The sequence below is a fragment of the Euleptes europaea genome, chromosome 4 (genome assembly GCF_029931775.1).
Source record: "Euleptes europaea isolate rEulEur1 chromosome 4, rEulEur1.hap1, whole genome shotgun sequence".
NCBI lineage: Eukaryota > Metazoa > Chordata > Lepidosauria > Squamata > Sphaerodactylidae > Euleptes > Euleptes europaea.
The window spans coordinates 104,543,932-104,830,568 of record NC_079315.1 but is presented as its reverse complement, the minus strand read 5'-3'; the positions used below and the strand labels follow the sequence as shown (position 1 = coordinate 104,830,568).

The 286,637-nt window shown below is 44.1% G+C and overlaps 3 protein-coding genes and 2 non-coding genes across 5 annotated transcripts; 1 reads left to right on the top strand and 4 right to left on the bottom strand.

The window, feature by feature from the left end:
• Positions 1 to 303: 303 nt before the first annotated feature.
• On the bottom strand, positions 304 to 40,113 carry NUP155 (nucleoporin 155). Its single transcript, XM_056848537.1, has 35 exons — positions 39,952 to 40,113; positions 36,085 to 36,222; positions 34,782 to 34,878; positions 34,148 to 34,218; positions 32,869 to 32,961; positions 32,374 to 32,540; positions 31,124 to 31,229; positions 29,053 to 29,126; positions 28,202 to 28,293; positions 27,335 to 27,432; positions 25,935 to 26,087; positions 25,704 to 25,804; positions 23,928 to 24,098; positions 23,511 to 23,621; positions 22,207 to 22,301; positions 21,448 to 21,536; positions 21,100 to 21,162; positions 20,146 to 20,296; positions 19,103 to 19,169; positions 17,467 to 17,585; positions 16,810 to 16,913; positions 15,853 to 15,986; positions 14,845 to 15,036; positions 13,163 to 13,301; positions 11,846 to 11,981; positions 10,405 to 10,558; positions 10,015 to 10,119; positions 8,856 to 9,010; positions 7,626 to 7,755; positions 6,886 to 6,999; positions 6,362 to 6,482; positions 3,350 to 3,460; positions 2,555 to 2,691; positions 997 to 1,103; positions 304 to 494 (listed from the first exon to the last, which is right to left on the bottom strand). The coding sequence occupies exons 1-35, from the start codon at positions 40,088 to 40,090 to the stop codon at positions 356 to 358; spliced, it is 4,173 nt and encodes a 1,390-aa protein (XP_056704515.1). The 5' UTR covers positions 40,091 to 40,113; the 3' UTR covers positions 304 to 355.
• Positions 40,114 to 43,972: 3,859 nt separating this feature from the next.
• On the top strand, positions 43,973 to 192,800 carry WDR70 (WD repeat domain 70). The gene is made up of 18 exons (XM_056848023.1): positions 43,973 to 43,997; positions 45,724 to 45,786; positions 47,307 to 47,390; positions 48,140 to 48,248; positions 50,812 to 51,004; positions 73,815 to 73,874; positions 78,256 to 78,389; positions 83,927 to 84,080; positions 86,725 to 86,801; positions 132,140 to 132,314; positions 150,287 to 150,386; positions 157,356 to 157,440; positions 160,150 to 160,288; positions 180,744 to 180,844; positions 181,863 to 181,942; positions 185,160 to 185,276; positions 185,922 to 186,084; positions 192,508 to 192,800. Exons 1-18 carry the CDS (start codon positions 43,973 to 43,975, stop codon positions 192,593 to 192,595), a joined length of 1,947 nt encoding a protein of 648 aa, XP_056704001.1. The 3' UTR covers positions 192,596 to 192,800.
• Positions 67,553 to 67,624, bottom strand: TRNAA-AGC (transfer RNA alanine (anticodon AGC)). Its single transcript has one exon. It is a non-coding gene; the product is annotated as a tRNA-Ala (tRNA).
• On the bottom strand, positions 118,680 to 118,751 carry TRNAL-GAG (transfer RNA leucine (anticodon GAG)). The gene has a single exon. It is a non-coding gene; the product is annotated as a tRNA-Leu (tRNA).
• A 26,531-nt stretch (positions 192,801 to 219,331) lies between the features above and the next one.
• On the bottom strand, positions 219,332 to 234,439 carry GDNF (glial cell derived neurotrophic factor). The gene is made up of 2 exons (XM_056848710.1): positions 234,247 to 234,439; positions 219,332 to 220,195 (listed from the first exon to the last, which is right to left on the bottom strand). Exons 1-2 carry the CDS (start codon positions 234,416 to 234,418, stop codon positions 219,702 to 219,704), a joined length of 666 nt encoding a protein of 221 aa, XP_056704688.1. The 5' UTR covers positions 234,419 to 234,439; the 3' UTR covers positions 219,332 to 219,701.
• Between the last annotated feature and the right edge of the window lie 52,198 nt (positions 234,440 to 286,637).

The window sequence follows — 286,637 nt, the reverse complement described above, 5'->3', positions numbered from 1 at the left end:
ATTTCTACAATTGTGCCTATGCATATGACATTCACAATTAAGAAAAGAAAACAATTTTACAAATAATTTTAATTATGAGGGCAAGATTACATAGTGCGTCTTAATCCAAAACATATAAAATTGTTTCACTGTTAGAAAATTTTGGCATTATTGAAAAGAAAGAATCTACCTTTTATACATTCTGCTATGTGAAGGTTAGTTAAAAATATACAACACAATACCATCCAATTCAGCAACAGCGTGATTCCCCACCCCCCGGCTTCTTTATTAAGCACTTGTCCTTCAACATTCCAGTGTAGCCACAGTTCGTTCCATCTGTACAAGCAGTTATGCATAAAATTATGCACCCCTGTAGTCAATGAAGTCGCTCCAACTTGGCTTGTAGAGATTTAAAATTCCCTATAATGGTCTGTACAACTAGTGTTGGACTTATGGACTGCAATTCAACAAGGTAACCGCTAACAGCATCCAAGCAAATGTTTGTGAATCTCCGTCTAGAGAGGAAGAAGAAAAGATACGTTTTAGTGTTAGGTTATAGAGACTACAAGCTTGGAATGCTTTCCTAATTCTGGAGCTATAACGAGCTTCTGGGAGCAGAGGTGTCCTTTCAAATCACTTACTAACAGTGGAGTAGGCGGTATGCATGAGCCAAGGTGTGTTCATTCCATGCCTTCACCTGAGAGATGTGGAAGACACACATAAGGCCAAAAGGTGATCTGGGAAGGAGGGGAGGGGTAATACAAAACCCAAGATGCAGTAATGATATTTACATTGCAACCTTTTGCATGGCAAATACCCGCAACAGGGTTTATCAATAATGGCTTTTAGTGAGGTTCAGTAAGGTTTTGCTATGGCGACATTCCCCAAATTTAGGTGAAATTATACATAGCGCACATTTTCAAAATACAGGCTAATGGACTCCCACCTGGTCACGTAACTTCTGTACTTGCATTATTCACTTGCTACTAGAACATGCTTTACTGTAACCCAAGTTACCTCTCATAGGTAAGCACTCTGTTAGGATCTTGCACATAGCCTGACAATAATACATGAATGCATTCCAGAAGGTGCAAAGGTTTCTTCATTTTGCTCCAGTATGGGTCCTAGGGGGGGGGAAAAGTTGTACCGCATGATTAATCAACAAAGTGAAGAAAAGAGTTGGTTTTTCATATGCTGACTTTCTCTTCCACTTAAGGAAGAATCAAACTGGCTTACAATCACCTTCCCTTCCCTTCCCTTCCCCATAACGGACACCCTGTGAGGTAGGTGGGGCTGAGAGAGCTCTAAGAGAACTGTGACTAGCCCAAGGTCACCCAGCTGGCTTCATATGTAGTAGTGGGGAAACCAGCCTGGTTCACCAGATTAGCATCCGCCGCTCATGTGGAGGAGTGGGGAATCAAACCCGGTTCTCCAGATTAGAGTCCACCGCTCCAAACCACCGCTCTTCACCACTACACCACGCAGGCTCTCACACCACGCACAAGAGTAAGCTAACACATTAGTTATTCTTATTGCAGCGAAAAAATGATGGAGGGTGGACTCTGTGCTAAATTTATTTACATGTTCAGCTTCATTATAAGTTAAGTTTGCACTTCGCCCACAGAAACGTGAGATTTGACACAGCCCTCGCCAGTCTCTGAATAGCTGAAGAAAGGGACAGTAATGATGCTGAATTTCAATTGCCTTAAAAGTACAAGCTGTTCCCCATTAAGGCTAGGGCTTTCACTGAAGGCAGGTAGCATAGCCTCATATCTTCCATCTTCTAGAAAATCCACATCTGCGTAGAGCTTTTTCCCTGGCTAGATTCAATGTTATGCCATCAGCAGTTTTATTTGGAAGATTCCAAAAAGTGGACTATGATGACAGACTTTGCCCTGGTGCACTGAAAAGTGTTGAATCAATTTGGCACATCCTTTTCCATTGCCCATTCTATACAGATATACGGCTTAAAAATATTGACCCTGTCTTTACAAACCTGGTGGGATCAAGCTAAAGAACAATATATACTGAAAGATACTTCTCCAGGCATAACTGAGGAGGTTGCCAAATTCCTTAATAACGTTCTAATGATTCGCAAAAAAGGGAACTGGGAGTAAATTGTTGTACCTAATTTGTGTGTGTATCTGATGTTTGACATTTTAATTTAATTTTGTACTTATTATATGCCATTAAAGGTTTTTGATTGATTGATACTAGGATTTTGTTATCCATAAGAGGTACTTCACAAATGAAGATCATAAAAAGGTGTGATGAACACTACAAAGAGTTTTCCTGTTAGGTAAATATTTTAGCAATTTGACACAGTGATGCAGTGATCAGTGTTAGACTAAGCTGGAGAGACGTGCGATCAAAACCCCCAGCTCACAAAGCCCACTGAGTCACCTTAGACCAGTCATCACCTCTCATCTTAACCTATCTCTTACAATGACTGAAAATACAATGGAAGTGACCCAATACAAAATAAGTAGCACTGTACATAGTCCATTTTCTTAACAAGCAATACTAAGAAATCTTAGAACAGCTGAACCTACAATGTCCAATAACTTTTACTTACCCGTGCTTTGAATAACTGGTCATACACTTCAAGAAGCCTTGGGAGTGGCACGCCAATTTCTTGCATGGTGTAGGTTACAAACCCCACATCCCAGTTCAAGGAACAAGCTTGCTGTTCCAGATACTGCACTAAAAAATCTGAGGGAAAACAAGATGTCAATTTTCGCTGCAAGCTTCTAAAAATAATAAAATAATTGCACATCACCTTCCTTCAGTAAACCGCAATGGAGACCTTTTCAGCGGACGTTTTTCCAAAAAGTTAAGCCAGTCCTGAATAGAAATAAAGCCCATGCAACTTCCCAACCAAACACATGAACGCACATGAATCAGCCTTATACTGAATCAGACCATTGGTCTATCAGGTTCAATACTGTCTACTCAGACTGGCAGCGGCTCTCCAAGGTCTCAGCTAGAGGACTTTCACATCACCTCCTACCTGGTCTTTTTAATTGGAGATGCGGGGGATTGAACCTGGGATCTTCTGCTCTACCACAGAATGCTTGCCTCACCTGCATGAGCAGCAAGCCATGACCCTATAGTCAAGGAGACTGGGACTAAGATGTCTAACTCCTTGGGTTGAGTTCTTCACCAAGGCAGTGCCCATTTTTGGGACCAAACAGGCCTTTTCCAACCTTGAGTGACAATTCAACTGCATGTATGGGAAGGCATATGTATAAAATAGAGTCCATTCCTTTTTTCTGCCCATGTATTTTTCTAGAGACAGAAGACATTTGGTCTCTCTTAATCGGCCATTATAACTTACTACTTCAAAGCACCAGTACTTTGAACTGTATACCTAAAGGAAAATAGCGAGGTGTCCCAGCATAGATTTTGCCAAGCATTATCATCTTCAGGCTAAGAGCCTGCATCCTGTCTGCAGGGCTCATAGCCACGCTGTCACTCAGTGCTGAAAGAGAAAAAGAGAGTTTGCTCAGGCAGACATGTCGGTATCTCCTGTTTCTTTTCAACATAATATACAACGGTCCTTTTTATTTCTTAGTAATAGGTGGCTGCTGCTATAAACACATATCCGTCTGTAAACACTGAGTAATAAAACACTATTCTGGCAGTGCAAACTAACAGTGCAAACCAACAATGAGGTTCTGTGGCCATTGCGAGGTTTAAAAAAGGGGGTTTTATTTCTAAAACTCCCAAAATGGGGGAAAAGCCCCACAGATAACAGTGACGCTGTGCCATCAAAAAGGTGGCGCGGCACCACCGTTGCTTTAGGGGGTGTTCCCGGGCTGAAAGGGGTTAGGAAGCTGCTTAAAATGCAGCTCCACCCCCTGGAATGCCACGGGAATGCCTCCCAGGATGGTGGAGTGAAGATCTGCACCGGGAGGACATCAGCGGGAGGCCACACCAGAGTCTGAGGGCTGCGCTGCTGCTGCAGTCCAGAGGGGCTGGCGTAAGTGCCCCTAAGCCAGTGTCTGTGCCAGTTTGCATGGCACAAGTGGCACAAACGCTGGGGTAGGGTTTGCGCCCCCTCCTAAGCACATTTGGCCCCCAACCTCAGGAATGGGCTGTAAGTCACAAAAATAATGAAGCCTGGGACGCCAAGCTCATCAGCACATTTGCAAGACATTTACAGACAATGTAACTGTAAGTATCAAGATAATGTGCTAATTATTATTTGAGGGTGTGGTATGACTGTTGGGCCTTGTGTGCTCCCGCTTCCTTCTCCTCCACCCTTCTTCACCCTCCACAGCATGCGGAGAATGAAGATGGAAGGTCTTCAACTACCTCCACATGTCATTTCTTTCCCAGTAACTAGAATGGTTAACTACTGTATTGTCCGGCATATAAGACAACTTTTTAACCCAGGAAAATCTTCTCAAAAGTCGGGGGTCGTCTTATACGCCAGGTGTTGTCTTATAGGGTGAGTGCTGAAACTTCCGAGCCGGACTGGAGAATCTGCCTGGGGAGCCGCCTCCGCTCTGTCCATGTCCGCTGGAGGAGGGAGGGGAGGCGAGCCCGGCAAGGGCGCTCGCTGCCCGGCTGGGAGTCAGAGCCAGGCGCGCCGGGGCGCACGGAGGGAAACGCTCGCCGCGCTCCGGCGGCGGCGCAAGGCAGGCAGGCGGCTGGCTGGCGCGGCCGCTCTCCCCGCGTCCTTCTCTGCCTCCTGGCTCCTGCCCACCCGCTCCGGCGTTGCGACTGCAGTCGCGCCGCGCTCCAGCCCAGACTGAGGGTGGTTCGGGGCTGAGCGAATGCGGGCGGGCTGTGCGCACCTCCTCCTCCTCACCCCCCCCGCCTCCCTCCCTCCCCGCCTGCGCGTTGGTGCGTCTGGCTCTGCTCTTGCAGCGCGGCCAAGAATGTGACCAACTCCCCAGGCGGGGTCTTCCAGGAACAGGCGCCGCCTCCCCCCCCTGGCTCCCAGCCCTTGTGCAAAAGGCAAGCGAAGGGGGGCGGCAGGGGAGCGCGTGAGGGGCGGGCCTCGGCTGCGGAGGAGTATATCCCAAACTCTATATTTTAACTGGAAAAGTTGGGGGTCATCTTATACGCCCAGTCGTCTTATACGCCGGACAATACGGTAGTATTAAGTTGTGGCCAAAAGTCTTGGTGTGCCATTTAAGGGCAAGAAAGGATAAGGAATATGTATGTACACACAGTAATGTGTTAACATACCACACCCTCATTAGCACATTATCTTGATACTTACAGGACAATGATTAGCACATTACCTTTGATACTTTTTGCAGGACAATGATTCAGCTCAAACCCAACCCCTTTCTGACTATATATTACTCTTCCTACACACTTGACACTGAGAGACACTGTCCTTCAGTGTTACTCCTCTGAAGATGCCTGCCACAGCTGCTGGCGAAACGTCAGGAAAGAAAATTCCAAAAATATATTTAATACTTATTCAGACTAGTCATCATTCAAAAAGCTTTAACAATCCTTTCACACCACGTTCAGATGTCACAAAAAGGACCTTGTTCAAGATAGCACAAACTGTGTGTATATACATATTCCTTATCCTTTCTTGCCCTTATATGGCACACCAAGACTTTTAGCCACAACTTAATACTAGTTAACCATTCTAGTTACTGGGAAAGAAATGACATGTGGAGATAGTTGAAGACCTTCCATCTTCATTCTCAGCATGCTGTGGAGGGTGAAGAAGGTTGGAGGAGAAGGAAGCGAGAGCACACAAGGCCCAACAGTCAACCAGGTTTGTACATTCCAGAAACCGCAATTTAATTTTGACATCTCAGTTGAGCTTCTGAATGCAGTCTACAAGATACTGTTTATATTACCGTCACCAGGAAAAGAAATTGAAGCCTAATGGGAAACTCCCACAGTTCTTTTTTTGTAAGCCTCTCAAGGAATTTGTCGTCCTTCTAACAGGGCAGCTTTAAAAGCTATGCAGACAATATCTTGAATGCCACATTTCCTTATGGAGCTACAGGTCTATCACTCATTTCTACTGCTGAATCCCATGGAGGATTTCTGTCCATTGAGGGAGGGGCAATTTCTGCCACTCTGACTCTACAGACCTCTGACCCCCCGCCCCCTACATATCATTCCTGAGTAGGTGCTTTTTCCCCCAGAAGATATTTGGGGCCGCTCTAGGAGGGAAGGAGGCTGGGGAGCCTGAAGGATCCAAACCCAAGGAAACAAAGTCATCATTGTCCAGTGAATCACCAACATAGAATCTACTGCAGGAACAAAAATTATGGTCAGCCTTTTTGAATGTCATGTACTGTGCTGAAAAAACAATTCCTCCCCTTGTATTTATTATGAAGAAATATGAACTCTGCATTGTTGGGTGCTTCTAAAGATCTTTGCCACCAGTTGGACATACCTTTCTCAATGATTTCTTGCCAGAGTGTCTGTACCAAGATAGGGTCTGAATGACCCGCACAGTGGATAATAGCCAGTTTACATTCAGAGAGTTTGAATGGATCAGCAAATTCCCCATATAGCTGGAGTTTAAAAAAAGGAAGAAAAAAAACACTGATTAGTCTCTTACACTCTCTCATACACACACAATAAAATGCAGGAATAAAAATGGGTTAATAAGGCAGCGTGCAGCAATAAATAAATGAGAATATTAATTCATGCATCTCCATCCCTTATACAGAGTATTCTAAAAAGGCTGAAGTTTTCAGCAATACAGCTCCTCAACAGGAAATAGGTAATGTACAAACTGACATTTCTCATACAATAGCAATACAGCTCCTCAACAGGAAATAGGTAATGTACAAACTGACATTTCTCATACAATAATAAGACCAGGGCTATGTTATCACAGAAAAAGAAGCTTCATTCTGACAATGAACAGTTTGCACAATAGCATGCTGTTTGGGAATACTTCTTTAAGATCACCTTTGTTATGTCCATCAACTCAGAGTCCAGCTGTGAAATTGCATCTTGCACTGAAGTATGATGGGAACACTGACGCTGTAACGCCTCTTGTATTTGAAACTGTATCCTGGCAACCTGGTTAAAAATATTTGTATTTTTCATTAAAATTATAAATATGAACAAGAAATTACAATTGGTTCTATCATAAAAATATCTGATCTATTATAATGTCTAAACATATCATTAAAAGACAGGCCAGCTCACTTTTAAGACGGTGAGCTGATGCTGCTTCCCAGATTTTCAAAACCAACCACGAGGGCTAGAAGCTTTCTTTAAACTAAGGCGGGATTCTCAATATGCTAAAAAAGGGTGTAGAAAGGAGCCTCCAAAATGATATGCCACCCATTTCTTTTGTATACCAATATTAATGATGTCTTAATATTGTTACCAGGAGCCCTGTGGCGCAGAGTGGTAAGCTGCAGTACTGCAGTCCAAGCTCTGCTCACGACCTGAGTTCGATCCCAACGGAAGTTGGTTTCAGGTAGCCAGCTCAAGGTTGACTCAGCCTTCCATCCTTCCGAGGTCGGTAAAATGAGTACCCAGCTTGCTGGGGGTAAAGGGAAGATGGCTGGGGAAGGTGCTGGCAAACCACCCCGTAAACAAAGTCTGCCTAGGAAACGTCAGGATGTGACGTCACTGCGTGGGTCAGGAATGACCCGGTGCTTGCACAGGGGACCTTTACCTTTACCAGTTTTACTTACTTCCATTTTCTCTTCCAATTCATGTAAAAATTCACCATCTGCAGCTATGGGTGAAATGGCGGTTGAACTCTTGGCACTCAAAATGGCACGTGCAATATATTCAAGACGCTGATGGAGTGAAATCTCGGTGCTGTGAAATCATAAGAACTATGGGATTTAATACGGTGGCTTTCAAGAACGTTCACACAATCTTCTGCTTTTAAAATACAAGTTAACCAAGTTGTCTAGTCTGCTTTGCATTATCTACAGTACATCCTTTCTTCTTCTGATAGCAGACAATATAACATTGTAAAAATGATGTGAACTCATTTCTATGACTGCCCTTTTCCCCCTCAGCATATCACACCACTGCCATCTCTTCTCTATCACCTCAAAATGTTTGGTAGTGAGTCTCAGACTTGGGGAGATCTGTATATCTATTTCATAGCTTTTAGCAAGGCTCACCAAACCAAACGCAGCCCCAAGTACGGTGGCTCAAGAGAGACACAATAAACCTAATGTCCTGGCTACCTGCCTAGGACCTCAAAAGTAAAGGGGTTATCTATCAAGTAAGTAAGGAAATATTTATTACGGTCCTAGACCAGAATGCTATTATATACATAGAATTAAAAGTGTAACATAGGTTGTAAATACAAATATCATGTCTTCAATCAAACCCCACGATTGATAAACATTCATCATCACTAAAATATAGAATAAAATAATAAAACAAATGAAGATGACTAAAAGATATAGAATATCTGCTTATGATCCTTCTTGAACCTGTGTAGACCAAGATTTTCTGATCTTTGAGACCAGCCAGCCAAATTTTGCCACCTTAAAAGTATTCCCCTAATTCTTATCTGATAACATACTATAAAGGTAAACCTTTATATTCCTCCCTGGAGAGCCCTTCATTGTAGGATCAAAGCATCCCGAATATGCTTGTAGATTTTACAGTAAAAAAACATGTTCTAAAGATTCAGCATGCCCTTCTTTATGTAAACATTCACATTCTTCAAGAGAAATCCTTTTGTAACTACCTTCCAGAATAGCTGAGGAGTGGGGTTATCAAGTAACTGCAGGCCATAATATATTGCTGGTGGACTGTGTTTAGTTTAGTGGCTCACAACGCTGAGTAGACTTGGTCTGTATCATCTGGTGACGTCTTTGCAAAAACGATAACAGTACCATAACCCCACACACAAATGACATTGTTAGAAACACTGATTAATAAAAAGCTAACCTTACCTGTGCATGTCAGCCAATTTTGCCAGCACTCTGGCTGCATTACTGAAGCTTCTGTTTTTCTCAAAGTACCTCCACAGCAGGTCCATGTAGCGAACTTTGTTTTGATCAACTTTGGCCATACGCACTAGATATGGCTCCAGAAAGGGAGAGTTTACCTACAAGGATCAGGGAAAAGGGGAAATTCTATCAGTCCTTGTTGTACTATACACATTTTAACTACAAATTATGCTTCTCAAAGATACATCACTATGCCTTGTATCCTCTACCTTCCTTCAGCAGCACTGATCTCTATAGTGGAGGTAGCCCTCCACTGTGGAATGATGATAGGCAGTTTCCACTCATGCAAGCCCAGGGGCCCCTTTCAAACTGCCCTTATAAACCATTTGACCGGCCAGTTGCTAATGGTTTTTTTTTTTGTGTCATTTCAGATTTTTTGTGTCATTTTGGCTCCCAGCTGCTAATGGATTTTTAAAAAAGTTTTCAGACAAACCCGTTTGTGTCCTGCTGGCATCCCAGGGCTCAGCCTTTTCTTAATGAAAACTGCTTTCTCCCATTTTCACTTATTCCTTGCACTTCAAAATCGCGGAAGTGTGCTGTTTAAAATGGCTGGAGTGCTTCTGAAAGGACTGCTTTCCCCCTGCTTTTTTTGGCGGCACGTTCTTTTTTGGCTTTTTTAAAAACGTTCGAAGATTGGGGCTATAGCTATACATAGTGCTATAGCACTTTAGCCATACATAGTGCTATAGCACTAATCTTGGAACGTTTAAAAAAAAGCCAAAAAAGTACGTGCCATGAAAAAAGGCGGGGGGAAAGTGTTGAACTGTTTGAAATGGCCAGAGCATTTCAGAGCACCTTAGGGACAACTCATAGACAGATTGAAATTAGCTGTATGAAATGCCTGTTCCTGTATCTCTTTATTCGGAATCGGACAAACAACAGATAACATCCGGTTTAGAACGGTAATCTGAAAGTGGCCCAGGTTTATATGAGTGGAAAACATCTAGCTCTACAAGGACATGCTATGGAAACATGCTCTGTTGTGGAGGATGGCCTCTGCAACCAACAACACTGCTATGCAAGCAAAATTGAAGTACAAATTCCAAAGCTCAATTAAAAATTGTACGGACATAGCATGCACAAAGCATTCCTATTACCTTACCTGCAGCAGCTTATCAGCAAGATCAGCTTGGATAAGCCAGTTGTAAAGAGCAATACTGAAAAGTTCATCTCCAGAACGCTGTGCCAATTTTAGCATTTGTTCAAACTAGAAAAAAGGAGAGTGAAATTAAAATGGCTGTTGTGCCAAGAATGTACTTTTTTTTTTAAATGACTGGATCATTGCCTACAGGGCATGTATCTGTGAATGAGCATTCAAAACAGTTTCATTTCAATACATTATCTACTGATTACTTTAGAAAACAACAAACAGTACTTGAGATATGCAATCCTTCTGAATATTTTTGAACTAGGCCCACTTATGCCATTAGGTTTGGCTCATGTACTTAAGACGAGTATTCCCAAGCAAAGTTAATGATAGCTCATTTCTTACATGATGCCCCGCTTCTTCATTGCTTAGCATATTCGGATCAGATGATAAGACAGGAGGACCAGGCTTTTTGGGAACACTGGGAGACTGTGGAGCTGCTTTACTTTGATTGACCAACTCTTGAAGCGTGTCTGTAATGCACTTATAGCTGTTCAATCTGTGAAGAGAGACATGTCACAGGAATCCTGGTTAGGATTTCTTCCACAGCAACTTCTGAAACTTTGAAAGCACTACCACTCTGTTCCCACATATGCATATGACTCTGCTGTATAATGGCAGAAACGTCCCTGTTCTACGGCTTCCTTCGGGGACAGAGATTGGAACAGAAGTAAAATGTATGAAGGTATAGATTAAACATCAAACATTTAAGAGCCAGCGTGGTGTAGTGGATAAGAGCGGTGGTTTGGAGCAGTGGACTCTAATCTGGAGAGCCGGGCTTGATTCCCCACTCCTCCACGTGAGTGGAGGCTAAACTGGTGAACTGGATTTGTTTCCCCACTCCTACACAAGAAGCCAGTTGGGTGACCTTACGCTAGTCACAGCCCTCTCAGCTCCACCTACTTCACAGGGTGTCTGTTGTGGGGAAGGGAAGGTGATTATAAGTTTGATCCTCCCTTAAGTGGCAGAGAAAGTCGGCATATAAAAAACTAACTCTTCTTCTTAATGAACAAAGGCATAGAAAGACATGTGCTAGTGTCCTACTCTGGTACATCACATGAACATGATGACATTACCAAACAGTTACAGATACATATCTAAGAAAAAGAAAACATAAACAGGAGTCTACCTAAGTTACAAGTTATCTTGAATGGAGCAAACACCCCTCCCCAAACTCCTTATTGCCGCTTTGCAGAGGAGTTTGAGTCCCAGCATACATCATAGCATCCAGGTGAAGTATTTGAACAAAGAACAAAGGAAGATTCCACCTTTTAAAGCTTCTGCCTGCTTAGGTGAACACTCCCCCGCATCCAGAGTCAAGAATCCTGCCCCTAGTGCAAGATGCTGTTAGAAGCCTCCTGTTCCCTTTCGCCCCGGGTATGCCAGCAGCGAGAAGAGCAGGCACAGCCTTGCTTTTCTCTATGGGGCAAAAAGCTCAATTTAAAAAGCCTTTAAAAGGCTTTTTTTCCCTCTCAACTCTGTATGTTTATTTTATCAAACTCTGCAGTGGTGCCTCCTCCCTACAGCGGTGCCTCCTCCCCGCCGTTCCCCCACACCGAAAGCTTAGGAATGCACAGTTACACTTACTCCTGTTATACAACCATCTATCTGCATCTACATATTGCACAAACCTGTATTTCACCTCAGCTGCTTAACACTTCGAAATATATGCTTAAAATTATTTTCAAGTGCTAGTTAATTTTAAAGTTATTTCCACAACCCCATCAAACTGCAGCTGCCATTTTTGTGCTGAACAAAACCATCCAGCTGTATCCTGAGAACTTGCCTTTCCTGGAAAGCCTGAAGCCCGATGACCTCCTCTTCTGGCTCTCCATTTTTATAGAAATGGAGTCCAAGGCCTTGAGGGTCCTTTTTCTCTGCAGCGGTGAGAGCCAGCTCTACGACACCCTCATAGAAGCGCACTGGAGACCAAAAAGAAAAAATACATAGTTATTCTGTAAATACATTATTACAGAATGCTGACAAAATTGGTATGAATACATGGCACACTTCCAAGAGCATCATCTTACCTCTAGGCTATGAAGGCATCATGTACATCTACCCAAATTTTCCAGAGGTTTTTTTTTGTACTCTAGGAAAATCAGGATGGTTCTGTAATGTTTTCAAGCATCTACCAGTTTGGTAAACCCAGTTTTAACTAAATCTGGCATATTTATAATCTAAAAGACACCTGAGATTCTCTAAAGAGACCCAATTCAAATTAACAAAACATGCTGGCAACTTTTGTGCAAAGAGACTATTATCAAACCTGTAATAAGATAGGTGAATGGACATCTTGTCTGCTATGAATCCTGATCCTGATTATGTATTGTTGCATGATAATTTAAAAAGATAGAATTCCCATCTGAAATCCCGTATCATGAAACACGCTATACGTTTAGTCAAAAGTTCAAAAAGCCAGGTGATCATTTGTAAGCAAAAGATTATTATGTTCCTTCTGTTCTGGAACTGTTACAGTAAAAATCAGCGTTAAGGAAAAACATAAGTCTCTGTTTTTGTTAATTACAACTATTCTAGATACCCTGACCTGGATGGCCCAGGCTAGCTCAATCTCATCTGATTTTAGAAGCTAAGTAACGTCAGCCCTGGTTAGCACTTTGATGGGAGACAGCCAAGGAAGTCCAGGTCGGCCACACTGAGACAGGCAATGGCAGACTCTCTGCCCTGACCAATACAGCCCAGGCTAGCCTGATCTTGGAAGCTAAGCAGGATCGGCCCTGGTTAGTATTTGGATGGGAGACCACCAAGGAAGTCTAGGGTCACTACGCAGAGGCAGGCAATGGCAAACCACCATCTCTTGCCTTGAAAACCCTACAGGGTCACCATAAGTGGGCTGCAACCTGACAGCACTTTACACACACACTCACTTTGGATAATCTCTTTGATAGTCCTGCAATAGTTGTTATGAAGGACAGAGAGAAGTGTACATTTACAAAGTTAAAATTTGATCCCGCTTGCTGCTTTTTTATATTTATTTAGAACATTTTGATGCCGCCTCTCCAGAGTCCTGCTCAAGGCAGCTTATCAGTAAAAGCACCATAAATCATCAGACATTACCAATAAAACACCTTGTTTTATTTACCTTGTCTATACTGAGCACAGACGTTAGCAAGGTCAACTTGTGTGCTAATCCGCTGATATTCTTTCAATGATTCTCTTAGCATCTTTTCTTTTTCAGATTTGTTTTGCACTTGTCGGGACCTCTGAAGTAGTTCATTTGCCTATTGAGACAGGTAGAGATCAATATCATTATCCACCATCTTAGTTCGGGCAAGTTCAAAGAAAAACAAAACTTTCCCTTACAGAAATCCTTATCAGACACGGACACGTGTATCACTTAAGAGAAATGCACATCTAATTTACCTACGTCCTACAAAGAAGTAAGTTGCTTTATAGGAAATAAGCCTCAAGAGAAACAGCCTTGCCACCCGAAACACTACATTTTAAAACTATTTAAAAATACCCTAGCTGTCTACTTAATCAATGACTCCATTTTATTAAAAAAAAAAACTCAGTAATTTATTTACGATGAACGAACAGCATTTCCCCATTATACTTAAGTGTTCTGTTTTATAAGAGATAGAACACTTGAAAGAGATCTTTTATTACAGAATACAGCGCCAAAAAAAAAGACAAAAATTACACAGCTGCTAAATTTAACTTCAAATTTGTTTCACAATAGAATTAAAAAACTTTAGAAAAAAACAAACAAACAAAAAAAAAACCAATGGTATTAAAAAACTTAAATAAATACATTCTGGGTTTTAGGGCATTTATATCTATTTAGAGGAGAGACATAAATGCCTTAAAAACAGAGTCTGTTTATTGGGAAGTCTTAAAATAAAGACCAAGGGAAGTCACAAAATTTCCACAAATATTCAAATCTCATACAATCAACAATAAGATACAATTTTAAACCCAACAGAAAACCCAACAGCGTTAGCAGCACAGTGCCAAAACTATAACAGCCAGAGCCCAAACGACAAAAGCACAGAAATATCCCACCCTCACCCCAAACTGCTTGGCAGGTGTGCAAACACCAAAGCTGTCAGGAAATAAAAGCAAGAGCTTAACAAAGAAGAGCTTTTGCCAGACAAACAGATTCATAGAGTGAAGTCCACAAATTTCCCATTGTATACCCTCAGCAAACAAATAAGACTAGCAAGAACTATGTAAACATCTATACCAAATACTTTCTAGCAACAATAGCTACATTGTTGGGGAGAGGAGTATTATCTGGAGCTCTGGGACTGTGGCTCAGGGGCAGAGCATCTGCTTGGCATACAGAAGGTCCCCAGTTCAATCCCCGGCATCTCCAGTTTAAGGGACTAGGCAAGAAGGTGATGTGAAAAAGGTCTGCCTGAGACCCTGGAGAGCAGCTGCCGGTCTGAGTAGACAATACTGACTTGGATGGATCAAGGGTCTGATTCAGTATAAGGCAGCTTCATGTGTTTTGGGGAGGGGCTGTGGCTCAGGGGCAGAGCATCTGCTTGGCATGCAGTAGGTACCATGTTCAATCCCCAGCATCTCCAGATAAAGGGACTAGGCAAGTAGGTGATGTGAAAGACCTCTACCTGAGACCCTGGAGAGCTGCTGCTGGTCTGAGTAGACAATACTGACTTGGATGGACCCAGGGTATAATTCAGTATAATGCAGCTCCATGAGTGTTTGTGTATACACATGTGAAGATCACAAGCTGTGATCCTGCACCAAAAAGTGAAATAAAATTGTTGTTTCTTCTCAGATGGCTTTAGTGCGCCGTACCTTTGAGCAGATGGCGTCATCTGTGCTGTAGAGCAGCGGGCAGATGTCCTGCAGATGCGTACTGATGCCGTCCACAGCAGCATGGTCTCTGATGTAGCAGTTGATGAGGGAGGCGATGAGGGCTCCGGTCAGCTCTTTGTCCCTGATCACTAAGTCTCGGAAAGTGGTGACCTTCAGGTGTTCCTGAAACTCCTGTGAAGAAAGTCGACACGCATCCACATTTTCTCTTATTTCCCAGAGGATTAGAAAGTTCAGAGCATACCCTGCTTTATTCAGAACAATCACTGACAGCACTTTGCTTTTATTCAGGAAAAAAACTTTCCATTAGCAAACCGGTTACCTCAACGTTTATGTTTGGTCCCCTGTAAACCAATACAATAATAATAATAATAAGAGTTGGGTTTTTATATGCCGACTTTCTTTACCACTTAAGGAAGAATCAAACCGGCTTATAATCACCTTCCCTTCCCCTCCCCACAACAGACGTTCTGTGAGGTAGGTGGGGCTGAGAGAGATCTAAGAGAGCTGTGACTAGCCCAAGTTCACACAGCTGGCTTCACGTGTAGGAGCGGGGAATCAAACCCAGTTCTCCAGATCAGAGTTCACTGCTCCAAACCACCGCTCTTAACCACTACACCACACTGGCTCTCTTCTTGCTCAAATAAGCAAGTAGGCCCAATCACAATTTACAACGATTACTTTGCAAGTCATCTTCTAAAAAGGTGACATGGGAAACTACCACAGCTCCTCCAACGCAGCACTATCAATGGGAACTGGTCATCTATATGCAGTTAAATTTTCTTTAAGGCTGCTTGGCTCTGCCTTTAGTAGATACTGCACTATCCAGTGTATCAATTAACGGTTGTGCAGATGAAACAAACCAGAAAGTTGTTTTAAGATTTTTAAAAATAATAATCCTAAAACAACTTTCTGGTTTGTTTCATCTGCACAGCTGTTAAAAGGTGAATGTCTTCCAGGCCAAGAAGCTAGGAGTGCCAAAACACATACCTTCTGAAGTTCCCCTACGACAATATTGAATTGGTGTTCACAAAGAAGTTTCCACAATGCTAAGGCCTGGCAGGTTTTGCAAACAAGCTGCTGGATGCCTTGTAGGGAGGCCTTCTCAGTTAACTGTGCCTCTGCTGCAAAAATGGAAAACGCACACAGCTAAGTTTAAAAAATCTATTCCATTTACATCTCTTTCATTTTTTACATCTTGCACAAAACCTTCTTGAGAGAGCAGCACAGAGATACAGAACTACAAAGCCTGAAGGAACCTCCAAGGCTCACTGAACTCCATCTCTCTTCGCTAGGGGACAAACAGGCAAACAGAAAGAATCACCATTTCAATTAGATAGCTATGCAAGAGAAGAATGACAGATACTGTCAAGCTTCAGAAGTGGAACAGACAGGCCATTCTTCAACAGGATATTTCTGGAGCAGATTTAGCAGATCTGCCCATAATTCACTGAAAACCAGGCTCTGTCTCTTGTGCAGAGATGACTTCCTCTTTACATAAATTCTTGAGAGATTATGACAGGGGTCCCCAAACTTCTTGAGCCTGTGGGCACATTTGGAATTCTGTCACGGCCGGGTGGGCGCAGCAACAAAATCGCTGCCACAACACGGCTGCTGCAGGAGGCGGAGCCAGCCACAAAATGATTGCTACAGCTTAGCTTCAGTAACACAGTGTGGATTCTTGTGCTGTGGTGGCAGCTGCTGATGAAGAAGTATTAAAAATTTTGGACAGCCAATCAAATCTGCAATCAGAAGCCTTGGCTGGGCAAAAGCTCTACCTGACCCCACCTACTTCCTAAAAACACTTGGCGGGCACTATAAAAGGTGTTGGCAGGCAGTGTGGCACCCACAGGCATCACACTGACCCCAGTTTACTATTAAAGCTAAACAGTGTTATTTTTACGGCGACAATGTCTATTAAAAAAGTATGGCCTCTTTCTTCCTCACCATGAAACTTCCTTTGGAGCTCTTGTTGCACCTGCTGAGAACTTCCACCGTCAGGTCGTATGAAGCCCAGCAACCTCTGCTGCAGGTTAGCTGGTGTGGCAAAGCTTTATTCAAAGGGAGGGAAAACACTACAATAATTTATACTGCATATTTAAAATATCACACACACACGTTTAGGTATCTGAGGCCACAAAGCACAAAATATACAGCAGCGAAATAAATCAGAGCAAAAGTAAAAGAGCTTCCAAAAAGTCACTAGGAAAAAATCAATAACACACAAGCTATATCGGACAGCTAAAAACCAAAAATAGTTTAGTGTTTCTTTCTAACAAGTGTGAACAATTTTATATGAAATTAGTTATATCTTAGTATATTTTGTAAGCTGTGACAAAGGCTTTGGCAGGTTAGTCAGTACAGTATAAAATATCACAAATAAACTAGTCCATTTCTATGCTTGTTCTACTCAAGTCCTCCAGTGTGCAATGGTCTTTATTCACAACTAAGTGTTCAACAGACTGCTGCTTTAAATTTATTAGACCTTAAAAATCGTCCATTTGTACACAAAACATGCTACAGAAGCTTCTGAGTTTACTTTGTTGGTTTCTCTGTCTTGTACAACATATGGAAAAGAAACAAAGAAAGCAACTTTAATCTTACCTAGGATTTCTAAGGGCCCCCATTGTTGCAAATTGTGAATTCCTATCCAAAAATTCCTGCAGGCCTTTTAATTCCTGCAGCACAGATTCTAGCATCTGTGTTGGAACGCTGCTTTCAACCTAAAAAAAAGGAAGAGATCGTACGCTGAATTATAGTAACATTGTTAACAATCATGCTGCTGGAGGGGAGTGGGATGTCAGGCATTAATTCAACACTGTGCGGCATCAAAGGCGCCCTTAAAGAAATCGAGAAGTCACTGTGCATAAAGCTCTGGGTGTTCATAGAATCACAGAGTTGGCAGGGGCCATACAGGCCATCTAGTCCAACCCCCTGCTCAATGCAGGATCAGTCCAGAGCATCCCTGACAAGTGTCCCATTCCAGGCTTTGGACATCTATAGGAACTTTCACCTGTAGGGTCGTAATAGGTGCTTTCTGCAACACCTCTTGAAATCCTAAACCCTCAGCAGCCCAACAAAAAACATGACTTTTGGTGGCAGAGTGAATGACACACCTGGAAGAACTCTCCCCTCTCACAAGCAGACTTGTTTGATCTGCCTCCCTTCCCACTAGAATTACTTTCTCCAGAGAAGGGAACACGGGGGGCCGGGGGGGGGGGGGCAAGAACATAGAAAAGCCTTTGAAGAACTCTGATGCTGCACAGCTGACAAGGCCAGATGGAGGAGGGATTACTTTCACAGTAAAAAAAAAACTTGGCTAACTTTGAATAGATGCAACCTTTCCAGGGAATGGGAAAAGCAGTCAATTTTGGATCATCTCTCCTGCTCTTGCAGAGCAAGTGCTTTTCTAAACTGATACCACCATGCAGAATCAAGTGACAAAGCTTTTTTCCTGGACAGCAGTGCTTCAAGCTATAGGTGAAATTTACATCCCCCTCCCCACCAGAACTCTCCTTTAGAAAATTATCATGCCAGAAAGCAGGCTAGTCAAGATGATAGTTTTCTGTTTATGGGAAGGCTTAAATTCAGGACCTGGGGGAGTATTTAAACATGCAAATACCACCACCATCTGGGACAGCCTAGCAAAAGCTTTACTACTCAATCCTGCTAATATATAACACGGCCTACAGAGGCACGCATTTACCAATGGAATTACACTTTTAGGCCCTTTAAGTGGTTTTACATTCAATGTAATATCCCTATACTGGATTTAATAATTGGCTTGGCCTTGATACTAGGATGAACCAGCAGAGGCGAGTTTACCATCCGCCAATCTCTAATTTGAATAATGTGCAGCAAATAATGCCATGCTGTTCCAAGTATATGCTTACTTAGTTGCTGAAAGTTAGCAGCCAATCCCAAGCTACATTTGCCAGAGAATTTTCTTAAAATAAAAAACAACATCAAACCATGATGCAGTGCTGTCTTTTGTGATGCTGCATTGAACCATGGTCACTGTGTTCTACTATAAAAGTGTTGGTTTGTGTATGTTATTAGAAGAGCCTATTGTGAAGATGGACAACACTGAACTAGAAGAAGCTGCAACTCATAGGCCACAAATGAATCATTTTCCAGCCCCAAAACAGTTTCCCCACTTAGATAGAAGCATCACCATTACTAGTAAAAATGGCTATCTATAATAGAACCCTGTAAGACATTCGCGCCCATCAGCACTTACAGCTACGACTTCTCGATTGCCGCTCTTGAAAACTCTCTCCACAACTATACTTGCATCCCAAATGTTCCTGAAAGGCAGGAAAACAGTTAACTATGCTGAGAAAGTCATATGCAAAAGTAGTGTTTTATACAGCCACAACAGAATGTCCGTGCAAATCTTCATAGCTTATTCATGTGGTATTAAAAACCTAGGCATTCCAGTCAATGTAAATATACTGATATTTGGATCTAAATCATCTGTCCTCTCATAACAACATTGCATGCATTTTTCAGTATAGCACCTACTCCTTTGTGTACAGCTTTTCTTAGCACCTTCACCTAGTCCTCCCTGCCATTCCTATTTTACAAAGTGGAATACTCCTTTACTCTGCACATGCCAAACAGCTGCACAAGAAGCTGCACGTATTTAATCAGTTTGCCAGGCAAAGTAAAACATTTACTTTTACTAAAAGAATGAACTTTCTATTTCACACAATGGGCAGAGTGGGAGAAAAAATATAACAGGCTGCCCAATTTACACATCCTTGTTTATATTCTTGTACCTAAAATGTAAGCCTGTAAGTATGAAACTTATGAAGCTTTTAACTATTCCACCTCCTGACAGCCACAAAAAGGGTAAAATTACAATACCTTTAACAATATAGATACGAGCACTTCCCATTTACTTGATTGGGGAAAGAGTTTAGCTCTCTCTCCCACTGAAATTAATGGAACTCAACATGGTGTAGTGATTAGCGTCAGACTAGAATCCAGGAGACCCAGGTTCGAATCCCCATGTTGCCATGGAAGTTTGTTGGGTGATTTTGGGCCAGTCATACACTCTCAGCCTTACCTACCTCACAGGGTTGTTGTGAGGATAAAATGGAGGAGAAGAGAACGATGTAAGCCCCTTTGGGTCGCCATTGGCGAGAAAAGCAAGGTATAACAAATAAAACTAATTTTTTATTAAAGTGCCTAACTTTGGTTGGATCAGGCCCGATACAGACACAAACATTATCTCGTTTAACACACAAACATACACTTGCTTTCCCAAGCATTACTCACCCTACAATTCGAGCGAAATATATGCAGATGCCATTGTGCTTGCCAGAAAATACGATCTCAGGGCCCATCATGCCGCCAGCTGAAGTCCCAGGCTGAGACATGTAACCTCCTGAAGCATACACTGGCGTCGATACCGTAGGAGGCTGGGCACCTGAAACACCAGCACATACTTAGTAAAAGGTAAAGAACATAAGAAAGGCCCTGCTGGATCAGACCAAGGCCTATCAAGTCCAACAGTCTGTTCACACAGTGACCAACCAGGTGCCTCTAGGAAGCCCACAAACAAGACGACTGCAGCAGCACCATCCTGCCTGCGTTCCACCGCACCCAAAATAATAGGTATGCTCCTCTGATACTAGAGAGAATAGGTATGCAGCATGACTAGTATCCATTCTAACTAATAGCCATGAATACCCCTTTCCTCCATGAATATGTCCACTCCTCTCTTAAAGCCCTCCAAGCTGGCAGCCATCACCACATCCTGGGGCACGGAATTCCACAATTTAACTATGCGTTGTGTGAAGAAATACTTCCTTTTATCTGTTTGAATCTCTCACCCTCCAGTTTCAGCAGATGACCCCGCGTTCTAGTATTATGGGAGAGGGAGAAAAACTTCTCCCTGTCCACTCTCTCCAAACCATGCATAATTTTATAGACCTCTATCATGTCTCCCCTCAGCCACCTTCTTTCCAAGCTAAACAGCCCCAAGCGTCTTAACCGCTCCCCATAGGACAGTTGCTCTAGTCCCATGTGCAAGCACCGGGTCATTCCTGACCCATGGGGTGACGTCACATCCCGACGTTTCCTAGGCAGACTTTGTTTACGGGGTGGTTTGCCAGTGCCTTCCCCAGTCATCTTCTCTTTACCCCCAGCAAGCTGGGTCCTCATTCTTAGCCATGATAAAATAAAGACCCCTGGAAGCAAACCACATTTTAATTTTTTTAAAGGGAATACCTGGCATTGGTGTTGCCAAAAAACTTGGATTAGGGTAAGGGCTGCTAGTAGTCATAGGGGAACCTGGAGAAAGAAAGAAAGTGATATATTTTACGCAGAAAACATTTTCCATTCCGATTAAAAAGGCACAACCCAAACTCAAACCAAGCACACACGTTTGAGGTATCAGAGATTTAGAATAAGATTTTTATTCTGTCCCCTGCTCAGTAATCTTGTACAATTTCCTGAGCAGGATTCTGGTGAGGCAACATAGAGATCTCCTAAGTAAATAAAAAAGGGAAAAGCTCTTGCCAAAATGAGAAGAGGAAACATAAAAATAACTAGGTCACAGCTGTATTCACTACTCACTAGGTGGAACAGGAGAGCCCAATATAGATCCTACGTTACTCGGAGGAGGCAGGGCAGAAGGAAACCGCATCTGTGCTTCTCCACCATACCTGAGATTTAATGGATTAGACAATTCATCTCAGCAACACTGGAAAACAGCTTTTCAGATTCTTCTTAAAATGGTAGTTTTAACAGCCCATTCCTGAAATTGCGGCGTGCGAAGTCGGAGGGGAAGAGGCGTGGTGGCGCCTCTTCCTATGCTGAATCGCGCACGCCGCAAAACAAAAAAAATCTGTTTCGCAGCTTTTTGTTTTGTTTTACCAGGGCCTTTCACCCCACAGGGAACAGCGAGGCTGCGCCTGCTAAATCCAGGCTAAAAAGCAGGTGCAGCACCGCCGTCCCCAGCGCCGGGACTTTTTTCAATTCTTCCAACCAGTATTTGAACCCCTGTTGTTTCCTCTGCCCCCTACTACTCACACGACGAGGGGACTTGCTTTCTGGCGCCATTTATGAAGATGAGGTTTTAATTGTTATTGTTTTAAAGTATGTTTTAATAGCTATTTAACATAAATGTCTGTATATTTTTGATGTTAGACACCCTGAGCCCGACTTCGGTTGGGAAAGGGTGGGATATAAATCAAATATAATAATAATAACAATAACAATAATAATTTCACTTTAACTGTTCATATTCTCCAATCAACCAGTTCCATTTGTCGCTGGGATGCAATCAAGTTCTTTTTAAGTACCATCTCTAGAATTCAAGGACTGGTCATTTACCTGAAAAATGCTCGAGTAGCCCAAGAAGAAACTTCTCTATCACAGGCAGCAGCTGAGCAGGCGAGGATCAGGCATGTGGCGCAAGCCTGATCTTCCTGTGAGAAACATTTTTAAAATCAATAAAGTGATACGCAAGCCCTGCCCTTGAGATACTTATCTTGAAAAAGCGTTTTGGGTAGTAAAGAGGATAACTTGTAAGAAACATTTTGCTGCTTTAAGTTGCCAAGAACATATCTAAGGGTCATCCCTAAGATGGATGATGATGATGATGATTAGGCCTCCAATTAGGAATTAGGAAAAGTTCTCCAAATTCTGAAGCAGCAAACCTCTGAATACCAGTGCCAGGAGGCCTCTGTGCCCTGCTGTTGGCCCTCTAGAGCAGGGGTGTCAAAGTGGCAGCCCAGGGGCCGGATCCGGCCCCTGGAGGGCTGCTCACAGGCCCGCGAGCCAAGCCCGCCCCCCCCCGTTGCCCCCCATTCTCCCGTGCGATCCTGGCCCCAGTGGGCCGCCCCCCCCCCCCATGCAGGCCAGGTCTACTCATTGGTTTCTATGCGCATAGAAACCAATGGGTAGACCTGGTCTCCATGGGGGGGCGGGTCTCAGTCGGGAGGCCAGGTCTACTGCCATGCAAATCAATGGGTAGACCTGGCCTCCGTGGGAGGAAAAAACCCATCTCCATCCGGAAGCCAGGTCTACCCATTGGTTTGCATGGCAGTAGACCTGGCCTTCCGACTGTGACTCCCATGGAGGCCAGGTCTACCCACTGGTTTCTATAGAAACCTGGCCTCCATGACGGGGGAAGCTTCCCAATGGGGACTCCCCCCCCCACGGAGGCCACCCATCTTCAGCCCGACCAAGAGACATTGATGCTCAATCCTGCCCTCCTCACAAATGAGTTCGACACCCCTGCTCAGTCTAGAGTAATTGGCTGGCTGCTGTGAGAGGCAAGACACTGGACCAGACAGGCCACTGATCTGATCCAGCAGGGCTCTTCTTATGCACTAGCCTGTTTTCGTAAACAAGTGTAGTATTAATGTACTCTGAAAATTATAAACGAACAGGATAAACTGCAATTAGTTAAAAGCTTGCTCAATTCTGTGGCCATAATCGAGAAGACCCCTGAACATTTATTTAGATCGGAGGCAAATCAAGCTTTGCAAATACACAGGGCTTTTCCTGCCTTGCAGTATGCAAGGAAGACCTTCGTGCTTGAACATGTTGGGCAAACGCTGCAGGTGGCAATCCGTTCTCAAACACAGATGATAACTTTAAGCACAGTTTCAGAGAAAGTTAAAAATTCTTACCTGGTGCAATTTGAAAAATCTTTCAATCTCTTCTCCATCACTTCCTGCGTTGCACACAAAAAGATGTCGCAGCTGATCCACTGGCCTGAGTTTATGAAACATAAGACTTCCCTGAAGAAAAGTAAAACACAACTTAATTAGAACAAAACCCTGTTGATGGTTTCTATAATATTTTATTGGCCAAAGTGTTCTACAGTTCTTACATTGTTGGTTTTCACCGCTACACTTTAAAGCAAACCAGGTAAGGATGGCTTCAGCAGTTTCGTTTTGGACTACAAAAATCATCTGGAGTTAGACAATACATTTATTTCTGAACAGAGTTCAGGTGCCTTGGGAAATGTTGTATAAAATGAATGAGCTTTGTCTTCTTCTCAACCAAACTACCACATTTTAAGCAAATATATATGATCCACGTACCTGTGCCGAAAGGAGAACAAATTTCTTTGGAGGCAGCAAATGCTGTTGCACAACTACAGGAGAGTCAGTTATTGGAACCAGGTCTTTATTCAGGGGAGTTACAATCTTCTGAACTTTCTGTTCATCGATTGCAGAAAGAGCCCAAGAGTGTCCGTCAACATGGGTGGTCATCTAAATAAAAAAATTGAAGACCAAGAAATTAAAGTACAAAACAGCCAACTTGGAAGGCTTTAAGAGGGGAGTGGCCATGTTCATGGAGGAGAGGGGTATTCATGGCTACTAGTTAAAATGGATACTAGTCATGATGCATACCTATTCTCTCCAGGATCAGGAGCTTGTGTATTATATTAGGTGCTTTGGGAAACAGGCAGAATAATGCTGCTGCAGTCGTCTTGTTTGGGGGCTTCCTAGAGGCACCTGGTTGGCCACTGTGTGAATAGACTGCTGGACTTGATGGACCTTGGTCTGATCCAGAATGGCTTTTCTTATGTTCTTATGGCATGCGATCTCGTCTGCACTTGTGCAAGCCAGCTGTTATCTAATCTTTCATCCTGCGAGGTCCATCTATACCCAATACTGGACCAGTTTTCTTGGATCAGCTGTGGCTCCTCAACAGAGGCATGTTTGCTGCATCCCAGTCCTGGGGAAATGGGTTGCCATGTCTTGACACAGATACAGTATATAGAGCCTGGGTCATATGTTTAGGGGTGGGATGAGCAGACTGCTCTTACATTCCTGTTACTGACACATGTGGAGGGGAGAATTCGTACTGTTTGTACTTATCAAACTGTGCACTACAGCCTTGGCAATTAACAGTTGTTTCACAGGGCAGCCTAAAGGTGGTGTAACGGAGGCTCCTAATCCTGGTGTTGTGCAAAGAATTGTCCAACTTGGTTATCAGGCTACTGTACAGTCGCTTGGGTTCAGCTAGGGTGCTTCAGCCGCCCCTCCACCAGTGAGAAGACAGGAAGCCTTGCTGTGCTGGTGGCCAGGTACAGACTAGAACACTCGCTCCAGCTTGAGGCCATTTAGTTAACATCCCATCCACCTCAGCCATTTCTAAACATCAGATAGGACTGGAGTGCAAAGTATAAGCAAAACTAGAGATGCTGAGAGCTTGATGCTATCCGAAGCAAAAAACAGTACCCAACATAAAAAGAAGTGTATCCGATAAAGAATATCTTATCAAAATAAATGCAGATCCAGAGGAATTTTTTAATTGACATTTGAAGGAATGAGCCGTCAGCTTGGTACGAACCACCCCTGGCAAGTCCTGCTATTAGAAAAGTTCTGATCCCTTCCTTTATTTAGCATAAAAGTCTCAATTTGCAAAGGAAATGAGAACTGCAGCGAAGACTGCATATTTGCACCATGCAATGAATCTACAGCTGTATCCCCCCTCCCTGACATGTATGCTTGTACCTGAATAGTGCAAACGCGGACCTGCTGTAACACGTTTATGCATTTTCTCACAACATTAAGCAGAGGGATGCTAAAATGAAGGAGTGCGAGGAAGGGCACCTTGGCCATCTTCTGGGCATGGAGTAGGGTTCACTGGGGGGGAGGTAGTTTGGAATTTCCTGCATTGTGCAGGAGGTTGGACTAGATGACCCTGGTGGTCCCTTCCAACTCTACGATTCTAAGACCATGACATTTTACAGGACCAGAACATAGCCAAAGAGATATCCAGATTAAAAAAAACCTTTTTGAGAAAAAAAGAATCATCTCTCACACCAGCTATTTTGAAAACTACCATAGTAATGTTAAAATAATTACCTGGGTTTCCATCATCGGCTTTTGGAAAGGGAAAGAATCGTGGTTAATACACCACAGGATATCATTGTCCTCATTTTCTGATGCTGCCATCAGAAGAACCCCTGACCAAAATAATAATATGTTTGATCAACTAGGGTAGATGCAAATTTAAAAATCACAATTTGTTAATTTCATTCTACCAAACAAAAAAGGTTTTGTTTACTATACAAGCTATGAAAACTCAGTATTTACCTTTGCTATACAGAGCTTGGTGCACCTTTGATGGTTTTTCTACATTAGAAGCAGCAGAAAACCCTGGGGGCAGGCGGATATGAACCAACATTAATGCTGAAGGACGAGTGAATGGATGCTTGAATGGACCTGTACTAAAATACATTCGCACACCTAAAGGAGGAAAAGATGTGATCGTACGTTTAGAAATTTCTGTTTGGCTACTGTTCAATCATTTCATCGAGGATACGCTTTCAAGAAAAAGCCTTCAATATTTTTCAAAGTAACTCTCTCATCAATAAGTACCTTTGCAAAAATAAGAGAAGCTTTTTAGAACTACAAGAAAATGAAAATCTCCTTTCCATAACATTCATAACACCATTTCTTGGGCAATCATCACAGGGCTATACGAAACATCTAGTGGTACTAGCTCGTTCCTGAACCATCTCAGAACACAGGTGCTGCTTAATTCACCTCATTTAAACATAGTGTTATACAAACTATTAAGAAACCAGCAGCCGATTAACTGACTGGTTAGTTAAAATCAATAGGCAGAATTCAACTCGACCACCATGCATTCTTCTTGGCCATTATAGGTCACAATGCTGCAGCAACGTAAGTCACATGAACACATGAAACTGTCTTATACTGAATCAGACCCTTAGTCCATCAAAGTCAGTAATGTTTACTCAGACCAGCAGCAGCTCTCCAGGGTCTCAGGCTGAGGTCTTTCACATCACCTACTTGCCTAGTCCCTTTAACTAGAGATGCCAGGGATTGAACCTGGGACCTTCTGTATATCAAGCAGATACTCTACCACTGAGCCACAGCCCCTCCCCAACTGGCAGTTTCAGACTCAATTTTTTAGCAACTTTTTCTCTCCCTACACCTTGGCTTCCTCTCTTGCCTACAGCAAACAGCTCCTCCTGCCACTTTGCCCAAGGGAGCTTTAGCACAATCCTGTTACTGGGCTTCTACTTCAGTTTCTCTGTCATAAAGAGCTTTCCTCAGTTTGCTGCTTTGCAGGCTGCTGCCCACTGCTGTTAGCTGTCTGGTGTCTTGAGCAGCCTCCCTGAAATTCCTCTTTAGCTACCAAATTTTGGGCCCAACTCACACACAGGTGGCCATCCCCCTCATTTGATGGAAGAGCAGGTGTGAACCCCTCTACTGCACACCATGCAAGACGAGTGCTTTGTGCAGAGGTCCACATGTGCAGCGATTTGTATGAGGCTTTCCCTTGAGAAATAGGGCAAAGGCATGATTGTATAAAGCCAGGACACCCCCTCCACACGGAGCAACCAATACACACACACTGTGTACATGACAGCTTCTCCATCAAGCAAGACACACTGCTGCCTGTCTGAATCGGAGAACGAAACTGCACTGAGCAATAATGAAAGGGTACGGTGCTGAGTTCTTACCTGCATGAGTGACAGCCAACAGCTGACAGTCTATAGATTCAGAATTCTCTATCACTGCTATCTGCACAATCGGCTTAAATACAGAGCGATCTATGGTCCTAGGAAGAAAACCAAGACAGTAGTTCATATAACCTTCATCATAGAGTATTGGACAGTCCTCAATTAGGGCCAGGGCTTTCTCTGCCCTGGCCCCGGCCACGTGAAACTCCTTTTCCAGTGAGACCAGGGCCCTGATGATCTTAGAGTTCCACAGGGCCTGTAAAACAGAGATGTTCTGCCAGTCCTACAGTTGAGGTCAGCTATGGTTTTCATCAGTGCTGGCCTCCCTACTCCCCCCACCCTTGTTCTTTGTTTTGATTGCCATCAAATAATATGGGGGGGGGGCTGACTGTTCCGTTGGGCCCAATGGTTACTATGCTCCAAGGATGAGTGCCATCTGCTGTAATTGTAACCATAATCTTTTTTCTTTCTTTCCCCCTGTTCTTAAATTAAGGTCTTGAATAATAAAACCTTAAAACTTAAATAAGTTCCATCTCTAAAAAACACCTCCCTTCGTCTCTTCTCTGAAGCCTCCAAAAAACGAGCAATGAAAGTATGCTGAAGGTCAGTGTAACAATAATCAATGAATTTGTGGGGATTGTTTTAATCATTTTTAGTCCATTGATAATATGTTTTATGGTTTTATTGTATCTTGCTGTATCAAGTGATCTGTTGTTAGCCGCCTGGAGCCTGGCTTTGGATGGGGATTGAGGGTGAGATAAAAATCTAAATAAATATATGCATAAATAAATATAAAGATCATACCAAACAACGCAACAAGACAGACAAGACAGTTCGAGCACCAGTTCCTGGTGTAAGACATTTTACCTGGCAATCTTTCCAGCAGCTGAAACGATGCTGTTCTGGGAAATGGAAGCGACTCTCGTCATTCCTTGACCATCTCGACCTAAATCGTAAACCTGTAAATTAATGATACTGTGTTTAGTATTTGTTTAAAATATATTTGTTGAGCATTTATTCCTCCGTGCGGCAATATCTAGCCTAAGTATGCGAGCAAGCATTAGTTCTCAACTGGAAAAAAGCATTTGCATCATATTCCAAGGCAAATCGCTCACTAAAGGGAAACACATAAGGAGACAGAAGAAACGGGCGGGGAGGGGCTGTGGCTCAGTGGCAGAGCCTCTGCTTGGCATTCAGAAGGTCCCACGTTCAATCCCCGGCATTTCCCAGTTAAAGGGACCAGGCAAGTAGGTGAGGTGAAAGGCCTCTGCCTGAGACCCTGGAGAGCTGCTGCCGGTCTGAGTAGACAAGACTGACTGTGATGGACCAGGGGTCTAATTCAGTATAAGGCAGATTCATGTGTCATGTGGGAACCCAAACAGAGGAACTGAGGTACGAGAAGACATGATGATCCCGGAAACTAAACAGCAGAGGAGACCCATGATCACTTTGGGGGGTACATCACAATAATTTCAACTAGATTTACACATAAGTAATCAGAAGGACTAGCCACTAAAAACAAAAGGTTACGTTGATGTTGGGGGCCAGAGAAAAAGATAAGACACAGAAAGTTCAGATGGCAGGTGATCACTCCTGAAAATGCTATTTGCAAGACTGGGTTAGAACTATTCTATATATAGCCAAGTTCTCAACACAGCAGCAGTTTGAAACTAATGTGCACATAAAAGGGCATCAGTACAAAGTATAAAAAGCCATACCTGTATCACACCTTTTTCGGAGCGTGTGTATAAGATATTTCGGGAGTTGTCGATGGAAATCTGAACGATGGGATCTACAAATTGAATAGTTAAAAAAATACAAAATTGTCTTTTGTTTAAAGCCTGTTATCATATACGATGGCTAGTTTGTTTTATTCTATTTTCTTATTGAAACACAACAAAACAGTTATCCAACTTCCTATCTACCCATTCACCATAAATTTAGTTATTGTTCTAGATGATTAACACGGCACCATTTTTACTGTATGGTTAAACTAGCGTGGAGTAATGGTTAAGAGAGGTGGACTCTAATCTGGTGAATCGGGTTTGTTTCCCCACTCCTCCACATGAAGCCCACTGGGTGACCTTGGGAACTAGTCACAGTTCTCTCTGAACTCTCTCAGCCCCACCTACCTCACAAGGTGCCTGTTGTGGGGAGGGGAAGGGAAGGAGATTGTAAGCTGGCTTGATTCTCTTTAAAAGGTAGAGAAAGTTGGGGTATAAAAACCAACTCTTCTTCTCTCACTTGGTAATAAAATGGTTACAGGTGGATGGCTTAAAATTTGAAAGAAAGCAACATTATATATATATATATATATATATATATATATATATATATATATATATATATATATATATATATATATATATATATATATATATATATAAATAAAAATATAAATCAGTAATACTGAGTGCCTCAGGAGCCACATGTGGCTCTCTGGCATGCTACCTATGGCCTTTTCCCCCAATGTGGCAGCCTTCCCGTGTTCCTGAAACATGGGCAAGGACATTGTCTGGCTGTATTTGTGGTTGGCAAGTGGTTCCCTCCTTAAAACAGTTGCTACTGGAAAACTGCGAAGAGCTGTGTTGGTCTATGACTGTTTTTAATAAAGATTGATTGGTTGGAACAGTTGCCGCCGGCGGGACTGGAGGATGGGTAAGCCATGAGACTTCCTTTGTGCCAGGGATGGGCCCGTTCTCTCTAAACAACCCCTCCCCCTTTTCCACAGCCTTCACAGTCTCATCCCAGCACTGGGGAAGCTGCCAGGAGAACAGCATACTGCAAAGAAGAGAGAGTAAAAACCCCACCCCCACCACCATGGTAGCCAAGGTCATAGTGGGGTGGTGCTGGTTTTACTCCCCTTTCTACACAGCCAGCTGGAGCTCCTCCAGGCACCTTAGCAGTCTCACTCTCTCGTCCAACCTGATTGCCTTCCTTCTCTTTCCTCAGCAGGAGGCACGAGAGGGAAGCCCTTTCCCTCACTCCAGATATGCAATGGCTGGCTGAGGTTCAACAGTGACAGGGAGAGACAACTCCATGTGTTCAGAGGTAATCTGGTAATTAATAAGGTTATAGTCACTTAATTCACTGTTATATTGTGTGCATGTGTGTGTGTGTTTTAGTCATTTGGCTTTTCTGATTAATGGTAATTGCAAATGCGGCTCTCCATAAGTTGCAGACTGAGTACCACTGATCTAAATAAAAGCATTAAATTTTCACAAGGGAAGTGGCACCTGCAACAAGAAGAGGAGGAGGTTTTTATATGCCAACTTTCTCTACCATTTAAGGAAGAATCAAACCAGCTTACAATCACCTTCCTGTCTCCTCCCCACAACAGACACCCTGTGAGGTAGGTGGGGATGAGTGTGACTAGCCCAAGGTCACCCAGCTGGCTTTATGTGTAGGGGTGGGGAAACCAACCTGTTTCACCAGATTAGTGTCTGCCGCTCATGTGGAGGAGTGGGGAATCAAATCCGGTTCTCCAGATCAGAGCCCACCACCCCAAACCACCACTCTTAACCACTACACCACGCTGGCTTATCTAACCCAGGAGTGTCAAACTCAATTGTTAACGAGGGCCGGATATAAATGTCACTTGGTCAGGCTGGGCCATGCCTCGCCAGCCCAGATTGGGATGGGGGGTGGGGGTGGCTGCCTTGGCTGGCTCACAGTCTGGATAAGAGCTCTCAAGGGGCTGGATCCGGCACACGGGCAGTACGTTTGATACCGATCTAACCCAAATGTTACCGCCAAGTGTTCTGGCTCCATATATTTTTCTTCACTCACCATCTTCCGAGAAAGTGAACTGAAGCAAGGATGGAACAAGGAAAGAAAGGGCGCTCTTTGAATGATTAATCTTCCTGCAACGCTGGCTGAACCAGCCTGCTTCAGCCTACAAAAATAAGGAAGTGTTTGAAAATAGTGTAAACCTTTCAATCATGATACATTAGGTTATCAGCAAACGTATCATCATCTGCAAACGCACACACACTTTAAACAGAAATGGTTGACTGGGAGCCCCAAGCCGTGTGGTTGTACCAACACATTGAATTTGTAATAGAGAGTACAGACACATATCTGAGCACATCCAGAGACAGAGAATTACATACAACTTTATGAAGCCTTTACTGATAGGCAGAGCCACATTTATTACTGAACTGGACTATACTTTGCTTCACATCACTGATGGAAAACAGTGCACACATGCCCAGCTAAATCATTTTATGGGGAAACAAAGCCTAGATAATTTTTAATTTTGTAACCCCCACTTCCACTGGACCCTCAACTCCTAAATATATGCAACCACATAGCCTCTTGACACAACAGTGTAATGTCTCTGCAAAGCTAACATTACATTCTGATCAATACACCTGAGTGTAACCGCATTTGCACTGAAGAAGCACATCTGAAGCTTGGGTTTCAACTGTTATAAGGATTTAAGAAAGAAAACAGCCCTGAGAAACAGGTACATTACATAGTTCAATGACATTACAGCTACGTTTTCTATCAGAAATACTTGTAACTTTGGCATGATTCATACATAAAGACAACAGGATTGAACCTGCACAATCCTTGGGCTTGTACACTCCCCACCCACCCCGGCTAGGATTAAACTACGGCTTGGATGACAGAACAAACCAGAATTTGTGATCTGGACAAAAACAAACTATGACAATTCTTAGCCACACAAAAAAGTGAAGAGCACAAAAACCTGAGGTTTCGCTAAGCCCATCCCCACAACTAAAACCAGCTGGTTGCTACATGTGAATCATACTCTAAGAACTCTAGCACAGTGTACATTTACACTGAGCTTAGAATAAAATCCAGTTTTTGCAAAGCAGGTTGGTACTTTAGGAATATTTCCTAGGATCGTTAATACTGTAGGCTAATATTGCTGCATTTAGAAACCTAGTTTCTCTTTCAAACAAACAAGCAGTGATATAAAAGCAGAAATAGTGAAACAAGAATATCCCCTACTCTCCATACTGCTGAACCAAACAGAAAGAAAAGATGCCTTTCTGGCCCAATTCACTTGCCTGGTAAGCAACTTCATACAAGCAGCCATCTTTGCCAGCCAAAAAAATACGCCCATTTTCTGTTGAAGTTATAGTCAGCAAATATGTGTTATCAGTGGGAAGTGAGTAGAGTGGATCTGGGAGAAGCTGCATTCCACCAGACATGCTGTCATTAAGAGATCCAGAACCTGATTAAATAAAGTAAATTATTTACTGTGGTTTTGCTTGATTAATGGCATGGATACTGCAACTAAAACCAGTTCAAGAAATGAGAAAAAGGTGCAGTGAGCTCACAGATAATGAACACTTAAAGCATTGCTGTCCCACCCTAATTCATTTGTTAATTGTTCTTTCAACCTGTCTGTAAAATGTGCAGCTGGAAATGCCCAAAATTAACTGAAAGCATCCTATTCTACATTTTGCAACTCCCACTCACTGCAATCAGCAATTGTTCACAGTTAATTTCCAAAACAGAGAGCTGCAAGTAAACTAAGCTTTAAAATGAATTAGAATTACCTGCTTGCAAGGTTGCATAGCTGAGACCTAAAATGACAATATCCACAGGAGTAGCCAAAACCAGCAAGTGCCTTATATGTGGCTGAAAGATTCCTGTAAATAAACCAGCACACAGAATATATATACACAAGATCCTCACAAACAAAAAAACAAAAACAAATAATGGATCACAGTGGTCTCAAAATTCATAATTATGATTCAAGTCTGTGAACATATTTATTTATTAAAACATTCACATCCTGCCTTTCCTCAGGGCAGTTAATAGTAATACCGTATATACTCGGGTATAAGCCGACCCGAGTATAAGCTGAGGTGCCTAATTTCACCCCAAAAATGGGGAAAAATTAGACACCCACGTATAAGCCAAGGGGGAAATGCATCCCCCCCCGGAGCTTACCTAAGCGGGCTCCAGGCGCGCAGGTGGCGGTGGCGCGCAGGAGGCCCCGCAGGCCGCTCCTGGCCCACAAGGAAGGCGCGCGGGCAGGTGGGGGCGGCGGCCCCCTCCCTGCGCGCAGGAGGCCCCGCAGGGTCAGCTGGCAAGCGGGAGGACCGGCCCGGGTGAGGTGGGGGTGGGTGGGGGTGAGGTGGGGGGAATAAACCGCTGCCGCCATCCAGCAGAAGGCAGGGTGGGGTGTGGGGTGAAGAAACCGCCCCCGCCACGCAGAAGGCGCGATCGCGCAAAAGGCGCGATTGCGCAAATCACGCAAAAGGCGCAATCGGGTGGGGTGGGGTGGAAAGAAACCGCCACCGCCGTGCAGAAGGCGCGATCGGGTGGGGTGGGGGGGATAAGGCGGGACAGCCCGCCCATCAGCTGGCCGGGAGCGCGCTGGGAGAGAGCCTGGCAGGCAAATTACCGTATTGACCCGAGTATAAGCCGAGGTGAGTTTTTTAAGCCAAAAATCATGCCTAAAAAAACTCGGCTTATACTCGAGTATATACGGTAGTTAAAAACATTTTCAGTTAAAAACAAAAAATAAAATAGCAAACCACAAACCTTCCCCCCTCCATACAAAGTATATGCCATCAAACATACAGAACTACCAACCAAAGCAAGCTATCAAATAATACTTCCAGCTCTGTAAACATTGTATTTCTTATCCTGATCTAGTTCCAACAGTGAAACCTCAAGAAAAAGATGGCAACAGTGTTTTATACTACCTTAAGATCAACCAGAAAGCTCACTCTTGCAAAAATATTCATTTCTAAAAATTAAAATCAATAATGCACACAAATATCTAGTAAGACTGACCAAATGAGTTTTGTTAGACAGCCTTGTTACCTGCTTTTGGTTTTACAAGACCAACAGCAAGAATAGTTTCACTGAGACCATCAAAATAAGCGAGATCTCCCCTGTAAAAGAACAATGGAAAAATTAATTTAATGAAAAATATTTAATGTGCAATCACTTCTCAAGGCATCTGATGTGGGATAGGCTTAATTATACACCAACCAGATTCTTGTGCAAACCAAGTAGAACAGAAGAACAGGCTTCCTTGGGAGATGGTGGGTTCTCTTTCGGAGGTTCTTAAGTAGAGGCTAGATGGCCATCTGACACCAATGCTGATTCTCTGAACTTAGGCAGATTATGAGAGGGAGGGCAGGAAGGGTTGTGTCAGTGTTTGGCTCTCGTGGCCCTTCCTCACATGCCCAGGGAAATGCTGATCGCCACTTTGGGGTCAGGAAGCAATTTTCCTCCAAGCCAGAATGGACAGGGACCCTGAAAAGTATTTGTTTGTTTTTTGCCGTCTTGTGGGCACTGGGGGTGGGGAGGTAGTTATGAATTACCTACATGGTGCAGGGGGTTGGACTACATGGTCCTGGAGGCCCCTTCCAACTCTATGTACTTTATTACCGATTTCATACATGACACCATGTAAAAAATATTTATTTCTAGGACGTTATCCTCTACATACCCATCTTCATAGTTCCACATAAAGATGTCACTGTCAATGGTCAGCCATGCCCTGTTTATCTCAGGAAACACTCCCATCATACAGTTGCACTGCATATCTGAAATGTTAAGACTTAAAGGAAAAAAGGTGAGGAGGTGTACAAGTCCTACGCTATTTACAAGCATAAAACTGACAATACCTTTATCAGTGTTTTTATTGCTTATGATTGCTGAATCTGATCAGTGCAAATGAATATTAGTGAAAAGTGTATTTTTTTCAGCAAACACATCCTTAAGGAAAGCAATAACTTCAAGTTGTGAAAAGCCCTTTATCGATAACTAACAAACTGCATGCTTGTAGCCGAGTCCTTGAAAATAAAGAGATGGTCTGAGAAATTTAAGAAATTAATAAATAGAACAGTAGAAAAGAACAATAGTCTAGTAGCACCTTAAAGACTAACAAAATTTCTGTCAGGGCCAGGTTTTTGAGTCACAGCTCACTTCTTCAGATACAGATAGAACGTGAGTACATCAGTACACCAACATTGTAGTCCATCCTCATGGGGAATGTTGGTGTACTGGACTCATGCTCTTTTCCACTGCTACAGACTAACACAGCTACTCATTGTTAATAAATTGACATTCTTTTTCACATTTTGAACCTTTATGAAACATTCTAGTTATTTATCTCTACTGGCATCTTTTTTGAAAAGTTAGAACAGTTATCATTTTCAGGACTAGAATGTGCAAGCATAATCTATAATTTAAGCATCTTATATACTATTTATGCCCAATATTAGCTCAGAGATACTCAACTAGACACTCAGTTAAATAACGTTAACCTTCGTTTATGGCAGTTTAAATTGGTGAAGTTATTGAAAGGAGCTTATGCATGCAACTTAAGTTCAAACATTCAGTTAAAGGGAAATGCTACCAGTACACAATTTCTCCACACTGAGAAATAAACGTTGTTTTATAGAACTGTGTGGCTAGAACGGAAGCAGCCGCTCTAGTCACACAGCCCCATGCCCAATGCTCTTTTCACAGCATAGAGAAAGGACACTGTTGCAGCAGGTTATGAGAGAGCTTGAGGCAACAGCAGTGACACACTGAAATAGCAGAGGAATGAGAGAAAAGTGACATGGATTCTTGTTCCACAATAAATGGAGACTAAGACCCCAAAGGGGGGGGCAAGGGAAGGGAGGGGAAAGAATACTGCAGTTAAAAAGCACGAGTCAAGGGCTCAAAGCTTCTCTCCGCCTTGCCCCTTCCCCCACCTGTGAAAATCCACAGGCCTCTGACTAGTATTATTACTATTAGGATACGTCCAAATTGTTCAACCAGTTCAGGGGGTAGAGGAACTCTTCGGATTGAGCTGATCTCTGGGAGATTGGGAATAGAAAGTAAACCAGGTCCTTGTAACGGGTAATCCATATCTGACATTCCAGAAACTGTGGGACATCCTGTAATTAATTGGAAAAGTGATATAATTGAAATTAATGAACAAAAAATGCCTCAGTAAATCTTTGATTTATTTTAATCGCAACAGACTTCCTCCCTCTGCCTCAAAATATATCCACTAGCCAGTGCTTCTCCCTACAACCCTAGGACCTGACCTTTAAAATTCAACTCAGTTACATCTTCTTCATTACTGTTTTCACGACAAGTCATAAACAGCGATAGTTAAATCAATATCTGACAAGACATGCCATCAATACCCATCAATCTTAAAACTGTTAGTATAATCGTAAGCTTGACAAACTGACCTCTGGACCTACATATGTATAACAGGAATATAGTGAAGTGTGCTAAGACATCTAGGATTTTAAAAAATTTAACAAAACAGATCATCAGTCCACAAATGAGTCAGAGGGTATCCAAGGTATCCTCTTAAACAGGAAGCAAATTTTAGCCCCCTTTCCTTTCACCAGCAACCCCATTCCCCTCCAACCAAGCCACTGCTGTCAGGGGCCTCTACAGAACACTGTATTTCCTAATCACTCAAGGCTTTCTAGATAAAACAATCACAACGTATACAATCTAATGAGCAATTTCCCTTAATAATAATTTTAAAAAATCAGCCCAAAGGCAAAAACGATGGGAACAGAAGAATAGCTTCCAGCCCTCAGAACAATATGCTTCACAGCACCAGCTGTTCAACCAGTTAGTAAGAACCTGAAGTTTGTAGTTTGGGGAGGGGAGGATAGAGGCATAGAACTGGCATAAAGTGTTCCAAATTCTAAAAGACACAGGGTATCTGAACGAATAACAGAGACAGATAGGTACTATCCTTGACAATTACATTCAATTTGGTTAAACAGCACATGGTACTGATGAATCTACACAGGTCTGCTCAGTGGCTGGAAGGGGGCGATTTACTAGGTATTATCCTGTGTAAGCCATTCTGGGTTGCATGAAGGAAGGAAGGTGGGATATGAATGTTAAGAAGAAAATGCAACATAATAAAATCGCTTTGGTGAATCAGGCCAAGGTTCGTGTATATCTATCACTGGCCATCTGCTCAGCTATCCACGTTACAGCAAAAACAACCAGAATAAACAAACTAACGACCACGTTACAGCAAAAACAACCAGAATAAACAAACTAACGACCACCCGTTGCAACACTATTTAATATTGATCCAATGCTGGTGAACAAATGCTAGTATTTTAAAAACAAGGCCTGGTTCACATTCACAGGGGAAAGAGATGATACAATGGCCTACATCATCTCAGATTACAAAGTGGAAGACTGCTTTTTGAAAGTTCCCCTATGTTAAAAGCTTCCTACAGATAGAAAACTGGCACTCCATTGAACACAAAGGCAAATGTAATTTTTTCCCCTTATGCAGCTCATTGCCATAGGGATAAAAGTTCTCAAATGGGCAGGTTCAGAAAAATCTGAATGTCAGTATCGAATTATGAGTGATAATTCCAGATCGGTAGACATGTTAGCCTGCAGAAGGAGTCCAATCACACTGTAGTGTGATTTAAACTTTCTAAGTCAGAGCTCACTTCATCAGATGCATGAAGTGTACATCCATGAGGAAGACCCATTTGTATACAGCAGCGTTTTCCAAACTTTTTGACTCGAGGAGCAATTTTCAGGAGTGAAATCTGTCATGGAGCACTAATTTTCACCAAGCACCTATATACTAAACCTAATGACCAGTAGTATTTGTCTTTTCAGTATCTTCATGGAACACTAAGGAGACGTTTCGTGGAGCACCAAGTGCACCATGGAGCACAGTTTGGGAACTATACCCACTAGAAAAGCAGGGATGGAAGAGTAGTTATGGAATGTATGCTTCATGCTTCTAACAAAGTGAGGGCTGACCCCCCAAAACCTTTTGCTGGAGTATATTTTGTTAGACTCTGAGTACCACCGGATTCCTGTCTTATTTCACTAGGCTAATTAGAGAGCAAACCCTCTACGTTACAACCTTTCCCCCCGCTGTGCTAATTTTCCATATGTAAGGTTTTTTTCCCCCAGTGTGAAGGGGCATGGCAAGCAAGAGCCCATCAAATGGTACAAACTATGCTAGCGCCCCTCCCCCCCAGCCGATAGCACTCCCAATTCATTTCCCCTGCATGTGTGAACCAGGAACTCCAAACCAGGGACTACTAGTACCAGGTAGATGGCACCATTCGGTCAAGGGCCTGCCCTGAAAATAGCCACAAACTCGCTGAGTGTAGGAGCCAGTCATTCTTTTCTTTCATCCTAGCCTACCCCACAGGGCCGTCATGAGGATAAAAAGGAGGGAAGGTGGGACATCCTAGCCTATCCCACAGTCATTCTCTTCTCTCATCCTAGCCTACCCCATAGGGCTGTTGTGAGGATAAAAAGGAGGGAAGGCAGGACATCCTAGCCTACCCCACAGTCATTCTCTTCTCTCATCCTAGCCGACCCCACAGAGCTGTCGTGAGGATAAAGAGGAGGGAAAGGCGGGACATCCTAGCCTACCCCAGTCGTTCTCTTCTGTCATCCTACCCCACAGAGCTGTCGTGAGGATAAAAAGGAGGGAAGGCGGGACATCCTAGCCTACCCCAGTCGTTCTCTTCTGTCATCCTAGCCGACCCCACAGGGCTGTCGTGAGGATAAAAAGGAGGGAAGGTGGGACATCCTAGCCTACCCCAGTCGTTCTCTTCTGTCATCCTAGCCTACCCCACAGGGCTGTCGTGAGGATAAAAAGGAGGGAAGGCGGGACATCCTAGCCTACCCCAGTCGTTCTCTTCTGTCATCCTAGCCTACCCCACAGGGCTGTCGTGAGGATAAAAAGGAGGGAAGGTGGGACATCCTAGCCTATCCCACAGTCATTCTCTTCTCTCATCCTAGCCTACCCCATAGGGCTGTTGTGAGGATAAAAAGGAGGGAAGGCAGGACATCCTAGCCTACCCCACAGTCATTCTCTTCTCTCATCCTAGCCGACCCCACAGAGCTGTCGTGAGGATAAAGAGGAGGGAAAGGCGGGACATCCTAGCCTACCCCAGTCGTTCTCTTCTGTCATCCTACCCCACAGAGCTGTCGTGAGGATAAAAAGGAGGGAAGGCGGGACATCCTAGCCTACCCCACAGTCATTCTCTTCTCTCATCCTAGCCGACCCCACAGGGCTGTCGTGAGGATAAAAAGGAGGAAAAGGCGGGACATCCTAGCCTACCCCAGTCGTTCTCTTCTGTCATCCTAGCCTACCCCACAGGGCTGTCGTGAGGATAAAAAGGAGGGAAGGCGGGACATCCTAGCCTACCCCACAGGGCTGTCGTGAGGATAAAAAGGAGGGAAGGCGGGACATCCTAGCCTACCCCACAGTCCTTCTCTTCTCTCATCCCAGCCGACCCCACAGGGCTGTCGTGAGGATAAAAAGGAGGGAAGGCGGGACACAAATACTTGGGATTTGCCTCTCCCCAGATGCACATTCCCCCCCCCATCCGAATACTCAAAACTCTGCATGGGGGGGGGGGCCTTAGTGTTGAGTTTCGAGAATCGGGATGGGGGAAATGTGCATCTGGAGAGCGGCAACCCCAAGGCAAAAAGCCTCCCGCGCGTCCAAGGGCAGACTAAAAGCGCCGCCCACGCGAGGGGCGAAGGCCAACCGCCGCGCATGGGGACGGGAGCCTGCGGGGCCTTGACATGCCGGAGGGAGAAGGAGTGGGCCTGAAACCCCTGCAGAGGGCGGCGGCGGCGGAGGGGCTCACCGGGCGCCGGCACGGCCAGCAACTCGGAGAGGTCCGGGTAGCAGCGGTCCTCTTGGGTCTGGCGGTCGATGATGCGGCCCGCGTTCTCCAGCGCCTCCTGCAAGCCCGGGGCGGCCGCGGGGCTGAGGGCGACCGGCATGGCGGCCACGAGGCGCGGCGCCACCCAGCCGCCTCGCCGGAGAGTCGCCGCGGCGCCAGGCACCGGAAGCAGGCCTCGCGCGCCAAATCCCGGCGTCCCCCGCGCGCGCCGGCGCAGCGTAGGGGAAGCAGCCGCCCACGTGGCGCAGCCCTTCCCAACACTTCCGGTATGGCATAGCCCTTAACGCGAAGGATGGGGGGGGGGCAGATCACGATGGGTGGCCGTGACACTGTCACTGTGTGTGCGTGTGCGTGCGGGGGGGTTACCGCACTTGTATTCCCACCGATGTAGTAAGAGTTTGAAAACGTTATAAAAAACACTGTTCGCACTTTCTATGTATTCCCACCAATGTATTAAGAATTTGGAAACGTTATAAAAAAACACTGTTCGCGCTTCGTTTGGCCCCTTTAGCTGTGAAGACGTCTTCCAGCCATTTATAAGCCGTAGTATCCAAAAGCCCTTTTAAAGCGATGGGGGTTACCGCACTTTGTATTCCCAGCGATGTATTAAGTTTGAACACATTATAAAAAATACTGTTCGCACTTTCTATGTATTCCCACCGATGTATTAAGAGTTTGAACACATTATAAAAAATACTGTTCGCACTTTCTGTGTATTCCCACCGATGTATTAAGAGTTTGAACACATTATAAAAAATACTGTTCGCACTTTCTATGTATTCCCACCGATGTATTAAGAGTTTGAACACATTATAAAAAATACTGTTCGCACTTTCTATGTATTCCCACCGATGTATTAAGAGTTTGAAAACATTATAAAAAATACTGTTCGCACTTTCTATGTATTCCCAGCGATGTATTAAGTTTGAACACATTATAAAAAATACTGTTTGCACTTTCTATGTATTCCCACCGATGTATTAAGAGTTTGAACACATTATAAAAAATACTGTTCGCACTTTCTGTGTATTTCCACCAATGTATTAAGAGTTTGAAAACATCATAAAAAATACTGTTCACCCTTTGTTTGGCCCCTTTAGCTGTGAAGACATCTTCCAACCATTTATAAGCCGTAGTATCCAAAACCCCTTTTAAATCTGTGAGGGTTACCGCACTTTGTGTTCCTAGAGATGTATTAAGAGTTTGAAAATGTTATAAAAAAACATTGCTTTAAAAGGGTTTTTGGATACCATGGCTTATAAATGGTTGGAAAACGTCTTCACAGCTAAAGGGGCCAAACAAAGTGCGAACAGTATTTTTTATAACGTTTTCAAATTCTTAATACATCGGTGGGAATACATAGAAAGTGCGAACAGTATTTTTTAAAATGTTTTCAAACTCTTAATACATCGCTGGGAATACAAGTGCGGTAACCCCCAATGTTTTCAATAACATTTTCAAACTCTTAATACATCGCTGGGAATACAAAGTGCGGTAACCCCCTATGTTAAGTGCCGTCAAGTCGCTTCCGACTCATGGCGACCCTATGAATGAAAGTCCTCCAAAATGTCCTATCTTTGACAGCCTTGCTCAGATCTTGCAAATTGAAGGCCGTGGCTTCCTTTATTGAGTCAGTCCATCTCTTGTTGGGTCTTCCTCTTTTCCTGCTGCCCTCAACTTTTCCTAGCATGACTGTCTTTTCCAGTAGTAGAAAAGGGCAAGAGTCCAGCAGCACCTTAAAGAATAACAAAAATATTTTCTGGTAGGGTATGAGCTTTCGTGAGCCACGGCTCACGAAAGCTCATCCCCTACCAGAAAATATTTTTGTTAGTCTTTAAGGTGCTACTGGACTCTTGCCCTTTTCTACTACTGCAGACAGACTAACACGGCTACCCACTGTGAATTGTCTTTTCCAGCGACTCTTGTCGTCTCATGATGTGACCAAAATACGACAGCCTCAGTTTAGTCATTTTAGCTTCTAGGGTCAGTTCAGGTTTGATTTGATCTAGAACCCACTGATTTGTTGTTGTTTTTGGCAGACGGCTGTATCTGTCTGTCACTTGCAGTAGAAAAGAGCCATATATGCATGGGAGGGTTTGCGTTGGATTTGCCGCTCCCTAAAAGTGCATTTTCCCCATCCAGATTCTCAGAACTTAACAATAAGCCCCCATGCAGAGTTCTGAGAATTCGGATGGGGAAAATGTGCATCTAGAGAGCGGCAAACCCAACGCAAAACCTCCCGTGCATAAATGTCCCCAGAGTCCAGTAGAAGGGGAAGATTTTGCCATAAAGATAGAACGGCGTCCACAGGATACCAAACGTGTCTCTCTCCTAGTTTTGCTACCTCTATAGTGTGCGCTCTTTCCTTCTGCCAAGGAGACAACGGGGAGGCGAGGGAGTGCGGAAGGGGCGGGCGATCTAAACTTTGAATACAGTTTTCAGTGTGTATACTGAAAAAGTGGGACAAAACTTATGCCCGGGAGGTTTTGCCTTGGATTTGCCGCTCTCTTTGATGCACGTTTCCCCCATCCAAATTCCCAAAACTCCCCAACAAGCCCCCCCCACGCAGAGTTCTAAGAATTCGGATGGGGAAAATGTGCATCCATCGGGCTCCTGTTTAATTTTGCTGCAGCACACGAAACAGGCAGGAAAGGTTTTTTAATAATGACTAAGATTCTAATAAAATATTCTTTAAAATAACAAATAAAAAAAATGTTAGAGTGTAATGGAAGTGGAATGAGGGGGGGTAAAGATGTGTATGTTCACCCAATTAAGAAAAAAAAATGTGCTGATTCATTGCTATGTCTAGGATGAGAAGCTAGCCTGTATCCCCCCCCCCGGGTTGTTTTTGTGTTATGTGTTGTTTTTTGTGAAAAAATAATAAAGCATTAAAAAAAACCCAGAGGCAGGAAAGGTTTTCTAATAGTGACTAATTTTAAAGAATATTTTATTAGAAACTAATAAATGCAAAACAATGTTAGTGTGTAATGGAAGTGGAATGAGGGTGGGTGGGTAAAGATGTGTATGTTCACTCAATTTAAAAAAAAAAAGATGTGCTGATTCATTGCTATGTCTAGGATGAGAAGCTAGCCTGTATCCCCCCCGCTGGTTGTTTTTGTGTTATATGTTACTTTTTGTGAACAAATAATAAAGCATTAAAAAAAAACCCAGAGGCAGGAAAGGTTTTCTAACAATGACTAATTTTAAAGAATGTTTTATTAGAAACTAATAAATGCAAAACAATGTTAGAGTGTAATGGAAGTGGAAAGGGATGTACCAAAACGAATGACGGGCTGACTTGTCATTCGTTTTAGTACATCCCGTGGAATGAGGGGGAGGTAAAGATGTGTATGTTCACCCAATTAAAAAAAAAAAAAGATGTGCTGATGCATTGCTATGTCTAGGATGAGAAGCTAGCCTGGGGGGGGGGAAACCTCTGGTTGTTTTTGTGTTATATGTTGTTTTTTTTGTGAAAAAATAATAAAGCATTAAAAAAAAAAAAACAGAGGCAGGCAATGGCAAACTGGCTCTGTTAGTCTCTTGCCTTGAAAACCCTGCTGGATTTCCATAAACCGGCTGCGACTTAACTGCACTTCACACTCACACACACACCCTTTTAAGGCTATTGACTTCCAAGCGCGTCACGCTCCTGGGGATAGCACGGCCAGTGAGCTTCATTGTGCAGGGAGAAATCTGATTCTGAACACGTCTCTACCCGTCCCAGAGGCTACATATGCCTTACTTGGAAGTAAACCTCAGCTACATCAAGGAGACTACTTTTTTCGTTTCAATGGGCTCTGCTTTCCAAACCCGTCGCTAGACGAGGAGGAGCCCTTCGGGGATTGCGCTCCTCCGGCCGCCAGGGGGCGATCGTTCGCCACCAGCAACCGGAAAGGTCTTCTACTGAGTCGGCTCCAGACCTCCGTGGCCGCTGCTTCCTGCCAGAGGGGCCTGTCGAGGGTCAGAGGTTCGGACGCTCAGGATGGAGCAGCCGGGGATGGACAGCGGTGAGTGGCAGTCGGAGGGGTTTCCTTCCTTTGGAAAGTCGCCAACTCCGGAGGCATTGCTCTTTTCTTCTTCTTTATGGCTAATTTTATTGTAAAAACAAAACAAACCCACCATAAACATTTGCGAAGTTCGAGAGTAGTCGCAATATACATACCGATGAGCTTTGTTTTTGGAAACTTCTTAATTGCTGGACTTTTCTTGGTTCTTGTAGGTTATCCGGGCTGTGTAACCGTGGTCTTGGTATTTTCTTTCCTGACGTATTTTCTTCCTGACGTTTCGCCAGCAGCTGTGGCCGGCCTCTTCAGAGGAGTCACACTGAAGGACAGTGACGCTGTCCTTCAGTGTGACTCCTCTGAAGAGGCCGGCCACAGCTGCTGGCGAAACGTCAGGAAGAAAATACGTCAGGAAAGAAAAAAAAACCAAGACCATGGTTACACAGCCCGGATAACCTACAAGAACCAATGAACTCTGACCGTGAAAGCCTTCGACAATATTTTCTTGGATCGTTCATAGTAAATCATTCCCAGTGGGTCGCCGTGTTAGTCTGTCTGCAGTAGTAGAAAAGGGCAAGAGTCCAGGAGCACCTTAAAGACTAACATCTGTCTTTAAGCATTAGTATGTAAATGTTAACAGTATGTAAACGTGAATAGCAGGCGTGATGGGATGAGGTGCGGTATGCAGAAGAGTCTGTGATGTCCAGGGGAGAGATGGGTGTGGAGAAATCAGCATTGGTAATGCGCCATGAATGCAAGGTCTTTATCCAGCCCAGGTAAATGCATTGACTTTAGTTTGAATATCAAGTGTAATTCAGCAGTTTATCTTTCCAATCTCTCCTCTACTTAAAGACAGATGGATTCACATTCTAGCTCAGTGGTTCCCAACCTTTTTTTGACCAGGGACCACTAGGACTTTTTTGTTCGGTGCAGGGACCCCAAGGTTCAAAATAAAAATTCTGAGAATTTGAAAATAAACTTTAAACATAACTGTTAGTTAAACATTAAACTTAGAATAATATTTGAATATATATTTTTATAATAGAAAACTTTTAATTGAAAATATTAATTTATTATGGGTTTATAACTTTGTTTCGTGGACCTTAATTTAGATCTCGCGGAGCCCTGGGGGCCCGCGGAGCCCTGGTTGGGAACCAGTGTTCTAGCTGTATCTGAAGAAGTGAGCCGTGGCTCACGAAAGCTCATACCCTGCCAGAAAATATTTTTGTTAGTCTTTAAGGTGCTACTGGACTCTTGCTCTTTTCTACTTTATAGTAAATCAGTTTTGTTGAAAGAGCTGTTTTACAAATGTCTGATACAAATCCATTATTGAAAGTATTTCTTCCCGTTAGCTACAGTGTATAGGTAAACTATTAACTAGGAGTGTTCAACTAATCCTTCCACGTAGCACAGTTGGAGAATTTTAGGATTTATAGCCAGCTGACACCATTTCATCTAATGAACGGATCCCAGATTTGTGTACCAAAAGGGGAGGGGCCGTGGCCCAGTGGTAGAGCATCTGCTTGGCGTGCAGAAGGTCCTAGGTTCAATCCCTGGCATCTCCAGTTATAGGGACTAGGTAAGGAGGTGATGTGAAAGACCTCTGCCTGAGATTCTGGAGAGCCGCTGCCAGTCTGAGTAGACAATACTGACTTGGATGGACCGAGGGTCTGATTCAGTAGAAGGCAACTTCATGTGTTCATGTGACTGGACTTTTCTTTCTTCCTTATAGATGCTGACTCAGTGGCTGGACTTGATCCGGAACTCGCAGCCACAATGGGCTTCTCAGGCTTTGGTGAGTAGAGAAGACTTTTTCTCTAGCTTTTGGCATTTAGAGGTACATTGCTGCTGTATGTGGAAGTTCTATTTAGCCGTCTTGGCTGATAGTTACTGATAGATGTCCCTTCAATGCTATCAGTTATAAATAATTGTTCAGAAGGTTATTGTACAGATCCTGCTCACTCAGTTCAATTCTCCACAATCTCCATTATGCAATGGAGGGGTACACAGGAAATACGCCAGGGATTGTAGTATAGTAGAGCACATACAGCTTTCAAAGGGTGCTGATGCCACGCTCTGCTGCGTATTTTCATTATACGTGCTTCACTTTGCAATCTGCTTCCATTCATGGCATTTTGTTTTATGTGATTTATTAAACATGAATTACAAATGGAGCACGGTAATCTAAGGACTGGTTACGCCATCACATTTGACTGGAAGGAGTACCTATGTGCCCAGAAGTGCAGTCTTTGATGGTGTATTGTATACCTATATCAGTTTAACATCTCTAGGGGCTTCTTTGTCTCATACAGTTATTTACAGGAGGAGGAGAGACAAGCTGTCCTCTATTCAAAATGTTTTGTGGTTGTTTCTTGTGAACGTGCCTGCCTTTTCCCCATGCTTTGGCTTGTAGCGTGAGGGAGACAGTTTCAGTCAGGGAAATGGTATAAGAAGTTTAACACATTCTCTTGTCTAGTGCCGCAGCTCTGGTCCAAATAATCCCCTGTCCTATTGCTGTTTTTTAAGGTTAAGCTCCACTTTGAGGGATCTTGTCATGAACGCCCAACGTCCTGTCTAGTTTTGCCCAAAAATCTTATAAATGCTGGAATGCGTTTATTTGCGTGAGTCAGTTCTTGCATCCATTAGTTTTTTATCCTTGTAAGGCACTTATTGGAAGCTTGCTGGGTGACCTTGGGCCAGTTATACACTCTCATCGCTGACCCTGGCTACTTGGATGGGAGACCTCCAAGGAATACCAGGTTGTGATGTGGAGGCAGGGAATGGCAAACCACCTCCCAGTGCCTTTTGTCTTGAAAACCCTATGGGGTTGCCATAAGTCACCTGTGACTTGTTGCGGGGGGTGGGGGGGAGGCACTTACAGCACAATCCTAAGAACACTTTCCTGGGAGCAAACCCCTCTGAGTAGACCTGAGTATGATTCTGAGTAGGCCTGCTTAGTAGGACAGCCAGCATGGTGTTGGAGAGCCAACACGATGTAGTGGTTAAGAGCGGTAAACTCTAATCTGAGGAACTGGGTTTGTTGCCCCACTCCTACACATGAAGCCTGCTGGGTGACCTTGGGCTAGTCACAGTTCTCTCAGAACTCTCTCAGCCTCACCTACCTCACAAGGTGTCTGTTGTGGGGAGGGGAAGGAAAAGTGGATTGTAAACTACTTTAAGACTCCTTAAAGATAAAAAGTGAGGTATAAAAGCCTACTTTTCTTAGTTTTCATACTCAATTGTGTTCTAGTACATTTATCTGGGATTATTATTTTGTTTTGTATTTAACTTTAACTTTTATTTCTCATTACCTAGGAAAGAAAGCTCGAACGTTTGACTTCAATGCGATGTTTGAACAAACTCGAAGAACTGCTGTGGAAAGAAGTAGGAAGATTCTGGGTGAGAGAGTCTGTTTCATATGGAGGCTTTGTAGATGTTTTGCTTCTTAATTGCCCTGAAAGTCTGAATATTTTATTCAGTACACTGTCCTGGATTGCTCAGGCTAGCCCAATCTCATAATCTTAGAAGCTAAACAGGGTCAGCCTGGTTAGAATTAAGATGGGAGACCAGACCACCAAGGGAAGTCTTGGGTTGCTATGCAGAGACAGGCAATAGCAAACCACCTCTGAAAGTCTCTTGCCTTGAAAATCCTACAGGGTCGCCATAAGCTGACATCACCTTCCACTACCCCCCACAGTTACCCTCAGTGCCTTTCAGCTCCTAATGGTGGGCTTAATACGCTTGATGGTTGTGTACCTGGACTGCCAGAATAGAGGAGTGTTGATTATATGAGGGGATATTATGTTGTGCTTTTTAATCTCTTCCACAAAATGGAAGACCCATCAGCAATCTGTTGAGTTACTTTTACGAGCTGTACTGAAAGTTGTGGACTTAACCTATTGAATTCGTGGAGCTCTGTTTCTACAAAAGATACATTAAGGATTTTAAAAATGTCTTTTCTTTTCCTTTTTCTTTTTTGGCAGTGCAGTAAAGAAGGGAGGCAAAAACTAAATTTACACAGGGAAGACTCTGGGCATGTGTCAGTGTTACCAGTTTAAAAACTGGCATTCTTTATCTTCACAGATATCTTAAAGCGAGCAGCAGATCTTCTAACTCCATTAAACTGTATGTTTTTTCTTTTTCTTCAGAAGAGCGTGAGAAAGAGGCAGCTCAAAAAGAAAAAGATATTGGAAGCCGACGTGATAGTGTCAATCTGACAACTGCCCCTTCACATACGATTGCGAGAATACCTTCTGGGTAAGTAGTTATTTATTTATTTTAGTATCCCCCCCCCCCCCGCCTCTTTTCTCCCCCGTGGGGATTTGAAGCAGCTTACAAAAACACAAAATATGAAAATGCAATGTATAAAAATACAATTTAAATAGGTAGATGGAAAACATTCCGGGATTAGTTCTGAATCTCCTGGCCTGGCTCTCTTTAGGCTTTGAAGCTGTTGCAAGCCATGAGCCCAGGAGCATTTTGGCTCGTGTTTCTAGACATGCCTAGATTAAAAACTTGAAACGAGTGCAGAAATTCAGCCTAGCTCTCATGCAGCTAGCAAAAAAAAAAGGTTAGATAGAATCCAATATTAAACTATTCGCCCAGTAGTATGGTGGTTCCAGATCTTTTGAGAAGAACTCATATCTATGTTTGCGTGCTCTGGGGTTTCATCGCATACCCCGTTGCTTACATATTGTTTATGACATTTTGCTGATGATGAAACTTGCTGCAAAAGTGAACTTGTGTCTGCACAGCATGACTAGAAGCCAGTCAAGGGTTCCCAGTGTGGTGCCCATGACACCTGCCGGCACCTTTTCTGGTGCCCGCCAAGTGTTTTTAGGAAGTGGGTGGGGCTAGGTAGGGCTTTTGCCCAGCAAGCCTTCTGATTGACTACTGGAGATTTGATTGGCTGTGCAGATTTTTAAAAATGTTGCTTTGGTAGCAGCTGCCTTCACAGCATAAAGATCCGCACTGTGTTACTGAAGTTAAGCTGTGGCAATCGTTTTGTGGCTGGCTCCACCTCCTGTGGTAGCCATTTTGTGGCAGCCATTTTGTTACTGTGCCCACAGTGCTTTGTGCCAAATGTGCCCACAGTCTCAAAAAGGTTGGGGACCCCTGCCTTAAGTTTTCCGAGATGCTCTTTGTATTGCTAGTGAGATGGGGGATAGGTGGATTCATAGTAATTGAGTTGTGTTGGACAAGTAGGTTAAGTGTCTTGTGTCAAATTTCTACAGCCTGCTTGAGCTTCAGTCTTGGTTTGGGGGGGATGGATTCTCACTCAGCTCTGTGCAGCTTCCCTTCTTTGGGCTCAGTGCAGATGGTTGGCATAGTCAGGCGCCTGCTTGGGCTCATAGCCTGTAAAAGCCTCCTGCTGCATCTTCCTTTCCTCTCTATTGCCCTCCCACTTGCCTGGCCATTCCCTTATTATGTTGAAGGGCCAGGAAGTAGCGTTGGCGCAGAGTAGTAACAGTTGTTCCTGCCGCATGCTAACTTGCTCTGTCCTTCACTTGTAGTGGAGGGTGAGTGATGGCTGCTCCTCTTCCTCCTCCTTGCCCTCACTTGCTCTCTCCATCCCTTTGGGAGAAGGTAGATGAGCAGCAAGGGATGGGCCAACTTGTATTTTAAGGGGCTCCCTGAGAGTGTGCGCAAAGAGGAGGCATTTGTCTCTCTCATTTGCAAACAGATTGGCCTTAGTTACTGTATGAATTCTGCAACCACCATGGTCCGGTCTTTGGTATCACTCCAGCATCATTTCCTGTTCTTTAACTTTGTACCCTTACTGTGGCCGTGTACCCACTGATGCCATAGCCTGTTGCTGGTGAGATTCTATCCAAGGGCAGCTGCAGTTCAGAATCTATCATGGACCCTACAATAGCCAGACAAGTACCTTTCATCACAAACTCATCCATCTCTCTTAGCCACCCTGCACTCAGGACACTAAATCTCTTGCGAGTGTCAAACCTGAGTGTATTTAGTCCTCATTTTGCACTTCCATGTAGAGAGAGTGCATGGTTTGGAGAGAGTGGACAGGGAGAAGTTTTTCTCCCTCTCCCATAATACTAGAACACGGGGTCATCTGCTAAAGCTGGAGGGTGAGAGATTCAAATAAAAGGAAGTATTTTTTCACACAACGCATAGTTAAATTGTAGAACTCCCTGCCCCAGGATGTGGTGATGGCTGCCAGCTTGGAGGGCTTTAAGAGGGGAGTGGACATATTCATGGAGGAGAGGGGTATTGATGGCTATTAGTTAGAATGGATACTAGTCATGCTGCATACGTATTGTCTCTAGTATCAGAGGAGCATGCCTATTATTTTGGGTGCGGTGGAACTCAGGCAGGATGGTGCTGCTGCAGTCGTTTGTGGGCTTTCTAGAGGCACCTGTTTGGCCACTGTGTGAACAGACTGCAGGACTTGATGGGTCTGGTCTGATCCAGCAGGGCCTTTCTTATGTTCTTAGAGACATGAAGTCACCTTATACTGAGTCTAACCGTTGCTCTGTCAGGGTCACACATGAACATGTGAAGCTGCCTTATACTGAATCAGACCCTTGGTCCCTCAAAGTCAATATTGGTTATTCAGACCGGCAGCGGCTTTCCAGGGTCTCAGGCAGAGGTCTTTCACATCATCTACTGCCTGATCATTTAAACTGGAGATGTCAGGGATTGGACCTGGGGAGTTTTGCAGATGATCTACCTTTTACTGAGCCTTGTACTGAGGGCAAATTCTGGCGGAGAAAGCATGGTCCAGAAGTGGTCCCACTTGTTGGATAGCTGCTGTCAGTTATATTCATGCCATTCAACTTTGTATAATTCTTTATAGGGGTTCAGATAGTAGTGAAAGTGAAGCCAGTTCAGATGAAGAATTAATTGGGCCACCTCTACCACCCCAAGGACCAGTGGAAGAATCAGAAGATGACGAACTCATTGGACCACCCCTTCCTCCTGGGTACAAGGGCAGTGAGGAGGAAGAGGAGGAGGAGGAAGAAGAAGATAACATGCAGGAAGAAGATGAGGTCAGTTCTTTAGGTTCTCAGAGTTTTACACTGTTCTCCATCATAAAATTTGCTGCTTTGTTTGCAAGGGTTTTGCCGCATAATGCTGCTAGCTTGAACTAGGTGTCAAGCAAATTGAAGCCACCCTGACAAAGCCACCCTGCAGGAAACCTACTCTGTATAGTTATGCCGTTTCCACTGTGATGTATGCACTTCAGCATCTTTGTCAAGCTTGGAAAGGTCGGGATGCAGGCAGGACAGTGCAAAGTTTTTCCAGGCTCGCTCATCTAATTTGGTGACTGTGCTCCTTATCTGCATCTGAGCAGCCTGAATAGCCAGAGGGCATCAGATCTAGGAAAGCTAAGCAGGTTCGTCCCTGGTTAGTCTTTGGATGGGAAACCTCCAAGGAAGACCAGGGCTGTTACGCAGAGGTAGGCAATGGCAAACGACTTCTTGCCTTGAAGACAATCTGAAATGGTGACATTGTATGAATACGAAAACGAAAGCCTTTATTGGCATTAAAAAGGAAATCATACAGTGAAGTTTACAGTAAAATCATGGTATAAGGGCATGCAGATACCATACGATAAAATTTACTATAAAATCATTTTGATAAGAACATTCAAATGCCACTAAATTGGTTACTTGGTTATTCAATCCTGACTTCACCGTTACGTGGTGCAGAGTAACAATCGCGTTCTCTAATTACGAGCTGAAAAAAGCTTGCCACTGAATCAATAATTATTGGATCCTGTGTGGTCATAACGTGGGACACCTTAGATTTGGTAGGTAACCCTTCCCTATCAGCAAGTAACGGGTCTATGAGATTAGATTGGCCCCTATTGTAGAGCGAACATTTAAGGAGGATATGTGAAACTGTTTCTATGGGGTGACACTGTAGTTTCTAGAGAACTGGTGAGATGGAAACGATGCTCCTAAATGCGTCAACAGCTACCCGCTTAGGTTCATTTTGGCTCTAACGTGAAACCAGGGCTTTACTTTTAACTGCGGGAGGTTTGTTATACCAGGGATCACTTGCAGACTGTCACTGAAATCCTGGCTTGCTTTGACAAATACTGGTTTCATCATCTTTTCCTCAAGGAAACCTGCCGGTATCCTGGCATACATTAAGGCCGAATTCGTAATTGTTTGGAGGCTCCCTGTAACAGTGCTTCAGAAATAGAGAATCTTTCTTGAATGCGTCAATGCTCTGGAGGCTCTGAATTTTCCTTGCAATGCAATTTAAATATGTGTTGGATAAGATAACATTTGACCAATTGATTTATTTAGATTTTTTTCCCACCCTCAATCCCCGGCCAAAGCCAGTCTCAGGGAAGTTAACGACATATCAGTAAAATAACTATTACAAAATACAATAAAACCAACAGGTAAAACATAAAATCAGGCAGGATGCCCTTCCATTCTGGGTCCATAAAATCAGGGTGAAACAACAGATAGCACTCCTTTATGCACACAGGGTCCGCTATAGGGCCGAGAAAGCAGTCATGGCCCCCATATCAGATGGTACATAAATAAAGGCACAGAGAAGGATGAGGGGGTAGGGAGGCCAGCATTGATGGAAAACCGTAGCTGCCTTCAACTATAGGCCTGGCGGAATAACTCCGTTTTGCAGGCCCTGCGGAACTCTTCAAGGTCCCACAGGGCCCTGATCTCATTAGGAAGGGAGTTCCACCAATCTGGGACCAGGACCGAAAAAGCCTTGGCCCTAGTTGAGGACAGCTGGATACTCTTTGGGCCTGGGACAACCAATAGATTGCTGAAGGAATGAGGGTGGACTGGCCATTGAAGTTACTGGGGAAATTCCCTGTAGGCCATAGATCGCCTGCCCCTGAGCCCCCAACACCATTTTCTCTTCTGCTGGGGCATTTCTCATCTTGGCAGCAACCCTTCCCTTGTCTTACTCTGCCTCTTTCATCCCCTGCACGGCTGCCATTGCCCATAGAAGACCACACAGCGCAGCCCACAAAGCTTCTTGGTCATTGCTTCTCAAAAAAACCTCGGATTCAATGTATTTGTATATGCGGCAGCTCAATGGAAGATCTACCCCATTACGTCCTGGCTTGTCCTCTATATATTGAGCCTAGGAATGAGTTCCTGGCCAATATGTTAACTACTCTATGCTCTTGATCTGATGCTGATAAATTAATTTTTTTATATCATGTGGATTCTTTTGTCTCTTGAAAAATTACGCTTTACACTTTAGTGGACAGGAAAATTAGGTCAAAGAAAGCCATTAAATTAATAGAACTTAAAAAAAAAAAAAAGATGTTAGAGTCGAATTTTTTCTTTCTTGTTTTATATACATTGTTTTAATGAGAAACGGAATGTTGGGTGTAATTTGAGAATCTTATCATTTTCTGGGTTTTATTAGTTTTATCATTTTTAACTTGTTACAATCATGTTTAGATTGTAAGGGCCTGTGGCTGTATACAATAAACCTATACTATGCACAGTATAGCCAAAGCAGAAGCCATGGACTCCTGGCTGAGCTGGGGCACTGCCACCTAAGCCCACTGGCCAGGCCGTGATGAGGCTAGTGAGGACAAGATGTGACTGTTGCAAGTGGAAGAAGGCATCATGGCAGAAGCAGGATCTGCTTTGCTCTGGTTCAGCCGCCTGGGCCTGCCAGCCGGGATGCGATAGGGGAAGGGTCAGCGTAGGAAGGCAGCAACATGGCCGAAGCAGGAGCCCAGCCAAGGCAGGGGTGCAGCTGGTTCACACCAGGTATTCCTGTCCCTGATTGGTCAGAGCCTAGGTGGCCGTGGAGGCATCTGGGTGTGGCCCCTGCTGCCCTGGGAGTGGGTCTGGGTGCTGGCTGGCTGGGCAGGTGAGTTAGGAGGTGCTCAGGTGCTGTTTGTCATGGCACACCACGCAACGTGTTGGTGCAGGTGCTGATTTACATCAGGGCAGCACTGGAACAATGGATGCCCAGCCCACCTGTGGCCCCTCAGGTGAGCACCAACTTGGAAACTAGATGGACAGCAAGGGCTGCCCCCTAAGGCCGATAATTCAATAAGAATAAGGTGTAAGTGTTGAATATTGTTTGTGTGTGCTTATTTGTCGTTACTTAAATTCTGTTAACACCGATTGCGTTCAAGTACGTGCAATCTCACTTGAATTTCTGTTAAGGACTGCTGTTGGTTGACAGGTCCTAAGGATATCCTGGTCAGAAACCCGTCCCCTTTCCTTTGATGCCTTCCAGTGGTCCTTTGGAAAAGAGGTGCATCCGTGTAGTCTTTTGGAAGGAACAAAGACATCCCATAGTCTTTCATTCCTTTTAGCTGCTGTCGACCACTTTGACCAATGGTTCATAATATTTGTTTGTCTTGATAATACTGAGGAAGAAACCCCTTTCTTTTGGGGAACTCTGTACTATGCGTGTTTGCCTCTAAATCCAGTGACTTCTTTGCGTAGGTCATGAAAAGAAAACGGCAAGGTGGGAAAGGAAAGCTGCAGGAGAAGAGGAGGAGGCTTCTGAAGTTGGACACAAGGGAAAGGGTCAAGTCATTTGATGTATTTACAGTCAATACCGTGAGCCTTAAAAATGAACTGTCTGCATTGGATGCTGGCAGGAGCACAGGATGACTTAATAACTTTGAAACCCAGCATGGAAGAAGAAGAAGAAGAGTTGGTTTTTATATGCCGACTTTCTCTACCACTTAAGGATCAAACTGGCTTACAATCACCTTCCCTTCCCCACAACAGACACCCTGTGGGGTAGGTGGGGTTGAGAGAGCTCTAAGAGACATGTGACTAGCCCAAGGTCACCCAGCTGGCTTCATGTGTTAGGAGTGGGGAAACCAACCCAGTTCTCCAGATTAGAGTCCACTGCTCCAAACAACCGCTCTTAACCACTACACCATGCTGGCTCTCCTGCCATATATGCTTTGGAAGAAACAAAAATAAGTGAATCTGAGAAGGCAAGCTCTGGATCTGAGATGTTCAAGAAAAGACAGGGTGGAGGAGAAGGAGGCACAAGGAAAATGAGGTCTTTATTTTCCAGCTGTCTTCCAAATCATCCACTCGATGACAGTTCTCTTAGATTTTCTGCTCATATTTTTTTCCAGAAGAGATGGCTCCCAGCAGCATTGGCTTTCATATTGCAAGTTAAGACATACACTGTTCTGAAGAAGTTGTTTAGCATACAGTTATAAAGGCATTTGAAGAAAATTTATGGATGGTATGAAGGACTGGAAGCGTGTCTGCAGACAAATTCATCACCATGACAACAGCAAGCACCATGATTATCGTGCAGGAACTCACATTCTTAGTTTAAAGCACAAAGACTTTGAACTGTTGTGTGCTGAGCGAAAAACAAGGAGAAGAGACAATCTTAAAAGAACAACCAGGAAAATCATGGAATAAGTGTAAAACTGGTTGGCATGCAAGGATGGGGAGGTAGAGATAAAGCTGCATGCCCACAGTGTGACCTGCAAGGTCATGAACATTGTTTTAGAATTCCTGATGCTGCTTAGTAAATTTACTATGACCTATTATTGAAGAGGCAGTTTGACAAATCAGCAAGCGTGTCAAGTGGAGAGCAGTAAGCATGGAAGCGTTGACTTTAATATCAAAAACAGCGAATCATCTAATTATGGCAATTGCCTCATTAACAGTGCAATCCTAAGGGGGGGAGCTGAAAGGTCTTTGGAGGCAGCGTGACCCGTGCTGGCGTAAGTGCCACTTCCACTGTCCCAATGGGCACTAACGCCAGCACCGAGCCACTTACGCTGGCGCCAGGGTGTGGCAAGGCAGTGCGAGGCATGGGCACCAGGTACACCCTCAGCAGCAGTGCTGCTCCTGCACAGGGGCTTGCTCCGTCGCCAAAGAGGGCATTCCCAAGGGCGGGGCTGACTTTAGAATCATAGAGTTGGAAGGGACCACCAGGGCCATCAAGTCCAACCCCCTGCACAATGCAGGAAATTCACAACTACCTCCCCCCTCCACACCCCTAGTGACCAGAAGATGGCCAAGATGCCCTCCCTCTCATCATCTGCCTAAGGTCACAGAATCAGCATTGCTGACAGATGGCCATCTAACCTCTTCTTAAAAACCTCCAGGGAAGGAGAGCTTACCACCTCCCGAGGAAGCCTGTTCCAATGAGGAACTGCTCTAACTGTTAGAAAATTCTTCCTAATGTCTAGACGGAAACTCTTTTGATTTAATTTCAATCCGTTGGTTCTGGTCCGACCTTCTTGAGCAACAGAAAACAACTCGGCACCCTCCTCTATATGACAGCCCTTCAAGTACTTGAACATGGTTATCATATCCCCTCTCAGTCTTCTCCTCTTCAGGCTAAACATACCCAGCTCCTTCAACCTTTCCTCATAGGACTTGGTCTCCAGACCCCTCACTATCTTTATTGCCCTTCTCTGGACATGTTCCAGCTTGTCTACATCTTTCTTAAATTGTGGTGCCCAAAACTAGTCAGCTCCCTAAGCCCTTTCGTCCCTGGGAACGCCCATTTTTTGTTGGCATGAATTTACGTCAGCAAAAATGTTGACGTAGCCCCATGGAACTGCATACATGAGTTCTACGGGGGGTTAGGGAATTTGCCTGACAGCAGTGGCGAAAGATATGTATGTGAAGCTAACTTTTCCCTATACAGCTAGACACAGTGCAAGATGTTTTAGTGAAGGACCAGCTCTCCATCATAGTACGATATATAGCCAGACTCAAAGGCATCCAGGAGGAGTTGATCGTTGTGGTCAGCTGTTCCGATTCCAGTGGAAAAAACATCTCCTTAAACGTTTCAAAAATGTCCTGCAGCAAAACGACTTAGGTCTAGATAAACATTGATAATGCAAAAGGTGGAGCAGTGAATATACAAGAAATATATGGAGGTTTTCCAACCCGGTTGAACAATGTATCGCCAGGACAAGTGCACGCCTGGTGTTACAGCCATGTATTAAATTCCACATTTAGTGATGCAAAGCCTTCTTCCCTTTGCTGCAACCTCGCAGTTTTGTCTCAAATGGAATCGCCACGTTCTTCAGACACTTCCAAAAGAATGGAAGGACTGGATCAGGCCAGCAGAAAAATCAGCCAATGCAGACTGCAAAATGTGGGTGAACTACTTTGGTGGGCAAAGAATGCAGCGCTAATGAATATATTTGGTTCCTTTGAAAACCCAATTCAGATTAAATTTTATTCTGTTCTGGAAAAAAAAAAAAGGAAAGAAAACCCACAACATTCCATGTATGCCAATGTGATGTGATTGTTGCCGTACATGCCAGCGAGGAATCGGAAGATGCCTAAGCTGTTTTAAGAATCATGGCAGCATCTAATGAAGAAGCAATTCTAATAAGCATCCATGACTCCATTTATCTTTAAGAGTCTTTCAAATAACTCTTTTATCTAGAATCTAGACAGATTCTAGACCCTGATGCAATTGTTGACATCTCATCTTTGAAAAGCGAGGGGTTGGCTGTACGGACAATTGTTCCCTGAAGTGTGAGAAGTTATAGTGCTGTAGCTGTAAAATTGTTTTGCGGTTGTTTTTGCTGGTTTTGATACTGTTGCATTTCTTTTATGGTGGCTGTATTTGTTGAACATGGTTTTCGTTTTGTAATTTGTTTTGGAATATACTCTCAATTTCTTTTGGAAATTATAGCAAGGGGAGCCACCTAGTGGCAGATTGTGTGTGTGTGATGGATTATATATATGTAGACAGATAATGAGTGTGTGTGTGTGTGGATTATATATATGTAGACAGATAATGAGTGTGTGTGTAGGTAAGGTATATGTAGACTACTTTCTGTGACTGGGTAGATTTGGTAGGCCCTGGATGGCCCAGGCTAGCCTGATCTCATCAGATCCCTGAAGCTAAGCAAGGTCAGCCCTGGTTAGTATATGCATGGGAGACCACCAAGGAATACCGGCATCGCTACGCAGAGGCAGGCAATAGCAACCCACATTGGAATGTCTCTTGCCTTGAAAACCCCATGGGTTGTCATAAATCAATTGCAACATGATGGCGAAAAAAGTAATAGTTAAGTCTAGGGCTGGATCAAAAACTACAATACTAAAGAGTCAAATTATTGTTAAAGGAGAAAAAGGAGTCCATGTGTGAGATACATTTCTTTTGCATTGACTGGATTGCAGAACCCTTCCATACGAAATACAGTGGCCAGGTAGGATAGGCCTTAATGCAAAATGATATGATATATCAGTGGTTCCCAAACTTGTCAGACCACCACCCCCTTGGTTCCACAAACTCAACCCCAGCTCCCTGTACCCTAGCCTATAAAAAGCATTATTCAAGATGGGGGTTTTCATGACTCACTGAAGAAGATAATAACAATAAAATTTCAAAATGGTAACAATTAATTGTACATCTTTTCAAAATCGAATTAAAAATTTTTAGTTGAAATTTATTCAACAAAACTGATGAACTTGATCCAGTGGTACCAGCTCTTCAAAGTCTGGAAAAAAATGCTGATAATTTCCACCAAAATTGCCAGCAATGTGCCATAGCTTGATCTATTGTAAATTAGTGAACAACACAGTTGAAGGGGCCCACCTCTTGCTTCTTAGTACTCCCCTAGGTAATCCCACCCCCCCAGGGGGTGGTACTGCCCATTTTGGAAACCGCTATGGCAGATCATGGCATTTAAGAATTTGGATGCGGGATCTCTTCTAACTTACATGGACTCCTGGTCCTAGCTTTCATTTCCGCTTGCTGGGGAGAGAGAAAGCGAGGTGGGTGTGGGGGATATACAGACCCTGAGACAGTTTCTGGGAGTGGTGGTGGAAAGTGCCATCAAGCTGCATACCTGGTAAGGTTTTCAAAGCAAGAGATGAACAGAAGGTGGCTTGTCATTGCCTGCTTCTTCGTAGCGACACTGGTCTTCCTTGATGGTCTCCCATCGAAGTGCTATACCAGGCCGACCTTGCTTAGCTTCCGAGATCTGACCAGATCGGGCTGGTGTGGGCCAATCGAGGTCAGGGGAGGTTGAGTATAAAAGGAAATTTTTATCAGGTTACTTTTGATTACCTTGCAAAATTGTAGCTAATGTTTTGAACTGTAACTTCTTCACGTGGGGCCTACGTACAAAGCAGAACGAGGTGGGGAAAAGGCTGATAAGACTCCCGAGGTAATGGAAAAGATTGTACTCTGTAATTATACAATGGTGGAACCTTATTTTTAGATCTCCCCCCCCCCCCCCCGCATGCAAATAGTGTTAAAATGCTTGATACTGAACATTAGGTGCAGGAATTGTTAAGCGATGACAATATTCGGACCAAGAATAATTTTTGTCTATTCTCTTGGGAGTGTCTTTTTACCAAGGTGTTCCTTTGGGAAAAAGAGAAGGAAGTGTTTCCTTATGTTGAACATTTTAACAATTCTGTCAAGACAGCCGTTGAAGCTACTTCTAAACACCCAGGAATTCTTTCAGTTTGCGGTTGTCCTCTAAATCCTAACACACATTCTTTGTTGGCAGATTTAAGCTAGTTGCTCTTTTTCCCGCCCTCAGTTTTATTTCCCTGACCATTTAAGTGCTCAGAACTCTTCAGAGTCCTGTTGATTGGAAATTTATTTAAGATGCAGGTCTCCGGTTGTCATTCACAACAATTTAAGTGGGTTTTTTTTTTTTAATTAAGTTAGGAATACAGAAACACTATGAACAAAAATAACATTTATAGTGGACTTTTCCCAAATCATACAAATTGCTTTCTCCAAAGGAACATAGCAGCTATAAAATTAAGGACCAAGGTCTTTTTAAAGCAATTTTATGAGGCTGTACTTGATTGAACTGTATGTAAACCTTTAATTTGGATTGTTGAGTGCGCCTTGAGTGACATTTAAAAAATGCGAGTGCTATTTAATATCTTTTGTTTCCTTTTCCAATCACATTTATGAGGATTTGTTAATGAATACTTGTACGATGTCTACACTGAGTTTGTTTGGAAATCTTAAATTCAGAGAAACTTTAAAAGTCATTCATGGACTGTATTTTAAAGGGGGGGTTGTGAGTGCTTGTGAATAATTACCTGTGTGTAATTATCTGATGTAATAGTGAAATCTGGAATTCTACTCCGATATTTTATGCAGTATCTATTTAGTACGTTTTATCCTGCCCCTTCCTGTAAAGATCTTGGGGGTGCTGTATGCCACCCGCCCTCCATTTTATCCTCATATTAACCCTGTGAGGGTGTGACTGACCCAAGGTCACGCAGCAAGCAGCCATGACAGAGCAGGGATTTGAACCCGGGTCTCTCAGATCCTAATTTGATACTCTAACCACTGCGCAACACTGGTTCTGAGCAGGTTTGCTGTGACTAATGCCCTTCCCTGTCTGCACTTTAAAAAAAAAAAAAGACCAAGTACTTGAAGAGCTGTCATATAGAGGAGGGTGCCGAGTTGTTTTCTATTACCCCAGAAGGTCGGACCAGAACCAACGGGTTAAAATTAAATCAAAAGAGGTTCTGTCTGAAAACATTAGGAAGAACGTTCTAACAGAACCATTCCTCAGTGGAACAGGCTTCCTCGGGAGGTGGTGAGCTCTCCTTCCCTGGAGGTTTTGAAGCAGAGGGTAGATGGCCATCTGTCAGCAATGCTGATTTCATGACCTTAGGCAGATCATGAGAGGTAGGGCATCTTGGGCATCTTCTGGGCATGGAGTAGGGGTCACTGGGTGTGTGTGGGGGAGGTAGTTGTGAATGTCCTGCAGTGTGCAGGGGGTTGGACTAGATGACCCTGGTGGTCCCTTCCAACTCTGTGATTCAGTATTACTCTAGGTTAGGCCAACACCTGTACTGCAGACTCATGCAAAGGTGGCACCCGCTCTCGGGCTTTAAAGATTAGTGTCCACGGAAAGGAAAGCCTTGGTTTTTCAAGGGAGAAATAGGCAGGAAGCACAGGGTTGGATCCAGTGCTGCACAAGAAAATGTACTTCGCGCAGTTCCACTTATGCAAGCAGCAGCGCAACAGCAGCAGCACATAATACTTTAACACGCATTTCAGCGAAGTAAGAGCATACATATGGTGCAGTGGAATCCACAATAGATGGTTCTTGTAGGTTATCCAGGCTGTGTAACCGTGGTCTTGGTATTTTCTTTCCTGACGTTTCGCCAGCAGCTGTGGCAGGCATCTTCAGAGGAGTAACACTGAAGGACAGTTTCTCTCAGTGTCAAGTGTGTAGGAAGAGTAATATATAGTCAGAAGGGGGTTGGGTTTGAGCTGAGTCATTGTCCTGCAAAGTATTAAAGGTAATGTGCAAATCATTGTCCTGTAAGAATCAAGATAATGTGCTAATGAGGGTGTGGTGTGTTAATGTGGAACCATTGTTTAAGATTTGGAACCACAATAGATGGTTCACGTGAAGTCATTTAATTTGGTTTTGAAACTGGCTCAGAAGAGAAATACCTTGTGCTATGTCTCACACCCCTGGGAAAGACAATGGGGGTAAAATCGCTTTCACTTAGTGCAAGCAGACAACGAGGAGTAGTTTTAGTGTGAATGCTCATGCAAGGACTATTTTGCACATGGAACACTTACGTGGAATCCATTCCCAATAACAGTCTTGTGCTAGCTCAAAAAAGGATTTTTAGTGAGTTTGTTGTGTGGTGTACATGTTTGTTCTCTTTCCCAAATGAGAACATTGGTACTTTATATCTTGTGGTACTTTATATCTTGTGTTCCATTTCCTCCATCACTTCTTTGGGCTTTTACAGCAATCCTAACGTGCCATACAATATTGTCGAAGGCTTTCACGGTCAGAGTTCATTGGTTCTCACAGGTTATCCGGGCTGTGTAACCAAGACCACGGTTACACAGCCCGGATAACCTACGAGAACCAGTGCCATACAATTCCTACTTCCAAAGCTCTCCACTTCTGAAAGTCAATTGTGTTCTTGGTCCACCCCTTCACATAATCTTTGAAAGAGTAGGGAACCCACCGTAGTCGATCTTGAAGGTTGAATTTGGCCCTGATACACAGCTGAGCGGCTGACCTACAAGCTGTGGGAACAACTCATAACCTCTGGTAACTCAGGAGTTGAATCTATGGATGTGACATTAAACTGGTGGGGGATCAAGATGGAATCCCATCTAGCAGCAAACATAAATAGCCAACACACATGCCATCATGAGATATGTGTTCTATATACTAAGGGTATTGTTAGGAAGGGGGTATCGGCGGCAAGGGGAGATTGTTACCTATGTAAGCAGTGTGAGCCCCAGCCTGGGGGCTGGCATGCAGGGTTCCTAGAACCTAAATGTCACTGTGTAAGGAATATAAATACATTCGCTAATCCTGCATCTGCTACCCCTCATCTCTCATCAAAAGAACCAAGCCATATCCAAGAATTTTAGAACTTTGGCAGAGCAGAAGTCGCGACACTGCTTGGTAATATGGTCCCTGAAAACGTAACTGAACTTATGTCATTTGTTCTCATTGAAATGGTATTTGCAGAGATGGGGAGCTTGGAGTTAGTACACCAGCAATCCTCAGCCTGGTCTTTTATGAAAGGGAGATGTCTTGCACATCTAACGCTGGTGAAGAGAGCTTTGACTCTTGAAAGTTTATGCCCCCAAAATCTTACTGGTCTCTAAGGTGCTGCTCGACTCAGATCTAGCTGTTGTACTGCAGATCAACACAGCTGTCCTCTGAAACTAGTTTAAACATTGAAATCATAGGTAAGTTTATGAGGAAACCATTTCTGATCCTAACAGAAGTACCTGCAGGAACTAGATTAGGCCTAAAGTTGTCTCAGGGCTGGTAGAAGAGTATGTATGCTTATGCGTCACTTGAGGATTGGCTGTTTAGAGTCCTTAAGCATTTCAGGGTTATATTATAGGACATCAAAGTTCTACCATTTATTTATTTACTTCATTTATTACCTTTCTCTACAATGAGAACCCAGGGTATCTTACATCATTCTTCTCTTCAGTTGTGGTCAGATTCTCTCATGTAGTAGAGGGCCCATTTGGGTTGAGCCCCGTTGAACTTGTTGGGACTTATTTCCACAGAAAGCTTTATAGAATAGGGCTGCATGAGACAAAGGTTAATAAGGAAGGGTTGGGTTCAAATGTCACCTCAACTATGTGTTCACTAGAGGGCCCATCTTGTTTGCTCAGGAACACCCATCTTCCCATTGGCATTGTGGAGACAATAATGCTTACTACCCATTCAAGTTTTTTTTGGAAGGGTTGCTAAGAGAACGTACATAAGAAAAGCCATGCTGGATAAGACCAAGACCCATCAAGTCCATCAGTCTGTTCACACAGTGGCCAACCAGGGGCCTCTAGGAAGCGCCCAAACAAGACGACTGCAGCAGCATTATCTTGCGTATGTTCCACAGCACCTAATATAATGGGCGTGCTCCTCTGATCCTGGAGAGAATAGATATGCATCATGACTAGTATGCATTTTGACTAGTAGCTATGGATAGCCCTCTCCTCCATGAACATGTCCACTCCCCTCTTAAAGCCTTCCAAGTTGGCAGCCATCACCACATCCTGGGGCAGGGAGTTTCCACAATTTGGCAGTGCGTGGTGTGAAGAAATACTTCCTTTTATCTGTTTTGAATCTCTCACCCTCCAGCTTCAGCAGATGACCCCGCATTCTGGTATTATGAGAGCGGGAGAAAAGTTTATGCGAAGCACTCCGAAAGCTCTTAAAGCACTATACCAATGCGAAGTATTAAAACAGGCATGACCTTGCAGGCTGCTTGAATGGGACCGTGCATGGTATCCAAATGGGATCTGCTCTGCGCTCTTTGAAGGAAAACCGAGCCAGAAGTGGCATCATTAAATTACTGCCAATCTGCAAACCAAAGTAATGTTGTTTTGAGACTCAGCATCTTATATCTAATCCTAAACATGGTCTTCAGTGTGTAGTTCAAAAAAGATCTCTACAGTGGAACCAGGTGTGGATTGAGATGTTTTTGTAAACATGCGGGGCACACTCACATTCACACAACACATCTCAAAGACAGGTGGCTCCTGCATTGAGGGAAGAAACAAAATCTATAGCTGTCTAATAAACATGCTTTATTTCTGAACCCTTTTCAATTTAGGCTGCTTCTTGCTGCCTCTGGAGAGTCTGGAAATAATAAGAGGGGTGTTTAGTAATAACTAGGCCTTGGGCCCAAGTATCTGTTATTCTTCCCTTAAAATCGACTGATCTCTTAACAGTGGGAGAGAATATTGTGTCCTTTTTCTTTAAGATAAGCCATGTGGGATTTGCAAGGGAAGTATTCCTTCTCAGACTGAAGCAGAAGGAATTGATCTCGTGGAAGTGAGAACGGAGGCGAGTGCCATTTTTGCCCCGCCTGGTTCCCTAATAAAGAATGAAGGTCTCCATTCCTTCTCTTCATGCTGTCTTTGGAGACAAAGAGGCACACTGAGGAAGAAGTTGGTTTTTATATGCCGACTTTCTCTACCACTTAAGGAAGAATCAAACTGGCTTACAATCACCTCCTCTTCCCCTCCCCACAACCTTCCCTGTGAAGTAGGTGGGACTGAGAGAGCTCTAAGAGAACTGTGACTAGCCCAAGGTCACCCAGCTGGCTTCAGGTGGAAGAGTGGGGAAACCAACCCGGTTCACCAGATTAGAGCCCACTGCTTATAACCACCACTACACCACACTGGAGGGAAATGCTAGGTATACCTGCTTCTTTCCTTTGGGGAGGAGGTGAAACCAAGGGCTAGTAGCTGACCTGGGTCATTGGGCCACAACCAATGCAGCCTTTCCTCACAACCACGGACACTCTGCCCAAACCTTTCACCCTACATGTCAGCCTTTACCCAACTAGCCCTCTCTAGCCTTTCCATCTTTGATTGGTGATATCTGGGGACCGTTTGTTTGGGGGGTTCTGCAGGTTGATTTTTCTTCTGGGTGCCACCTCCTTGGTTCTGTTGAGGAATCAGGAGGAAAGAGTGGACCTGTGTTGACTGAGCCACATTTGAAAGCTTTCAGATCAGACATGCTTCTCAAATCTCAATCTTGCTGATTTAAAATAAAATATTAAACGTGGGCAGCCCAATCTTGAAGGGGGGGGCAGATCCACGGCAGCCTGGAGGCTTTCCCACTGCCGCTAAGGCAACCCCCCCTTTTAAAACATTTACAATTTAAAAGGGGGGGGATGCCCTGTTGGCGTGGCTGCACTAGTGGTGGGGGCCAGTGGAACCCAGACACGTGAAGCTGCCTTATACTGAATCAGATCCTTGGTCCATCAAAGTCAGTATTGTCTACTCAGACCGGCAGCAGCTCTCCAGGGTCTCAGGCAGGGAACTTTCCCATCACCTACCTGCCTAGTCCCTTTAACTGGAGATGACGGGGATTGAACCTGGGACTTTCTGCATGCCAAGCAGATGCTCTACAAACTGAGCCACAGCCCCTCAGGGCTACTCAGCATGGCTTGCACTGGGACCATCTCCACTTCCCAGTTTGCCCCTGTTGGAGACCCAGGGAAGAGAAGCCAAAATATCTGCACGCATGCCCACAGGGAAACCAACCGGACAGCTAGAGAAGCATGCTCAAAGAGGTGACTAGAAAATCAAGACAGGCTGCTGCCCCTCAAGCCTATGGGACCGCCTCTCCTGGTATACCCCCCCAGAGAGCATTATGATCTGCAAATAACCTTCTGGTGGTTCCCAGCCCCAACAGTGTCCAGCGTGTTTGCCCCTGCGCTGGCGTAGGTGCCACCAAGTCAGTGATAAGGTGGCACCTACGCTGGCGCTGGGTCACACTTGCTCCTAAAGAGCTTCACCCCCCCTTTCAGGAATGGGCTCTTAGTCTAAAAGAGCAGAGATGTTAATATATACCCAGTCTACAGAAGCGGACGTATGCCTGAAGCTCAGATCTTGCATCTTTCCTCTTCACAAACCTATTGTTAGTCTTTAGCAATGTGTCGTCCTATCACATTACAATGAAAATCCATTGCAGTTTGACAGTTCATACTGTGACTTAAATATTAATGTATTGTAGGCAATTTATGGGCAACATGGGAGAATTACTAATCGAAATGGTAATAGGATTGGAACCAGCTGTGTATGCTCCGTATGAAATCGTCTCGCCCTTCCTTCCGTCCTTCCTGCAATAAGTTAGGCGTGTTGTAATTTTCCCTTGGATTTAAAAACACCTAGCCACGGTTTTTCATGAATTTGCTGGTTCACTGATTCTGTTTAGCTCTGGTGCCTTGATGAATTAAATGCATTTCTATTGCTAGTTTCAGTTCAAGCTGCAGTCTTTATAGTGGACTCCTAGGTAGAGTTAATGCCAGTCTAAGCATAGAATAGAATCATAGAGTTGGAAGGGACCACCAGGGTCATCTAGTCCAACCCCCTGCACAGTGCAGGACATTCACAACTACCTCCCCCACAAAAACCCAGTGACCCCTACTCCATGCCCAGGAGATGGCCAAGATGCCCTCCCTCTCATGAACTGCCTAAGGTCATAGAATCAGCATTGCTGACAGATGGCCAACTAGCCTCTGCTTCAAAACCTCCAGGAAAGGAGAGCTCACCACCTCCCGAGGAAGCTTGTTCCACTGAGGAACCGCTCTGTTAGAAAATTCTTCCTACTGCCTAGATGGAAACTCTTCTGATTTAATTTCAACCCGTTGGTTCTGGTCCGACATTCTGGGGCAACAGAAAACCACTCAGCATATTGATTTAAGTTAACCGATTCATGCTGCCATCCTAAAAACACTTCAGTGGGCATAATACTGATACTGTAGAGCAGAGGTTCCCAAACTGTGCTCCAAGTAGCACTTGGTGCTCCGTGAAACATCTCCTAGTGCTCCATAAAGAGATTGGGAAGAAAAATATTACTGCCATTTGATTTAGTATGCAGGCGCTAGGCGAAAATTAGTGCTCCGAGACTAATTTCTCTCCTGAAAAGTGCTCCATGACTCAAAAAGTTTGGGAAACTCTGCTGTAGATAATAGGTATGCATCATGGCTAGTATTCATTTTGACTAGCAGCCATAAATAGCCCTATTCTGTATGAACATGTCCGCTCCCCTCTTAAAGCCTTCCAAGTTGGCAGCCATCACCACATCCTGGGGCAGGGAGTTCCACAATTTCATTCTCTGTTGTGGCCCCAACCTGGTAGAATAGCCTACCTGACAAGGTCAAGAAAAGTCTGCTTTTATTGTTCCATAGAATGTACAGGATGGAACTTTTCAGGATGACATTTCTACGAAGAGGATCTTGTTGCAGTTGTTAACATTTGTTAAAAGTTTAGTGGCTTTTTTATATTTGTTGGCTTTAATTTTCTTTGCCATGTCTGTGAGAAAAGCAGACAGTAAATGAAGTAAATAATGTAATAAATAATGTAATCAGTGATTCTATAAGTTACTCACAGTGCAGTCCTAAGCAGAGTTACACCCTTCTAAGTCCACTGAAGTCAACAGGCTCAGAAGGGTGTAAATTGTTTAGGATTGCACTGTTAAAGTACACATGAACATATGAAGCTGCCTTATACTGAATCAGACCCTTGGTCCATCGAAGTCAGTATTGTCTACTCAGAACAGCAGCGGCTCTCCAGGGTCTCAGGCAGAGGTCTTTCACATCACCTACTTGCCTAGTCCTTTTAACTGGAGATGCCAGGGATTGAACCTGGGACCTTCTGCATGCTAAGCAGATGCTCTACCACTGAACCACAGCCCCTCCCCTGTGTAATTTTCTGACACTGCAATTTTGTGCAGACTTAATAATAAATAATAAATAAATAGTCTTAGCCTGGAGTAACATAGCCAAGGATTGCCATGTGAAAATATTCTAAACTGTGCTGTTCTATCATTGCACAAAAGATGCTTCGATTTCCCCGTAGTGCTGTAAATTTTTTTGAAAGGCATTCAAGGGATTGTCTGATTTCCCCCCCCCTCCCCTTTCTTTCTGTAGAAGTATTTTATTTCAGCTGAGTAACCCAAATGGGTCTGCTTCAGATCTCAGGGCAGAAATCTAATGAAGGGTTTTTTTTTTGCATTCAACAATGCTAAGAGAAACTAGTCAAATCTTCTTTCTCTGATAGGAAAAAAAGTCAGTAGTGGTGTAAAAGAGGCAAACGTATGCGGTTTATTTGTATCTGCCTATAGTTATTTTTTCCATGTCTCATTCGCATCACTTGTAAGCATTTTAACTGAAACGTATCACCCCTTACACACTTATACTCTGTTCAGGTTGCTTATGACTAAATGTTCAGATCTTCCTTTAGCTTAGTAATTGCCTACAAGGACTGTTTTTAAACAGCCGATCCTCTTTGCCCTTTGAATTTGACTCATACTCTCTTAAGCAAAGAGTTCATTTTAATGCCTCATCTGTTTGCCATGAATCTTATTCCACCCCTTAAACTATAATTTGATATTGCAGTTTTAGTGGAAAGCTTTATTTGTGGTCAGATATCAGCTTTGTCTGAAAAAAAGCAGGGAGGGGTGTGTAATGACATTTGAATTATACAAGGAGTTGGTCACTGGAGAACCAGAGTTTAGATTGAAAACCTTTTAGAACAGATTTGATTTTTGATGTACACCCCCAAAATTTAATTTTAATCTAAACTAATTACAGGGCCGGAAAGAAATCGGGTAGCGTAGAGCCTTTCACTTGGATGCACAGAATGGCAAATGAAAGCAGATAAAATGATAAAATGTAGAGCTGGACAAAAGGATTCGATACCAAGAAAACATTAGAGGATACAATTGAATGTGCCCAGACCTGGATGGCCCAGGCTAGCCCAATCTTGCCAGATCTCAGAAGCTAAGCAGGGTTGGCCCTGGTTAGTACTTGGATGGGAGACGACCAAGGAAGTCTAGGGCTGTTATGCAAAAGCAGGGAATGGCAAATGACCTCTGTTCATCTCTCGTCTTGAAAACCCTATGGGGTCGCCATAAGTTGGCTGCAACTTGATAGCGCTTTCCAACATCACAATTAAATGCAGTACGTAAGAGCAATAAAAAGAGATAGGGGCTGGCGCTCAAAGGAGAGGATGATTCTGTCGTGTTTTGCTTTCCATTTTATTATGTGGCCTGGCTCGCTTGAGTCCCAGAAAGCTCTGCAGGCAGCCTGCATTGTTGACCCCTGATTTATGATGAGCTTGTCTGCCGAGGCTGCAGTGATGGATGGCGTTCAAGTTCCACAGGAGTGGCTGTCAAGAGGGACATCCTTCTAAATTGGTCAAAGTCAGTGGGTTTAGAAGGGTGTAACTCTGCTTCAGGTTGCACCGTTAGTCTGCGACAGCCAAGATAACAAAACCATTTTGTGGCAGTTGAAAGACAGTGTGGTGTAGTGGTTAGGAGCGGTGGACTCTAATCTGGAGAACCGGGTCTGATTCCCCACTCCTCCACATGAGCGGTGGATACTAATCTGGTGAACCAGGTTGGTTTCCCCACTCCTACATATGAAGCCATCTGGGTGATCTTGGTCTAGTCACAGTTCTCTCCGAACTCAGCCTCACCTACCTCACAAGGTGTCTGTTTTGGGGAGAAGAAGGTGGTTGTAAGCCGGTTTGATTCTCCTTAAAAAAGGCAGAGAAAGTTGGCATATAAAAACCAGCTCCTCCTCCTCCTTCTCTTCTGCTGCTGCTGCATTTATTGTGGCGTAAGCTTTTCTGAGCTCCCTTTGTCAGACCTGTGAAATCATGCATCTGACAAAGCAGATTCTGGTTCATGCAAGGTTATGCCACAGTAAATTAATTGATCTTTAAGGGGCTGCAAGTATGGATAGAATGGAGGGCTAGGATCCTGGGCGACCCAGGTTCGAATCCCCACTTCTGCCATGGAAGCTTGCCGAGTGATCTTGGTCCTGTCACCAACTTTCAGCCTGGCCCACCTCACAGGGTTGTTGTTGTTGTTGTGAGAGAATGGAAGAGGGGAGAATGGGGGTTACCGCACCTTGTGTTCCCAGCGATGTATTAAGAGTTTGAAAACGTTATAAAAAACATCGCTTTAAAAGGGTTTTTGGATACCACGGCTAATAAATGGTTGGAAGACGCCTTCACGGCTAAAGAGGCCAAACAAAGTGTGAACAGTATGTTTTATAACGTTTTCATACTCTTAATACATCACTGGGAATACAAAGTGCCGTAACCCCCAATGATGTCCTTTGAGTCCCAGCTGTGGGGAGAAAAGTGGACTATAATTAAATGAATCCAAATGCAAGTCTCTTTTTGTTATAATGTGAGTTCAGTTTCTAAGACCCAGCAGAGGATATTGCTGCACCAGTGCAGTAAGACATCTGGTGTTGGATAGTGACTGAAGTGTTCCGGGAGACCTAGGATCAAACTCCCATGTGACCACAAAGCTCACCTGGTGAGTTTTGGCCAGCGGTTGACTCTCGGCCTCACAGAACTCACAAGGCTGGTTGTGAGGATAACAGCATGGGGGAAAGGGAATGTTAGGTCCACTGCCCTGAGTTCCTTGGCTGAAGAACACAGGAAAGAAGAAGAGTTGGTTTTTATACCCCAATTTTCTCTACTTTTTAAGGAGTCTCACACTGGCTTACAATCACTTTCCCTTCTTCTCCCCACAACAGACACCTTATGAGGTAGGTGGGGCTGAGAGAGTTAGGAGAGAACTGTGACTAGCCCAAGATCACCCAGTAGTCTTCGTGTGCAGGAGTGGGGAAACCAACCCGGTTCACCAGATTAGAGTCTACTGTTCATGTGGTGAAGTGGGGAATCAAACCCGGTTCTCCAGATTAGAGTCTGCTGCTCCTAACCACTACACTACATTGGCTCTCAGCAGAAAAGCAACAGAAGGAGGTACTAAAAATTCAGGATAGTGCATGTGGAGTGGGAAAACTCTTTCAGTGGCTGGATAAATTGACAATGATGCTGGAGGTAATATACTGGCTCCAGTACCTGCTACAGATTGTTTTGTGTATCCACAGTCCACCTTCCACCAGAATTATTGTGCAAAGGAGAACTGATTCAATCCTCCTTTTGATTGATGGTAATCTTAGCTTTTGTAGAATGCTTTCAATCTGCACATGCCTTAATCTGTTACCCTTATAACTGGCTCCTACCAAAAAAAACATGATCTAGACATGACTGCATGTGCGTGCCTGTGCACTATACAATTATAAAGGATTTCAAGCACAATAAGGTATGATATGGCATGGGTTTCAAACACAATAAGGTATGATATGGCATGGTACTCTGGGTTAGTTGCATAATACTAGCAATGTTAGAAATTCTGGTTCTCTGGGTTAGTTGCATAATACTAGCAATGTTAGATAAATGCTGATTCTTGTAGCAACTAGCCAGGGTTTATGATAACATTCAGAGGAGCGCAGAGTACTGACACAAATCCTCACAATACACTGTCTAAATTTTTTCCTTGACAGCTTGAAATATTCTTCTGTGATGCTCCTGGTTTTCTGGAGTGAAACCAGTGGAAAATCTCTATTTGCAACTGAATTTGAGTTCATATATAGGCATTTTTAATAGGTTTGAGATATTTTTAGCATATTCTATAATTTAGAAAGCTTAGTGTTGCTGAAGCGGAACGGGTCACATTGAATCTTTGTAAATATTTGGCTGTTTTTTAAAGGGGGTATTATGCCAGGGGATGTCCCTGGAGGTTGTTATCTTAAGTTTTTGCTTTGAAAGAACAGTTTTGTTTAAAGCTCAGGAATTCCTTGGACGGCACAGCTGATGTTGTGTCACCGGAATGTGCTTCTAGGAATTTGCCCGTGGAATTGAAAAGAGTGGATTTGTATATTATGAGTTAGATCCTGTGCAGCCCAGTGATATTTACTGCCTTCTCCCCCCCCCCTCCCCGCTCCCCAGCATCACTTGTGAATATTGGTGCAAAATGGGTGACTGAAGAGGAGGGAAGTGATCGAAATTGCTCCTCTTGATTCAGCAAAACTGCTGCTGCTGGCAGAAGCCTCCTTCCACCGGTGGAAAGAAGGCGTAGGATCCAACTGTTGCAGAGGTGGTAACTGGAGTTGAGGCATGGATCCGTATATTGTGAATTAATCCTAGCTCTATGTGCCAGCGATCAAGCTCAGTCCAAGTAAAGAGACAGCATACTCAGTTTGGAAGGTATTGAGAAATAAAGCTTAGTTCAGAGCGGTTGTAACGAGCAAACTAAATAACCATGTTAAGTCGAAGGAATTTTTGACAGGCTACATTGTAGATCCAGTCATCTTTGGAGGGCCCTGCTTTGAGTTGTGTGGTGGTTAGAGTATTGGTCTAAGATGGCGGAGGCCTGGATTCAAATCTCCACCACCCAGTTTATCAGGTGACTTGTGGCCAGTCACTAACTCTCAGCCTAATTTGCCCCATGGAATTGTGAGGATGAAATGTGAGAGGTCGCACTCTTATTTGAACAGGGCAGAAACTTTCATGTAGACATCTTTAGTGAAGTCTGACCTTGTGCATTTGTTGACCCCAAATCAAAATCACAAAACCACAGCATACACATCTTTAAAGTTCGATATCTCTGGTACCTTGCACCATTTAGATTTTACAAGCTTTAGGAGTTGGATCATTCTCAGTGTTCCAAATGTAAATAGGGAGAGGTTCATATATTTTGGTGCTGTCCAAAAATGTTGCTGTGTTCAGTTTCACATTATTTCCAAACAGAAGTACTTGCAGAAACTTTTTGTGTCATATATGCACATTGCTACTCCTGAGTAAAGTCCTTGGGGTTATGAAAGACATCACATGTTAGTAGAAAGGCAGACCAGGGACTTCAGAGATCTCCTATCTTGGATGGGGTTATACTTCCCTTGAAAAGCCCGGTTCTCAGCTTGGGAGTGGTACTTGACACAGTAGTCACATTTCAGTCAAGTTTCAGGCCTAGTTTTGGAATTGAGGCTACACTGAATATATTTGGACTTACCTCTGAGTAAACATGCATAAGATTGCGTTGTAAATTGCTTTGCCGTAAAGTAATTTGCACCTTGCACACAGTTGTGTTAGATTTGTTAAAGCAGCCAGAATACAACCACCCCTTCCCTTGTCCTTGGTCAGTTTTAGGATGTGTAATGCTACTGCTAGCCATTTAAAAAATCTTACATTTTCAAGAGAAACAATGGGGGAAATTGCTTTAGTTTTAAGCAGTGTTTGACCAGCTTTTCCTTTTTGGTAGTTTTTATTGTTCTGGAGAAGTGGATTTTGTGTGTGAAGTGCCATCAAGTCGCTTCTGTCTCATGGCGACCCTATGAATCAATGCCCTCCAAAATGTCCTATCTTTGACAGCCTTGCTCAGGTCTTGCAAATTGAGGGCTGTGGCTTCCTTTATAGAGTCAATCCATCTCTTGTTGGGTCTTCCTCTTTTCCTGATGCCCTGAACTTTTCCTAGCATGACTGTCTTTTCCAGTTACTCTTGTCTTCTCATAATGTGACCAAAATACAATAGCCTCAGTTTAGTCATTTTAGCTTCTAAGGTCAGTTCAGGCCTGATTTGATCTATAACCCACTGATTCGGTTTTTTGGCAGTCCACGGTATCCGTAACACTCTCCTCCAACACCACATTTCAGAGGAATCTACTTTCTTCCTATCAGCTTTCTTCACTGTCCAGCTTTCACACCCATATATAGTAATAGGGAATATGATGGGATGAATTAATCTAGTCTTGGTGGCCAGTGACACAGCCTTACACTTCAGAATCTTTTCTAGCTCCTTCATGGCTGGCTGCCCTTCCCAGTCACAGTCTCCTTCTGATTTCTTGGTTGCAGTCTCCCTTTTGGTTGATGATGGAGCCAAGGAATAGAAAGTCTTCAACAATTTCTATTTCCTCATGGTCAACCGTAAAGTTGTGAATTCTCCAGTAGTCATTACTTTTGTCTTCTTGATGGATTTTATCTGTGTACTAAACATTTATCCTAACAATATCCTCCTATTTTTTTTAGCATCCTGTCAAGAAGATTCCCGACTCACATGAAATTACACTGCACCATGGAACAAAAACAGTAAGTGTTAACATCTTCCACCTAAGATGCTGAAAGACATCTTACCACTCTGAGCACAGTGCTAGGCTTTGTGTTCCAAAGATGTAAAATATTATTTAGGAATTTTTCTCTTAATCTGCACTGCTTCTAGCCATTTGTTACATGAGTATGTTAACTGTGTTGGAATGTAGTAGACATGAACGTGATGCACTTGAGAAGAGTGGAGCAATTTGAGTATGTTCAAGAATATGTCTAGATTGAATTCAAGGATCAAAGCTACCATCCTACTAACATTCTAGCCCTGTTCACAGGTTACAGTGAACACACATACATCTGTTTATAAAAAGCCAATGCATGTTCACTTTACAAATGAAACTGTGAACCAGTACCTGGGTAAATGTGGGGTTTCTGTCACACCTCTTAATTACTCTTTTCCTGACAAAAAGTCATAAACAGCTAATCGTCACACACTGAAAGGGAAGCCTAAGGTTTACTACCCGCGTTACAACGTGATTTGACTACAGCCACCAAAAATTTAGCCACACTCAATGTTATTTGTTTGTCTTCATCTCTTAGTAACCAAGAAGACTTAGCTTCCAAAGAGAAAGAGTCCTGCTTAAACAAAGGAAAAAATCAGTCCAGCTCTCAAATCTGAAAATGTTTCAGTCGCTTGCTCAGCCGTACATGCGATGAGTGTAACATGAGAGTTGCTCAATACAAGTATAAAGAGAAATCAAGCATGTGCTGTACACGGGTAGTACATTGTTCACTGTAACTTGTGAATAGGGCTATACTATAGATCAAGGGTATCAAACATACAGCCTGGGGGCCAGATCCGGCCCCTTGAGGGCTCTTATCCAGCCCATGAGCCAGCTGTGGCCTTGATCTGGGCTGGCGAGCTTGCTGCAGGCTTGCCAGCTGAGGTAGCCGTGCCCCCCCCCAGTCCCAATATGGGTCAGTGAGGCCACTGTGGGCTCACCAGCCACACACACACCCCACTCTTGATCTGGGCTGGCGAGCACACTGCAGGCATCGAGGCAGCCACCCCCGATCTGGGCTACAAGGCATGGCCAACCCGGCCAGGTGACATTTATGTCACATCCAACCCTCGTAACAAATGAGTTTGACACCGTGGTATAGATGGTTTTTGTTTTAATTCACGCTTGTAGTCAGAAGTGTGGGAGACGCTTTCCAGTTATGTGATTGCATGCTGTTTGGGGGAGCTTGTAAACGCCCAGTTGCTGTTCTCACGGGAGGAGCTTTCTAATTATAACTGTATTGTAATTAGAAATTCTAATTATATTGTAAGCCACCTTGAGTTCTAATTCTAATTACATACATTTACATACATTTATTGTTATGCCCATTGGCCAGCATCAAATAACAAAGCAGTGCAAGTACCTCTATAACATTAGTAAAAATAACAATAAAAGGGGGAAATAAAAATACAGTAAAATAACCAAACATTATTATCTAATTCTAATTATATTTTAAGCTGCCTTGAGTTCCACAAGGGAGAAAGGCGGCTAATACATGTTTTATAATAAATAATAAACATTTGCCCCCTCTCATATATACACAAAGAGCCCCATGGCGCAGAGTGGTAAACTGCAGTCCAAGCTCTGCTCACGACCTGAGTTCAATCCCGACGGAAGTCAGTCTCAAGTAGCCGGCTCAAGGTTGACTCAGCCTTCCATCCTTCCGAGGTCAGTAAAATGAGTACCCAGCTTGCTGGGGGTAAAGGGACGATGACTGGGGAAGGCACTGGCAAATCACCCCATAAACAAAGTCTGCCTAGTAAACAGTGACGTCACCCAATGGGTCAGGAATGACCCGCTGCTTGCACAGGGAACCTTTACCTTTTACATATATACACAGAGCAGCATGTCATTACATCATGGGGAAGCTGCTTCAGGGCCGCTATAAGTACTTTTCGTTTGGATACCCTTGTCAATTCTCAGGGAATTTTACCCTTCTAAGACCTCTTTTGGATACCCTTGTCAATTCTGGATGGCCCAGGCTAGCTGATCTTGTCAGATCTCAGATGCCAAGCAAGGTCAGCCCTGGTTAGTACTTGGATGGGAGACGACCAAGGAAGTCCAGGGTTGCTACATAAAAGCAGGCAAAGGCAAACTACCTCAGTTCACCTTTTGCCTTGGAAACCCTACAGAGTTACTGTAAGTCGGCAGCAACTTGAGGGGGGAAAAAGAGATAAAATAATTCTAATTCCTTGACTTTATTTTGTTAAGCACGTTTCTTCTAAACCCGAGGCTAGAGTTATCACAGCTACTCTTCCTGTTCAGTAATAAAGCAGCCCGCCACGAGCAGATAGTTGCTCGTGCATACCAAGAAGCAGTTCCTTGACAGGCAGGCCAAACTTTTTCTACTTCCCCCTTCTGCCTCTCTGACTTTGCTGCCTAGAAGCAAGCTGTTTAAGGGCCCGCAGTTCCCCGTGGCTTCTGCTCCAGCTCTCGTGTAAGGTCAGGTCGCAAAGACTCCCATCTGTCTCTCTTCAAACTAATGAATTTAAGCTGTTGATGACTGTGTTCCTGTGCAGCTGAGAAGTCTCAGAAAAGATTTCCCACGTTGAAGATCCTTTCCAGAAACCTAATTAATTTCCCAGTTGCCTTGCTTGTAACAGGAGTGATTTTCCCAGTGAAACTGCAGGGATAAATTTTCTTCTGACAGTTTTGACATGTAGGTGAGCAGAGGAAAGTGTTACATAATCAGCAGATGGATTTGAAGCCAGGCTCTCTGCGTTCGCCGTTCACAGCTGCTTCATCTATGTACACAGCAACTGTCTAAGATGATGTCTCCCTCTGTGACACTAAGTATAGGGCAATCTGTTTGGAATGGTCTAATTTGCAAAGACATCTTGCAAATGACTGGCGGGCTGGCACTTGGTCTACAAAAGATATATATTTTTGGGAAGGAAGGAAGGAAGGAAGGAAGGAAGGAAGGAAGGAAGGAAGGAAGGAAGGAAGGAAGGAAGGAAGGAAGGAAGGAAGGAAAGAAGGAAAGAAGGAAAGAAGGAAAGAAAGAAAGAAAGAAAGAAAGAAAGAAAGAAAGAAAGAAAGAAAGAAAGAAAGAAAGAAAGAAAGAAAATGTATCCAAAGGAGCATTCAGAATAAATGGCACAATCTGTCCGCTTGGTGCAAAGAAGAGTTTAATATTTGGCCAGACATACATAATACTAAGTGTAGCCATCATTTGTAATGAGAAAACCCTTGCAGGCTTCCTGTAGCATGATTTAGCTATCTTGCTCCTTCCCTGGGTTATGCAAATAGGCCGTTATGCAAATAGGCCGTTGATGAAGGGGTGGAGATACTCAGCATCACTGGGAGGGCAGGATACAAGGACAGATGGATCATGGAACATGTGGACAAACAACCTATGGTTTCAAATAAATGTTTTGTCAGACTCATGCCTGACGAAGGGAGCTTTGACTCTTGAAAGCTCATACCCTGAAACTCTTGTTGGTCTCTGAGGTGCTGCTGGACTCGAAACTAACTGTTCTACTGCAGGCCAACATGGCTAACCCTCTGAAACTATCAGATAAGCAAATGGTTGTAGATTTGTGTCAAGTTCTTCTCTTACGCTACATGCCTCTGACTCCCCCTTCATACTCACTTCTTCAGCTGTGACTCACGAAAGCCCATACCCTACCAGAAATTTTCTTCTTTAAAGTGTTACAGGACTCTTACTCTTTTCTACTGCTACAGAGACTAACATGGCTACCCATTGTGATCTATCCTCCAGCGTGGTGTAGTGGTTAAGAGTAGTTTAATCTGGAGAGCCATGTTTCATTCCCCGCACCTCCACATGAGCGGCAGACGCTAGTCTGGTGAAACGGGTTGGTTTCCCCACTCCTCCACATGAAGCCAGCGTGGTGACCTTGGGCTAGTCACAGCTCTGTTAGAGCTCTCTCAGCCCCACCTACCTCACAGAGTGTCTGTTGTGGGGAGGGGAAGGGAAGGTGATTGTAAGCCAGTTTGATTCTTCATTAAGTGGTAGAGAAAGTCGGCATATAAAAACCAACTCTTCTTCGCCTTCCTTCCTGCCTTCCTTCCCACTGTTCCTCTGGATCCCCTTTCTCACAGGAGCCGCACTTCAGGATTCATTTTGGGCCACAGTGATGTCAGGGCGGGCGAGGAAGTCTCATTCCATTCACAGAAGTGCCTTCCTTCCGTGTTTTAACACTGGATCAAACAAAATGATCTGAGGAATAATGTGTGTGTGTGTTAAGTGCCGTTAAGCTGCTTCTGACTCATGGCTGAGGAGTAATAAATTGTTCTGAATGCTAAAGTTGATACAGACTTCTTTAACCAAAGAAGGCGTTTGGAAACATGCAATGATGAAATGGATCATTCACCAGTAATAGTATCCTTACCTGTCTTTATAGGTCTCTGCTTTAGGGTTGGATCCATCAGGTGCGCGTTTGATAACTGGAGGCTACGACTACGACGTTAGATTTTGGGATTTTGCTGGAATGGATGCTTCTCTTCAAGCTTTTCGGTCTCTGCAGCCATGCGAATGGTATATATCAGTGTTTTCAATCCTGACTAGTAAATAATATTATTTAGTAGCAATGGTAGACTCTTGTGCTGGTCCCCAAGAGCCACTCATTGTTTGAAAACTACAAACGCAGAGAGATTTCATTTAGGTTATTTGGAACCACAAAAGGAAAATGGTGATCCCTGCTATGCGCAAAAAATGCCCATACGTTCTGAAATACCACCTTAGTTCTGAGCCCAGCCTTGGCTGTGTGTACAAATTTCAAAAAATAAATAGATAAATCTAAAAAAATATTTATTTATTTACTTACTTTATTTATATCGTGTCTTTCACCCCAGTGGGGACTCGAATCAGCTTACATCATTCTCTCCTCTGTTTTATAACACAACAGCCCTGTAGGGTGGGTTAGTCTGAGTACGCTTCCGTGGCATGAGTAGCGATTTGAACCTGGATTTCCCAGATCCTAGTCTGATACTTCAACCACTACACCATTCTGGCTCCCACCATGCAATAGGAAACAAGTTAAGGATTATCTTTAAAATCAGTACCATGCATGAAAAGATTGCTCAAATAAGTTTCTAGTTTTCTACATCACAGTTTGCCTAAAAAGTTCCAGAAACAAATGGTAAGAATTCAACGCAGGCTCGGGTAAATATTCAGTAGCTGCTGTTTCGGAACAGAAGGCTTGCAAACACTGCAGCTGTTTAAAATGGAAAGCAGAAGACTTCCGCCGTTGGGTGGGGGCCATGACTAGTGGTAGAGCATTTGCTTGGCGTGCAGAAGGTCCCAGGTTCAACCACCAGCATCTCCAGTTAAGGATCAGGGAGCAGGTGATGGGAAAGATGTCCACCTGAGACCCTGAAGAGCCACTGCCAGCCCGAGTAGACAGTACTGACTTTGATGGCCCACAGGGTCTGATTCAGTATTAGGTAGATTCCTGTGTCTTCATGTGTGCTTTTGTTTGTGGATCGTGATCCATGGCTTGGAGCCAAGATTGGTCCCACTGGTATCATCCGTTTTCTTTTTTTAAGAGGAGAACTGGAGGAGAAGGAGAAAAGTGGGAGAATGTAGCGAAATAAGCTGTTTGATCATTAAAGGTGGATCTACATAACTTTGCAGGGGCATGGAAATAGAAGCTAAGGCAGGCATTTCTTACCTGTTCATTCCTGGAAAGCCAAGAGGGCCCACTTCTGTTCGATCTTACTTTGTATACATAGCCAGATCAAGGCACAAGCCAAGTAAGACATAACAAGAGGGCCTCCAATTATGAGGACCCTCTACATAAATAAAAAATTAAAACATTCAAAGTTTTACATAACCGGCTAACAACAAAATACTGTAATGCTTACAGGGCTTCTTAAACTTGAGAGTTTAGGGCCCTCAGCATTTCTTAATCCAGTCTTGTTTCTGTAGTGCTGTCAAAATCTGAAGAACCTCTGCTTAAAAAAAAATTATTGCTGTTTTCATGATTGCAGCAATGAATTTGAAGAAGTGATCACAAATATTTCAGATATGCAGTGGGGTTTTTTGAGGAGTACTGGGATCCAGATGCTGTGGTGACTCATTGGTCTCTTCTGCCAGAGGCATACTCCTGCACCTGGTTCATGCCTCAGTCCTAGTCGTTTACTTCCTGTACTCCTGGGTGCTTTGGGAGACTGTGGCAGGTCTGGTTGTGGGAGGGTCCATGGAGGGACCCCTAGGCCTGAGGGCCCTTCTGGCTCTGGGGGTGGTGCCAGTACTGGCTTAGGATCCCTTCGGGGAGGCCCTGAGACTCCAACCTCACAGGAAGGGTCTTCCAAGTTGGGACTTGGGGATGGGTTGTCCTCCTCCAACAAGGACACATCCTCCTATGCTACATTAGGGTGGTCCCTGACAGAGACACTGACAGTAGTCTGCCTTTAGAATCATAGTTGGAAGGAACCACCAGGGCCATGTAGTCCAACCCCCTACACAATGCAGGAAATTCACAACTACCTCCCCCCACACCCCCAGTGACCCCTACTCCACGTCCAGAAAATGCACCCCCCCAAAAAAAAAAAAAAACCTCCAGGATCCCTGGCCAATCTGGCCTGGAGGAAAAAATCACTTGTGAGGAGAGTTGCCATTTGTAGAAACGTGGGTTGCCGTTGTGTTTCATAAGAGAAGTTGGGGTGGGAATTAGAACACATGGGCAACTTCCGCTTCTTCTAAAGTATTCACATAAAATCTCTAAAGTGCATTTTGGTCTCGGGGAGGATGTAAAAGAGCTATTTGGGAGCATCTTTGGAGAGGAAACTCTGCAAAACGCAGGTGCGTGCTCAGATAATGTATGGACCTTGTGGCGTAAAGTCTTAATGTCTTAGCAATATGACTTTATGATTAACCCCCCAAAAAAGTATTTTCAGATCTCAAGAAATGTTTAAAGTTGATTCTTGAATAATATTGCTTTAAGGAAAGAAGATAAAATTAGCAACGTCCACTTTCTTTAAAGCCATGTGCTTATGCTCAAAACATAACCGGTTGCCTGGCAGGCTGCTGCCTCAACACCAGCAGAATTACATTGTCTGCGGCTTATCCATAACTTGGCATCAGAAACTCCCCTTAGAGACATAGAATGTTGTAAGTGCTTTCTGTAATTCTTGGAAACAATCTTGCCTTCTGTAATTTGACCGTCTTGCTCTTAAATCATTGTCAATACTTTTTTTGCTTTTAGATGCTTTCCTTCCCTTTCGGATTAACACTAATAAGGACTAAAATGTCCCCCGTGCTGAGGAGATGTTTGTTCAAATCAATGAGCCTTCGTTGACCGCGATGTCTGTCTCAGCTACCTCAGAAAGACTTCCTTTAGTGATCGGTCAGGCAAATCTTGTAGATAGGATCGATACTTATAACTAGGTTTTGGAAATAATTGTAGGAAGAGTCACAATGGATCAGATCGAGGATCTGTCTAGATTAGAACAGTGTCCTGTTCCCAGCAGTGTCCAGCAGTATGCCTGAGAGCATAAAACTAATTTGCTCTGTTGCATGCCCCCCCCCCGAAATTCGTAGCCAAAGTTATGCTGCTTCTGAATATGTTTTTCTGTGTGGCTAATATCCAGTAATAGACCCAACCTCCGTGCACTAGAGTTTGTAGCATTTCCTCTGGGAAAGTTCCTCTGAGTAATCCTGGGCAGTTTGGTACTGGGAAACATAGAATCATAGAGTTGGAAGGGGCCACCAGGGTCATCTAGTCCAATCCCCTGCACAATGCAGGAAATTCACAACTGTCTCCCCCACACACACCCAGTGACCCCTACTCGATGCCCAGAAGATGGCCAAGATGCCCTCCCTCTCATGATCTGCCTAAGGTCGTACAATCAGCATCGCTGACAGATGGCCATCTAGCCTCTGCTTAAAAACTTTCAGGGAAGGAGAGCTCACCACCTCCCAAGGAAGCCTGTTCCACTGAGGAACCGCTCTAACTGTTAGAAAGTTCTTTCTAATGTTTAGATGGGAACTCTTTTGATCTAATTTCAACCTATTGGTTCTTATCCCACCTTTGGGGGCAACAGAAAACAACTTGGCACCATCCTCTATATGACAGCCCTTCAAGTACTCGAAGATGGTTATCATGTCACCTCTCAGTCGTCTCCTCTCCAGGCTAAAAGCCAGTAAGGCTATCAGACTAGGAAGAATTGGGGAGACCCAGGTTTAGATCCCCACTCGTGTACATATCTCACTGAGTAAACCTTGGGCTAGTCCTGCTGTCTCAGCTGAAACTTGCAGTGTGGCTGTGGGTATAAAACAGAGAAAAGGGGCGTTATATATGCTTTCCTGAGCTCCATGATGGGCGAGATACAAACAGAACAGATAGAGACGAATTGCCGCAGTGGAGCCTTAACCACAAACTCTTAGAAGATGTTATTGGATTGCAAGCAATGGATAGAATCCAGATAATTGTAAGCAGAACTCAGTTTATGGGAATTCCTGCTTCCTCTTTTTGCTGTAGCCCCTGACCCCCCCCCCAAAAAAAAACTCTCCCGGGGGTTGGGGAGCTCTCAGGAATAGCATGTGATCTGGCGCAGGGGGTCACAGCTAAGGACTGAATCTGAAAACTGCTGGTCACTCCCCCTTTTGTGTGAGTATCACTTCTGCCTGTGAGTTCTGCGAGGCTAAATTCGGGGCAGAGCTTGCAGGGAAATATGAGTTAATACATTTCTTTAAGTCAAAACTCTCCAATTTGCAGAACAATACAAGATTTTTATAACTAAACACACAGGTGTAACAGTGAACAAAAACTTGCAGGAGATAATGTCTTTGAATTCAGTTAACGGCTGGTTATTGCAGATGAGCAAAGTCCAACTTTTCTAATCCACTAAGTGCCAAAGTCTTTCAGTATAGTCCTCTTGGAACAAGGAATAAACCAGACTTCAGGCTTCAGCTTAGAAAATTCAGCCCTACAATAACAATATAATTTACCCCTTTCCAATTAACATTACACATATAAATTTCAGTTACCTTATACAAGTTGATAAGAAGGGAAATTCCTGGAGATTTTGGAAATTCCTGGATTTTGGAAATTCCTGGAGATTTTGGGGGTGGAAGGTGGGGTTTGGGAAGGGGAAGGACCCCACAGGATGTAATGCCATAGAGTCCACATTCCAAAGCAGCATTTCCTCCAGGAGATCTCTAGGCCCCACCTGGAAGAAGAAGAGTTGGTTTTTATACCCCACTTTTCTCTACCAAAAGAAGTCTCAAAGCCTTCCCCCCTCCCCATAGACACCTTGTGAGGTAGGTGAGGCTTAGACAGTTCGGAGAGAACTGTCACTAGCCCAAGGTCACCCAGCAGGCTGCATGTGGAGGAGTGGGGAGTCTAATCTGGTTCTCCAGGTTAGAGTCCACTGCTCATGTGGAGGAGAGGGGAATCAAACCCGGTTCTCCAGGTTAGAGATCGCCGCTCTTAACCACTACACCACGCTGGCTCTCGAGGTTGGCAATCCTAATGATAAGAGCTTAGTGTTGCATGCATCTTCCCAGCAAACAGACTCTCCCTCTGCTGTTAGCCTCCATTCATAGGCTCCACCCCTACTGGGCTAAACCAATTAGTTTATGGGGGTTACATAAGCAGAGAGCACAATGGGGGAGCAGGATGGGATGAAGCCCAGCATATTTGCATTTAGCTGGCTACGTCTCATAATTAGGGTTGCCAGGTCCCTCTTTGCCACTGGTGGGAGGTTTTTGGGGCAGAGCCTGAGGAGGGTGGGGTTTGGGGAGGGGAGGGACTTCCATGCCATAGAGTCCAATTGCCAAGGTGGCCATTTTCTCCAGGTGAACTGATCTCTATCAGCTGGAGATCAGTTGTAATAGCAGGAGATTTCCAGCTATTACCTGGAGGTTGGCAACCCTACTCATAATGTATGATACCTGGTTTTATTTTGTTTTATTTTAATTGGTGTTCATGGAAGAAGGATGGTGGTGTTTCTTTCTATGCTGTTCTCTAAAATGATTATTATTGTTAAAAAATTCTGGGAATTATTATTAAGATAATACTCTATTTACTTTGATCCTGTGGAAAATTCATTTCCTTCATTTTTTTCCAGTCACCAGATCAGGTCCCTGCAATATAGCAGCACAGGGGATGTAATTCTTGTGGTCTCCGGTAACTCTCAAGCCAAAGTCCTTGACCGAGATGGCTTCCCCGTAATGGAGTGTGTAAAAGGAGACCAATATATCGTGGACATGGCAAACACCAAGGTAAGCAGGAATTACTTGGCGGGAGGGTGAGTGTCATTTTTGTTCCCTTTCCCTCTGCTTGTAGCAGAGGCCGAAGACAGACAGCCTTTCTAGTGCTTGTTTGCGTGTTTTTCAGGAGTGATATCTAATCAGTGTGATAACTTGCATATAGCGCTGGAACATCATCCATGTGCAGTGCGGAATAAACACAGGGCTGCCCCTGAAAATGATGGCTTTGTATCGAGTTCTTCCTCCTTTCACTCTGTAACATGTAGTCAAGCGTATCCTCTGTCCTGACGCCCTGTTCAACAAGATGTTGAACACTGGTATGGTTTACACCAGGGATCCCCAGCATGGTGCCCCTGACCACCAAGGCACCTGCTGAGGTTATCTGGTACCTGCCAAGTAGGGTGGCCAGGTCCCTCTTTGCCTCCAGCGGGAGGTTTTTGGGGCAGAGCCTGAGGAGGGCGGGGTTTGGGGAGGGGAGGGACTTCAGTGCCATAGAGTCCAATTGCCAAAGCTGCCATTTTCTCCAGGGGGAACTGATCTCTATCGGCTGGAGATCAGTTGTAATAGCCAGAGATCTCCAGCTAGTACCTGGCATTTGGCAGCCCTACTGCCAAGTGTGTTCAGAAAGTGGGTGGGGCCAGGAAGGGCTCTAGACCAGCGGGTCTTCTGGTTGGCCATTGGAGACCCGATTGGCTGTGCAGGTTAAAAATACCATTGCTTCAGCAGTAGCTGCCACCACAGTGTTGGTTTTATTCTCTCTCACTTCTCTTTCCCCGTGTATTTTAAAATTACTCCTCTTTTGCCCTGCTCTTGAACTTCTTCTGGGTGTGTGCGTGGCTCTCTCTCTCCTGTAGCAGCCATTCTGCAGTTGCGCCCACTACCCTGTGGCAGAATCATAGAGTTGGAAGGGACCACAAGGGTAATCTTGTCCAACCCCCTGCACAAGGCAGGAAATTCACAACTATCTCCCCCCACACACACACACCCAGTGACCCCTACTCGATGCCCAAAAGATGGCCAAGGTACCCTCCCTCTCATGATCTGCCTACGGTCATAGAATCAGCATTGCTGACAGATAGCCATCTAGCCTCTGCTTAAAAACCTCCAGGGAAGGAGAGCTTACCACCTCCCGAGGAAGCCTGTTCCACTGAGGAACCACTCTAACTGTTAGAAGATTCTTCCTAATATCTAGATGGAAACTCTTTTGATTTAATTTCAACCCATTGGTTCTGGTCCGACCTTCTGGGGCAACAGAAAACAACTCAGCACCATTTTGAAGGTGCCCGCAGGCTCAGACAAATCGGGGACCTGTGCTTTACATATTGCAGAGTGGGAGAAGGAGTGGGGGATGCCATTTTCAGAGGCAGCCCTGTGTTTGTGGTTAAATGTAGTTGTCCTCAAACTCACACTGACTTCTATAGCAGCTTGGTGTGATGTGTCCATTTGCTGACCTTGATCCAAATTTCTCTGCACTCTCTGGCTAAGTATATGCAGTTTGTGTATTTTGCTACAAGGGACCAGCTCTAGGAGGGAGCACATTCCTTTGCTTCCTGCGCTGAAGCTGATGGAGGAACTCTGAAAGCTGGGCTCCATGGAAGCACTGGAATTGCCCTCAAAGAACGGCTCCGTCGAGACGGCTTTGTGTTGTGGTCCTGTCTTATATGCTATTAAAATTAATAACTGGCATTCGGCAGTAAATGATCTACTGCAACTAGTGAGACCAGCTCTAGAGAGAACGCTTTTACAACATTCTTCCAGATAGTTAAGTTTTTAAAAATCTCATTAGTTGTTGCCCTTCATGTCCATAAGATGTTTCTTTTGGCTTAGCAGAATGTATATAGGAAACTGTTTAAACTGAGCAGTTGTTATTTCTTGCTTACTGCAAAATAATGGTGGCAGTCTCTTATAAATGTTTCTGATTATCACTGCAGTCAAAGGGCAAGTGGAGTTATAATAGTGCCCTATAAAATACTTGATACATGTCGCCTAGTAATAGATAAGCTTCTAAAACGTTCACCATAGCAACTTGCCACCAGTTGAAACGTCTCTGTTAGGTTGACAGACTGACTTTAAAGGATAATGGAACACACAGTGGAAGAAACAGGGTTTTCGTTCAGTTTTGCTTAATATTTAACCACATACCCTCTTTCCCTAACATAAGGGGACTGGGGAAATATAATTGCTCATTCAGGTGATTCTTTTCCCCCCTAAAAATCTTTAGTTTGTTGTAGAGGAACAGTGACTTGCGTAGACATGTGGAGGTGAGACTGAAGCTATAACTAGGAACAGAAGAGTTGAGGATCCTTAAACCTAAGATGAGAGTCATAATCTTGGGGGGAAAACAATTGTTGCTTTTAGGAAGAAACCATGACTCAGTGCTAGAGCAGCTGCTCGGTATGCAGAAGGTCCCAGGTTCAATCCTGAGCATCCCCAGTCAAAAAAATCAGGCAGTGGGTGATATAAAAGACCTCCCCTTGGAAATCCTTGATAATTGATATGACTTTATGAGATCAGCATGGTGTAGTGGTGAAGAGCGGCAAACTCTAATCTGGAGAACCGGGTTCGATTCCCCATGTCGAAAAATGAAGAGAGCCACTCAATGGTTCTACTAAAATATTGGTGGCTGCAGTGCTTATTGTTCTGTTCCCTTTCCCAGGGGCACACGGCAATGCTTAATTCAGGCTGTTGGCATCCCAAAATCAAGGAGGAGTTTTTGACGTGTTCCAATGATGGGTGAGTGTTGTTGCGTGGCTCTGCTACAGCATTAGAAGATATCCTGTATTTCATTTTTTTCTTGCTCATTCTGTTTGCAGAATTTAGTACGGAAGGCTATTACTGGGTGTCTAGTGAGTATTATTGTCTGAACACTGAACATCTGTTAAGCAATGACTCCTATATGGTATCTTCTTCACTTGGGGGGCTTAGTGCAGATATCACATCTAACTGACGTTTGCATTAGCTGTTCTGCTAGCTTCCACCTAAAGGGAAGCCACAATCAAGCTTGCTCACTTCCTCCTTCCCTCTTCCACGTGCTCCGATTTCTGTCCCACACTTCCTTGTTGCAGCAAATCACTGTTTGCTGTTGTATCTGAATCTGGCGAACTGAAGGTGATGTAGACCATGGGCGTGTTCACACATAATGGCAGACTAGTTAGTCATTGTGGGAGTGAGTCTGGGTTCCTTAGGCTTGGATACTCCTCTGAAGCCTTCTGTACAGCCTGGAAAGTAGTCATTTCCACATTTGTAGGAAACTGTAATTTATTGGTTGCTCCGTACCATGTCATGGCGGTTGTTCCACCTCTGGGGAGTGCTGCGCCTTAGAAACCAGAGTGCTAAGAACATTGAAAATGAGCACAAAGAAGCTTCTTTAAAGCATCTGAATGGCTTGGAAGAAGAGGAAGAGGAAGAAGAAAAAGAGTTAGTTCTTATATGCCGACTTAAGGAAGAATCAAACTGGCTAACAATCACCTCCCCCTCCCCACAACAGACACCCTGTGAGGTAGGTGGGGCCGAGAGAGCTCTAAGAGAGCCATGACTAACCCAAGGTCACCCAGCTGGCTTCATGTGTAGGAGTGGGGAAACCAACCCAGTTCACCAGATTAGCCTCCACCGCTCATGTGGAGGAGTGGGTAATCAAACCCGGTTCAAGGAAGGCATAGTGTCTAATAAGCTAGAGACCATGAAAACGGCAGACTCATCCACAGAATCCTTATGGGTGACAATTCCGGGCCCCAAAGGAGATTTAGTACTGGGGACGTTCTGTCGGCCCCCTGACCAAATGTCTCAGGGTGATCCTGAGATGGAGAATGAAATTAGGAAAGTGTGTAAAGGTAATGAAGTAGTAATAATGGGAGACTTAAACTTCCCTCATATTGATTGGATAAATGTATGCTCCAGTCAAGCCAAAGAGATAAAATTTTTAGACATCCTAAATGACTGTGCCCTCGAATAGTTGATCATAGACCCAACCAGAGGGGAGGTGATCCTGGATTTAATACTCTGTGGTACTGCCAGTGACTTAGTGCGGGATGTGGATGTAGTTGAGCCAGTTGGCAATAGTGATCACAATGGCATCAAATTTAATTTATATGTGAGTGGGAAAGTGACTGGGAAATCTCACACAATTACCTTTGACTTTAAAAGAGGGACCTTCTCTAAAATGCGAAAACTGGTAAAGAGGAAGTTGAAAGGAACAGGAGGGTTAAATCTCTTGAAAAGGCTTGGGGGTTACTCAAGTCCACATTACTAGAGGCTCAGCTAGCTTGTATACCGCAGATCAGGAAAGGTAGTAATAAGTCCAAGAGGTCAATGCCATGGCTAATGGGTAAGGTGAAGGAAGCCATTAGAGAAAAAAAGTTTTCCTTCAGAGACTGGAAGGTTTGCCCAAATGAGGCGAACAGAAGCAAACACAAACAAAGAAAATCCAAGCAGATAATTAGAAATGCAAAAAATGATTTTGAGGGGCGTATTGCTAAACACATTAAAACAAACAATAAGAAATTCTTTAAGTATATTAGGAGTAGGAAACCAGCTAGGGAAGCGGTTGGACCATTGGATGACAATGGGAGTAAAGGAACTCTAAGGGAGGATAAAGCGATTGCTGAAAAACTAAATGAATTCTTCTCATCTGTCTTCACTGTTGAAGATACAGGGCAGATTCCTTCTCCTGAACAGAGATTTTGGAGAGGGGAAAATGAGGAACTGAGGCAAATAGTGGTAACAAGGCAGGAAGTCCTACATCTAGACAAACTGCAAACTAACAAGTCACAGGGACCAGACGGTATTCATCCTAGAGTTCTTCAAGAACTCAAATGGGAAATTGGTGAACTTCTAACAAAAATATGTAATATGTCCCTTCGATCAGCCTCTGTACCAGAAGGCTGGAGAATGGCCAATGTAACACCCATTTATAAAAAAGGTTCCAGAGGGGACCCAGGAAATTACAGGCCAGTTAGCTTTACCTCTGTTCCGGATAAATTGGTGGAAAGCATTATTAAAGACAGAATTGTCAAGCATATAGAAGGACAAAACCCAACATGGCTTCTGTAAGGGTAGGTCCTGTCTCACTAACCTATTAGAGTTTTTGAAAGCGTCAGTAAGCATGTGGACAGGAATGAGCCTGTGGATATTGTGTATTTGGATTTCCAAAAAGCTTTTGACAAAGTCCCCCACCAAAGACTACTAAGCAAACTTCATAGTCATGGGATAAGAGGACAAGTCCTCTTATGGATTGAGAGCTGGCTGAAAAATAGGAAGCAGAGAGTAGGAATTAATGGTCAGTTCTCCCAATGGCGGGATGTGAGCAGTGGGGTGCCTCAGGGATCTGTGTTGGGACCGGTGCTTTTCAACCTGTTCATCAATGTCCTGGAGTTGGGGTTAAACAGTGAAGTAGCCAAGTTTGCAGATGACACCAAATTATTTAGGGTGGTTAAAACAAAATCGGACTGTGAAGAGCTCTCTCTACATACTGGAAGAATGGGCATTAAAATGGCAAATGAAATTCAGTGTGAGTAAGTGTAAAGTGATTCGTATTGGGGCAAAAAATCCCAACTTCACATATACACTGATGGGATCTGTGCTGGCAGCGACAGACCAAGAAAGGGATCTTGGGGTGGTAGTGGGTAGCTCAATGAAGATGTCAACCCAGTGTGCGGCTGCTGTAAAAAAGACAAATTCCATGCTGGCCATAATTAGATGAGGAATAGAGAATAAAACTGCTGATATCATACTGCCCTTGTACAAATCTATGGTGAGACCACACTTGGAATACTGTGTACAGTTCTGGTCACCACACCTCTAAAAGGATATTACAGAGCTTGAGAAGGTGCAGAAAAGTGCAACCAAAATGATTAGGGGACTAGAGCAACTGTCCTATGGGGAGCGGTTAAGACGCTTAGGGCTGTTTAGCTTGGAAAGAAGGCGGCTGAGGGGAGACATGATAGAGGTCTATACAATTATGCATGGTTTGGAGAGAGTGGACAGGGAGTTTTTCTCCCTCTCCCATAATACTAGAATGCGGGGTCATCTGCTGAAGCTGGAGGGTGAGAGATTCAAAACAGATAAAATAAAGTATTTTTTCACACAATGCATAGTTAAATTGTGGAACTCCCTGCCCCAGGATGTGGTGATGGCTGCCAGCTTGGACGGCTTTAAGAGGGGAGAGGACATATTCATGGAGGAGAGGCGTATTCATGGCTATTAGTTAGAATGGATACTAGTTATGCTGCATACCTATTCTCTCTAGTACCAGAGGAGCATGCCTATTATCTTGGGTGTTGTGGAACACAGGCAGGATGGTGCTGCTGCAGACGTCTTGTTTGTGGGCTTCCTAGAGGCACATGGTTGGCCACTGTGTGAACAGACTGCTGAACTTGATGGGCCTTGGTCTGATCCAGCAGGGCCTTTCTTATGTTCTCTCAGAGTCCACCACTCCAAACCACTACACCACGCTGGCTCTCTAACATCATGGTTTGGTATATGATGAGCCAGATCCTCATGCACAGAGGAACGGCCAAGATGGCAGGCAGGCTGGAACAAGGAGAGTCAAGGGGATGAAATTACCTACTCTGTAGATCAGAGCCTCGCATACAGAACAGGAAGCGGGGCAAGCTCAACTCCGTGTCCCTCCTCACTCCACCCCAGCCCCCCCAACCCACACAGCTGTTCCTTCACGCAGGTCCCAAGACCCTCTGACGGATATCTCCAGGAGTCAGAAAAAGCTGCAGCAATAGAGAAAATGTCGGAGGACTAAACCTTCTGCACACAAAGTGGTAGTTACGTAAAAAAAGAAACTATTGGTCTCTTTAGAGCTTTTATCTTGTGTGTAAGATGTTAAAGCATTTTTCTCTGAGCTTTCTGTGGTAGAATCTGGACATTTTTAACATCCCAAGAACTAATAAGATTAGATGTCATATCAACATCTGTCTCCCAGGGATACAAGTTATAAAGCATTTCACCATTATATAATATGTTAAAAGCTTGGAAATTTTTACTTGGTGAAACAGCTTTTGGACAGTGAAAAATAAGTTGTTTTCTGTTCTGGACTTTTTAGTTTTCTCTTTATAAACATGTGTTTAGTAGTTATACCAAATAGGGGTCGAGCAATTCCATGCTGAAATTGCTGTCCTGATCGCATGACTAAAACTCATGTCAGCAGCGGTATAAATGGATGTCTAATCATGTTCCCAAAGATATCAAAATTGCCTTGCTTAATAAGAAAAGTATTTGGAACAATCATACTGCCAGCAGCAAGTGTCTCTTGCGGGTTCACATACCACTTAAAAGTTCAAAATGGGGACTCAAGGTGCAGTAAAATGTAATACTATAGCGGAGCTTTTATAGATTAACGAGAGTCATTTGACAGAGCTACTTTTCATTCTAATTGGAGTGAAACTTCTCTTCACAGAATTAGCAGTGTTCTACAGTGGAATTTGTATATGCACAGGTGGAAGAAAGCATATACAGAAGTTCTCTGGGAGACTGGCTTCTAAGTGATCGTTAGACAGCCATATTAATAAGTTATTTGTCAAAACTAAAAAACTAAAATGAGACAGTATCTGGATAGCCCCTCTTATAAAGGGAAGACGCTTCCATTTGCACATATAAGGGAGGGACTGCCTGCTGCTACAAATACCCTGCTCTTGCTACAGCCCCCTCCACCCCTCATCAGCATTCCCAAGAGTTCCTTGAGAGCCAGCGTGGTGTAGTGGTTAAGAGCGATGGTTTGGTGCAGTGGACTCTAATCTGGAGAACTGGGTTTGATTCCCCACTCCTCCACATGAGCGACAGACACTAATCTGGTGAAACAGGTTGGTTTCCCCACTCCTACGCATGAAGCCTGCTGGGTGACCTTGGGCTAGTCACAGCTCTTTCAGCCTCACCCACCTCACAGGGTGTCTGTTGTGGGGAGGGAAAGGGAAGGTGATTCTAAGCTGGTTAGATTTTCCCTTAAGTGGTAGAGAAAGTTGGCATATGAACACCGACTCTTCTTCTCCTCCTCCTCTTCCTCCACCTCCTCCTCTTCTTCTCTTCTCTTCTTTTCTTTTCTGGAGTGACTTCCAGGAGTGATGTTACCCCATAGCATCAGTGGAGTTACTCATATTGTCCAACCTAACCTGTCTTGTTGCCATTCATGGTAAAGGTGTAGCTAGCAGCAGAAAAGACCTTTATGGTTCCATTTTGTAAAATAGCATCTAAGCAAAGCTACACACTCGTAGATTATTTACAGGCAGTTCACACCCTTCTCATTGTGCCTACACAGGACCTTACATATAACCCAAAGCCCACACTGAACCTATCTGCAGCTGAAACACTGGACAGGCCAGACGGGCAAGAGTAGGCACATGTGCATCTAGGTTTCATGGGATATGTATATGTTAGGTATGTGCGACCCTGAAGATTTTTCCTGTGTCTCCTCCACACATAGAGCCTACATGATTCTTGGGAGCTGGCCCCTTAGTAATTTGGCTTGTTTGTATCATATCTCTAGAAATGTATGCCCTGACCTGGATGGGCCAGGCTAGGCTGATCTCGTCAGATCTCAGAAGCTAAGCTGGGACAGTCTATAAAATTATGCATAGTAGGGAGAGAGTGGACAGGGAGAACCTTTCTCCCTCTCTCATAATACTAGAACGCGGAGTCATTACTGAAGCTGGAGGGTGAGAGATTCAAAACAGATAAAAGGAAGCAATTGGGAACTCCCTCCCCCAGAATGTGGCGATGGATGCCAACTTGGAAGGCTTTAAGAGGGGAGTAGACATGGATACTAGTCATGATGCATATCCATTCTCTCCAGGATCAGAGGAGCATGCCTATTATATTAGGTGCTTTGGGACACAGGCAGGATAATGCTGCTTCGATTGTCTTGTTGGTGGGCTTCCTAGAGGCACCTGGTTGGCCACTGTGTGAACAGACTGCTGTACTTGATGGGCCTTGGTCTGATCCAGCATGGCCTTTCTTATGTTCTTAGGACTTGGATGGGAGGCCACCAAGGAAATCCGGCTTTGCTATACAGAGGACGGCAATGGCAGACCACCTCTGTTAGTCTCTTGCATTGAAAATCCTACTGGGTTGCCATAAGTCAACTGTGACTTGAAGGCATGCATTGAAATATATGGATGGTTTCTTGAAATTGGATAGCCTGACAATAATCATGGCTTTTAAGAATATGGTCATTTGCAAGTGAATGGCTATACTAAATCCTAGTTAGAACTAAATCCCACTGGGGGATTTACCCATCCACTTGAAAGTCCCAAGCAGAAAAGGCACCTCTTCCCAGAAGTTGCTTCTTCTCATAGGGGAATTTCTTACCTGCCATATGGACATGTGTCTACATTTACTGTCATTTAGTCTTTGAGAGGAAAGGCAGGTATAAATGTTTTTAATTAATAAATAATTTTTAGTAAATAGAAATATTTGTGTTAAATTGCCACTCAGCCACTGATTTGTAATTCCCTTGGTCCCTTGCAAAGATTTAACTGACCTGAAAACATCTCTAGAGAACCCCATGCCTGGTTTGGTTCCCTGTTTCTCGACCAGGACCCCATAAGTACATATCCACATTTTATTACTTCCCTGGCAAGATTGTGCAACTACCACGTTCTACTACAACAGAGAGAAAGTCACTTTCGAAGCTTATTCTTTAGCCCTGGGCGACAATACGCTTTTGCAGGCCTGCACATTTTTACACCAACTACCCCAGTCTTGCCCCATGTGGTGGTGTGAGGTTGGTTGATACCACTGGTGGTGGAAAGTGTCATCATGCCCATCATGTCATGGCTGACTTATGGCGACACTGAAGGGTTTTCAAGGCAAGAGACAAACAGAGGTTTGCGATTGCCTTCCTCTGTGTAGCAATCTTGGACTTCCTTGGTGGTGGCCTCCCATCCAAGTATTAAGCAGGGCAAACCCTGCTTAGCATCTGAGAGCTGGCAAGATCAGGCTAGCCTGGGCCATCCAGGTCAGAGTTGATACCACTAGACTTCCTTTTTTTTAACCTATAATTTAAGTATATTGAAACAGCCTTTGATTTGGGAAGGGTGAGGGAGTTGGTCTGTGTTTGGTTGCCGGATGAAGCATCTTCCTTTTTGTATCAGTGTTGTATATTCATTTTTTAAAAAAAATCTATTGTAGAAGAAGAAGAAGAACAGTTGGTTTTTACATTGATACGGCAAACGGGGGTTCGTGGGGGGAGAGAGAGACCTGCAGATCGTTATTCAAGAAAACAGTTTATTCTGGCAGCTGCGACCCAGAGCACTCTATCGAGTAAAAATCTCTGAGCCCCGATCATACTGAGGAAGGGATATTTATCCAAATTCAAGATATGACAACCCATCAACATTCAGGGTAGGCTGATAGCACTCCAGACATAGAGGCGGCGCAGTACAGTTCAGTTCTATCCAGTTTCTCCTATCAATGTTTATAGTTCACTCTGACTCTCCATGACTCTTAACCCACTTCCTTAGCACACAGACATACAGGGATATTCTGCCCAGCAACAAGCTATTCCCTGGCTGCCCTAATACATTTTACAGAAAGGAAAAGAGATTATTACAAATTGCTAAATCAGTGGATCTTCCATAGTCAGGGGAAGTCTACCTGCTGTCACAACATGCTGACTTTCTCTACCACTGAAGGAAGAATCAAACCGGCTTACAATCACCTTCCCCTCCCCACAACAGACACCCTGTGAGGTAGGTGGGGCTGAGAGAGCTGTGACTAGCTCAAGGTCACCCAACTGGCTTCATCATGTGTAGGAGTGGGGAAACCAACCCAGTTCACCAGATTAGCCTCAGTTGCTCATGTGGAGGAGTGGGGAATCAAACCCGGTTCTCCAGATCAGAGTCCACCATTCCAAACCACCACTACGCCACTCTAAAGCATCTTCTGTTTTGTGTCAGTGTGGCTCAGAGGTAGAGCATCTGCTTGGCATGCAGACGGTCCCAGGTTCAATCCCCGGCATCTCCAGTTAAAGGGACTTGGCAAGTAGGTGATGTGAAAGACCTCTGCCTGAGACCCTGGAGAGCCACTGCTGCTGGTCTGAGTAGACAATACTGACTTGATGGACCAAGGGTCTGATTCAGTATAGGGCAGCTTCATGTGTTCATAATGTATGCTCTTTCATGTGCTGGCTACTGAGCGGGGCTCAAACGTTGTAAAAGCATGACTTTTCTCAGAGAGCTAGTCTCTGTAAACGGCTTCTGGTTTCCATCAGCCTTAGGAATAGAAATCCCAAGGTTGTTCCCAAACTCTCCTATTTTTCTTGGCAGTCTGGTTTCTGAGCAGCTAATAGGAACAAATGCCTCCTTCTGATGTTCGTTTGTTTAATGCATTTACTACTTTGGCAAATTAAGCACCATTATTATTACTGTAGCCTATAATCTATGGGAAGTGGGTTTTGTTCTGAAGGAAGCAATCAGTTTCGCTTGTTTTAAAAACGCTTAAAGGGGGCAACAGAAAAATAACTGGTGAAATACCGGTGTGGGAACATAATATTTTAAAGCAGCTGTTACAGTCTTCTGTTGGATATAAACGTAGGTCAGGCAGATGCATGTTTAAATATACCTGACCTTTGAGCAAAATGTGTACACAGATAGAGGTTTGCTAATCTAACATAATGAAACTTGACTGTAAAAAATTTGTAGCCCAAATTTCAGAGAACTGGAAGTCACCAAGGTCCATAATTCCTTATGTTTTTCTCTGCAATCATTTTAAATGGAGAAAAAAATTAAATAATTTTAAGTTGCAATGAGGGAGGAATAAATATTCATCCATGTAGATGGGGGGTTCATCTATATTTTGCTAATATAAGAAAAAGGCAGACACATTAACAGAAGAGCTCACGTCAGACTCTATGAACAAACTAGAGTGAACGGGGTTAATTGGCAGACTTGTTTGTTCCTCCCTGCTCCCCACCCCCCGCCATGCAACACCCTGAGAATGAAAATGCAGATCTTTAACTCCAGTTAATCATGATGTACAAATGCATGCCCTTTACTTTACTGGGGAAAATCCCAGTGGGCCCCTGCCCTGGAGAGCCACCTATCCCTGCCTGCCCCCATGGTGGGGCTTGTAAGGAGGAGCAGTACCCCCCCCATCTTCAAGCTTGCTCTTCATCCCTCCATCAGGAGAGGGGGCACGGTGATGGGAAAGGCGTGGCCCTTTCCCTGGCCATTTTGGCCACCTAGTCTGCCTCTGGCAAGCACTTTAATAAAATGAGATTAGGTTCTTAGTTACTGGGAGTCCTAACCAGGGGATGGATGGATGGATGGATGGACGGACGGACGGACGGACATTTACTAATCCTAGTTACAGGGACAAGAAAGTGATCTCAGCTTATTAAGGCACTTGCATTCAGCAGTTATGTCTCATTGGAGTTAACTGAAGACTTCAGTGTCATTGAGGAAGGGCGGCCTCATCAGTCCAGACACTAACCTAGTTTGTACCTGTCATGAAAAAATAATTGTGGTCTGTTCATCACATCTAAATTTCTGTTCATTACACATGCTTTTCCTCCACGGGGCCCAGAAGGCTCTTGTGGTTCCTGGTAGTTTACAGGGCTGGACGTGCTAAGCTTCAACAGTAAAATTATGCCGCGTACCTTCAGACTGATCAGTGGGTTAAGGTATGGTCCGAAGGTACATCTGGCAACATTAAATGCAGATTGAGACTAAACTGTTTTCATACATCAATTGTTTTCGTCATTTGTGACACTGTTCTCATATCTGGAGACTGATGCTGGTTTCAGAAGGAAATTTAACTTTTGGTCTTATAGCATGCTTGCTTTAATATTAGGCTGAGGGTGAAGACCAAGGTGTCTGTTAAAAGTTTGGCATGTGCACATGTCTAGTCCTTTAACTTGTGTGTGTGTCAAGTGCTGTCAAGTCGCTTCCGACTCATGGCGACCCTATGAATCATTGTCCTCCAAAATGTCCTTATCTTTAACAGCCTTGCTCAGGTCTTGCAAATTGAGGTCCATGGCTTCCTTTATAGAGTCAATCCATCTATTGTTGGGTCTTCCTTTTTTCCTGCTGCCTTCAACTTTTCCTAGCATGATTTTCTTTTCCAGTGACTCTTGTCTCCTCATAATGTGACCAAAGTACAACAGCCTCAGTTTAGTCATTTCAGCTTCTAGGGTCAGTTCCGGCTTGATTTTATTTGTTTTTTTGTTTTTTTTTGGGCAGTCCACGGTATCCGTAACACTCTCCTCCAACACCACATTTCTAAGGAATCTACTTTCTTCCTTTAACTTAGCGTAGTCCTATTGATCTTAACTTTGCGGTTAGTCTGAACGGTGCTGGTATTTTGTCTGTAAAATTCCAAGGAAATTGGCTGGCTTAGCGTAGTTTATTTAAGAAACGTGAAACAGGCAAACGCGACTAATTTTTTAGACCTTGGACTTCAGCCGTGGCTGCTAACGACACATTGTACATTGGATTAATGAATTTCTTAGAGTTACCAGCAGGTGGCCCCCCAGTGTTGCAAATGATTGTACTCCACAGTTACGTTCTTGTTTCTTTCGGAAATAAATAGTTCTTGTTTACATATTAAAATTCACTGGCCTTTCTTATGAAGATTATTATGTAGGGCAGGGGAATCTTCATTATGGTGCTATCTGTAAACTAAAGTGGCTCTCAGTAATAAATAAGACGTGCAGCTTCCCTCTCATGAGGCTTTTTCAGATGATTCTAGTGGATTTGGTATCAAAAGGTTTATGTTGTGATAAAAGTCTCTGAAGAGCCAGCGCATCAGCACATTAATAAATAGGGTTGCCAACCTCCAGGTGGTGGCTGGAGATCTCCCCGCTATTACAACTGATCTCCAGCCGATAGGGATCAGTTCACCTGGAGAAAATGGCCGCTTCGGCAATTGGACTCTATGGCATTGAAGTCCCTCTCCAAACCCCGCCCGAAAACCTCCCACCAATGGTGAAGAGGGACCTGGCAACCCTATTAATAAATGTTCTGCTTCCTGTCCTCTTGACCTTTTGGGGGGCTACTCAAATAGAGAGGAGAACCATTTATTACACTGACTCCTGTGACTTTGCCAGCACAATAGAGAGTGAGGTCGTCAGGCAATGTCCACAACTGATTTAGGATTTTTATTTGCTGCATCTCCAGAGACTTGCTTGAGATGGCTCGCAACGTCAAAACAGTTCAGTACAATTGTAGAAACAACAGTAGAAGAATTATCCATATTTAAAACAGGGGGTGGGGGGAGAGCAATATGCATTGAGTTGCAACTGACTCATAGGCCATTTATGCATGGGAGGTTTTGCCATGGATTTGCCTCTCTCTAGATGCACATTTTCCCCACCTGAATTCTTAAAACTCTGCATGGGGGTTTATTGTTGAGTTTTGAGAATTTTTGGGGAAATGTGCATCTAGAGAGCAGCAAATCCAAGGCAAAACCTCCCATGCATAAATGTCCATAGCGACCCCATCCATAGGGCGTTCCAGGGGAGAGATGAGCAGAGGTGGTTTGCCATTGCCTTCTTCCGGGTAGCAACCCTGGACTTCCTCGGTGGTCTCCCATCCAAGTACTAACTGTGGTCAACCCTGCTTAGCTTCTAAGTTCTGAGTGGCTCAGGCTAGTCCAGGCTCTTCGGGCTGCTATTTAAAACAAGCTAGGGCATAAAAACAGCGTTAAACGACCTTCAGCAGGCTAAAATGATATCCGCAAATCAATCCTCAGGCTAGAAACAGAACGTAAAAACTACTCTAAAACAAAACAGTAGAACACTCCTACTCTAACCTACAGGCCCTATGCCTCTGTGCCTTCCAGCTGGGCCCCAGTGGCTGCCCACGGCCTCCACCTGGCATGTGCCACCCACCTTGTTTTCCTGCCACCTGCAGAGGCTTTTCTCTCTCTCTCTATTCAACCTCTGCCACCACCTGGCCTTTGTTAGAATTGCCCACTGGGAGGGCCAGGACCCCCCTGCTTCCCTTCCCAGTTCTGAGGCCTCGTGGGTAAAAAGCAATGTTTTGCCATGGCTCCTAAAGGACAGTAAAGTCAACGCCAGGTGAGCCTCAAGGGGGATCCTCCAATTTCCCTCCACTTTCCTATTTGCCAATGCAACATCAAACGTAGCATCGGCTTATTGATAGCCATGATGCTCCGGATAAGATGGAATCAGCTACCTAGGGAGGTGGTAAGCTCCCCCTCACTGGCAGTCTTTAAGCAGAGGCTGGACAAGCACTTGTCAGGGATGCTCTGGGCTGATCCTGCATTGAGCAGATGGTTGGACTAGATGGCCTGTATGGCCCCTTCCAACTCTATGATTTTAGATTACAGTATCATGAGGCTCAGTTGTTTTGAATGCAGAGACCAGAAATAATGTGACAATAAACAGTTTTAGTCCAAATGTATGTGTGTGTTTTGTGTTTTTACATTATCTCAAGATAAAATGAACATTCATTTGGCTGAAATACTCATACTTTTTCTGAATAAGTAGCAAAAAGTTTTTTTTAACAACAAAACGAGCACGATTTTATATTTGAAGTGCTACATTCACAAAAACTCCTTTGCACCAACTGTTAGTTAGAATTATAGGTAACAAGGGGCCTCTTACTGGCACCCCTGGTAGCCAGTTTTATTAGATGAAGAGGTGTTTATAGACTCTAACGGTGTTCTCCGTGTGAGAAGGGCTAGCAGTCAACCACATTTAGCTTACATTAATGTGAATGGTATTCCAGTAATTTTAGTCGAATGTGGATTTTTTTATGTTTTTAAAAAGGGTCGTGTGTTTAAAACATTATTTTAATTTGACCTAGTTAACTTCTTACACTCCTTGCTGAAGAGGAGCTGCTCACGGTCCAGTCCTGAAACGTGGAATTTCCCGAACTTTCTGTCATGTTATCCTTTAGGACTGGGTCAGTAATGAAGGCCCGTTTCTTAGAAATGGCTAAATGTTTTATTTTTAGACGTCGCTATTTGAAATGCATTAAGAACCTGACAGAAAATAAAGTATGCAGTTACCCCCCCAAAAAACCGAAAAAAAATCTCAGGCTTTCATGTTAAAACAAAAATGGGAATACAAAATGAATCACTGGGGATTTTTCGTGTTTTGTTATCTGGCTTTTTTCGTACCACACATGTGATGACTATTTTTGTGAATAAGCGAGATGGAACTGAGTGATATTAAATTCCCGCACAGCAGGTGTTCTGTGTCCCTAGTCTCTCTTGCTCTCTTCCTCCCCCCACCCATCCCCACTTCAATTCAGAAATAGAATTGCAGCCAACCTTGAAATGTAGCAGTCTTGAGTTTTGCGATTTGTCATCGGAGCCAGCAGTGTGGTTACCTTGCAGCTGGTTTATTGTAGAAAATTCCTTCACGGGATCTTCCGCTTCCCACCCGCTAGCTCACTCAGGTTAGCTTTCAGACTGGTTAATGTTCTCCATGAGAACACAAAGAATTTCTTCACCCGACGCATCGTTAAATTGTGGAACTCCCTGCCCCAGGATGTGGTGATGGCGGCCAACTTGGAAGGCTTTAAGAGGGGAGTGGACATGTTGGTGGAGGAGAGGGGTATTCATGGCTGCTAGTAAAAATGGCTACTAGTCATGCTGCATACCTGTTCTCTCTAGTATCAGAGGAGCATGCCTATTATATTGGGTGCAGTGGAACACAGGCAAGACGGTGCTGCTGCAGTCGTCTTGTTTGTGGCTTCCTAGAGGCACCTGTTTGGCCACTGTGTGAACAGACTGCCGGACTTGATGGGCCTTGGTCTGATCCAGCATGGCCTTTCTTATGTTCCCCTCCCCACTTTATTTAGTCTACCACTTCTTGTCTGAGGGATGAGTCTAGAGCGTAAAGTCTTTACTGTTTAGGTTGTAGCGTCCCTGTTACCGACAGCAGAATATTTAGGTCAGGGATCCCCAACTTGATGCCCGTGGGCTTCTGGTGCCCACCAGGTGTTTTGAGGAAGTGGGTGGGGCAAGGCAGTGCTTTCGCCCAGCAAGGCGTCTGATTGACTACTGAAGATTTGATTGGCTGTGCAGATTTTTTAAAATGTTGCTTTGGCAGCAGCTGCTACCACAGCACAAGGATCTACACTATGTTACTAAAGTTAAACTGTGACAATTATTTTGTGGCTGGCTCCGCCTCCTGCGGCAGCCATTTTGTTGCTGCGTCCATTGGGCTATGTCAGGATTCCATATGTGCCTGCAGGCTCAAAAAGGTTGGGGACCCCTGGTCTAGATATTCATATATTAAAAAATTCTGATTCCCAACGTTGGGTCGCACGCCAGTGTGATCAAGAAACAGAACCCAGAACGAGGTTATGAAGATGGTGGCAGAGCTATTAATACATGATTGGGTTTGAATGATGAGGAGGAGGGGCTATGGCTTTGCATACAGAAGGCCTCAGGTTTAGTCCCAGGTAGTAGGTGATGGGAAAGACCTTGGGAGGTGGTGAGCTCTCCTTCCCTGGAGGTTTTTAAGCAGAGGCTAGATGGCCATCTGTCAGCAATGCTGATTCTATGACCGTAGGCAGTTCATGAGAGGGAGGGCATCTTGGCCATCTTCTGGGCATGGAGTAGGGGTCACTGAGGGTGTGAAAGGGGGAGGTAGTTGTGAATTTCCTTCATTGTGCAGGGGGCTGGACTAGATTACCCTATGACCCTGGCGGTCCCTTCCAACTCTATGATTCTATATTTCACTGGCAACTTGTTCAGATCGCTAGGGGAAACGGATGTGGAATTTGCCCCTATACAATATCCCTTATAAGTAAATTTGCTCTCAATTTGTCCATCTCTGCAATCATAGAAATTAGCCAATCCAGTCTCAGTCAGGGAAGTGGTGTTTACCCATTTCTCCATACAGATGGCTTCTTCCATCATGGCTGCGGTGCATAAAAGCTCGGGATGAAAGTTATTAGTCTGAATACCTCCTGCGTCATTGCAGCATTATACAAACATTGTGTGCTTTGCACACGGCTAATGCCGGCCAGGCTGTAGCTTTCTGAGCATCTGGAGTAGCGAGGAACTCATGCCAAGGCCAATACCAGATATTTGAATAAACAGCACATATCGCTACGGTTTTGCTTACATGCAAAACAGGTCTCCACAATTCAAAGTTCTCCTGCAAAAATGGCACCAAAGGGAGGGCAGCAACAGCATCCTAACTATTTTTAAGCAGAAGATCTCCTTGATTTAATGGATAAAAATGGCTTAAGATTCTTTAAGAGCTAGCCTTAAGCCAGCCTATATGGAAGTAATGAGGTATAAACTCAAGGAAGTGTTCTTAGGATTGCAGCCTTAGTTATCTCCACTTATTCCCTTGCAGAGTAGTAAGCTGCAGTACTGCAGTCCAAGCCTTGCTCACTACCTGAGTTTGATCCCAATGGAAGTTGGTTTCAGGTAGCCGGCTCAAGGTTGACTCAGCCTTCCATCCTTCCGAGGTCGGTAAAATGAGGACCCAGCTTGCTGGGGGTAAAGGGAAGATGACTGGGGAAGGCACTGGCAAACCTTCCCGTAAACAAAGTCTGCCTAGGAAACGTCGGGATGTGACGTCACCCCATGGGTCAGGAATGACCCAGTGCTTGCACAGGGGACCTTTACCTTACCTTTAGTTCCAGGATAGTGTAGTGCCAGTGTGGTGGCCAGCGTGGTATAGTAGTTTAGAGTGGTGGTTTGGAGTGGTGGAGTTGGATCTGGAGAACTGGGTTTGAATCCCCACTCCTCCACATGAGCGATGGAGGCTAATCTGGTGAACTGGATTTGTTCCCCCACTCCTACACATGAAGCCAGCTGGGTGACCTTGGGCTTGTCACAGTTCTCTTAGAGGTCTTTCAGCCCCACCTACCTTACAGGGTGTCTGTTGTGGGGAAGGTGATTGTAAGCTGGTTTGATTCTCCCTTAAGTGGTAGAGAAAGTTGGCATATAAAAACCAACTGTTCCTCTTCTCCTCCTCCTCCTCCTCCTCTCCACTTATTCCCATGTAGTTCCAGGATAGTGTAGCGTTAGGGTTACCAAGTCCCTCTTCGCTACCGGCGGGAGGTTTTTGGGGCGGAGCCTGAGGAGGGCAGGGTTTGGGGAGGGGAGGGACTTCAGTGCCTTAGAGTCTAATTGCCAAAGCAGACATTTTCTCCCGATGAACTAATCTCTATCGGCTGGAGATCCATTGTAATAGCAGGAGATTTCCAGCTACTACCTGGAGGTTGTGCAACCGAAACTAGGACTAGTGTCCCAAAAGTGGCTATTGGAATTCTCAGGCACTTATGGCAAGGAGTACATACACAAAAATATGCTGCTACCAATATATTGTACAAAGAGCACAACACAAACAAAAAACGGTGTACAATTGATGCACTAACATGCTAATACATGTGTAAACTTCATCTGAGGCTGCATCAACCGTCCGTATGACTTAAAGTCCTTGAAGCTGAGTGGTGAAAGTCAAACTTAAAGTCCTTGAAGCCGTGTAGTGGAAGCCAAAATAAGTCTCCGGTAAGTTCCTTATTTCGCAACCGCTTCTTCCCGTTGGCAGTCCACACAAACAATATCCTCAGAACTTATGTTCCGAGTGGAAAAGCTCATAGCTTCCTTGTAATGGTGGAATCCGTGGACCATGTTTAAATGCACTTAGCTCCTCTTCCATCTTGGAGATTCGTAGGCTGCCTTTGTCTCCAGTGGGCATCCTAAGCAGTTTCACGACAACATCCTAAAAAAAAGTTAAATAATATGGGGGAAAAACCAACCCATAAATTTGTAACTAATTCTTCAGCACTATTGGGCAGAATAATGCCTGTGTGTTTTTTTGTTTTACGGGCTGGAGTGTGAGCGAAAGCTGAAAATTCAGAAATATCCACAGCGTGGCCAGATCACTAAAGGCGTTTTGTGGCAGTGGTGCTGAGGCTATAAATAATCTACAGCTGTAATCCCAGAGCCTTTCTACTCTCCAGGACCCAAAGATGCCCAGAATTGAAAGCATGTGTTCTCCTACTGAGTTACCGCTTCTATAGAGTCCTAAACAATGCTGGTCTAATGCTTTGCTTTCCAGAAGGGTTACTAGAACAGTGTGAAAGGGAATGTGTTAATGTCATATTAAAATGTTGGATTCTTTAACTTTAAAGGCCTTCTGCGTCTGGCTCCTTTTACATTCCATCTGCGTATATTTTAACTTGCCCGTTATGGGACCAGCCTCTCATCCAGATGTACACAGAGAGCTCCAACACATGCAAAGTTTCCCCATTCAGTCTGGTGACCGGGGGCAGGGGGAGAGATTCCACGTACATGTACAGAGGTGCCCTCTCTATTGAAGCAAATGGGGAAAGTCTTGTGCAAACTGCTAGGGAGTGACTGCATTCTCTAGCTTAGCCTGGCGAATTAGAAGCAGCCATGTCTCTACACATAGTAATGTTTTCATGGGACTTTCAAGATTGGTTTTAATTAAGTTCCACAGATTCTAGCAGTTTGCAGAGGAAAGAAAAGCCCTTCTGGAGTGTATTTTCTGATTAATTTTAACCTGTGTCCTGGATTCTCTGTGCCATTATGACATGTTGGTAAGCTAATTAAAAATACTGTTAGTTTTTTGCAGCTGCAAATACAGTTTTAAAGCGTAGATAGATTGTTCTGATACTGAAACAAAATGAGAAATAGTTAACTTTACGAAGTGCAATTTTTAATATTACGTTAACTAATATTCTTGGGGGATATTGGCTTAATGCTGTTAAAACTCAGCATGTGTGTCTCTGCTTTTTATCTCCAACTGTCTTCTTTTGTGATCATTCTGCATGTTTAAATCATGCACATGGGAACATTTTAAAAATATATATATATTCTAGCTCACCCCGTAAAAGAATATATAAACTTCTTGCTGGAAAGTTGTGCGTGTTTAGTCTTAGAAAATTGTATTTGTTTTTGTAGATTAGTTGCATTTTACCAGTTTGGGTTCAGGGTGGTGCATGTTAAGCATAGTTTTGGCTTGCTGAAATTGGTGACAATGTTTTGAACATGTGCTTCAACCCCATCAGTACCCAGATTCTGTATTTTTTGTGACAGAACACCACCGTCTCTTAAAATGGGGTTAGACCCTAAGGTTTCCTTCCACCAAGGAGTCTTCGTGTCTCTGAAAGAGTCCTTCTGCAAATGGAAGATTCTTCACTTAAAAGAAGGGAATCTTAGGATACAGTGCAATGTTCTTATGTATATCAAAGAAATTAAGCTCAGGCACAGCAAAGCCAGATCCATCTTCTTGCTCTTGTTCTAGTGACGTCCAGCCTTGTTGAACTGTTGGGCATTTTTGAACCAGATTTCCAGCCTTGTTGAACCGTTTGGCATTTTTGGAATTGTGAGAACAGATGTTGGGTGCCATAACAAAATGGCTGTTATGGCGGGCTGCATCCAATCACAGAATGTTGGGCGGTTCCACTATGGAGGCAGCTATTTCCAAAGTGGGGCTCCCTACACACCCGGAGGGGGTCCTCATGGACTCTTCGGAAGCACCTCCAACTACAGTGAAGTGGAGAAAACTTAGGATGGGCTCTTGCATTTCGGGAAGAGAGATTTCAGGAAGACACTAGGAAACACATCAGAGGGTGCCATTGCTCCCACGGATAGTACATTGGAGACCACAGAAACGTTGAGAGAGTGTTAAACAGATCTGTCAGCCTTTCTGCGCCTTAAAATGTTTCCAGCCTAAACCCTCAGTTTACTGTGCAATATGCCATTTGTTATGGAACAAAAACAATATGATGTATGGCCTGCACTTTAGTTCATTTTGCGGTAGTGGAAACTTTACACGGTCAAATCTCTCTGTATTGAGATGTACATGCATAGGTGTCAGCATGATTTAGCATCTACTGGCAAATGTTCCTCTTTCTCCCCTGGTTGAACTCTGAGATAAGATGCAGATCTCCTTTTGTCATCGTAAAATTAGTAGACCATGGACATTCTTCTTTCCCCAGAATAAATACCTTGCTTGTAGTAGTTTGTGTCGTCTTTTTTTGTTGTGCAAAGGATCAAGCATTAAGTGCCGAGTCAGCAGGAGGGGAAAAGGGAAGAATATGAAAGTGTCAAAAGACAGCTTTAAAAAAAGAAAAGCTATGGCGTGTTTAAAAATGCTGGAGTCCAATATGCTTGCAGCTGGGGGTTAGCTACGAAAGCTGGTTCACTGCAGTATTTTACATGCCAGTCCCGTTTTGTGTAAGAACATCCGAAACATCTTGCTTAATTGGACCGAAGACCTGTCTGGTTATTTAATTCACTAATGAATTACCCCACTTTTCTCACTGATGGGAATCCAAAGCCGTATACAAATGTGTGTGTTAAGTGCCGTCAAGTCGCTTCCAACTCATGGCAACCCTATGAATGAAAGTCCTCCAAAATGTCCTATCTTTGACAGCCTTGCTCAGATCTTGCAAATTGAAGGCTTGTGGCTTGAGTCAATCCATCTCTTGTTGGGTCTTCCTCTTTTCCTGCTGCCCTCAACTTTTCCTAGCATGACTGTTTAACAATTTCAAGCTTACCTTGATTCATGCATGCTTCTCACATTCCAACATACCAAGTATAAATTAAATAAATATTTAGAAAACATTAGTTTATAGGCCTTCCCAGCAGAAGAAATAAAACATATATATTTTCAGTAATGCCGTTTTATTATTTAGGTTTTTTTTATTTAAAATATTTATTATCTGCCTTGCTTCCTTACGGAGCTCAAGGCAGTTTACAACATCGATAAAACACATAAAATACATTAAAAACCAAATTTAAAATCACGACTTCAGAATTAACATAATTATTTCTCCAAAGCACCTATTATCCCTAGCTGGCTTGAGGCACTGATTCTTAGTCTTCTTGTACTTGTGACACCCTTCCATCCTCCTAAATAGAATAAATAAAATTTAAATCATATGTGCTATAAAAGAAAAACATTAACAACAATGACATGTAATTCAGTTAGGGAAAATAACATTCATGTCATACTGCGCTTGAAGTGATGTACGCCGACTTAATAACGTTCCGTACATTAAGCAGATGTTTTTGACCTTTTCTTTCCTACTACTGCCTGCTGCAGTTCTGGAAACATTGTTCATCTGCGAGGCTTCTATGCAGTCCCACACTGGGTCTGCGCAGGCGCAGTCTAGCCACGGATAAGACTTGTCAGCTCCTAGCAAAATCTAAAGTGAGAGTACTCCCCCTCCCTCTGGGGCATGTAGCTTTCCTGCCCAACAGTCACATGACCAAGGGGGAGGAAGCACTCTCCCCTCCAGTTCTCTTTCTGCCACCACGGAGAGAGAACGTGTCTTTAGCTTCTCTTCATTATGGAGTCTAAGAAGGCTCCTCTCTTCAAGAACTGCAGTTCTTGCAGCACTGAAATGGCTAAATCCGATTGTCACAAAAACTGCCTTCTTTGTCTGGGGGAAGGTCATACTCCTTCCTCATGTAAGAGCTGTGCAAGATCACTCAGAGGGCATTGAAGACTCGGACTGATCGCCTTTACATGGAGTCCCTTCATCGGACCTCAGCGAGGTTACCTCTAAAGCCGGCATCTGTCATCCATCGTCATCAATGTCTCTTGGCGCCAAACAATGACGCCTACAGTGCTTGAGGATATGTCTCATGATTCCCTGGTTAACCCCTCTGCCCCTGTTCAGAGCGGGTCCCAGGATGCCCTGGTTAGCCCCTCTGCTCCTGTTCAGAGCAGGTCCCAGGATGAGCAACAGCTCCACACTCAATTCCTTTTGCAGCTGCATAAGGATGTTGCTATTCCGACTCTGGACAAGCCTCTTCCGAATGTCGAAGTTGGCGCGGAGTCTAGGTATGGAGCTGTCTCCATTATGCCAAATCCTCCTGCCCCTGCTGGAGGAGAAGTCGGCGCTGCTGTGGCGGTTCGAGTGACCATGAATCCGGAGAAGTCAGCGCCGCTGCTGAGGTGGATCTGGCTCTCATTGCCGGTCTGGATCACGTAGCCCTTCGGCGTCGACCCATCATTCAGCCTTGAATCCCCATTCCGGGTCCCAGCGAGTTGCTAGGAGCTGTTTGAACTCGGCACCGATCGAGACCCCTCTGCCTGTCCGTCCGGTCATCGACGCCAGTCACATTCTTGATGCCGGTCAAGATCCCGTCGCCTGTCCGATCACCGGCATCGGTCAAAGTCCCTTGGATGTTGCTCCACATCTTGGAACCGATCTCTTTCAACGTCGGTGCTGACATTCTCACCACCAATCCAGTTCGTCACTCATCGACTTCTTACTCTGGATCCAGACGTTGTAGAGGGGCCCATCATAGCAGCTCATCCTCTACACAATCCCGCAGTTGTCAAAGTCGGTCGCTCTGCTGCCTCCGACATAGGCACCGCGATGACTCTTACCATCGCCCTTGGCATCGCCAGCGACAGCACAATGACTCTCGGAGCCAAGAGGCTTCTTGGAACCGTGCGTTGCCGAGGCAAGAATTCCCCCAGGAGACTCTCCCAACGAAGGTCTCCTTCTATATTAAAAGACATGGTCCATTCTGAGTCCGATGCTACGGCTACTCAGGACTCTGACTTTGAATCCTGCACCTCGCAACCCTCACCTGGGGACATTGTGGGGGATACTAAATCACCTCCCCTCCGGGGGATGTGAGATTATATGTGGAGCAATTGATCCGTCTGGCTAAGGTTCTAATATAAATTTCCTCCCTGATGACTCAGGACCCATAGATTCCATCATGGATATATTGCATTCCTCAGAGGCAGGTCCTGTTGCCCTTCCAATGATTAAAAGCATTTTGGAGGCCGTCAATTCTAATTGGACCAAGCCAATTTTTGGTTCCCTCTTTCTCAAAAGAGTGGAGAACCTTTACAAGATGCTCTGTGAGGATGGTGAATTTCTGTACCAGCACCCTATCCCAAATTCTATGGTGGTTGAAGCCCTGTCGGGCAAATATAGATCGGGTTCACATTCCTTGCCCCAAGATTGGGAGGAACACAGACTGGATGCTTTAGCCAGGAAGGTTTATACTTCCAATGCCATTGGCCTTCACATATCTAATGTCATGGCAATCATGGCCAGATACCAATATGCCCTCTGGGATAGAATTTCACCCTAAATTAGTATCCTGCCAGAGGATCAACGCCCATCAGACTAAACTGTTCGGAGCAAAAGCATGACCCTCGCCAGACAGCAGTTTACTGCAGCATGTCATGTTGCGGACTCTTCCAGCAAGGTCATGGCCTCATCCATAGTCCTTCGGAAGCATGCATGGCTTAGACAGTCCACCCTTCCGTATGACACTCGGTCGCATATCAAGGACCTTGCCCCTTGACGGCACCTCCGTCGTGTATCGAGAACCCGCCCCTTGAGGGCACCTCGCTCTTCAGCGATCAAACGATGCCTTTCTTGATCTTCTCAAGAAAAATAACCACTAAGTCCTTGGGCGTTGCCCCTACTGTACCAGCTTATAGCCAAGATACTTTGGCAGGCAGTCTCAACCATCCCGGCAATACAGGTACCAAGGTACCTTCCACCAACAATCTCATTTCTGCCCAGCAGGATAGGAAGTTTTCGTGCAGACCTAGACCCAGGAAGGGTCCTAGACCGTCTCTCAACCACCCTGCAAAACCTAAGCAGGCGTTACTAGACGCTCAAGTGTGTTTCACAGACCGGTTGTCTGGTTGTTACAGTATATGATGTTCTATCACTGATGATAATTGTGTTCTCAAAATAAAGCATTGATGCTTTATTGAGTTTGAAACACTGCCTCCCTACCTCCTTCCGGTTTGCACTACGTTGCTGGCTCCCGCCCAACTCCTACAGGAGGTTCAGGAACTTCTGGGGAAAGGGGCCATCCGGGAGGTCCCCTCTGAGGATTGGGGCTACGGGTACTATTCCCGTTTCTTCCTAGTTGACAAAAAGGTGTGGGGGGGGAGCGCCCCACTCTAGACCTGGGGAATTGATGACTTTGTCAAAGTCCAGAAATTTCATGTGTTATCACTACCCGAGGTCCTGCCACTCCTAGATGAGCAGATGTGGTTTGTCATTGGACTTGTGTGATGCATATTTCACATTGCAATCCACAAAGACTGCAGACGCTATTGCGTTTTCTCTGCAATGGCAAGCATGATGGATATACGGTTTGCCCTTGGTCTTGCTACGGCACCTCGCACCTTCATGAAGTGCTTATCTGTGGGAGTTACACACCTGGCCTGGCAGGGATGTGTCATCTTTCCATACTTGGACGACTGGCTGATAGTTGGTAACTCAGAGCTTGCCCTTGCTAGTCGGGCGGAAGTTTTACTGACAGATGGCCATCTAACCTCTTCTTAAAAATCTCCAGGGAAGGAGATCTTACCACCTACCAAGGAAGCCTGTTCCACTGAGGAACCACTCTAACTGTTAGAAAATTCTTCCTAATGTCTAGACAAAAACTCATTTGATTTAATTTCAACCCGTTGGTTCTGGTCTGACCTTCTTGGGCAACAGAAAACAACTTGGCACCATCCTCTGTATGACAGCCTCTCAAGTACTTGAACATGGTTATCATTTCCCCTCTCAGTCTTCTCCTCTTCAGGTTAAACATACCCAGCTCCTTCAACCTTTCCTCATAGGACTTGGTCTCCAGACCTCTCACCATCTTTGTTGCCCTCCTCTAGACACGTTCCAGCTTGTCTTCATCTTTCTTAAATTGTGGTGCCCAAAACTGAACACAGTACTCTAGTTGAGGTTTAACATCAGAGAATCCCCAAATCCCTCTGAGGAGTCAGTCACCTGCCAGAGGGCTGCTTTCAGAACAGATTGCCTCCCTTTTGTAAATGTGGCTGTCCCTTTTGTAAATGTGGCTGTCTTCAAAGGGTCCTTTGGACCCCAGTTATTATGTGGAAATCTTTGAGTCAGATCTTCAAATAATGAGACCGAAAACCTTTAAAACATTGGGTCAGATGTGTCCTATCTCTGGTGTAGTTTGAGATTTTTTTCATGTGGAGCCCTTTGGAGTTCGCTTCAGATTACTTCTTCCTAGTTCAGTGTTTTCGATTTATATGTGCATATAGCAAGGATGCATAGCCAGTGAGTCGGCCTGGCAAAAGGAACTATAAATAATGGTTCTCTCTTGCTCTTCTGGCTTTGTTGAGTGTTGTATGTTTACAAAAGGTTTAGTAAAGCTATTTTTGTCTTTATAAACTACATATGTTTATGTTAATTTGTAAGGTTTGTCATGATTAAAATGTTAGCTGCTCGGTCAAAAAAAGCCTTTAGCAGTTGGGACACTTTGATACTTCAAGGAAAGAAGATTATAACAACATTTTAACACATTGGATGCTATTAAAAGCCCTCCTCCTTGTGGGTTGGGTCCAGACTCAGTTGTCCATCAGCAGAGTGGATCTTTCCTTCCTCCTTTCTCTCACTGCAGCCCACTCATCTCCATGAAATGCTGCTCTGGGGGCGGGGATAAGGAACGCTGAGGAGTGATGTGAACACATGAAGCTGCCTTATACTGAATCAGACCACTGGTTCGTCAAAGTCAGTATTTGCTCAGAGTGGCAGTGGCACTCAAGCAGGGGTCTTTCACATCACCTCTTGATTGATCCCTTTAACTGGAGGTGCCAGGGATTGAACCTGAGACCTTATGCATGCCAAGCAGATGCTCTACCACTGAGCCACAGTCCCTCCCCAAATGACTGAGGTCTGCAGCAGGAAGAGAGGATTGGTAGAAACTGCCAACTTATTGTGCTTTTGCACATGTTGAACAAATGCACTTTCGGTCCATTTTCAATACACGCTGAAGCTGGACTTTTCTGTGTGAAATGGCAAAAATACACTTGCAAACCATCGCTGTAGTGCATTGAAAGTGGATTGAAAGTGTACTATTCAGCATGTATGAAAGCGCATCAGCACCCAAGCCAATGCTTCACAAAAAGGATTTTGCTAAATATGGTAAGGTAGTTAAATGAAAGAAGACAATCAACTGGTAAAAAAAAAAGGTGGGCAGAATCCATCTTTCACTGTGAGGTTGTCAAGCTCTTGCCTCCAGGTGCTTTTCATTACCATCCATGTGAATAAAACTTTTCAGGCAATAGTAGTCACAGTAGTAGTAAACGTTCATTTATAAACAGAGACATGATCCATCTCATCTCTTGGGCACAGCTCTCAGAGGTGTGCCTATTTAAGGAAATACCATTTACCCAGCAAACAGGTTACATGTGTAGGTGTTGTTCACATGTTCCTCCCTCTTGACCCTGGGGTCAGGATCTTTTAAAGTCTTTATATACACAGGTATGTCTTGGACTGATATTTAGGAAGAGGAGGCATTTTCAAGTGAAAGGTTGGCGTTATTGACGACAGAAGAGGCAGAAAAGGCGAGAAAAGAGAGTTAAATTTCAAAATGTATTCAGTAACCAGTTGCAGTACTCAGATGTAGTCTACCCACAGCTGGTTATGCCAGAACCAACCTGTGAGCGTTCCCTAGGAAACATGAGCAGTAGGAATGGGGTGGGGTTGAGAATAGGCCTAGTGAAGGATGTGGAAGGCCAAGTGGTTGGAGGAATTAAGAGACAAGGGAGTTGCCTAGTTGCCCTACGGGGAAAGGAGGAGGTTGTGGCTGATTGGCCAATGGCTGCTGAAGCAAAAGAAAATGAGGGAGGGGAGCAAGATGTCTTATATTACCCATCTTGATGTCATGGGTGGTAGATAACAGCTTAGATGTAAGAAGCTGAACATATAACGATGGCCTAAAGCCAGTCTTGCTAATCCCTTTATCATCATCATCATCATTACCACCTTTAGTAGGCATTTGCATCAGTATACAATAAACAGAATTACGAAATCGGTTAAAACAGATTACATTAAAAGGACATTACTTAGAAGTACGTACAGACTGCTCGCGAATCCTTTGTGCAGACAGGAGAAAACCAGCTACCTGTTGGGTAGCTAATCCCTTTAATTTGTGCTGTTTTTGGCGTGCTGGGGGCTATATTGATTTTGGTACTAATTTTGAAGATGGTCCCATCTTTGGAAATTCAGTCAAGAGAGCTCCTTGTTTGCTCTATCGACGGGACATTATTTGAGAGATGTGTATTCTGCGGTCTCTGCTGAGCACCTTTAATTCTGGAAATTTAGGGTGATCTCGTGGACAGGATTGCTCTCACCAGGATGGCCCAGGCTAGTTTGACCTCATCAGATCTTGGAAGCTAAGCAGGTTTGACCCTGGTTAGTACTTGGATGAGAGACCACCAAGGAAGTCCAGGGTTTCTATGCAGAGGCAAGCAATAGCAAACAGTATCTGTTCATCTCTTGCCTTGAAAAGCCTATGGGGGTAGCCATGAGTCAGCTGTGACTTGACAGCACTTTACGCACACGTGGACAGGAATCACAATACAAGTCGGATTCTGTAATTTCTCATGGAACACAGCTTTCCTCACTGTGAGATGGTGTGAGAGCCAGTGTGGTGTAGTGGTTAAGAGAGGTGGTTTGGAATGGTGGAGTCTGATCTGGAGAACCAGGTTTGATTCCCCACTCCTCCACATGAGCGGCGGAGGCTAATCTGGTGAACTGGATTTGTTTCCCCACTCCTACACACGAAGCCAGCTGGGTGACCTTGGGCAAGTTGCAGCTCTGTTAGAGCTGTTTCAGACCCACCTCCCTCACAGGGTGTCTGTTGTGGGGAGGGGAAGGGAAGGTGATTGTAGGCTGGTTTGAATCTCCCTTAAGTGGTAGAGAAAAGTCGGCATATAAAAACCAACTCTTCTTCTATTTCCTCAAGGGTCAATTAAAGGTCTTTGTTTCAGTTATAGTGAAGTCTCTCCTATACCCTTGTGGCACGGTATAACCTTGGGCTTGGGAGCAACAATACCCAGATGAAAATACTGATTCTTCTGTTACTGATCTTTGCATCCCATTCCTGTGTTTTTGGTGTGTGTGTGTGTGTGTGTAATGTTTTCTTCATCTTGTTTTAATGTTTTTATCGTTTGTCGTTTTAGGGGCTCTAAGCCAGGTGGGAAGTGGCTTTGGAACATTTTAAATAAAAATAAATATGGTGCCAGGCGCACTAGTATGCTGCATATAGTTGCAGTGGGAAGCCATGCAACTATCCCAGAGAAGGAGTCAGTGGCCCCAGTCTTCATCAGGGCTTCGCATACAGACTACCTGTGTCAGAATGAAAATAACTTGCATATACAACCCTGACGAGCGATGGAGCTGCTGAATCTTTCTGTGGCAGGCTTGCACAAGACCGTAATTGGAAGTAGAGATTGGGTGCTTTGTAGGGTTGTCAAACTCCAAGTGGGAACTGGAGATCTCCCAGACCTACAACTGCTCTCCAGATTAAAGAGATCAGTTCCCCTAAGGAAAATGGCTGCTTTTGGAGGGTGAACTTTATTGCATTACATCCCTACTGAGCTCCACCCACAAATCTCCAGGAATTTCCCAATCAGTATACTGATGTTAGCTTTCCAGCCCATTCCTGAAAGAGGGGTTGATCCACAGCGGCGAGGAGCAGCATAGCCGCACTGCCTCCTCAGAAACTTCCCGGCCACCATGGAGAGGGGAAAAGCATTTTTTAAAAATAAAATAAAGAAAAAAAGGGGAGAAATGCCCCATAGCGAACAGCAAGGCTGTGCCACCAGCCCCACTGCTGCTCAAGGAGTTCCTGGAGCAAAAGGGCTGTGGAAGCTGCCTCAAGGCAGCTCTACCCCTGGGAATGCCCCCTCACACCAGCGTGGGCTTTCCCTTTTGGGTAAGCCCTGCCGGCGTGGCTGCGCTGATGAGACCAGCAGCGCCTAGACGCTGGCATGTTTGCCCCTGCGTTAGCGTAGGTGCCACCTTATTCTGTGATAAGGTGGCACCTACGCCAGCGTGGGGTCACACTGGCTCCTAAGGAGCTTCCCCCACCCCCCGAGGAATGGCCTCTTCAGTTTTCCTACCAACCTGAAAGCTAACAATTATTATAGTCTTTGCTTTCCTGCTGAGGATCAGGAAAAGCACAGCAGATCGGCAATCCTTATGTAGCCTTTGCATTGTCCTTGCGCTGGATCCAAACTGTTGTCTACAAAGTAGAACTGGAACTCTCATTGCCGCAGCAGTGGAATATGACTGGAACGTGGTAGGGGCCAGGAGGGACTGAAAGTGGAAAACAGCGACTTCTACATTGGTGCTGCTGTGTTCTGCTCTTCCTCTCCCTGAGGAGGCTGAAGTTGGTTCCCTATTCCCAGTTCGTTCCCTATTCCCAGTTCCTTATTCACCCTGACTGATTTTGAGGACAATTCAAAAGCTCTGCACCCCAAAATATGGATTGGACCACCACATATCATACACCCCCACATTCAGGGGACTGTGCCCTTCCAGATGGTGCATGCTGGGTCCTAGTCCAAAGTTTGGTTCTTGTGCCAGCTGCTCCCAAGTGGCATGCCCCCAGGACCTATGCGAATAAGGAACTGTGAATAGGGAACCAACTTCAGCCTCCTCTCCCTGCACAGTCAAGCAAACAGGAGTTCACTTTGGCTTTAATGCTGTTGGGGAGGAAGGCTGGTAGGATGGGTGGGTGGGTCCAAAAGAGATAAAAGGAATTTCTCCCTCTGCTCAGGCTTCTCTAAATGAGCAATTTCCCTTATTTGAATAAAACTAACTGGACCATTAACTCAAAAAATATAAACAAGGCCTCATGCTTTGCTAATTGGACTAGAATGTTCCAGCAATGTTGACATTCACCAACATTGCTGGTATGGTTTAGACGGTGCTTAATTACTGTCAATGACAGCAATTTTCAAGTAAGCTTTGGAAAGATGCACTAATGCAGCGATACAGTTGAGTTATAAGTACTTACCTTGAATTAATGTCAATATGTGGGTGGCATTAAGCCTATTTAATCATAGTTGCTGCCTGAGCCTTACATTTACCTAAAGTGGGGGGGGGGAGCAGACAGTAGAAAGCATTTACTCTTAATTATTGGAAATGGGGCTAAATTTCTTGCCGGGTTGGTTTCTGGCCTAAACACTTGTCCTAGTGCTGAGAAATTAGTATTTTTGTTAAAAGACACCAATGGGTTTGTTTCTTATAGGACTTCCCTGTATGCTCTGGCAGCAAAGAAAATAAGGTCTAGTATGCTTGCTAAGAGAGCTGAACCTTCAGGTTGATTTTAATGGTTGCTAGGTCCCATTGGCCAATTGGGACACCACCACATTTTTTAGTTATTATTTCTCTGAGTGTATCAATTTTAGCATAGTTTATTATATATATATATATATATATATATATATATATATATATATATATATATATATATATATATATATATATATATATATATATATATATTGTGTGTGTGTTGCTGTCAAGTCACTTTCAACTCATGGCAACCCTATGAATCAACGTCCTCCAAAATGTCCTACCTTTGACAGCCTTGCTCAGGTCTTGCAAATTGAGGGCTGTGGCTTCCTTTATAGAGTCAATCCATCTCTTGTTGGGTCTTCCTCTTTTCCTTCTGCCCTCAACTTTTCCTAGCACGACTGTCTTTTCTAGTGACTGTTGCCTTCTCATAATATGACCAAAATACGACAGCCTCAGTTTAGTCATTTTAGCTTCTAGGGTCAGTTCAGGCTTGATTTGATCTATAACCCACTGATTTGTTTTTTTGGCAGTCCACGGTATCCGTAACATACTCCTCCAACACAACATTTCAAAGGAGTCTACTCCTTTGCATAGTTTTATTATATATATTTATTATCAATCCAGAATTTTATTAACCTCATATTTCCTTTATTATGTTTCTGTGGTATCCTTGACATGTTTGTAATGGCCTATGGCTTAATGCAAGTAAAACCATTCATTCATTCATATAAAATGAAATTTACCCTCACTATGCACATCAGAAGTTGCTATTTCCGCATGCCCTTGGATGCACACAGAGCCTTAAAGTTTCAAAGGTGACTTATTGTGCATTCATTTTGTATGTTTAGCACTAACTCAAAACCTTCCAGAGCATATAGAGTTAAATTCTGTGGCACTCCTTCTGGATCATGGCACACATTACAAACACAGTGTCCTGTAGCACTCCCATGTTGAAACCAACATATCATTATCATTATTGAAACCAACATATTGGAGCCAGTGTGGTGTAGTGGTTAAGAACGGTGGTTTGGAGCGGTGGAGTCTGATCTGGAGAACCGGGTTTGATTCCCCACTCCTCCACATGAGCGGCGGAGGCTAATCTGGTGAACTGGATTTGTTTCCCCACTCCTACACACGAAGCCAGCTGGGTGACCTTGGGCAAGTCACGTTCTCTCAGTATCACCTACCTCACTGGGTGTCTGTTGTGGGGAGGGGAAGGGAAGGTGATTGTAAGCCAGTTTGAGTCTCCCTTAAGTGGTAGAGAAAGTCGGCATATAAAAACCAACTCTTCTTCTTCTTCTTCTTCTTCATCATGCATGTGTGAGTGTTCTTCATGGAGGTTACGTCGTAATACCTGCTGTCCAGTCCCACAATTCTGTCGCCCCCCTGTAATATGGATTGAGTAGCTCACCTCTCCAACCCCAGCAATGTTGGGATATTGTCCAGCCTGTAGGCATACTCTGAATGAACTCTCTGCACTTTTCTTGTGGTTGGTTTCAAGATGGCCGTGCAATGAACTGAAAGGGATTTGTGAACAGATTAAATTGTAGGGCTGGAGGCAAACAGAACCTTAGTGCATCACATAAATAATGTGCTTCTCTCCTGGGACAACAGCAGGCATATTGCATAGGGGTTTGAAAGGAACTGTTTTCATTTTCTCCCATTAAAATAGGGATATTGGTATTGTGAAAGGGGGTCACAAGGGTGAGGAAGCAAGTTTTTTTTCCAGTCATGTCCAGAGGAGGGCAACAAAGATGGTGAGGGTTCTGGAGACCAAGTCCTATGAGGAAAGGTTGAAGGAGCTGGTTATGTTTAGCCCGAAGAGAAGACTGAGAGGGGATATGATAACCATCTTCAAGTACTTGAAGGGCTGTCATATAGAGGATGGTGCTGAGTTGTTTTCTGTGGCCCCAGAAGGTCGGACCAGAAACAACAGGTTGAAATTAAATCAAGAGAGTTTCCATCTAGACATTTAGTTAGAACGGTTCCTCAGTGGAACAGGCTTCCTCGGGAGGTGGTAAGTGCTCCTTCCCTGGGGGTTTTTAAGCAGAGGCTAGATGGCCATCTGTCAGCAATGCTGATTCTATGACCTTATGCAGTTCATGAGAGAGAGGGCATCTTGGCCATCTTCTGGGCATGGAGTAGGGGTCACTAGGGGTGTGGGGGGAGGGAATTGTGAATTTCCTGCATTGTGCAGGGCGTTGGACTAGATGACCCTGGTGGTTCCTTCCAACTCTGATTCTATGATCCCACCTGTAATTTTTTAACAGTTGACTTAATTTTTAAATTTTGTATAAACTTTAACGTTTCAACCTCTGAACACTGTGGAATAAAATATTATTTGGGGTTGGGGGTATACTAAAATTTGAATAATTTTTTCATATGGACAAAGTAGTGAAGTATGATTCAAAGACAATCTAAAAATTGACGTGTTGGTTTTTAGAGTCCGCCATCTTTACCTAATCTTTCACATCAATTTCACATGAAGCTGCCTTATAATGAATCAGTATTGTCTGCTCGGACTGGCAGCTGCTCTCCAGGGTCTCAGGTAGAGGTCTTTCACATCACCTACTTGCCTGGTTTCTTTAACTGGAGATGCCAGGGATTGAACCTGGGACCTTTTGCATCTCAAGTAGATGCTCTACCACTGAGCCACACCCCCTCCCCAATTTCACTTTAATTCCAAAATTTTTATCTCTGACTATAAAACATCTTAGCTTTAGTAACAGAAAGTAGCCCTGACACATTAGGTCATTGTTTAAATATTTAGATAAATGCATATTTTCCTTAAGATCTGGTGGGAAATCCTTTTGTGTAAGACAATTGGCCTTTTAGAGTAAAAAATGTTTATATGCATGAAGTTAGCATTTATGTCTTTTTGCTATAGACAATAATCATGAAAGTCTTTCTTCTGAAATAGGAGAGGAATCCAGGACTGTAGTGTTAGGAATCTCTTGGTGGCTTCTGGGTACTCAAGGACCTTCCACATGATCAGCAAAAGCGTGTTCCAGATCCTGTCTATTGTGCAAGAATCTCACAAATGAGATCACAATGTACTGCACACGTTTATTGTACAGGGTAGTGGTGGGGATACAGTTCTGTTTGCACCAGGCACTTTTAAGGGGAAAAAAAACGAAGTTCTGGATGTGTGCTCTAGCCCGGGAGAGTATAGTGGCCAAATATTTTATTTTATTTAGATATTTATACCTTGCTTTTCTCTCCAATGGTGATCCAAAGAAGCTTACATCATTCTCCCCTCAGAAAGCATTCATGGTAGGGGGGGGATTTGAAATGGAGTCTTTCAGGCCCTAGTTGGACACTCTAAGTCAGGGTGGGGAACCTTTTTTCCGCCAAGGGCCATTTGGATATTTAAAACATCATTTGCGGGTCATACAAAATTATCAACTTAAAAATTAGCCGACCGTGCCCCAAGCAGGCAGCTGCCCCAGATGACCACCCCCCATGCGGGCAAGCGGCAGGCATCCAACCAGTGGCGCTCTCACCCACCTGGTGGCACAGGATGGTCTGTTGCACCAGCCGGGCGTAGCCGTCCAGCCTCACGCCGGAGTTGCTCCTGCTCCGCATGGTCGGGGCCAGATTCTACAGCCGGTTGCTGCTACCTGCAGGGATGAAATGAGGACACACAGACTAAGAACTCCTCCCCCCCCCCGGCGCGCATTCTGGCTCTGCCTCCTTTAACCCCTCCATTGTCGCCACTTCCGCCCCCAGCCCTCTTGTAGTACAGAGGGAATACATTTCTCCATGGCCCGGATGAGGGAATACATTTCTCTATGGCCCGGGTGGGAAAGGGTTAACACAGTTTCTTGGGCAGTCATAGCAGCTGCATAGCTAACGACTCTTCCGCAAGGGAGAAAAAAGGTTCCTTTTCTTGGCAAAATGAACTCACATCTGCCTTGAATAGAGGTTATTCCTGTCCGCGGGAGGGGGTGGATCACCAATCTTAGCTCCTTCTGAGGTAGAGATCTGCTAGGACCCACTAAGGGCCAGACCAAATGATTTCGCAGGCCTTAAACGGGCCCCAGGCCTGACATTCCCCACCCCTGCTCAAACTACTATATCACTTTTTTTTTAAAAAAAAGAGAAGGTTGTCGATCAACTAGGGAAAAACGGCTGTTAATCACATTTTAACAGTATAATTGACTTGCATTTTAAAGATATGTCATTTGGAGATTTTAAAGGAAATGTGAAGTAACTTAAGAGCTTTATAAACAAAAGATACTAGTCATTGTTAAAAGGAAAGGTCACCTTTAAGATTTCCTTTTTCATTTCCTATGATAATAACAAACCAGACCCAAAATATCCTTACAGAGTAGCTTGAATAAACACATCAAGTTTAACGTTTCCATCTTTTTGTATAAAATAAAGGCTGTCCCTCAGTTAGCTTTCTCTATTTTGGGTTCTAATGTCATTTAATGTGTTCATGAACCTGGAACACAATGGGGCAGAGAGGGTATCTCCACAAAACACAACCCTGGCCTCCCCCACCCCCCCATGGAACGTTTGATCGCTGTTCACTGTTAATATAATTGCATGTGATGTTGAGAAATAACATGGCAAAATATAAGGCTGGGACAACAAATTGCTTAATGCCTACAGTGTTTGCTAACCAAATTCCTTTCTGTTATCCCTTACCCGCGGTGGGTTTTTTTCATGGTCGCCCCACTCAAAAGTTCTGATCTTGGGGAGGGGAGCTAATTCTAAACCCAACTGTGCTGCAAAGTTATTTATAGCCTTAACTAATTGGAATCATTAGAAGCCATCCTGTTTTTGCAACCGACTGGCTCAATCTTGCTGCCCCATGCATCTGAGAAATTTCTCACTGAATTGTTGATGAGAACCTGAGCTGAACTTCCTGCATCCAAGTTACCCTTTGATCATACCCTTAATGGGTCCTGTTTAGAGATGGATTACGTCCCATTCTCCTTATCCAGGAGATTGGTTTTAGATGTACTGACCTCTTTACCTAAGTTGGATCTGCAGCATCTTTTTAGTTTCTCCATTTCCCGAAAGCCATCAACTGAATTGCCTTCATCTACCGTGACTTCTGAAAACAATAACACAGAGATAGGGTTAGAATGCTTAATACAGAGAACCACAACAACATTGTATGCCAGAGATTCCCATCCTTTTTCAGCCTTTGGGAACACATGAAGCTGCCTTATACTGAATCAGACCCTTGGTCCATCGAAATCAGTATTGTCTACTTAGACTGGCAGCAGCTCTCCAGGGTCTCAGGTAGAGGTCTTTTACATCACCTACTTGCCTGGTACCTTTAACTGGAGATGCCAGGGATTGAACCTGGGACCTTCTGCATGCCAAGCAGAGGCTCTACCACTGAGCCACAGCCCCTCCCCATAGGATCAGAATGTAACAGAGGAAAGGAGGCACCTAAATTCTCAATGAAGTTAGTTTATCAGGCTTGTTAAAGAAACCAGACCCAAGAGAGAAAATACGCATTTGTTGTTTTTGCAAAGGAAGGGGGAAGGAAGGGAACCAGAGCATTTAGCATGCGTCCCACTTTTTTTCTTGTGATATTTACTGAAGCCAATACCACCATTTATTATTTGCTTAAAATCAAAGGTCATATTTATTATTCACCTATCTCAGCCTACAAGCCTCAACTGACTTCCTCACTTCATAGGCCTTTGGTCACAGTAGAAGCAAGTCAGCCAAAGGGCAACGAAGCCCTTTGGCTTCCTGATACAGTGCGGTGGGCGCAGCCACAGATTGGCTTCTGCGGCTTGCCTTCAGTCACACAGTGAAGATCGTTGTGATGGGGTGGCAGCCGCTGCCAAAGCAGTGTAGTTGTTTCTTTAAATCTGCACAGCCAATCAAATCTCCATTGGCCAACCAGAAGCCTCACCTGGCCCTGCCCACTTTCTAAAAACATTTGAAGGGTGCTATGGTGCCCACTGGCACTGTGTTGGGGACCCCTGTTGTATGCCATTTTGTTTTAGAAACATACCTTAGCAATCCTGAGGAAATAACTTGTGGGTTTCATGGAACAGCTGTATGTATTTTTGGATTGTAATCACTGAAATTTAGAATAATCCCCCAGTAAGGTTCAGCTTTTAAACTGCAGAATATAGAAATAATTTAGGATAGCTTCGCAGGACTGTTTCATGCCTTAGTTGGCAAACATTAGATTGTAGGACTGGGATCTTGGAAACCCAGGTTCAAATCCTAACTCTACTAGGTGTACCAGAATTGCCCTATAACGTTTTTTAAAAAGAAGGATAAAGCCTGAGGAGTTTGGGGAGGGGAGGGGCTTCAATGCCATAGAGTCCAATTGCCAAAGCGGCCATTTTCTCCAGGTGAACTGATCTCTATCGGCTGGAGATCACTTGTAATGGAAGGAGATCTCCAGCTAGTACCTGGAGGTTGGCAACCCTAATTCTTGGTGATCCATAGTTCTGTACCATGCAGCTCTAATGTGACTTGATATTTATTAAATTAATTATTATGAGGCATTCCTCAGGAGTTTTATTGGCTTTCCAACTGCATTTGTCACCAGTCCATTAGAGATTATGCCTCCTTGAGCTGAGTCAACCTAATTAGGTCTATAAAATAAACAAACGGATCCCGCTCCATAAAACCTCTTGTAAATACATAATTGTCCTCTTAAAATCAAATGAGGAGGCTCTGCTATATGCACTTTTCTTTTAGTAAGCATGAGGCACTGATGAATACGTTCTGTCTTCCTTGGCTCATCCTAAGTATGTATGACTACAGAGCCGCTAAAACCTAGAATGTGAATAATTGCCAATTACAGTTGATAACTTTTAGCAGCTCACTCCATTTGAGACCATATTCAGATGTGCCTTATTTGGTTATGGTTTATGGTCAGTCTGCCCTGTTAGGAAAGCATCTTGCTTTAAATTTTTTTTTTAAGTCTGTGACCAAGAATAAGCACAACTGTAGCCACCCTCTTTGACACTGCTCGCGTATCCACAGAGTAAAGTTTGAAGGTTTCCTTCTGCCTAAGGAGGATTCCATCAACTTAAGTGGCTATTGTGTTTGAGGAAGAGACACATGTTGAAGGAAAGGGTCCTTAGGCTGGAAGAACTTCCTCCATCCCAAGGCAGGGTACAGGCTGTTCTCTTTAGTGGCTTGAGAGGTGCTGCAATGTAACTTCTCTCTCCACTGCTCAGCAAAACCAAAAGACCGCAGTCATGTGGGAGGAGGCGATGCCAAGGCTCCTTCTCACGCCTGCTTTCCTCCAGTTTCTGGAGCAGTAGTTCTGGTGCAGAAGAAGAAGAAGAGTTGGCTTTTATATGATGACTTTCTCTACCTTTTAAGGAAGAATCAAACCGGCTTGCAACCTCCTTCCTTTCCCCACAACAGACACCTTGTGAGGTAGGAAGGGCTGAGAGAGTTCGGAGAGAACTGTGACTGGCCCAAGGTCACCCAGCAGGCTTCATGTGGAGGAGTGGGGAAACAAACCCAGTTCACCAGATTAGCATCTGCGGCTCATGAGGAGAAGTGGGGAATCAAACCTGGTGCTCCAGATTAGAGTCTGCCGCTCATGTGGAGGAGTTAGGAATCGAACCCAATTCTCCAGATTAGAGTCTCCAGATTAGAGCACTATACTATGCTGGCTCTGGAAGGCAGCCACAGCATGGACTCCTCCCATGTGACAGCGTAGGCAGTGTTAGCAATCACCGTAAGGAGGAGTCTGCCAGAACAGCTTCCATATCATTAAGGGAAGTCTACAAGCACCCCAAGCAATTCTTATGACCTAGTGCCATTATCACAGCCGCACAAAAATACAGAAGACACTGGTTTTTCATTGGGAAGCCTTGCAAGCAGCTTTACCTGTAGCAGCCTTAATTCAGCATGGCTTTGCAGCCTCAGTTCAGATTCTCATTCCAGACTCTGACCTCAAATCTCTATCAAATCGAGAGCCAAATTGGGAGCCAACATGGTGTGGTGGTTAAGAGCGGTGGACTCTAATCTGGAGAACCCGGTTTGACCTTAAGTAGATGATGAGAGGGAGAGCATCTTGGCCATCTTCTGGGCATGGAGTAGGGGGTCACTGGGGGTGAGGGGGGGAGGTAGTTGTGAATTTCCTGCATTGTGCAGAGGGTTGGACTAGATGACCCTGGTGGTCCCTTCCAACTCTATAATTCCCTACTCCTCCACATGAGCGGCGGACTCAAATCTGGTGAACCGGGCTGGTTTTCCCACTCCTCCACATAAAGCCAGCTGGGTGACCTTGGGCTAGTCACAGTTCTCTCAGACTAGATGACCCTGGTGGTCCCTTCCAACTCTATGATTCCCCACTCCTCCACATGCAGCCAGCTAGTCACAGTTGTCTCAAAACTGTCTCAGCCCCACCTACCTCTCAAGGTGTCTGTTGTGGAGAGAGGTAGGGAAGGTGATTGTAAGCCATTTTGAGACTCAAAGGCTGAAAAAATCGGGATATAAAAACCAACTGTTCTTCAAACTTGCATGTACACATCTCTAACTGCAGAGAGTGTATGTATTTTTTCCACAAAAAGTGACATTTGTTCAATGTGTCAGAAGCTGGAAATTAATAATGAGGCGAATCGGGCTCTCTAAATCTGGTTTTGAGCATCCCTCTGACTCAGGCTGGCTCCTTTAAGCAATGGCGTGAGGCGCCAGGCTAGCTTCGGTGGACATAATGAAGGAACATGCTGAATGCCCTGTCCCCTTCCCATTCAGCAGTCATGGCAGTTTGGACCCCCGCAGATGGAAGAAGCAGATCACACCTCCTTCCACTACTCCTAAGATCTTGGTTGCTCCAGAGCTTGGTTGCTCCAGAGCTCTGCAGCAGCAGCAGAAATTCGGAGAGCTGCTTCTTAGCAACTCGTGTCTTTCCTTGTTATTCTAACCTGGCCCAACTCCTGACTTTTCTGTTATCTTTTCTCAATAACTTGTTTCGTCTGATAGGTTCCACATGGCAGGCTTGTTCCGAACCTAAACAAAAATCTTCTGATGCCCAGAAGATCATCTGGGTGTATCATTGACGTAGCCCCCATCTACAGGAAGAGGGCCTAGCTATACAGACCACTGGTTGCTGATGGCCTAATTTTGAGGAACTAATTGGGAGACGATAAATGATCAGTGTTACCTTAGCTGAGACTCTCGTCTTGGAAGGGAGATATTTCTTTTTATTGTGCTAACCTGTTTTGCATATGGTTAGGAGAGGATTCTTCTTGTGCAGTCTGGTTTAGATTATCTTAATTCTGTTCAGATGCGCAGATTTTGGTACATAGTTTACCCAGACAATCTGTTGCCAAACAAGTATGAAAAGCTTCTCTGGCTTTCATTGTGATTTTAGAGTGTATTTTTTTTACTTCAGTCTTTCCCTGTCAGTTCAACCCCTTTTTCTATCCTGAACCTTCAACACGCAACTGCCTCAGCTATACTGCTATTTCAAGCAGGTAAAAAGATTAAAAAAAAAAAAACGACTGGAAATTTAAAGGGCTTCTAATAAGTAATAGTGTGGCAACCTAGATACTCAAAGGAACGTCCTTATAATCGGGCACGATATTTAAATGGAAAGGGCACATTATTTTATTTTTTAAAAACCGGTAATCTGTGGCTACTGCCTATGGAAAATCTATGGTTTACTCTGTCTAGAGTCCTTTTTCCATTGTGTAGAGAATTTTATTGTCCATGACCCAATGTGACTGGGGGAGGGGCAAGATCCCCAATCCTCCCTTTGACTTCAGTGGATCTAGGAGGGCATAACTCTGGTTTGGTGGTACTGAGAGCCTCTTTGGATCTCAGCAGGGCATCAATGAGATCCCCGAGAAGGAGCATGGGATCTCCCAGACCTCACACTGAGGTCTCACCAATTTCCCCTCCCCCCCCCAAAAAATGTACTTGCCAATGGCAAGCTGGAAAACACATTTATGGCCACTTATTGTCTCACTTCCATTCTTTCATTTACTTCTTTTCTTATTTATTCTTTCCAGCATATTAGGGTTGGTGTAAATGTTAACACTGGTGTTAAGAGCCATCATGGTGTAGGGGTTAAGAGCGGCAGACTCTAATCTGGAGAACCGGGTTTGATTCCCCACTCCTTCACGTGTAGCCTGCTGGGTGACCTTGGGCCAGTTACAGTTCTCTCTGAACTCTCTCAGCCTCGCCCGCCTCACATGGTGCCTCTTGTCGAGAGAATAAGGGAATGCAATTGTAAGCCACTTACGAACTCCTTAAGGTAGAAAAAAGTGGGATCTAAATCCTTTCCTGCTTCCTTTTTTCTTATAATAGCATGTCAAGTGAAAAGTTAACCATCTTTTTGTGTATCTGACAAAGGGAGCTTTTACTCTCGAAAGTTTGTACCCTGAAAATCTAGGTGGTCTCTACTGGACTCGAATCTAGCAGCTCTACTGCAGACCAACACAGCTATCCCCCAAAAGCCATATTTTTTGTTTAAACTGATGAAGAACGTCCCATCGAGTCACAACTGACTCATGGCAACCTCATCTACAGGGCGTTCCAGGCAAGAGATGGGCAGAGGTGGTTTGCCATTGCCTTCCTCGACAGAGCAACCCCAGTCTTCCTTGGTGGTCTCCCAAGTACTGACTATGGCCAACCCTACTTAACTTCTAAGCTCTGGTGAGCCCAGGCTAAGCTGGGCCATTCAGGCTGCTCATGTGTAAACTGATAGCAGGCTAATCATTAGATGTTTCTAAAATGGGAATTTATTAGTGGGTCTTCAGTTGGGAGCCGAAGAAGCAGCTGGCAGTTGCAAAGTAACCAGCAAGTGGGGGAAAGTTCTGAATTTTACAGCTGAAAGCAGGAACTACAGTGTGTATCTGTGGGAATTCAAGTGTATGTTGTTTTGCTTTTTGAGAAAAGATTAGTATTTACACGCTAACACTTTCCTTCTGCTTACCAACTTGCCTTTCCATGTTCAGTGTGTATAGTTGGGAAGGGACGGTGATTCTTCCTTAAGTGGTGGAGAAAGTCGGCATATAAAAACCAACTCTTCTTCTGCTTCTGCTTCTGCTTCTTCTTCTGGCATCCTGTTCTATGCCTCTTCCAACAAACCATTTACTGCTTGCCTTTCTCTAAATACCTTTCTTCTTGCTCTCACATGCTCCTGTTCTCACCCCCACAACCAGGCCCAACCAGTCTCTCATCTTGTCTTTTATATTTCCTTTCTAATGTCCCATGGATTTACCAATCTCACCTGAGCTGATAGTTTAATGAAACAAGTCTGTATTTTTTAAATCTGAACTTTGACAACTGGCTAATATGGCCCTATAAATCTTCTTAATCTGTCATAATACAGCCCCATATTTCTTTTTATTATGTCTCTCCTACTTGTTACCATATACGGGAGATACTAGAACTAGATTGCTAATGAGTCAAAAGGAAGCACAAATTTGAGGAACTTAAAACTGATCCTGATAACAGAGTCAGCTGTTTACCCTAAACAGAAGTTATTTACATTCTTAGATCATGAATAGGTCCATATTACTTTCCAAGAGTGCATTTCCATCTCTTTCAAAATTACTTTGAATCACTGTTTGGCACTTAGAAGCATTTCATGAAATCTGTTTTGCAGATGTGGAATCCATCGCGTTTAAGAAAGGGGGGCACCAGTTACATGTTAAAAGTGTACGCATTGTGTTTTTAACGTGTCAGTTCTTCCAATTTAAGGAGTAATTGGGTAGACCTTCAGCCTTTTCAAAGTTAATTTTTGTTCTTAGCCCATGATATAGGCACAAGAGTGCATTTAAATGCACTGTTTAAATGAGGCTGTAACATGCATTTAAATTTGACAGATTTTTCTGATGTTTGTTGTGTTGTAGTGCAAGGAGTTTTTTCCCCTCAGCCTTATTTTGCTCTAAGCAGTGCATATGCTATTAAGTTGTGTGTGTTAAACAACAAGAAAAGTGTCTGACTCTCCCCCCCTCCTCCCAATCATCTTGGTAAATTGAGAGCACAATAGTTCTATTGTACACCCATTAGCTCCTGGTGTATTGGTTAATTTTTATTTTTTTAATTTTAAAAAATATTTTAAAATTATTTTTAATATGGTTAAGAGTGTCAGCCAAGGATTTGGGAGGCCCAGATTCAAATCCACTCTCTGCCTTAGAAGCTTACTGGATGGCCTTGGGCAGTTACAATCTCCCAGCCTACCTTAATTCACAAGGTTATTGTGAGGATAAAATAGACCAGGGGGAAACAGTTCCGTACTGCTTGGGGTCTCTGTTGGGAAGACACCTAAATAAAATTTCAACTTACAGCCTACTCTGTTTCAAGGAATATGCAGAGCAGTGTTGGTAACAGGGATGAACAACAGTATGCAAAAACATGTTGGGAAATACAGTAAAAGGGGAGGGGGAAATAGCCAAATCCCCTGCCACTCGGTCCACTTTTCAGCCCATGTACAAGTACTACAGTATTATGTACATGGAACCCCATAATTCACACATTGGTTGCATACTCCCAAAACAGCTGATCAAAACAAGGATTGCAGGGGCATCAAGTCAACCAAGAGAGCCAGCATGGTGTAATGGTTAAGAGTGGTGGACTGTAATCTGGAGAAAAAGGTTTGATTCCCCACTCCTCCACATGAGCAGCGGACACTAATCTGGTGAACTGGGTTGGCTTCTCCACTCCTACACATGAAGCCAGCTTGGGCTAGACACAGCTCTCTTAGAGCTCTCTCAGCCTCACCTACCTCACAAGGTGCCTGTTGTGGGGAAGGAAAACAAAGGTGATTGTAAACCTGAATTTTCCTTAAGTGGTGGAGAAAGTCAGCATATAAAAACCAACTCTTTTGCTTCTGCTTCTTCTGCTTTTTCTTCTTCTGCTTCTTCTTCCTCCCACTCCTCCTCCTCCTCCCTTTGTGAGCCTGGAAGCCAAATGACCATGGGAAGCCGATTATGCTCTGCTTCTAGCTATACATCCTTCAGGGTCCACTGCAACTTCCCTGTCCGAGCATCTTGTTGCCGAAAGAAGACATTTCTTTATATCTCTTGCATTTGTCTCCTCTTTTACGTCACCTGTCCTATTCTGCTTACTTTGTGGACTACTCCAACCAGCCCAATGGAAAAAACACCTTCTTGCAAAATCCAAAGGTTGTGGCTATAGCACAGTCACTGCCTTAATAATTTTCTGGAAACGGGGCCCATGCAACAGAGGTTGATGGAATTTGTATTGGCCCCAGATAAATTATGTTGGGGCCCTGCCTGGAATAACAGGCAGCGAGTACAATTGCCTAAGACTGTTGGTGCGTCAAAGCAATAAGAGATGTTTTTGTTGGTTGGGAAGGTCGAGTATTATCAACAGGAATATTTTGCAGGGCGGTAACAGTTGCAGATGAAATTTGTACAGGTTGCACAATGTGTATGTATTGTGAAGATGAAAGCGCATTGGCCAGCCCAAACAACTCCTGGCATTTAATTGGAATCTCATGACTGGTAGGATTTTTGCTGTGTGGTCTCTCTATTGCGTACACCCAGTTTTGGGTTTTCAGAACCTACTCAAACCTCAACTCTTGGCCCTCAGTCGCAGCCTTATCTTCTTGGAGGATGGGGGCCCTGATACAGTAGCATTTGCCTTGGCAAGAGACCCACCAAACCGCGTACTCTTGGATCCCAAGTATCGTTTGCACAGTCTAAACAAGCCAGCTTTGTCCAAAGAGCTCATCGATTTCCTTCTTTATAATTAATGATCTCCTGGGTCTGCCAGTTATTGAAATGCATTTTGTGCATTAAATGCCAGAAGACGTTTGAATTATAATCTGGAAGGAGTTCAGGGTTCTGTGAAAGGACAGAAGTCTTGTTGTGTCTGGGAATGTTCAGCTGGTCCACATGCATTTCAGTTCTTGCTCTTCTGGCCTTCCCATTCCCTTACCCATGGCTGTTTTTATATGTATCATAAGAAACAGTGAGAAACCAAAGGTTTTGCTTTGTTTGTTTCCTTGTAAGGTTATTTATGAAACAGTAAAGTAAATGTAATACCAAATTAATACAGAGAACAGTCTTTAGCAATATGTAATAGGGGGCGCTCTGGCAGTGGTCCTTGGTGTGAAAAATAGAGGTGTCACAAGCACACAAGACAAGAATTGCTATACTCATCTGTGAAATGCTGGAGGGTATATGCTTACTAAGAACCCCGTGGCACAGAGTGGTAAGCTGCAGTACTGCAGCCCAAGCTCTGCTCGCGACCTAAGTTCGATCCCGACGGAAGTCGGTTTCAGGTAGCTGGCTCAAGGTTGACTCATCCGTCCATCCTAATGAGGTCGGTAAAATGAGTACCCAGCTTGCTGGGGGTAAAGTGTTGATGACTGGGGAAGGCAATGGCAAACCACCCCATAAACATAGTCTACCTAGTAAATGTCGGGATGTGACGTCACCCCATGGGTCAGGAATGTCCCGGTGTTTGCACAGGGGACTACCTTTACCTTTACCTATATGCTTACTATAAACCACTCTGCTTTTATTGAATCCATATGACATTCTTCATGTTTTATATATTGTCTGTGCTTGGCACAATATGGAATGGTTTCTTAATCAATACTGTTCAGTTACAGTAATGGTCTATGTCTACAGTAGACCATTACGATTTAACGAAATTTAGATGGTCAGCTTTGTACACAACCATGTAAACATAACAGTGATCACTGTAGCCATCAGCACAATGGGTTGGATCCCCTGGATCTGTTCTGCTAGGGGAGGTGCTTTTCTGTGGTGCAAAGGTTCCTTGCACCAGAAGAAAGCAGGATCCAAACCCAATTGCTGTTGAAAGGGGTACAGGTTCTGAGAGTGCTTATCTGCATTAAGATGATAGGTGTTCAGCTGTCCTCACTACAAGGGGTTGATATTTTAATTGTGTCTTGCCAGCAATCTTTGCTTTGCCTGCAAATCTGCTGTGCTAATGACAGAGCTTTCCTCTGGAGAAAGAGCCTCCAGCACTAGCAGGAAGCTCTGCCACAGACCTGAATCTGCCTTTTATTGAAACACACAATTTGTCTATCTAGACTGGCAGCGGATCTCAGGCAGAGATCTTTCACATCACCTACTCCTTTCAACTGGAGACACCGGGGATTGAACCTGGAACCTTCTGCATGCAAAGCAGAAGCTGTACCACTGAACTATGGCCCCATCCTATAGAATCCAACTCACTGTCTTCCTAGAAGAAGAAGAATTGGTTTTTATATGGCGACTTTCTCTGCCACTTAAGGGAGAATCAAACTGGCTTACAATCACCTTCCCTTCCCCTCCCCACAACAGACACCCTGTAAAGTAGGTGGGGCTGAGAGAGCTCTAACAGAGCTGTAACTTGCCCAAGGTCACCCAGCTGGCTTCATGTGTAGGAGAGGGGAAACAAATCCAGTTCACCAGATTAGCCTCCACCTCTCATGTGGAGGAGTAGGGAATCAAACCCAGTTCTTCAGATCAGACTCCACTGCTCCAAACCACCATTCTTAACCACTACACCACGCTGGCTCCCAACTTAGCTTGTATGCATTTTGTATAAGAATGTAGGAGGAATCAAAAATTTCACATTTCAAAGTTAACATTATTGAGAAGTCTGAAGAAAACTCTATTAATTTATTAGAAACTTTCCTTATCTTGTTCTCTTTGCTTAACATTGATGCATTATTATATATTGGGTTAATGCATTATTATATATTGACAGACTTGTGGCATTGGGCACAGTTTAAAAATTAGTGAGGCAGTATGTATTATGCTGTTGGACTAGGAAACCTGGGTTCAAATCTCTAAGCTATGAAGCTCGCTATGTACCTTTGAGCTAGTCACTACCTTATCAACTTACCTCACAGGGTCTTTCTAAGAATAAAATATGGGGGAAATAGGAAAGGGTATAACTGTGAATGCTGCTTTGTGCTTCTGGGATTGTAGAAGGGTGGGATTTTTTTTTAAGTAATCAAATACATGTATCTTTAACCTGGAATTATATTTCTGGTTTGTTTACATTATACTGTTAAAGAGGTATTTGCATGTAATCAGGGTATCATTTTCTTTTTGTTTTAATCTCCTTGTAAAACCATTATTTATTTTGGTCTGTTGCTAGGACTGTGAGAACGTGGGATGTTAACAATGACAAAAAGCACAAAGGCGTATTTAAACCACGGTCAGCTCAAGGTAAACGAGTGATTCCCACAAGCTGCACCTACAACAGAGATGGAAAACTCATAGCCGCGGGCTGCCAGGATGGGTCCATCCAGATCTGGGATAGGAATATGAATGTAAGTAGAGATTGTCTTTTTTTCATAGATCATCTGGGAAAATAGGAAATGTTAACATGGTGAAATCCCTCAAGACTGGATAGTTCAGTTTGTTTTTCTCTTCTCTTGAATTTGAGCAACTTTTTCCGGCCAACACCGGGGCTGGGCTGCTCCTTTCTCCTTTGCCTCAACCAGTGGCGGACCTACATTTTTGGGACCCTAAAACTTGAACTGTTATGGGGGCCCCTTCGCAACCAGCAACGACAGGGCAACATCCAACAAAGTCCAATTTTTTTTATTTTAGACACCTATGAGAATACATACTACATGAAGCATATTCTAAGGTCAATATTAAGTACTTCAACCCATTGGCTTATGATTCTATCACTAAAATAGCCTTATTTTAACAACAAACACTTTAAAAAACATCAGTTTTGTTGGAAAATTTACGAATTAAAACAAAAAGTTGCTTCAGGGCCCCTCCGGGATTAGGGGCCCTTAAGCTTCATTAGTTTCATAGTAGATCTGCCACTGGCCTCAACCAAAGGGCTGCATTTGTAGACTGGCACCTTAACTGTTATCCTGCCTTGCACCCCTTCTGGGGACTAACTCTGGAGAGCAGAGGCTAGAACATGGACTTACGTGGTCAAGAAACTGCCATATCCACACACATCTAGTGTGTCGGAAGCTACCACATCCAGAGGCGGTCATCCTCTGAGTACTGATGTTAGGAGGCAACATCAGGCTGAAGGTCTTGGTCTCCAAGGGGCTGTGGCTCAGTGGTAGAGCATCTGCTTGGCATGCAGAAGGCCCCAGGTTCAATCCTCGGCATCTCCACTTAAAAGGACTAGGCAAGTAGGTGGTGGGAAAGACCTCTTCCTGAGACCCTGGACAGCCGCTGCCGGTCTGAGTAGACAAGACTGACTTTGATGGACCAAGGGTCTGATTCAGTATAAGGCAGCTTCATATGTTCATGTATGTTCATATGTCCATGCCCTGCTTGTTAGCCCTCCTGGGCGACTGGTTGGGCACTGTGCAAAGCAAGATGCTGGACCACTGTCTGCTCCAGCAGGGCTCTTTTTGTTGTATCTTTGTTTTAGTTGTTGCAAACTGCCTTGGGACAAATAAGCATCTGTTCCCAAACAACTTAAGTGGATATGCCTGGACATCCTTTTCAAACAACATGGAATAAAGTAAAGCAGTTTTTTTTAAAAGAAGTTTTCCATCTTAAGTTGTTAATGTTATCTGTGAACAATGTGGCAACAGCCAAGCCTCTGTCTGCAAAGGTGTTTTTTTTTTCCATTGTAGCTATAAATAATTCAAAGGACTTAGAAGCTATAGCAAATCATGGTTCCCTCTCCCTGGATATTCTGATGCTTTCTTCAAAGCCCCTCTGTTTCAGCCATAATATTTCCATGGAAGCTCCGTCATGAAATTGATAAATTAGAATTTATCAGCAAATTTGATTCTACTCCGTTCAGACTTAATGGAGATTGGGGGATCTCTTTCCCACTGCAGAAAATAATTGCCTTGCTTCAGATGTTAAATCAGAATAGCAAGAAGGAAATTCATGATTCGTTCACTGCACTGTTTAGCAACAGTTTTCCTGTATGCATGTGAATGATGTGCAGTTTAGCCAATTAGCATGTGAGGGACACTTTATTTTAAAGATTTTTATCCTTGCACTAAAGGCAGCATCATAAAAGATATCTAATAAAAATTCAACAATATAGAACGAAGGGAGGTTGTACATGCATCCGCTCTCAGTCATGCATCTGACGAAAGTGAGTTGTAGTTTACGAAAGCTTGTTTTGCAACAATATCTAACCCGTAACCTCTGGACACATGAAGGTGTAATGGTCTTTCACATCATCTACTATCTGATTCTTTTAACTGGAGATGCCAGGAATTGAACCTGGGACTTTCTGCATGCTAAGTAGTTGCTCTACTACTCGGCCACAGCCCCGGATTGTTAGGATTGGATCCAAAGGACTACAAGAGTTCCACTCAGGGAATGGGTCTTTCCTGCTTCCCCCTTCATGCTTCAGCCCACTGCATTTGTGGGGGAGGTCGGGAGACCTTCAGGGGCAAGTGAGATAATATACGTGGGTTTACAGTGAGGGGCAAAAATCTCACACACCCTTTTTTAGCAGATGCCCTTCTGCAAGCAGAAGATGATTGGGGATCCATCCCTGATTTGTGATCCAACCCTTGTTCTTGAAGGTGAAACTCTTGCTGCTTTTAGTACAAGACTAACCTGTATATTTAATATTACAATAATCCAGTGATTCAGCCATACCTATGCTAACACAAGCAAGCTAGAATCACCTAAATTTTCTTGTGATGCTACGAACCCATCAACAATCATGTTGGAGGGATAGTGTTGCCAGGTCCCTCTTCGCCACTGGTGGGAGATTTTGGGGGTGGAGCCTGAGAAGGGCGGAATTCGGGGAGGGGAGGGATTTCAATGCCATAGAGTCCAATTGCCAATGTGGCTATTGTCTCTAGGTGAACTGATCTCTATCAGCTGGAGAACAGTTGTAATAGCAGGAGATCTGCAGCTAGTACCTGGAGGTTGGCAACCCTACAGAATGACTCTGGCTGAAAATGCAGGCAGGATTAAATACTGCAAGAGATGATAAAAGGAATGACGGGGCTGTCTTCTCCATGAAGAGCAGATCACATACCACAAAGCGACACCCATAGCCTGACCATCAGCTCCTGCTTCCTGTTAGGGGACAAATTGTTGCTGAAGTGTCATAGGTCTTCTCCGTTTGTTCATAAACACTTGAAAAAGTGTTCACGCATAGAGCAATATATTATGTCATTTTTAAGACACCTAGAAGTTCCTAAGGGGGAAAAACCCCAAATAAGCAGGCTGCTGTTATTAAATCTACACCAGGAACCTTTAATATCTGGACGATGTCTGCATTTACATCAACAGCTACACAAGTGATGAAAGCCAGCCCTCTGAACAAAGTATTATTCTGTTGGAACAAGTTTACACTCCATGCCATTGTCAAGTTTTACTAGGTTTATAGTTGAAATAGCAGCAGGAATAAAAACATGCAGAAGATGATGTGACTTTCCCCTTCTTATTGGCTCCTGGTAATATAGTGTTCAAAGTTGAACAGGTTGAATATTACAACAGGAAGCTATGTAACTTCTGAATTGTTTGTAAGAATTCTTTTCTTCAAGCCAAAGAACGATTCTGTGGATGTGATGTCTACAAGGGTTTAGTATGTAACCTTGATTCTGGGGTGAAAAAAAATGTATGTTTGCTTGCTTTCCAGAATCTGACCTTTTAAGGTGCCTTTAAAAACAAAACAAAAAACTCTGAGCCTATGAAAGCCAAGGTAGTGTAGTGGTTAGAGTGTCAGACTAGGATCTGAGATATCTGGGTTTACTGGATGACCTAAAGCCAGTCACACACTATCATCCTAGCCTACCTCACTGGGTTGTGAGGATAAAATGGAGAGAGTAGTGATCCACTTAGGGTCCCCATTAGAGGGAAAAGTGGGGTGTAAATGAAGTAAATAATAAATGAAGTAAATAATAAATCATATCTAATTCTAAACTGGACCATACAGTGTGGATTAATAGAGCACCAGGGGAAAGCTCTAGCACTTGCCCCCAAACTCTGTAGTTTCCATAGAGTCTAGCACTTGCCCCAAAACTCTGTGGTTTCCATAGAGTTTCCATAGAGTTTTGGGGAGAGTAATTGAATAGAATAATAAAATCATAGAGTTGGAAGGGGCCGTAGAGGCCATCTAGCCCAACCCCCTGCTCAACGCAGGATCAGCCTAGAGCATCCCTGACAAGTGCTTGTCCAGCCTCTGCTTAAAGATTGCCAGTGAGGGGGAGCTCACCACCTCCCTAGTCAGCTGATTCCACTGTCGGAAACCATAGAGTTTTGGGGCAAGTGCTAGAGCTTCCCACTGGTGCTGTGCCGGCACTTCCGCATCGTGCCGGAAGTGATGTCATCACACAGGGACACAGATCACTGCCCCCTGTACCTGCCTCCCAAAAGCTCCCGCTGGTTGCCAGGAGGGACCTGGCAACCCTATTATGGCTTGGCAGGGCCCAGACCAGGCCTTTCTTATGTTCTCATAAATTCCTGTTCTGTTTTGGTACCAGATGCTGTGAAGTTAATACACTGGCATCCTTGAGCTTTTTTATGTTGTACTCTCTTCTTCCTTCTCCTTGTGCACCAAATGGACAGTGAAGACTTCCTGGTTTTAGGAAGCCTTTGCTCTACCCTACAGTTTCTTTTGCTGTCCGGGTAGAGAAGAAGAAGAGTTGGTTTTTATATGCCGACTTTCTGTACCACTTAAGGGAGACTCAAACTGGCTTACAATCACCTTCCCTTCCCCTCCCCACAACAGACACCCTGTGAGGTAGGTGGGGTGAGAGAGCTCTAAGAGCTGTGAGTAGCCCAGGATCACCCAGCTGGCTTCATGTGTAGGAGTGGGGAAACAAATCCAGTTCACCAGATTAGCCTCCACCGCTCATGTGGAGGAGTGGGGAAATCAGACCCAGTTCTCCAGATCAGACTCCACCACTCCAAACCACTGCTCTTAACCACTACACCACACTTCGATTCTTCGGTTGTTTCTTGCCACAATCTGGGGCTGTAAACCATTGTTTTAATCCTGGTTTGCTGGCAAGAAACAAACCCAGTGTAGAGCTGTGACAGACTGTGGCTAGATTGAAGACTTCCTAAATGAGCAAATCTTCAACCCAACGCCATGCAAGGGGGCGGAATGAAGGAGCGCATGATCCTAAGGACTTGAGAGTCATTCATGTCGGAAACAAATTATGAAGTCTTTATGATGTAGGAATGCAGTCCCAGGCCTCTGTGGGTTCTTCTCGATATTTGTATTGCGTCATCCATACTGCTTATAAAGTAAATAATCCGGAAAAGTAAGATTCTGTTGGAATACATGACTGTAACATTTTAAATTTTTTATTTATGTAATTTTGGGTGTTGTGGGTTATATATTGTATATGGTTTTAATCTGAATATTGTTGTCTGTGACTAAAACATGAATAAAATTGATTGATTGATTAATTGATACTAAAAGAAAAATTGCTTAACAATTAGGAAGATCATCCTTTTTGGGGGCCTTTGTTCAAATTACAAAGTAATGGCTCCATAGGACCTTTAAAGAATACCTAGCTACATCTGGAAAATTCTTAAGTAAATATAAGATGAAAGGCATCCAAATAGACACTATATTTTCCTTGCAAGCTCAAGGTGAAGTTTCCATATCCATAAGAATCCCACACTTCTTGTTCCAGAGGTTATATGTGCCAGATCTCTGCTACAGAACCTGAAAAATTGCATTTAGCATGCCAGAGGCAAATATTAACATTTTTTTCTGTATACATCTGGTCCATTCAGTACTTCCTAAACTGTAGCCTGAAAATAGCACCATATGACCATCAGATTCTCCTCCCTTCGGCTCGGAATAGGGGGGGGAAAGTGTACTGTTATGTTTCTAAATGCATTCTCTCTTATATAATAAACAGTTTATAATAAGGTGCTATCCAACTGTTTGTATTAACTAATACAGTGATGAGAGGCAGTTCTAAAGTTCAAGGTCTGCCAGTCATAATGAAAATAATTCAAACAGTCCTTGGTGTAGGTTAGAGGGGGGAAACGAATCCTCCATGAAAGCCTGCTTTTCTTGAAGTTCTGCTACAGATAACCTTCCCAGGTTAAGAAAGCAATATTTGTACTTCCCCAAGTAGAGTTCATAAAGGGAAACAAAGAGGGAGGGGTGTTATGACTTTTTGTGAGTTCCAGTGCAAACTGATTCTAACTCGAAAGAAAGAGAGCCATAAGTATGTGATCCTACTACAACAAAACCCAGCATAAAAATCGCGAGAAGCGGCCCTTCCTCAGCAGACGAAGCAATACGATGAGTGCTCAGTATTGTAGAAGAAGAGTTGGTTTTTATATACCAACTTTCTCTACCAATTAAGGCAGAATCAAACCGTCTTACAATCACCTTCCCTTCCCCTCCTCACAACAGACACCCTAGGAGGTAGGTGGGGCTGAGTGTGACTAGCCCAAGGTCACCCAGCTGGCTTCATGCGGAGGAGTGGGGAAACCAACCTGGTTCACCAGATTAGCCTCCGCCGCTCATGTGGAGGAGTGGGGAATCAAACCCGGTTCTCCGGATCAGAGTCCACTGCTCCTAACCACCGCTCTTAACCACTATACCATGCTAGCTCCCTTAGGAGTGGGGACTTCTCCAGATTAGATCTGCTGCTTCTAACCGCTACACCACTACTCCTCTGTAAGACACCTGGTTTGTTTTGATATTTCCAGAAACATCAGGGGCAAAACGAGTTAGTCCACATATGGACAGGAAGGTGTGGTTCTGCAAACCTCCTGGCCTGCCCCCCAGTGCCATTTTCTGCTCCTGTTCCCTTACACCTTCCATTCCCCCTCCCCACAGCTGGTGGGCTTTTTGCCAACTTGAAAAAATGAAAGCCCTCCGGTGGTGGGGAGGGGAGGGGTTAACATGGGAATGGGGTGAGAAAAACAGAATTGCTCAGTGTGGACACTTGTTGCCACTGCAAATGCCTATGCATTCTCACTGGCAATGAGTCCCCCATGGGGAATCATCACCATGTGGGATAACTAGGGTTGCCAGGTTTCCTCTCACCACTGGCGGGAGCTTCATTGTGGTGGGGCTGGGTGGGGGGTGATCGGTGCAAGAACATCACTGTATGGAAACCATAGAGTTTTTTGAGGATGTGCTAGAGCGTCCCTATCACCTCCGTGTTTACCCCGGAAGTGACATTAATCACCCCCCTTCAGCTGGCCTGCTTCTGCCCACTGACCAGCTGAGGGGTGGCGGGCAGCCCCCTTAATTGGCGGGCAATTGCCTGCCATTACCTGGTATCTGGCAACCCTAGGGATAACCCATGGTTAGCTGAAATAGAGAAGCAAGATAACTGGGGAGGCATAACAAGGTCTTAGAGAGAGCACTGCTGCCTATATCTCTGAGCACAGAAATGGCTTAGTGGCTCATCCATGGGGAAATAACTGCTGCGTTCCATGAGATGTATTGTAGACCCTTGTGTTCTCTGCTGGCTGCTCACATCTGTAAAAGTTGAGGTAACAGTGTGAACATCACAGTTAGTCAACTCTGGATCATTTTATGTGCTGCTGTTATGCTGTTTGGCATACAATGAGTTATGGTGGGTGGGTGCAGAGAGTGAGCGAGTACTAAAAAGGAATGTAATTGGCCTAGGTCTTGCCATTGAGTCACAGCCGAGTCATGGCAACCCATGAAGTTCCACCTCGTGGAGTTTGCAAAGCAATAGATAAGCAGAGGTGGTTTGCCATTGCCTTCCTCTGCAAAGCAGCCCCTGTCTTCCTTGGTGGTCTCCCATCCAAGTAATAGACCCTAGCTAACCCTGTTTAGCTCCCAAGCTCTGATGTGTTAAGGCTGGTCTGCAAAACAACAACAACACTGGGCCAATCCTTTGTTAAGGAATACCCATCTCAAAATATGAGATTGTAGACTTACTGGAGTAATGACTTTCAAGTGTAGAGTGTTGGTATCAGTATTAAGTCTTGTGTGTTTCACACAATAATGAGAAACATACCCTGGGAACAGAGGCAGAATGTGCCGTTCAGATTCCAGATTTTGCCCTTTAAAGACTGGCATTTCAAAATAATAGCGCTGTAGAAAGATCTTGCCCATTCACAGCTCCAGTAACTGGATTTAAGTATCCAAAGATCTGGCCGACTTGGCTATTAAAATATTGCATACAAACATACATACATACATACATAACATACATACATACACACACATTGTAGTGCTGCGGCAGAGAGTGCCTTTAGAAGTAATTGCTAGTGATGCAAAATAAATTATTTCTGAGTGTTCACATTCTACTGTAGTTATATTTCTCTGCAGTAGGAGCTGCTACCTTTGCATAGCTATAACTTAATGGATTCTCTTGCAAAAAAAGGGGGGGACAATTTTGTCTACATGTTGCTACTACATGAAGTTTGTTTTCAGCAAATATTGAAACTAGGCAGAGAGGCTGGTGAAAAGATGGAGCATTTTCCAGCTGTGTTTTATTTAATGTTTGAGTTGTAGTGATGCTATGCAGACTGAAACCAGAGACGTCCGTGGGATAATGGTCTTCCTAAAACCAACTACATTTTTCTTCTCAGGATGCAGAGTGAGATATGGTTTTGAGTGCCTGCTTATGTGTACTTTATAAGCCACCTTGAGTCTGAAGAAAGGAAATGGGGTATAAATATTATAAATAAATAAATGTATATAATCTGACACAGTGTTGGGCACAATTTAGCTTTATTTTAATGTGTAAGCATTTAATTTCTTTTTGTTTTAGACAAAGAGCTTGAGGTGGCCAGCAGAAAGGACCATAGTAACAGAAAACAATCCAAACAGAAACTACTAAAAAAATCCAAGCATCAATACCCCAAAGCCCACAAAAACTAGTGTTTTATCACTCAAATGTAGCCAAAACTGTTGAACTGTCAAACAAAGCAAATTACTCTAAATATTAACAGGAACATCTTTGAAAAGAAATGTCTGACAAAATTGTGAAAGACAATAGTGAAACAGCATAACGTGGAAGAGAGCAGAACGATATTGTAATCCACTTTAGATCCCCATTGGGAGAAAAGCGGGATATGAAGCGCTAAATAAAATAAATATAAATAAAACAAACCCGCCACAGAGCCTTTCCAGAGGGCTAGTGCAACGTAAGAAAAAGTCCCAGTTTCTGGAGGAGGCCAAGTAGGGAAAACAGGAGTGAAGGGACAAATAACAGATGCCAAGCACTGTGAAGTTCACACCAGGAGAGGCAGTCCTTCAGGTACGTGGATCCCAGGTCATGAAAGGTTTTAAAGGTAACAACTAGCCCCTTGAACTGAACCTGGAAGCAAATAGGTGACCAAAACTGTTTAAGCACAAGTGATATGCACTCATACTTGCTAGAGCGGGTCAGTAATTAATCAGTATTGTTGTTTTTTACCAGTTGAAGTGTTCTGTGTTGTCTTCAAGAGCAACATACCTAGCTATGTACTGGATTGCAGTCATTATATGTACACAAGAGGGGAACTCGCAAGGACTCATAAGAGACTCACAATCTCATCCTTCTCACTTGCCCCGTTCCCTCTCAGCTTGTTGGCACCACACCATGAATTGAACTAAATTTTATTTACGGTCAAAGACAAATGAAACATCCCACCCTCATGTCACTGCCGCTTCTTTCCTTCTTCCTCTACCCCCAACCCTGCCATCCCTGCTTTCTCTTCCCCCCCCCCCCGTCCAGTCCCCCACTGCTATTTTTCCCCTTCCCGTTCCCACCTTTTCCTTCCTCCCCCAACCCTCCCTGCTTCCTCCTTTGCCCCAAATCTCCTGGTACTGCTGCTGATTCTCGCTCCTGCAACCCTCCTTTCACAGCTTACTCTCCTCCATTCCAACCCTTTTGTCACAGCTTCCCTCTTCCATCTCCACTTTCTCCCCTCCACCTGTCAAAAGAAGAAGAGTTGGTTTTTATACCCACTTTTCTCTACCGAAAGGAGTCTCAAAGCAGTTTGCAATTGCCTTCCCTTCCTCCCCTACCACAACAGATACCTTGTGAGGTTCGGGGGGGGGGGGTGAGAGAGTTCTGACTAGCCCAAGGTCACCCAGCAGGCTTCATGTGTAGGAGTGGGGAAACCAACCCGGTTCACCAGATTAGAGTCCGCTGCTCATGCAAGGGAGCAGGGAATCAAACCCGGTTCTCCAGCTTAGAGTCTGCCGCTCTTAACCACTACACCACGCTGGCTCTCAAAAAGCCTCCATGAATGGGGTTGCTGGGATCACATGTAGCATCTTTGGTGTGATGATGTGTTAGGGTTACCAACCTCCAGGTTCTAGCTGGAGATCTGCTGCTATTACAACTGATCTCCAGCTGATAGAGATCAGTTCACATGAAGAAAATGGCAGCTTTGGCAATTGGACTCTATGGCATTGAAGTCCCTCCCCAAACCCCGCCCTCCCCAGGCTCCGCCCCCCCCAACTCCCACTGGTAACCTTATGATGTGTCCTTCTCCATTTGGGTTTTTTAAGCCCCTTAATCTTTTTTTAAATTTTTTTTGGAGTTCTCAACAAACCTGGGGAATTTGAAGAAATGCCTCTTTCTCTGTACCCGTCCCCATTGGCCCACTCTAAACTGGGTTTGGAAATTGATACATGATCAAATCGTGATCATAGACCTTGTATTTATTTATTTATTATCTCACATATCCTAATATTGCAGGAAGGAGGTTAAAGATCCACTAATATTAACAATGACATTTAGCTGAAAACAAAGTTTTAATGGTTCATCTTCGTGGCTTCTGTGCAGTCCCGCATGGGACTGCGCTTGCGCAGGCCAGCCGCGGAGAACTGACTAGAAAGCTTTCAGGAGCTTCAGAACGCCTGGAGCGCTCCCCCTCCCCTCCGTCCCAGGCCGAGAGCAACGGTCCGCCCAACGGTCAGTTGACGGAGGGAGGAGGGGCGCTCCCCCCTCAGTTCTCTCTTCGCCGCCGTGGAGAGAACACTAGCTTTGTTTCAGAGCGTCTTTTCTGTTACCTCAGAGAAAATTTCTCTTCAGGATTTTATTTCTTTTTTGCCAATATAATCTTATTTAACAACTGTGCCAAATGTAGAAATAGTATGGCACAAAATAATGACTGTTGTTACGTTTGAGAGATTTGTGCTTTTTCTTTTACTTCAAAAAAAAAAAATTCTCTTCAGGATTTGATTTCCTTTTTGCCAATATGGTTTGATGTACCAAATGTGCCAAATATGAAAGGATTATAGCACAAAATAACGATGATTGTGTTCTGTATAAGAGACTTATGTCTTTTCTTTCACTTAGAAAGGTCTTCTCTTCAGGATTTGATTTCTTTTCTTTTGTCAATGTGGCTTTATTTAACAAATTTGCCAAATGTACAATAGTATGGTACAAATTAATACTTGTTCTATTTGAGACTTGTGTCTTTTCTTCTACCTCAGAAATTCTTTTCTTTCAGCATTTGATGTCTGTTTTGCCAATATCACTTTCTTTGACAATTCTGCCAAATGCAGAATAAGTATGCCACTAATTAATGGTCGGTTTTGTTTCAGATACTTGTTTTAATCTTGTCTCTTTTTCATTTTTACAAGTCATGCAGGCTGTGTTTCTCCAGTTTGAATGTCTGTGAGGAAATCCGGCTTTACTAATGCTTAGGTTATCTCCACGACGTGTGTGGAAAGAGGTCTCAACCCAAAGGCTGTGATAAGGACTGGATATGCTGCAGCACTAGGGGTTCTGTCCCCTATGAAGTGCATAGATGAGACCTCGAAGTCGACAGGCTCTGAGAAAAGCCACTGTATGGTTGCACTAGGGGCTTGGTGTTCCATCCCTTACGATGTGCATGGATGAGACCTTGAAGTCGACAGGCTGAGAAAAGCCACTGTATGGTTGCACTAGGGGCTCGGTGTTCCGTCCCTTACGATGTGCATGGATGAGACCTTGAAGTCGACAGGCTGAGAAAAGCCACTGTATGGTTGCACTAGGGGCTCGGTGTTCCGTCCCTTACGATGTGCATGGATGAGACCTTGAAGTCGACAGGCTGCGTGGAAAGCCGTTTTACTGTGGTGCTAGGGGCTCTGGACCCCATGACATGCATGGATGATGTCTCGATGTCAACAGGTTCCGTGGAAAGCCTGCTAGTCTACAGCACTAGGGGATCAGTCCCCTAAGGTAAGGTAAGGTAAGGTAAGGTGCATGACGTGCAGAGAGAGGTCTCGAGGTCGAGCAATTCCAAGGAGGTGGGAACACCTACTCCTCAGGGTGTAAAAGCCTCGACGTTGGCTCACCTCTGACGCACCAACACAACAGCCACCTGGCTCTTGTCGATGTCATACACCGATTCCTCCTCGATGCCGAGATGAGCGGGTTCGAGTTTGCCTCCATGCCAGCTGTCTGTTGCTGCGGCATCTGTTCGGAGAAGGGGAGGAATCTCAGCGTTGCAGCTCCCCCCCCCCCGCTTCCCTCGACGTCAGGCATCGCCGTCGCTAGTGGGGTAAGCAAGCTTGGGCTGAAGCATTGTCCAGCATGTGGGGAAGGCTTCTCAGCCATGTTCCGTCCCCCCCTTATGTTCCCTGAGCCTCTCCGTGGGATGCTCCTGCGGGAATACATATATCCCCATGGGTGTATAGACACTCATCCCCTCTGTGACAAGTGTCTTCCCACCGACCTCGAAGTCAATTTACATGGTCACCTTGGCGTCAAGGAGCGAGGGCTCATAATACGCTTCCTCTCATGTGTAACCCATCTGGGTTCCTGCCTGTCTCACCCATGGGGTCATTCAGCTCTATTTAGAATACTTAATCTGGATGGCATAGGCTTGGAAGATTTTATAATCTCCCTCAGATTCGAAGTCGGATCTGACAAGGAGTTGTGTTATGCGAAACCAATATGGTATACATTTGGCTTCTTTTCCCTAGAAGGTGGGAAATCTATATAAAGCTAAAAGAGGATGCTTGATTCCTCTTACAGTATCCCTCACCCAGTTGCTAGTTGCTGGGACACTTCTATCTTAATATGGGTCAGGTTCCCATTTTTATCCGGGGGTTGCTGGGGCTGCCCACTTTGACTCTGGGCAGGAGCACTGAATCTCCCATTAAGAACACTTTTCAGTGTTAGGGCTGTAATTAGCCTAAGCAAATTATGTACACTGATAAGTCTTGTACATATTGCGTTTACCCAGCATAAGGGGAGACGTCCCCAACTCACAGGGTGTTTGACTTCCCAAGGACTTTTCATACAGGGACAAACAGGCATGACTACAGGATAATAAATGCATAACTCCTGGGTAGATTTATGCTAAATGCTGAATGGTGCTCTTAACCATCCAAGGCACTGGGTTCCCTCCATATTGAGTTCATTGCAGCTGAGATCTCTATATTGCAATGCAAATAAACCCCTTTATTTAGGAACACGCAAATTTTAATCTATGTATTTTTATCTTGGATAAAGGAAAATGCTGATAAGGGACCCCGACTGGACCTCAGACTCCTTAATATGGATCCACAGGTGCCCACATTTCAGGATACTTCCCTTTTCAGATGTCCTTCCTCAGTTGCCTGGGAGCCTTTTTGGTTGTAGTCCTGAATCTAAGGACAATTATCTTAATTGTATGTTACAGTATGTTACAGGCTTGTTGCACTTGCTTTCCTCCTGTCAGCAGGTGGTGCTGTTGATCCGTAATTGGATTATTGGCTATTGGACAATTCATTTTACCAGTCCTGCAGGTTTGCCTGTCTCTAACCTTGTCAGCCCTATGTGTCGTTGGATTTGCTAGTTGAATTTGTGTAATCCCAATTGCTCCCTACTCAAAGGATAGCATTCTTTTTGCTACTTTGAATGTTTTTTCTTCAAGCCCTTAACAACTCAAGGGCCCATGGTTTTTCTGTCCCTTTAGCTGCACGATTTATGTGCAAATGTAGATCAGTTCTTAAAAGGAATAATTTTGATCACCATTGTTACTGGTCTATATCCTAGGGTATCTACCGATAGGCTTCAAAATAAAATAAAATAAAAATTAAAATACAAAAACAAGACCAACAACTAATGGGGTTCAACTTGGTTCTGAGACTGGGGAATACTCCTCTGTGTGTATTGTGGATCATCAGTCTAAGAACATTAGACCTCTGGTACCTGAATTTACAAAACAAGGGTTTTCAAGAGGACATTAAAAAACATACCTTACCAAAGACAAACAAACAAACAAACAAACATATATGTTTCCAGTCATCGTCCCCTACTACGGTTGGTTCTATTGCATATCGCTTTGGTTCCTGCTCCTTCCCAGACTAGTGGTGCAGATCCTGTCTGACAGGGCAACTATGCTAATACCACCTGAAGACATAGTCTTCCTATATCCAGAACTGTGCTGTGTTCTCTCCAGTACTAAGGTTCTCACAAGCACTTGTGCAAGGGTGTTTACCTGAATGTTTTCCTTCATGAAATCACATTATTCTTCTGGAAGTCAGGACAATCCAGTACCATTTTGTACCTTTTTTCAGCCACTGCTATGAGTGTATATAGCATGGCAATGTAAATATCTATAGCATGAGGGAGAGTTCCCTGTCCTGCTGTCCCAGGTTTTTCCGGTTGTGGCAAAGGACCTAACAGCACAACGTTTCCTTCCTGGGCGTCCAGGTGGTGAGAGAAGCCTACTCTCTCAGATTTCCCAAGCTGACAGGTTTCATCAACCCACAAGTAATCCCTCACTCTATGTTCCCTGCTTTCCCTTTTTAAGGGAATGGTTTTTTCCCAGGTAGAGTCCTATTATCTCAAGTGCAGATGCAATATGTCCCTGCTTCCTACAGAACACTGGATGCCATGAGGCCGTCGGAGAGATTCTCCAGTTTCACTGGTCACATTTATTTTAATGCTGCATTTTTGTTCCCTGGCTTCACAGACCCAGGACACCAGTGATGCTCATAGGTCCCTATTGACCACAATGTTTTGTGTTCCCAATCTGTAGATTACTTTTGATGGGGATTTCGGGTACTTTCTCAAGAAGACTAGCTGATCAGGGTATAGCCCCTTCCTTCTCTGCCACAATGTCGCTTCACTACAGTGGGTGGCGTGGTCATCTCAACCATCTAACGGGACCTACCTAGAGTCACAAGGTTGTTAACAGTATTATGCATACCACACAGATAGTCATCTTATGCTGCCAAGTGGGGTCATTTTTTTGAATGATCAGGGTCAGACGGTTTGCAACCTCTTACTTCACCTTTATATGGGGTGTGTCATTACTCATTAAATGATACTAGCCTGGCTGTTATTCCCGTCAAGCACATCTGGTGGTCATCTCAGCCCTCTGTTTCCTGATTAATTCTTATTCAGTATTTGCAACACCAGTTTGCTAATGGTTTGAGGGCCTTGGCTAGTCTAATTTTTTTCCCTACGCTAATGCCCATATTATTCTTTGCATTATGCTTTAAACCTTTTGTATAATGGCACCATCTAACCTGTTTTTTCTTTTATCCACTAAGGTGCTGTTTTTGGTTGCTGTCATTTAACCTGTTTAAATTATTGGTCTGTGATCACTTTTCATCAGGTTAAGGTAGTATTACCTAGATTGAAGTTCGACCTTGGGTAAGGTCCCGTTGCCGAACCTGTTTTCTTCTAAATCCTCAGTCGCTAACTGAGCAATCTCTTCATGCAATCAAGTGCCTGAAGACCATGTCCTTCAGGTTCCATGCAGCACCTAAACAACCTATTGGTCTAGTGCATGGAAGGCTGAACCAGCAGCTTCTTTGGAAACGGTTTCCCGATGGTGTTTATAGCAATGCTGAACTATGCTGTCCACTCCATATGGAGGCCTTTTGCAACAGGGCTCATGTCTCTTTCGCTGTTTTCCTTGCCATGACAGATTTCTGAGGCTTCTCTAAAGTGGCAACCTGGTCCTTCGATCCACATACCTCTGGCATTGCCCTGTAGATGTGGTCTCCAGGGAGGAAACAGCTGTTTGTGAGAGTTGTCTTTTAATTAGGTGACAAGCCCACACCCGCCTCCATGGTAGGTGAGCTTGCTATTCTCCCATGCGGGACTGCACAGAAGCCACGAAGATGAAAAACAGAGTTGCACTTACCTGTAACTGTTGTTCATCGAGTGGTCTTCTGTGCAGGCACGCATCCCTCCCTCCTTTCCCCGCTGTGGGCTACTGCTTGGTGGCTATGGTGGTCTTCCACGGCGGCGAAGGGAGAACTGAGGGGGGAGCGCCCCTCCTCCCTCCGTCAACTGACCGTTGGGTGGACCGTTGCTCTCGGCCTGGGACGGAGGGGAGGGGGAGCGCTCCAGGCGTTCTGAAGCTCCTGAAAGCTTTCTAGTCAGTTCTCCGCGGCTGGCCTGCGCAAGCGCAGTCCCATGCGTGCCTGCACAGAAGACCACTCGATGAACAACAGTTACAGGTAAGTGCAACTCTGTTTTTATTAACATTTCTGATTATCCTCTGGCTGTTTTGTTCAGTTGATTGGTTATTTCTGTTGATTTTGATTATTTATGTGCAAACTCTGCTGAAGTTTATATTGTACATTTATAACAGTAGATTTTAATAGTTCTATTAGCTTCTTGGCTGTTTTCTAGACTGTTCCCACTAAAAGATGGAGTATAAATATTTCAATTACAAAAAATATGAGAAGCAGTCATATTTATAGGAAGCATTAACAAAAGAACATATCATAGTGTCGGATTTCTGAAATATTATCAAGGTAAAAGGTTAATTTTTTGTCCACTATTGGAAGTATGATGTAGAAGGAATGGTAAGGATTTACTACTTCTATGTGTGTTAACATTTTTACATAAACATAATGAAAGGCCAGCTGAATGTTTTCCAGATACTTTTGTTTTTATTAGTGATATTTATTGTCTTAAGTTGGCCAATTTGCATTATTGTTCTCAGATAACAAAAACTTCAGACATATGAATGTTCTAGATGGGATTTAATTTTTTTAAAAAACTATTAGGGTGAGATTTGTCACAGTTGTTCAGTCACCATTTCCCCAGAAAGTAATTTTGACTGCTTGGCTTTCAATAGTTAGCAACTTTTACTGTAACTGGGGGGGGGGGGGAAGGGAATGAGAAAACAGTCAATATTATTCAGAGTTTTTAAATGATTTCCTTTACAAGTAACTGGTCAGTTTGTACATCTTGCTTCGATCCCCCCCATTGATATATTTGCAACAAAAGTGGAATACATGAAGTGGGTAAGGGGAAGAAGAAGAGTTGGTTTTTATATTCCAACTTTCTCTCCTACTTAAGGGAGTCTCAAAGGGAATTGCCTTCCCTTCCTCTCCCCACAACAGACACCCTGTGGGGTAGGTGGGGCTGAGAGAGCTCTAAGAGAGCTGTAACTAGCATAAGGTCACCCAGCTGGCTTCATGTGGAGGAGTGGAGAAACCCAGTTCACCAGATTAGCCTCCGCCACTCATGTAGAGGAGTGGGGAATCAAACCCGGTTCTCCAGATCAGACTCCACCACTCCAAACCACCGCTCTTATCCACTACACCACGCTGGCTCATTATATCAATTGATATCAACAGCACGAAAATCAGACCTAAAAACAGTAATAAAATAAGAATATATTGATAAAAGCAATGACACCAGAAAGCAGTAGTAGAATCAATAAGAATATCAGCACCAAGAAAAAAACAACCTTTCTGGAATAAAATAGTTTATTCCAAAGTCTGGCTGCCACAGCTGAAAACGCCCTGCCACACACGTCTTGCGTCACTTTGGGCACGTGGAGTAAAATGGCATAAATTATTTCTAAGTCCCAAGCAGACTCAATCAAGTAGAGGTGGTCCTTGAAACCTTTTATTTTGCTACAGCCAAATGGCATTCAGACTCAAAAACCGTCTTCTAAATCTTGGACCCAGACTTTTTATACTCCTTCTTTTGGCATGTGCAGTTTTCCAAGCGTCACTTGCTTTCAAGATGCATCTAAAAGACAAATGATGCATTTTCCCATCTTAAACCTTATAAATGTAGAAAGGGAACGCCGTCTCCTGATTTAAAAAGTGGTTTTTGTTTCATAGTCATCCATTATCTGCCTTTTTAACTAGCCTAAAAAGGAGTTCTGCTTGGGTATTAATGTATTGCATAGATGTATTATTATTTTTCTGGACGATGAAACAAAATCTTTGGAAGTGGTACAACTTCTTTCCTTCCAAATTCCTTTAAGACGTTAAATCATATAAAAGGTGTTGTACAAGAGTTGATGGACATCATCTGTGGCTTTTCTCTCTCCCTCCCTTCTGATTTTAAAATTGCTTGCTTTAGGTTTATGTTTTTTTTCCCCCATCCAGAAATACAGTAAGGGGCAATTGATGTTCCAAGAGAACCAGGTGCGTACAGTCTCAAAGCAGCACAGCTTTTAAATATTTTATTTCCTTTGCAAACAGGTTCATACCAAGTTCCACTGCAGGCAGGCACATGCTGCAGGCACTGACACTTCATGCTTGACATTTTCCTACGACGGCACTGCTCTCGCCAGTCGAGGGGGTAAGTGACCAAATTGTCCTCTGTGTATGTTGCGGCACGCAACTTTGGCTAAAGTTTTGTACCGCCCTCGTATGTTTGTTTATTTTATTATTGATTTGTGAAAATATATACGCCGCCTGTTCCAGAGACCTGATCAAGGTAGCTGACGAAGCTTTTAAAAAAATATAGTGACGCTTAAAATGGTATCCAGCGTGGTGTAGTGATTAAGAGCGGAGGTTTGGAGCGGTGGAGTCTGATCTGGAGAACCGGGTTCGAGTCCCCACTTCTCCACATGAGCGGCGGAGGCTAATCTGGTGAACTGGATTTGTTTCTCTACTCCTACACACGAAGCCAGCTGGGTGACTTTGGGCGAGTCACATTCTCTCAGCCTCACCTACCTCACAGGGTGTCTGTTATGGGGAAGGGAAGGTGATTGTAAGCTGGTTTGATTCTCCCTTAAGTGGCAGAGAAAGTCGGCATTTAAAAACCAACTCTTCTTCTTCATCATCCATAAAACAGTCCTCATACCTCGTATCTTCAGGACCTCCTCTCTTGGTATACCCCCCTAAGGACAGTACAATCTTCCGGTGATAATTTGCTGGTGGTCCCCAGCCCTAAGAGTGTGCGGCTGTCCTCGACAAGAGCCAGGACTATTTTGGCCCTGGCTCCAGCCTGGTGGAATGCTCTATCTGGTGACATCAGGGCCCTGCGGGACCTCAAAGAGTTCTGCAGGGCCTGTAAGACAGAGCTTTTCTGCCAGGCCTATAGTTGAGGACAGCCGCGGGCGTCATCTTTACTGGCCTCCCTACCTCCCCCCCCCCCATATGCTAAACTGGTATGCATTTGGAGGGGTGGCTGCCTGTTTATGTCAGCCAAACAAAGTATATTCACAATACTATAAGACTAAGCTGTAGTAAAGAATAGTAAAGGGCTCTCAATAATTTTACAAAATCACAAAGTATTCAATTTCACATATAACAATTTACTGTGTCAACGAACCACACTAAGACAACAAAGTGCAATGTGTATCTACCTATGTGTCACTAACATACAACATACAAGAACATACAAAACAATAGAAAGACACAGCCAGCCAGGCGTTTTGGAGATCTAATACTGATGAGCAAATTTATGCCAAATGTTGTTGTGTTCAAGGAATGACAGTGAACTGGAAATCTTGACTGATGAAGCTGTCTTGAGCAGTGAAAGCATGATTGTTAATCCAGACAGCGTTTCTAAGTTCCATTTCCATCTTGTACTGTAGCATTACATTCTGTTAAGCTACATTGTCTCCTGTTTATTGCAATTTCTGTATTGTAGCAATATACCTTACATTGCCAACTTTATGACTCACGGCTACATTGCATTCCAGCTTAGTGGCACAAGTAAATTGTTTTGCTATATTGATAAAAAAGTAAAATTGAATAGCTATATTAATAAGAGAAAAAGATTATATACATTTAGATGATCAGGAATTTATATGAAAAATGAAAGTCTGATGACTTAAACATATTTTTGGTTTTCAAACCATTGTGATATTGTTTTGTATGTTCTTGTATGTTGTATGTTAGTGACACATAGATAGATACACATTGCACTTTGTTGTCTTAGTGTGGTTACGTTGACACAGTAAATTGTTATATGTGAAACTGAATACTTTGTGATTTTGTAAAATTATTGAGAGCCCTTTACTATTCTTTACTACTGTTTATGTCAGTCAGCACAATGAGAACTGTACACCATCTTTGCTTTGTGATTGTCATTTTTAATGATTTTATGCTACAGGGTTTTATATTGATTGTTTATTAATGCTATTTTAGATGCAATTCAATAAATAAATAAATAAACAAATAAATAAATAAAATAAAAAAATAGCTAAAACGGTGATTTGGCCAAAGCAGTCCATGTTCTTATCACTTTCAGCTTAGCTTACAAATTCAAATTTAAAACAGTATACAATAAAACCTCACATAAACCCATACCGTAAAAAATGCCTGCAGCCTATACTCTATTAAAAGCTGTAGCTAATAGAGTAGTCTCTATTACTCTAGAGGTGTTTAGGGGGCAGCACCCCCCATATAGAGGGAACTGATCTGAATTAGAACCCTGTGCAGTTGCTGTCTGAAACAACTGATCCTGGATCTCGGAGGAGGAGGAGTTGGGTATTAATACCCCAATTTTCTGTACCTTTTAAGGAGTCTCAAACCGACTTACAATTGCCTTCCCTTCCCCTCCCCACAACAGACATCTTGTGAGGTAGGCAGGGCTGAGAGAGTTTGGAGAGAACTGTGACTGGCTGAAGGTCACCCAGGTGGCTTCATCTGGAGGAGTGGGGAAACCAACCTGGTTCTCCAGATTAGAGTCTGCCGGTCATGTGTAGGAGTGGGGAATCAAACCCAGGTCTCCAGATTAGAGGAGTCCACCGCTCTCTTTTTTTAAATATATTTTTATTTTCAATATTGGGTACAGAAAAAAAAGAGAAGACACATAGGGAAAAAACCATATTGTACAAGATTGCAGTGCTCAAGCTCATCTACTCAACCGTTCCCCCCAAGAAACTTCCTCTCTAAGGAGGATCACTGACTGTGAGAAAATTAAACCATGCTAAAACATTATGATTTATTGCTGACAGTTAATAAAAACATTACTATTTGCTACAACCATTCAATTGATATAAACCCAGTTCTCCAGATTAGAGTCCACCACTCTTAACCACTACGCCACGCCAGCTCCCCGCTAGTCATCTTAGCTAGACCAGAACTTCGCTCGAGCAGAATTGCTGGAAGAATAGGCAGCCTCCTCTATTGGCCAACTCAGCATCAAATTTCCCAGCCACCACCCTTGGCATAACATGCGGTTCAGTTTCCCAGCATCCTGCTGTCATGATCAATTTGCCCGCCTGTCAACTCTTCCCCCAAACACCACAGGTAGCCAGCCAGGTGGCCGATCATAAATAAATCAGAACGCAACCCGCACGTCATACTTTGATCCAAAATCTTTTTGAAACTCTGACTTTCTAATGCGCAACATCCAGGGCTGCTTTTTAGGAACACCACGTATTGAAAATGCTAAGTTGGTCCCAGGTAGGGTTATTTGAGCCATTTTTATGCGCGCTGAAAAACTGCACATTTGTGCTTTATATAATGTTAGTATTACCCTGGACTCTTACCAACAAAAGCAGATGTGTAACCACCAGCGTCCTTAGATCAGCGCACCTGCCAAACACAGGGATCAAAGCAGGGGGAATAGGGAATTCCAGAGAACCCTCCAACTGCATCTTTTGCTGCGTGATGCAGTTTGTCTGTTGGATGTGAGTGTGGGGAGACAGCGCTCAGCTGCAGGCACGAGGGGGAAGAGGAAGAGTCAGTTTTCATATCCCAACTTTCCTGCTTAAGGAAGAATCAAACCGGCTCACAATCACCTTCCTTTCCCCCTCCACACAACAGACACCCTGTGAGGTAGGTGGGGCTGAGAGAGCTGTGACTGGCCCAAGGTCACCTAGCTGGCTTCATGTGTAGGAGTGGGGAAACAAATCCAGTGCACCAGATTAGCCTCCACCGCTCATGTGGAGGAGCGGGGAATCAAACCCGGTTCTCCAGATCAGAGTCCACCGCTCCAAACCACTACTCTTAACCACTACACCACGCTGGCTGGAGGAACAGCCGAAGAATTGCTTGTGAGGCTTCCCATTTTCATCCACATCAAAACTAAGTTTGAACCTGACAGCAATGCAAGAAAGCTATATTCAAAGGCCTTGTGACCACAGCAAGCTTCCACAGCCAGATGGGGTTTCAAACCTGGGTGATTATGAACTAGTCACATACTTCCTGCCTAATCTACCTCACAGGGCTGTTGTGCGGATAAAAAGGAGGAGAGGAGAATAATGTAAGATTTTTGGGTCCCCCCTGGGGAGAAAGGTGGGGTATAAATGAAGTAAATAAATAATAACTGTAGCTGAAGATGGGAGGCGAATAAAAGGTTGGCTGGTGAATGGCTGAGAAGAGGAGAATGAGGCAGGTAAATGGGAAAGGATATGGGGATTGCAAAGGGGAGGGAAAGAAGAAATAGTGTGGGGGAAAGTGAGCCCCCCCCCCAAATCCTTGGGGATTCCCTACTGTGTCCCTCTAAACTGGGAGTTGGAGTGGTATAAGGCCCCTCGTGAGGCGGCACTTCCGGTTGTAAACTGGAAGTGACGTGCCGCGATGTGTATGCGTGTGTGCACGTTTGCCCGCTGACCCTCAGGTGGCCTGTGGGCAGAGGGGTGAATTGCCAGGGGTTTGCCCGCCACCACCGGGCACCTGGCAACCCTAGGCCACCACCACACAATTGGGCCACAGTTTTCCTAGGTAGAGGCTGCCGGGGGAGGAGGGAAGCTGAAGATAGAGGGGCAGATAAAGGTGGGTTGGCTGCTGCTTGGGAAGGAGATAGGGTTGCCAACTCCAGGTTAGGAAATTCTTGGGGATTTAGGAGTGGAGCCTGAGGATTGAGGAGAGAAGGGTATAATGCCATAGACTCTGCCCTCCAAAGCAGCCATTTCCTCCAGGAGAAGTAGGATTGCTAACTTCCAGATGGGGGCTGGAGATCACCCGGAATTATAGCTGCTCTCTGATGACAGAGATCAGTTCCTCTGCTGAGGTCATATCCTTCCCCAAACCTCACCATCCCAAGGCTCCACCCCCAAATGTCCAGGAATTTCCCAACATGGAGCTGGCAACCCTACAGGGAACTGATCTCTGTAGTTGGGAGATCCATTTTGATTCCAAGATATCTCCAGTTTGGCAAGCCTAGAAGGAGAGAAGGAAGCAGGAAAAGGGGCGAGGCTATGGGGGGCTTTCAGGAAAGGGAAAGAGGAAATAGTGGGGAAGGGGAACTGAGATGCCCCCCGCAAGTTCTTGCGGGTTCCTGCTTGTTGATTAATAACTTCTAACCAGAAGCTGGCTGGACAGATGTGGGTAAACTTTTAGATTGCTCATAAACATTAAAAAAGACCAACGTTCCACACAAAGAGAACGTCTGGTAAATTATCTGAGAACCTCCATTGACTAATATTATCTGTGGATGCCGAGGAGCATCTCTCCATGGGCAGCCAATGGAGCACTTTTAAAACTGGCAGAGTATCTTCTCTGTATCCTGCACCAGTCAGCAGACTTGCTGATGCCTTTCATCCTAGTTAAAACTTCCAGCCCGTGTCCAGTATGTTCACATGAACACATGATGCTGCCTTATACTGAATCAGACCCTTTGTCCATCAAAGTCAGTATTGTCTACTCAGACTGGCAGCGGCTCTCCAGGGTCTCAGGTAGAGATCTTTCACAGCACCCACTTGCCCTAGTCCCTTTAACTGGAGATGCCGGGGATTGAACCTGGGACCTTCTGCATGCCAAGCAGATGCTCTACCACTGAGCCACAGCCCTTCCCCTACAGCCCCTGTTATGTCGCCATATGCTCCAAGTGTGGGACCTTAAAAAACTTTTTTCTGCTGTTTTTCATTATACGTCACTTGACATGCTTCACTTTTTCTCGCGTTGTGCAAAATAATTATGTGGTACTTCACATGCTGTCAATCTCAGTTTCAGCTCCAGTTCTCTCATTAGCATGCATCATTTCTTTAGCTAAAAGTTAGTTTGCTAATTAATGTCATAAACACTTAAGGTAGAAAGAACCATTTTAGTTCACTGTTCCTCTTTTTTCCCAAGCTTTTCTTACTGGAATACACGTGATGTAGAATTAGGGTTGCCAGGTCCCTCTTCGCCACCGGTGGGAGGTTTTCGGGTGGAGCCTGAGGAGAGTGGGGTTTGGGGAAGGGAGGGCCTTCAATACCATAGAGCCCAGTTGCCAAAGCAGCCATTTTCTCCAGGTGAACTGATCTCTATTGGCTGGAAATCAGTTGTAATATCAGGAAATCACCAGCTAGTACCTGGAGGTTGGCAACCCTATGTAGAATTGATGAGCTGAGAAGCAAGTTTTTCTGTTAACAATTTTTTCTGCACTTAGATATATTCTCAGCATCTCTCTCCTTCCCAATGAGAAATTGTCCCTGAAGTTTGAGATGATGCAGAACAAAGTTTTCAAAATCATGTTGTTGTTGTTTTTTTAAAAAAAACACTAGAAACAACTCATCTGACAACTTCTCCCTCGGGCATCCCATGAATTCTTCATAGTGAAGACCGTGTCAAGGCCTAGTCTGCCAAGGTCAAAGGAGCCTTGGTTGCAGTTTGGTACTGTGAAGAAGAATTGAAGAGTTGCCAGTCACATCACTGAACATTTCCAAAAGAAAAAAAAAGGCTCAATTTGCTTAGCTTTTATGGTATAGCTGGGTAGTTTTTATCTGAATTGCTGACAGAGCTGCATCAAAGGCCTGGCTCACTGGTTCCATTCTCACATGCTCAGACAGTGAATAAACCAGACATATTGCTTATGAGCTTTGTCAGAAAAAGGATTTGATTTGGCCTTTGGGTGACATGTGGATCCTTTCATTCTTATCGTCCTGTCTTCCCTTCCTCTCCGGACGCCATGGTCTAAGAAGCAGTATAAGGCCTTCGCACTGCCAGGTCAGTGGTGGATAGGGTTGCCAACCTCCAGGTGGTGGCAGGAGATCGCCTGCTATTACAACTGATCTCCAGCCGATAGAGATCAGTTCACCTGGAGAAAATGGCCGCTTTGGCAATTGGACTCTATGGGATTGAAGTCCCTCCCCTCCCCCAAACTCCGCCCTCTTCAGGCTTCGCCCCAAAAACCTTCCACCGGTGGCGAAGAGGGACCTGGCAATCCTAATGGTGGAATTCTGAAGGTGAAATATGCCCTGCTATAAAGGCACAGCACAGCCTGGCTTTTTAGAGATGTATGCCTTTTTGGGGTGAAGAGAATTATTGTCATACATTTATTCAATAATGGTTGGGAGAAAGCCATTAGGGAAAAAAAATTCTGCATTGTAAAGGAGCTTTCCCCCATGTTGTTATCTGTTAAGTCTTATTTTTTTATATTTCCTAGGAGACGATACCTTAAAAATATGGGATGTCAGGAAATTTAAAACACCTCTTAACTCAGTCGCAGGTCTGCCTAGCTTCTTCCCCATGTAAGTACCTTATCAATGCCAGGGTGGGGGTGTTGTTATTGAATGGCTTTTCTATGTTGATGATAATGAATATTGATCCCATAAGTTTTCTTCTGTGTAACCAGTTTATGAATTCCAGTCTTCAAGTGTCCATGTCACACCTAACCAAAAAGGGGTTGAATCGTTGTGTGTTGAGATCTTACGGTAATATGATCTTGAACTTTCACAAAACCAGTTTGGTGGGCTGACAAAGAAAAAGGGCAGCTCATGTTTTTGTTCCATAATTTAAAAAAAACAACTCTGCTGCTCAGAATGTCAGACATTTTTGTCTAGGTATGTAAAAAGGTAAAGGTAAAGGTCCCCTGTGCAAGCACTGGGTCATTCCTGACCCATGGGGTGATGTCACATCCCGACGTTTCCTGGGCAGACTTTGTTTATGGGGTGGTTTGCCAGTGCCTTCCCCAGTTGTCTTCCCTTTACCCCAGCAAGCTGGGTACTCATTGTAGCTAATGATAATACATGCTCTTTAAGCTTGCTTCGATGCCTGGTACCCTACGTGAATGGGTATGCGGCACCCAAATGTATTTGGGCGGCTGGAAAGTGTAGACAAAGGCCAGTGGCAAGGCGGAGGGGCAGAGTCGTGAAAAGAAGGAGCCGGTTCTGACAGCCTGAACCTACCAACTGGTGTGAGGCTGGAACCCACCCTGCTTGGGTTACTCAGCTTGGTTGTATAGATCATCTAATGTAGCAACACTTCATAGTAATACTGTGACTTTTTTAACTGAGTCATACCATTGGTCAGGTCAGTGTTGTCTCCTCTGGTTGGCGGTGGCTGTTCAGAGAGGTCTTTCACATCACCGACTACCTGGGCCCATTTAATGGAGAGGCCAGTGACTGAACCTGGGACCTTCTATTTGCAAACCAGATAGTCTGCCATGGAGTCAAGCCCCCACAGTCTGAACACTGGCTCTCTGAAAAGTTGGTTTTTGCACTGGAAGGCAGCCTCTGGAATGTGGGCTTTGCTTCCTTTGATGGCCTTCTACAGTTTAACATCAGATCTGCTCTCTGGGTTCAGGCTGGTAGGAATTCTGGATAGCGTTAACTGTGGTATTTGTGTGGATGTAGTGACTCTTGTCCTGCACAAAGGGGTGAGGCAAGAGTCAAGGCAGGAACTGGATCCAACAGTATAACATAGATGTTGTTCCAGCAAAGGTTGTGAATGAACTGAGGCCTTAAATGCTACTGCAAGAGGTGGAGATACAAGCCCCTTCGGGTGCTGGCTGCTGGTACTTAAAGGTGCTGTGCCCGATCATGGCAATGAGTACTGCAGCGGGTTTGAGGTGGTTCAGGGTCTAAGGTTGAATCTGAAGGCCAGGCTGTTTCCCACGGTGAGCAGGCTGGTTACACAACTCTTGAGGCTCCTCCTGCACATCAAAGGGGGCTTCTGGAGGTGTTCCAGCTGTGGTGGTGTTAAATGCCCAAGCCCCTCCTCCTCTGAGTCTTCAACCTCCTCATCTGAGAAGAAGTCTGCATGTTGGTTAGAGTTGACAGATCCCTCTTCGCCACCGGCAGGAGGTTTTTGGGGTGGAGCTTGAGGAGGGCGGGGTTCGGGGAGGGGAGGGACTTCAATGCCATGGAGTCCAATTGCCAAAGCGGCTATTTTCTCCAGGTGAACTGATCTCTATCGGCTGGAGATCAGTTGTAATAACAGGAGATCTCCAGCTAGTACCTCGAGGTTGGCAACCCTAATGCTGGTCCATGACAAGTTTGCAGGGAAGTGGTGTTGTGTTTACACCAGACCTTTGACTTGCAGAAGCAGCTTCTAATACATAGATATGGTTGGGGAGCATGTCTTACAGCACCCTTGCTGAAGCGAAGCAAGTCTCAATCTACTCGGTGCCAGGATGACAGGCTACCTGGTGTACAGTGGGTTCGATCCAGTGCAAAATTTCACTTACATTAGAGCTCTTACCGGTTGCGCTGAGTCTAACATACTGTATTCCCACTTGCATTTCCATTTGTGCAAGTTTTTTTGTAGAGTTTCTGGCCACCATAATATATAAGCAGCAAAGCGCTAGGTGGTACACAGTATCTTGTATGAGCAGAATTGCGCTAAATCCATTTATGTTTCTGCTTGTGTATCACTGGATCCAAGCCACTGTCTTGAGTTTTGTGATGAAAAGTATGGCAAGGTATAAATGTAATAAATATATTGATCTGATCGTGTTGCTTTTACTCCCAGTTTGCCAAGAGCTCTTACCCCAAAGTCTGAGATTAATTTTAAAGGCCCTATTAATCTCTTATTCGTACTTGAAGTGCTGAACATTTTTTCTTGCTTTGAAAGAAAAACAAAAGAACGGTATTGTAAAATCATCTTGCTCTCCTGTTTACAATTTCATATCGCCACTTAAAACAGGAGGAAATTTTGTTGGTGAAAACTGATGTTATGACCTACTTACTGAATGAATGATGCTAGCCAGATTTTGAAACTGTTCCTGATTTCTCTTTCTGTCTCTCTTTAAATGCAAGACTTTTTCCTCCAGTGCTGAAATCTTGACAATACATTTCATTTTGTTGGTTTTGCCAAGTTTGGTAACTTTGAACATAGCTGTGATTTTCATTGTCATACGTAGTTAGAAGTTTGACATGGATTTTACTAACCGCCTTTATTTCACACAGAACATAAGTAAAACTTCCAAAAAAAATCAATTCATTTTTATTTTTCAACAGGACAGACTGCTGTTTCAGCCCAGATGATAAATTACTTGTTACTGGTACTTCTGTTAAGAAAGGCGGCGGCCATGGAAAACTTATTTTCTTTGAGCGAGAAACATTTAAGAAAGTGTATGAAATAGATGTCACAGATGCGGTAAGTCATAATTTAGTGCATATACAAACCTGGATATTTTGCTCATGCATGAAAAGTAGAATTATGTCAGCCCTCCTGTGTCTCTAACTACTATTAATTCTATTATTTAACATATGGGTATGTAGCTAAAAGCATGGCTGAGATTCTGCAAGATCATTTGGTATATGCTGAATCCCTCTCAAACCTCAAACCTCAGTCCCCATAATGATACTAATTAATTGTATAATTATATGGTATGGGCATGTAATTGTCTAAATTTAGTGTTTCTAAAGTTTTTAAAAAGGAAGCCTGAGAAATGTGGAAAGGTAAACATTGGGGCATAGTGAGGGGGAAAATGAAAATTTTTCCGGTTACCAGAGTACTGGTTGAGATTAATGAATCCAAGTATCACGGAATAACTTTCAGTACTACAGTAGTAATACAGGTCTGTCCAGAATCCTTCTTCCACATTAAATGTTAGAATCAAACAATTAATTTTCTTAAATGAACACTTACCGTTATGTTTCTGAAAGCAGATTTACATAAATGTAGTGCTGAAAGTGTGTTCTAAAGTTTTAGTTGCTTTGATTTTACATTAACTGCCCTATATTTATCAAATACAACATAAAATACCATCATCATCATCATCTTTAATTTATATCCAGCCCTCTCCCGGCCAAGCTGGGCTCAGGACAGCTACCAACATAGAATCATAGAGCTGGAAGGGACCACCAGGGTCATCTAGTCCAACCCCTTGCTCAATGCAGGAAATTCACAACTACCTCCCCCCCACACACCCCTAGTGACCAGAAGATGGCCAAGATTCCCTCCCTCTCATCATCTGCCTAAGGTTGGACAATGTATTAATGTACATTGATGTTTAATTACAAAATTACAGCCTATCAGTGGCTGTCAAAGACATTTTCTTTCTATTCAGTATATGATCCAGCTTACTTTATTGAATCATTTAATGCTAGCCACCTTATTTCTCTTGCTGTCTGCTTGAGGCACACTGTGATCTGTTTTTTTTTAGTGGTTTAAATTGGTACAAGAGCTAGATTCGAGTTCAGGAGCATCTTTGAGACCAGTAGGATTTTCGGGGTACAAACTTTAGAGAGTCAAGGCTCCCTTCATCAGATACAAAGGGAGTTTTAACTCTCAAAAGTTTATACCCCAAAAATCTTGTTGTTTTCTAAGGTGCTACTGGACTCGAATCTAGCTCTTCCACCGCAAACCAAAATGGCTACCCTCCCAAAGCTAAATTGAAGAAGAGTTGGTTTTTATAGCCCGCTTTTCTCTACTGAAAGGAGTCTCAAAGGGGCTTACAATCACCTTCCCTCCCCCCACATCAGGCACCTTGTAAGGAAGGTAGAGTTGAAAGTTCTGAGGGAACTGTGATTAGCCCAAGGTCACCCAGCAGGCTGCATGTGAAGGAGTGAGGAATCTAATCTGGTGGAGGAGTGGGGAATCAAACCTGGTTCTCCAGATTAGAGTCCGCCACTCTTAACCACTATACCACATTGGGTCTCAGGAACCTTTGGTATGGGAACCTTTCTATGGATGGTGTACCTTGGAGAGGGTGTGTATTGATGTTTGATTGTGTAGCTATTTATCAACCTTGTAATTTAATGCGATGTAATTTTGAAGAAGAAACACCTCCCAAAAGCCAAAACCCATATATTGCTTTTCAGCCTTCCATAAATAATCCTATTGGCTTAAGCAGAATTCAGATTTGGCACAGCTTGCTGCGTACAGGGGAGGGAGTTATCATGAGCATGTTTTTCCGCTATGAACAGAATAATAGTGGCTCATTAAAGTCAATTATAAAATAATCCTAATGGATTTAGCATATGAAAAGGGATGCAAAGTATTTTCTTGTGTCAAATTCAAATGATAAAGGAAATACAGTTTTTACATCTGTTCAGGCAACAAGGAAGGCCCAGCCAGTATAGATTATTTTGAAATGTTTAAGGGCAGTAAACTTTCATCTTTAAAACTGCTTGGGAAATATCCAGTATGTGTTGGCCTGTAAGTGAACCTGATGCTTAATGGAAACTTAATGACTACTTTAAATGCTTGACCAAAGTAATGTCTAGCATTCCTTTCTGTCATACCAAGCCTTTTGTCCACCTCTTTTCTTTTAAGTTTTTTTTTTAAATGGGAGAGTACATTATTATTCCAGACTTTTTGTTGTAGTCACGTGGGCTTGCGGTCAGTATTCATAGGTTTATCGGTGAGGCATTTTGCCCAGCGCAAGAAACATTGAAGCAAAATAGGGCATAAAACAGGCCTTGTCTTGCAGCTCGCAAGATAGTAAGCTCAGCATTTTGTGAACCAACAGCGCCCATAGGTAGGCATAATCATTATCAATATAAGTAGAAGGTTGCCAACTTCCAGGCGGGGCCTGGAGATCCTCTAGAATAACAGCCTGTCTTCAGACAACAGAGGTCAGCTCTCTGGAGAAAATGGCTGCTTTGGAGGTTGGACTGTATGGTCATAGAATCATAGAGTTGGAAAGGGACCACAAGGGTCATCTAGTCCAACCCCCTGCACAATGCAGGAAATTCACAATTACCTCCCCCCCACACCCCTAGTGACCCCTGCTCCATGACCAGAAGATGGCCAAGTTGGCTCAGGTTGGCATATGTGGTTTTCACCCTCCTTCATTTATTATCATGACAGGTAGGTTAGGCTGAAGTCTAAGGTGACTTTCTCCCACTGGGGAGAAAGGTGGGGTAGAACTTAAGAAAATCAATTAAACACTTGATGGTCACAACACCAGGAGAAGATCCATGGCTGGATAAAGTGCCAAGTCAATTTTTTTGCCAAGTTCCATGGCAAAAAGGATGAGCATCATATGTCCTTGTGTCCCTCAGGAATAATTGTCACCTTAATTTGGAATTTTCTGACTTCTTGGCATTTGACATTGAATGGTGTTGCTATCTTATAGATGCGGGTACGCTCACCTTCACTCTTGTGTAAAGCAAAAATGTCTTCCATTTCATGGCATGTGTAGGTAGAATTTTGGCATCCATCCATTCTAATGATTGCTATCATTGTAAGAGGTGTAAGAGAAAGGGATCTTGATATCTAAGTCAAATAAGGGTACCCTTGCTTCCCTTTCTCTGATGCTGGGCCTCTTAAACTTTTTCCGCTCGCAACCCCTTTTCACATGAGAAATTTTTTCGCAAACCCGGGTATATAGGTATATAAAATAGGTATACAAATCAAACGTTTACTGATAATAAATCAAATTTTTCGCGACCCCCACATTCATTTAAGTGACCCCATGTGGGGTTGCGACCTACAGTTTAAGACGCTTTGCTCTAATGTACCAGGTAGACATTGGAGCACATATGCATGTACTTTAACTCTTCCCCACCCCATTCAATGCAATGCTAAATGTCTTCTAATACCACATAGAAAATTCCTCTTTGTTTTTTTGTTTTTTTGGTTTTTTAAAAATATTTTATTTATTTCAAAAAGGGGGGATACAAAAGGAAAAAAAGAAAAAGGATAGGGGGCCGTCTGCAGATAAAGTACATTTGTAGAAAATAATAATAGCGTTTCAACATAAAAAGGAATTACATCATAATTACCACAACTATTTCTCTAATTGATTAAATAAAGTATCTTGTTCCGATAGAAAATATTCACTTTGCTATCATCAATAATTGCACCTTTATTCTTGTTCTGCTAGAAAATAACTTCACTTTGCTTCAACCAATATTTATACCGTTTTATAAAGTTTCAACTACTGGTTTCTATATACCTATAAAACAAACTCCATTTTTCGTTAAACTGTTCAAGAGTTTCTTCGAAAATTCCTCTTTGTTGATTCCAGTCCAAATGATACTATTTCTTCACATAGTTTTGTAGTCCAGTTTCCCAAGACAAATATTCTAATGGTTCCCTAGTCTCTTGAGCATTTTAAATCTGGTATTCGTGGCATTTTAGATAATTTTTCAGGTTACACCTTATTTATTGTAGTTGGCGAATTTCTTAGGATGAGCTTCTGAGGAGTTTCACACTTGAGTTATTTGGGTTGTCTCATTTTAGGCAAACCTTTAGCATAATGTTTGAACGTGCAGACAGTCGGTCTATTACTGAGGGTCATAATGGATGTTCCTGCTCATCTTGGTGGAATAATTATGCATGCATTTTTGGAACAGAATGATGGTATATTTTTCATCCCTACAAGTATTTTAAAATAAATCCATTTAAAATAAGTTATTTTATAACTTGGTGTTTTGCATGCCAATGTAAGTTGGAAGAGCAAGTTGGGTTTTTTAAAAAACAATTTCTAGCCAGTTTACTACTTAAATTTAAGGAGGAAACAACAATATTAAAAATAATACATGAAGTGCATTATTTAATAATTCTTTGAAAAGACACATGATTGGTAGACTTAAATGGTTAAAGCGGGGCTATTAACAGATTAAGGAGTGGTTACTAAGCATGCCTCTTATTCTAGTAGAAGGTAGAGTTGCAGGAGGTTTTGGTGATGGAGCCTGAGGAGAGCGGGGTTTGGGGATGGGAGGGACTTCAATGCCATTGAGTCCAATTGCCAAAGCAGCCATTTTCTCCAGGTGAACTGATCTCTATCAGCTGGAGATCAGTTGTAATAGTAGGAGATCTTCAGCTAGTACCTGGAGGTTGGCAACCCTACTGCCTCAGCAGCAGCCCAGCAACAGAAAACGCCTAGGTTGTCAGGCCTGAGTTGGGAAATAACTGGAGATTTTAGGTGTGGAGCCTGAGGAGGACAGAGTTTGGGGCAGGGCGGGACTTCAGTGGGGTAGAATGCCATAGACCCCACCTTCCTAAGCAGACATTTTCTCCAGGTGAACTGATTTCTGTCACCTGGAGATTAGTTATAATCCCAAGAGCTCTCCAGCCACTACCTGGAGGTTGGCAACCCTAGCCTAGGCCCTAGCTATTACAGATAATGTTCTTGAATGAGCAAACAGGGACTGCTAGGAGTCCCTGTGATAGTCACTGCACCACACTAGCTCCAGGTCTGCATCACTGAGGCCAAGTGACCCCCAATTTAAATTTCATCATTTAATTGGTTCTTGTAGGTTATCCGGGCTGTGTAACCGTGGTCTTGGAATTTTCTTTCCTGACGTTTCGCCAGCAACTGTGGCAGGCATCTTCAGAGGATTAACTTCAGAGTTAATCCTCTGAAGATGCCTTCCACAGTTGCTGGTGAAACGTCAGGAAAGAAAATTCCAAGACCACGGTTACACAGCCCGGATAACCTACAAGAACCAATGAACTCTGACCGTGAAAGCCTTCGACAATATTTTCATCATTTAAATTCCCTAAATAAATAACTATATTTTAAAATAAATAAACATAGCACATTTCTGCATTCTTAAATACAGTGCTTTGTTTCATAACTTTTTTTTATTTGAAGAAATGAAAACGGATAGATCATTTGTAACCTGCCCTGTCCACAGGCAATTTATACTTTAGCTGTTATCCTGTTTTACCATGGACTCAGTGTCTCCACAGTAAAAAAATAAATACTGAGTAAAGATGTGTTCACCCGGACCTGGATGGCCCAGGCTAGCCCAGTCTTGGGAACTTATCTCTGTCGCCTGGAGATCAGCTGTAATAGTGGGACTCCAGCCACCACCTGGAGGCTGGCAACCCTGCCAATCTCGTAATATCTCAGAAGCTAAGCGGGGTCAGCCCAGTTAGTATTTGGATGGGAGCCCATCAAGGAATTCCAGGGTTGCTATGCTGTCCAAGCTCTGCTCACGACCTGAGTTCGATCCCAACGGAAGTCGGCTTCAGGTAGCCGGCTCAAGGTTGACTCAGCCTTCCATCCTTCCGAGGTCGGTAAAATAAGGACCCAGCTTGCTGTGGGTAAAGGGAAGATGACTGGGGAAGGCACTGGCAAACCACCCCACAAACAAAGTCTGCCTAGGAAACGTCGGGATGTGACGTCACCCCGTGGGTCAGTAATGACCCGGTGCTTGCACAGGGGACCTTTATCTTTTATGCCGAGAAAGGCAATGACAAACTACCTATGTTTGTCTCTTGCCTTGAAAACCCCATGAGGGGAGGTTGTTAGTCAGCTGCGACTTGATGACACTTTCTGCCTAAGATGTGTTGCATGATAAAACTACCATGGCCCTTCAGGCTTTAAAACATATTTTTAAATTACTCCTCACCTCCCACCTACAGTAATAGGTTAACACTGCCATCCTAACAGCCAGTGTGGTGTAGTGGTTAAAGTGTTGGACTAGGGTCTGGGAGAACCAGGTTCAAATCCCCATTCAATGTTCTGGCAAAAGCTATAAATAATAATAATAATCCCCACTCTGCTGTGGAATCTTGCTGGCAGACCTTGGAGCCAGTCACGTATTGTCAGCCTAACTTACCTCACAGGGTTATTGTGAGGATAAAACAGAGGAGAAGAGAACGATGTAAGCTACTTTGGATCCCCATTGGGGAGGCAGGGAATAAATGAAGTAAACGAAAGAACGAAATGAATTCTAAGCAAGTATACTCAGAACCTTACCTAGGTCTATTCAATGGAGCTTACTCCCAGGGATGTGTTCTTACAATTGCCCTGTAATTTAAATACCAAAACAGCCCCATGTGAAATTTGCCCGCAAGTATCTTGATGTTGAGGTATTTCTGAGCAATATGAAAATCTATGATGAGGCAAAAGTACTGCAGCACTGATATGTGCACTCTATAGAGCAGGAGTGTCAAACTCCATTGTTACAAGAAGAAGAAGAGTTGGTTTTTATATGCCAACTTCCTCTACCACTCAAACTGGCTTACAATCACCTTCCCTTCCCCATGACAGACACCCTGTGAGGTAGGTGGGGCTGAGAGAGCTCTGGCAGAGCTGTAACTTGCCCAAGGTCACCCAGTTGGCTTCGTGTGCAGGAGTGGGGAAACAAATCCAGTTCACCAGATTAGCCTCCGCCGCTCCTGTGGAGGAGTGGGGAATCAAACCTGGTTCTCCAGATCAGAGTCCACCGCTCCAAACCACCGCTCTTAACCACTACACCTTGCTGGCCAGATATGGCATGTCACTTGGTCAGGCCGGGCCATGCCTCGCCAGCCCAGATCGGGGTGGGGAAGCCTTGGCTGGCTCGCGGGCCGGATAAGAGTTCTCAAGGGGCCGAATCCAGCCCGCAGGCCTTATGTTTGACACCCCTGCTATAGAGCTTTTCAAGCCAGCTATTTCCGCTGCAGCCCCCCGAACTCCCCCACCACAACTCCTAAAGCTGCATGAAGGAAAATAGGCAGCCTCTCTGGATGAACGCATAAGGCGTTTCCAGACATACGCACAGGACACTTTTGGATGCTCACCTCTACAGGAGGCTTAAATTACTGAAGTAATTAGCAATCATTCCGATCAGTCAAAAAGAATCGGACATTTTGTTTGAAAGAAAAGAGGAATGTAATTGGAGAAGGCCTGAACATCCCTGTCAAAATCCCTCTTTCCACATTCAAAGCCTTATCTCGCTGCACGAGCAGCCAATGCTCAGCCAGTCGGAACAGGCCTCTTCAAACAGACCCCGTGGTGCAGCCTCATTGCCGCTGAGGCAGAAAGGGAAGTTGGCGCTTACGAGGCAAGCGTTTATGACGACCCTTAACCAGAAATGTTTTCTTAGCCGCAGTCGCTGCCGACAGCTTTATGTCTTTCTGACCCATGTCAGAGCCCTAAACTAGATTCTTTAAGCCATCAAACTCGTGCCAGATAAGCCTGGGTGCTAATGGGTTTTTTAGCACTGGGCCTATTGAAGCGAAGATGCAATTGACTGACCAGTGTTTGTGTATTTCAGACTAATGTAATTTAGTTCTCTGCCCATAGGCTTCAAAGAGAGATACTTGCTCCCAAATAGCATTTAGGCCAAAGGTCTACTGCTTGACTCATTTGCCCTTTCCAGGAAGGAGCGCGCCTTCATTCTGATCCAGAATGGATGGTAGTCTATAGGAAGGAGAAAGTGCTTCAGTTATTCTTTTTGACATGGTCAGTTTTATAAATCTGACTCCTCAAGTGACTTTGTAATTGACCAGTAGCACCTCAGTCTGCTCAGGACTGAGCTTTGGTTTATTAGCCCTCACCAAACCAAGGTCTTGTGTAAGTAATATTTCAGAGGGTTGAACCCCAATCTGCACAATTAAGTTGTTAGATATGCAAAATTTTGAAAATACAGAAAGGGAAGAGATGTTCAGTGCAACGCTGTGCATGTTTTCTAAGACATTTATACCCAGTTTTCTCCCTAGTGAGGACCCAAAACAGGGCTCAGGGTGGTTTACAGCATCAAATAAAAACATCAGTCAATTGACATATAAGAGCAATATTAAAATACCATCAGTAAATTACATAAAAATCTAACCATGATGGCGTCTTAAGATTACATCATACCACCGGATATTAAAACAATCATAAGTTTACATGCAGTAAAATTAGGAGGGGAAAATCTAACATAAATAGCTTAATTGATGGCTAGAGAGGGAGACTGGCAGGGGGCTGGGGAGAGGAAGAAAGGAGGGCATAAAAAGGGAGATTCGGGTCCAGGTAGCATTGCCAACCTCCAGGGACTAGCTGGTGATCTCTTGCTGTTACAACTGATCTCCAGTGGATAGAGATCAGTTCACCTGGAGAAAATGGCCGCTTGGGCAATTGGACTCTATGGCACTGAAGTCCCTCCCTTCCCCAAACCCCTCCCTCTGCAGGCTCTGCCCCCAAAGAGAGACCTGGCAACCCTAGGTCCAGATCAGCAAATGTAATCGTCACAGATGTACTACCATCGCTGTCCTCAACTATAAGCCATATATACTGTATAAGCACACTCCACTTATGTATTATAAACGTGTTTACTTAGAAGTAAACGTCACTGAGTTCTGTGGAACTTATTCCCTCATAAAGCATTCTTAGGACTGCAGCCAAAAGTGTCCAAGACCAAGTAGGGGACACAAGTGTCAGAGACTAAATAAATGACCCTGTAATTTATGGGGGAAGGGATCCCTGTGTTCCTGGACAACCTTATCCAGAGAATCAAGAGCCCCAGCCACAGGTGAGCAGATCTGTGAAGGTCTGAATGTATAATATTAACTTGATCCTACGTAGAGATACACCTTTCTTAAACCATTGAAATCAAGGGGCCTAGAAGGGTGTAACTCTTCTTTTAGGGTTGCCAACCTCCAGGTACTAGTTGAAGAGAAGGACAGCACCAAGGCTCACAAACTTAATATGAAATTTGTGTAAGACCTCATTAAACAAAGAAAACAAAAATATATCTAAGGTAGGTACTTAACTTGCTATAATTTTTCAACAGGTTACAAAGGTACAGCGTCCCAATGCCTGGTTACTTCACCGTGATTTTCCAGCAGGTTACAAAGATACAGCGTCCCAATGCCTGGTTACTTCACCAATCAGCACAAAATTTATATATGTATCTATTTCCACAGTTCAATCAAGTCCATTCAATAAAGTACCGTTCCAAATCTCGTCCAAGGTCCAATTAATTCGAAGGTGAATCAAGTCCAAACAGGAAAACAATTTGAACCCAATTCCAGGAAAATAAAGTCAAGGATCTCCAGCCGATAGAGATCCGTTCACCTGCAGAAAATGGCCGCTTTGGCAATTGGACTCTATGGCATTGAAGTCCCTCCCCTCTCCAAACCCTGCCCTCTTCAGGCTCCGCCCCAAAAACCTCCTGCCGGTGGTGAAGAGGGACCCGGCAACCCTATCGTCTTTTAGGGCCCTCTTTCAGACAAAGTTTTCTTAGGTCTCTTCCCTTTCCTCTCTTTGGCCTGATTATCTTTCACCGCTGGAACATTTGATCATACTCTGACAGGGGGGTGGAACAGTGAGCAAATATCATAATCCTTTTCCATCAAACTTAGATTTTTAAGACCCTCTGTAACGGAAGGGAGTAAAGTGGAACAAACATGCTTTCTCCAAAATGCCGACTACTTAGGCTGAGAGAGGCCTCAGGCCTTCACTTCTTGGCTCATCTATGGCAAGCGTGGCTGTTAACATGACATCACCAGTTATATTTTTTGTATTATGTACAGATTTCATCCAAATGCGAGTCCACACATTTTGAAAACATTAGTCAGTTAAAAGCTAGATAATCCTCTGAAAACTTCTTTAAGCAGCTGACAACTCTTGGTTCTACATCTGAGTGTCTAAGTAAGAGTTAAACCATGATGTCAGTGAGTTTTCAGTTTGCTTTTCATTATCAGGATTCCACAATAGCAAAACCTCTTTCAGACTCTAGCCTCTTCTATTTTTCTTGTTGTCATAAGCACTCTAGTCCAAACTCTGAGCTTTGAGGGATGTTTCCTTTTTAAGACCCGGTTGCCACCGTTGGTTCCAGATTTTATTCAGCGGCGGCCTTAAAAAAATAATTGAATTTACCACAATCTGGATTCAACCTGCCGTCACCTGCACAGAAGAGGGATAGTGTGACAAAATGGGAATCAATAAATGGAATTTGGAGGGGGAAACTGTAAGGGCATAGGCTAGTTCTGGGAAGTCCCTCCTCAGTACATTCTGAGGCATCCATGTGGATTAGTAGCAGAGAGGTGGTATTGTGAGAGGAACAGTGGGGATAGTGGCACCGTGGGGAGGAGAACAGAACTCCCATGACTGAAATCCTTTTCCTTTTCAGCCTCCTGCTTTCACATGCTTCAGCCTCTCTTTGCTCCGAAGTCCTGACCTCTGTGCATTTGGTGGTCAAGAATTATGCCTGTTTGAAGCCGTTTTTGTGTGTGTATTAAGTGCCATCAAGTCGTTTCCGACTCATGGCGACCCTATAAATCAAAGTCCTCCAAATGTCCTATCTTTGACAGCCTTGCTCAGGTCTTGCAAATTGAGGGCTGTGGCTTCCTTTATTGAGTCAATCCATCTCTTGTTGGGTCTTCCTCTTTTCCTGCTGCCCTCAACTTTTCCTAGCATGATTGTCTTTTCCAGTGACTCTTGCCTTCTCATAATGTGACCAAAAGCCATTTTTACCATAGAGTTTTTGCCCAAATACCGGAGCATTGCCATGTCACCAGCCACAGGATGATGTCATTTCTGGTGAGTGCACTTCAACATATCATTGGTGACCTACAGTCTCTCCTGGATAAGGATATTTCTTTTTCATAGGCTTGGGGGTGGGGCGTGACTTTCCTTCAGTAACTTTCCTTATCAAAATATAGAAAATATCATCTTTGTGGCATCAGAAGAAGTGAGCTCTAACTCACACTAGCTCATGCAGGAATAAATATTGTTAGTCTTTAAGGTGCCACAATGGACTCCCATTTTACGTTGCTGCTACGCCTCCAAGAGAACCAGGCCGATCTTAACTAGATTACAAAAAGTGAATCATTGCTCTGCCAATAAGGTTCAAATTACAAAGGTCCCTCTAGGCACCAAGCAGTAAATAAGAAATATGTTCCTTTTGGCAATATAACAGCTAAGCATCAAAGAACTCTACGTTTTAATGACCCCTTGGTCCTATAAAAAGCATTGTCTTACTCATTCTACAAATGTGTCATTCAAATGGGGACACACAACCCTATTAAGAATGTTACACAATGCAGGCTGAAACCCTTAGGGTTTTTAAAAAATCCCTTGAAACTGCCTTAGATTTGAGATGCATCCCCACAAAATGTTGTCAACAGATCTGCATGGTGAGTGCTCATTAAGGGTGATGTAGGGTTGCCAACCTCCAGGTGGAGCCTGGAGATCTCCCAAAATTACATCTGATCTCCAGTTTACAGAGATCCGTTGCCCTGGAGAAAATGGCTGCTTTGGAGAGTGGCTTCTATGACATTATACCCTATTGAGGTCCCTCCCCAGGCTCCATCCCCCAAATCTCCAGTAATTTGCCAAACTAGGGTAAGCTTGATGCATGGTGGTTGCATGGGCTGAAAATGCTGTTTGTGAGAGCCAGTAGATACACGAGGGAAATTATAAGTATTGAAAAAATCAGCAAAGCTCATAGACATGGGCCTCTTGGCCTATTATGAGATATTCAGGCCAGAATATTTACAAGTCCATGTCTTCGCATATCGAAGTTTTGCTATATACAAAGTTCTTCCACAAACCTCTTATTTGTCTCCCATTAACCTCTCAGGAAGCGCTGCAAGGGCTGCCTGTTTGCCAGGGCTTTCGAGTGGGTTTAAATACCAGGTATCTTTTAAGGGGGTAGGAGAGAAAGATTTGGGGCTTGCTATATTCTCTTTGGTTTTTAGCCGGGGATGTACAATATGTACAAGAGGAAAGTTGGGATATAAATGTTTTAATAAATAAACATGTCTATCCTGCCTTCTCTGCCAGCATACTCAAGCAGCTACTCCTTGTGCATAGTGAAATGCTACTCTGTAAAGTTAAATTGTGCAGTCGAGACTCAGCCAACTCATGGCAGCCACATAAAGTTCCATCTCATAGGGTTTTCAAGGTAAGAGATGAGCAGAGGTGGTTTGCCATTGCCTTCCTCTGCATAGCAACCCTGGTGTAGTGGTTAAGAGCCGTCGTTTGGAGCGGTGGACTCTACTCTGGAGAACCGGATTTGATTCCCCACTCCTCCACATGAGTGGTAGACTCTAATCTGGTGAACTGGGTTGGTTCCCCCACTCCTCCACATGAAACTAGCTGGGTGACCTTGGGGTAGTCACAGTTCTCTTAGAGCACTCTCAGCCCCACCTACCTGACATGGTGTCTGTTGTGGGGAGGGGAAGGGAAGGTGATCGAAAGCCAGTTTGATTTTTCCTTAAGTGGTAGAGAAAGTCAGCATATAAAAACCAACCCTCCTCCTCCTTCCTCTTCTTCTTCTTCCTTGGTGGTCTCACATCCAAATACTGACTCTACTTAGCTTGCCAGCTCTGGCAAGATTGGGCTTATGTGGGTTGTTAGGGGGAGCTGCAAGATCTTGTTCAGCAAATGGTGCTATCATTATCTTCCCCCAATGTTTGAAGACTTTTCTGGTGATATTCCTTCCCAATTATGTGTTTCTTTATTTGTTGTTTTTAATTGTTTGTGTGTGTGTGTTGTGCCGTCAAGTCGCTTCCAACCCATGGCAACCCTATGAATTAAAGTCCTCCAAAATGTCCTATCTTTGACAGCCTTGCTCAGATCTTGCAAATTGAAGGCTGTGGCTTCCTTCATTGAGTCAGTCCATCTCTTGTTGGGTCTTCCTCTTTTCCTGCTGCCCTCAACTTTTCCTAGCATGACTGTCTTTTCCAGTGACTCTTGTCATCTCATGACGTGACCAAAATACGATAGCCTCAGTTTAGTCATTTTAGCTTCTAGGGTCAGTTCAGGCTTGATTTGATCTATAACCCACTAATTTGTTTTTTTGGCAGTCCACGGAATCCGTAACACTCTCCTCCAACACCACTTTTCAAAGGAATCTATTTTCTTCTATCAGCTTTCTTCACTGTCCAGCTTTCACACCCATACATAGTAATAGGGAATACGATAGCATGAATTAATCTAGTCTTGTTTAATTTAATTGTTTACAGTATGTTAAGTTTCTTTTAATAATTTTTTAATTGTTTGCTGCCTTGGGGACCCAATGCTGGGTGAAAAGGCTGCCAAAAAAAAAAAGGTTTTAAATTAAAAAAAAAACAACATGTGGTAGAGTGAATCCATCCAACCATCCATACCTAAGACTCCTAAGCAGGTCTACTCAGAATCCTTCTCAGGTCATTTCAATGGGACTCACTCCCAGGAATGTGTCCTTAGGATTGCACTGTTGGTCACCAAAAAGATAAGGGCTTGTAGTTAGGAAATGGTGAAAAGAATGGACTTCTGCTTAAAGATGTTTCATATGATAGGGTTACTGTACAAAGCATTCCGTAAAATGGCCTTCGACAATATTTTGTGCGGAGGTTTGTTGACCTTATTTTGAAGTTGTTGAACTGGTATATTATACGATGGGTAGTCTGTCTGTAGCAGTAGAAAAGAACAAGAGTCCAGTAGCACCTCAAAGACTAACAAAAATTCTGGCAAGGTGTGAGCTTTCGTGAGTCAGAGCTTCAGTTACCTGAAGAAGTGAGCTGTGAGTCACGAAAGCTCACATCCTGCCAGAAATTTTGTTAGTCTTTGAGGTGCTACTGGACTCTTGTTCTTTTCTACTGCTACAGACAGACTTTCTGTATTTAATGTTTCCTTTATGTACCTACTGTAATAATAAAGAACTGAATATATTATTCAGAATTTTTTTTAGTCTTTAAGGTGCTACTGGGCTCTTGCTCTTTTCTACTGGTACATTATACCTTTATTCCAGTCACTTCTGCCATTTGATTTGTGAAGTCAGTTCTCTGCCATTCTCCGTGAAGTCAGTTCTCTGCCATATCCGATTACCATTTTCATAGCTCATGTCATCCTTTTGCTTTTGGGAGGCGGGTTCCAGATACAACAGCACTTCTCTGATAAGTGAAGTCATGTACTTTTTATGTTTGATATACTATTTAATAATAATAATTGCTGAATCAGACTAGTGGTCCTTCTAGTCCAGCGTCTTGTCTGACACAGTGGCCAACCAGTTACTCTGGAGGACCAACAACAGAGCATAGAGGCCAAGGCTTTCCCCGATGGTGACTCCTGGCTCTGGGATTCAGAGATTTACTGCATTTAGTCATCATGGCTGGTAGCCATGGATAGATTTGTCCTCCGTGAATCTGTCTGATCGCCTTTTAAAGCTGTCTATGCTAGTGACCACCACTACATCCTCTGGCAGTGAATTCTACATTCTATTCACTCATTGTGTAAAGAAGGATTTCCTTTTGTCAGTCCTGAATCTACTGCCCAACAACTTAATTGGATGCTGTCGAAGGCTTTCACGGTCAGAGTTCATTGGTTCTTGTAGGTTATCCGGGCTGTGTAACCGTGGTCTTGGAATTTTCTTTCCTGACGTTTCGCCAGCAACTGTGGCAGGCATCTTCAGAGTAGTAACACTGAAGGACAGTGTCTCTGTCCTTCAGTGTTACTACTCTGAAGATGCCTGCCACAGTTGCTGGCGAAACGTCAGGAAAGAAAATTCCAAGACCACGGTTACACAGCCCGGATAACCTACAAGAACCAATTAATTGGATGCCTTTGACTTCTATTATTTTGGGAAAGGGAGAGAAACTCTCTGTCCGCTCTTTCTATTGATGGACTCCCCAGTGTGGTGCCGTGGTGCCCACTGACACCTTTTCTGGCACCCGCCAAGTGTTTTTTAAAAGTGGGCGGGGCCAGGTGGGGCTTTTGCTCAGCAAGGATTCTGATTGACCACTGGAGATTTGATTGGCTGTGCAGATGTTTTAAAATGTTGTTTTAGCAGCAGTTGCCACCACAACCCAAGGATCTGCACTGTGTGACTGAAGTTAAGCTGTGGCAATCATTGTGTGGCTGGCTCCGCCTCCTGTGGCAGCCATATTGTTGCTGCGCCCACCAGGCCGTGTCAGAATTCCAAATGTGCCCACCGGCTCCAAATGTTTGGGGACCCCTGCTATAGTGTTTATGTAGACCTTCTTTGAGGGTACAAAGTGCTTCATATTAATGAGACCATCCCAGAAGCTGCATCTAGAAACACTGTATAAAATCTTCACGGTAGATTATTTTATTTGACTAGATCTTTGGGGGTGGAGTGGGAGCGGTGATCAGTCCCATGTGTTCGAAAGACAGAAGCAGCCTTTTACATACTATGCCAAAAGTACACATACAGCAATAATTTATTTATTTAAACAACACAACGGTAACTTATCTACATTTTATGAACTTTTAGGTATTTTTTACGTCATTTCTTCATATGGAAAGTATCCTTTCCTGACGTAACTGTCACGTTTCAAAGACCAGGGGGCGGCATTAGCGGTTAATCCATTGTTTTGTGCCGGTTCATGCGAAACACTAAGTCTAATTGCCTCCTTCTGTTGCTTTTCTGTAAGAAATGAAGCCTTAGTGCTGAAGTGCCCCTTAGATCTTGTAACTTGCTGTTAATTATAGCGCTGTACAACTCCCAACTCAACGAATTTGTCTCTTGGGTGCCATTGGAATTAAGTATTGACTGCCTCGTTTGCAGCGTTATTGTAAAGTTGGCGTTAAAAGGAAGTGAAGCTTTTCCCACTTCCTAAAACATATTCCAGTTTTAAATGGGTGACCAGATTCAAGCAAGGTTATAGCTATATCCAGAGCCTTTAGCGCACAGCAATATGGGGCTCCTTACTAGCCCCTGTGAAATCTGGTAATGTGAGATTTCTCTCTAGTGTATGTCAGAGAGCATCAGCGTGCTGGTGGCACTGAGTGTCCCATTATTTTTCTTTTATCAAATCTGACCCAATCCCACCATGCGTTGGTAAAAGAAGTTTTAGTTAACTCAGTTCCGTTCGTGCAAGAGCTACTGTAAGATCATGCACTGAACTTTCATTTCTGATCAGTGTTGTGTACTAAAGCCAGCTGGAACAGATATTTAAAGCAGGTATTATTGTATTATTGCTAAATTTGTATAATGTTTGTGCAATCCAAAAATCTACAATGGGGCAATTTATTATTTCTTTTGTCCAGCCTTTGGTTTATAATAGCCCCATCTGCATGTTTTGTTGGGTGTTTTTTATGTCTGTTTTTTATACGTAGCATTGCTTGCCCTCAGGAACATGCCTCATGGTTTAACTGGCTACAAGTTCAGCAGCTTCCCTTAGCAAGGAAACCTCATTCCATGAGGATTTGTTCCTGTGATTCTCTGCAATCCAGTACCACTTGAAAGAGAAAAAGCGGACCACATCAGCTACAAAGAACAGACTAAACAAACTTGTAAACCAGCATTTCAAATCAGTCGCAAAAGTTACTAGCCCATCCTTCTTTTTTACTAGCTGGCCTGTCTACACATCAGGCATTTGTGGCATAAAAGGAAGAAGGGAGGACTTCTTCAAGTCTTCCATTCTCGAAGAAATTCTTGCTCATTACAGATAACATCTGACCATCCTTAACAGTCTGATAATCTTTCCTGATGACAGCTGCTCCTAAAACCCAGTAGGGAAATAATGTTTTAAAGTTGCTTTCCGAACCCAGGAGTACTTTAGCCACAGTTAGCATGGTCAGACTTACCGTCAAGTAATGGGTAAAGGAATTAGGAAGCCACTAAGTAAGGGGAAGGCTAGGTCAATCTTCCCTTACCTGGATAGCCCAGGCCAGCCTGATCACGTCAGATCTCAGAAGCTAAGCAGGGCCAACCCTGGCAAATATTTGGATGGGAGACCTCCAAGGAATACCAGGGTTGTGAGAGGAAGCAGTCAATGGCAAATGTCTCTTGTCTTGAAAACTCCACCAGGGATCACCATTCGTCAGATGTGACTTGACAGCAAAAAAAGGAATAATTAGCATTCAGGGAATGTTAGGTCAGATATAATGGTGAGTTAAGGGGAAAAGAAGGAACTCTAGCTCCAAAAACAAAACAAAAAAATGTTGAGGGATTTATATAAGCGTACAGCACACTCCTGATCGCTAAACTGTTGTTAGCATTGTAGAGTTGCCATCCTCCAGGTGGGGCCTGGCGATCTCCCAGTAGTACAGCTTATCTCCAGGCTACAGAGATGAGTTCCCCCAGAGAAAATGGCTGCTTTGGAGGGTGGTTTCAATGGCACTATACTTGACTGAGGTCCCTCCCCTCCCCCAACTCCACCCTCCCCAAGCTCCGCCACCAAAATCTCCAGGAATTTTCCCACCCAGATTTGGCAATCCTAATTTAGGGAGTGTTACGTCTACACCATTCGTCAAGTGTAAGAAAAAGAAAAGGCTGACCTACCTTTACATCAGTTATTAACACTAGTATTTTAAAATTAGTGTAGCATTTATGCTTTAGAGTTGCACAGAATGTATTAAAGCAAAGAACAGAATCATGACATTGGAGGAAATTCAATGCATTTTCTACGCAACCCCCTATCTTCATAGTGATATCCTGTAATTGAAGCGTTTATAGTAGAACCCTCTCTCCGGTTGCACAGTTGAAAATAGAGATTAGACTTCCCCATGATCAAAGGTGAAAAAAATTCTTTTAAAGAAGAAAATTACCCCCCATGCTTAAACATCATTATTTAGTTGACCTGATCGTGCAGATAAAAATGTGCTTGAAGCTTGTTAAAGGAAGCTGTTTTTCTTGCTGTTCCATATGATGGCTTAATTCGTTTACTTTTCAGTCAGAGTCTGTGGTACATGCCAGCTAATGAACCATATTTAACACTCAAACAAAGTGGATGGGAGTTTAGGATTGGAGAAAAGTAGGCAGGTTGGCCAAATGGTCTGGAAATTGGTAATGTGATATGCTTGCAGACTCTCTTTTGGCCTACAAAGTGGGGGGGGGGGTTGTACTACAAAAATTTAAGAGTCTCCACAGTCAAATTAAATTTAATTTAGGCTCCCCACTTTGAATGAAAGTGTACTTTATGTTCCCTTGTTAAATATATTCTATAGATATGTGTGTGTGTGTATGTGAGTGTTCTAGAATGTATATATAATGCATTAGCTTAACTTTGCGAGTCTCTTTTTCCTTCTTCAGCTGGTTCAGGGTCATGGTCAGTGACACAAATTATATTTCCAAAGCCATGCTTATTTGCTATTGCTGGTCTATTAAGTTCCTAGCTTGGTGGAGGGAGGGCCCCATGGAGTTTTTTATTTTTATTTTTAACTTTAATTGTCTTGCAAAAAAGCATTTGTGGACATTGTAGAACAATATTAAAGTACAGTGTTTTCAAAATCAACATTGTCTTCTGTTTGCCTACTTAATCAAGTTTGTGTAGCCTAAAGGGATTATTATTTTTTCCTTTGTGGAACCACATGATTATATAATTTAGTTAATAAATACATGAGAGCACACCAAGAACTGTGCTCTTTCTACAAATATTATTTATTATTTTCAATAAAGAAACTAAAACATACATTTGTTAACCCATCTTTCTTTAAATGTATTTTTCCAAACCAGGCTACAAATTAATAAAAACAATGCTAGTCAAACACAAAATAAATATCATAGAAAACTATCTGAAAGTGAAATCATGCCAGATGGTTTAGAAAAGAAGAAAGCCTTCACAATCTATGTGAAAGAAACCAAGAATGGAGCCAATTGGATATACCACACTCATTTTTCAGAAAGGAATTAGGGTTGTAGTTTTAATGTCTGTAAAAAGTTTTAGGTGGGATTTTAAAAAATATTGCATTGTTTATTGGTTGACTTACACTTCTAATTTCATTGTTCTGTTAATTTTGTAATCCAGTTTTATTGCATTGTTTGTTGTTTGTATTATATTGGTCAGTAACAGGTTATTTCTAATTCTGTAATCTGCCTTGAGCCGTAACAAGAAAGGTGGATGATAAATGAAGTCAGTAGGATCTGGGAATCCCATGTTTGAATTCCCCATCTGCCATGGGAGCTTGGACCACTCAAAATGGAAGTGGGGGAACAATATTATAAGTTGCTTTGGTTCCATTTAGGATATAAGTAGGGGATAAATGCCTAAATAAAAACTCAACAGCTGCAGTGCCAGGACAGAAAAGTCCTGCCTCTTGTAACCATCAGCCATAGTTTCAAAGATTGCAGCATGCAGACCTGGTCTTCTCTAAAAGCCTGAACACTGTAAAGGTAAGGTAGTCCCCTGTGCAAGCACCAGGTCATTACTGACCCATAGGGTGACGTCACATCACAATATTTACTAGGCAGACTATGTTTACTGGGTGGTTTGCCATTGCCTTCCCCTGTCATCTACACTTTACCCCCAGCAAGCTGGGTACTCATTTTACTGACCTTGGAAGGATGGATGCTACCTGAAACCGACTTCTGTCAGGATCGAACTCAGATCATGAGCAGAACTTTGACTTCAGTACTGCATCTTACCACTCTGCACCACGGGGCTCATGCTTAACCATGTCAAGAGGTTCATATGGAAGCAGATGCACAGATAACATAAGAGTGGTTGCACCATGAATACCAAATGAATCAGGTTTCAAAGAGGTGGAACTTCTGACTTTTTTAGCTTTTGCAGAATCCTGCTGTGCCCCAAATATATCACATGTGTGCTAGAGAAGCCCTAACCTGGGCAGCCTGATCTCATCGTATCTTGGTTAGTTACTTGGTTTGGAGTCCACCAAGGAAGTCCAGGGTTAATGTGTAGAGGCAGGCAACAGCAAACCTCTGAACCTCTCTTGCCTTGAAAACCCTACGAGGTTGCCATAAGTTTGCTGCAACTTGACATCCAGAAAAAAAACTAGAGAAACCAGTTTGTAGCTGTCAAAATTGTGATGCCACATGATAAACTGTTCTCCTGAACACAGTTTGCCATAAAAAAATAAGGGTTAGAATATGTCATAAGAAGGAGGAGTCCTCCCATCCAAGGGCCAACAGCCTGTTTAACATTGGTAATCACATTAAAAGACTCTTCCAGACCTGGTATAATCTGAATGTCATGACAATTACCTTAATTTCATGTTAGACCTGATCTGAAACTAAAATAACTGATTGTTACTGTTATTTTTCAGAGTGTCGTCCGTTGTCTCTGGCACCCCAAGCTGAACCAAATCATGGTTGGTACAGGAAACGGATTAGCTAAAGTATACTACGATCCCATCAAAAGTCAAAGGTACTGTGCTGGCCAGTGGCCGTAACAATAAATGTAATGTAAATGTAAAATCAAAGGTACTTTATTTTAAAAATACAGATTAACACTTGTTAAAATGTGGGGAGATTACTTTTCTCCACATTCATGGTTTCATTTATTAAGAACGTAGGAAGAGCTCTGCTGCAAGCAGAAGGAACTTCTTTCTAAGATTATCCTGGATCCCTGGATTGCAGGAACAAATTAGACATCATTGTCTTCCTAGCCTCTGTGGAGTTCCACATATGGGACTACACATTTGTAAGCCAGGCTGTACCTCCCAGATCAAGAGCAAAAAGTGCTCTGGCCCATCCCATTGGTTGACTGTGTTTCACATCTTCCTCATAAGAAAAGCTCTGCTGGATTTTACATCATGGATATTTTCATCCTCCAGAATTCTCTAACCTCTCAGGGACTTGCTTAAGCTAATTTCTGTCCCACCCAACTCTCTCTTTTTTTCCCCTTTTGACTGACACTCAACTGCTCTCAACATTGCATCCATTTTGGAGCATATTTAGTCCTCAACAGGCCATTTTTTCCTTTTGGTTACTTTATAGTTCAGTCCTAAGAACATTTTCCTAGGAGCGGTGGTGGCTTTCTAGGAGTAAGCCCCCTTAAATAGACACAAATAGGATTCTAAGCAGACCTGGTTAGGATATCACTGCAACAAAGTCATATTTTTGTCTACATACCTAGGAAATCCTCCAGGTGGATAGAGATCCCTTCCTGGTCTGTGAGTAACTTTTGTTATCTGCTCAGGAGCCAACCAATTTACTGTTAGTAAAAAGTGAAATTGATGCTGTGAAATTAGGTTCATTTAAGAAGCTGAACTTTTACAATTTGCACACCCTTTGAAAATGTATTTCTGAATTCAAAACCTATTCATTCATTTATTTAAAATATGTCTGTATCTCCATTTCTCCCAGGCATCCCAGGACCTACTGTTTGCTTTTGTTTTGCTCTTTAAAAAAAAAAAAACTGGGGTTTTTTCTTTCTTTTCCAGAGGAGCAAAATTATGTGTTGTGAAGACAAAAAGAAAAGAGAGGCAAGCAGAGACTCTCACACAGGATTATATTATAACACGTGAGTAACTTTTACATGCTTGTGAAATATAGAACTTTGACTCTCTCATGCATTCCAAAAGCACACCCCTCACCTGCAAACAAAAGTGGCGCAGTCCATTCTGATACTTCACTCCTGCTACTGTTGACCAAGCCTAACATCAATGGATTCAAACATAATTAAGGAAATGGTTCCATCTTCTCTTGTGTGTGTTAGTTAAAAGACATTAACTTCAATTTTTGTGTGTGGATTTTTTCTTTCAATATTTTAATTTATTAAAACAAACGTACAGTGAAAGGAAATATACAATACAGAGATACATAAAATACATAACCATTCCTTTCCCCTTTGCAACCATGGACATAGACATCCTTTATCAGCACAGGGCAATTGTGGTATTAATTCAGTCTATTCTATTGCCAGTTCCGTTCTCTGTATAGCCCCTGACCATAGTTGGTCAAATCCAAATGTTTCTCTGCTTTTCTGGTATGCTGTTAATTTCACAAAGGTGTGTGTTTGTGTGTGTGTTAAGTGTCGCCAAGTGGCTTCCGACTCGTGACGACCCTATGAATCAATGTCCTCCAAAATGTCCTATCTTTGACAGCATTGCTCAAGTCTTGCAAATGGAGGTCTGTGGCTTCCTTTATTGAGTCAATCCATCTCTTGTTGGGTTTTCCTCTTTTCCTGTTGCCCTCAGCTTTTCCTAGCATGACTGTCTTTTCTAGTGACTCTTGCCTTCTCTTAATGTGACCAAAATACGATAGCCTCAGTTGAGTCATTTTAGCTTCTAGGTATATAGCTTTTCAACAACCAGTCTCGTAATTTAGGCATATTTTTTTTGTTTCTATTTCTTTGCAGAGACCAGCCTGGTAGCAGTAATCTTGTTTAAGGCAACCATTAACACGTCACTGGGATATCTGATAGACAATTTAGAAGCAGTGATACTGGCTTGTTGGCCAGTGTTCTGGCATGTTCATTTTAAGAAAAGCAGGGTGTAAACATTTTAAATTACAATGAAATGTCACATTCTCTGACGACAGCATTTTTACTTGAGGGATTGTTACCTTTTTTTAAATGAGACGTATTATTGTTGATGGGTTTTCCTTGAAGTGGCTTGCCTTCACATATGGGAATGGTTTCTCAACTACCTCAAATGTTGTGTGCAAAATTATATAGCATGCCACTTGGCGACTAAAGCTTAACTTCTTGTGTTCCATGTAACCTGAAGATGTAAGAAACAGCTGTTTATTCATAAAATTCTAAAGCTATTCTAAACCAGATGATTGTTTCATCAAAGCTAATAAATTAAACAGACCCTAAAGGTTAGGTTGGGCTATGTTTACGCCACTGTTGTTTCCCAGTACTGTTGTGTTGTGTATCATAGAATCATAGAGTTGGAAGGGACCACCAGGGTCATCTAGTCCAACCCCCTGCACAATGCAGGAAATCCACAACTTCCTTCCCCCCCCCCACATCCCTAGTGACCAGAAGATGGCCAAGATGCCCTCCCTCTCATCATCTGCCTAAGGTCACAGAATCAGCATTGCTCACAGATGGCCATCTAGCCTCTGCTTCAAAACCTCCAGGGAAGGAGTGCTTACCACCTCCCGAGGAAGCCTGTTCCACTGAGGAACCGCTCTGTTAGAAAATTCTTCCTAATGTCTAGATGGAAACTCTTTTGATTTAATTTCAACCCACTGGTTCTGGTCCGACCTTCTGGGGCAACAGAAAACACCTCGGCACCATCCTCTATATGACAGCCCTTCAAGTGTTTGAAGATGGTTATCATATCCCCTCTCAGTCTTCTCCTCTTCAGGCTAAATGTACCAATCATCAGCTTCGCACCCATTCATAACTGTCTTGAGTGTGGCTTCAAGCCAGAGGATACATGTTGCCTGGGATTGTACAGCTGTAGGAGTGTTCTTGACAATGGATCATCCCTCTCTATCCCAGGTTCAGAGCATCTTGTACCCATTCTTCCCACATCCTAATTCTTCTCATTTTTATTGAGTTGTTATTTTGAAAAACCGTCAAAATAAGCAAGAATTGTAAAAAAAATTTACAACTCCTCTCCTGCTCATTCCAAAAATAACCGTTTCCAGTAAATATAACATTTATTTGCAGTATGTTAGATCCAAAACACACACAAGCTGAAGGCACTTCTCATGCAGGGTGGGGGTTGTCCAGAACTCCTACAGATTCCACTGTCCAGCATTGGCCGTCCCGTCCCCCGCACTGTACCCCCACAGCTCTCCGTTCAGGGAATACAAGGGTAGTGTTCATGATTTTTGGTCCATGTAGGCGCATGTCATTCATCATCATTCTTCTTTTTCATACAACAGCATACATATGATCTCACAGTAACACACACACATGCACGTGGTGGAACTTGATGTTGTAGAGGACATGTGCTGATCAATGATGCTGAGCAGGAGCAAGGAAATTCACAAATGGGGATGGTGCATCACATGTTAAGATGCAGTATGGGGGAGAGCAAGTGAATGGAAACTGGAGCTTCTGTTTTCAGTGGCAGGACCGTGTCCCTCATAGCTGAGTTAATCAAACATCCGTTTCATAGGTGGTAATTTTAAGTGTGGAGCTGCCTCTGAGAGGGAATGGTAAACACAAATAAGTATGTTGTAATGATCCACTACATAGTCATCAAAGGAGTGAAGACGTTAATGTGCACCATCTATCTAGCTTACTTTGTTTAAGCACCCAGGCGGCATGTATAATGATTAATGCCACTGCATTGCAGAGTATTAGACAAGGATTGGGAGACATGGATTCATGTTGTGAAACTTGCTGGGGACCAGTTGCCCTCTTTCTCTCAGCCTAACCTACTTCTTAGGGTTGTTGGGAGGATAAAAGGGAGGAGGGGAGAACAGTGTATGTCATCGTGAGCTCCTTGGATGGTTGGATAGAAATGGAATGCAAATTGTTCACATATGAACACATGAAGCTGCCTTACACTGAATCAGGCCCCTGGTTCATCAAAGTCAGTATTGTCTACTCAGACCGGCAGCGGCTCTCCAGGGTCTCAGGCAGAGAGGTCTTTCACATCACCTGCTTGCCTAGTCTCTTTAACTGGAGATGCCAGGGTTTGAACCTGGGACTTTTTGCACACCAATCAGATGCTCTACCACTGAGCTATGGCCCTTCCCCTTGTTTTAAATTGTTGGCACATTTAAACCTAAGCCCTCTATCTCTAAATAAAATTTCTTTTTAAAAAATGCAGCTCACGCACTTCCAATGTTTCGCGAACCACGCCAGAGAAGTACAAGAAAGCAGCTGGAAAAGGATCGGCTGGATCCCATGAAATCTCACAAGCCTGAACCTCCAGTAGCAGGACCAGGTATGACCAGTTTTTGATTGCTGTAGACAAAAAGTTGCCGGTGCCAGAATGCAACTGTTCCAGCAAAAACAACCTTATTATAATCTTAATCAAGTTTCAATATCAAAGTTACAAGTTCTGTGGTTACTACCCTTCTGGACAAACCTAAGGAGGGGGGAAATTCAGTTCCCAACCTCCAGGACTGGCCTGGAGAAAAAAATTCTCTGTTGCCACCCTCCAGGAATTGCCTGGAGAAACGAGTTTTGCCAGTCTCAAGGGCTTTCCTGGACTGAAATTCTGTGGTTACCAATCCCAGGGCTTGTGTTCTAGCAAAACCAACCTATTATAATCTTTACCAAGTTTCCATATCAAGGTTGCACATTTAATGGTGATATTCCTATACTATATGTTCTTACTATAACTGTATTGCTAGACATAAACCAACTCAATACTATACATACAAAATCTCCCACCGAATGCACTCATTTCGGTAAGATGAGTTGCTGCGTACAGCTTATAACACTTAAAAGCTTGAAGACGTTGCTGTACTTGGGACAATACCTAATTTCCCCTTCTTTTGTATGAATGCAGTTTCCCCCTTTCTTCTTTACGTCATCTCTCCTGCTCGTTTACATCTGTTCATTCTCTCTTTCCTTCCTCTATTAGGTCGCGGTGGCCGTGTCGGAACTCATGGCGGAACCCTGTCTTCATACATTGTCAAAAATATTGCCCTGGATAAGACTGATGATAGCAACCCCCGGGAGGCCATTTTACGACATGCCAAGGAAGCGGAGGAGAACCCTTACTGGGTTGCCCCAGCATATTCAAAGTAAGGAAACTTTCTTAAAGGGGGGGGGGGGAGAATAGAGTGAGCTGTAATATGTCTGAGAGCCCTGGTGAACTTGAATTTAAGCAGATGACTTACTTAACAACACCGTTCTCTGCCTTTTGGACTGTTGCCACTAATGGGGAAAACTGATAGGATATCAGAGCTCTTTCTTAGGGAGACCATTTCCCACAACATCTTGGATGAAATAAAACGAGAGCTTTTTAAAATAAAATGCAAAAAAAGGACACTGATGTTTAAAGAAAGAGACTCGGGGCCCTTTGAGCCACTTGAAAGGCTATTGGTTGATGGGGAGGGGGGATGTCAGAGAAACGGAATGAATTCTTTGCATCATTTTTTTGATATGGAAAATGGTGGGCCATTTGCCTGTGCTGGTGCCACTAAGTTCCAAGGAAGGTATGAAAAGTAAAATGGAAATGCCAACTCAGTATGCAAACTAGGGTTAAAAGGGCAAATTCTGTGCTAGGAAGCAAAAAAGACTGCAAACAAGGCAGCCAGGTGTTGTAATGCCCTTGTACAGGTCTGTGGAGCAACTGGAGTTGGAATACTACATATGGCTGCATTCCCTGAATCTCAGAAACAATATTGTAGCACTAGAAAAAGTACAGAAAAGGGGCAACCAAAACGATCATAAGAACATACGAACATAAGAAAGGCCTTGCTGGATCAGACCAAGGCCCATCAAGTGCAGCAGTCTGTTCACACAGTGGATCGAGGGATTGGAGTGCTTCCTATACAAAAAGAGGCTTAGGAGTTAAGGCTTTTTAGTGTAGAGAAAAGGGGGGACACAGTAAAATTATGCATGGGGTGAAAATTCTAGAACTCACAGGTATTCACTTTAGTTCAAGGACAAGTACATGCAGGATACAGAAAGATAGGACTTATTCTGTTAAATAGTATTTACAAGTAGGAACCTGCAAGGACTTGTGGGAGGCATCTCATTTCTTCCTCCCTCACTATGTCCTCTTTCCCTTTCCTGAAAGCCCCCATAGCATATCCCCTTTTCCTGCTTCCTTCCCCCCTTCTCACCCAACAGCCAACCTACATTGATCTGCTCCTTCGTCTTCAGATACTCCTCTCCCCCCACCAGCAGCCTCTATCTAGGAAAACTTTGGCTCAGCTGTGTGGTGCTAGCCACTGGGTCAGCTTGGTAGGGAAGCGCAAGGACTTGTAGGGGGGCACCTCACTTTTCCCTGTATCCCCCTCCCCACACTATTTATTCTTTCCCTCCTGCTGTCAATCCCGGTATCCTCTCCCCTTTCCCTGCCTCATTCTCTCCTTCTCAGCCATTCACCAACCTACCTTTTATCTTCCTCCCATCTTCAGCTATATTTATTTACTTCATTTATACCCCACATTTCTCCACAATGGGGACCAAAGCAGCTTACATTAGTCTCCTCCTTTTATCCTCACAACAACCCCGTGAGACAGGTTAGGCTGAAAGAATGTGACTGGCCCATAATCACCCAGGTTCAAATCCTCGTCTGGCTTTGGAAGCTCACTGGGTGATTGATTGATTAAAACATTTATATCCCGCCCTTCCTCTTGGTTCAAGGAGGCTTACAATAATAGTTGAAACATCCCCAGCTAAAACCAAAGATAAAGAAGCAAGCCCCAAATCCCCCCCTTAAAATATGTTTGCCATTTAAACCCCCCTCAAAAGCCCTTGCAAACAGGCCAGTCTTGCAGCTTGTGTTGCCAGCCTTCAGGTGGGGCCTGGAGATCTCCCAATATTACAACTGATCTCCGGACTACAGAGATCAATTTCCCTGGAGAAAATGGCAGCTTTGGAAGGTGGATTCTTTGGCATTATAGCCTACTGAGGTCTCTCCCCTCCCCAGGCTCCACCCTCAAAATCTCCAGGAATTTCCCTTTCCCGAGTTGGCAACCAGACTCTGTGCCCTGATTGTAAGGTTTCTGGGGGAACTCCAATCAGCCACTGAATGCAACAGGATGCTAGATTAGATGAGCCACTAGCCCGATCTAGCATAGATGCTTTCATGTTCTTATAACCAGTGCAACTGTGTTTCTATTAACTACATATCTAGCTTTGGGATTTGACAGAATGTTTCTGAAAGGTTGCTGGAAGTAACGGGATTCCTAAGTAACTTTTTCTTATTAATGAGAGAAAAAAATACTAATGATTTAATTTTCTTCTCATGAGGATGGTAACCACCACCACCTTTACCCTTCAAAGCCAATAGTAATGTTCATTCTGTCACACTGATAGAGATCCCCTGGGGTGCTTTGGGGCTGTTAGCTTCATTGATTGCATATTCGATTTCACCCCTGACACCTGCGATGTAATGACCACGAAAGTTTTAAAACACAGTAGTAACTCAGAAGGTGCCATCTTGCAGATGGGCGGCTCAGGTTACGATTTCTTGTTAAGAAAATAGGTGGGTGAGAAGTGGCCAAGACACAAATCCAAATGGTTGTTCATTTGAGCTTCAGATGATAACACGGCTAGGGAGGGAATGCTCTGAGCGTTAGCCACCATCAGAGTGATGTGCCAACTTAATTAACAGTAAATGTTTCATATCAGAGAATGGACTAGTTATTGCTTTGTTATTTCAAAATATATCTTTTTTTCCCTTTCAAATCAGAGTATCGCAATCACTGTGGGTACCAAAGTAATACACATTTCGTGCCAAAAAAGTCTGTCTTTCTTCCAGCTGTTTGTGTGTGGTACCCCCCCAGTCTGAATGGGTAGTGCTTGGGATACACTAGGACTACTTTTAGACCTGCTGAAGAAGAAGGAGGAACTGGTGATAGTGAAAAGGGGTATTGGGGAATAAGGGGGAAAGCTCAACGGAGAACCCAAGGAAATTGATTGACTGATTTTATGTATTTCTATCATGCTTTTGTTCCCACTGGGGACTCAAAGCACCTTGCAAAGAAACAGAAAAGTATAATGTAGACAAACAAAGGGATAAAAGTATGCAACATGGCTCCAGTTGCTGGATCCAGTGGACGGGCTCACTTTTGTCCTCTGGCCCAGTCCAGAGGCTTCCACCTCTAGCCACACCCAGCCTCAGTACCTGCAACATAGGAGGAACAGAAGCTCTGCGCAATCCCATCCATCTGGCACAATGATAACACCCACCTTCTTCCCCTGCCAGGACTGAGGCAGAAAAGGGGGTGAGAGAAAACAGATAGGAAGAGACTCCTTGGATGCAAGAACATGGGTTATAGCAAAATTCCCAATCACCCACCAAAGGACAGTCAGACGTTAGCAAAGGATCTTTTGTCTCACAGGCTTTCCCAGCTCCACGTGAAATGCTTTCCCTATTTTCCTGTGCTAGTTGGACCCCACATCCCCTTCCCTCAGCGAGCAGAACTCTTGTTCAGCTGTTTTCCTCCTTGTATGCACTCACATGCCTTACTGGATGAATCCGAAAAGGGGACCAACAACCAGTCTTCTTCCTTGAGCACTCCCAGAAGGGATTCTGTCTCTGTCGCTCTTTGCTGTTGATATAGTTGGCCTTTTTGAGTTAGAGCTGCTGCTTGTGTGTAAAAATTCCTAATGGCCTGATTTGCTTGGTCCCACTTGTTCTTTCTTTTGTGCTTTTGCATCTCTCCCCCCCCCCTTTTTTTTTTTAAAGGTTCTCATCTCTTTGGGGCAGGGAACTGTCCAGTTTATTGGATGGTAACCTACTGGTAGTTATATAAAGCTTGCTATAGTTTGTGTTATATTACTAAGAAAACTATTTATCAAATGACAAAACTGTCCAGGCTTTTGTTGATGTATTTCACATGGGATGTTACTTGGACCTGGTACAGGTATGACAGTGGGAATCCTTTGGTTGCACTTAAGAGTTTGCCCTTACCTGGTGGCCCAGGCTAGCCTGATCTCGTCAGACCTCAGAAGCTAAGCAGGATCGGCCCTGGTTAGTATTTGGATGGGAGACCACCAAGGAAGTCATCTGTGACTTGACAGCAAAAAATAAGAGTTTGGGAAGAACCAGGGGGTTACCTACTCTCTTACATGGCCGCTGCTTGCTGGGGTTGTGAATTTCCCCAAGGCTAAAGGAAATCAGATTTTTTTTCTGCTGACTAAAACCAGAATTTGAAGGAGGAATCTACCTTATATGGATACGTCTGATTGGATCACTATTTCATCCGTTTGGATTCAAAGGTGGCTGCACCAAATTGTGAAGGCATCAGCCTGCAAACATTTACTTCTCCAAAACTTGGCCCATATTCTTATCACAGTGGCTTATGAATGAATCAAAATACTAAAAGAAAATCAATACAATTAATTTTTTTAACAACTAGATTAAAGCTTTTCATTTTCCCATCTTTGGGGCGGGGTGGGAGCTGGGACTGAGAGTCAAGGGCTTGCCTCCAGACCACCTGGCAAGTTCATGGTTGTGGTGGGACTTCCATCTAGTTTGGCCGTCCTTCCCACTACACTATATTTGTCAGGAGCAGCTGCTGCTAGATTTTTCAGTCATAAGGTGATTTACAAAATGGACTCCCTGTTAAGCCACTCCAGTGCTTTATACTTCTTAATCATAATGTTTTAGCAGCTGGTTTGAAAGCCCAAAGTGGCAAGTTCAAGATGCAATCCTTATCAGATTTGGCTAGTTTAAAACACTTCTTAGCAAAAGATATAAGCACAATTTTGTGTGTTATGGGTACTGCAGGATCTGCCAAACATAATTGTAATTCTGCTCAGTACTTTTATGTCCTTATAATGTTGTAAAAATATGACTGTTCATAAGCCAGAGCTATGCGGGTTTGACTTTTATAAATTACCTTCAAGGCTTGCTTAACAGTAAAGCAGTGCTATACTAAATATCTTATTGGAAATCCAGTAGTTTCTTTGGCTCTGCTTGCAGTTTCTGGACCACCAGTTCTGCTGCATAAATGTCAACTACCAAGCACTGATTAAAAAGTTTGTGGAACTGGATGCCGAAAGAGTTGGCTTACTGCGCAATCCAAAAGGGAGGTGGTTAAGAGCACCTGGGACGGCGCAGCCGCACAGTCTCCTGAGCGACTTGCTGGTGAGTGCAGCAAGCCGAAAACGCCTTTCCCAAGAAAACCCCGTGAAACTCTCCACTGAGTTCCACGGGGCAACGCCTGCCTTTTTGCAGGCATAACATAGCGCCAGCAAAAGGCGCGTCCCCAGGAAACACCCCCTTTGGCACTGGCATGAGCCCTTACACCAGGAAAATGCTACTGGCATGGCTGTACCGGAGCCCCGAAGGGGTGGGATTTGGGGGAGGGGAGGGACTTCAATGCCATAGAGTTCAATTGCCAAAGCGGCCATCTTCTCCAGGGAAACTGATCTCTTTTGGCTGGAGATCAGTCGTAATAGCAGGAGATCTTCAGCTAGTACCTGGAGGTTGGCAACTCTAGCCTCTGCCCTGAGCACAATCTGGGCAGAACTTCAAAGATCACATAACAACAGTGACAGTCGTTCAAACCGCATTACATTATCGAATGGTTTATTTTCAGTATGAAATAAGTAAATACCTTTCTTCAAGATGGAAAATCAAAAGCCAGCTTGCTGAGAGGCTGAGTGAGGGCAGTAGACCAGGCAGAACGATGCAGCAGCAGATTCTCACCGGCTCGGTGCTTGCCGTTTTACACCTTCAGACATTAAATGCTCTAAGGGAGAGAGGGCAAAGGTTAGAGACGTGCACTGTTGCATGGCAGTAGCTGGGCAGAGTTTTGTACAACCTCTGATCGAAAAGCAGTGTATCTGAACAGTGGGAACTTGCAGTTACAACATCAATACTCTGAAAGGTCCGAAACCATTCTTAACTCGTGGTTACAGTCGGTTCATTATAAGTGTGTTTGTGTAGGAGGAGCATAGAACAGAATTATTCCCTGGACCTAGGGTAACTAGTCATGGCACAGCTTTTGATTCAACAACAAAAGGGGGGGGGGACAAATTAAACTCAACCAAAATGTTGAATCCAAACCGAAAATGTTGAGCTAAAAAATACTAAAATTACAAATATATAAATTTTAATATGGTGCACAGTAAAGTTAAAAACATAAGGCCTATATCATAGGTGAGTCATTCACAGTCAATAAATACATGAAAATCATACACATTTGATGTGAAACCATACTTTGACCAAAGTAGGACCAAATAAGGACCAAACGCATTTCGGCCTCAAAAAGGCCTTCCTCAGTGGTCAGACATAGAATTGTAATCTAGTATACTGTACTGTGCACCATATTAAAATTTATATATTTGTAATGTTAGTATTTTTTAGCTCAGCCTTTTCGGTTTGGATACAGCTTTTGATTCTTCATTTGCCTTCCTTTTTAAATAGGAAAAGTGAAACCAACATTTCGTTTTGGCGTTCCTTTTGTTTTAGCTTTGAAGGCACTGTGAAGTTGCTTGCCGTATAATCTTTTCCCTTCCCTGCTTTAATACTTCTTTAGGACTCAACCGACAGCCGTTTTTGCTGAAGTAGAATCTGACGAAGATGAAACAGATGACAAGCCAGAATGGAAAAAACGTAAAATTTGAAGAATTTGAATTGGAGGAGGCTCAGAAGAGAGCTGGAATTAAGCTGAATTATTTTTCCTTATGCAAGAGAAAACAAATTTCTGCAAGCAAAATGGCTTTCATGCACAGGGCTTGAAAGAACACCACTGTAAAGAAAACTAGAATCGCTTAGCAATTTATCTGCATTTTGTAAACAGAGTTCATAAATAAAAGCTTATTTTTTAAACTTCGTTTTCTTTAAAAAGCCTTTCTGTTCCTTTAAGTTTTACTAGCGACTGTTCCTAGGGCATCTCTAGACTTGTGTAATGGTATAGAATTCTCACAAACATTCCTACGATTTAAAGAACAAAGCTGTCAATTTTTTTTTTTAGTCCTACTCCTGTGAAGGAAGGGAAAATTATATTTGGGACTAGTACTGGCCATAGGAGCAGCAGTATCTTTGTGGACCAATCCAGGCATCTGAGAAAGGTCCTGGGAGGTGATGAAACTGTAGGTCAGAGAGCCCAAAACCCCATATAGAAAAAGTTGAGCCAAGCCAAGTCATAATTTGGGAAAGCACATACCTTCCAGGTCTTTTCCCATACTGGCCACCAAGACTAGATTAATTCATGCCATCGAATTCCCTATTACTATGAATGGGTGTGAAAGCTGGACAGTGAAGAAGGGTGATAGGAAGAAAATAGATTCCTTTGAAATGTGGTGTTGGAGGAGAGTGTTACAGATACCGTGGACTACCAAAAAAACAAATCAGTGGGTTATAGATCAAATCAAGCCTGAACTGACCCTAGAAGCTAAAATGACTAAACTGAGGCTATCGTATTTTGGTCACGTCATGAGACGACAAGAGTCACTGGAAAAGACAGTCATGCTAGGAAAAGTTGAGGGCAGCAGGAAAAGAGGAAGACCCAACAAGAGATGGATTGACTCAATAAAGGAAGCCACAGCCTTCAGTTTGCATGATCTGACCAAGGCTGTCAAAGATAGGACATTTTGGAGGACTTTCATTCATAGGGTCGCCATGAGTCGGAAGCGACTTGACGGCACACACACACACACACACATACCTGGAAGTCAGTCATTATATACTGTGTGGATAGGGTTGCCAGCTCTGGGTTGGGAAATACTTGGAGATTTGGGGGGTGGAGCCTTAGGAGGCAGAGTTTGGGGAGGGACTTCAATGGGGTATAATGCCATGACATTCACCTTCCAAAGTGGCCATTTTATCCAGGTGAACTGATCTCTGAAGCCTGGAGATCAGTCGTAATCCAGCCACCGCTTGGAGGTTGGCAACCCTATCTGTGGATTACAACACCTGTAAAACGTGAAAGCATAATATTAAACAAGTAAGAATTTTTTCAACAATCGTAACATTTATCTGTAACTCAGCAAGATAACCTAAACCAGTCTAGTGAATCCAAGAGTCTACTAATAGTTGCCTAAATTAGTTTTCTGTATACTGTAGTAAGGACATAAGATAGGCCATGCTGGATCAGACCAAGGCCCATCAAGACCAGCAGTCTGTTCACACAGTGGCCAACCAGGTGCCTCTAGGAAGCCCACAAATAAGACAACTTCAGCAGCACCATCCTGCCTGTGTTCCACAGCCCCTAATATAATAGGCATGCTCCTCTGATACTGGAGAGAATAGGCACGCATCATGACTAGTATCCATTTTTACAAATAGCTATGAATACCCCTCCCCTCCATGAACATCTGCTGTGGCTAGACAGACACAGTTGATGCAACAGACGAAGCTGGGCAAAAGCACTCTGACCCAGAGTAGCCACCTGGTTTTCTAAAGTGAGCACTGTGTTGAGCATTAGATTTTCTATTCAAGCAACACAGAGTTGTGAATAAGTCCGTCAAACTGGCTTAATTTTTTCCACTGTGTAGCACAGTGGTTCCCAAACTTTCCGCCCTCCCTTGGTTCCGCAAACTCAACCCCAGCACCCCTTCCCTATCATATAAAAAGCATTATTCAAAATAGGGGTTTGCTGGATGCACTAAAGAAGATAATAATAAAGTTTCAAAACACTAACACTATTCAAAATCAAATGAAAACTTTAATTGAAATTTATTCAACAAAACTGATGAACTTGGTCCAGTGGTACCAGTTCTTCAAAGTCTACCAAAAAAAAAAAAAAAAACATTCTGATAGTTTCCACCAAATTTGCCAGCATGGTGCCATAGCTTTGATCTGTAAATTAGTGAACAACAAAGTTGAAGGGGCCCACCTCTAGCGTGCCCCCTGCTGCCCCCTTGCCTCTTAGTGCCCCCTAGGTAATCCCACCGTCCCCCCAGGGGGTGGTACTGCCCACTTTGGCAACCACTGAACAGCTTGGAAATCTTTGCCGTATGATTTTGCTCAGTTTAAATAATGCCCAAAAAAGATCTAAAAAGAGAGAACCAGAGCTGCACTGTATTGTACATTAAATGCTTACTTTTTCATCAAAAGCATCACCCCGCTGTGCTGTCTGTCTGAACTGGTTCAAGCATATGCTTTTTGCAAGAGAGAACCTTCGGGATCCTTTTTGATCCAATAGTCAAGTATGGTTTGGGGATTTTTTTTAAAAAAATAGGTCTAGTCCAGAAAAAGCATATGGAGGTCATTCAAGGACTGTGTTTCTGGCTTTAGACATATTTCAAAGTCCCTAATTATGATTCTGTTTCTTAGAACATTTACACTTAATTCAGTTACCGTAATTAGTGGTTGATAAAATGCATTCTCTCGTCACATTTAGCTTTGGGATAGTGCAGTTTTCCCACAGTCTACCTTCCAGCTGTACAAACCATGATGCCAGAAGACTCTGTTGTTTTAACCTAGCTTCATTGCTGGCTTTTTTGGCAAGAGGATCCCTTTATACCCAGAAAAACAGGTTCCCTATAACTAAAATGAACCTGAAAATTGGGCTCACCAAAAATTCAAATTTTTTAAAACTGATAAGTTTATTTAGGATACCAGGGGAACAGGGAACTCAGCGTCAGCCAGAGTCCTCTATGTGAACACATTAAGCTGCCTTATACAGAATCAGACCCTTGGTCCATCGAAGTCAGTATTGTCTACTCAGACTGGCAGCAGCTCTCCAGGGTCTCGGGCAGATGTCTTTCACATCACCTACATGCCTAGTCCCGTTAACTGGAGATGCCAGGGATTGAACCTGGGACCTTCTACAGGCCAGGCAGATGTTCTACCACTGAGCCTCAGCCCCTGATCAGCCCTCGAGCTCCATGGCAAAACCCTTGACCCTGCAGCTCATGCGGAGGAGTGGGGAATCAAACCCAGTTCTCCAGATCAGAGTCCACTGCTCCAAACCACCGCTCTTAACCACTACACCACGCTGGCTCTCCAGGCTACTCCAGGCTAAAACCCTTGATTGCAAAGGGCTTAAATTAACAGTAATTCTGCATAGCATTGCAGAGTCACTGTTCCAAGTGTGGAATTTCACCCACTGGTCCAATCCTGACTATGGCCCTGACAGCTTTTCACAGCTCTATCTAAAGAAGCCTCAGAGACATTTCCACAACTAAACTGTATCCATGCAGTCACCTGTGACTGAATATCAAAATTGCAAAAATAGGAAAGGCTAGTGGGGAAATTTTCCTGCTTGGCTCCAAATCTACTCTTTCCATGCACTTGGAATAATCTTAATTCCCATCTACTGGTGCAGTTTTGTGTCACAGGATGTGTCACTGGCCACCAAGATTAGATTAATTCATGCCATCGTATTCCTATTACTATGTATAGGTGTGAAAGCTGGACATTGAAGAAAGCTGATAGGAAGAAAATAGATTCCTTTGAAATGTGGTGTTGGAGGAGAGTGTTACGGATACCGTGGACTGCCAAAAAACACACACAAATCAGTGGGTTAAGAACATAAGAATATAAGAAAGGCCCTGCTGGATCAGACCAAGGCCCATCAAGTCCAGCAGTTTGTTCACACAGTGGCCAACCAGGTGCCTCTAGGAAGTCACCAACAAGACGAGTGTAGCAGCACCATCCTGCCTGTGTTCCACCGCACCCAAAATAATAGGCATGCTCCTCTGATATTAGAGAGAATAGGTATGCAGCATGACTAATATCCATTCTAACTAACAGCCATGAATACCCCTCTCCTCCATGAATATGTCCACTCCCCTCTTAAAGCCTTCCAAGCTGGCAGCCATCACCACATCCTGGGGCAGGGAGTTCCACAATTTAACTATGAGTTGTGTGAAAAAATACTTCCTTTTATCTGTTTTGAATCTCTCACCCTCCAGCTTTAGCAGATGACCCCGTGTTCTAGTATTATGGGAGAGGGAGAAAAACTTCTCCCTGTCCACTCTCTCCAAACCATGCATAATTTTATATACCTCTATCATGCCTCCCCTCAGCCGCCTTCTTTCCAAGCTAAACAGCCCTAAGCGTCCTAACCGCTCCCCATAGGACAGTTGCTCTAGTCCCCTAATCATTTTGGTTGCTCTTTTCTGCACTTTCTCAAGCTCTGTAATATCCTTTTAGAGGTGTGGTGACCAGAACTGTACACAATATTCCAAGTGTGGTCTCACCATAGATTTGTACAAGGGCAGTATGATATCAGCAGTTTTATTCTCTATTCTTCGTCTAATTATAGCCAGCATGGAATTTGCCTTTTTTACAGCAGCCGCACACTGGGTTGACATCTTCATTGAGCTATCCACTACCACCCCCAAGATCCCTTTCTTGGTCTGTTGCTGCCAGCACAGATCCCATCAGTGTATATGTGAAGTTGGGATTTTTTGCCCCAATATGCATCACTTTACACTTACTCACATTGAATCTCATTTGCCATTTTAATGCCCATTCTTCCAGTATGCAGAGATCCTTCTGGAGCTCTTCACAGTCCGATTTTGTTTTAACCACCCGAAATAATTTGGTGTCATCTGCAAACTTGGCTACTTCACTGTTTAACCCCAACTCCAGGTCATTGATGAACAGGTTGAAAAGCACTGGTTCCAACATAGATCCCTGAGGCACCCCACTTCTCACATCCCGCCATTGTGAGAACTGACCATTGATTCCTACTCTCTGCTTCCTATTTTTCAGCCAGCTCTCAATCCATAAGAGGGCTTGTCCTCTTATCCCGTGACTATGAAATTTGCTTAGCAGTCTTTGGTAGGGTTATAGATCAAATCAAGCCTGAACTGACCCTAGAAGCTAAAATGACTAAACTGAGGCTATCGTATTTTGGTCACATCATGAGACGACAAGAGTCACTGGAAAAGACAGTCATGCTAGGAAAAGTTGAGGGCAGCAGGAAAAGAGGAAGACCCAACAAGAGATGGATTGACTCAATAAAGGAAGCCACAGCCCTCAATCGCCATGAGCTGGAAGGGACTTGATGGCACTTAACACACACACACAATCTTAATTCCCATCTACTGGTGCAGTTTTTAAAGGCAAAATTGTGAACAATATTGAATGAGCTTTTAAATTAACACTTCGGGAACAGCATATCAGTGAGTATAAGAATAAATGAGAAAATAGATGGGCCCTGTAAGTGACAGCGTAGGAGGTGTCTAGCGGGATGCTACAAGAAGTCTTGTCCGGTCTTATCATCATACTCCTTCCCAGATCGTTACACTGTGTGCTAATTAAATCAGGAGATGAAAATTGAGTGCTGCTAATGTCATTACGGACAGAGGCAGGAAGTAAGCAAAAGGGCTTCTCTCTGGCAAATGCTAGATAACCCTGCTGCAAAAAATTAATTCAACATACGCTTTTTTTGTTGTTAGGGAAAGAAATGTTCTGGCTCAGTGGCCTAATGACTGAAGTGTCACTTTTTGGCACTTGGGTCTGTGGGTTCAAGTCCCACCCGAGTCAATTACATTTTAGGGGCCATGGCTCAATGGGAGAGCAAGGCTTTTAAAGTTTAAAATGTTTTTTATTACTCAGTTACAATTCCCCAAGTTTTTCGCCCAAGGGGCTTCTTCAGGGGAATCTGTTAGTCTTGCAGTGGTTTTTCAAAGAAGAGTATAAGATCAGTAAAGGTAGATAAAGGTAGTCTCCTGTGCAAGCACCAGGTCATTCCTGACCCATGGGGTGATGTCACATCCTGACATTGACTAGGCAGACTATGTTTATGGGGTGGTTTGCCATGGCCTACCCCAGTTGTCCACACTGTACCACCAGCAAACTGGGTACTCATTTTACCAACCTCGGAAGGATGGAAGGCTGAGTCAACCTTGAGCCGGCTACCTGAAACCGATTTCCGTCGGGATCAAACTCAGGTCATGAGCAGAGCTTTTGAGTGCAGTACTGGCGCTTACCACTCTTCCCTCTTCCCAGCTGCCGAGCGGGACATGAGCCAAACTGTCAGGTGTTCAAGCATCCCTATCTATTTCTCCAAAGTTGCTCAGCCTGTGATAAATGGAGGAACCAAAGGAAATGATTACAGAACCCCATCTACTCTTGGCTAGTATCCTCACCTCCAAGTCAAATTTTTTATTTGCTGCGCATGTACATATGTTATTTATTGGAGAACTTCCCATGAAGGTGTTTTTTTTAAGTGTGGGTTTTTTTCACAGCTGAAAATGCACCCTTTGAAGCATTTGCTTTGAGATATATAAACAATTTCATGGATGTTTTCTAACAAAAACATATACAATCATTTTAAAAGGTAGGTCAGATACTTGGCTTGCCAACTCTATTAAACTAACTCTCAGCATATTTATGGGAAAATGCATTTTTACCCAAACAACTCAGGGCTAGCAAATTTGATTGGCTGCCTCCCTGCTTCAAAAAAACCCAAAAAAACAAAAACAAAAACCACTAACTGTATTTTAATAATTTTCACAAAACAAAACGCTGTGGGAATATTGATCTTCGAGCACAACATGATTAGTTCATGATGAAAAAAGACAACTCTGAAAACGTAACCTATTGTATATCAAAGTAACAGACCTTGTATTCAAAGATCTGAGAAAAAAACAAAGTTCTTAGAAGGGAACTCTGCTTCTTCCCCCTTCCCAGTGCAGCCCAAATTTGTCACCCAAAAAGCTGCTCCAGAAAACTGGGGAAGAAGAAGGAGGAGGAGGAGGTGGTGGAGGGGGAGAGTTGGTTTTTATATACCGACTTTCTCTACCACTTAAGGGAGACTCAAACCAGCTTACAATCACCTTCCCTTCCCCTCCCCACAACAGACAGCCTGTGAGGTAGGTGGGGCTGAGAGAGCTCTAATAGAGCTGTGACTTGCCCAAGGTCACCCACCTGGCTTCATGTGGAGGACCGGGGAAACCAACCCAGTTCACCAAATTAGCCTCCGCCACTCACGTGGAGGAGTGGGGAATCAAATCCGGTTCTCCAGATTAGACTCCACCACTCCAAACCACCGCTCTTAACCACTACACCATGCTGGCTCTGGAACCCTTGGCATTCCCCTCCCCCATGTTCTTATACAAACAGCAAGAACTATGGCATTGAAGTCCCTCCCCATCCCAAACCCTGTCCTCCTCAGGCTCCACACCCAAAATCTCCAGGTATTTCCCAACCCAGAGCTGGCAACCCTACTTGTCTGCAAAGCTGTGCTGAACACTTCCCAGGTTGGTTAAGTTCCAAACTGATGTGAAGAACATTGGTGTTTTTCTCAAGCAGAATTCCAAACTTCAGGTAAGTCCCAGTTTGCTACCGGTATTTAAAATGCACAGTTTCTCTCTCTCTCTCTAAATAATTAAATTGTGGAATTCACTGCCAGTGGACCAAGTGATGGCTAGGGTTGCCAGGTCCCTCTTCGCTACCGGTGGGAGGTTTTTGGGGTGGAGCCTGCGGAGGGTGGGGTTTGGGGAGGGGAGGGACTTTAATGCTATACATTCCAATTGCCAAAGCAGCCATTTTCTCCAGGTGAACTCATCTCTTATCGGCTGGAGATCAGTTGTAATAGCAGGAGATCTCCAGCTAGTACCTGGAGGTTGGCAACCCTAGTGATGGCCATGAACATAGGTGGCTTTAAAAGAAGGTCAGACAGACACTTGGAGGAGAGGAGCATCAATAGGTACTAGCCATGGTGAGTAAAGGAAATCTCCACATTCAGAGGCAGTAATCCTCTGAAATCCAGTGCTAGCAGGCAACATTTGGGGAGGACACTGACTTCTATGCCTCATTTGTTAACCTTCTGGGGCAACTGTTAGCCACTGTGTGAAACAAGATGCTGGACTAGAGATGAACCACTGGTCTGATCCAGCAAAGCTCTGCTTATGTTACATAAGAACATAAGAAAGGCCAGGCTGGATCAGATCAAGGTCCATCAAGTCCAGAAGTCTGTTCACACAGTGGCCAACCAGGTGCCTCTAGGAAGCCCCCAAACCAGACAATTGCAGCAGCATCCACAGCACCTAATATAATAGGCATAATATAATGTGGTCCTCTTCCCCCACATGAACCTACCTTCCACTGAATCAGACCTATGAAGGTCAGTATTGTTCATTCTGGCTGGCAGCAGTTCTCCACAATCTCAAGTAAAGATATTTCACATCACTGAACTGGAGATGCCAGGGATTGAACCTGGGGCCTTCTACATGCAAAGCAGATGCTCTACCACTGAGCCATGGCCCCTCCATCTCTAGATATCTGTCTGTTAATATGCGAGAGACAAACCTTCTTGTATTGTATCAGATTAAAACCACAAAGGAGAATAAATGAAACTAGTCGAGAAAGAAGAGGGTGCAGCTGGAGCACATCGAAAGAACAAACTTGGAATCCCCTCAGCTGAACTTAAAATAAAATCTGCAGTTTGTGGGCCTCATTTCAATGTTTCCATCCCCTGCAGCTCAAGCCTGCATATCACATGATATCACATGAAAGATCAAATAATAACACATTTTCTTTGTATAACTTAAAATGAAACTCTGAAAAACTGGCCTTACAGTCTCACATCCTACTATTGAGAGCCAGTGTAGCGTTGCCAACCTCCAGGTAGTTAAGCAAACCCAAAACAGCAACGGTTACAAAGATAGTAAATAAATCAAAAGTATATACTTATAATAGTGTTATTTCAGTTGTCATATACACTATATATCATTGTCAAAGAACACAAAACTAAAGGTACAAAATTATAGGTACGATGCCCATTTCTTATAGTCCTTTTGCAGTCCTTATAGCTGTATGAAACGTCTTGTCGTTCAAGAGGTAAGAAAGTTAGTTCTTCATTTATACAGAAGTCCGGTTGTCTTTCTGTTTCGGCTTAACAAGAGCCTTCCTCAGCGACCAACGCGAGCTGTTACTAACTGGCTTTCGCGTTGGCCCAGAAAGCCAGTTAGTAACAGCTCGCGTCGGTCGCTGAGGAAGGCTCTTGTTAAGCCGAAACAGAAAGACAACCGGACTTCTGTATAAATGAAGAACTAACTTTCTTACCTCTTGAACGACAAGACGTTTCATACAGCTATAAGTACTGCAAAAGGACTATAAGAAATGGGCATTGTACCTATAATTTTGTACCTTTAGTTTTGTGTTCTTTGACAATGATATATAGTGTATATGACAACTGAAATAACACTATTATAAGTATATACTTTTGATTTATTTACTATCTTTGCAACCGTTGCTGTTTTGGGTTTGCTTAAGTAACTACACAGCACGCTAACGTTTGTTTGCCATAACCTCCAGGTAGTAGCAGGAGCTCTCCCGCTATTACAACTGATCTCCAGCCGATAGAGATCAGTTCACCTGGAGAAAATGGCCGCTTTGGCAATTGGACTCTATGGCATTGAAGTCCCTCCCCTCCCAAAACCCCGCCCTCCTCAGGCTCCACCCCCAAAATCTCCAGGTATTTCCCAACCTGGAGCTGGCAACCTTACCTTGTGGTGAGGACAAAATGGAGGACAGGAGAATGATGCAGGCTACTTTGGGTTTTCATTCAGAGAAATGTGGGATGCAAATGAAGTATATAAGTAAAAACATTTGACATTACTTCCTTGTTTTTTGCCCAGCACTTAATGCGAATCCCCGAATTTATTTTTTATGCCAGGGCTCAGCCTGTGCGGAGTTGTCTTTCTATCCCTACCATTTATTTCCAGTTCCGACGCTTCTTAGGTTAGAGACGAGGACTTCCCAGGAATGCAACATGGCTTCAAGGTAGGTAGGTTAAAAGTCCTGTCTGCTCTTATTGTAAATATCAGGTCTTCCTCTCCGAAGTGAGGAGACCAGTTTCACTTTGGTGCAACCGTCCATCAACAATTAAGCCTAGGTTCTCTTCCAGAGTCACTTGGCTGTGCAGTGATTTGCATTGCCGGTGTGCTTTCCCTCGGGCCATTTATTCATGGAAGGTTTTGCCTTGGATTTGCCACTCTTTAGATGCACTTTTCTCCCCATCCATATTCTCAAAACTCAACAATAAGCCGCCATGCAGAGTTTTGAGAATTCCGTTGGGGAAAATGTGCATCTAGAGAGTGACAAATCCAATGCAAAACCTTCCATGAATAAATGGTCTCGGTGTTTTTCCCTTCAGGATTGTTCTAAAGGAGCTAGCATTGTTGTGGCTGAAACAGATTATAGGTTGGTCTGCCCTTTCTGTTTGCAAATGTGCTGTAAAGTGGAAGATGCGAAGGGCGCGCGCGGGGGGGGGGGTACTGAGCATATCTCTGAGTTGAAGTCGTCGATGACACACGGGATAGGAGCTGACTGCCAGCTCTCGCATCTGGAGAATACTTCCTCAGCTGCAAGACAGGACTGGTGGAATCAAAGCCTACTGCAGAGAGAAAACCGAAATAAAGTAACCCCCTCAGCTCAGGAATGAAAAGAAGGATCTGTGTTCAGGTCCCATCTCTGCCCTGAAACAGCAGCCCCAGTTTTTCGCATCTGTAAAAGGAAATAGTCGTGGCCTACCTCATAAGTCTGTTGTGCGTGTTAAGTGCCGTCAAGCCGCTTCCGACTCATGGCAACCCTATGAACGAAAGTCCTCCAAAATGTCCTATCTTTGACAGTTTGTTACTGGAGAGGAAAAACTAGCAGCCGTTCAGTAAGATCTGGGCTCATTTTCTCCTCTGCTTGCAGGTGCTTAGCCTGGGTGTGGCCAGAGGCAGTTCAAGCAGGGGAGGAAGATCCTGCTAGCTTGCTAGAAGCAACTGAATAAGATCTGGCCTGGGTTTGTTTCTCCTCTGCTTGCAGGTATTTAGCCAGGGGACTCTGAACCCATGGATCACAGTTTGAGGCTTGCATTAGGCACCTCAGCAGATGGACCAACCCAGGTCATGTTTCTGGGGGAGGGGGGGTTGTTTTTTTTACACTGTAGTGCTTAAATTGCTGGATGTTATTGCACCTTTGGAATTTTCTGAAACTACTTTGTGTACCTTTGGTGACAAAAGTGCCATATAAATAACACAGCCCTAGAAATTGATATAACAAAAAATACAATATATTTAGAGTTAGCATTTATACATTGTTTTCCCACTGTAAATGGCCTCCAGAGCGGTGTGCCATAAAACCCTGCTCAACCAAACCTATAAATGAGTAGAGAATAAACTATAAACAAACAAGCAGGACAGTAATAGATTTTAAAAATCTGGTGAAATCCAACACAACAGCAACAGAATCACTTGATCCTGAACATCTTGGCCAATTAACAGGTCTTCGCCCAGTACCAAAGTGAAAATAAAGTAGGCTTCTCCCAAATCCATCTGGGGGAGGGAAAGCTCCCCCAGGAAAGCCCATCATGGAAAGGGCTTTTCTCTAGTCACCTGATCTCTAAGGTCTGAGGCACCTGGAGAAAGTCCTCTACTTCAGATCTTAGGTGGGTTCACATGGAAGCAAGTGGCCCCTCAAGTATGGTGCTCCCAATAAAATTTTTGCACAGGCATGCTTTAGGAAAAGAGAAACAGATGCAATCCAAGACAAAGCCATGTTCTGAAGTCCCAATGAAATAAGTGGAAATAAGTATGTGTAATTCTGTGGTGGATCGCAACCATTTCCTCAACACAGTAAACACAACATCCATATTTATGTAACATATCTGTGTTTATGCCCTACGTGCCTCTAAGAAAAATATATGATTGAGCAAGCAGATAACGGTAGGGTTGCCAGGTGCCTGCTGGTGGTGGGCAAACCCCCCGTAAAGTGCCCCTCTGCCCGCCGACCAGCTGAGGGTCGGCGGGCAATCGTGCACGCAGTCCAGTGCACCAGCTGGGAAGCCTCTCCTCTCCCTCCCCGGGGCGAGCGGGCCACCCACTGCAGCCCCACGCGCCAGGCAGCATTTCCGGTTTACATACGGAAGTGCTGCGTCGGCTCGCACACAACTGAAGAGAAACCTCTTGCCGAAGGTGAGTGGGGACCTGGCAACCATAAGATAATGACAGCTTGGTGAACACTGGGGTGGATCCAACCGTCCTCTGAGGATCCTTGTTCCAACCTAAAAATACTTCCTCCAAAAGAAGTCTTAAGTTTAAGAAGAGCTTCTACCTTTTCTCAGTGGAATGGTAGGACAGGGATAGAATCTACTCCACTGACTTTCTCATCTAAGCTTTAAAATGGACTAAAGGCGTTTAGGACACCTGGGGGAAAGGCTGTAACTCAGTGACAGAGCATCTGCTTTGCACACAGAAGGGTCTGCAGTGATGAGGATGATGAGGGACCAAGCCCTATGAGGAAAGTCTGAGGGAGCTGGGAATGTTTAGTCTGGAGAAGAGAAGGTTGAGGGGGGACATGATTGCTCTCTTTAAGTATTTGAAGGGCTGACACTTAGAGGAGGGCATGGAACTCTTCCTGTTGACAGCAGACAATAGGACTCGCAATAATGGGTTTAAATTGCAGACGGGAAGGTACCGACTGGATATTAGGGAAAAATTTTTTACAGTAAGAGTTGCTCAATAGTGGAATCAGCTACCTCGGGAGGTGGTGAGCTCCCCTTCACTGGCAGTCTTGAAGCAGAGGATGGACAAGCACTTGTCAGGGATGCTCTAGGCTGATCCTGCATTAAGCAGCGGGTTGATGGCCTGTGTGACCCAACTCTATGATTCTATGATCTCCAGTCTCAAGTAGGAGGTGTTGAAAAAGGCTGTTCTCGGCCCTAGAGAGACACTGCTATTCAGACAGATTATAACAACCCTGTGTTTTGTATGGCATTTTCAACACGACTCCATTAAAAACCCTTGCAAACAAAAAGGGCCTTGTGCCGCCCACAAAATTTCTAGCAACGGCACCCCCGTCAGCTAGAATCTGTTCACATGATACTTGAAGCCTGTTATTGGTATTAGGAAGCAGCCAGGGGCACCTTTTAATGATTCATAAGGCATTTGTAGTCAAATGGAGGAAAAAAATACCACATACTTGATATAAATAGTACAAAACTGGAACTTAGTAAACAAAATTGTCAGCAACTCATGGCTTGTAGTACAGCAAGCTATTGTAGAGTGGACCATCAGGGCCTAAAATTAGCCCGTTATGTAAGGGACCCGTGGTGTTCGTTTGAATAACTACTGTATTGGGTTGCTGATGTCACTCTTCTTGACTGAGCCCTTCTTTATAATAGGGCTTAGTCAGGGAATGGGGCAGATTGAGGAGTCATGAAATCATAGCCAAACTGAGCACAAGCAGAATGCCAAGACTTAACTGGAGCAGCGATTGCTCCATCCCAGCGTGTCAAACGTCTCCCAGCTTTAAGGATTTTTGATTTCAGCTCTGAAACAGTTGAGTGGGCAATTCTGAACTTCTTTTAATTGTGAATGACTTTTAAAAATATACATCTTGTCCAATTCTCTGAGATGTAGTCCTTCCCACGGTCTGTCTTAACAGCATACGACACAGAAATATTACTTACCATTGACGCAACACTTTGGAATTTGATGTTAACTCTGTATATGTCACCTCTGCAAATCTTATAACACAACTCTATAGGATAGTCCAGTATTGTGATTAGGGTTGCCAGGTCCCCCCTCTCCATTGGTGGGAGGTTTTGGGGGGCAGAGCTGGGGCAATCAGGCGCACGTGCAGCTGAGCACGACACAATTGTGTCACTTCCAGAAGCACCGCCTCGCCGTAGTCACTTTAGCACTCAGCCCTCCCACCCCACTCCCCAGATGCTGATATTTTGAGGGTTTGAGTGCTAAAGCTGCAGCAGCAAGGTGGCGCTTCGGGGGGTAAACTCGGAAGTGATGTGATAGCGTCACGTGAGGCTATGCGCACATGCAATCCTCGCTCTGGAGCAGCCCAGTGGATTGGCAGGCAATTGCCCCCCCAAACCACCCACCTGGCAACCCTAATTGTGACGCAGACTCCCTACTTCTTCAACCAGTGACATGCGAAGAGAATTCTTTTAATGAGAATGTGAAATAGCACTGCCTTTGTAATTACCTGTTTTACTTAACAAAGCATGCCCTTTTGCCTCCACTAATGCTGTTACATCTTTACCCTCCTTGCTGTCCAAGACATTTCTAGCTAGGGTTGCCAACTTCCAGATAGTAGCTGGCGATCTCCTGCTATTACAACTGATCTCCATCCAATGTATATATATAGGGTTGCCAAGTGCCCAATGGTGGTGGGTAAGATCCTGCCAATCCACCGGGCTGCCCGCCGACCAGCTGAGGGCTAGTGGACAATGCGTGCATGCGCCTGTGCGACACGCCTACATCACTTCCGAGTTTACCCGAAAGCGACGCAGACGCTCTAGCAACCTCCACAGAAACTCTATGGAAACCAGGTCCCCCCTCTCCATCGGAGGGGAGGTTTTTTGGGGCAGGGCTGGGCCAATCAGGTGTGCGTATGGCTGCACACAACACAATTACGTCACTTCCGGGTTTATCCCCGGAAGCGCTACCTCTCTGAAGCCGTTTTAGCACTAAACCCCCCCCAAATGCTGGTGTTTTGGGGGTGTTGAGTGCTAAAGTGGCTGAGGTGAAACTCTGGTCCTGTAGCTCCATTGGCGGGAGCTTTTCAAAAGCATTGTCTGGCACAATGCACCTGGCACAATGCATGCACGCATCCCGCATGACATGCCTACGTCACTTCCGGGTTTACCCAGAAGTGACGCGGACATTCTAGCAATCTCTGCCGAAACTCTATGGAAACCACTCTAGGGAAACCATAGAGTTTCAGCAGACATTGCTAGAGCGTCCGCATCACTTCTGGGTAAACCCGGAAGTGACGTAGGCATGTCATGCGGGATTGTGCCAGGCAACGCTTTTGAAAAGCTCCCGCCAATGGAGCTACGGGACCTGGTAAGGCTAATGTATATGTATATCAGTTCTTATGATTTTATTATTTATATTTATATAAATTTATATAAATTAAAAAATCATAAGAACTGAAAACAATAAAGTGCAGAAGAAGGGTGAAACAAATCAGAGGTACCAAATCACAAAGAGAGAGTTCAAAATAAATAAATAAAGCTGTTCTCTATTTCCTAGGGGATGACATCTGACAGCTGAAAAAGGGATGGCAATAAAACAATGATTGAATGAGCACCAGAGAGCAGCCTTGGCTATAAAACAGTCCATTAGCAGTGTGTGAGTTAAGCCACAGCAGTGCTTAGTGAGTTTAGTTAACCTGTTGGAGGAGATGAATAAATCTGGCTGAGCTCTAGGGATATCAAGCAGGGACGACTTTTACTTTTGAGGCAGGTGTTGCTGTATGTTGCTAAAAAAATATTCTTGACACAGCGTCGTTTTGAATTACACTTTGGAATTCTATGTTTAAATGTCTGCGGAAGGTGTAGAACAAGGATGTCAAACTCAATTGTTACAAGGGCCGGATAGGACATAAATGTCACTTGGTCGGGCTGGGCCATGCCTTGCCAGCCCAGATTGAGAGGGAGGGGATGGCTGCCTCGGCTGGCTCATAGGCCGGATCCGGTCCTCGGGCCTTATGTTTGACACCCCGGTCTAGAACAATTAACACAAAAAAGAGTGTAAAATCTGAACATCACTGTGCTTCCATTCCCTGGTTTTAAATTTCATTTTAGGTAGCTTATGAATGTCTGTCACCCAATTCTACAGAGCTTTTGATATCTCTGAAAAATCAATCCAACAATAAGCAATTAAAAGTACAGTCCACTGCAAACCATAACAGTATCTGTAGGTATGCAGCTGCAAACTTCATAGTAATTCATAGTAATTCATAGTAATTCATAGTTCTGTTATCTCTAGTTAATTGGTTGCTGGGCTACATCTTCAACGTAGGGTGGTTTTATGTTGAAGGGGCTGTTTTGGTTCTGGTTTCTTTCACTAATGGGCAATGAAAAAAGCAACTATTAAAGACTTTCTGCCCTTCTCAAGGGTAAAGGCTTTTGTTATTAAATTGTACTGTTCCTTACCCTTTCTGAATAAGACCTCTATATCAGGGTTGTGGTAAGCTGCATCTTTTTTAATGTAACCAGTTACTTAACCAATTCATAAGCATTTTTTGCCATCAAGTCACAGCTGGCTTATGGCGACCCCTGAGGGTTTTCAAGGCAAGAGACGTTCAGAGGTGGTTTGCCATTGCCTGCCTCTGAGTCACCCTGGTATTCCTTGGAGGTCTCCCATGCAAATACTTGCCAGGATCGAGGCTGAGCGTATGTGACTGGCCCAAGGTCACCCAGCAAGTTTCCATGGCAAAGTGGGGATTTGAACCTGGTTCTCCCAGATCCTAGTCCAACACCTTAACCACTACACCATGCTGGCTCTCTTATTAATAAGCATATAATCAACTAAAGAGTCTTAAGTCCAAAGGCAGGCAAAATACAGCCTGGAAATGATATGGAGCCCAGGGGGCATTTCTTTTCACTCTCAAGCTGCTTAACACTGAACCTCAGCATGTGTGTGTGTAAAGTGCAGTCAAGTCGCAGCCGACTTATGGCAACCCCTTTTTGGGGTTTTCATGGCAAGAGACTGACAGAGGTGGTTTTGCCAGTGCCTTCCTCTGCACAGCAACCCTGGCATTCCTTGGTGGTCTCCCATCCAAATACTAACCAGGGCTGACCCTGCTTAGCTTCCGAGATCTGCATAGATGGACAGAAAAGCTGTTGAACAGCTTGGTGTCTGAGAGCTTCTAAGAACTGTAGAATAGGGGTGAATGTGGCACTCCCTGACTGCTTTTGAGAGATCAGAGTCGGATGCCAGCTCTTCATGTTTCAGGACCTCAAAAATGGCCCTCAAATATAAAAATTAACCCGCTTCTGCTTAAGTCATAGGGTTTTCAAGGCAAGAGATGTTCAGAGGTCATTTTCCCATTGCCTGACTCTGCATGGAAACCTTGGAATTCCTTGGTGGTCTCCCCATCCAAGTACTAACCAGGGCCAGCCCTAATTAGCTTCCGAGATCTGAAAGGATCGGGTTATCCTGGGCCATCCAGATCAAGGCTGTTTGATAATAGAGAGCCAGTGCGGTGTAGTGGTTAAAAGCGGTGGTTTGGAGCGGTGGACTCTGATCTGGAGAACCGGGTTTGATTCTCCACTCCGCCACATGAGCAGCGCACGCTAATCCACTGAACTGGATTTGTTTCCCCACTCCTACACATGAAGCCAGCTGGGTGACCTTGGGCTAGTCACAGCTCTCTTACAGCTCCACCCACCTCACAGGGTGTCTGTTGTGGGGAGAGGAAGGGAAGGAGAATGTAAGCTAGTTTGATTTTTCCTTAAGTGATATAGAAAGTCATCATATAACAACCAACTCTTCTTCTTCTCCTTCTCCTTCTCCTCCTCCTCCTCCTCACCATTGAACACTGGCAAAGATTAAAACAAACATTTCACAATGAACGTTAAAGTTCATTATCCTTCGATTTTCATGAGCTCACCTGAAAAGTAAGTTTTAAGACGTTTAAGAAGTCTTTTTAAAACTGCTTTGTTATCAAATCAATCAAAATCCAAACATCTATATGAGGTTATCAACTAGAAAGGTACGTTAATGTACTGCTAATGATACAAATGCAGATAATTTTTTAAAAAATCGTTATCAGTCACTTAGACGCCTCATATTATAGTAAGTGGTGCATATGATATACCCATATCCTGAAAAGTTTTATTCTGCGCTATTTCAAACAGTCACCAACTTCCTAGAAACCGAATATCAATTTCCCTCTCTTCATGGCTAAATACATAGTATATAAATTTGTTTGAGCTGAGTCCCAAATTTAAAGGAACTGTTCAGTTGAAGGATACTGTTGCTGCTGCCAAAAAAAAAGAGAGAGAGAGAGAGAGAGAGAATCTAAACAGATGTCTTTGCAATATGTTGGATCCTAGGATTCATGACCAGATTTCCAATATCCTGCCACCTCCATCATGTTACCCCCCCCCCAAAAAAAACCTGTCCCTATGGGCTGGCTGCACTTCCTCTGCCACAACACATCTCACACCATGCCTATTGGTATGGGATGTGGTGTGGGGAAACTGCAGTTGAAGAAGAGAACTGGCAGAAATCAGAAGCTTTCTTCGGCATAAACTGGAATGCCTTCTGCCTATGTACGAAGCTGTTTGAATCCTAGCTGCATCTTCAACAAACAAGCCCCCCTCCCCAAAGTACTTAGCTCATCTGAATGCAGACTGTCAAGGTTGCGCAAAGAAGGAGAATTGGTTTTTATATCTTGATTTTCTCTACCTTTTAAGGAGAATCAAACAGCTTACAATCACCTTCCCTTCCCCCCTCCACAACCGACACCCTCTGAGTAGGTGGGGCTGAGTGTGTGACTAGCCCAAGGTCACCCTGGTGGCTTCACGTGTAGGGGTGGGGAAACCAATCCAATTCACCAGATTAGTGTCCGCCGCTCCTGTGGAGGAGTGGGGAATCAAACCCAGTTCTCCAGATCAGAGTCCACTGCTCCAAACCACTGCTCTTAACTACTACACCACACTGCATCACCTCTATCATCACCTCTCTGTGAAGTTAATTAGACAGAGAGAGTGTCTAGCCCGAGGTTACCCAGCAAGCTTCCATGGCAGAGTGAAGATTCAAACCTGGGTCTTCTAGATCCTATTTTCGATCCCAGTAGCGTCTTAAAGACCAACAAGAACTTTGACTCTGGGAAACTTATACCCTGGATAATCTTTGTTGGTCTTTAAGGTGCCGCTGCAGACCGACACGGCTACCCACCTGGCACAGATCCAACTTTGATGCTCTAACCACTATGCCATGCTGTACGCTTTCATTTCATGTCTCCGATTAAGGTTTCGCATGTTCTTGAAGCATGACAGAAACCGTGGAACACTAACAGTTGGCCGGACGTGACACCAAGCTCAAGTACACATTCATGTCATGAACGACAAACCCTGTCTCACTTTGCTTTCGTCGCTCTGCAGAAAAGCTATCCTCTGTCTCCAGGCAAAGAGAACTGAACAGCCTGAAGTTAGCTTGGGAATCATTCATCAGGAGCCCTTTACATAAGGGAGGCATGTTGTTGCTGCCTGCCCCAGCTAAGGACAAATGTGGATGTGTTTGGCATTGACCTAATCCCATCCCCAACTTTTGAAGGACAGCACAAGGTACTGCCCGATGAAGGTCAGTGATTTCATATTAATAAAATCCAAGGGCTTAAACAGTGTCCTAAAACTGCCGGGCACTTTAGATCTTGGGAAAGTTCTCTTTTTTCTCTGTTGATTTTAGAGCTGTCAGTGGGGCCAATTCTCTGCCAAGCGGCCAGCGCAGCTCTTCCTCGCTCGCCTGGCTAACATCCCGGGTTGTCAGGTCTCTCTGGAACGTAGCACGCTTTGGAAGGCATTTCCATCGCAAAGGCCAGTCTTCTCTGAATACGAAGGCATTTAAAATGCAGCCCAGCAAATGTGACAGCTCTTTGAATTCCAGAATCTCCCTTCCCTCGCTGTCTCTCTCACACACAAACTGCTTGGCAAACGAAAACCAAAATAAATGCATCTATCATATCAGTGTTAAGAGCCCAGGAGCGCGCAGTGTTTTAATGAAACCTCGCTTGGCTTGTACTTTTGGCTTTGGCGAATGGAGAGTTTCTCATGTTTCTTAGGGCACAGCTACTACATTGCCTCTTCCTACTTCCATTTAGGCAGGTTTGCAGTTAGGGCATGATTAGTGGCTCCCTTACAGTGCGTTGAAGTCAATGGACTTAGAAGAGTATGAAAGCTGGACAATGAAGAAATCTGATAGGAATAAAGTCAATTCCTTTGAAATGTGGTGTTGGAGAAGAGTGTTATGGATATCGTGGACTGCCAAAAAACAAATCAATGGCTTTTAGATCAAATCAAGCATAGTCCTAGAAGCTAAAATGAGGCTGCCGTACTTTGGTCACCTTATGAGAAGACAAGAGTCACTGGAAAAGACAATCAGGGAAGATGGAAGAGTCGGGTTAACAGAAGAATGGGAAGACCCGGACATTGCAAGGGCTGGTCGCGAGGTCATCTCTAATGGACAGAAAACTCATGCATAACTCCAAGGAACAACCGATTCAGACTGGCGCTGAATGTGAGTGAAAGTACCCATGCATACGACTTGAGTTGGATCCAACCCCATTTTCTGTTTCTAGGACAGAACGAACTTGGTTATGCACTGTGGTAGGGGAAGTAGATTGAGATTTTTTTTCCCACTACCCAGAAGTAGCTGCCATTAATAAAAGGGGGGTGCCCCCTGCAGAGTGATCAGTATTGATGTGGTAGTCACTTGGCATTTATTTTGGAAGCCACATGAAATTCTCCTTTAGCCAATCTGTACACCATGTGATTACTGATTAGCCATCTTGGGGCTGAAATTCTATGAAAGAACAAACACAGCGATGAAATCAGCAGACAACACGGAAACACAAATCCGAGTGTTGGGGGAAAAGGTGAGAAGAAAAGTGATTTTTAGAGGCAGAGCAAGGATTAAGGCTTACATCCAGGTAACGATAGAAATGAGCTTTATTTCATAAAAAGTTTATAAAATGCATATTGTACAAAAATAAAGTCTGTAGAGAGCTTTGGTTGATTAACACAAATATTTGAGACGTAATGGTAGGTAAAGTAAACCCCCCCAGAGAATGGTCTCCTGTTTAATTTTTTTTTAAAAAATCACGAACTTTACCCTTTTTTGCAGTTTTTGAATGCTAGCGTTAGGTTGAGACAGAGTCTGGAAGAAAGCTGAGAGCAAATTTATCAGGCTCTATTGAAAGCCCACTGCAAACGTGGACATAGAAACTCCAGTTAAGATGTAGAAAGCTAACCTAAGTGGTATTCTGAAAAGATCATACTTCTATGTAGTCAGGACAGTATGAAACCAGGCAATCAGTAATGCATGCTAGGGTACAGCTGAATGTAAGTGTAGGAGCCAATGTTTCTTACACAGTGTCGCCTAAAGGCCAGTTATTAATCTAACATAGAAGTCTCTTCTAGATTGTAATCTGGTGGCTTGAGTTGATTTGGGTTGCAATCAGGAGTGTTGTCTGCGGGAAACAATTCACATAAGCACAGCTCATCCCTTATGTGTCGGAAAAGCACACCAGATGATCTGGGGTTTCTACTGTTTCCCCCCTAAAAGCAACACAGCACTGACACACACACCCCAAACAACCAAGAGTATGGAATTAGGGTGTGTCCAGACCACCAGTTCTTGTTGAATCTGCCACTGATATTCATGCAAAGAGAGTGGTGCAGCCCAAATTGCATCCTGGCAACAGTGCCTATTTGTGCTCCATTTCCTGGCCATGGAGTTGTACACAAATCCTATTAATGTGTTTGTGTGGTCTAAACAGAAGTCTTGTGCACTGTCCCTCTTCCTGGATATTATAGGAGCATTATTAATTCACTATCAGAGCCTTTTACTTTGGGCACAATCCAGCCAGAATTATCCAACTGAATTCAGTGGTAGCGTTATGCAGCTGCTCAAATCCCACCCACTGAAACTAAGGAGAGCCAGCGTGGTATAGTGGTTAAGAGTGGTGATTTGGAGCAGTGGAGTCTGATCTGGTGAACTGGATTTGTTTTCCCACTCCTACACACGAAGCCAGCTGGGTGACCTTGGGCAAGTCATGCTCTCAGCCTCACCCACCTCACAGGGTGTCTGTTGTGGGGAGGGGAAGGGAAGGCGATTCTAAGCCAGTTTGATTCTGCCTTAAGTGGTAGAGAAAGTCGGCATATAAAAACCAACTCTTCTTCTTCTAATGGGACTTACAAAGCATCGAAATGATCCATGGCATAGAGGAACAAGGCCAAAAGGGAACAAATCATAAAACAGGAAACCTGATTTGAACACAAGCTTGATATATTTTTTAATATGTGTGATGTGGGGCCATGGCTCAGTGGTAGAACATCTACTTTGCATGCAGAAGGTCCCAGGTTCAATCCCTGTTTTTTTCCCAGTTAAAAAAGCATCAGACAGCAGGTGACATGAAAGACCTCTACCTAAGATCCTGGGAGAGCTGCTGCCAGTCAGAGTAGACAATACTGACCTTGATCTGGCTCACCATAAGGCAGCTTCATGTGTTCAAAGATGTGCTTTCTTGTAGTCTCGTAATACAGCCTTAGAATATATATTTTTTAAAATGCTGGTTGGATTATGCATTACTTGACCAAAGACTACCCATATCACCTCTGTCATAAAATAGTTCAGTTTGCCTTCAATTTGTATCTATTTATATATTTATATCTTTACTTGAAACCATGGACCACAATGGGGACTTACTGCCAGGTAAATATGCATAAGGACAGGTTAGCACAAAGAAGCGTGAGAGAAAGCAAACAGGTATAGGGCAATCTGGAGAAAGACCAGTGCCCAGTTTAAACAGGCCTTGGGTAGGTTTGACAACAAATGCACATGCATGCCGGCTTCTATGGACAGAGAATTGGATATAAACTTGACTGCTACCTTAAACCCTGCCCACTAACACTGGCCCACAGATCCTTGGTTTGCTACTTCCACAGGTATAATTAATCTGCATTTTGCATGGCACAGAAAAGGTCAACCCCCATAGGTAAACTTTTTTTCTTTAAAAAAGTACCCTTGGCTTGTCCCTGCCATCAGTAAGATTTGAAACTCACTGACTGTGGTGTTATCTCGGCATCATCAACTTTCTCTCGATTGCAACCGTTTATTGGTTTGAGCAGATAAGATAAATAGAAATTGCACTTCAATTATTATCCCCCCGATTTTACATTAATTATGGTCCCAGTTCTGCAGTATTTCTGTGGGGTTAACAGTAACTAGCAGGAATAAGGAGAAATGGATGGAGCTAAGTGATATGAATGCCACTATAATTTGGGATTTGGCTTCAAAATAAAGGTATTGTTGCATGTATGAAACTGCATGATGCTGGATGAATTCTTTATTTTTTGGTGCTGTTAGATACTTGAGGCCCTTAATGTAGTCAAAGAACATAAGCTTTGTCTACAGAAGGTCCAGTCCCTAGTATCTCTAGGGAAAGAACTCCTGTTTGTGAATTTGGAGAGTTGCCCAGTTAAGGGCGGCCAATCCAGAAGATACAAGCACCAACGGTTGCTTTGTTATAAAGCAATTTCACGTTTTTTCTACAGCTTGCCCCAACAAATCATGTTTTTTTTGGGGGGGGGAGGAAGTATGAGCAGCAGCATTATGCCAATATCTTCCAAACCCATAGTCATACAAAAAAATTAATCAAAATGAGACAGAATAGGAAAGCCTGATTCGAAAAATATGAGAAATCTGTGGGTACCAAAATCACCATTTTACAGGGCAGCAGATCTTACAGTGCAATCCCCTTCTAAGACTGCACTTAGAATGGTATAACTCTGCTTAGAATAGCATTGCAAGATTTGTTGCTGCAAACTGCAATGTGACTAGGGATTCTTCCAACATCATTAGTCATTAGGATGATGCAAAGATTTTTTTTGCAAATCTTTCAACTTTCCTTTGAGAGCCAGCATGGTGTAGTGGTTAAGAGCAGTGGTTTGGAGCGGTGGACTCTAATCGGGAGAACTGGGTTTGATTCGCCACTCCTCCACATGAGCGGCGGACGCTAATCCGGTGAATTGGGTTGGTTTCCCCACCCCTACACATGAAGCCACCAGGGTGACCTTGAGCAATTCAGTTCTCTCCGAACTCTCTCGGCCCCACCCACCTCACAAGGTGTCTGTTGTGGGGAGAGGAAGGAAAGGAGATTGTAAACCAGTTTGATTCTCCTTAAAAAAAGGTAGGGAAAGTCGGCATATAAAAACTAACTCCTCTTCTCTTTGTAAACTCTGGCGTTTGCACTTCAGCTGAAGAAGAAAATTGCTGAAAACAAACCAATTGTGTCTGGGGGTGGGTGAGGGAATCTGGCCAGATCCAGACATTTGTAAATCTTGTTAATATCTATGGGATTATGTTAAGCACAGAAGTTGAATTTTGCTTGAACTGTGCCTGTTGGGTGTCCTCCACTTGCTATTGTACCTACTATTTCAGGGGTTCTCAATGGGGGGGGGCGTATTTACTCCTTTTTAATGCTAGCAATTTTTGTGGTTTAGAATTAAAAAGATGGGTCCTGATCCAGCTCTAGTTCTGTGTAAAACAACCTGTAGAGCCAGCGTGGTGTAGTGGTTAAGAGCAGCGGACTTCTAATCTAGAGAAGGGGGTTTGATTCCCCATTCCTCCAAATGAGTGACATACTCTCATCTGGAGAACCGGGTTTGATTCCCCACTCCTTCTCATGAAGCCTGCTGGGTGACCTTGGGCTGGTCACAGTTCTCTCAGAACACTCTCAGCTCCAGCTGCTTCACAAGGTGTCTGTTGTGGGAAGAGGAAGGGAAGGCGATTGTAAGTCACTTTGAGGTTCCTTAAAAAGGCAAGAGAAAAAGTGGGGTATAAAAACCAACTCTTCTTCTAGATGTGGATGGGCATGTTCACTGACATTTCCATCCAAAGTCACCTAGTTATTCCAGTGGGCCATAGATAAGCATCACAATGCCAACGTACAATGGTTATGTGTAACCTGATCTACATGACCTTTGTGCACATAAGCCTGCCCCTGAAGACATACTTCATTGGCTGAATAAGGGGGCGAGCCTAAAGTTTGCACTCAAGGCTGCTGTAGCTCATGGGTCAATGGATGCTCCTGACTTTGTAAGAACTTCCAACTGGTGGATGAGTCCAGTGGTGGGACATGGAAATTACAGATTACAGAAATGCTGCAGAACTGGGCAATCAGATTTGAGATTCTTCTGTGGCTTGTGTTCAAAAGGTAAAGTAAGTGATTTTTTTTTTTTTAGTGTCACTTTCCTGTTATAGATTCTTAATACTTTAAAAAAAGAAAATAAAACAATGGACTTTTGTTCCCAGCGTCACTATCTCATGATAACTTTGGCACCTGTTTTGAAGAAAGAAGCTTTAATAAATAAAGGAAAGGAAACTCATGACTGTAATAAATAATCATCATCATAATAACTTAAAATCTCAATAAATATCTTTCTCTAGATTTGTCTCTGACTGGATGCATTGCATCGAGTAGTCTGTTCACTCATGACGACCCCGAATAGAAATGTAGTTAATTAAGTGATCTTAGTCCTTTTGTAAACAACACAAGAGATCCACACAGTTTCATGGTGTAGCCCAGCCAAGAACTAGTGATTAAAAACACAACTTGCCTTCGCAGAGAATGGGAAAGAGCTGAACTCTAAATGATGAGCATGCTGAAAAAGTGAGACAATTAGCCACCCTTTCACAATTTTTTTTGTTGGATTTGGTTTTAGGGGCTTTTCTAAACCTTCAGCTAGCTCACTTAACCTCCTGCATGATATCTTAAAATGTTTCTGTTAATGTCTCACTCCATCCTTAACCGTGTGGATACTTTCCCATGCTACTGGGTGATGTGGGTGGTCCAGAACCCCTGTCTTATAAAGAGCCTGCCCTGCACCTCCTTCCATGCTCACGTTTCTGAAACTTTCTGAAAAACGACACTGACATGGAGAAGAGCTGCAGTGTGGGCTCCTTCCATGTGGTCGGGGTGTTCTCAGGTTATCTTGGTGGGACAAGGCACAGCACCACTCATGGTAGCCTAGCAACCCCGGGCAGAAGATAACTCAGCAGCTCCTATTCCACCAAGGGAAACTGATTATAACTGATCCCCTCTTGGTATAACAAAGGATGCTCTCTGCACACTTCCTTGTCCCATCCAGTTTCTGAGGCTGTGCTCATGATCCATGCCAATGGATGGAGAACTGCAGCTATAGCTCCAGTGTGAAAATTACTGCTGGCCTCCCAAGGAGTACCAATCATGCACTCAGCAATAAAAGGTTCTGAGAACAGCCCACTTTTTTCTCACTCAGAACTGATTTTCAGGGTGGGCCGGCAGGCTCACACAGCTACCTGTGCATTTAGCTGGATTTGTGCTTAAGGAAGTATGCGTGTTAATCATAAGGAGAACATATTAGGCTATCTTTCCCATCCCCTGTCCCCAAACACGTGATTCTTCTTTCTCAAATAGGCTATTCTCCCCTCCAGGAAGTTCAGACTGCCTTCTCTTCTACCTCAACTTCTCTCCATGTTCTTGCTCCTTTCCACTCACATACTTAGGATCTCTGTGTGCACCCAGTGATAAATGGGGGCCTCCTATAGGTAAGTGCATCTGAATTTCTAGTGTGTAGACTTGGTTAGCACCAAGCCATGCACTCCTGCCCTCTGGGGGAACAGATAGCTGGCAAAGTTGAGTGGCTTAGGGATGAGAAGTGGATACCACCTCTGAAGTACTGTTGAGAATATATACATCTGTGTCTAAGGATTATCTATCACTTCACTTTCTTTCCCCCACATTATCTGGTATGGATATGGCCTATCTGCCCATACATCACAAAACTCTTAAATTACCAAAAATCTTAAATGTGAAGGTCAAATTGTGCCTATATGTTGGAGTTAACACCCCTTATAGTTGGTTGTTACTTCGTTCTAGGACTGAAAAAAGTGAGAATGAAGCAAGTTATCAAACAGAAGTTGTGTTGTTAAGCACCCGCCTAGCCAAGTATTGCCAATGATGGGTCACCTCAAGCAAACGGTGTAGATTATCTCCATCCATCCCGGATCTCCACCCCTGAGCTTTGCCGCTTAGTGTTTTGCCTTCCTGTAGAAACAAAAAAGCCCCGGCTGTTGCCTCTTCTCCAATTCTCCTGTACGGGATTTTCGGCTAACCAGGCTCCCCCGACCGCTGTTTTCCTGTACGCTTGGTCCTCTTCCTTCCTTCTAAGCCATCATTCCACCTCCTCGGGAGCCTTGGTCCCTTCTTTGCCGTTTTTAGCAGGAATGCAAGAGCGTAGCACTGTCCAGACACAAAAGGACGTCAGACGCATCCACATTTTTTAGCGGAATGTTTCCTTAATACATGGTAAGTCGTTAGGTCATCGTCCAAAAACGAAAGGTCGTCATCAAAAGCAATGGGCCTGCAGCAAGGTTGTGGTCTGATTTTGTCACTGACCAACTTTCTATTTTGAGTTAAATTGTTTAAAATTTGGTCATACAAAGTTACAGCGGACTCGCACGTCCCACTACAGTATCGGAAAATGAGCTCTTCTTTGGTGGTGTATCCCAAACCCAAGTCAGTCACGTTTAAGTGTATCTCGGCTAAGACACAATCCCGGTTTTTGGCCTTCTGGCCTCTCCGTCCCTTTCTGCTGCTGGAATTATTAGTGTTCCTTGCTGAATTTTGCCGGTTTCTTTCCCGTTTGGAAAAAAACTGAGCTGGTTTATCTGGTGACCTCTTTAGTCTTTTGATGGTCGCTTGAATAAAGTCCACTACATCTCCAAGATGCTTGGGATAATTCTCAGGCATATTAGCTGTTTCGAAAAGAAAGAAAATAGTTTGGTGAATATATATCTATAAACATTTGTAAACTGGTTTAAATTTCTTGTTTGGCCATCATAAAGTTCTGGGGTAGCAACACCAAAATTAAATTCTTCCTTGATCATATTTAATATAGATTTAACATGTCCTATAGATGCTATGTTCAAAATTGTGGATAACACCTGCATTCAGATCAAAGGCGGTTTTCTTTATAACAAGGTTGGAAAATTCTTTGCTTTCCTTTTCTTCTGCTTCCAACAAAAACGGTGCTGTGCGCACCAAAGGTTGCAAATGGTGTTTCGTATGGTGCAACAAAGGTTTGCAAGCCAACCAATTGAATCCTCCTAGTTTAACTCTCATTTAATTGACAAATGCTTATGCTACAGTCAATAAATGTGGTGAGTTTCTATGCAGCCACAATACAGTTGTTTTGGGTACAACAGAAATGCAACCTGGTCATGTTCCTATTTGCTGAGATGTCAGACCTAATCAGTTCATTTGCAGTGACTTCCAAATAAATGTGTATAGGATTGTGACCTACCATGACTACACACTGGAAAAGGTGAAAAAGGTCATTTTAGCAACAATAATGCTAGGAAACATTGAAGGCAACAGGAAATGAGGAAGACCCAACAAGAGATGGATTGACTCTTTAAAGGAAGCCACGGGCCTCAGTTTGCAAGACCTGAACAAGGCAGTTAAAGATAGGACGTTTTGGAGGACACTGATTCATAGGATTGCCATGAGTCAGATGCAACTTGATGGCGCGTAACACAAACAATATACAGTATACTTATTCAGAACCCTCCACTTACATTTACTGTATATTACAGTAATTGCTAGATTTTGCTATGCCAAAATCTGGAAATGTCATATATCCTGTCTTTAGAAGAATGAGAAAGCTGGAACACTGAAACAATGCCATGCTCATTGGACTCCCAGAGCTTTCCTCTCACAGCCAGGTCAAAGGAAAAGGAGGGATGGATACTCGGCTTCCAGCCAATCTGAGGTTTCAGAAGTGCCTGCTTGTCCTTTGATACGGATAGTTTCAGCGTGATTCTGTCTATGGATGCTGACAGGGTCCTTTGGAGTGTGAGGGTCAACACTTGTGCTCTGGACCCATGCCCATCATGGCTTTTAAAATCTTTCTGGGAAAATGTCTTGGAGCGGTTAGTGGAAGTCATCACCTCCTTCCAGATTGAGGGGGCTCTCTTTAGGGACTGGATTCATTTCCTCCCCCCCCCCAACACTGAGTTCACCTTTGTCCATATTTAGCATTCCCAGTACAATATGAAGATAGCTGCATCAGGGAGCGACTGGTGTGCCTTGAACCAGTCAATCGCTACTTAATGTAGGTCACGGACTGGGACATACATGCTCGGTTCTGTTCCTTATTGAAGTGACCCCAACAGTGGTCGTGCAATGCAACTCCCATTCTTTCCACTGAAGGCCTGGGCTTGAGAACTTCAGTTGAGTCTATCTTAAGTAAGACCCTTCCTGCCCACCCTATTAGATAGAATCATAGAATTGGAAGGGACCACCAGGGTCATCTAGGCCAACCCCCTGCACAATGCAGGAAATTTACAACCACCTCCCCCCCAGTGACCCCCCCACTACATGGCCAGAAGATGACCAAGATGCCCTCCCTCTCATAATCTGCTTAAAGTTATAGAATCAGCATTGCTGACAGATGGCCATCGCTGACAGATGCTCTTGGTCGCATGCCATGCGGAAGAGAGAGCGATCGTTCAGAGATGATGAACTGTTCTCATCTTTTGATCTGCCATTACGTGCCTTGAAGCAGAAAAAAGCAAGCAGTAGATAACACCAGAACTAAGCAGTCCCTTTCCAGTCACTGAGATTATTACGGAAGAATCAAAATTCACCTGTCACTGGGCTGAAATGTTAACAGGATTTAAAGGATTAAAACTACACCTGCAAATAAGAACAGGCTTAGCAGCAGAACGCTTAAGGTGGAATGGAAACCTGATCGCAGCATTCATGAATGAAATATAACATCAAAGATACCGAGGTCAAATAATCTTTAAATGATTAATGGGGTGCCGGTTCATTACCTTACCTGCTGGCATTCCAGAGTTCAAGAGAGGGGAGGACAATCCATCCTCTGAATTAGAATCCCCCACCAAAACTGACACTGTCAATGGTGACCCTTCTTGCTTAGTGGGTGGTGAAGTGTTAAATGCCTCCGTGCATTTGATTCCAGATCAATTTACAAAAATGGCAGCTCTAGGAAAAAGCCAGGATTGGAAGAAATGTGAACTTGGCTCCTTCTCCTACCATACCTCCAGAAGGCGCTCTTATTTTCTGGGAACCGTTGGGGTTTGCAGGTGAGAGGAGCTCAAGGTGTGTAGAAAAACTCTGGCTCTCATATATAATTAATATTTTCACATAACCCGAGTGGGGTTATGTTGGACTGGCAAGACTTGAGCTCAGCTATCTCCTCAACCAACAATTCATCTCTCAACCTAAAATTTACCATCTATAAAAGTAGAGTGTATCATTGGCTCCTATTAGCCTGACCAGGATGGCTCCTAGCTAGTCTGATCTTGTCAGGTCTTGGAAGTGGGTTTGATTCCCCATTCATCCACATGAGCGGCAGACTCTAATCTGGTGAACAAGGTTTATTTCCTCACTCCTCCACATGAAGCCTGCTGGGTGACCTTGGACTAGTCACAGTTCTCTTGGAGCTCTCTCAGGTGTCTGTTGTGCGGAGAGGAAGGGAAGGAGAATGTAAGCTGGTTTGATTCTCCTTAAAAGGTAGAGAAAATCAGCATATAAAAACCAACTCTTCTTCTTCTAACAGGGTTGGCCCTGGTTAGTACTTGGATGGGAGTCCACCAAGGAAGTCCAGGGTTGCCACACAGAGGAGGCAATGGCAAACCACCGCTGTCCGTCTCTTGCCGTGGAAACATAACGGGGTGGCCTTAAGTTGATTGCGACTTGATGGCACTTTCTACCACCACCACTGTCCGGAAAGTTGCTGTCCAGCAGTACTGTCTCTTAATTAAGACAAAAATATCTGAAACTATCGTAAGATTAGGGCGCTGGACTGTTTGTTTCCACTGTATTTTGTTAATTTAAATTGTTTTTGTAAATTGTATTGGTATTTTTGGGAGGAGTAAGCTGTTTTTGCCCTGATCTGGATAGCCCAAGGCTAATCTGATTGCGACAGATCTCAGAAGCTAAGCAGGGTTGGCCCTGGCTAGTATTTGGATGGGAGACCTCCAAGGAACACCAGCAGGGTTGCCAGGTCCCTCTTTGCCATTGGTGGGAGGTTTTTGGGGTGGAGCCTGAGGAGGGCGGGATTTGGGGAGGGACTTCAATGCCATAGAGTCCAATTGCCAAAGCGGCCATTTTCTCCAGGTGAACTGATCTCTATCGGCTGGAGATCAGTTGTAACAGCAGAAGATCTCCAGCTAGTACCTGGAGGTGGGCAACCCTAAATACCAGGGTTGTGACGTGGAGATAGGCAATGGCAAATCACCTCTGAATGTCTCTTGCCTTGAAAACTCTTTGGGGTCGCCATAAGTCAGATGTGACTTGATGGCAAAAAAAAAGCTACTTTTTGGTCCCATTGGTGAGAAAAGTGGGACAAGAAATGCCCTAAATAAATAAAACCCAGGCGCTGGAGTGCGGCTGAAGCACCAGATGGAACACCGCCACCCGCCCTTCTCGTTTCCTCACAGGGCATGTGGCTTCAAAGAAGGCCACAGCCTAAAAAACAGTTGCCCAAGGATACATTCAAGGCTACATATACTTCCTGCTTTGAATAACCACATTTAAAAAGGTAAAGGTCCCCTGTGCAAGCACCAGGTCATTCCTGACCCATGGGGTGACGTCACATCCCGACGTTTACTAGGTAGACTTTGTTTACTGGGTGGTTTGCCAGTGCCTTCCCCAGTCATCTTCCCTTTACCCCCAGCAAGCTGCTGGGTACTCCTTTTACCGACCTTGGAAGAATGGAAGGCTGAGTCAACCTTGAGCCGGCTACCTGAAACCAACTTCCGTTGGGATCGAACTCAGGTTGTGAGCAGAGCTTGGACTGCAGTACTGCACTTACCACTCTGCGCCACGGGGCTCTTCCAACCCCTCTTTAACCACATTTTGCTGCACTAAAAACCAACATTCTGCATTCAGAGTTAATGGCTCCAGAAATGGTACGAAGACAGGGCAATTTTGCAAAGGTGTGACGGCTCTGTCAGCTTTGCCAACAGCAAAAAACCAAAAAACAATAAAACATAACCCCCCAAAAAATGGCCTGATGCATTTTGTAGAATTGTAGAATTTGAAATAGTTTGATGCTGCTGCAAAGAAATTCTTGGCAGCAGACTTTTTAACAGTTAAGATTCATAGTTGAGTAAAAACAATACAATGTTTTCAGGCTTCCAAGCACACCTTTACAATAATTATAACGTGCCGTTCAGAAATACAGAGTCTATGATTAGGGCCAGCCAGACATAACTCAGCACAATGCTATTGGCAGAAGAGGCGGGTTAGCCCCTGTGATAGTGGCACAAAATTGATTTAAACGGTCACATGATACAAAAACAGTATTTTCTTTTCCATTTGGAAAATTTAGTAATGTTCTCAAGATCGTAAATGAAAAGCCAGATGGGTTGCTTTTTGTGAGGCTTAGTAGGAGCAGCATGCCTGTCAGAGCCAGTCTCATGGGGCCAATGCCTCACTGGGAACACTATAATATTGCATACTTGACAAATGGAGCGGAGGTGTGTCCTGAAGACAGGTGATGCTCGTCAGGTACTACTGAATGGACAGCAAAAGCCAAAAAGCTGTTCTGTACTTCCAAAGAAGAAGAGAGGAGTTGGCTTTTATATACCGCGTTTCTCTACCACTTAAGGGAGACTCAAACCGGTTTACAATCACCTTCCCTTCACCTCCCCACAACAGACACCCTGTGAGGTAGGTGAGGCTGAGAGAGCTCTAACAGAGCTGTAACTTGCCCAAGGTCACCCAGCTGGCTTCGTGTGTAGGAGTGGGGAAACAAATCCAGTTCACCAGATTAGCCTCCACCGCTCATGTGAAGGAGTGGGGAATCAAACTCGGCAATCCAGATCAGAGTCCACTGCTCCAAACCACCACTCTTAACCACTACACCAAAGCTGTCTCATTGTAAGATAGCAAGCAAAAGTACCAGGTTTTGGAAAAAGACACAGGGCAAGATGCTCTCCCGTGATGACTCCATACGTCATTCTCACACACTGTATATGTCCTGCATGTATCTCTGAAGTACGCACATAGCATTAGCTGGGCTAGAAAGAGCCAGAGAGAACAACTGCTCTGTCCTCTTCAACGTCTCCCCAACATTACACACCTCTGTGACTTGAGCCTTGTCATGGGAGGTTGTTTCTATTGTTATATTTCTTTAGAGTGACTTTTATTGTAAACTGCCTTGGGTCCTACTGTGTAGATGACCAGTGGGGTAAAAGTACTTTAAAATAAATAAAACAAAACTATGTATGTAAGTGCTGTCAAGTCACAACCAACTTATGGAGACCCCAGCAAGGGATTTTCAAGGCAAGTGAGAAGCAGAGGTGGTTTGCCAACACCTTCCTCTACAGAGCTTTCCTTGGCATCTCCCATCTACTGACCCTGCTTAGCTTCCAATATTTGATGAGATCAGGGTATACTATGCCACCTTCCCTCCCAAAATGAAACTAGGGAATGAGATTATCATCTCAGAGGCCTCTGTCTCTCAGGGCCAATCTTCTAAACTGGATGAGCCAAGTGTCTTTCTGGTTTGTGGTGGGCTCTCTTCCATAGTAAGCCTTGGCAAATACCCCACCATGCTAACTCAACACATTGTTTATCTGATCAATGATTACTTGGGATTTCAAGGTGGCCAACTAGAATCATAGAGTTGGAAGGGACCACCAGGGTCATCAAGTCCAACCCCCTGCACAATGCAGGAAACTCACAACCAACTATTCTTGACACACCTCAGATTTTACCAAGCACACTTAAAAAAAACCCTTTAATATCTATACTTATTACGTAGACCTGAATCGTTCTACTCCATGCCCAAAATAGAAGAAGAAGGAGTAGCAGTAGTAGTAGGAGGAGTTGGTTTTTATATGCCGACTTTCTCTACCACTTAAGGGAGACTCAACCTGGCTTACAATCACCTTCCCTTCCCCTCCCCACAACAGACACCCTGTGAGGTAGGTGGGGCTGAGAGAGCTCTTAATAGAACTGAAACTTGCCCAAGGTCACCCAGCTGGCTTCATGTGTAGAAGTGGGGAATCAAACCCGGTTCTCCAGATCAGACTCCACCGCACCAAACCACTGCTCTTAACCACTACACTACGCTGGCATTTTTCCCTAGTTGCTCTCTGTTTATGCAGAGCCCATCCTTAACTTCTATAGCAAAACAGGTGTGAAGAAACAGGGAAAAGAAAAACACTTTATGATAAAAATAATACCAAGATTTGCAGAAAAGTCTACATGAAAGACAGAAAACAACTATCAAGCCTTGGTTATATCAACTGGAGCAGCAAACCTTAGGCTAATATTAGTACAGATTTCTCTTTCACATAAAACATTTTGCTGTACTTCTATTTTTCCTTAAAGCTGCCAATTTTCACAAAAGTAGCTCCATAGGAAATACGTAAAATCTTCCTCAGCACCCATATCCTCGCTCTAGCCACTGCAATGTATTTATTTGAAATATTTACAAGTTCACCTTTCTCCCAGCATTTGAGACCCAAGTTCTGCCTTCAACAATCCACCCCGGGCGGAGGGCAAGCGGGATGGAAGGAGAAGGAATGAGGACAGTTAAATCTTTTTGGCCGAGCAGCATCATTCCAGAATGAAAATGTGGCTTCTCTCCAAAATGTGAAGAGGAAAGCCTAGGAAAGATTCCAGTGGGAAGAGAGAAAGACACAGAAAGAGGAAGAATGCAGATGTGGTTTTGCATCTGCTGAGAAGATGCTGAAGAGGGGAAACTGCGAGGAAGCCCGAGAACCATTCTCTCACACAGGAGACCACGGCATTATTTGCAACCCAAAGTACGCAGGGATCAAAAAGCTAAATCCACCTCATAAACCCTGGGTGGCCTCTGACACAGGCAGTGGGGAGCCAGTGACCCTTATGTCCGCCTCCCCTCTCTTGTGCTGTTTATATGCCTGCTCTTCAGCTATGCAGACCAGAAGCAAAATCAACCAAGGCAGTGAACTCAGTCTGAAACCGCAGTCAGGTATAAGGTGCCCTCTCATACTATGGGTTTGATTTAAGGCTCCTTGGCAAAAAGGGCTAGGAGAGAGATCATGGATCATTCGTAAGCCACATGAACAGTATGCAGAAGGACTTAAGCCCAGCTCAACTTCTATCACCTCCAGTTGAAGGACCTTAGGTAACAGGTGTGGGAAAAGGTATTTCTCTGCCTGATATCCTGGACAGCTGCTGAAACAAGTGGACCGATTGACTGATCCTGTATAAGGCAACCATGGATGTATAGATTCAAGAAAATCTCTCATGAACAGAGACTATGTGCCTGCCCACAAAAATAGAATCGATCGAACACCTGTTATTTGAGTGCACCTTACACAATGAAATTCGTAGCGAAACTATTGGACTCTTGCTAGAAAGGTTTCCCGGAAGATCTAACAAAATTTGACTTGAATATCTTCTGTCAGATAAGTACCACAAAATGACACAGTTGGTTGCCTGGTTTTCCACCCAGGTCTGTAATCACAGAAAAATGGAGAAGGGCCTTTAATCCTGAAGAGTGGCAAAGATTTTAGTTCCTGAAATGGCTTAATCTCTAATATTTGCCCAGGAGAATGTCAAAGTCTTAAACGGCTGACAGATACGTGTCGTTTTAGCTGGTATGATCTATTAGGACTATCCTGTGTTTATCAAGATCATTTGTATATAAATTTTACTCTTTCTGTAATTAATGTTTCCTTTATATCCCTACTGGTCGTAGACTGTAATAATAAAGAGCTGAACCATGGATGTACGATCTTAAGACAAGCCATTACTCACACACGTAGCATCAAGCTGGCTCCTGATTCCGAGCCCATTTGTAGCAACAGTTGAAACAAGTGAAGGCACAGACACTGGCTTAGATCCGCTGGAGCATTTCTGCAGGCAGAAGGATATTCAATCACCTCTCCCCCTCCCCGGAAATGCCCCCCAAATCTCGTTCTTGGACACCAAGGAATTACATCAGGAGGCATTTCAGGCTGTTGGGAAGGGAGAGTTGTGAACGTATCCTTCTATCTGCAGAAATACTCTGGGGATTCTAAACCACTATGCTACAAGGGAGAGGTCGCTATAATATCTAGGACTGCAAACCCCAATTTGGGAAATTCCTGGCGGGTTGGGGCTGGAGCCTGGGGAAGGTGGAGTTTGAGGAGGGGGAGGGAGCTCCGTCGGGATGAGATACCATACAGTCTTCTCCTCTAAGTTGCCATTTACACCAGGGGAAGTGATCCTGGTTGTCTGGGAATCACCTGTAATTTCGAGGCAACACCAGGCCCTACCTGGAGATTGGCAACCCAAACAACACCATTGCAAATGTCACTAAAGCGGTAATTTTACAACCCCTTTAATTTGAAATCATTCCCAAACAATCTTTGGGGTATCACGGACTACAGATTGGATGTTTGAAGTACTAGGGAAGATCTGGATGAGCCGCCTCATGATGTAGGCTTGCCAACTCTGGGTTGGAAGATACCTGGAGTTTTTGGGGGGTGGAGGCTGGAAAGGGTGGAGATTGCGAAGGGAGGTATAATACCATTTTGCCTGTGTTTTCTGGATGCTGTTTTAGCCAAAATCTGGAAAGTGCGGGTAAAACATGCAGGGAGAGGGAGGCAACCTCTAACGGTCGGAAAAGGCATGCATAATAAAAGGAAGCCCCGGAGCAGTCCGTAGGGGTGACCGTGGGGAAACGCCCCTGCATAAAAGGCCTAAGTGGCTTATAGCTTGTAACCTCTATTACAACAGTTTTACAGCATACTACATGATAGCTTTTCTCTCAACAGAGTTAAAATATGATTGTTGCGCTTAACCAAATTGTTTTAGAGTTTTTTAAAAAATGGACACCGGGATGTCGGTGGCTAGATCCCCCCCACCCAGCATTTAAAACGTTTAAAACACGCTAATAACAGCCACACAGGAGCTCAGTTTGCATCAGTACTGCACAGAGGGAAAGAGAAGGTTTAACTTCTTCCTCCATGTGGTTTCACTGATCAAAACCAAACCGCCCCCCCAACGCTGTTATTATCCATCACAAGAGGGGGGGAGGAAGACAGCAAAGGATCGGCTGCCAATATTTTTTTTTAAAAAAAAAACACTGACGGCTAATAATAGTGCGGGGGGTGGAGTTGGTTTCCATTGGTAAAACTACTTATAGGGGAAGGAACTCCGCCTTTCTCCATACAAATCTGTGTCACGCATCTGGGCAGCTTCTATTAGCCTTCTAAAATGCTAGAATCCAGTCCCGGATCTCCCAGCGCCTTGCCTGGTTTCACCCTTACTCCGATTTTTTCTTTTTACACTTTGATTTAGTACGCTGTAATAGACTTTAATACAACACTTGTCAGTTCACAGAAACGCCAAGAGTAAATGGCACGGTGGCCGAAACAGCTAAACTACTTAAACCCTCCGTCGGCTCAATAAACCACCCAGTCAGAACTCGAGTTCTTGGATTTCAGCCGAGGCCCAGCCAAGTCAGTCGGCCCAAGGCCGGTCTTAAATCCAAAGTGCTTTGGTACGATTGGGTTGTGAAGATAAACTGGAGCCCAATATTTTAGCCTTTGTAGTTGGTAAACTGGTTTCAGTACATCTGGTCTTTCAAACCACAAATCATTTGGAATGGAGAGATCTTGGAATAACATCGTGGATTTCAACAGTCTTTAAATCATAATAGTCTAAAATGTGTGGTATGTGGACTTGGCTACCACCCCTGTACATTTTCTCTAGAAATCCTGTCATTTATTTCCATGAGTGTTTTGAGTGGCTCCCCCCCTAGGGTTGCCAACCTCCAGGTAGCAATACAAAATAGGCACCTCCGTGCCAATACCAATGGTTAGAAAATCTGCAACGGAGTCTCCAATACAAAAGTAGCAAAAAATTCTTATTGGTGCTTACACATATAGCATCAACAATACAAGAGTGAAAGATGCATATAAGAATAATCAAAGTTATGTACAGTATGTACAATCTAAGTAAGGTGCAGTCTCAGTGCACCAATTGATGTTCTTTCAAGTAAATGTTGTATTTTCTTCAAAAAGTCCAATGGTAGGTACTATCCCAAAAGCACACTTTTTGGGAAAAGAATAAGAATTTTTTGCTACTTTTGTATTGGAGACTCCGTTGCAGATTTTCTAACCTCCAGGTAGCAGCTGGAGATCTCTGGCCATTACAACTGATCTCCAGCCGATAGAGATCAGTTCGCCTGGAGAAAATGGCCGCTTTGGCAATTGGACTCGATGGCATTGGAGTCCCTCCCCTCCCCAAACCCTGCCCTCCTCAGGCTCTGCCCCAAAAACCTCCCGGTGGTGGAGGGACTCCTCCTCAGGCTCTGCCCCAAAAAACCCCCCACCCCCGAAGTAATCTTGATGGGTGTTTCCATTGGGAGTACTCAGGGGCAGCGGGGGTGAAAGCAACTTAAATTTCTTGCCAGTTATTGCCTCTCTTTGGGGCAGAAACAGAACATGGGAAGTACAGATTCAGCCACCTTGTTACCGGTATTCTATACTGGCCCATACAAGCTCATTTTCACCCTTGCTGGAGCCTCAACTAAGGTCCACCCAGTCATGTCACTTAAATAGAAATGCCAGGTGGCAGCCTGGCATCTCAGGAAGCTTGTGGGTGGAGCAAGGGGCAGAAATTACGTTGGGCTACATGCGGGCAACATCATGTCTTGGCAAAAACCTGGATGAGATGTCAGCTGACACTCTAGAAACTCTATGGCAGGGGTGTCGAACTCAATGGTTACGAGGGCCAGATATGACATAAATGTCACTTGGTCGGGCTGGGCCATGCCTCGCCAGCCTAGATTGAAAGTGGGGTGTGTGTGGCTGCCTTGCGGGGCCGGATAAGAGCTCTCAAGGGGCCGGATCCGGCCCTCAGGCCTTATGTTTGACACCCCTGCTCTATGGTATTACCATAGAGTGTCTAGAGCATTGGCTGAGATCTGACTTTGCAAACCTGGATGCGACAGCGGCACGCAGCCTGACATCATTCACCCCCGCTATTTCTCCTGCCAGCCTGAAAGGCAAAGGCAGGTTGAATGGCCTTTTGCCAGGAGATTGCCATGTCTACGCTTAACCATTTTTGATTAGAATTCCCTGGTAGTGGATGCTTCTAGAATAAAATTTAACGTAAGAACACAAGAAAAGCCTGGTGGATCTGACTAAAGGCCCATCTAGTCTAGCGTTTTGTTTTCCACAGTGGCTATCTAGAGACCCTGGAAGGCCTACAAGAAGGGACACAGAAGCCAAAGCTTCTTCCAGTTGTTGCCCCTTAGGAACTGTCACAGTAGCCTTGTTCACATGTTACAGTGAATGCACATACAATCTGCATGCACATGCATACAACTGATTAAAGCCACCAATGCTAACGTTGATTGCTACCACCTGTGGTAGTAAGCTCAAATTAATTCTGCATTATGTGAAAGAGGTATTTCTAAAAATCTGTCCTGAATCTACTGCTCATCATCTTCACTGGATTTCAACAAGTTTTAGAATTTGTAACATGCCAAGTATGCCATTTTTTTGTTCTAGAACTGCAAAGATTCCCCTAGACTAGTCCTAGAACTGCAACGATTCTCCTAGACTAGTCCTAGAACTGCAATGATTCCACTTATGCCTCAGTATCTTTACTCTGCATGATGCGATGCACAGCCCAATTACACCAAGTTGATCTATGGTGATTTATGAGGATTTAAAATCACTGCAGTTGGTCTTTTCCTCCTTGACCTGCAACTGATCCTTGCCCTGACTCATTCTCCATGCTCTGACTCATTCTCCATGAACAGAAGCTGCACCAATCCCGTCATAATTAGGGATAGTTTACACACGCAACAGCAGCACCAAACTTCCAACAAACATAGCTGGACATGTGTGCCTGTGTTCACGTATGCCAGAAATACAAAGGTACCAGGTTACATACACTTGACGCAATGGAAATTCCAATGATTATTGAAATTCCAGAAGTCAGATAAAATAGCAAGCACCTAAGGCCTGCAGGAAGAAAATCCCGTGATGTCACCACAGGCTTATTTGTGTACCTCAAAATCATACAAGTTTTATACATCTCTCACGGCTTCACCCAAAGAACCCGGAGGGATGATAGTTAAGTAAGGCTGCTGAACTTTCTGTATAGTAGATCCTGTGTAGGCCCCATCAGAGAATTATTGTTCCCTGGGAAGTGAGATCCTAGCCAGGTTAGGATCAAATTATATGTGACACTCAAGTTCTGTGCCTGGAACTCCAGATGCATAATTTGGCCCATAAAAAGTGGTCATGATGGGAAGCGGTCAGGGGACATGAAGGTAGTCCCCCTGTGCAAGCACTGGGTCATTACTGACCCATGGGGGGATGTCACATCATGTTTACTAGGCAGACTATATTTATGGGGTGGTTTGCCATTGCCTTCCCCAGTCGTCTACACTTTACCCCCTGCAAGCTGGGTACTCATTTTACTAACCTGAGTCAACCTTGAGCCGGCTACCTGAAACCAACTTCTGTCAGGATCGAACTCAGGTCATGAGCAGAGCTTTGACTGCAGTATTGCAGCCTACCACTCTGCGCCACAGGGCAGATGGGAGAGCCCTTGACTTATCTCCTCCCAGTGCTGTTTTGTCAACTAAAAGGGACTGTTTTTAGCCCTAGCAGGGGGGAGAAAGACAGGTGTGTGTATTGTGCCTGTCTTTTTTCTATTCTGGGGACATGGAACACATATTCAGTGGGAGGAATGGCATGGGAAGGGGAGGGATTAACCCCTCCCCATTCCCCAGTATTGCATCTTTAATCCGTATGGAGGACATCCATGGCTCCTTTTAAGGGCAAACTGTGCATCAGGAATTGCATCACGTGTGGTTTGGATCTATGGTACAGCTATAATTTCTAGGTGTGAACTACTGACCTTCAGCCCCACTGATACCAGTGATAACAAAACAGACTAGTCCTCTTGAATCCCAGTAGATTTGGGCTGTCACTGACACTGCAGACATGAATCATAGATTCAGAGTTGGAAGGGGCCATACAGGCCATCTAGTTCAACCCCCTGCTCAATGCAGGATCAGCCTAGAGCAGATTTTCCCAAACCTTTTGAGTGATGGAGCACTTTTCAGGAGAGAAATTCATCACGGGGCACTAATTTTCACCTAGCACCTATATACTAAACCAAACGACAGTAGTATTTTTCTTTCCAATCTCTTCACGGAGCACTAGGAGACATTTTGCTGAGCACCAAGTGCTCCTTGGAGCACAGTTTGGGAACTTCTGGCTTAGAGTATCCCTGACAAGTGTTTGTCCAGCCTCTGTTTAAAGACTGCCAGTGAGGGGGAGCTCACCACCTCCCTAGGTAGCTGATTCCACTGTCTTACTGTAAAAAAAATTCCCCCTAATATCCATCCGGTACCTTTCCACCCGCAATTTAAGCCTGTTATTACGAGTCCTGTCTTCTGCTGCCAACAGGAAGAGCTCCCTGCCCTCCTCTAAGTGACAGCCCTTCAAATACTGAAAGGGAGCAATGAAGTCCCCCCCCCCCCAACCTCCTCTTCTCCAGACGAAACATCCCCAACTCCCTCAGCCTTTCCTCACAGGGCTTGGTCTCCAGGCCCCTGGTTATCCCCGTCGCTCTTGACCCGCTCAATTCTGTCCACATCCTGCCTTTGTATTAAGCACTCTCTTTGCTCTGGGGGGCTGGGGAAGTAGGAAGCTTCACAGGAGTGCCGGATACCAAGCCAGCCTTTGTAGCGGGACAACAGATAGTACTTCCTAGCGGTTAGATGAGGAGGAAGCAGCAATGAGGAAAGGGAACTTTGTCTTACAGTCCATTGGGCCAGCAAAAGGAGTCAGCAGCTTGCTGGAGGAGTGCTCTTCTTCAGTCCCTCCTGGCACTGATCGAGACTTCTCAGGAGGTGTCTTACCAGCAGGAAGAGGAAAGGTGGAGACGGTGTTGAGTAGCACCACGCAGACAGCCACCACATCCCATAACTTCATCTTAGATTTCCTTCCAGCACAGGACCCTGGCAAAGGAGACATGACATTAGCTTCTGCCTCTTCCTCCAGCTGTTCTATTTATGGGCCGGTCACCCATCCCTGTCTTGTGAACACATGAGACTGTGGCTCAGTTTGTAGAGCATCTGCTTGTCACGCAGAAGGTCCCAGGTTCAATCCCTGGCATGTTCAGTGAAAGGGACTAGGCAAGTAGGTGACGGGAAAGACCTCTGCCTGAGACCCTGGAGAGCCGCTGGCTTTGATGGACCAAGGGGTCTGATTCAGTATAAGGCAGCTTCATGTGTTCATGTGAAGCTGCCTCTTACTGAATCTGACCCTTGGTCCATCAAGGTCAGCACTGTCTACTCAGATGGGCAGCAGCTCTCCAGGATCCCAGGTAGAAGCCTTTAACACGACCTATTACTTGATCCTTTTACCAGGAGATGCTGGGGATCAAACCTGGGACCTTCTGCATGCCAAGCAGGTGCTCTACCAGTGAGCCACAGGCCCTCCCCTCTCTCATCAGTCTGTTGTAAACAACAAGTCCTCTGGGGGCTGGCCTTTGGTTTTCTTTTGTTTTTTTACATCTGCACAATACCGAACACAGAACTGGTGCTAAATCTCTTACTCGGAGCCCATGGATTATTTCTGTATGCTCAACAGTCCTTGTACAACTGGAAGCGCAAAAATTACTCCTTGCGCTTTGCTTGTACTAAGTGAAACAGGATCGTACCCCCCACTATCTGTTCTGCATGCCTGAGACACAGCGCAAGGTATTCCTGCCGATACAATTTCAAAGCTAAGTGAAATGAAACCATGCAAACCATCTGTTGCGCATTGATATGTACATTGTTGTTTCGTTAAAAATTATATTTGAAGCGCTAGGCGTTGCCGCAGCTGTTGGGCTACTGCTAGCACAAGAGGAACTATGCTAAGTATACTCTCTCCTTCCACCCATGGATCCAACCCTATGTTCATTACTTGCAGTAAGAACTTAGCTCTCTCTCTTTCTCTCTCTGACTCAGCAGCAGTCAGGAAGGAATCAAGGGGTGGGTCGGTTGGTGGGCTATCTCCATAAAATCTGGAGAACAGACCCAAGAATGACTTCTCCAAGGAATGAAGAATACTTTCCCTTGCTTTAGTACTCAGGGTAAAACTAGAAGAGAGGTTGAGAGATCTCTGACTGGCTCTTCCTGTCTTCTTGAAAGCTAAATCGGAACTGCACGGAGAAGGGAAGATTCCCTACACATAGTTAGACCTATCAGTACCGCTCTCTCATACTACTATTAGCCTTGAAAACAAATAGGGGGGAAAGAGTGGTAGGTGAAATATTGCTGGGGTGAAGAGTTTAAACACACTTTGATGTGATCTGAACCAACGGCTGCATATTGCCTTTGAAAAACAACAACTGTGAGATCCCATCATGGATCCCTTTAGTGCCGGGGTCTGCCACGTTTTATAATTCAACAGCCAAACTGTGTCAAAGTTCAGAGCAAAAGATCAACAAAGAGCTTGTATAGGAAAGCCCATTTTTGCATCACTGAAAATATACAGCTTAACATTACCAATAGCTGACATGCCGATTAAAAATCTATCAAGCTTCTGCAGCCCAAAAACTGGTTGTTGTGAGTCCGTTATTATGAAGTGGTACACATGAAGTCTCACAGTAAGTAACATACTAAGGAACACACAAGAGTGATTATTTTAATGCACTGGAATAAATCTGTACGTGGTTCGCACTTACATTACTGGTAACGCCATCATTTCCCTTTCTGCAAAGCATCTCAGTCCCATAAAAACAATCTTTGACCCCTCCCTTTCCTTTCACACACTGGTTATTCTAGCATCTTGCCTGCCTCCCCAATATACTGTTAACTTCAAGATTTGAACACATGAACAGATGAAACTGCCTTATAACTGATTCAGACTCTTGGTCCATCAGAGTCAGCATTGTCTACTCAGACCGGCAGCAGCTCTCCAGGGTCTTGGGCAGAGGTCTTTCACATCAACTACGGCCAGACCTTTTAACTGGAGATGCTGGGGATAGAACCTGGGACCTTCCACATGTCAAGAAGATGCTCTACCACTGAGCCACAGCCCCTCCTTTTTTCACTTCCATACTGAGCCACACCTGGCACTGCAGCTAAAGGTTTCTGCCCCCTACCCTAGCGTCTGATTTAGGTTAACCCTCACAAATAGGTTAAACCCATCCCACTGGTTTTCAGTCTCCATTCAGACTTTCTCTTTCTCCCTCTCTGGTGGTTTTTATTGAACTGTGGGTGTGTGACATTTAACCCAGGTTCACTGCCATCCATTCCCACAATACATTCCAACAGAGTATGCTTACTTTGTCACATTTTTTGCTTTCTTCTCAAGGGAATAAGCTCAAGCCACTGCTGGGCACTGGGAGTGATCATAAAACCACCATGAAACTGATAAAAAAAAAGCTACCATTGTGGAATACTTTTATTTGGACGAAGGAAAACATCACAAAGCAATGAGCTAACTTACAAGGTCGCCAGGACTCTTCATCAGGCTGATGTTAAGGAAAACAAAAACCCCGAACCATGAAACCGTAGGAAGAAGAGTTGGCTTTTACATGCCAACTTTCTCTACCACTTATGGAAGAATCAAACTGGCTTACAATCACCTTCCTTCCCCTCCCCACAACACACACCCTGTGAGGTAGGTGGAGCTGAGAGAACTGTGACTAGCCCAAGGTCACCAAGCTGGCTTCATGTGAAGGAGTGGGGAAACCAACCCGGTTCACCAGATTAGAGTCCACTGCTCCAAACCATTGCTCTTAACCACTATACTATGCTGGGGGGGAGGGGTGTTGCTGCACTTTGAAATAGTCTTAAAATTGAATGGAGGCATTAGATATGCCAATGGCCTGAATACACCAGAAAATATCTGCTATCAATTTCTGCCAATCCTCCCCTTCGCCAACTTCCAGCGCCCCAATCATGCTGTTTGTGCCCCCACAAGGAACTGTACTGGGGGCATACTAGGCTACAGTGGGAGGGGAGGATCTTGCGATCCACTGTTGAAAGGCCCTTCCATCACAGAAATGATCCGGTGAATCCCATCTCATACTTTCTGTAGAAAGATCTCAAAGCAGGAAGACCTCAAAGCATGTCAGGAAAAGAAAGCAAGGTTAGTTCTCCTTTTGAAAATATACAAGCCAACAGCAACTTAGATCTGCCTTTAGCATTACGTGGCTCATCCAAACAAAAGCAAAGAAAAACAGAATAATCACTACAGTAGAAAAGACTGGAAATTAACTTGCTGCTGGAGTTTATATTTCCAAAGGTAGAACCCTTCTGAAAGCAAGGTGTATATCAGGATGCAGACAGATTAGTTCTTCTCTCTCCCAGTAGCCCTAGGTGCAAACAGAGACCTGTTTTGCATTGTCCGACCTAATTTGACCTGCATAGCATCATGTGTACACTATTTTAAGACTGTTACAAATTACAGAATGGGCTTTTACCTAATACTGTGAAACATCTCTTCCCCCCCCCCCTTTAAAAATGGAACATGAAGAAGAGTTCTAGGCCAGGGAATTTGAGAATTCACTGATTAGTTTGTCACTATTTGTCGCTCTTTAGTTGGTCATAATAAAAGATGCTACACAAAAACTGCTTCTAGCTTTTCTTTTTAAACAGATGAGCACAGCTACCTGCAATTTTGATTAGTATTCACAGGCTAATAAGAGAGGAATTCTATTCAAGAGTACTCAGTGGGGGTTGCACCTAGGAAAATATTCTAATTATTGGACTGTTCCCCAGTAAGATGCCCTCACCTGGATGGCCCAGGCTAGCCTGATCTTGTCAGATCTCAGAAGCTAAGCAGGGTTTGGTCCTGGCTAGTACTGAGATGGAAAATTACCAACGAATACCTGGGTCCCTATGAAGAGGAAGGCAATGGCAAACCACCTCTGTTAGTCTCTTGCCTTGAAAAACCTATGTTGCCAAAAGCAGGCTACAACTTGACAGTACTTTACGCACACCCAGTAGAATTGCTAGTACAGTTATAGTCTTTCTGATTTCGTAATGTAGTTTTCTTCTAAATTTATGTATTTAGATCGAGGGGGGGGCAACTTTCTTGAGCCCGTAGGCACCTTTGGAATTTTGACACAGCATGGGTGCAGGTGGACGCAGCCAAAAATGGCTGTCATAGGAGGTGGACAGAACGGCGGTTGCAGATTACCTTCAGTCACAGTGAAGTTTCTTGTGTTGTTGTGGTGGTGGTGGCGGCAGCTGCGGCAGCAACATTTTAAAAATCTGAACAGCCAATCAAGTCCGCAATGGCCAATCAGAAGCTTCACCCACTTTCTAAAATCACCTGGTGTCCGCAGGTACCATGGCGCCCATGTTGAGGACCCCTGATTTATTCCACTTTTCTCCCCAATGGGGAGTCAAAAAGAGTACAGCTGTGAGACTCAGCCGGAAGGGAAATGAATCAAGTACATGTCCTAACCTCCTTGGAGAAGGAGGAAGAATGCCACTGTGTCGCAACCAACTCATGGCAACTCCATCCACGGGGCATTCCAGGCAAGCGACACACACAGGTGGTTTGCCACTGCCTTCCTTCATACAGCAACTTCGGTCTTCTTTGGTGGTCCCATCCAAGTACGAATGGTGGATGGGATAAAACATAATGGATAATAGCTTGTATTATTTGCAAGCCAAAAAGCATCCAAACTCCTTAGCCATGCTCTGTACCAACCTTTCTCTTCTGTTCTAAGGCTTCTTACCTGCTGACCTGTGCAAACTGGCTGCCATTGAAAATGTGTGTGTGGCATGTGCCGCAACATATCCTATTTTGCAATTTACCCGGTATTAAGTCCCAAAGAAGCCAAATCTGTTCAGGACAAACTTGTCCCATCTCTTTTCATGTCTGGCCTTGGCTATTCATAGCAAATCATGTAGATCATGTTTATATGACATTTGGGTAGGATATGGGTGACATTTTGTAGAAAGGAACTCAGAAGGAATCCTTGTTTCGGGGTGTCATAGTAGCTCTTGGAGGTCCTGCTTTTGAGGTTTGGGGTGCCAGGTTAAAGGGGACTTGTTTTTTTGATGTGTTTCTATCTTTTGTTTTCTGTGTTTCCTTTATGCTCTATTTTAACCCTACCCGCTTTAATTTTCAAATGGATATTGGTAGAGCAGCTGATTTTTAAGATGCTATACTACAAGATCTTTCAATGCTATTCGTGTTACTCTGTTTCTGTGTTTAAAGTTTTTAAATAGCATTTCTGCTGGTTTTTGGGTCTGTTGTTGGTTGTTTTATACGTATTTACATTGCAACTGGTTTTTTTCCTTCAGTTTTTGCTTTTTTGGGAAACCGCCTCGACAGCTGAACATGTTGGAAAAGCAGGTAACATAAATGGTTAAGTGGTCAAATTTGCTGTGATTAACTTCTGCAAAAGACGCATTATAGGTCTCAAGTGCACCTGGGCATTATGCTCGTTTACCTGGGAACCAGATGTGTGTTGCCTTCACTCGTAGGGAACAGGACCTCTGCATGTGCTCAAGACATATCCTTTATCACTGCATCTCATATCTCAGTGCTGGCATCCAGAACAGTTTTTCAAAATAAGCCTCTAGTTTTGTATCCTTCTGTGTTTTGGTTTTTTTTTTTTAAAGGGGGTTTCAGATTGGGCCTTGGATATATTTACAGAAAGGAGGATTGCTTGGCTTTCACATCAAAGCCGCCGCAATTTGGCAACTTTCAGTCATAAAACATTATATGGGTACCAGTTGTGCCTGGCAGAAATGGGGAAGGAGCGAGGGTCGGAGAGGAGAGAGAGAAGAGGCATCTGCAAAATTCTTTCTGGCTGCATTCTCTCCCCTCAGTTAAAACTATTATCCGCTTGCAAACTGGCAATCTGGGACCAATTAGGCATTTCCCAGCCTTTCAGCTTGTTCACGAGAACAGGCTGGTGTGTGGACTGCGTTAGAGTCTATTGTAAATATCTCGGAAGGCCGTTCCACCAGAGATGAATTTCTGTTTCATTTATCCCTTTCTTGGAAAGCTTTGCTGTCTCTGGACCCAGCAAACAGATCATAGGGCCAAACAAACCAGAACACAGGCCTTAGTAACAGCCTCAGCTTCACCCCAGCACCTATTTTTGGTGCCAAGCCATAGCCTTGTAAGAGTATGTTGGTGCCTGCGTAGAGTGTCTTTGCTTTTCTGCTGAGTTACCAGCCAACAAATCCATGCAGATTGTTTCCTTTTGCCACTAAGTTAGATCTCTAACAGCATGGAACAATTTCTTTCGGTGGCTGCACCTCCTTTATGAAACTCCCTCCCAGAAGAAATCGGGAAAGCAACCCCGTTGCTGAGTTTCCACAGAGGTTGCAAAACCTACCTCTTTAAACTGGTCTTTAATGTATGGCACTCCTTTTGATTGGAAAACTTTTTGAACAGTTTGAAAATGGGGGGTGGGTGGGAGATCTATTTTAATTTTTATCTATGGGATTTGTATTTTTTTGAGTAATGTCGCCAGCTGCCTCGGACACAGGGAAGGCAACGCACAAAACCCTTCTGTAAATAAAACTAATTCAAGACCACTTTGAGTTCCATTCCCTCTCGCAGAACTTGGGTTTTTCAACTAGATTGCCAGTGTGGCGTAGTGGTTAGAGTGTCAGACTTAGGATCTGGGAGACCCAGGATCGAATCCCCACTCCGCCATGGAAGCTTGCTGGCTGACTTTGAACCAGTTACACACTCTCAACCTAACTTACCACACAGGGTTGCTGTGAGGATAAAGTGGAGGAGAGGAGAACCACTTTGGGTCCCCATTGGGGAGAAAGATGGGATACAAATGAAGCAAGTAATAATAACCCCTTTCAGGTAAGACGCTCCTGTTTACCATGATTGGCACCATAGCCCAAACTCATTAGACTGGTACAAACTACACAGCTGTACATGAATACAACTTTTTCTCTTGTGTGGTTTCCAATGCTCATTTGTCCTCACGAGTCCCGTTAATTTTGGCGGGATTGCACTCCCCAATAGTCTCTTGCTATTGGCTTAAGAGTTTTTTTTTAGGCCTGTTAGAAATACGTGCATTCAAATCCTTGTACATCTGGGCAAGCTTAAATAAGAGTACAAACTTGTTTGTCTTTAAGATGCCACAAGACCCACGTTTATGTTACCTGGGCATCTGCGATGACAGACAGCTCACGTTTGCACATATGAATCCCCTCTCACATAAACTCATGTGACAGGCTCTCTAAATCCTGTATGCTTTACTTGGCAGTAACTCCCCTTGACTTCCATAGGCCCCTCTGAACAATCTGTCTAACACGACAAATGGGTCATGAATTGTACAAGACCCAGTGCGCCTGTCTTAGCTAAGGGTCCCTCAACTTCTAGTCTGATATCACGGTGTCACGCTTCGGCCTCTGTGCCACATGACCTTAACGCTGGCAAGGAGACTGCAACCAGGGAAGGCTTTCTAGGTCACAACCAAGGCATCCATGCTGCCAGGGGCAGCAGTCTGATTTTGGGACTCTGGGCAAAAGTTAGGCTGCCGACCTCCAGGTGGTAGCTGGAGATCTCCTGCTATTACAGCTGATTTCCAGGCGACAGAGCTCAGTTCACCTGGAGAAAATGGCTGCTTTGGAAGGTGGACTCTATGGCCTGTCCGAGGCAGCTGGCGACATCACTCAAAAAATTACTAGAAAAAATACAAATTGAAGTCCCTCCCCACTCCAAACCCCCCCTCCTCAGGCTCCACCCCTAAAATTTCCAGGTGTTTCCTAATCCAGAGCTGGCAACCCTCACAAAAGTCCAGGATGGGCCCCCGGAATCACTGACGCTGCCACCACCGCCACCCTGCTGCCCCCCCACCCCTGGTGAGAGCCAAGCAAGGTTCACCCTCACCCCATGCAAGGTGGACAGGAGACACCGGTTCTGCTGGAAGCCAGATAGGGCTGATGCGAGCAGGGGCAGGAGTTGGCTTTCTTGGAGCCTGTTTTTCTTCTTCCCCTCCACTTCCCTCTGGGGGACAGAGCCATGGACGGCCAGGGCCCTCCTAATCGAGGGGTCTGGGGCATCTGTCCCTGTTGCCCATTGGCCAACACCACCCCTGCTGCACGACTGGTGCCCACCTAATGTTTTATGACTGAAAGTCGCCAAATCGCTGCTGCTTTGATGTGAAAGCCAACAGCTTTACATTTCCCAATGAAGCAGGAAATAAACCAGCCACAACCTGAGAGCCAGCATGGTGTAGTGGTTAAGAGCGGTGGACTCTGGTGAACCGGGTTGGTTTCCCCCCTCCCACACATGAAGCCGGCTGGGTGACCTTGGGCCAGGCAGAGTTCTCTCTGAACTCTCTCAGCCCCACCTACCTCACAAGGTGTCTGTTGTGAGGAAGGGAAGGTGATCGTAAGCTGCTCTGAGGCTCCTTACAGGTAGAGAAAATCGGAGTATAAAAACTGACTCTCTCCTCAAACGTGGGTCTTTTCTTTCATCCCTCATGGAGGATGCCACCAAGCAGTGGGGTGCAACTGGACGCAGCTATGGCTGCCTTATCTCTTGCTTCGCTCCTGGGTGCAGGATGGGAAACCAGGCTGCCAACATGGCACTCGTAAAAGTCGTTGCATGGGAGTCGCAAATGGCTAGACCCACCTTTCTGGTTCTCTCCAAGTATCCGGTTGTCTAAGCTGGACTCAGAGCTTAGACAAAACAGGTAAGGGATTTCCTCACACTGTGCTTATGGTTGTCAACAGGCCGTGGAGAAAAATGTCCTCCCCTTTGACAGAGGCTTAATGAGCGGACATGGGCAGTTGAAGCTTCTCATGGCAAGGAGGTGAACAACAGCACCTGGTAAATAACATTCTGTTATTGTACTGCAGTCCAAGCTCTGCTTACGACTTGAGTTCGACCCCATTGGAAGAAGGTTTCAGGTAGCCGGCTCAAGGTTGACTCAGCCTTCCATCCTTCCGAGGTCGCTGAAATGAGTACCCAGCTTGCTGGGGGTAAAGGGAAGATGACTGGGGAAGGCAATGGCAAACCACCCCGTAAACAAAGTCTGCCTAGTAAACATCAGGATGTGATGTCACCCCATGGGGTCAGGAATGACCTGGTGCTTGCACAGGGGACCTTTACCTTTTTAAGCCTCTATTAAAGGGATAGGGCATTTCCCCCTCTCCAGGCAGTTGGCAACCTTAACAGTGATGGTTTTCACATGTGCCCAGGGCAGACCTTTTTGTTGGTATTGCCATGAGTGTTACTGCTAACGGGGAATAAACTGCAGAAAAGGATCCAAACATGTAGTCTATCCAGTCCAATGTTTGCATTCGCAAACCAGAGCAGTGTATTTACAAGCTGGTGAAAACAACCTCTCTATCATTTTGAGGACTCAGGGCCAAAACACACATTAGAGAGGAACTCTGTGATCAGCTCTCGCTGTTTCTGCTAACATGAAAAAGTAGCGACGGTCTGGGCTGCTGCGGGTGTTATTGGGACTGCAAGCAGCGACAACAGGGGGAAAATATGGCCCAAACGTCTACTGACAAGTGAGAATTCAGCAGTTACAATGCCTCCCCCCCATCACCGCATCTCCTAGTAGGGTAAAAATGCACTTTATTGGGCAAAAAAAGTTTCCTTTTGATAAAGTTGATGCACAGGGCAGACCAGATTAAAGTGGTTATTCCCTTGCCACCGGGAAATACAGTTCATGAGGAGTTGGGGATCTTGAATAAAGAATCCCAGTACAGCCCCCAAGTTACAACGACCAGATATCTTTGGAGCAAGTGACGATTTCATATAAGACTGACATGATAGCGGAGTAACAAATTATTCCACCAGCCAGTTAAACCAAAATACTAGAAAATTAAGGCAACAAATGAGAAAAGTTGTGGGGCTCGCCAAGATGAATGATTCAAACTCTAAAGTCTCCCACATCCATATTCAAATGCTGCACCTATCGGCTTAGATCCAACAGAGGTTTTCTGAATATGGAAAGGGGGCAATTTGCACGGATTCCTCATCCCCATTGCAGACTTTTGACCCCCTCTTTCATGCTGTTTCCGAGGGTCTTGTCTCTCAGGACCACCAATTCAGAGGGCAATTTGGGCTTTGGAATTACAATTGGACTTGACCATACGCAAAACATTTCACGTTAGTAATTCCAGATCAGTAATCACCAAATGAGAATCCCATTTGAAAGAACCATCTGTAGAGAGAATATGGATGTGTGCATTTAGAACCATAGAGTTGGAAGGGACCACCAGGGTCATCTAGTCCAACCCCCTGCACAATGCAGGAAATTCACAACTACCTCCCCCGCACACCCCCGGTGACCCCTACTCCATGCCCAGAAGATGGCCAAGATGCCCTCCCTCACACCATCGCTTAAGATCATAGAATCAGCATCGCTGACAGATGGCCATCTAACCTCTTCTTAAAAACCTCCAGGGAGGAGAGCTTACCACCTCCCAAGGAAGCCTGTTCCACTGAAGAACCGCTCTAACTGTTAGAATATATACATTTTAAGTGCTTATTTGGAAATATTATAATAGACCCATGCATCATGTTAAAAAGTTAAGAGATCAACTCAGTTCTAATGTTTTTGTTCATTGTAAGCCTCTGTGGATTTTGGAAAGTAGGGTATGAATTTTAAAGTACAACAACTTAGCATTAAGCTTTGGCAAGAGGAGGGAGAGGAAGTCACATTCAGCTTTTAGGATCAGAGCATGAAAGAGTTTAAACTATATACCCCCATCTGATCAGTTGTTGTCTTTTGGCTCTGTAGAAACAAGGTCCATCAGAAGAGGAAAAAGTTCAGAAGATAAACCTTGGCGATAAACTAGCCCAGTTTGTTGCATTGTCAGGATTTCTTAGCTTGAAATGTCAACCAGAAAGTAATGCCACAGATTCCCCGGGCAACCGATTCTATTACCCAGAGGTTCACCTAGGACATTTGATCTAGCATTGCTGTCCACAGATGAGTGAGTGGCCAACATTTAATCAGGACTCATGAGCGCCGCTTCTGTCCCTTCCTCTTACATGAGAGAACTTCCAGTCAAAACCTTTATGCAATATTTCTTGGTGCACGTGTTTAGAACCAACTATCTGGCTGCTTCACAAAATAAAACAGATGCCATCTTAGCATTAATCCCTGCCAAGGGACAAGACTGCAGGAGGACATGTCAAAGAGCACAGGCCATTTCCTATGGAAGGATGAACCTCTGTTGGAAGTAAAGGTTGCTTCCACACATCACATTTTTAAAAACATGTAATGTGCACATGACAAACATGTTTTCCAGCCATGACTATGAAATGGGCTGGAAAGTGCTGTCAAGCCACAGCCGACTTATGGTGACCCTGTAGGGTTTTCAAGGCAAGAAACATTCAGAGATAGTTTGCCATAGCCTGTCTCTACATAACAACTTCAACTTCCTTGGTGGTCTCCCATCCATGTACCAACCAGGGCTGACAGTGCTTAGCTTCTGAGATCAGGCTTGCCTAATCTATCAAGGCCAGGGCAAATAAACACACACAAATGATGTGTGATGTGCCTCTAAGTTCACCAGCAGCACACTGCAAGCATCTGTAGAGGATACAAACACATACTGACAAAGGAAAGTTAAGGCTATTCATGAGTAGCATATCACAGAAGGGAACTTATGAGTAACATCTGAGTTCAAGAGTTCACTTCTAGGAAAAGAGTATCGAACACATTAAGGCGCCTTCTACTGAATCAGACTATTGGTCTGTCAAGGTCAGTACTGGGTACTCTGACCAGAGGACTCTCCAGATTCTCAGCTAGAGGTCTTTCACATCACTTGCTCCTGATCTTTTTAACTGGAGGTGCTGGGGATCAAACCTGGGACCGTCCATATGCAAAGCAGATGCTGTACAACTGAGGCACAGCTCTTTCCTTGCCAGGGGTCAGGTTATGCATTCACATTTCCAAGACAGATAATTACATCAGCATGCCAGTTCATATGGCCCGAGAGCACATTATATAGTAGCCCTGCTGAACCTAAGCAAGTCTTGATTGGTCACTAGCTGAATGGGAGACCACCTTGGAATCCCTACCAACGATTCCTTAAATGTTGTGATGGAAACCCAGGGGGGATCTAAAACTCAAAGAGGGAAGTACTAGGATGTAAGAGCCCCGTGGCACAGAGTGGTAAGCGGCATTACTACAGTCCAAGCTCTGCTCATGACCTGAGTTCGATCCCGACGGAAATCGGTTTCAGGTAGCCGGCTCAAGGTCGACTCAGCCTTCCATCCTTCCGAGGTTGGTAAAATGAGTACCCAGCTTGCTGGGGGTAAAGGGAAGACGACTGGGGAAGGCACTGGCAAATCACCCTGTAAACAAAGTTTGCCTAGTAAACGTTGGGATGTGACGCCACCCCATGGGTCAGGAATGCACAGGGGACTTTTACCTTTATACTAGGATGCAGATGGCGTATTTTCAAAAACCACTGCCTGCTATTGCTGGCATGTAAGGGCTGGGCATGGTCACACATCCACATGGCTGGTGGTTACATGCAACTTAGCAGATCTTGCTGATGTGCTCACGGTTAAGGGGAGACATGATAAAGGTCTATAAAATTATGCATGGTTTGGAGAGAGTGGACAGGGAGAAGCTTTTCTCCTTCTCTCATAATACTAAAACGCGGGGTCGTCTGCTGAAGCTGGAGGGAGAGAGATTCAAAACTGATAAAAGGAAGTATTTCTCCATACAACACATAGTTAAATTGTGATACTCCCTGTCCTAGGATTTGGTGATGGCTGCCAACTTGGAAGGCTTTAAGAGGAGTGGACATGTTCATGGAGGAGAGGGCTAACCATGGCTACTAGTAAAAATGGATACTAGTCATGATGCATGCCTATTCTCTCCAGGATCAGAGGAGATTGACAAATATATTAGGTGCTGTGGAACACAGGCAGGCTACTACAGTCGACTTGTTTGTGGGCTTCCTAGAGGCACCTGGTTGGCCACTGTGTGAACAGACTGCTGGACTTGATGGACCTTGGTCTGATCCAGCAGGGCTTTTCTTAATGTTCTTAACTTCTTATGCCTTAGATTTTGGACTAGTGCCCTTGAGAAGCTACTATTTTGAACCTGCCGCTAGAGGGCAGTACAAACCAACCGCTTGCTTAGCTTAGGGCAACCGGCTCCTCCCCATCCATATTATTTTGGGTGGGACGTTCCTTGCCCTGTGTAACTTTGGGAAGCCGGAGAGCATCATCGCCATGGATACCGGCTTTCAAATACTAACCAAATTACAGCACGGCTCGTTTACACATGCAAATCTCTCAGGAGCAGGAGGCATCCATGCCCAGTGCCGGAAGCAAAAGTCAAGTAGATGAAATTCCCCTCCAACTTACGCTGGCAGATTGACAGGGCAGAATTAACTCATTCCAACTCAATTGAGGGTGTAACTCTACCTAAGGGATGCGCGGTTATTCCGCCCAAGCATCGGCCTTTTGCAAGGTGCAATCCTATACATGCTTACTATTTCATTTGACTTCATCAGTCGCCCTCCTGTCTTGTTCAAACTCAGGCAGCCAGCTTCGTTATTTGTTCCCGAACACGCAGGTTTCTCGACAGCCCTTGTATCCCAATGGGACTTATTTCCACCGGAATGTGCCACCTGTCGTGGCTCTCACCTTCCCGAGCTAGCCCAAACTGCCTTGGGGACGCAAGGCGTCTACCCACTGGGCTGATCAGCGATCCACCTTTCGTTCGGTCCACCTCTCGTTCGGGCGCACCGGCCTGTCCTCTCTCCCTCAACGGAAAGCTTCCAGCTGCCTGGAAGCCGGGAAAGCCCTGAAGATCAGAAGGAAAACTTGACAGCCCCGTGGATCCCCAGCCCCGATTTGCATGGAGGAAAACGTTAACCGGACGGCTGACCTGGGCAAGCTCCCCTGGGTCCTTCTATCAATTTAAAGGTGGTGTGTACATTTCGGCTTGGGGGGGGAGGGACACTTTGCACAACCCCCCTTTTGCTAGAACTTTATCTCCTGGCTTATTTGCACGGAGGGACCCCGTTGCTGTCCCATCCCATGCCTAACAGCCAGCTCTTGAATTGGGGAGGGGCTGTAGCTCAGTGGTAGAGCCTCTGCTTGGCATGCAGAAGGTCCCAGGTTCAGTCCCCGGCATCTCCAATTAAAGGGACTAGGCAAGTAGGTGATGGGAAAGACCTCTGCCTGAGACCCTGGAGAGCCACTGCCAGTCTGAGTTGACAATACTGACTGAGTAGACAATACTGACCAATAGTGGACCAAGAGTCTGATTCAGTAGAAGGCAGCTTCATGTGTGTTCAACTGGCGCTTCGGAAAAATCCCCCTCCCTCTCTCCCCCACAGGCGCACCCTTCCAGGCCTCTTTCACACACATTGGATAAGACACTTCAGCAATCCTCTGCAACTGGATTTTCCTGCGGGACAGGGGAAACTCCTGTTGCAAAGGACTGCTAAAGTGCATTACCCGACGTGCGTGAAAGCAGAGTTGCTCTCGCCTTTCCCGCGCGGAGTGCTGGATATTTTTGCTACAGGCCCGAAGCCCATCCACCAGTTTAATCGAGGGCAAGTTCGAGGCGCGGCTGCCCGCTGGGCAAAAGTTGCACTGAAGCTCTATGGACTACTTAAGCTTCTAGACCCCTTGAAGGCTAACCCTGAAAGGCGGACTTAAAACTTTTTGAGGGGGGAGGGGCGGGGCATGCTTCGCTCCCTGCCTCTCCTCACCTTCCGCAGGCTTGCCCGGGGCTTAGTTTTTAAAAGCAACTGGAATCAAAGTGGCGCAATTGCCAAGAAAAGCTGCTCTGCCCCGTGGCCCCCTACCTCCGAGGGACGGGGGGGGGGGGATCAAAAACAAGCAGGAATCTGGGGCAACCCTCGAAACTAGAAACTAACATATAAGGTCAAAGGGGATGCCTGATGCGGTGAGCTCTGGCAAGCATCTGCCACCATCAAACCGCGCTCACCTGCAAAGTGCCACCAAACGCCTGTTTTATTTTTGCAGCAACAGATGAAGCCGGCTCTGCAATTATTCCAAGGGAGGAAGGATCAGCGATCCCTATGTCCGCTGAGCCTTAGAAGCACAGGGTTTCCAGGAAGCCTGGAAGTGCCATCTGGAGACTTCACCGAATTTCTCTCTCCAGGGAACCTGCGAGTTTGCCACAGCGAAGGGTGGGGAAGGCATGGCTTCCCAGGGCCCTCAGGTGGACAGGCTTTCGTCAAAATGCTCAAGAGAGAGCTGACATGGAGGGGAGATAATGCATAAGCTTTCTCTTCCCCGGCTCTGGGGAGGGGCTATGGATATGGGATAGACAATACAGTGAACTATGCCCTAGATCGTCCCTCCTGCGCCCCACCTCATTCCCCCCCCATTCCGAGGGAGGGTACATAAACTAATGTGGGAGATGCTCTTCGGAATCCAAGGCCATTTATGCATGGAGGGTTTTGCCTTAGATTTGCTGCTTTCTAGATGCCCATTTCCCCCATCTGAATTCTCAAAACTCTGCATGGGGGTTTATTTTTGAGTTTTAAGAACTGTGATGGGGCAAATGTGCAACTACAGAACAGCAAATCCAAGGCAAAACCTCCCATACATAAATCAGACAAGAGTCACAAACGCACATCCCCCCTTCTCTCCCTAATGCCTCCGCCTGTCAGAGTTTCAAAAGGAGAGTAAAGAAATCGGGGCTGCGTCCAGCGGAGCAACGATTCCCCGGGCATTGATACTTGGGAGGTTTTGCTACTCTCTAGATGCACATGTGTCCCATCCACATTCTCAAAACTCAACAATAAGCCCCCCATGCAGAGTTTTGAGAATTTGGATGGGGAAATGTGCATCTGGAGAGTGGCAAATCCAAGGCAAAACCGCCCGTGCATGGGAGCTCTTGCTGCGAAGGCAGAGGCGTTTGCAGCCGCCAGGTAGCTTTGGCCAGGCGGTCGGGAAGGGCCCATTATACCAAACCTAGCCAAAGTTTCCAGCTGATGGGACTTCCAGCGCAGGGGGCTTCCTTCCCCCCCTGCGGTTGCAAAACCTCAGGTCTTGCCCAAGGTTTTCCTCCTGAATTTCTCCCACGTCCCAGCCCCTGCTGCGCGTAAAGGCAGCTACCTCCGCCTGGCTCAGATCTGAAACTGCATGGGCCCATTCACACCCGGGAGGTTTTGCTTTGGATTCGCTCCTCTCTCGTCACACGTTTCCCCCATCCAAATGCTCAAAACGCAACAGCAAGCCCCCATGAAGAGTTTTGAAGGAGGGCACCTTGGCCATGGAGTAGGGGACTCTAGGGCCATTTATTCATGGAAGGTTTTGCATTGGATTTGTCACTCTCTAGATGCACATTTTCCACATCTGAATTCTCAAAACTCTGCATGGCGGCTTATTGTTGAGTTTTGAGAGTATGGATGGGGGAAAAGTGCATCTAAAGAGTGGCAAATTCAATGCAAAACCTTCCATGAATAAATGGCCTAGGGGTGTGTGTGTGGGGGGGGGAGGTAGTTGTGAATGTCCTGCATTGTGCAGGGGGTTGGACTAGGTGACCCTGGTGGCCCCTTCCAACTCTATGATTCTAGGAATTCAGATGGGGAATACGTGCGTCTGGAGAGCGGCGAATCCAAGGCAAAACCTGGGGCCATTTATGCACGGGAGGTCTTTGCCTTGGGTTCGCCGCTCTCCCCCATCTGAATTCTCAAAACTCTGCATGGGGGCTTATTGTGGAGTTCAGATGGGCAAAACGTGCATCGAGAGAGAGGCAAATCTAAGGGAAGACCTCCCGTGCATAGAGTCTGCCTGATCCTAGGAACTCGGGTGGGGAAAATGTGCATCTGCAGAGCGGCGAACCCGAGGCAAAAACCTCCCGTGCATCCGTCTGGCGCGCCGCTCGGCAGCCCCAGCCCCGCCGCCCCTGCTCCCCGAGCGGCTTCCCTGCCCAAGTCCCTCCCCCGCCCCGGGGACTTTCCCCGGGCATCCCCCCCCCTCCTTACCTTTGATCTGGTCTCTTCAGACCCGAGGGGGACATGAACGCCCCCGGTCTCCCGCTCGAGAGAGGCGGCAGGGGCGCAGCAATCCTCCGAGGGGGGTGGGGTGGGGGGCAACGAGAGACAATCCGTCGGCGGGGTCGAGTCCGCGATGCAGGCGGGGGAGGGAGCCGCCGCCGCCGCTCCGCGCCCTCCCCCGCGCAGGTGCAAGCGGGGCGCGCCCCCTTCGCGACGCCCCCCGGGGGCTCAGGGCAGGCGGCCGCGCACGGAGGGGCCCTGGAGGGAAGGCGGAGAGAGGCGCCCCGTCCGCGGGGAGGCCAGCCAAGGCATCGGGGGGGAGGGCCCTGCGGCGCCAGCGGGTCCAGGGACAACCGGGGGGGGGGTCGTGCGTGTGGAGCTGCCGAGGGAGGGCAACAAGGGAGGAGGGTCCCCCAGGAAGGCGGGTCAGACGCCGGCGGCGCGGGGCTGCCTCCCCTCTCCGGCGGAAAGGGCCCCCGAGGGCGGCCCGTCGGGCAGATCCATCCACGCGGGGGGGAGGCGGCCGGCGGCTCCTACAAATCCACGCGGGCGAAGCCGGGGGGTCTCCTCTCCACCCCTCCCCGGGTCAGGGAGCGCGCTGCCAAATCCGACGGGGCCCGAGGCGGACGCACGAGGGCCAGGAGAGGCAGCAGCAGCAGCGCCGCCGTCCGAAAGGCGCGCCGTCCGGCCAGCGGGTCTCCTTTGGCCGGGGGGAAGCGGCGCCGCAGACGCCTTTATAGGGTTGCCCGCCCTGCCTCCCTCCCTCGCCGCCTCTCATTCGCCCGCCCACCCAAACACACGCGCGCACAGGCGCGCACACACACACACACATACATACACACCGCGCCGGGGCTCACCTTTCGCGCGCCCCTCCCTCTCCGGCAAGCCCCCCGCTTCAGACCCAGCAGCAGCAGCAGCAGCAGCAGCTTCCAAATCGCTGGCGGCTGAAGTCAGCCGCTCGACATAGCACGTGTGGCCCGGCGGGCAACGGAGAAGCCGTCTGAAGTTGGCCCCGCACCTTCGCGCTGCTGACATTGCCTTGCTGATGTAACCCAATCCCCCGCGCTTGGGTGGGAGCAGGCCCGGGCTGGAGCGCCCCGCTCCCTTCCACCCATGCCAAAGCGCTCGCATCGTTTCTCCCTTTTAAAAAAATAAAAATAAATAAATAAATTTTTATTTTCTTAATGAACACCTCAACGTTGTAAATAAGATCCAATGTTATATAGAAAAGTAATACTAAAAATACAACTAATGCTACCAAGGCCACGGTGACGCAGCCCGGATAACCCACGAGAACCATTGAACTCTGACCGTGAAAGCCTTCGACAATACCACCATTAAAAATTAAATAATTTCTTATTTTCTTAATGAACACATCAACGTTGTAAATAAGATCCAATGTTATATAGAAAAGTAACACTAAAAATACAACTAATGCTACCAAGGCCACGGTTACGCAGCCCGGATAACCCACGAGAACCATTGAACTCTGACCGTGAAAGCCTTCGACAATACTACCATTAAAAATTAAATAATTTTTTATTTTCTTAATGAACACATCAACGTAGTAAATAAGATCCAATGTTATATAGAAAAGTAATACTAAAAATACAACTAATGCTACCAAGGCCATGGTTACGCAGCCCGGATAACCCACGAGAACCATTGAACTCTGACCGTGAAAGCCTTCGACAATACCACCATTAAAAATTAAATAATTTCTTATTTTCTTAATGAACACATCAACGTTGTAAATAAGATCCAATGTTATATAGAAAAGTAACACTAAAAATACAACTAATGCTACCAAGGCCACGGTTACGCAGCCCGGATAACCCACGAGAACCATTGAACTCTGACCGTGAAAGCCTTCGACAATACTACCATTAAAAATTAAATAATTTTTTATTTTCTTAATGAACACATCAACGTAGTAAATAAGATCCAATGTTATATAGAAAAGTAATACTAAAAATACAACTAATGCTACCAAGGCCACGGTTACGCAGCCCGGATAACCCACGAGAACCATTGAACTCTGACCGTGAAAGCCTTCGACAATACCACCATTAAAAATTAAATAATTTCTTATTTTCTTAATGAACACATCAACGTTGTAAATAAGATCCAATGTTATATAGAAAAGTAACACTAAAAATACAACTAATGCTACCAAGGCCACGGTGACGCAGCCCGGATAACCCACGAGAACCATTGAACTCTGACCGTGAAAGCCTTCGACAATACCACCATTAAAAATTAAATAATTTCTTATTTTCTTAATGAACACATCAACGTTGTAAATAAGATCCAATGTTATATAGAAAAGTAACACTAAAAATACAACTAATGCTACCAAGGCCACGGTGACGCAGCCCGGATAACCCACAAGAACCATTGAACTCTGACCGTGAAAGCCTTCGACAATACTACCATTAAAAATTAAATAATTTTTTATTTTCTTAATGAACACATCAACGTTGTAAATAAGATCCAATGTTATATAGAAAAGTAACACTAAAAATACAACTAATGCTACCAAGGCCACGGTTACGCAGCCCGGATAACCCACGAGAACCATTGAACTCTGACCGTGAAAGCCTTCGACAATACCACCATTAAAAATTAAATAATTTCTTATTTTCTTAATGAACACATCAACGTTGTAAATAAGATCCAATGTTATATAGAAAAATAATACTAAAAATACAACTAATGCTACCAAGGCCACGGTGACGCAGCCCGGATAACCCACAAGTAACCATTGAACTCTGACCGTGAAAGCCTTCGACAATACTACCATTAAAAATTAAATATTTTTTTTTTATTTTCTTAATGAACACATCAACGTAGTGAATAAGATCCAATGTTATATAGAAAAGTAATACTAAAAATACAATGAATGCTACCAAGGCCACAGTTACGCAGCCCGGATAACCCACGAGAACCATTGAACTCTGACCGTGAAAGCCTTCGACAATACTACCAAATTAACCTTAATTGGACTTCCCCCTCTCCCTCCTCCGTCTAAAATTAAACTGTATAAACTTTTGCTAGCGGAACTAATCCCGATACTATTTTAATTAACAGATTTTTATCCTATCTATCATCCTTAAATCAGCACTAGTACAAAATTAATAAAAAGATGTAAATAAGGGATTAGATCAGAAAGTATTAAATGTTCCCATTAAAAATCAATTTCCCCCAAAAAAGTATTACACAGATGGTTTAACAATTGAGTTAAACAGTAAAAAATAAAGGCAGTGTGCTCGCATCATTTCTAAAGGGGCGGGGGGGGGGCAGCAGGGCGCCCCAGCCTCATTGCCACAACCCCCTCTTCAAAATCACTAGTGAAACTCTGTTATTGGGGGGGGGGGGGCAACCTGCTGCTTATTCCAGGCACTATGGGCTAAAGTAGGCGCCATCTGGAGTTTGAAGGGTTTTAATTGGGTTTTATTGTTTAATTTTAGAATTATTTTATTATAGCTGACGTTTTGATGTGTCTGGATGATGTTACCTGCCCTGAGCCTGGTCTCGGCAGGGAAGGGCAGATTAGTAGGTAGGTAGGTAGGTAGGTAGGTAGGTAGGTAGGTAGGTAGGTAGGTAGGTAGATAGATAGATAGATAGATAGATAGATAGATAGATAGATAGATAGAGCGAGCAGACAGCAATGTTTTGATCCAAAAGGTGCGAGGTTCCCTTTGCCACGCCCATGGCTGTAAAGCCCCACCCCCAGTCTTCGGCGCACCAATCCTGTCTGCGGTCGGATAGGCGTTTCCCACATTCTCAGGAAGGTTGACTTTTTATATTAGCGTATGACAAAACGTCTTCTAGTATATATGGCCATAAGGTATTTTAAAGGCATTCATAGAACCATAGAGTTGGAAGGGACCACCAGGGTCATCTAGTCCAACCCCCTGCACAATGCAGGAAACTCACAACTACCTCCCCTCCCCACACACCCCCAGTGACCAGAAGATGGCCAAGGTGCCCTCCCTCTCATGATCTGCCTAAGGTAACAGAATCAGCATTGCTGACAGATGGCCAGCTAACCTCTTCTTAAAAACCTCCAAGGAAGGAGAGCTGACCACCTCCCGAGTAAGCCTGTTCCACTGAGGAACCGCTCTAATGCCATAAAATGTTTCTGTGGCGCAAAATGCCTCTGCAGAATGGGAAATTAACACACTTGCCCCCCATCTTGTTTTATTGTTCAAATCCAATCTATCCAAATTATAAATAATTTTATAAATTGTTAAGAAAATCCTTTTTTCTTAATCCATTTTTTAAAATCATCTCTTTTCCTTAAATCTGATGTTCCCTTGAGACTTTCTGCAGATGACTTCTTATTTGCATGGATTGTAAAGAGGAAAAATCTTCCTGGAGAGTCTTGGCCTTATTTCTGATGAAGAAAGTATATGTGCTTTTTAAAAAATCTTGAGGTGTTACAAGAGTTATTTTTTTTAGCCCTACATCAAAAGTATATGTGCTTTAAATAACACACACACACGAGGTGTTAGAAGTTATTTTTTAGCCCTACATCAACATTTGCAGATATCTTGGATCTTGAAAGTCTTCACTATAAATAACTGAAGACACTGGTGAGACGGACAGATTTAATATTATGTTATATTTATCCCAAATTTCTGATCCTGCTCTTATATTGACTTGCTAACACCCTTGTCTGGAAGGATCCCTCCTCACTTTAAGTCCCAAACCCACCCCCAGCTTGTCAGATGCCACAACCCGCGATTGATCTTTCCAGGGGTCAGAGCAGCAGTGGTGAAGAGGACAACAGGAGAACTACATCTTCCGCTCATGGGGTGGTAGGATATTGCCCATTATCTTTATTATAATGCTTACTCAGTCTGGCATAATAGTCTCTGACACTGGGAACTAGCTCATGGAATGTTGCAATAACAGAAATAGCAAAAAGCTGGAAGGGGAACTATATATATTTTCCAATGAGCAGCATTTTGCTCTTCAGATGTTGAAAAATGCCTTTTCTCTATGCCTGAACCACTATTTTGAGGGGGGGAAAGTGTTCGGATTCCATATGTCAGTCACATTTTTAGACTGCCCACCCTCCAAGGAGATCAGGGCGACCAGCATTTCCCCTCCATTTTATCTCCACAACAACCCTCTGTGAAATAGATGAGGCTACAAGAGAGCGACTAACCCAAGGTTACCTTGTGAGCTTCAAGGCTGTGTGGGGATTTGGACCTGGATCTTCCCAGTACTAGTCTGACCCTGTAAGTTCTACAACATATTGGCTTTTCCTGCATCAGCCAAGTAGCAGTGGTGCTACTTTTTGGGACAAAATTTCTAAACCCATATGACAAACGCTAGCCCCTCCCAATCACAACGGCTAGCAGCAGCTGAACAGTGCCACCCTGAAACACTTACACCGTTCTAAGCCCATTGACTTCAATGATTTAGAAGGGTGATGGCTCTGTAAAAAACAACAACTATCACTTCGGCCACAATCCTCAAACAACTGGAAGTCCCTTGAGCCTTCCTTCTATTTAAAAATGCTGCATTAGTTGGCATGCTCTTGGAAAGAAGGTTGCTGAATCAGGCAGCTCATTCTTGTTTCTTCAAAGAACTTCCTACTAAGTGAATGTTTGAAAGTTGCAAATTGAATGTAATTGTGAACAGCTGCAACATGTTGCTACTGTTCTAATTGGCATTTGCTTCTGCCACAGTTTTTTTGCCCTTTTCACTGCTTATAGTTTATATTGGGATTCAGGCATATTTTATTTTATTATTATTTTATTTGAAACATTTCTATGCCACCTTTCCACCCAGACGGAAATTCGGTGAGTGGAACTGTGAATGGGCAAGACAGATCGTTCTGCAAACCTGAAAAGTGTCCCATGTTTGCAAAAAAATCTAAAATCTAAAAAAAAAAAACCAACCCCACAAAGGTGTTTTTTTTTTAAAAAAACGCAACATAATAAAAGAAGTGCCTGTAGCTTTAACAAACAGATTCCCCCAGTGGCTGTTGCTAGGCAACCACAACATTCTAGGCTGGATTCCAGTGAGTAGAGGGCAGAGGAGGGGGCAGGGTCCTTTCCAGGGCTGTTTAAGCCTTTCAGGGAGGACTCATTGTGGCCAGGCCTGGCTATGGTTGCCAGCTCCAGGTTGGGAAATTCTTGAAGATTTTGGGGTGGAATCTGAAGAGGGCAGGGTTTGGGGAGAGTCCTCAACTGGATACAATCCCATAGAGTCTACTATCCAAAGCAGCCATTTTCTCCAGAGGGACAGATCTCTGTCATCTGGAGATCAGTTGTAATTCTGGGAGATCTCCAGGTCCCAGCTGGAGGTTGGCAACCGTGGGCCTGGAAGCAACCTCGGGGTGACTTGATACCACTCAATTTGCATGACTCAACTAGGTCTGGCTGCTTGCTACTGTTCAACAGCAGCCACCCTACAAAAGACAGTGTGGTGTAGCAGTTAGAGCTTCAGAGTAGGGTTTGGGATAACCAGGTTCAAATGCCCATCTGGCTGTGGAAGCTCATTGGGTGATTTTAGGTTAATCGCATACCTTCAGCTACCTCACAGGGTTGTTGCGTGGATTAAAAAGGAGGAGATTAGAATAATGTAAGCTGCTTTGTTCTCTACTGTGGAGAAAGGTGGGGTATAAATGAAGTAAATAAATAACAAATTTAGCTGAAGATGGGAGGCAGCTAAAAGGTAGACTGATGAATGGCTGAGAAGGAGAGAATGAGGCAGGGAACGGGGAGAGGATAAAGGGGTTGTCAGGAAGAGGGAAAGAGGAACTAATATGGGGAGGTGGATACGGGGAAAGTGAGGTGCTCCCTCACAAGTTCTTGGGGGGGTCCCTACTACACAAGTGAACCTGGCCCAATGGCCATCACCACACAACTGGGTCATAGTTTTCCTAGTTAGAGGCTAGGGGGGAGAGGGAAAGCTGAAGACAGAGGGGCAGATTATTGTAGGTTGGCTATTGGATGGGAAAGAGAGGAGGAAGTAGGAAAGGGGGAGAGGCTATGGGGGCTTTCAGGAAAGGCAAAGAGGACGTTGGCAACCGTACCATTGACTTCAATGGGTTTGGAGGTTGGCAACCGTACCATTGACTTCAATGGGTTTTGATTGGAGTAATGATGCATAACATGACATAGTCTTTTTAGCAGGGGCTGTTTCGTATTGCTGAGTAGCTGACGGGTTAACCATTGTGACAGCACTCGGCAAGGGTCTGCAGCTAACCAGGGTCTTTTTTGAACACACATGAACACACGAAGCTGCCTTATACTGAATCAGACCCTTGGTCCATCAAAGTCAGTCTTCTCTGCTCAGACCGGCAGCAGCTCTCTGGGGTCTTTCACATCACCTACTTGCCTAGTCCCTTTAACTGGAGATGCTGCAGATTGAACCTGGAACCTTCTGCATACCAAGCAGATGCTCTACAAACTGAGCCACAGCCCCTCTCCTACCCTTTCTCCAAGGGGTTCAGGATGATGTTCCCTAGATCCCAGGGAATGGCTGGAGGACCCATCGTGCCCCAACCTAGCTGACAGTGGTCATGAATAAGAGTCTTCCTCTGTGTAGTTTTAGGTGGGTAGCCATGTTGGCCTGCAGTAGAAGAGCAAATTTTGAGTCCAGTAGCACCTGAAAGGCCAGCAGGCTTTCCAAGGTGTGAACTTTCAAGAACCAAAGCTTCCTTCAAGAAATTTTGTTGGTGTTCCACTATGTACATAGTCTTGAGTTGCAAGGAGTTCCGCAAATGTAATCAATAGGGCTCCCTCCAACCACTTTATCCTTGCAACAATCTTAATGAGGTAAGTTAAGGAGAGGAATAGTGACTGGCCCGTGGCACTCAGTGAGTTTGGAGACTCCACAAGGATTTGAACCTGGATCTCTGCAGTTAAAATGTAACACTTTAGCCATACTTCTGTGTGATATATAGGTTGTCACAGTTACTCTTTACATTTTAAGTGTGTCATTACAATATCCCAAGTATATTCTGAAAAACTGTAGAGTCTGAAATGGTATTAGATGCAAAACCCATCAGGGAATGCCTTGAATCAGGGCCTTTGTTTGACACATTATGAGCAATAATGACTCTATCATACCACTTTCAACTGTCTGAAAAGAATTACTGTTGGTATCCAGACAAGTACTGAATGTTGTAAATAATTGTGGATACAGGCAATGAATGACTAGAGCCATTGTTTGGTCGTTACTAAGGGTGGATGCTACCTGGTGAGCTACCTGGCAATCTAGAAGCTCTGAATAAATGGCCAAGTCCTTTGCTCCCACTTGGAGAATGGAGGAAACAGAAACCGTAACACAGGTGGTTCCATAGGCTGAAGGCAACTGGTTCCCTATGGCTTTCAAGTAGGGATGCTAAAAACTTTGTGGAGAATATATTTGGAAGGTGAGCATACTCAGGAGCTGAGCCTCAGATCTCCTTGTCCCATAACCATCTGACTTGAACAGTGTGCTGAACAGCTTTGCCACTGTGTATTAGCTGCAGGGAGGACAGGTGGCATGGTTATAGCCTGCTCTTGTCCAATCTCAGAAGCTAAACTGGGTCAGTATGAATAGGAGATCACCAAGGAAGGCTCTACAAAGGAGATGGTATAGTTATAGCCTGATCTTGTCCAATCTCAGAAGCTAAACTGGGTCAGTACGTGGATGGGAGATCACCAAGGAAGGCTCTACAAAGGAGGGGGCATGGTTATAGAATCATAGAATCATAGAGTTGGAAGGGACCACCAGGGTCATCTAGTCTAACCCCCTGCCCAATGCAGGAAATTAACAACTACTTCCCCCCCACATCCCCAGTGATCCCAACCCTCCCCCCACCATGCAGGATCCCACAATCAAAGCACTCCCTACAGATGGCCATCCAGCCTCTGCTTAAAGACCCCCAAAGACGGGACCTCCACCACCCTCTGAGGCAGTGCATTCCACCCAATCTCAGAAGCTAAACAGGGTCAGTACGCAGACGGAGGACCATGAAGGAAGGCTCTACAGAGGAGACTGCATGGTTATAGCCTGGTCTTGTCCATTCTCAGAAGCTAAACTGGGTCAGTACATGGATGGGGAACCACCAAGTAAGGCTCTACAGAGGAGGCATCATAGGTATAGCCAGATCTTGTCCAATCTCAGAAGCTAAACAGGATCAGTACAATGGGAAACCACCAAGAGAGACTCTGGATGGGGAAGCCAATGGCAAACCACCTCTGTTTCCCCCTTGCCTTGAAAGCCCCTTGCAACTTATGGCAACTGTTGATTGCGACTTGACGACACTTATGTATGTAGCAGCTGTGAGGGATGCTAGGAGCGGCAGCAGCTGTGACCACAAAAAGAGAGAGAGCTGACAAGCAAAAAGTGGTAGATGCCATTGCTTTTCAGAGCTGTTACCATTTGCTCACCCATGGGGACTGGGTGGGGCTCAGTGGCTCCAGACCCCCACTTCTGCCACTGCTATACCACACAAGAGGGCAAGCAGTGCTAGCTGCAGCAGTGGTACCCCAATTGGCCAGGATAGAGGAAGACTGGCCACAGTGGCGTAGTTGGTTAAGAATGGTGGATTCAAATCTGGAGAACTGGGTTTGATTCCCCACTCCTCCACTGCTTTACTAGGTTGATACCTGCACACATCGTATATGAGAGACATATACTAACCAGTATGGTATTACAACTAGAACCTATCTGACCAGATGTTTGAGTAATTGGGAATAGATTTTACAACCTATGCACATGCCTGGTTGGGTTTGAACTGTTTGTGTATTTATTAATTTATTTCTGTAAATGTGTGCAGTCTTAACAAGGGTTTTAATTAACCACTGATGAAGGCCCTATAGGCCGAAACACGTTTGGTATGTGGTTACAGTTATCAGCCTCAGGAAATGCCATTGTGCTATTTTAATGCTTTTAAATAATTTTAACCTTTAGCACTTCTAATAAATTATATTTTCAGTATTTATACACACACACATATATGTATATATATTTCCCACCCAACCTTGGGTACCCAGCTTCTGTTTTTAGGTTGGGTTTTAGGTTGGGTTATTCCCCTCTTCTTTCTTCCTCTAATGTGGTGAACCAGGTTGGTTTCTCCACTCTTCCACATGAAGCCAGCTGGGTGACCTTGGGCTAGTCACAGCTCTCTTAGAGCTCTCTCAGTCCCACCTACCTCACAGGGTGTCTGTTGTGGGGAGAGGAAGGAAAGGAGATTGTAAGCTGGTTTGATTCTCCTTAAACAAAAGGTAGAGAAAATCGGCATATAAAAACCAGCTCTCCTTCTCCTTCTCTTACTAGGAAAATGGGCTGCTCCCATGGAAGGCCCGTAATGGTCAGGAGCAATTCTAGACTGCACCCAGCAGGTCTGGCAACATTGCAGGAGCTGCTAAGCTAGGACATAACCAGTGGTGATGATTATGGGTGTCAGCTTGAGGTAGGCTTGCCATTTGCCTGCCTGTGGCAGCTAAACCCTCTGCCCCAGTCCTCTGCCCTTGAGAAAATCCAGGGGTGTGAGAAAGAATAACCAGAAAATAGCCTCCATAATGAGACTCTAGGAATTTCCCCACGTGTGTATGGTCTTTACCACAGAGATTGGGGAAAATGTCCAGAGCAACCTCTGGAAGTGACATCACATCCTCTCCAAACTGAGCCCTCCCCAGGCACCACCCTCAAAATCTCCCACCATGTACTGAGGCAGTGCTACCAACCTTAGCTTGAGATGGCACTTGACAAGCTGATGCTCATTGTCATCTCCTGCTGGTCGGGTCCAAACTGAGCCGGCCTCCACTGCAGCCAGGTGGGCTCTACTTATTCCTGGGCCAGTTTACCTTCCTAATCTCTTCTTGGTCAGTGGTTACTGTCCAGTGATGCTGGCCCTTCCGTACATCTCCTATCTTTACTGTTCCTTCCTATTCTGAGCTCTGGCCTTTACATTCCTTCCTGTTCATCCTGTGAACCCCAAACCTCCTTGAGTTGCCTTAAAATATCCCAGTGCGTAGGTTTTGGCAAAAAGCTCTTTCCATCCTGACCCGATCTGAGTTCTGCTATGTTGGACCAGGCTAGGGTTGCCAACTGCCAGGTAGTAGCAGGAGATCTGCTAATTCAACTGATCTCCAGCCGATAGAGATCAGATCACCTGGAGAAAAATAGCCGCTTTGGCAATTGAACTCTATGGCATTGAAGTCCCTCCCCTCTCCAAACCCCACCCACCTTAGGCTCTGCCCTAAAAACCTCCCAGTGGCGAAGAGGGGCCTGGCAACCCTAGGCCAGACTCTAACAGGGGTTCAACTCTTTAGCTGAAAACTTTCACCCTGCTTTTAAGAGAGGAGAATAAAAGCCCTTCGCTTGTCTGAATGCTGAAATAATAAACAGAGTAAGAGTTATGGTTGTGCAAGTGTCAACCACAGCAATGGAAAAAATGACTTTCCATTTCTTAGAAAGGCCACACGCTATTCCCCAGACAACAGAGGGGCGGGAAAAACAATGCCCATTCAGGAGAACCTTGCACAACTTTAGAAACCAGGAATAAGAGTTTGTGACTCTGGACCTTGCCTGTTCCTCTTCCCTTTCGCAGAATGAATTCCTGCCTCCCACCCTTATTGGTCATAACCATGGTTCAAGGTTGCAGACCCACTTCAAACCCTGGCTTCACATCCTGATTAAGATGGAAGCCCTGGTTAGCCTGGATGTACATGTGATGCTGAACTCCAGATGAGGAAAGAGAAGGAGAATTTGAGAGAAATTAGGAGCATGAAAGGTCCTAGCCCTAACTCAGTCTCTTGACCATGGCTGAGAGAACGGCAGCATGACATCCAAAGTGGAACCTACAATATAACTCCTCTGCAGTTTCCTTTATAACAGGGACAGCTCAATCTTAAACTTATTTACTTAAAAAAACCCCTTAAAAGTCACCTTTAAAGGAACTTATTTTACTCTGATTTACAAGCAAAGTTACTCCTTTCTAATCCCATTGACTGAGCTAGATGGCCCAGGCTAGCCTGATCTCATCAGATCTCAGAAGCAAAGTAGGGTTGGCCATTGCCATGCAGTGGAAGGCGATGGCAAACCACATCTGTTCATCTCTTGGCTTGAAAACCTTATGGGGTCACCATAAGTCAGCTGCAACTTGATAGCAACACCAACTGTTTAGGATTCTGCTGAAAGTTACTTAAATTTGGGCTTCATTTTAGTCAAGGACTATCCAGAGTCCACTGGCTGTTGGACACTATCATTACTGATATTGCTAATCTGGACTTGTATGTTTGACAAGGTCATTCGTTTTGGGGCTGGTCTCCAAATCTCAAAGCCATTTATTTATTTACAAAATTTGCAAAAAATTTGCAAAAAATTGTCTTCCTGCCCCTTCAGGGCCACCATTTCAAATGATTTCCACTTATTTCAGTGACTCCAGTCCCCACCTGGATGTTGGCAACCCCGCATGAGAGGAATGGAGGGGAGTGATGACTCCCCTCGCCTGTCCCTTAACCATGCCCACATTGCCCGGATGACAGCTCCCTGTTGGCACTGAGTCTGTTGCACGGGGAATGTATCAGGAAAGAAAGGTTAGGTACTTAATGCCTCTCTGCAGGGAGCTGCCCGTTCTGGCAGCGCAACGCATGCCAATTTAGAGCTAATTTATGTCAACCGTGTGAGTTGGCAGGGATGGACAGTGAGGCAACAAGTTCTGAACCTTTTTTCTGGTACGTTTCTCATACATCAGGCTAAATGCCAACAGGGAGTGTGAGAAGCCACCATCTTGGCTGAGGAACCTTAATGCCTGTGGGGATTGGGGGCCCTACTTGATCTCAGGAACGACTGTTGTCTGGATCCAGCTCTGATACTTCAAAAAGAGACGGGTTCTCTCAAACTCTCTCTACTGAGAGCCACTGTAATGTTAGAGTACTGGGCAACCACTGGGGAGACGTGAGATGCAATTCTCCCTCTGCCAAGGAGCTCGCCGGGTGATTTTGGGCCGGGGTCGCGCGCTCTACTTCACAGGCTGTGGTGAGGGTAAAATGAAGGAGGGAAGAGCCATGCCACTCTTTGCCCCTTGGAGGAAGGGTGGGAAAAATGTGACGGATAGACAGCTGCTGTAACATTATAGTGATGATTCATTTGTGGTCCCACTGGGTGAAAGTTACATGGCACTTGAATCGAGGAAGCTGAAATACAATTTAAGTTGTTTAGGACTGCGGATGCACACAGACAAGTCAAACAAAAGGCAGAGCAGTAGATGGAATGATCTATTATTCCTGGCACCATTGTCTTATCTTTCTCACCCTAAAAAAATGGACAGAAGCTTGATGTTTGACAAATAACTTAAATACAAATAGAAAAGTTACTGGATTGTCTCTGAAGCATTCCCTAAGACCCAGAGGAATGTAATGCCTCCCATAGAGTTCTTTGAAATCCTCCTCTGCATATTTTACTGTTGAATATCCTCTATTGAATTTTTGCTGCATATTTGATATCTGCGCTGGTTGATGCTTAATTTCAATATTTGCTGTTTGGCAGCATTCAAACCTTGATGTGCCGTGGTGACAGAGGCAATGCAATGGCGTTTAGTATTGGATATCTTATGAGATTGCGGATTTGTGTTTTGGCAGGCATCGATCAAAAAGCTACCCATTTGAAAAGTAAAATTTCACATTCAGAATTTCGGTTCGCAACCTGAGTGGAGAACCTGGCAAATCTGGCTAATGTATTTGTTACGCAGATCATTATGTTTTATCATGCCCATTGTATGTGGACCTAGAGCCAAATCCTTAGATGGGTTATTGAAAGGTATACACTTTAGCTCTGAATCTGAAAAACTGATCTTCTTATTATCAGACACTGATTTATATGTTACCTATAGAATGTCACTAGTTGCCCTGGCTGCAAAGAAAATAAGAGCCAAAGAGGTTTTAAAGAGAGTAACTGTTTAAATTTTTTTAGAGAGAACAATTTTTAATTTAAAATGATTTATATTGTATGGTAAATTTCCATCAACTGTTGTTTTTTACCAGTACTGTTACTAATTTTTAACTTCTAACTTTTAAAGCTTTTATTGCATAAAATTTTGGAAAACTATAAGTTTATTTTGTAACAGCCTATGGCTATACAATAAATTTACTCTTGCTTGCTCTCTTACTTTTCTATAAATCATATCCCAAAGTGCCCTTAGGTTTATCATTTAATAAGACAAGGAAGACATACGAGGGAAGCGTACTAGGGGGGAAAGGCGGAGGAGGCAAATGTAAGAATGTAACTAGGCCAGGTTTGTCTTCCCTCTCTTTGAGGAAGGTGGTGGAACTATGGTACAGCCATTATTCCTCTGACTGTTGACAAGAGCCAGTGTGTCTTGTCCCTCTGTCTTCTCCATTCTCCAGAAAACTGATAGTTGGAACAGAGTAAGTGCTGTGATTTGGTAGTAGAACATCTGTTTGGCATGCAAAAGTCCCAGGTTCAAACCTTGGCATCTCCAGTTAACCATCAGATAGAAGGTGATTTGAAAGACCTTAGCCTGAGACCCTGGAGAGCTGCAGCCAGTCTGAGTAGATAAAAATGACTGTGATGGACCAAGAGACTGATTCAGTCTAAGGCAGATTCATGTATTTGTGTGTGTTCTTTTTGGCAGGGAGGAAGAAAGCAAGCTTCCTTCTCTGCAAGTTGGCTGGGGCCAAGCTGGTCTTTTTCGTACCCTGAAAAGGTGCAGCCTTCCAGCAGTCAATAGTCCTCTGGTTGGTGACAAAAGTGAATATCTGTCTGCATATATCTGATTAAGCCCTGCCCAGGATTGTAATAACTTCTGCACTTGCCTTTCCCTGCTCCCTTGTTTATCTTCCTCATTGTCCAGGTTTTGATAGCAGGTTCCTGTGAACTTGGATGTTTTTCTTTTCCCCTTAGGTTGTTCTTAAAGCTCTTGGCACATTGATAGTGTTATATTATTAAATCCATAAATTTGATTGGCAAACCCAAAGGTAAAACATTGTTTATGCATGTCTATCTTTCTCTGTTTGTTATAGTCACATACTTGGGACATTTGAGAAGAATGGATCCAAGGCCAATTTAAGGAATATTCTTTTTGTGTTTGAGTATACCACATGCCTATTCTACTGATTTAAGCCAGTTTCAAACTTGATTAACTGTTACACTTTCAATAAATATGGAATGATATTTGTGTGTATACTTATGTCAAAGCTTTAATAAAATGTGGTGTCTATTAAACTTGTTCAAAGATGATCCAATGAACTGGATTTTGGGTTAACCTTTTAAATGCTTCTGAATTTTTCTATCATCAATGTCTGAGAATAGTCACTGACCAAACTGTGAAATCTGTACCTGAACTGGGATTTTAGCATTTGGGTAGTAATAGTCAAAACAGATTTTGGCAGTGATACATCTTTCTAAACCCACCTACTTCAGTTGACTTAGAATGGTGTAACTTTTGTTGGATTACAGTATAAATCTGCATTGTAGATATGATCCAAGTGGAAATTTATCACAGTGAACATAGCACAATATGAAAAGACGATTACGTATGTATGTACTATCAAGTCAGTCACAACTGACTTATGGTGACCCTGGCAAGGAGCATTCAAGGAAAGTGAGAAGCAGGTTTGCCATCACTTTCCTTTGTAGAGCCTTCCTTGATGATCTCTAATCCAAGTACCAACCCTCTTTAGCTTCCAAGATCTGATGAGATTGGGCTATACCATTGGTGCCTGCCCTCCTGGGAAGATGATTACCCTATCCATGTCCAGTAAAATAAATATTATAATCCTAACAGGGCAATCCTAAGAATATTTTACCAGAAATAAGCCCCACTGAATAGACCTGAATAGAATTCTAAGCACACCAGTTTAGGATTGCTTTCTTAACGTTGGAAATGTTAAAAAGTGAAGGGTTATTCTGAGGACATGAACAGTAACATAAAACTTACTGGAGTAACATAAAAAATGAAATGGAAAGAACTGTGGGATATGAGTTACAGTCTGATCTCTTACTTTTCTTGGATATTGGAAACGAACACAAATTCCATTTACTGGAGACTGGATTGATAAGGTATGTAAGTATGTCTTCGTGGCAAAATTAATAAAATATGTTTGGATGCCATTTATTAATGTTTGTAATATGAATCAAATGCCCTGAAAGTCCTCCACTGAAAAACAGATTGAAACACTTTTCAGATTAAATGTACATTTAAAAACAAATATAAACATAGACAATAATAAAAGGAAATCTAAGAACCTGAAATATTTCATAGGCGTTTCACCCACATAATCAGCATCTATCTGTAGGTTCTTTGAGGAAAGGAAGAAATTATTCTTTGCAACCGTTCTCGATGCTGCTGACTTTTAATGGTTGTTAATGTAGTGGGCAACTGAGCTTTTAAAATCATGCTATTTTCAGATTTGGGGATGGACATTTTCTTGAGACGTTCTCCAGATTACAGCTTTTTGTATTCCTCATTCCTGCTCTTGTTCTTTCCTTACTCATGGAAAATACTGAATCTCTTTTAAAAGACAATTGGATCATCTATGTGTGTGTTTTTCCTTTTCATTAGGAGGATCACCTTCAGTTAGTGCAAGACCAGTGTTTATTTTTATTTGAAAAGTTTTTGCAAAAAAGATGCCGGTATTCATATATAAGGTTGCACCAATTCCCACCAATTCCCCTCACAGGACTTGGGAGAAGGAGGAGGAGGAGATGATAAAGAAGAAGAGTTGGTTTTTATATGCCGACTTTCTCTACCACTTAAGGAAGACTCAGACCAGCCTACAATCACCTTCCCTTCCCCACAGCAGACACCCTATGAGGTAGGTGGGGCTGAGAGAGCTCAAAGATAGTTGTGACTTGCCCAAGGTCACCCAGCTGGCTTCATGTGTAGGAGTGGGGAAACCAATCCAGTTCACCAGATTTGCCTCTGCCGCTCATGTGGAGGAGTGGGGAATCAAACCGGGTTCTCCAGTTCAGAGTCCACCCCAGAGAGTGCCCTAGAATGGTGCTGGTACTCAGTACCAGTGAGTACCACCACCAACACACACACACACACACACAAACTCTATTCAAGACATTGTGCAAGCTATTGCATATGTCTTTCCCAGTCTTTGCACAAAAATGTGCAGCAGGTCTTGTTCTTGTGCAAGAGTTGGTACAACAATGCAACATTAGAATGGTGTTCTGTTGGCAGTTCATAGCTCCCACTTGCTATGCCTGTTGTGTCCACCCAAATGAAAGACTGGGCACTGAACAGTGTGTATTTTACATTTTGGCCAGGCTAGCCCAATCTCATCAGATCTTGGAAGCAAAGCAAGGTGGGCCCTGATTAGTACCTGGATGGGAGACCACCAAGGAATCCAGGGATGCTGCGCAGAAGCACGCAATGGCAAACCATCTCCATACATTTCTTGCCTTGGAAATCCTATGGGCTCGCCCTAAGTCAACAGCGACTTGACGGCACTTTCCACAACCATGTTCTTAGGATTGCCAGGTCCCTCTTCGCCACCAGCAGGAGGTTTTTGGGGCGAAGCCTGAGGAGGATGGGGTTTGGGGAGGGGAGGGGCTTCAATGCCATAGAGTCCAATTGCCACAGTGGCCATTTTCTCCAGGTGAACTGATCTCTATCAGCTGGAGATCAGTTGTAATAGCAAGAGATCTCCAGCTAGTACCTGGAGGTTGGCAACCCTACATGTTCTATAGTTCTATATACACTTCTTTATCCATACTTAGTATTTAATGGTTCTCAATTGGACTCGCATAGATGATACTGAAAGTCATTTTTCACACCTGCATTTTAAAGCAATCCTATGACAAATCACATCCCAGACTATTCTGAATGAAGATGCTTAATAGGCCAGCTCTTTAGAACCCACTGTTTCCATTTATCCAGCATCGACTCGTTCTGCCGTAAAGACCAGGAATGAGGAGATGCCACTGGAGCCAAGTAGGGGCCGTGGCTCAGTGGTAGAGCATCTGCTTGTCATGCAGAAAGTCTCAGGTTCAATCCCTAGCATCTCCAGTTAAAGGGACCATGCAACTAGGTGATGCGAAAGACCTCTACCTGAGACCCTGGAGAGCCACTGCTGGTCTGAGTAGACAATACTGACTTTGATGGACCAAGGATCTGATTCAGTATAAGGCAGCTTCATGTGTTCATGTGTAGTTGCCCAGTTTGATGCGAGTAGTCAAGTAGACCCTCTGATGCCCCTTAAACTGGAGAATCCGAACCCCCCCCCCAGCCTTTGTAAAGACACTTCTTCAGATATCCCACTGTGCTGACAATAGGTATGTTTATATTGCATGGCTGAGCTTGGTTTTTCACATTTTCTTTTAGCATGTAAAACTAAATCCCCAACATACATTTTCCTTCTGGACAATGTGCTTCCATGGAGAAACACAGGTGCAGTTAGCAATGTTTGTGTTTTTCAGCATGGTGTAGTGGTTAAGAGCAGTGGTTTGGGGCGGTGGACTTTGATCTGGAGAACTGGGTTTGATTCCCCACTCCTCCACATGAGCGGCAGAGGCTAATCTTGTGAACTGGATTTGTTTCCCTGCTCCTACACATGAGGCCAGCTGGGTGACCTTGGGCTAGTCACACTTTCTCAGCCTCACCTACCTCACAGGGTGTCTGCTGTGGGGAGGGGAAGGAAAGGTAATTGTAAGCTGGTTTGATTCTTCCTTAAGTGGTAGAGAAAGTCGGCATATAAAAGCCAACTCTTCTTCTTCATATATAAATAGGGTAGTCTGGTCCCTCTTTGCCGCTGGCGGGAGGTTTTTAGGAGAAAGCCTGAGGAGGGCAGGGTTTGGGGAGGGGAGGGACTTCACTGCCATAGAGTTCAATTGCCAAAGAAGCCATTTTCTCCAGGGGAACTGATCTGTATTGGCTGGAGATCAGTCATAATAGCAGATCTCCAGCTAGTACCTGGAGGTTGGCAACCCTAGATATAATCTAGGGTTGTTTGCATTCTGCAACTCTACTCCATCCCAAGTAGCCTACTAGCAAGAGGCTTTTGCATTGCAATGTATGATATAAACATCTTTTTAAAGTGTGGCTAGAACTGGATTGGGAATTTCATTCCAAAAAAAAAAGGAGAACTCTCATCCTGATGAAAAGCTGGCTATTCAAAGCATGTGAGCTGCAATCGAGCAAGAAAGATTTGCATTTGTAAGCAGCCTTCCATATGCACAGCTGATGCAGGTGTGGATGTACAATTGGAGACACATTGCAATGCTCATCCCGGCCCTATTAAACTGATTGCGTAAAGATGCGTATCCCCATTCCAGGTGGCTGGCAGTTGCATGAGACTGGTCGTGTTTGGAGTGGCTGGGTTTTACATTTTGTACAACCCATGCTTACATAAAGTATTTTTTCCTACATCTGCTGTTTCTGTGGCTGTTCAGTGCTATGATGCTGCCACTTCAATCTCTTGGTTTGCTGGATTTAAACTTGAAGCAAGCTGTTAATTTCTACTTCCACGATTTCCACAGAGCTTGAATCACTGCAGCCAGTATAGTCCAGACTAGCCTGAGCTTCAGAAGCTAAGTAGGGTCAGCTCAGGTTAGTACTTGGATGGGAGACCACCAAGGAAGACCAGAGTCGCTACGCAGAAGAAGGCAATGGCAAAACACCGCTCTTCGTTACTTGCCTTGAAAACTCCATGAGTAGGCTTACCAGGTCCCTCTTCTTCGGCAGGAGGTTTTTGGAGCGGCCCTTTGCAATGCAGCACTTCCAGGTGTGAACCGGAAGTGACCTGTCCCTGCCTGCACAGATTGCCCGCCGACCCTCAGCTGGTCAGTGGGCGGTCAAGTGGATTGATGGGGGTTTGCCCGCCACCACCTGGCACTTGGCAGCCCTACCCATGAGGGGTCATCAGGGGTCATCATAAGACAGTTGCGACTTGATGGCACTCGATTATTAATTATTATAATGGTTGCAAATCGTTGCCCCTTTCTACTGCATGTAGGAAGGAAAGTTGCCCTAGCCATGCGGTCTTCTGCAATGGGGCAAATAATTCCCCCATTCAGACCACTTCTGTTTTGGGGTAACTGCACTTGGTTGGGGAGAGGAAGCATAATGCTCCTTCTTCATGCTGCTGCAGTCCTTACCAGGAATAGAAGACAACTTGCAAGTAACACATGACTGTGATGGGGTTCATAAGTAGGCTCTTGTAGAAATAAACCATTGGAACAGTCAGAATACCTCAGACTTAGGGTTGCCAACCTCCAGGTACTGGAAGGAAAAATACACCTATGCTATAGCTAAGCGGTTGGCAAGAAAAAACAGCACAAGACTCTATATATATTTCAAGTACAACAACTATATTAAATAGATAATGCTAAATGACAAACAATGTGAAAAATGTAAATTTCCACCCAAAGTGTAACAAAACAAATAATATAGACAATACAAACATGAAAAATTCTCTCAATTTACATCAAAAAAGGTTATTGTTTCTTAATTGCACATGTCATAGTTTCACAGTTTTCAAGTAGTGCATCAATTACAGTTTCATTCTTTTTGCCCATAAGGCTAAAAGTAAAGTTGAGTATAGCTTCTGAAGAAGTCTTCTCAGCCAGAAAGGAAAATAGGAACACCTTCCGGATTGTTTTGCACGTTTTCGCCGCTAGGGGCTTCATCAGCGTGTCAACAGCACAAACGGCTCCTAATCGCCCTGTAGGGCTTGTTGTTTTGACTCTACCTCTCAGGGCCAGTTTAACTCGAGTTAAACCGGTACTAGCTGGAGTTCTCCTGCTATTACAACTGATCTCCAGCAGATAGAGATCAGTTCACCTGGAGAAAATGGCTGCTTTGGCAATTGGCCTCTATGGCATTGAAGTCCCTCCCCTCCCCAAACCCCGCCCTCCTCAGACTCCATCCCAAAAATCTCCCGCCAGTGGCGAAGAGGGACCTGGCAACCCTACTCAGGCTCTACAAAGCCTCAGCCTGCAGACTGCCTCTTCTAGAACAAATCAAGCTCCAGGACAGTCACTAACCAATGACAGAGGAAAGGAAACAACAACTGCTTCTGGTACTATTCCTCAAACGATATGGATCCACTACCCTTATTCAACCTGCCTGAAAACTAGGCCAGGTGGGGCCTGGAGATGTCCTGGAAGTACAACTGATCTCCAGATGACATAGATCAGTACTCCTGGAGAAAATGGCTGCTTTGGAGGGCAGACTCTTCTGGCATTATATGAGGTCCCTCCCCTGCCCAATCCCCACCCTCCACAGGCTCCACCCCCGAATCTCCAGGAATTTCCTAATCTGGAGTTGGCAAACCTAATTCCTGGGCATAATTCCTGTGGGATCTTTGCTTCTCTTGGCCATCAAGTTTTTCTCATTTGCCTTTGAACCGTCACAGAATTCTTGTCCTTATCAGTCATCCTAGTCCTGGGCTTTGATTCACATTCCTTAGCTGCTCGTTCACACTTTCAGAGATTCTTCCAATAATCATGGGAAATGAGTTTACTCTATTGTTCCACAACTGTTGCACTCCAGGGCAAAGTTCCTGATCTTTTGCTACCCTCCTGTCTTTGTTCTTTCTCTATGTTTCAGTCTGCAGTTATGGCAGCCTCAATCCACAGACTTCTTGTCTCCTTTGCTAAAATGCTCAGTTCCCACCTTGTAGGTTTTATATCTCTGCACGTCCTTCGCAGTTTTTGTGTGTTTTTTTTTTGTTTTGCCGAGCCGCTTGGTTCATTTAGCACAGCTAGTCGAGTGCAAATATTGGATGATCTCCTTGTATCTGTTCTTTGCTGTCATGTAGTTGAACCCGGAGGTTTGCCATAAACTTGCAGCCTCATATTAGGAACTTAAAAACAGACAGACTGATCAACAGGCCAGCTAGACTGGAATGATCTGAGTCTATATTATTAGCACCAGGTAGAAAGTACTCAAGAATCTACAGACATTATGCAAGTATTCATCCATTGTTGTTTATTCCCTACTTCTAGGGATCAAGTTACACTATTAGTAGGTCCACTGAAGATTGCAGGTGGGGAATGGTATTTTTGTATGCTCTTGTCACATAAGTCCTTTCAGACATTTGATTTTGGTGCTCCAACCACCAATAAAGGGCTCATGCACAACCTGGGATCCTCCTGAGATGCATGGTTGCCATTGGTGTGAATAGGGCTATGTACATTTGCATGTACCCATGGAAAAATATGCACATTACCAGCATGGTGTAGTGGTTAGGAACGGAGGACTCTAATCTGGAGAACCGGGTTTGATTCCCCACTCCTCTACGTGAGTGGTGGACTCTAATTTAATGAACCAGGTTTGTTTCCCCACTCCTCCACATGAAGCCAGGTGGGTGACCTTGGGCTAGTCGCAGTTCTCTCCGAACTCTCTCAGCCCTACTTACCGCACAAGGTGTCTGTTGCGGGGAGAGGAAGGGCAGGCAGTTGTAAGCCGGTTCTTCTATTTTATACAAAATGGTGACTCTGCATATTGGGAGGTTTGTGGTTGGTATGTGTGCTCCTGTTATGTGCAACTGGTGCACTAGAATCAAACATCTGAAAAGAGCTACAGACAGTCCACTAAACATACTAAACCAGCATGTCAAGGAGAAAATCCTAGCCCAGTGTTGCCCCTGAAATGCTAGCTTGGAATGTACTAGAAGTTCTTTTTTTTTTTAATATGAAGGAGCACCCCTTCACTTCAGTTGGAAGTGGTACAGCCCAGCAGTGGAAGTGGTACAGCCCAGCAACTTGTGGCTGTTGATTTGTATCTTCTAGTCTTTGTATCTTCTAGTCTTCAGTATTAAGTGTACTTTTATATCATACAGCCAGTTCAGATACTATGTTGTGCCTGCAGCTTCCAACCATCAAAAGTATCTGTTGATGCAAGTGAACCAAGGTACTTGAGCAAAATGGCACAAGAACATAAGAAAAGCCATGATGGATCAGACTGAGGTCCATCAAGTCCAGCAGGCTGTTCACACAGTGGCCAACCAGGTGCCTTTAGGAAGCCCACAAACAACTGCAGCAGCATGATCTTACCTGTGATCCACAGCACCTAATACGATAGGCATACTCCTCTGATACTAGAGAGAATAGGTATGCATCACAAGTAGTATCCATTTTGAATAGTAGCCATGGATAGCCCTCTCCTCCATGAACATGTCCACTCCCCTCTTAAAGCCTTCCAAGTTGGCAGCTATCACCACATTCTGGGGCAGGGAGCTCCACATTTTAACTATGCATAACCAAAGTGATAGCCAAAGTTTATGATCACATGAAACTACCTGAGACAGACCACTGGTCTATCAAGGTCTGTATTGCCTATTCAGACTGGTAGCATTTCTCTGGGGTCCCAGGTTCAATCCCTGGGACCTCCAGTTACAAGTAGCAGGGAATATACACAGCTCATATAAAAATAACAGACGTTCTTATTATTCATGTGACTACACTTATTCTGAATCTAAGGAAACAAATAGCTCTAAACAAAACACTTAACACATTTAATTTTCTTTCGTGGATACTGGTATTTTGACAAAGTGACTATGTTTTCTGGTAATTCTCGAGTCAACCTTTCTGTCTCATTTTCAAGAACAAAATGAACAAAAATATTATAAGATATTACAAAGCATAGGAAGTTTTAAATGCTCTTGGAAGCGCGCTGCTGTTTTTCACATTTGAACCCTTAGTGAATGGTTCTTGCAGGACCTTTCTAGTGGTTTTTACTTCACTTGACCTAGCAGCTTAGGTCTCCTGTGCCACCTGTCTTCATCTGGCCATAAGTCATGCCAGCCCTCAGAGCCAATACCAGGCCAGTTTATTGAGATGTGGTGAACAGAGGTGACAGCTGAGGTATCTGTGTGAGAAATAGTCCAAGCCTCAAGAGACTATCACTTTTTAAACACAGAGAAGTTACTTGGGAAAACCAACAAAGAAAAGCTAACATGGGAGCTGCATAATAAATGTCGGAGATGCCTATTATATTAGGTGCTTTGGAACACAGGCAGGATAATGCTGCAGCAGTTGTCTTGTTTGTGGGCTTCCTGGTTGGCCACTGTGTGAACAGACCGCTGGACTTGTTGGGCCTTGGTCTGATCCAGCATGGCTTTTCTGATGTTCTTATGTCATTTTTTTTTAAAAAAGCCGGTAAACTGAAAACATTTGAGCACAAGTTGGTATGGCCAAGATCAACCTTATCATTGGTGCAAATCAGCTATAGATGCTAATGAAATGCCAAGAGGCCTCCTGCTTCCAAATGCCAGGAAATTTGAAGCAAACATTTCTTTAGTGATTAAGGACTGTTTTCTTGTTAATGAACTAAATATGATTTGAAAGGAGATTTCCAGTGTTAGTGAAGGTCGCTGCTGTATCTTAAACTGCTTGGGAAATGGAAAACATATGCAACTCTAACGCCACCCCCTTTCAATTTAACCACATTGAGATCAAATTCCCCCTGAGAGCTTAAGGTTATCTAAAATTGAGCAATTACATTTTTAAAAGTATCCATAATTTTTGCTTGCTACAGCTAAACACATGAAGAAACTGGAATATAGTCAGGGTGAAATAATGAGTGGGCAAGGAGCAGCCGGATTACCTGTTTTTCACTCATTTGTCATCAATGTACATGTACGTATGGAGCAGAACCTGGTTGGCACACAGTTGATTGGCATGATCAGCTCACCCTGCAGTAAGGTTGCCAACCTCTAGATACTCAACAAAGAGACTCAAATCCACTGTTAATACAATATTGTAGAAATCAAACACGCAGGCTCACAACTTATGAAAAAACTATGTATTCAACGTTAGAACTAGTGCAAATATTCAATAGACAGTACAGTGTGACATACATATATACAATACTATACAAATTATATACAAACTATTTTGACTAAAGTATAGCATAAACAAGCACACTGGCTGTTTCTAAAGACAGACGTGAAGCAGAATCTACTTCAGGTAGGTGAGTACAAAGTCACTTTCCAATGTAATGGGTCTTGCCGCAGCGCCTCCACAAGCAAGACAAACGAGGAGGGAGGAGGAAACGCTTTTCTGGATATTTCTGGCGTTTTCACCACAAAAGCTTCGTCAGCCTAAAGATTACCAAACAAACAACATTTGCTATCTCTAATATCAACTGTAATATATTTTTAAGTATAACTTGCATTGCAAATTCTCACCTCGAGCAGAAAAGGGAAGAAAACCCCCTTGAAGATTCTCCATGTTTTAGGGAAGATCACGAATTCATTTGAAGGACTATTATCCTTGTTTAAATATATGTTTTGCTATTTTTGTTAGTTTTTTAATATATGCTCCCCTTTGGACCTTTAAAGATCATCCTCACAATGCAACCAATGTACAAAAGAGTGTTTCCTCCTCCCTCCTCGTTTGTCTTGCTTGCAGAGGCGCTGCGGCAAGAGCCATTACATTGGAAAGTGACTTTGTACTCACCTACCTGAAGTAGATTCTGTTTCATGTCTGTCTTTAGAAACAGCCAGTGTGCTTGTTTATGCTATACTTTAGTAAAAAATAGTTTGTATATAATTTGTATAGTATTGTATATATGTATGTCACACTGTACTGTCTATTGAATATTTGCACTTGTTCTAACGTTGAATACATAGTTTTTTCATACGTTGTGAGCCTGCCCTGTTTGATTTCTACAATATTGTATTAACAGTGGATTTGAGTCTCTTTACTGAATTCCTTTCTCAATTATGGCTCATAATTATGGCGCGCGGGGTGTGTTTGGAACAGATCTGCGCCTCCCAGTCGGGAGGCGCAGATCTGTTTAAAGGGCCCCCTGCACGCCTTCAGGGAAGCCCCCATGAAGTTGGGCGGGGGTGGAACAGATCTGTGCCTCCCGGCCGGGAGGCACAGATCTGTTTAAAGAGCCCCCCGCGCGCCTTCAGGGGGCTTCCCTGAAGGTGTGTGTGAGTGTGTGTGGAACAGATCTGTGCCTCCCCGCTGGGAGGCGCAGATCTGTTTAAAGAGCCTCCCGAGCGCCTTCATGGGGCTTCCCTGAATGCGCGCGGGGGGCCCTTTAAACAGAAGGTGCGGGGGGGGGGAACAGATCTGTGCCTCCCAGCTGGGAGATCTGTTTAAAGGCCCCCCCAGTGCCTTCATGGAAGCCCTGTGAAGGCGTGGGGGGGAAAACCCAAAATCTGCCGAATTTATTCGCCGAACCCCCGAAGTCGGCGAATTCGGCTCCCCGTTTCCCGCCTTTTTTGAGTTTGGTTCGTCCCAAACCGAAAAACAGCCGAATCGGGGAAAATTCGGCTGTTTTTCGGTTTGGGACAAACCAAATCGACAGCCCTAGTTCCAGTTGCTTCAGTGCCAGGGACTTCAGGGAAGATTGTGAGGGTGAGGGAGAAAGTGGAGAGCTCAGTTTCTACTTATTTTCAGAAATTGATAGAAGGACTAGAGCCACTGCTAGAGCTAGGCTGGGCCTGTTTTTCCAACCCTTCCTTTGCCCTTTGATTACTGATAGGGTTGCCAGCTCCAGGTTGGGAAATACCTGGAGATTTTGGAGGTCTGAGGAGGGCGGGGTTTGGAGAGGGGAGAGACTTCAACGCCATGGAGTCCAATTGACAATGAGGCCATTTTCTCCAAGGGAACTGATCTCTGTCACCTGGAGATCAGTTGTAATAGTGGGAGCCATCACCTGGAGGTTGATAACCCTATTTACTGAGCTGACCATATGATGTACAGAATCGGAATATTTCCTATCCTCCCATACCAAAAGCTCTGTTCATGATCTCCTTCCTGAATTTGGCTCCTGGGTGTGCTTTTTTGGGGTGTGTGTGTAGGTGATGGGAGATAAAACCATTCAAATCTGCTTTACACAGTGTCAGGTCTCTTCTGTTTCTCCTCTCTGGGGATAGCAGAGATGCTGTTAAAATTCATGTGTTTGGGAGCTCCTGCCAGTTTTATAAACAACTGTGTTTGGCAGACAGAAACAGTAACCGTCACAACTGGTAAACAAGAGAGCACAGGTTCACTTGCTGCTTCACTTCCATAATTTGTGTAGAGGCCAGATTTTGGGCTGTCTTGGCATTAAGTGTGGATTTTCACTTGGCCTGACCAGGGGTGAGAGTCATAAGGTGCATTGCTTTGGCTGCACTGAATACTTTAATGCTTGGGTTGAATTTGTACTGCCTCTCTAAATGTGGAGTTGTTCCTCCTCAATCATAGAATTGTCAAGTCAGAGAAAGAGGCCCGTATCACAAGACTACCATTTTCAGCCGAGCCGTTCTTTATTTCCGTTATGTACCAACCGCTTAACCTCAAATTGATCTTAATGTAGGCAAAGAAGTGCTCTTATATACAAGGTCTAGCAAGCCGTAAACAAGGGGCAGAGTTTTGAACAATAGATAAAATGCTACATTCCTTTCCCTGACTTTACAAAGCCTATATTTTTGCTGGTTATAAGTAAGCTGTTGTGAGACTTAACCATAATATGGGAATTGGATAGTGGGAATCTGTGATGATCATGTCCTTAGCTTGGTAATCACTTGTGACAAAACCTCTTCAGCAACTTTTTTGTAAAGCATAAGAAGCAAGGATTTCAAGAAGTGTCTAGCTTTGTAAATAGAATGTAGAAGAACAAGAGACAGCCAAAGTAAAAAAAAATCTAGGTGTTTTTTGAAACTCACCATCCAACCCCCTCTCTAGGGTTGCCAGGTGGCTCTTTGCCACTGGTGAGAGGTTTTTGGGGCGGAGCCTGAGGAGGGCGGGATTTGGGGAGGGGAGGGACCTCAATGCCATAAAGTTCAATTGCCAAAGCGGCCCTTTTCTCCAGGTTAACTGATCTCTATTGGCTGGAGATCAGTTGTAATAGCAGGAGATCTCCAGCTAGTACCTGGAGGTTGGCAATGCTGTTTTTCACTGTTAGGAATTTAAAAGTGCTTGAATGACTCATTAACTCAAGGAAAGCTTAAGGCACTTTGATGCATGAGGTGGAAAATCTAAATGTGGCTGTGTTCTTGTGTGGCTCCTTTTCAGTTCAGTGGGGTTCCACCAGGACCAGATAATCCCAACTGTTAGTTGGTGTGTCGAAAAAACGATTGTTGATATGTGTGAACCAGCTCAGATGCTTGCCTTTAAAGTAGCAAGCCAGGAGTCTGAGAAAATTCAGCCTCTGAACAGTGGGAATATATTCTGGATATCAGCAGAGCTGGGGGAACAGCCCTGAGAGAGCTGAAGACCCCCGGAGTGAATCAGAAGACATAAGGCTCCCATTGTGTCCTTATTTGACCTCATTACGAAGCGAAGTCTGGGCTTAATTTTTAGTCAACATGGGCATATCCAGATAATTAAAGCACTCTAAAATGTCTGTGAGACACTTCTTTTGTAATCTGATGGCCTTCTTCTGCCTGTGGTTTAAACTTTGGCATATGATGAAGTACAATACCCCGTGGAACCAAATGTCAGTTGTGTGCCCTGGGGCAAAAAACAAGCGAGAGAAAATAAAACTCAATACCAAAATCACTGATTGATTTGGCTGCCGACGAACACATCTGCAGGAGTAAATTATATTATTACACAACGGCAGCCGTTTCGTTTCTTTCTCATATTAATGGGCAAGCGTCATTCATTTCTCAGAATGTAAACAAACGGGCCGATTATAAACGGGGAGGGAAAGGATCCGTAACTCTCTGGAGAGGATTGTTTTAACTGACAGTCCTGAAATTGCAGCATTTTGGTCATGAATTGGGAGCATGTTTAAACCAATAGGACACAATCCACCAGAAGCAGTCATGGCTAACAGCCTGATCTTATCTATGTATGGTGCTGGAAAGTGCTGTCAGGGTTTTCAAGGCAAGAGATGGACAGAGGCGGTGTGCCATTGGCCTCCATCTGTGTAGTGAGCCTGAACTGCCTTGGTGGTCTCTCCCATCCAAGTATGAACCAGGGTTGACCCTGCTTAGCTTCTGAGATCTGCCAAAATCAGGCCGGCCTGGGTCATCCAGGTCAAGGTATCCATGTATCCTTGGAAGTAAATACAAGTTCAATGTGACTTAGTCCAAAGCGAACATGCGTTGGATTGCATCCCCAGCATGCAAAGGAAAGAAAAGACAGTTTTTTCACATAAGACTTAAATATTCAGCATTGATTACTCTTGTACTATTTACGCAGGTACCTGATCATTGACAATGCTGATGAGAAAAGAGACGAGTGGCATTTGTCATGAAAACAGGCATCTTGTTGTAAAGGACACAAGAGCTGCTTTGAGCCCCCTGTAAGAAAAAAGCCTTTATTCAGAACACAGGGCTATTGACAACAGTTTTAGCATGTGGTTACTCACTATAGCATGCATGTGGTAGATCAGTTGTTTCTATCACCTTGCCAAGAGGTAAGGACAATTTTACCATATGTCAGCTGCAGACATTTGGTAAAATCTGTGCTACAGTGGTTGGTTGTATCCATACTTGTTCATGGATAGTTTTTACTGGGTTATGGTTATTTGTTGACACCAGTCATGAAGAATCTATGGCTCATAGGCTACAGGACTCACAAGACTTTTATCTTTGTTGTAGGAGAAGTGGGGTTGTTATCGGCTTGACTAAGGAATTGCAAGACCACCCAAGACTGAAATCATGGGATGTTTCTCCGATGTTCAGTTTCCGGAGTTAATGCAGACTCTTGTTTTCCTCAACAGGCTTGATCGCAAGCAAATGTCCAGGGTTGCGTGGTTTGTGTGACAGTGTACAAGAACCATTTGTGAACCACTTGTGACCTCGCAGTGCCAGTTTGCAAAGCGTGCAAAATAACCGGCAGAATTCGGAGAGCAATTTTGTGGCCTCCTTAATTTAAGGCTGTTTTTCTGCTGGAAAGGGTGGCAAAACTGCCTCCGTTCGGCCCAGTTATGTGAAAGACCGTTCTCTCAAATGTCAAGCTTTGTACACACATATAAAACCTTCTTTGCTCTACCAAGATGGAAACGAGGATCGTCATAGCAGAAGTTTTGCTTTCTTGAATGGAGTTTGGGTTTCAGGTTTGCCGTTTCGTTAACAAACAGAAGCTTCCTGCGGTAGCCAGCTGTAGTTTTGTGGCAGGCACTGTTAGTGGAATGCAAGCTTTTGTTTAAAATCTCTCTTTCCAGTGCTTCAGAGGTAGTAAAATTATTGGCAGCCAGAGATGTGTGGGAGGTGTTACAAAGGCTGAAGGAAAAGAAGTTCTGGGTTACTAGATTGTTATGCTTGTTACACCAGCATAAATCTGGAGCAGTTCCCAGGAAGCCAGTGGAATTACTCCAGGTGAATGTAGATCAGAATCTCCTTCTCAGCATCTATCTATCATTTCCACTAAGTGAATATGCTGGATAATTATACATTCCCATTATGCGATGGAGTCTTTGAACACTAACCGTGCAATCCTGAGTACAGTTACAGCCTTCTAAGCCTATTTACTTCAGTGGACATAGAGGGGTATAGCTCTTCTTAGGATTGCACTGTAATTATAGTAGATGGAATAAGAAAAAGAGAGAGAAATCTCAAAGGAAAATTAAGGACAGAAATTTTTTTATTGTTCCAAACAGAAAGTAGAAAAAATGCAAAATGTCTGATGGGAATTGATATGGAGGCAAATGCAGCCGGAAGCGTGCAGAAAATATAACTCAGATACCAAAATGTGTGTGAAGTGAATTAGCTCCATTGTGTTTATTGCAACTCTGTAAGGTGGTCAGCATTATTACCCTCATTTTGCAGGTGGGAGGACTGAGGCCAGGAGAGAAATGGGCTTGTCTGAGATTACTCTAAGTTTAGGGCTATGATGAAATTTGAACAAAGGGCACTAGGGTTGTGCATATCGATAAACTTGAACCAAAAATAAAACTGAAATTAGCCGTTTCGGCAATGTTTTAGTTTTACAGAATACCAAAACCTGGGAATAAAGCCAAAGCTATATAGCCGATCACCGAATCAGCCGAATAGATATTTGGCTTTTTTCGGCTTCAGCTTTCCCCAGGCTTTTCCCTATGGGAATTTTTTAATGAGCTCTGGGGGAGGCATTTTTAGAGGTAGAGTTCCTTAATTTTCCGGGTAGCTTCAAGGGACTCTCTTTGCACAAACCCCAAAGTTTGGTAAAGTTTGGGACAGGGGGGCTGATTTTATGATGTCTGGAAGAGGTCCCCCTCCTCAATAGAGAATTATGGTAAAGTTTACGATGCTTCTCTATGGAGGAGGGGGTGACCCCTTTCGGATCCCACAAAATCAGACCCCTGACCCAATTTTCACCAAACTTTGGGGTTCATGCAAGGAAAGTCCCTTGAAGCTACCCTGAAAATTAGGAATCTCTACCTCCAAAAATGCCCCCACAGGAGCTTTGAAAAAAAATCCCCAAAGACTATAATGGCCTGAATTTTTCGTACACCCAAAAATAAGCCGAATACCAATATTTACCGGTATGGGTATTTGGCTTATTTTGTGTTTACCAAAAAAAAGCGGGCCCAATAAACCTGAAATTTGCGGATTTTTTTTTTTTTTGCACAACCCCAAAGGGCACACTCATGGGGCTCATCAAACAGAACATGTTAAGAGCAGCTAGACAAGATTTGACAGATCTGTGATCTCTTCTCTCAGCATCTTTAGAAGCAGCCGTGACAGAGAATTCAGACTGAGATCATGAAAATGGGGGTGGGGTGGGGGTGGAGGTTAACTCATTGGCCAATTTTTTCCATGGCAGAGTAGAGATCTGAACCTGCATCTCCCAGATCCTAGTCCAACACTATAACCACTACGCAAGCATTTTACACAGCTCGTAAAAGAATCATAGATGCGTACATTGTGATTTTTTCTTTTGAATGGATATAAATGCAGTCCCCGAGCCTTTCCCATTAACCACCTGCATATATCTGGAAGGAAAAACACACACATCCTTTTTCATGCACACAGTTGCTCGTCATAACTTGCTCCACATGTGTGTATTTTGTACTTGGGTATCCAAACCAGAGCACAAAATGTCATCCTTAAGTTTGACGTTGCTCTTTAAATTAAGAAAAGATTGAACAGCAGGGTATGATTATGTTGTCCTGTATGTGCTAATGTATACCGAGTGAATGCAAGGTCTAAAAATACATTGAATGCTGACCACTATTTTGGATAAGTGCATAGTAATGCCCAAACTATTTACATAGTGCTTTAATTCACTTTGCTTGCGAGGAAGTGAAGTTCTTTTTCTTTTTTTCTTTTCTCCCCCCCTCCCCCAAAATTAACTTTGGGCTGTTTGGATTCATAGAGCATTCTTTTCTTGTGTGTCTGAGCATCTGTATCCTTCTAGCTCAAATGGAAGGGGAGAAAGGGAAGAAGATTTGTATTCTGTATGTGTAGGTTACCATCTCTTGGAAGGGAAATTCCTGGAGATTTGGGGATGGAGCCTGGGGAGGGTGGGGCTTGGGGAAGGGAGGGATCTCTGTTGGGTATAATGCCATACAGTCTACCCTCCAAAACAGCCATTTTTTCCAGGGAAACTGATCTCTGTGGTCTGAGTTGTAAGTAAATGAGCATGCCTTTTCTGAAATGGGGACTCCCTCATGGTTCCATTTTAGAGGGTCCATATTATTCAACAAGTAGGGGACATTTAACGGTTGCAGTTATGGGCTACGTTTTAATATATTCCCTCCCCACCTGGAGGCTGGCATCTCTAGCTTCATTCTTCAGCAGGACATCTGACCAGGCTTTATAAATCTTTGGGTGTCATATTGAGATTACCCTGGAATTAGGGTCCTGCTGATAACTTATTTATTGTTTTTCTCCCCATTGGGAGAAAAAGTGGAGTATAAATGCCTAAAATAAATAAAATACCTCCCCCCCCCCAAATGGCCACCTTCTTTGATGTTTGCTGCTCCTCAAATTAATTTGCCTCTCTTATGTCTGTAAAGTGTGCTGAATACATCTTTGAGGAGAGATATTGTTATTGGCAGTCTTAATTGTCAAAAAGACTTTCAGAACTCAACGTCATTTTAACATAATGAGTGCCTAACAGAAGAGGTTATGAAGGGGGGGAAAACTCGTTCCTTCTGCTGTAAGAATGTGGTAGAGAAAGCACTCCCCCCACCCCCCGGATTAGAGGCATGTCAGAAGAGGATGTAACAGCCACTCAATGTGTGACAGAGCTCCAGCCAGGATCAGAAACCGCAGCACGTACAATTAGGAATTTTGACAAGGAGCCAAACGTCCCTGGAAGAAGAATATAATTTATAGATTGGAATAAACTGTAGGATTAGAAGATGTTGAGACCATTGTACATTGGGATCCTGGCAAAAAAAAAAAAGACAAGGAAGGAAAGAGGGGGAAAAACACACAGTCAACTGTCTGTCACATTGACGGAGGCTGTTTCTTCACGATAAAAGCCCGCGCTGGAAATTCAGCATGCATTAGGGAGCATTATTTTACAGTTCTTTTTGGTCTGTATTTTGTCTTCAAGGCAAGTAGATGGAGGCATTTAGTAAGCACTTGCCTATTGGACTTGGACTAGGGAGAACCAGATCTAGTGTATCTCTTACAGCACAATTCTAGGTCTGTTTACCCAGGAGTAAGTCTTGATGAATACCCTGGGATTTACAGTGCAACCCTGAGTAGAGTTATACCCTTCTAAGCTAGGGTTGCCAACAGTTTAGGAGAAGTGTTCTGTCCCTTTAACAGAGTGGAAATAGGCCGCTGGGGCTTTTTATGGCATGGAGGTAAATAACATCACTTGGTAAATAAGCCTCAATTAAAGGGACAGGGCAGTTTTTTCTCCAGGCAGTTGGTAACCCTGTCCTAAGCCCAGTGGATTTAGAAGAGTGTCACTCTACTTGAGTTGGCATAGTTACTCTCTAATGAGGATGGATATGATTTCTGCTTCAGTCACATCTGGCAACAACATCTGGCAAGGCCAAGCAGCTGGCTGGGGCCCATGGGAGTGTAAAGGGCTTGCCAAGCTAGGGCTGCCCTAAAGTTCCTGGCAATTCCTAGGCTACCCTTGTAACTTCTGGGTAGCTCTAGGAATCTCCAGGAACTCTAAGGGCAAAACTTCCCATAAGTAGACAAGGCCTTATTTTTCTTTTTAATTTTTCTCCCCAGGACTATCACATCACACACACACACCTCATTTAGCCCCAGTTTCCACCAGTTTTCACCAGCGGATCAGGTGAGCATCTACGAGCAACAGTCCCAATTACCCAGAGGTCTCCTGCCATAAGTGAGCAAATGGGAACCATAAGCCCAGCTCATAAAGAGACCAGTGGGGTAGATGCATTGAAACTTGTGGAAGTGAATGGCTTGCTCATGCAGGAAAAGGGGTGTTGCATCCAGAACACCATGAGAATGACTCCTTTAAACATGAGAATCAGGAAGGCAACAATGTAGGGTTGCCAGGTCTCTCTTCGCCACTAGCAGGATATTTTTGGGATGGAGCCTGAGGAGGGTGGGGTTTGGGGAGGGGAGGGTCTTCAATGCCATAGAGTCCAATTGCCAAGCAGTAGGGTTGCCAGGTCCCTCTTTGCCATTGGTGTAGTGCCCAAATATATAAGGGCTAGTATAAAACTACACTATATGCACACACATATATATACATAGATAGATACTTTGGGAAAGTTGGCATCCAAAGATAATGAGCCAACAAATTACACTCACTGCTTGGTACCCACTCTCACCATAATGAGAGAGCCATCCTTGATTTAGTGCACAAAGACCTCTTATCTATCCTTAGGAATTTAGTTTCTATTCTCCTAGAGGAGATCAAACATTTTCCTAAGTTATGCCTTCAGGCTACACTAATAGGCTATGCTAATTAACTACTAGTAGACACCCGTGAATTGGTTCTTTTGTAATATGAAATGCTTCCTTGTAAGGCAATGTACCTTCCCCCGATCCTAAGGTATAAAGGATCAATCCTTTGCTTTGTTCTCTTGTGGGTAGCCCTGTGCCTTATCTGTGGCTAGCCCACCCCAGCTCTGTATTTAGCTAAATAAAGAACTGCTGTTTTTCAACTTAACCTCCTCCTTGTTGTCTGTTTATTGGGCTGTATAAGACAACCAGGCACTTCATCGGCGGGAGATTTTGGGGGCAGAGCCTGAGGAGGGCAGGGTTTGGGGAGGGGAGGGACTTCAATGCCATAGAGTCCAATTGCCAAACTGGCCATTTTCTCCAGGTGAACTGATCTCTGTCGGCTGGAGATCAGTTGTAATAGCAGGAGATCTCCAGCTAATACCTGGAGGTTGGCAACCCTACAACAAAGAGAGTTTAATAGTGAGTTAACAGCAACAACAGAACTAATGTTACCAGCCTCAATGTGGGGTTTGGAGTTCTCAGAAAATTACATAT

Coding starts and splice junctions, on each gene's coding strand:
- WDR70 (XM_056848023.1), top strand. CDS start 43,973: ATGGAGCAGCCGGGGATGGACAGCG. Junction 43,998..45,723: donor GCAGCCGGGGATGGACAGCG/GTGAGTGGCAGT, acceptor TCTTCCTTATAG/ATGCTGACTCAGTGGCTGGA. Junction 160,289..180,743: donor AAATAGATGTCACAGATGCG/GTAAGTCATAAT, acceptor GTTATTTTTCAG/AGTGTCGTCCGTTGTCTCTG.
- NUP155 (XM_056848537.1), bottom strand. CDS start 40,090: ATGCCGGTCGCCCTCAGCCCCGCGGCCGCCCCGGGCTTGCAGGAGGCG. Junction 15,037..15,852: donor TCGTAGGGGAACTTCAGAAG/GTATGTGTTTTG, acceptor CTTTCTTCACAG/GAGTTTCAGGAACACCTGAA. Junction 2,692..3,349: donor ACCTCGCTATTTTCCTTTAG/GTATACAGTTCA, acceptor GTTTTCCCTCAG/ATTTTTTAGTGCAGTATCTG.
- GDNF (XM_056848710.1), bottom strand. CDS start 234,418: ATGAAGTTATGGGATGTGGTGGCTGTCTGCGTGGTGCTACTCAACACC. Junction 220,196..234,246: donor TTTTGCTGGCCCAATGGACT/GTAAGACAAAGT, acceptor TTTTCGAAACAG/CTAATATGCCTGAGAATTAT.